The sequence below is a fragment of the Manacus candei genome, unplaced genomic scaffold (assembly GCF_025592945.1).
Source record: "Manacus candei isolate 608988 ecotype Guabito, Panama unplaced genomic scaffold, ASM2559294v1 h1tg000014l, whole genome shotgun sequence".
NCBI lineage: Eukaryota > Metazoa > Chordata > Aves > Passeriformes > Pipridae > Manacus > Manacus candei.
In genome coordinates this window covers 19,052,646-19,276,520 of record NW_026138062.1, presented here as the reverse complement: position 1 = coordinate 19,276,520, position 223,875 = coordinate 19,052,646, and the positions used below count along the sequence as shown (strand labels likewise).

The following is a 223,875-nucleotide window of genomic DNA, read 5'->3' as shown; positions in this document are numbered from 1 at the left end:
CCCCCCCCCCGCCGCCGTGGGAAGGTGCATCACCGCATCGTGGCCGCCAGGGGGCGCTGCTGGCAGGGAAATGTCTCCTGGGGAGGCCGCCCCGGGATCCGCCGGGATCCGCCGGGATCCGCTCGCTCCCCGGGAGCGGGGAGCGAGTGAGCAGCTGTGGTCTGCCACATACAAGTTATATTATTTAGTCATTATATATTATATTAGTGCATACAAATGTTTTAAGGCCGGGTGTCGACAGGATGGTGAGACCAGACTCTTTCCAGTGGTTCCCAGCGACGCAACATTGGACAACGGGTACAAACGAAACACAGGGAGTTGCGTCTGAATATGAGGGAGAAATTCTTCACTGCGAGGGTGACAGAACACCAGAACAGGCTGCTCGGATAGGCTGTGGAGTCTCCTTCCCTGGAGACGCTCAAACCCCACCTGGATGCAATCCTGTGCAATCTGCTCCAAGCGAACCTACTTTAGCGGGGGGATTGGACAGGATGGTCTCCAGAGGTCCCTTCCAACCCCAGGCACTCCATGATTGCGTGACTGTGACTGGCACACAGAGAGTTCTGCTGCTGCAGACAGCAAAAGAAAAAGGTGTGCTGATGCTCACTGTAAGTGTCAGAACACTCGAGACAGCTCAGAGCTTGTAAATGGGAAGAGGAAAAATCGCGGCTGGCATGTCTGTCATGGACGTAAAGGGCCTCCTCACTTGGCCAGCGGCAGCGCAGGCTTCACCATGTTTGGGCTGGGAACAGACGTGTAGAGGAAAATGCTGAGCATGGCTTTTTCCCTGGGGTATTTTGCAGTGTGACATTTATCTTCTGCACTCCAAGTATCAGCTGTTTGTACAGGAAATTTTCCACTTCACTTTTCTGGGGAGCCAAGCTCTGCCTCAGCACTGGGCAGCTTCCTGTAGCTACAGGACCACTGTGCATTCCCTCTGCTATTGAAGGGATGGGGTCTGTCCAGCTTCAATGTACTCCTGCAACATGTTCTCAGTGGCACTAGGCAGAGATATTAACAACAGTGAAGCCTTTGCAGTCTGCTTGCATTTTCCCTCCTTCGCCCACATTGCTCAGCTATCTTTACTTTGGCTCCAGTGAGGTCACCTCACTGCTTTGCAAGTAAATTTTCCTCCAGGGCAGCTAAATTTCTAACTTGGAGGGAAAATAAGGGGTTGAAGAAGCCTGGGGGAACCATGAAGCATTTGAACAACAACTTCAGCAAGAGCCAGGCCTCAGGGACATGTCACACAAATGTCAGCATATACACATTGCTCTCTTTTCCCCCTGTGTCATTTCAGAAATACCTGAAAGACATATGTAAGATAGTGTGAGTGCCAGTATGTTCACCTGCAGTTAGTCTTTCATTCCTGTTGTGGGGGAAGACAGATTTAGCTAGAGAAAACAAAAGCCAGCAGGAAGCAGAGGAGCTTAACTGTATGGCTAGAAGTGCTATTTATTAGGAGGAGAGCTGGGTCTTTTGTTGGAGTGAACATATGCCTCTCCTCTCTCTGCAATGCCTGCCATCCCCTGGGACATCCTGATTTCTTGCCTGCTAGTCCCCAGTGTCACTTTCCCTTAAGCCTTGGACAGCAAGCACGAGCTATTGCTGTCAGCCCACAGCAAGAACCTGCTCTGTGCCATGAGCTAATTGCAGCTCTGCCCTTGACACTCCTTGGGGCACAAGGCAAGTCAATCTGTGAATATAACTTTTCCCCCACACCCAGCTTTAAAATGGGGAGGAGATGTCTTTCTCCATTTCCCTATGGGATTTCGAGAGCCTTGCTCCCTGCAGGCTCCTGCTTGTTCCATGCACATAGAGCCTGTTGGGCATCTGACCATCTGCCTGAGCAAATGCCGGGTTTGTTTGCTCCCTGCTGGCTGCCGGGGCAGGGCAGTGCCGGGGTGTGCCGCCTGCTGAGAAGCCAACCCTGACTGCATGTTTGCACAAACAGATGCAGCGGGCTCTGCTTGACAGGGGTATTTTTAAATCCACTCTAGACCCTCGTCAAAGCCAGCTGTTCTACAAGCGAGTTGAAGGGCATTGCCAAAGCTGAGCGTTAGGAGAGCCAATGTACCCTGCAATTTGGAATTAAAGGGCCTCTATTCATAAGGGTTGAGCAAGGCACTTCATGGCCCCAAAGACATGGTCCTGTCTTCTCTGTGCTCTTGGAAGAAATAACTCCGTTCACTAGTGGACTGGCAGCTCTCCCCAGGATTGCTGCACTGGGGATTTGGGTGGGTTTTGTTCCTTTAATTGTGAGGAGCTGGGCTACGGTGCTGTGACTGGGATGGTGTATGTCGTGCAGCCAAAAGACTGTTCATACCTGTCACCTCAGGGGTCAGGTGCTTGTTGTGTCCAACCATTTGTCAAACCTCAACATGCTGGAGGTGCCTGCTGGCACAGCGTGGCAGGTAAAACACACAGGTTACACAGTTAGCCATGGGACAATGAGGCTTCATTCCCAAATCTGGACTTGGGGGAGAGGCTCTGAAGAAAAGCACAGCTCATCCCATAGACCTGTGGACATCACTACCAAGGTGCAAAACTGACACCGAGGGAGAGAGAAGGTTGAGGTGGCATGGGAGACACACGAGACCATGGCTCATGTGCTGCACAACAGCAGATACCTGCAGTCTCATGGATGGTAAGGGCAGTGTGGGGCTTTCCTGGGGACAAGGCTTGGCAGCAAAGCCCTCCCAGCTGGTGCCAGTGCCATAGGGTGATGGAAACAGCTACAGAGCTCTTGTAGCAATGGCGAATTACGATGTTCAGCTGCAGATGCAAGGCCGACGGCTGTCCCGTGGGATGTGCTGGCACACCACCTGCCCTCTCCCCAGCACAGCAGTCATTGAGCCACAGGGGGGGAGCTGCCTCCCCTCTGTGGCACACGGCTGGCCATGGCTGCACCCCTGACACAGGCTGTCCCCATGCTGCCACTTGCTGCAACACAGCCTGAGGTGGAAAAGGTTATTTTTACTGTGGCTTTGGAAAGTCCCTTGCAACTGATGCCATAGAAAAGGAGTGGGTTGTCTGATTGTTTTTCCTCCTCTCACATTTCTGGAAAGAGGGGCCAGCTCGAGGCAGGCGCTGTGGAGCAGGACCATGAATCAGGAGGGCTGGGCTCCTGGCCTGCCTCTCCCTGGGGTTCTTGGGGAAGCTGGGCCAAGTCACAGCCCTGTGAGACGCTTGGCTTAGAGCTGAACCACACAGCCAAAACTGCTAATCTTGCAGTTAGGCTTAGGCTTCCCCTTAGCCTTGTCCCACATTCCCTGCCCAGCACAAGCTGTGCTCAGAGCTCGCTTGGTCTGCTCATACCTTGTGGTCTCACAACAAAGCCTGAGGGATTGGAGCCTTTGCTGAAGGCAAGGCTCACCTTCAGCATGGGCTGGGGTGGCAGGGACTTCCTCTTCCTTCTCTTCCCTCAGCCACAACAGCTCTCGCCTACAGGAGTCTCTCTCACCATGGGGCCAAACCTCCCACTGGAGGCTCCGGGATACCTTATACCCAGTCCATGGAAACCTATATTTTTATGCAAGAATGCTCAGTCAAGAAAGGGGAGAGCTAAGGTACAATCACCTTTCATATCCCAATGCCTTATAACAACTATCACCACCAGGCATAAGATGTTCTGCAGGAAGGGGCTTCCAGGCAAAATGTTGAAGTGCTTCCACTTCAGACAGAAAAATGAAGCACTTGTTGGCCCAGAGAAAAAGCCTCTCTACTGACCAAACACCACTGCGCCCTTTGGAAAGAGGCCCGAGTTCTCTCAGCCCTGCTCCAATTTCACAGACAAGAGCAAAGCACGCGCTAGAGAACAAATGGGATCTGGAGCTCCTCTCCCTCGTGCGTGTTATCATTAGATTACAAGGTCCAAGTCATTCTTTCCTTCTCATTTGATCTTTTCTCTGGAGAACGAAGATTAAGAGGCTCAAGCAGTCCTAACGCCCACGTTTGTTGAAGGCAAGAGTCCCGTGGCCTCCCCCTGGTTCACACCTGCTGGCGCACATGCCAGTGCAGACTGGGGAGCCTGTTGCCACCTCTAATCAGATTTTTCTTATTTCAGCACAAGCTGCCCAAATCCCAGGACAGAAGTTTATGGTTTAAAGAGTCCTGGCACTCTGCTGTATCAAATAAGGTTTGACGTTGCAGGACTGTACACTGCGTGTTGGCAGAGATCCATTCATACGATCCAAACTCCCCTGAGTCTGGGAAGGAAGAGGAGAGGCTGCAGACCAAGCATCCCCAGCTTCTTTCTCTCTCTGGATTACAACCTTTTTTCCTGTCCTCACTCTGATGAACTGTGTCCTGCAATCACACAGCTCCCTCAGATAGTAATTTCAGATAAATTGTGAGTTCCTGCTGGGAGGACTCCCTTAGGCAGGAGAATCACCTTGACTGAATGCACCAAATGAAATTGGGAGTTCTGTGGTTATATCAAAGTCGCACTAGAAAAGACCTCATTTTCATTTAATTAGGGATGTATCCCCATCTCCTTTGAAATATTATTATGGTGCTTAATTTCATCTTCACCTTTTCTTTTGCTTTTTATTCTTTCAAAGACCTAAGCAAGCTGAGCCTGGGGAAGACTCAGTTACTTTGAGATGTGTTGGCAATATCTACTTCAGGACTGGCTTCTTGTAAAATAAGCTGCAAGGGGCCTGGAAAGTGTAATTTTACTGTAAGACCATGCCTTTTTCCCCCTCTCTCTTGCAGACACACACACAACTTTTTCAAAGTTTTCCTTACCACTTACTCATGTGGTTCAATGACTGCTTGCCCTGGAAAACGCTGCCCTCACAGGGATGGGGCCCAACGCCCTGTTCCCCATTGGCCTTGCACATCTCTGCCTGCACAAACACCAGGGTGTCACTTCACTCCTCATATTACAGCCAGGTTTGTATGCCTTCAAGTGCTCCATGTCCAGGCCGTGCAGAAAAGAGCAGCTCACAGCACTGACCCCTCACTCTCTGGGCACCTCTGTGGGGGTCACATTCACTTTGTCAAGGACAGGCATTCCTCAGCAGCACTCCATTAGATGCTTCTTCCGAGCACCAGCTGGAAGCCCCGTGTTCTCATGTGACTCCAGGGACTGAGGCAATGGACACGTGTCTCTTTGTTAAACCAGCCTTGGAGACCAGCCCCACCCCAGGAGCTCAGAGCACAGCCAAGCACTCTTCGGATTCAGGCTCCAAATGTCAGAGGATCAAACTTAAATCACTGGCTCCAAGGACTGCAATTCTGGAGATGATCCCTCATCGACCCACAAGCGACCACTGACAGCGAGCACCACCCATGGGGCTGGAGGTGCAGCTTGTGGTCAGGCTAAGCTGGGCTGGGGTCACCAGCCCCCTGCCAGCCAGGGCTGCAGAAGTGATGCTTCAAAGTGCATTGAGCTCCAAAGGCAGTGCTGCTCATCTCTCTCCATCCGCTGAAACCAGTTGGCAAAGGAGGGAAGGAATTAAGCACTGCATGGAGTCTGGCTACCCAGAAAGACAAGAGAAAAAAACCCCACAGGGATAGAAATAAAGGGTGATCAGTAATCATGCCTTTAATAGCTTGTAATTTTTTTTTTAATTCCAGGCAACTAGGATGTATATTTGTTGTGTGTATCTGACATCTGAAAAAAAAAAAATGAGTCCACAATCTGTTCCACTTCTTCCCTTTTCTAAAGCACAAAAATTAAAGTATCAGCCACCCCAATATACCACAGTTTAATGAAAGAAAAGGGATTGTTCTGTTTTAACAATTCAGTGTCACCTTTTATCTGAAGCATTAGCTAGAGTTTTAGCTAAAGAACTGTCTTACAGCAAATAGGAAAACTCAGGCTGTCCAGAAAAATTCAAGAAATTTCCACTCCTTGCTCTCAAACTCCACTTCCTAATAAAGCCTCAAAGTAACATTTTCCTGCTAGAAAACAAAAGACCCCAAAAACTCTTCCAACACACCAGGGAAACACTATCTGTACCACAGAGCTTATTAAACTTAAAACATTAGCAGTGCAACAATTTCCCATTCTACAACTGTAATGCAGAACCTGAATTCACGTCAGGATGAGCAAGGACAGAAAACGCCAGACTATAAGTAACCTTTGGTGCCTGGGGCTGCTAAATGGCCTCCTATCCTTGATTTTGATATCCAGTAAATGCTCTGAGCTTTGAAAGCACCTGCAGGCTTGGGGACCTCAGCCCACTCAGCGGTTCAAGATGACACCTTTTCAGCATCCCCTTGGTGAACTCAGCTCAACCCCACCTTGCACAGACAGGACTGGAATTCAGACGGGAAGACACTGAGGACCCTCCTCTCTCACTGGTGCTGGGGCTCAGCACTTAGCATGATTCAGCTGAGCAGCTCTGGCCACGACCCCATATTCTCTGCTATTGCTGGTTTCCGTAGATGCAGGATCTTTATTGGCAATAGAGCACAGCCTTGATGGAGGGGGGCTGCTCTTGCCTTCTTCCCACTGTGGGGTACATGGGCTCCTCATCAGACTGCTTGGGAGCTGATGGGATTGGCCTGTGCTCTAACAAAAGATAGATCACATACAGGGAAATGGGAGCCAGGCAGAAACAGCTCAACTGGCTGATGTATCCATCTGTTCCACAGTACTGAATAGGAAACCTCTGATCTAGGGAAAAACAAAACTTAAAAGAATACAAAACGAAGCAAAAACGTGACCTTTACTGCTTTTTCATCTCCCTCTGTTCTGACTAAAGGACTTGACCTACAAGTGCAGCTAACTCCAGAGACGAAGGTACTCTTTCACAGTCTTGTGTGTGTGTGTGCAGCGCTAGAAGCAAGTCACAATGACAGGTGTGAAGGAGCAACGTTGCAGTCCTCAGAAGACCTGCTCTGTGCACTTGCCAGCAGCTTGAGTTTGCTGATAAAGTTAAGCAAAGAGGTTCATTCTTCTTGAGCACAAATGAAAGTCTGTCACACCAGCTTCTATTACAGAGAGATTCTAAACTGACATAAATAATTATAGTCTTGATTAAAAATAATATATTATTCTAGGTTTTTGGTTTTTTAGTTCTCATGTAAAACCCCTATATTCTTGACATCTAGGAACAAAGACAAAATAAAAACCAGGCACTTGCTGTGCCTTCTCAAGCACTATTGTGGTGTTTAAGGGACACAGAGGAAGTTAACAACTCAGTTTAATGTCTACAGTGGAAAACAAGAGGAGTTCTTCATGCCGTCGGCTTTTTCAAGTCTCGGATTTGCTTAATCAGGTAGTTCTTCTCATCAGTGAATTGTTCGTCGTCAGTCCTCTCTTTCTGGAAATTGCTCAGAAACTCAATTAGCTTGGGTTGGTTTTTCAACAGGATCTCCACAATAGGCTGTGTTTTGTTTGGACTGGCCACAAAAACCTAACATGCAAACAAAATCAGGCATAGAGAGACAGTGAGAGGGTGGGGACAGAGAGAAAGAGAGAAGAACATCAGTGACAACATACCCATAAAGTTATTTTCTAACAAGTCAGCTGAAGGCTGGCAGGCGGATACTCCACTGCTACACACCTTGTCCCAAGGCAGACAGAGAGGAGTTCAAACATGTTGGTTCAAGAGCAAATTGAAGCAAAGCTATGCCCATGTGTGGTATCGCTTCCCTTTCATTTTGCTCTTTGTTGATAAAAACTTTTGATTGTAAACCCAGCTGTCCAAAGCAAGCTATCAATTCTCAGCCTCTTCCACCCACAAGAAAAATACATAGAAATTAATTATCAGGAGGATGGAAAAGCTTTGTGTCACTATTGATATCATTTCCATATTAAACCAGGCCTAAAATTAGACTTGCCAGCTTTGTTTTGGTTTGGAAAAATATGTCAGAGGCCCAACTTCCCTCTGCCTAATCCATTCATGGGAGCGTGGAAACTTACAGCAGCAGGAGCAGGATGGTGTGGCCGGCACCTTCGCAGCCCTCACTGAGCAGCGGAGGTTGGCAATGGAGGGAGGTGACTTGAGACACAGATGCTCACCGGGCACAGCCAGCCCAGCACTGGGGACTTACTGGTCTTCTGCAATAGTAGGTTTTAAGGATAAACCTACCCATGCTCTGATTTTTTCCCCTGTAATCCCAAAAGCTGCAGTTTCCCAGCTCTGAATATTATCCCTTGCACTGCAACACCGTTTCTTTAAGTTTTTCCCCTGCGTTAAGTGCCGGCTGAGGATGGTAAACCTAAGGCTGGTTGCAAAGGCCAGTGGTGCTGAGCTCTACTTTCAGGGACCTCAGCCTGCAGAGATGTGGGCTCTGCAGACATCAGCCAGGAGGGGCAGGTGAGGCGGGGGGCTTGCGGTGGGAACACACGTGCAGCAACCCTGGGAGGAGTTCCCACATCTGGCTCGCAGCGAGGTTACCATGGCTGGTCAACAAAACACCGCCTGAGCGCTTGTGCAACGACGGAAATAACTTCAGTTGTTCTCTACCCGATGAGAAGAAACTAAGGATGGACAGAACTGGAAAGCACCCAGTTTCCCTCCAAGCCTGTCCAAACCAGAATGAAAACAAACATCTGCTGACAGCACAGAATGGCATGTTGTCTGTCCGAGAGCAGGGGCACCACCGCTGGCCCAGCCACAGAGCTGATGGCTCCAGACCTGGGGGCCTCTTCCACAGATTCGTTTATCTCCACTGAGGTCGTGCCCACATGAGAACCTGGGCCACGTCCAGCTGCACAGGGAGGAGCTGTGCTGCGTGAGGAGGAACACGCACGCTCTGCTGGGGGCCTGCCTTACAGCCCCTTGCCCCCAGAAACAACACCTGGTACAGCCTGGGGCAGGGTTCAGACTGGACCCACTGTCAGGCTTCATACATTACAATAAGAGGATGTTCCACACTACCGCTTGTATCAAGTGCCACATGAGGGGAATGTGTGGAAGGAGTGGGGTTCAACACACATCAACAGTGCCACACAGTATTTCTGCCCAAACAGGAAGGTAAGAGTACCTTTTTATTCCATTAAGGTGAGGCAAAGCATCTACTCTTAAACCCTGGCATCCCAATGTTGTAACAGCCCTAACCTCTGCCTATGCTTTTATCTCCTCTGGATCCCTCCTCCTCAGGCTGGTCCCTAGGAGTCTCTGATTCAAGGTGCTCTGCAAAAAGAACTGCAACCTCTGCTATGCTGGGTGAACACTTCCAGATTCCAAGTGTACTACAAAGTTTTCCTTGATCCAGTGGCCAGGCTGTGGTCCCTGTGACAGCACAGTATCTACAGTTATTCACACAGGCCTCCTCACCTTCTCTGATTACCCTGAGCTATAATCCTATATAATTCCTTTTTTACTCCTACTTGCCACTTTAATCTTCTCAAGAGTAGCCTCCACTCTCAAGGACCTCTTCAGAGCACCCATTCTGGAAAACAACTCTCCTGCACAATGTCCCAGGTACTCAGAAGGCAGTTTTGTACCAGGGACACACCAATCCTTGGGTGGGACAGCCAGTTTACAGCTCTCACTACACCTGATGGACTGTCAACAACTAAGTGTTCTGTTGCTGCCTGCAGCACATGAAAGCAGGATCTCCTCCTTTGCAAATAACTTTGATACACTGCTGTTGATGTATTGGTTCCCCCTAGACTGGGATAAAAGGGTCTGGGGATGTACATCACTACTGAACATACTTTACAGCTTTCCAGTCTGTGCTTTACCTAGAGAATCTTGAAATCTCATGTGTACATGTTTGGCTCAGCTAAGACTGCAGCAGTTCACATTCTCAGCTAGAGCTGCTCTAGGATGCAGCTCCCCATGTGCTGACCTACAGCAGGTGATCACACTGATGGAGGCTGGATACTCCCAGGATTTGGACTATGATAAGCCCCCAGTCATCTGGACAAGCTTCCTTTGAGAAAAGCAGGATGTAAGCCTACAGGCAAGGATAAGGAAAGTAACTGTTTACAGATCTTTATTAAAAGTTTTTAATTTTGGAGTTCAGTTCCACCTTGGTGACCAGGAGAAGAAAACCATCAAGTACACTGGCAGGACCCACATGTTCAAAAATAATCTGATGATGCAAATGGAAGCCATTAAAGAAGGCCTGACCTTGAAGTGCTAAACGTCTTCCTTCAATGAATATTAGGCCTCCCTAATATTTGTCCCTAAATACAGGTGAAGGGTGACTCAAAATGAAGAAATCTAAATCATTCTTCCTGTAAAAGCTATCTGCTCTTCAAACAGAACTGGAAGGTTAGTGGTAAACCTAGTAAATAGCATTGCATATTGGTCCTACCACTGGTATTACCATAGCAAATAATTAAAGAACTTAGTTTAATAGAAGCCATCACATCCTGTTTATCTTCCTGCTTGAATATTTATAGATTATAATCTTCCCCTTGCAAAACTGGCAAACTGAACATTCAAACAAAGATCATCTCAACTGCCAGTCTTGCTCAGTGTCAATAGGGACTCGTAAAGAGAGAATGTTCAAGGACCAGAAAATTCCTGAAATGTTATTCAATAATTTAGCTAAGCAAACAAAATCAATTCTACCAGTGTCAACTGATCAGCTTCACATAGCCCAGGAGTAGGACCACCATGAGACTTTAAAAAGAGTCCCCCTCATTCAGAACTCTGTATGGTCATAGAGGGAGAGATCAATCCCTAAAATAGAAATCATTATTAATGCTTTCTGGAATATTTCTACTAAAATGAAGTTGAACAGAACCACAGAGAAATTAGTTTCACCTGTAGTTTTATTATGAAAGGGTGAGTGTTCTAGAGCACTAAATTCAGATACCTGAGAGAGATGGAGACCCAAAATAAAGAGAGCACTCATAAAAATTCCAACTCTAAATACAGCTGTTTTGGCACAGTTCTGTTTTGTGAATATTTGCAAAGTGGAACAGTTCCTATCTTCTCCATTAAAAGTCATACTGTATTTCTTCAAACAAACATCAAAATTACATGATTAGAGACTTTGACCTTATTTCCTTACAATTAATAACCAGGCATTACCATCCTCTGGGACTACAGCAGAGCAAAAGTGATTACAGAGGTTGGATGCCCTGGACTGAGTATTTTAAAACTTACTCTGGGGTCATGCACAATCTTACTGTCAGGAAACTGCACAGAAGAGCCTTACGATTTGTGTTGCTTGTAGCACAATGCTCTGCATAATAATTCCTGCCCTTTAAGCTCTCCAGCTAAGAAACAGAGAGGACACATCCCCACAAATGTGGTTTCAGCTTCATACCAAGAGGAAACTGCTGGTATAGTCAAATTATGTGAGGCCATTTGCAGAGTAAGCTGCAGGAGGTAGCTCGTAATGTGCATGAAAGAGAATGGAAAAATTAAACTAAGGTCACAAAACACAGTGTACCCATTCTATTTTTAGATTTAAACAGTAAAATATATCTTGCTAAATGTCTGCTTAAGAATGAGAAAGTTGCATAATGCCAGTTCACTGCTACAGGGTGTTTTCCTCAAAATAATCTAATTGTTTACGTGAAAGCCAAGAGAGCTTGTTGTTAACTTTTATTTGTAAATATGTAAGGTCAAAGGAATACCTGCACTGCATTCACCTACATCTGACAGATTTGGTCTCCCCTCCAAACAGGCAAATTCCAAGTAGGCTCCACTACTCAAACATATCACAAACCCATCACAGAAGCTGGAGAGCCCTTTCCAATACTTGGGAAGTCTTCAGTGTGTGTGTGTTCAAGACTGACATCTCTCCACTGAAATCACTGCAGAGAAGAACCGGGGACTCTTATAAGCCTACAACTCTAGGCAACCCCCTTGGATTATTTATGGAGGAGGAGGGGAGGAGGTGAGGTGTGTTAGCCTTTCACAGTGGTTAAATACTGGGTAATCCTCGTGCATACATTGTCTGGGACATCCAGCTCTACAAAGCAGCTGCAGACATTCAGGATGGTGCTGAAAGGTAGAAGCTCCATTTTGCTCAGGGAAAAGGAAGAGAAGGAGCTGGAGTTAGTAGGAAAATCAAGCATCTCCACAGTGGAGAATGGAAAGAGGCACTGCAAGAGGGCAGTCTGTTTGTCTTCATTTTCCCACCCAAAGCAACCTGGATGAATGAAATATTGTCAGAACTTGGGGGTATTGGCTTGTTCAGCCACAAAATGTTCCTGCAAAGTAAGTTTGCACTAGAAGTACTCATCATTTTAATCTCTCTTACAGTTTCAAGTCTTTAATAATTAGAAATTGCCTCAGGGAGTAAGAGTCATAAGCCTTTTTTTGGGTCAGCTGGGGCATGGGAGTGTTGGAATCTGGATGCTTACAAAACAAACACTTTTTCATTCCTACTCTGTCTAACTGGTGAAACATCTAAATCAGGTAATTTAAACCCAAATCTTTTGGCAGCTCAGACAGAGCAGCAAGTATCTACTTCTCAGCAGACCTTGATTCCAAATCACTGTGGTTAGTCTACTGTAATTTCAGCCAAGACTGCACAGGTATTTTGCAAGCATAACTTAAAAATGTAGGCACAGTTTAAAATTTATGAGATCAAAGCTGAGGACAAGATTCCTCTCCCAGTTACATTAACATGAAATTATTACAGCTGACAAGAGAACCTGGCTGAGGGACACGAACCCAGAAACAGAAGGCAGGGACACTGCAGAACAGGGCACAGTCAGTCTCTTAAGGATTTCCTTCAGTAGTTCTCAAGCAGTTAGAACTCAATTTAAGAAGTGAAATCAGAGGGAAAAGATCTTCTCTGATCCTCTCTACAAAGCTAATTCACAATGAGATTTTCTATGAGATAGCCTGTAATGACCCTTGCCCCCTCGGGAGAAGCTGAATGCTTCCACATCCAGGGAACCCAGATCCTTAGCGAGGAGGATCCTAAAAGGGGAGCTCTGCTGCACCTCTACGGTTACTCTCGTGTGCTGTTGGTGGTTACAAACGAGCTGATCAGCCTCTGATCTGAGCCTGCAGTTTCCCCACGAGTATCGTGCGTGTGAGGCAGCGTGAGGAATGCCATGGCACTGCTGAAATGCTGCTGATTGGTACCACTGGAAAAAAACCAACAGCATCCCATTGAGCTGAGTATTTCAGGACAGAGCTTGGCCCTCCCTTTGAACTGAAGAGACACAATGTCACTGCTGCTCCCTCTTTGTTTTGCTGGGCACTCCAAGGTCCAAGCATTATGTCTACCTGGCAGCAACTGCTAGTGGTCAAGCAAGGCTGAGCCTGCAATATTCCCACTCTAACTGGAAATGGGATACAGTATACTGAAAAAGGAAAGGAAGAGAGGAATGAGAAGGCAGAATGGGAGCAACAGCAACGCATGACATGGTTGCACACTGGAATCCTTTCAAGTTATTCCAAGTCCTTTTGAATGCCTCTTAAAATAACTGAAATCAGCCATTCCCAAGGCATGGGTTATGCCTATCATTAATTCAGGAACAGCAACTCATGTGTTTCATAAATAAAAATCTGGCATTTATTCACAGCATGGCTAAGAGAGCACAATCCTCTGATACCTTCCCCTCATAGGCATCTCAAAGACTGCAAGTGTTTGCAGCCTGACTGCTTGCTTATCTTGGAACCACATACCTCTTGATAAGGAAGAAGAGTAGAACTTACTCACAGTGGCTCAGTTGACTACGGAGGGAGTCAGCAAGGGAACGGCTTATTTCAGGAAGGGATTTTTTTTTTTAATCTTCCTTGAAGATTTTTTTTTTTTTTAGGAAACTAAAAGCTTTTTTGGAGAAGCTGCACATTCTCTAAGCCTCCACAGTGAAGATCTGAAAGCTTTTTTTCCAAAGCAGAAGCACAAAACTCAACAAGTCACCCTGAATTTCTGGAGGGTCATGTAGCTTTTTTTGCAGTCTTTCGGTGTGATCTGGTATCTTTCGTAACCATCTCTGGGAAGGGATATCTTTACAGGCTCAATTTCTTTTCTGAAAATCATTACTAATTCTGTTTATAGTTTGAAATTAATGTGCTCATTCCAAATTAAAGTTAGTTTCACATAGTAACAATCCAATTCGCCCTCTGTCCCAGAGCAGAGAACTCTTTTGATGGGAATTGGTAAACTTCTCACTTATGAACATTAATCATCATGAAAAAAAACGACATTGGTTGGGTCTGATAATTGTTTAAGACCGCATTAACGATATCACTGCAAAACAATGGAAGGATTAAACTCATTTCAAAGTTAGATTTACTAAATCTTTTTAATAGCAAAATTTTAAAAGCAAATTGTGTTTGCACTGGTGCATAGCACCAGCACAATCTACTTTTAGTCTTAATGAAGAGTTTTTAGACTTTTTTTTAATCTTTACCCAGAATCACAGGGTAAAATGACCTAAGAGCCGGGGGAAGGTCCCCTGGATACTACTTAGAAGCTGTGTATTTTGTTACTTATAGCTCATCACTACTTGACTGATTACCTTCAGCCCAAACCAAAATGCTGCTGCTTAAGATCTCACTTGAAGGAAGGCAACCAGAAAACAGAGGTTGAGCGATAGAAAGGTTTTCGATTATGGCATTCTCAAAGGCTGGAAGTCACTGTAAACCTCAACTCTTGCCTTAATTTTCTGGGCTTTCTCTTGTCCACTTTGAAAGACACTTTTATGACTGCCACCTCTACAGCTCATACTGGCTCACCTTGAACACATGGAATGCTTCAAACTGAATGTTGGGGCTTTTGTCTCGCAGCAAGTTCATCATCAGCTTCAGATTTTCTGGTTTGCTAATGTACTTTGTCATGATGGCAAAGTTGTGTCGGTCCAGAATCAGTTCACCCAGCAGCTATAGGCGCAATTAGAAAAAAACATTTTTTTTTCAGTTCATCACATTATTTTTTAACGCAGAGAAAGCAGCAGCATATTTCAATGTTTCCTTAAGAGGTTTCAATGTCACTACCTTTAAAAAAAAAAAAAAAGGTAACTAGACTTGTTATCATGCAGTTGGTTACTTAATGCCCAGTAATGCTCATCTTCTAAACGCTACAGAGAGGAGAGAGATCCTGAATATGGGCTGGGTGTAGCAGGAGCTGGTGTGAGCAGTTAGGACAGAAGCAAGTGCAGTGCAGTGTCCCACAAAGACACCTTCATTTCATTCATGTGTTACATTAACACACCTGTCTGGTTCCATCTGCAGGTTGTGTCAGACTTGGTGCACCAAACAGAGACTACCATGTTACTCTCAAGTTCATTTCAACTTATGTTCTGAACCAAAGTACACATTTGAGGTCAGATGAAAAATGATAGGGCTTGTTCCATAGAAACGGCCCAATGCTTCACCAGACATCCAGAAAACAAAAGACACTGAGTTCCTGTGCATTTCAAGAAGAGCATCACAATTTTTAGTTCTTTTTTGTTAGAAAAACAGCTGCTCCACTGAGATACATACACCTTGATATTTTGCATAACATGGAGTACATATTGAGGAGGAAAGCGCTCCGAGCCTTTACCTTCAAAGATTGTCTCTTTGTCACGTAATTCTCAGAGTTAAGGAGTTTTTCATAATCCTCAAAGATCTAGAGTAACAAGAAAACACAAATGCATCAGATTCATGTCCCTCTTCCTCCTCTTGGTCCTTGCCACCCCAGAGGAGCAGCAGAGGCCACAGCAGTGCCACCCTCTAACAATTCACTGCAATGCCATGCCTTTTTCCTTGGCTAGTTGTCATACAGTGAGTTAATGCCCAGAAACACTCCTCTTCCGAGTACTGCAGAGGGGGATACCACATATGGACTGGATGTAACAGGGGCTGGCATGAGCCAACTAGGACAGAAGTAATCCAGAGCCTGTACAGCCTTCTCTTACAGAAGGGTGAATGTGCTGCCAGGACACGTGGGTCTAGCATGTAATGTCCACTCACTCATATCGTGGGCATGACTGGGTGTGTGATTTAACACTGTGCCCAAAATGGCGATGGTGCATCCCAAAAGCTCCTTTTGCGAGGTGCCTGCTTTCAGCACCCTCACTCACTAAAGCCATTTACCCAGGGAGGATCACAGGAGCCGAGCATGTGCTGGCTTTTGCAGGACTGGGCCAAGGGAATCTTGTCGTCAAGAAGACTGAGAGAGAAGGTTACAATATATCCAAACCATCTACCAAAAAAATGAAAAAACCCAACACTGCTGTCTGAGAATCACCTGAAAAAAAATGCTCACTTAGGCAATTAATACTTAAAAATTTAAAATGTTAAATAAATGTAAGATGGAGACTGTTCCAGTGCAGTGCTTCAGTATTATGAGAGAAAAGTAGCAGAGACACTAATTTTGCTCCAGTTAAGCAGCATTTGTGACTCAGCAATAATTAGCCTGCTCTTTGTTTAACCTTCTTGGTAACTAGAATGAAAGAAATTTGTCTTTTCACTTTGGCAATGAAATAAAGAATAGCTCAGGTAACATAAGAATATAACCCATAGTAATATAATTCCATGATCTGTATCAGTCCAATTTTAGTTGATTCCAATTGAATTTTTCTGACCCACAACTCTGTCCAAAACAGAGCCAAAAAATCAAAGTGAAAAATGGCAGCTAACCAAAGGACTGATTGCCTTAGGATGGTAACAGGAATATTCAGACCTCAGTCCCTCATTTAGGCACATGTAATTTCCAGTAATGCTAAAACTTCTTTCAGTAACTCTTCTTCTTTGTCCCAAAATATTATAAATAACACCAGCATGGTCCTATCAGTGCTGGGATATCACAAAGCTGTTTCAAACTGTGCACATTTTTGCCCATGATCTATCTACACATAAAGTTTCAGTTCCATTCACATATGAGGAGATACGATGCACACACAGAGGAATAAAACTTGGTTTTAAAGTACGAGTTCTCCTGAAACCTTGGCATGTGTCCCCAGGTGTTTGAAGAAGGGTTACCTGTATTTCACACATCATGCAAGAATTCTGCTCTAGTAAAAAGCAGTATTTAGTTTTGCAGTCATAGGTGACTATTTTATGTCAAAACATGAAACCCTCTGCTATTGAAAGCACGCTTTTTCCAGCTAAGCATGAACAGAAATTAAAAATTTGTTTAGCATTGATACTCACTGGATCGTAATTTTGCTCCAGAAATTCTGCCACCAACGATTTGTGTCGTGTTAAGAGGTCCTGGGGAAGAACAGAGAAAGGTGACCTGAGAGACTGTGCTCATCTGAGGGTCCCTTGATTCTCAAATGTATTTCAGTACTTTTTACCAGAAGGTATTTACAACATGGTTTCTACAGACAACACTGCATTATGTGTTTAGTAGGACTTTTAGGAGAACTCAGTTAATGCTAACAGAATCAATATAAAACTATTCTAATACTCTTTTTTTTTATTCCTGTTTCCCTCTCACCTTTTCTTATGTTCATTGGTCACAGTGCACAACACTTATGCTAAACCAGGTTAGAGGTAAGGAAGAAAGTAAACTAACCCTTTATGGAGGGACAAGCTATGGTCTCCAAGCCAAAAGTGACCTACATGCTACCTCATAGCTGGAAACTATGCTAAGCTGGATCAACTGCTATTGCTCATCTCTAAGAATACAACAAGGAAGACTCAAATTCAACTACCATATATAATAACTAATATATTCTGTTATTTAATAATGAAAGCTAGTCACCAATCTAAGTTAGACATCCAGGCTCCCTCCCCCTCCAGGCTTCCTCTCCCTCCCTTCCCTCCCCAGGGAAGCAGACTCAGGTAGATGGGATGAATCCCTTCTGCAGATCTTTTTCTGCCCAAAGTTGGCTTACTGACACAAAGTAGTAGCAGACCTTTCAGACAGCTGGATGGGATGCCTCCCATGCTAAAAGGTCAACTAATTCAAATTTAAATTAAAAGGAACCTCTCCCACAGAATGGGAATGCTGGTGCTCAGCAACAGAATCTCTTTACTGGATGAATAGCTATGAAACGGAGTGGCCAATGAGAGGCATTTAAGTATGATTTTGATCTTATTGCTTCTTTTCAAACTCATCACAATAAATGCCTGATGAAGTCCATTCAAGTTGGTATTTTTTTGTGAATCAGTTTCTGCTCTCTTTTTCATCCTATTTTCCTTGGTTTCCAACCCCAGTCACAGACTGAAGCTGATGAGGAGCTCAAGCAGATTCACAGACACATCCTCATAAATAAAAAAAAAAATCTTTACATACTAATCCTTTAATTTATTTTTACCATCAATTATAAGAGGGAAGCAGAGCCCTACAAAACCCAATGCATGTTTTTAGTACATTCCTTTATTTAGCAGGACTGCAATGATAGCAGTCTATAGCAGGCTGAGTGAAACATATGTGAATCCAAAGCTTTTATGCAGGGCACTTAGGAGGCAAGTACGACATCCTTCAACAGGGGGCACAAATGGAATATAATACAAAATGAGTTTTTCACAGAAAATGACAAGAAAGCCTGGAGCGGCAGTATCCAGTCAGCACTCTTTCCAACTGCTGCTTGCACCCTCCACAGCCAACTTGTATCTCTAAACACACGCGTTTTCCTCTGCATTTTTAACAATTGTGTTTCCTCTCTGCAGTGCACCTGGCTGAATTTAATTAAGAAGTACATCTCCAGATCATAAAAAATTTCAATACTTCCCTACTATAAATATCCTCAGATTTTAATGCACATTTAATTAAGCCCTCCTCTGGTGCACAGACCATCCAAGGCTTTCAGCTCTGAATCAGACACCTCGATGGCAACACTACAAACCCAACATGGGGGCAACAGAACCCAAAACATGAGTTCAGTAATCCAGCCAACAAGCAATCATAGCACTTATTTTTCGGGTATTAGAAACAAGGTAGCTCCATATATCATGATTCAATTGCTTCCATATCACTTCCTGCTGTTCCAGCTGTTCAGAGTAACAGACAAATAGGAGATGAGATGAGTAGCTGGTTTATTTCCAGAATTGACCATGTATCAGGTGCTAAGAGGAAATTTAAAAAAAACCCCCAAAACAACGCAGTTTATACATTTCCCCCAAGCATTTTAAAAGGCAGCTTCTGACCTATGTCTGAGGATGAATTGCCCTCATACTCCTCTCTTTCCAGTGTATGTGAGGATGTAGAATTCTATTTTTAAATCCTGCTAAAAATACACTCAGTTCACAGAGGACAGAAGTACTTTCCACAGCTGCAGATCCGTGAACAATCAATCTCTCTTTTTTGGGAGGAGTGTTGTAGCAGTCTGCAGTCCTTGCCACAGCTTAACTGACCCTTGTCCCCATTCTGCCTCCTGTTTGGGGTGAAGACTGTCCATCACCAACAACACACTCTGCTGTCATGCTCAAGGCAGGACCCAGAGAAAAGATGCAAATCTCTTCTGTCAAGCTGTGAACTGAGTCCAGGAGCACTTTTGCTTACCACAGACAAATATTCTTCTGAGCATAGGGTAAAATGCCACAAACAGAAGACTTAAATATCTCAGTTATGTTGCATTTTTATAGAGTCCTACACTGTACTATTACTTGTCTGTGCTTCTAGTTAGTTTGATTTTTGTAAGATTTACCTAACGGACACCACAACATTGAAACTTAAAATAAGGGAAAGATGCTGCTATTGATTAGCTGGTGGTGTGAATTGGTAATCCTGCTCAAGTCATTACTGAAGATGCAAAAAAGACAGGTTTCAGTATATATGTAATCACTGAGCTGAACTCTAATGATCCTTACAGTTATTCCAAAGGTCTATCTAATCATGTTTCTAATTACCTTTAAAAAGAAAGAATAAACAATGTGTCTCTATGACAGCAAGGAGCTCAGTGATAGAAGAAAAAAGGAGTTATATATATATTTAGAAGTGTATTTAACTAAAAAGAATTTTCCCCAGCTTTCTTAAATTGTTTTTCAGAAATAAACAATTCTTCTCTGTACATGAAGCCCATGGCACCAAATTTTGCTCAAAGACTATACTAGTCCCTTAGGGAATGAGGATGGTCACATACAAACTCCAAGAAATTTGGCAGGTTTCACCCAACTTCGTTTTTAATACAAAACAGACTCTATACAGAGTCTATGCAGTTCTTCCACCTACTCAGTTTTTAGCAGTGCGGTCCTTACACTGAATCGTGGGTCACAAAAGTAAGACTATGAATACATTGTAAAATAATCAGCAGGCATAGCATTAATCTAGACCTAACTGCTGAACTCAGAAGGGACAGCAAAAATTACAAGGATTTCAAAAGTTACTTTTAAACGATGCCTTCTGTTGTGGTTGGGGTCACAATGGGCAGTGGTTTTGTCTCCGGGGGAAGGTAGGGAAAGAAAAAGGTCATGCACTTTACAGGAACCGTATGTAATATATGATTAATTTGAGTTTTAAACAGCTGCATGAAAGACCTTGGGTTATCAAGATGAAGAACGTTAATTAAATATGTGTTTACATTTGTCTAAAGGTTCTTTGCAGACTTGATCACTGTTGTGAATCCTGTTACAATCAGACCAAGAATTAATTACATCCTTTACTGAACGATAAAAAAGCCACCCAGTTCAAAGTAACACAACACTCAGTGATGACTACTGATGGAGTACCATTTTTAACACAACGTTATGGTGCAGGTATTGAATCATTTACCTTGAATGTAGCAAAGGCATCAGAAGCAATATCAAATGTTGACATTTCCACATATTTAAAAAAGTCTCGGAACTGTTCTGAAAAGAGTATGATTTTGGCCAAGGGTTCATGTCGGATACACTCTCTCAGCATAATTCCACAACGTAAGGCAATACTTGGGGATTCATACCTGAAGAATGAAAAGAAACAGAAAATATCGAAACACAGAAGAACAAAGATAAACAGACACTTTTCTCGCAACAGGGAACTTCATAGCATAAAGAACGCACGTGCCAGAGGGTACACAACACACAGAGGGCAGCTCCCAGCCACAGCACTGTACCCAGCTTCAGGACCTCAGCCCAAAGCCAAGGAGCAGATGGTTGCCACAATTTTTCATCACAAACCTCTCTCTTCCCAAGCCAAAACACATTTTGGTGTAAATTTATTTTACACCTCCTCTCTGCAGAAAGACTGTGGGGAGTGTGTAATGTTTCAACAGAGCTCCTTCACCCTTTCAGATTTATGAAAAAGCAAAGCCCATACAATATAATAATCTCCCTTTTCAGATTTAATTCTGAGCTCTCATCCAAGAAAAATGTAACACCTCATGGCCATCCATCCCCTCACACTGTTCTTCTGGAGGACATTCCTCTAGAGTATTAATGAGGAAGGTAAGAAGAGTCTATCAAGGCAGTCTACACAGGATTAAGCTTTTGGTAGCTCTGAAGATTTTTTTTTTTTGCAGTTTATGTGGAATTCTTCTCAATCCCTCCTCTGCAGAGGCTATGACTTTTTTCAGGACACAAGTTCCTCAATTTATAATCCTGTTATGCAAAAGCCAGGAGCCAGCACACATCTCGATCTGTGCTGGAAGGGAAGGGAAAGGGAGAGGAAGGGAAGGGGGAGGCAATTCATATCTTCTTCTGTTTCTATAAAGTCTTGATTTCTTTAAAGCTGAAATTAATCTGAAACAAAACTATTAGAAATACATTTTTAAAAAAATTGAAGGATTAAATCCAACAGTCAAGAAAGACTTAAAATGAACTTCTTCCAGTAATCTTTGGACATGTGAAACTGGTGAAGTCCAAGGGGACAGAAAGCATGCTTCGTTCCAATAAACCGGTTATACTATATCAGAACTGTGTATTATCACCCAGAGCTTATCAGCATCATTTTTCCTTTGCACAATTAATTCCTATCACTAGGCCAAAAGAAATTTTAAAAAAAAAAGGAAGAAAAACACAAAATGCCATCTGTGCTGTGAGTGGGCCCTCAAATTTACCACCAGCTTGCAATTTAAAAGAATGGTAGTGTTTTCCAAGCATACCAGAGCTGCATACTTCAACCTAGTATCAACAATAGTTGGCTTGATGAAAAATGAATTGCTATTCAGAACAGGCAAATGAAACTTCCCACCCTCAAGGAAATGCAGGCACTCCAGCCTCTATTTGTTTTGGTTTGGGGACATTTGCAAACTTGAATTTATAACTCCTTAGACAACGGAAATTCACTGATATATCCCATTGAGGCATCAACTCCATTAACAGGAATACTAATTTTCAAGGAAAAAAGAGGCAGAGTTGCTCCTAGGAGTGCAGCCAGGAAAATATTTAGTAGTTGGCTAATGAATATTTTGGTTGGAATAAAAGCAAATTACATTGTTTCCAACACAATAACTTTTAAAAACATTAAGTATCAACAGAATCATTCTTAGTCAAATGCTCCATTATCTGGAAGTGGGTTATGGACCTTCGGCTGTTCATATAAGCAAGGAAAGTTGGGTTTGGCTCCTGAAATATGCCTGGAAGAAGTTTACAGGCTGCCCAGTCATAACTAGTATGTTCTCTGCACCCACACTTACATGCAAAGCCACCAGGCAGGAACGATAGAAATGTTTTTCAAAATCACTTCTAATGAGCAATTAGTGCTCTATGTTGATGTTTTTCCACAGCAGAAAAAAACCATTGAGTTCTTCTCTGTTTGGATGAACTTACAACCTAAAGAAATCCTCACTCAGTGACTACTGGGGGCAACTAGATAATGAAACAATGGACTTGAAGTATTTCAAAACACTTGCAGTAGAGGTTGAAAGAGGCAAGACAGAGCAGAGACGGATCTCAGTGTAAAGGGAATCATTCTTGCATGGTTAGTGCAGAAGACAGTACAAGGTGAGGAGCTCTAACAGGAGATTAGGAAGGCATCAAGCCTGGGAGACACCAGGTCTTAACAAACAGATATATTCTGATCTGATTTGACATTAACTTGTACAGCCTGGATAATCTAGTATATCCAAGGATAAACTCAAGGGGTATTCTGCAACCTCAGCCAATATACCATTAAAGCTTTAACTGCACTGTGATATGAAGAGGTCATCACAACACACATTGGAGCAGTGTCTAGGTTTGAGATAGCATGTGGTTTGATATATATATTCACAAAAGGGCTTATAAATTTGTCACTAGAGAAAAACAATGCAAGTGCCATAAACAAAGTCCTCAACAGTCACTGTATGGGAGGGACAAATATTCTAAATTGCAAGGGACCAGAGTTATTTCTGGGCTAATGCAATATGCTGATGCCAGAGAAAAAAACTGGCCCAAATACATCTGGTTCTCTATATGCACCAGACATTCTACTCATTTGAAATCCTACTCATAAAACAAAGCCTGCACACACAGAAAATAAGATACTATTAAACCAAGTCCTCCTGCAGCAGGAAGGTCAAATAACCTACCAAAATGAAAGAAAGTAAAAAAAAAAAAAAAGAAAAGTAGGGAACTATTTGCTGTATGTCTTCTGAAGCCAAGAAGCTGGAAGGAAGTAGGCAACAAATAAAACAAAGCCTAAAAGGTAAGAATAGTTATCTAAAGCTGGCACTGCCGCTGCAGTATTAGGCAGGAAATACTGGGTGTGATCTCTGATTCAGGATCCTTCTCGCATTAAGCCACAAAAATGCAACCTTTTGCTGTTGGGAACTGTTATGGGGCAGAGGAAACTGCATCCAACAGAAGTAAAACTATGAGAAGCCTTTACAATAGTCCTGGGCCATTTCTTCTACAGTCATGATAGAGACGGGGTTTTTTTTTCTCTCCAGGTAATGTCATGATGTCATGTAACAAAAAGGGAATAGTACAAGTCAGCCAAATCCACTTTCCTTTAAGCAGATTCTGATTTCCTATATTTCATTTAACATTGGATAAATATATATTTATCTAATTAGATAAATATATTTTATCTAATATAAACAATATAATGCATTTAGCATTAAATAAATATGAAAACATCTTCAAGTTACATTTTGAAGTGGTGGTGTCTAACACAAAGTGTGTGTTTCCCAGTTCCCACTGCACACAAGCATTGCACACTGTGGGCATGCAGCAAGTTGTGCATTCAGGGCCTGCCCTTGCTGTAGGCACATAATTCAAGAATCATTTTTAGACAGTCCCAGCAGCAGGACACAGGCAGATAAGGCATCATCATGTTTGACATCACTACGTTGTTCTGCAGTAGCTGCTCAGGCACTACTGTCAGGGCTGGACAGGACTGACTTCTGGACTTCTGCTGATGAATTCAACAGCACTTTCTAACAAGACACTCCAGAAATGGCAATTCTGATACAATGCAGTGCTGCAGAGAGCTAGTCAAGAAATCACGAACCAGGAGCCTGAGGACCAAACTAACACTGACATGCTGCTGCATGCATCAGGGATCTCCAAAAACACACCTAAATGATGCCTTTTAAATACAATCACTGAGACAGGTGACTTGCAGTAAATGTCCATCAGCAGTACATATGCATAACATAAAAACTTTACTATCATCTTAATGTTGTTGGTTGTTACAGATGCCAAAGAAAATCTGGGTCGTGACCTAAAAATATTTTTTATCTTTAAATAAAGCTCATACATATGGTAGCAATACATGCACAACATGCAAAACCAAAATGAGTGAAAAACTGAAAAAGCAAAGACAGAGAAAAGGGAAAAAAATTATTGAATCTATATATGAAGTTGAAGTTGTAACAACGATGGAGAGAATTATCATTACTGTCCCAAAACAACTACTTTGAGGTTTATATAAATGGTGAATTTTAATGAACTAATGAAACCAAAATCCATTTTAACTAGTTTACTTGTTTTTTTTCTGAGCAAGTCAGTGTTTAGTAACTCAAAACAAGTGAAGAGTTTCAACACTGAAGCTAAATCACAACGAATCACGACACTTGTAAGAGCAAGACCCAGCTCAGCCCAGACACTTGCATGGGCTACCACCACTCTGCCCTGCCAGGAAGGCAGCAAACAAGAGCTTTGCCACCACACTCAACCACAAGCTCACTGTTCTTGAGATCCATGGTAGTGACTAGTTCTCTCAGTTACTTTTCCCTTACTCAGCTGTGCTGGAATGTGGCCGCTTCCAAAGGAAACACATTTTAGAGGATTCCTGTGCTTATCCTTCTCCTGGCTGTGGTCTGCCCCTGAGAGAGGGGGGAGGCTGGCTGAAGGAAATTTTACCCTTGGAGCTGCAGCCTTGTCATGCACAATCCTTAGATGATGCTAAAGTATTTTCCTGGCTATGAAGCAAATGGTAAAAATGCAAATCCTTAATCTCAAGAGCAAGAAAGACACTTAAAAAAAATCATTCTCTTAAGAACTATTAGTTTAAAAGGTTTTGAATGGCTGCTACCAGTGTGACCATAGAGCTACTATGAGAGTTCACACTATTTCAAATTGAGCAGCTAATAAATGCACTTATTTCCACATCAATTATTTAATCCAAATGACATATATTCTCTTTTCCTTAGGGAAAAATAAACGAAATCCCAAAGTCAAAAGAAAATTGAGCAGAAAATAGTAGACTTCAAGAGCTGGAAAAGCAAAACTGGTTACTGAACAAAAGGTGCTTTTAGTCAAAAGTAAAGGGGACAAAAAACTCGTGTTTTAGGTCAACACTTGTGCACTCCTGAATACAACTACAGCTGATGTCCTCTCCACACAGGAATCTACTCCCTCTCCTTGGCCAGGTTATCTTGGGAACTACCAGGTTCTGAGTCCCCAAGGTTAAAAGACCAAAAAAAAAAATTTAATGCTGAAAGTTGTGGAGTTAATTACAGAATTAATTAACAACTTAAACTGAAGTTCACTTGTGGTCACAAGTATTGTGTGAGAAGTCTGTCCCACAGGCACAACTACTCTTTCAATGCATTTTTGCTTCTCTCTGTTCTACCACACAGTGGTCCAGTTTGACTCCAGTTATTTACAGACACTCCTGCTGGTCACTCTTGCAATGCAAAAATGTCTAAATGAAACTCAGCATTCATCAACAATGCTACACAAGAGTTTAGGGCAAGAACTGAAGTACACATTACATGGGGAGCAGTCAAAAACAATCAGCACATAATTATTTCAACATGAAGTCTGGTAAAGAAATAATGGTCAAATAAAATAATCCAGTCAATAAAAAGTATACAGTTACATAGAAAGTCAATATGAAAGAAACAAAACAAGAAATCTAGAACAAGACCTGAAAATCTTTTTTAAAAAAAAACTAAAAGTGAGAAAGTAGATCAACTGCAATGCTGGCATGTTCCAAGCAATACTCTTTAATGGAAATAAAATTAAAGCACCTACCCTTTTAGAAGCATGAATAGGATATGTGGATGGGCGCTAATGTAATCCACTGTAGGGCTGCATGTGCCGATTTGTCTTCTCAAGATGTTGTTAAATATCTGGGAAACATCCTTTTTGCCCTGTTAAAAAAGCAAAATATATCTTCGCTTCGAAAAACATGGACAAATGACCATTTACTATAATATCTATTTAAAGTAGAAATGAAATTGCAAACAGAACAAGTTAGCTTCATGTATCTTTGGGCTCTTCACAGTCTCACCACCTCATATTTGTTGTTTCTTCAATGCCACAAGAAGGCTTCCTTTGTTGGGGGCTCTGAAGACAATGATCACCCCTCTCCCATTTACATCTTTCTTTTTCTAAATGAGGATATGCATTCCTCTTATTCTGTAAAGCAAGTCCCTGGCTATTTTAAATAGCAACACTGAAACACCATAAAAGCAAGCCACTACCCTGAGTCAAACATGCTTTTGCAGTGTGTACTATTGCTCCCGTAGCCTCCAAATTTAAGTTGTCAAGCTAGTACTAATACACTGCCCCACTGCCTTGACCCACAAGGCTAAAGCTTTGCATTAGTTAAATGCAAACAATACCAAGTGTGATTGGGTTTCTGAAAATCAGGGTTCAATTTAAACTGTGCTCACTATTACACCATGAAAAATTAAATAATTACTACCAATAAAATGGCTGCCTCATATATATGCCTCTGCTTTAGTCACAACTAAGATCTTTCACTTTGTCTTAATTTCCTCCTGTATACACATACCTACATAATCACATTTTGTCTTCAAATGCTTCCCTGTGCAAACAGCTTTTCAGAAAGTCTTTTCAAATTATGTTCCATTCAACCACAAGGTTTGCCAATACATCTTGCATTAGAAATCCTCTTCCTCTCCCATCACTTTCCCCCCTGGCCACAGCAGACAAATTGATGAGTGAAATTAAGGGAGGGGAGAGACTGCAGCACTTAATGACCAGCAACCAAGGCACTGAGTCAACAGCAGGTCACTATGCACAGGGCAAGATAAAGCAAAAGGTTACTTGTAATCTGTACGTGCTCATTGATCTGTCTTGGGAGGACAAACATTCCTTGGCAGAGAACTTATTGAATGTTTGAAGCCAAGGAGCAGATAGTTTCACACAGAGGAGAATTCCCTGGTTTCACCTCTACAAATAAATCACTGCTGAAAACCACAAAATATTCTGCTTTTCCAGCCCATCTGGCTTGGAGACTCAGAGATTTGGGGACTCAGGGAATTAAACAGGAGAATCAAATCAGAGCAGGCCAGGCCATCTGCCTTTATCTGCAACACTTTTTTTTGACCCTTGGACATCCTTTCAATTAGGTTAATTCTTTATAAAGTCATCCCATTCTCCCCCATCTTTAAAACATTCTTATTGTATGCCTGGAATCCTGTGATCCCCAGTGGCTTCAGCAAGTACTCCAAGAGGAAACCAATCCAGATAAAGAAGGGCTGTTGAAAGAGTGAGGTAAAGATGGCCAAAAATTTAGTGATCCTCTCTGCTATGTCAAATTTTATATTAGTTACTTAATATTGGGTGCATTGCAGCTTTATATGCAATAGCAGAGAGGAGACAAGATAAATAGATAGATATAGATATATATGTATGCAATTATATCTCATTTTCTAGAGATCCATGAAGACGAAAGCCAGAGTTGATCTCCCTGGCTTCTCCAGGAGGGAGTGGAGGCAGATAGGAGGGAACCGAGACAGACTTCCCTCACCACCATATATGAAAATTGTAGGAATACTTTTGAAATGCTTCTTACTTGGATCTGCAATTCAGCTTTGCCTTATAATGAAATATATATGGCCAATGAAGCACAAGATAAGGCAGCATGAAGAGAAAAGTGCCTAGACATGAACAAGAAAAACTGCCAAGGATGTGTCATATAAATAACAAATTGTATGATACCTATCCCTTAACTTAGCTCCCATTTCAAGGTAAAGTAAGGAAAAGATTCTAACATAACCAGTTCCAGGCTTGCAGCTATTTACTGCCTATTTTAGAGGCTATACAGCTTGTGAGCCTTCAGGCTTACACGCAGTTAGTAACATCTACATTTTTAGTTGACTTTTTCAGTGTGTACACTTTCCCCAGTTCTTCAAAGTTCAACAATAAATTTAGTATTTTAAGTTTCTAAAAATTCAGTCTGATTTTGATTCTGAGCTCCTGCCCAAACCCAACTTTAGTGCTTCTTAACAATATCATCACCAAAATTATACCATGCTTCTTGAGTGGCAGAAGCAATAAAGCTGTGTTTTCTATGGATGTGTGATGGATGTGTGTGAGTCTCCCCTACACAGTCTTTGAAAACACATCTTCAAAAGGAAGTACAGCTGTGAAAAACTGGGATCCAAGTGGGCAACAGGGTCACTGAGGAGTAGACAGGGAGTCATGATAAAACAAAGTAACTGACAGAAATCAGATATTCAAGTAATTTATGATTTTGCCTTCTACCATTATGTACAGATCAAAAAAATAATTTGCATGCTATAGAGTGATGAAATTGCTTGTTAAACAAAGAAACCAAAATACCAGCTGTGGCCACCATAATAACAAAATGGAAGCAGAAGAGTTCATAAACTGGAAAACTCAGTGGGGATATGAACACAAAGCAGCACATACTCTTACTATCCTCTTGTTCGATGGCATTTTGTTTCTAGTGTTTTGCCAGAAGAGTATGTATAACAGCTTTGCTAAATGGTTGGAAAAGTTTTATCATGGGAAAATCTATTTTGCAACTAGAATTATTAAAGTTGTAATAACAGTAATTCAGCAACAGATTAGGTATTTCATTCAGTGCTTTCATTTAAGGACTGTGCGTTCAATATGTCCATACAGATTTTTTTTTTTCTGACAGAAGCAATACAGACTGTCATGTAATTTAAAAAAATGCAGTAGTGTCCCTTCTGTGCTGACAGTATCTTCCCCTCCCCCATCTCCTTTTTTCTTAAAAAGTTTTTTAGGGGTTTGGGTTGATGGCTTTTGAGTATTTTTGCAATTATGACACAACAGTAACCAGAGGTGTCAAGGAAAAGACAAAGGAAAAGTTCTCAATAAATTCTAGTATTAAAATAAAACCCTCCTAAACTTAAGACTTGAGAAAAGAGAGAGAGAACTCTACTAACAACACTTTCAAAAATTAATACAATATAAACAAATAAGTCCTTGAATCCTAGCTTTACTGGGCGTGGGGGGAGGAAGGGGGAAAAAGAAAACATAAGTCTTCCATTGTTCCTCCCTTCCATTCATGTACAAAATGGAAAGAAAATCATTTCAATATAAGGAGAAAAAACTTCCACAAGAAAGTGACTCCCACAAAAGGGGGGCTCTGAGAGCATCAGAAGATCTCTCTGAGAAACTGATTTATTAATTCAGTGTCTGCCTATAGGTTGGGTACTGCTCCTGCTTCAGACCTCAGTGGTGGAGGTTTGGCTCTTGGGAGCTGGGGATTTCTCCCTGGTGCTCGGACACCTGTAACAGTTCACTAGCAGCCAGGAGCCACATAAATCACAGAACTCATAACAGCAGTCCCTGGGGGACACTATCCCAGCTGACTGCAGACCACAGGAATATTACAATGAACTGACAAAGTTTCTTCCCAGTCCCTGCCAGTCAAATATCAGTTAAAAGGGTTTATATCTATGCTGAATTACTGCAGTCTTTTCCACTGCAGTCTTTTTGAATGCAATAAAATTATTTAGATTTCACAAAAATACAGTTCTGCTCACTGACAACACTGAAACCAAGGAGTTGAAAAGGTTTATGGATGCTGACCTACCTCAAAATCTATCAGCTGCAGGTTGGCAATAAGCGTCACTAGAAGGCCACTGTTGTACAGCTCTTGCGCCAGCTGGGCCACGATTTCTGTAGGTGGCTCTTTGTCTGTGGTCCCACACAGAATTTCCTTCATTGCTTGCAGAGATTTTGACACTTCCTCTGATGCCTGTTCGCCAGCAGAAACGGGTTTTGTTTTAAAGAAAAAGAGACAAGAAAAAGAAAAGGATTTTCTTTTAAAAGACATGCATTTCAAAATAACACTTCTAATCATACTTGCAATGCTTGTTTCCTATTAAAAAATGGTTTAATTATTTTATGCAATCACCGAGGCTGAAGCATCCACACTGTATTCTGCAGGTCTTACACAAGATATATTCAATTTAAACACTGCATGCCATCAATTACAGACCACAGGCATAAAATAGGGGCAAGACAGCAATTACCATCAAGCATCTGCAAGATCCTTTACAGGTTTGGAGACAGGCACTGCCCTGCAGAAGCAGCATTGCTTCCCCCATCCTCCCCAGTGGGTTCCATCAGCACACGTGGGGCAGGATGGGCCAGATGGAGGTACCAAACAAGCTGGCTGCTCCCACCAGCAGGACGGCTGCTGTTCTGCCTCCCCATCAGCTGCTTGCTGATGGATTGTCCCAGCTCCTCTAATGGTAACCCAAATAAATCCTCATACCTCTGTGTCATTGTTTAACATGGCAGGCAGCTAAATACCACACAGCAATTTGCCCACTCTCCCTCAGTGGAAGGGGGGAGAGAACTGGAGGAGAGAGGAAGTAAATTTGTGGGTTGAGATAAAGATGGTTTAATAGGACAGAAAAGAAGTCAAAAATAGTAATAACAATAACAATAATAATAATAAACAAGTGATGCACAATGCAATTGCTTACTACCTGCCAAATAATGTCTAGACAGTTCCTGAGCAGCAGCCTCCATCCAGCTTTCCCCCCAACCCTATATGCTGAGCATGATGCCATAATTTATGGAATATCCCTTTGGCCAGCTGGGGTCAGCTGTGTCTCCTTCTAGCTTCTTGTGCCCCCCCCAGCCCACTCGCTGGTGGGGTAGGGTAAGGCAGAAAAGGCCTTAACTCTGTGTCAGCACTGCTCAGCAACAACTAAAGCATCAGTGTGTTATCAACATTATTCTTACCCTAAATCCAAAACACAGCACTGTACCAGCTGCTAGAAAAAAAAATTAACTCTATGCCAGCCAAAACCTGACACCTTTGCACTGCCACCACCTATTTCTCCTCGTCACGTGTGGTTTTAGCCAGCATCTTCCACAAAGGATTTGCTTACTGAGCACACAGGTACTTCAGTCTCAGGTTGAGAAATTTTAAATTAAACAATTTGCTTTAGTAAAGCTCCACAGCTCTCACCAAGTGAAGTAAAACAAATCTTTCATCTTTTGTTCCCACCTAGTGTAAACTAATTCTGTGCAATGTTTTGGATACCTAATGTAGAGGAAAAATCAAGAATTACCTTACAGAAGATCTTGACCAGAATGCTTATAACAGGAAAATGAAAGACATTCACCTATAAAAAGGTAACAGCTTAGCATTCATGGCAGTCAGCAGGTTTAAATCAGATGTGAATGACAACATCCCACTTCCCAAGGAAAATGACCACTGGCTGCAGCACAGTGGCTCTGGCTCACGCTCTCCTCACAAGTTTGCTCCACTTTGTATAAATAAAGACTCCATGGAGCAAAGGTGTTATTTTTTCATATATGTATATGTGTGTGCTTTAAATGCCACCTACTCCAGCCGTGGGGCTATGGAGGCAATGGCTCTTCCTGGTCTGGTTGTATTTATTACACACATGACCTGCAGCAAGGCTGATTGGAGTCTTTGGCAGGGAGTGGGAAGTAAGTAAGGAACAGGTTTGAAAGCAAAACTAAGAATGGAAGCAAAGAGCCAGGCAGGATGGTTAACGATTCTGAAGATAAGGTAGCCTTTCACATCTATATTGCAAAACCTTTACTTGAAATTAGTATTTTGTTAGCATAGCAGGTAGAAAAAAATAATCAAGACACACACAGAAAACCCAAGAGTCATTTGTAAAACTTAATAGGACATTAATGGATATTTAAAGCCAGATCAATAATTTCAATACATCTCTCAAATAAACTGAAAGGAAAAATGTCATTCTTTCAAATACCACCCCATCAATCTGCATAAAATAACGACACAATGCTATGAAGAGGCATCTCTCACCTGCTGCTCATCTCCCAATACTTTAATATTGATTTAAATCACAGGTTTTATTCATATAGTGAATAAAAATTGTAGTAAAAACATAGAAATCCTAAAAAAAAGAAAAATAAAATAAAAAGCCACTTTTACATTGCATCTATCTGGAAGATTCAAGCATTGACTTGCACAGCATAAAGAACTGTTCTCCTCTAATCTCCTAGTACCTACTCTCAGTTTTCTGCTATTTGATATAGGTCAGCATGAGTGGCATGTAAATGAGTATGAGTACGTGATAACTTCAACCAGTAAAAATCTTGCTGTTCCTTACCATCACTCAGCAAAACAGCCTATTTTTACCTCAAATGTTAGTGGTATGTCACTTGAGAGATCCCACAGAGTACAGATGGGATTAACAACAGGGATGCTATCTTGGAAACTAAAGCTCTAAGTCTTTGTAAGAGCTGGGGAAATATTTTCATATCAAAGGAAAAACTCATACGTTTGGCTGTTGACCCGTTCTGCTGGGCAGGGTGGGAATATCTCTGGTGTTCTGTAGCTAAAAAAAATAATAAATTTTGTTTTCAAGTGTAAGTAGTCCTTTCTGATATGTAGAAAAATGCCTGCAAGGCTCAGCTTTAGGTTTTATTCTCAAAAAGGAGGTGAAAAAGTAAAGTGCTGTGTGAGAAAATGAAACTACAGAACACTGGTATTGATGGGCAGAACTGGGCACAAGAGCTGTACTTCTCTAATCATCTGCCATCCCATCTGATCTTCTTCTCAGCTTTTCTAAGTGCAATTTACATTCTGGGCTTAACTTCCTCCTCCTTCATATCCTCCGGATAGTCTGGTTTGACATTCAGCCCGCCACCAAAAGCTATTCCTGGTCAAATCTGAGGACTGCTCTTCAGTGCCTATCCCCTCACTATCTATTTGGAGGAAAACCATAATCCTGAACACAGATTCCTAAATTAACAGTCACTTTTAGCCTCCATTTTGACATTTCCACTTAATCTTAAAGCATTTTTAGAATAATACCTTAAGTACATAAGCACTGTTTCTGGCATGGAAACTTGCTAAAAAAAAAAGACATTCCAAGATCCAAAGACCCAAGATGTGTCCAAAACAAACAACAAAGCAAATACACTCACACAAATACATGGAAATACAGGATGACAGAAACATATCTACAGAAGAAGTCAGACCGGTCCTGACCCTCTTCAGGAAAAATTGCAAAAATCAACAAAAAGCCTCAGCAAGATACTCTTCCTCCTAACAATGCCACAAACAGAATCTCAGTGACAAAAAATAAAAAAAGAGATTTGCTAGAAACTCCGAAGTCTATTATGACTTCCACATTACTTTTTATTTTCCAGAAGTGGCAACAGCAACAATGGCAAAGTGCTGCAAGCATCACTTCAGCAGAAGTTATAGAGCAAAAGAAACAGTTTCATGAAATATCTAAGCACTTTTAGCCATTTGCCTCAGTCTTGCAATTAGTCACAATCTTATTTCCACCAGATTTTCCTTTTACCCTCTAAGGATGAGTCCTTTACATCATAACTGAATTTATGCCATTATATTTACAAAAGCTGTTGTGAACAGAGGGGGAAAAGGGGGGAAAGAAGAAAACTAAACACACAATCCTGAACAGAACGGCTTATCTGTATTACATACAAATGTCAAAAGTGGGATAAGCTGAACTTTGATCAGTCAAAAGTTGTGGGTACGGACAACAAAGCAAAGATGAAGTGCAAGCTGATTCCCAGCACACACATCAGTGCTGTCCCTGCACAAGATGTCAGGATCTTGACCTTCCAAGGCAACTTGCAGGTTTCTAGTCTACAGGCATCTTAGTTCACAATGTCCAGACTTGGGAAGATCCAATTCCACCACAGAATACTAAAATTCAAGGTGGGTGCATGGGTGAGTGTCCCATGAGTTACAAGGTTGATTTGCAATAGCTGTGTAAGGGGAGTGAAGGAGAGCACAACCTAGACCCACCCGTGCAACAAAGGCAGTTTTTTCAATGATGGCCATTTCTTCTCTATTTTGATCCAACACAGGACTAACAAGTTATTTCCAACAAGAAATAACTCTGCATCCACAGAGTATAGTTTATAGTGACCAGCAACCCACAAGAGGGTTTTGAGTCCATTTTGAAACACAGCATTTTGTGAAAATGCTGAAATCTAACAATCCTCTGCTAACCCATCTGGGCTAGAGGATGTACAATAGACTTAGAACTGGAAAGCTGACAGCATAGATAAGCCTACATAACTTCTCCAAATTATAAACACGTTCAACCTGCCCTACTCATAAAGTTGTTTTTTTGTCAGCATTTATGTGTCTTTCTAAACCTACCAACAGCTTCAACAACAAAAGCTGGAAATTTTATAAGTTGAAGATACCTGTCACAGCTTATTTTCCTCACAGATCAAAGTCTTGTTGCTGTTGACTTAACGGGAACATAACACAAAGAAAGGAGCTTACAGAGAAATGATTCCCTAAAATTCAACGCAAAAAAATCTTCCCTGAAAGACTTTAAGACACTCCTCTCCACAGCCTATCCCACACATGAAGATCAGCCAATCTTGTTGCAAATATCCAGTCTTTATTACAGAATGGATAACACTACTATGCCTGTATTGAATATTTCCATACTCCAGCGTTGATCTTCCTTTCCCACAGTTTTAATATTGGGTTCTTCAGTTTAACTTGCTTGGCCAGGTCTAGAAGACAATTTCTGAGCTTCATCTGGTTTTTTGGACTGTTCTCTACAGGAGGGTCAAAGTGCATGACAGTGTTCTTAGGGCAGTAATTCAGCATTATTAAGGAATGCTGCAAAATAGTTAATTTTATTTCCTCTTATTATACGAGAGAGTTCAATAAGGAGTTTCTTGGGGTTTTTTTTTTCCTTTAAGGTACAAAGGAATCCTCCAAGACTTACATATTTTTTGTTGCTTTTACAAAATCTTCCAGTAAGATTTTAAAGAACAGCATGGAAGGCTAAAACAAAGCCTTCTTATCTCTTGTTCATGGCCAAAGCTGAATTTTTATTTCCATAATTACATGAGTTAAGACTTTCCATACTCAAAGGCTAAGCTATTTTATCTGCAACACTGCTTGCGTGATGTAGCAAAATAAACAAAGTAGATCTGCTTCAGAAATCAAAACTTCATACAGTTTTTTAAAACCCCCATATATTTTACCAAGAGTCCTCAACTTCAGCAACATGAATTTCTGGCTATTCCAACTGAGTTAATAAAAATTACCTCTACTTACTAACCTTGCCCCTCTCCTCTCCTCAGCTACTTATGGCAATTTCACATTTATCTTAACAAAGTCATATTAAGTGCTTGTGATCCAGACCTATTATGCTTGTCAGAGAAAGAGATGGATTTCCTCTTATTTAAGGTAGATCCATTGCATCTTTTTACTCCTTTCCAAGGAAGATTACAAACAACATAAAGGGAAAAGCATAAGGCCCTGAATAATCAACAGTCTGAGCTCCTACACCTGAGCTGCAACTCTTCAAAGTTTTCAGTGGGCTGTCTCTATTTTACCTGTGTTTCATCAACAAATTAGAGGTCTCACATGTATGTCCACATGTTACAGGTCAGAAGGGCTTATTCTTACTTTTATTCATCTGGGGACTTAATATAACATTTATGACCAACCATAACAGTGAATAAATAACAGATTGCAAGAACTTTTTCCACCTTCCCAAACTCAGATAACAAATACACATAAGAAAAATACAGGATGCCTGGTGAAGAAATCCTCAATTGTTCATAAGAATATGGCAAATAGGGCAATACAGCTTCTGTTTGTGTACCTAGCATATTTCCAGACCAAAAATCTCTCTCTAAACTGTTGCTCTCTTGCACAGCAGCAGACAGTAACACACACAGATGCCTGCCAGTGTGATGTTAATTACTCCAGTGTGTGATTCAGTGATCTGCCAGTACTCCACGCTACATACTGCAACCAAAAGCATAAAGCTCCTTGATTTGGTTTTAACCGGTTTAAAAATACTCTCTCTATGTGATTCAAACCAATTTTTCTCCTAAAATAATAGTGCCAATGCAGGTCTCTCTCTCTACAGTCTGTAAAGACTCCCAAGAAAAGCCATTAGCAGAATCGGAATCCAACATCTGTGTAACTTCAGGATCACCTCAGCTGACTTATTCTTGATACAATTTCATGCTAAACTGATCCATAGGAACAAACTGGACATTTTGGATCAGGAGGCCTGAAATTTGCCATTTAGTAAAACATTATGGACTAGTACTCAAGGAAGCTGGCAATGACAATTTGGCCAAGCAGGCACAGCAGGGAAACACCTTTTAAAAGGATGGATGATTAAATGGAGAAGACAGGTTTGCCCCACCTGGACATAAATTCCTTTCCCACTGTTAATCCTGCACTTAAGATAGAACTAAAGGTTGTGAGGCCCTTAAAAAATAAAAAGCAACCAGAAGAGACAGGTTTAAACTCTTGGCACCAGCACCTGATGGTATCTGGAGTTTCTCCCATCTCTAGAGCAACAACAGGCCTTAGCAGAACAGGGAAGCTGAAACATGAAACACTCCACAAAACCCCAGGACACACAGAGCAAGGAAGAAGGGGTGCCAAGCCCTTCTTATCTCATTCCCTCGGTTTCAGTCTGCAGCAATGAAGTCGAAGGCAATTTTGCAACTGACTTTGGCAGCTGAAGAATCACATCCACAGGTATTCACATTCACAGCAGTCACGCAACTGTTCTTCCATGCAAATGCACATCGTGTCCTCCGCATGCACCTCATCTCACACACCAGTCCCCAGACACTTTATCAACGCAGCAGCGAGCGAGGTGAACAAGAGCCTATAATGGCTTCATTGTTGCTATGTAAAAAAGCAGGATTTATTGATAGAAATATTTGTTCCAGAAATCTTGAAGTCTTTTAAATGTAGCCTTAATAAAATGCTGTTCTCCTGATCCTTCTGAACAGTACCAAATTTGTTACAGCACACAGAGGTCAAACAGAGGACAGATTACAGTGACCTACCTAAACAAGCACTCTTGTTAGATATATTTAAGTGAAAGGGGCAGAAGCTAGACACTGCAGGTTATTGTACATCTAGCTTCACTCTTGTTTCTGAACACTGATAAAGGTGCTACAGCCTGCAGTTCTGCCTGCTAGGAAAACACTCAGCCCAGCACCCTGAACCTGCTGTAATGCATTTGGGTTCATTTTCCGCAATAAACCCTTAATCTTGGATCAGCCACACCAGAAACTGCAAATCTTCTGGCCCATCTAGACTACCTGCAAAGATTAGACTGAGTTTCAACCAATCTCAGATCCGTTTGCTGCACTAAATTAAAAGCCTGTGACACTTGAAAGACTTTTGCTGCAAGGCAAGTTCAGAAAATGTTACCAAACCTGTAGGCACCACAGATGGCACTGAGTCAGGCTGCCACACCCGAAGGTGTGTGGTTAGCAGGAAGAGGGTGATGTGTTCAAGGACATTCTTCAGTGACATACTGGATGCCACCTGCACTGCTTTGTGCCGACCGGACTCAGCAGCTGAACACAAGACTTGGAGAAGTCAGGATGTCACACCCCTCTTTTTGTAAGGTGGATCAGGCATCGTTTTTATTAATGATCTTTTACAACATCAATCAACAGAAGACATGGCAACATATCAGTAATAAATGAAGGACTGTGACCAGCGTGTCACAAGCTGTCCCTTCTTCCTCAGGTTCAACAGATCTGAGCACTTGATATCAGGGTTTCTCCTCTCCTCATCCCTATTTACATGCATCCTCCGAATGCTACAGGATTCATGCCAGAAAGAAGGACGAGAGTCTAAGCACTGAAGGTTTCCTTTCTTAGGTATTTAAATACTTCCCTGCTTTTCTAGCTAATTCCAGAATGGGCTTTTTTTATTAAATTCAAGAACATTTTGGTCCCACGTGACTGAGATTAAAATTTTTATGACATTTATAGAATTTTGTAATAAAACTTAATTAATTATTCCTCACCACATCAAAGCCTGAACAGGATGTCAGGAATCATACATGCTCCAATAACATTTTATTTTATTTCAGATGTTGGAAGAGAAGGGGATGGTTGATAAAGAAGGCTTTAGTCCACTTTTTCAGCTCTGTCTTACCCTACTTAATCTCCCAGTTGTTACATTAGATTTGCCAGTGCTACAATGCCTGCTTTAAAATAGATGTTATTTTTAAAAAATTATAAAACCAAGATATTAGAAAGAGCACTTCAGAGAAAAAGGAGCCACATGTGCTGGTACTTCTCAACCTGTGGTCTATCAACCATGAGAATGTAGCTGAGAAAATGGCAAAGCTTTAAGCACACACACATCCATGCAAGTACACAAAGAAACCCACACATAAAAGTAAGAACCACACATTCAAACTTAGCCTATTTTTCAGTTGAGAGTGTTTAAAAAGCATTAAAAAGCATTATGGCAACACTACACACATTAATAGTTTAAAAAAAATAAGACACATGGAGAAACTGGGTCAAATTCAATCCTTATCTAAGAAGACAGATGCTAGCTCAGTCAACAGTACTCAAAGCCTGAATGGGTACTACTCTATGACTAACAAAAAGCATCATGAAGAAAGAGTATAAACTTTCCTATATTATGTGTGTACATGGAAATGCCACAGAAAAGATGTATAATTTCCTTTGCATTTACAAGTGGCTTCTCTATCCTATCTTCTCTTGATCCTATCTATCAAGCTCTGTCCTCCACCCTCTCCCCATTACCCTGTAGTCTCAACTGCTCTGCTGTAAATTCCCTCTACCTGCATCCTGCATAGCTTGGTAGGAATGATCATTTCTGCATTATTTAAAAACATCCCCTCCAAGACACAGATGGTTCCTGCTGACAGTTTCACAAAGTTGTATGAGAAGCATCAAGCTTCTCCCTGTCTGACCTTGTGTGTTCCCAGCTGCCCAGGGCACCTTCACCTCATACTTATGACTTCTCAACTGGGAAAAGAATCAAGGAGGTTCTCTGCTACCCCTGCAGTTAATTCAAGCTTTGCCACACTTCCCTGCCAATTCCGGCTGTATTAGCAGCTTTTAGCTGTCTCAACCCACATACCATATTGGCTGTACTACAATAACAGCTCAACTGTCACAGGATAAATCTTCTTGTTTAAGTATCTGAAGTAAGACCTAGTTTGAAACTATTCTGCATGTAAAATCAGGGATTCTCTGGAGTCATACCCTGGAAGTTCTGGGAACCTTGGTTTTCTGGTGAGGCACAACAGTACCCCTCTAGTTCTCACAGCAGACAAGGAGTCAGAAATCTGAAAAACTTCAGATTTCTGCTTTCCAAACTTCTGTGTTCACAGGGCCACCGGGTCCAAAACCAGCTCTGAGATATCCAGAGTTTCTGACTCTTGAAGGAGTCAGACCTCTGGAGCTTTTCATGAAAGTTTGACACGTTCCTTCTCCATTTGGAAATCAAACTGGAGGTAAATTTAAAAATCTTGCCAAGTTTTGAGGAGCACAGTGTACAGCACTGTACTTTGTTTTTCTTTGCTTTTGTTTTCAGTTAAAGTTCTCTAATCATACTCATGAAAACATGTTACTTATTAGCATTACTAACTTTTGAGAACCTTTGTGCCATTGAAAGTGTCTCCATCATCTGTTCTTCTCCAATTCAAATTTCAAACAACACTTAAAAATGGTATTACTAAGTCCACAAACCTGAATGGATAGTAGCAGACGCGACTGGGGGGATTGTCTTTCCTGCCATTTTTTAAAGTTTATCATCGTCACAGTACTAAAGATATTCCTTACAATTTACTTCCCTAAACTCAGGAGAACAAATTTGGCTATTTTCTTTAATAGGTATTTATTTCAGAACAGCTCAGTGCACACTCTAGATGAAAGGCAGCATTACCAGGGAGTCTCACATCTTTCCTCCTGAAAGGAGGGAGGCCCTATGTGTTTCTTCTACATCACAGCACAAAGTTCTGAGTCAACAAGCCATATAAACCATATACTCACAAAAAAAAAGGCTGCTTTCTTCACCTTCTGCCTTGCTGCTGAAGGGACTGCCTGTCCCACTCCCTCCTCTCCCCAGGAACAGCCTCTACCCCATAGCAATGAAGGACATAAAAAATAACTGAAAACCAACCTCCTCCTGTAAAATAAGCGTCATTAAGTTCACGAGCTGTTTCCATTCTAATATGCCAAGGAAACACTCCCGTATCTTTTGTTCTGTGCGGAAAACACACACCAGCTGTTCTGACTTTTATGAAAGATTTACATGAAGTTCTTGATTTTCTAAGAAGTCTGAATTTCTTCTCCTTTGTCACTGACACACAAATAAACAAACCAGCTCAAAGCCAAAAATTCTCAGAACCACAACCCTGAGGAGTCATGCTGCAAGGCAAATTGAAAAGAAATCTGAGTCTAGAGCTTCTGCTTTGAATGTCTTCTTTAATCAGGCTCCAAAAGATGAATTCAGCAGGGGAGAACAGATTCTGTTGGTTTATTTAGTTACTTATGTTTTAGTTGAGTCAAATTCTCTCAGTGCTTTTCAGTTAACCGAAGGTATTTCAGCATGAGACATCAAATACCGGAGGCCTCCCAGAAATCCGTGTGACCAATCTTACATAATTAACACACTCTGAGCTACTTCCTTTGAACTAAAAAGTTTCAAGAGGATTTCACTAAGGGCACAAAGGGCTCCATGTCTACCTTTTGGGTTGGGGTTGTTTTAATACACGCTCCTGCACAACTGGGGGAAGCACAACATGCACACATGCAAAAATCAGCTCCATGAAAACTCTACTAATATAACTTATCAGCTATTTCTGTTTCCATTGACACTCAGTTTTAACTTAAAATTAGTTCGTTGTTAATTAAAATCATATACTCAGATGCAAAAAAGAAAACAAAATTATTTGATTTTATGCAAGCACAAATGTCTAATTGGGAGCATTTTTTATGTTGGGGAGCATCTTCTCAGGTGGTCACTGGAAAAGTGGCAAAAGTAATTTGGGTCTGTGTCACAGAATTAGAAGAGAGCAGTAATATTAGCAAAAGCCTAGCACTATAATTAGAATATGAGTAGCACAGCTCATTTAGGAAGCACTAGCACCTTGAACAGTGTAAAGGATCAACACAGTGAAATCTCTTCTGGATACATACAGGTTTGCTGTTTTATGTGAACAGTGTTCATCAGAAGTAAGTATTGCTCTGTGGGTACCTACACATTAATTGACAGTCTCATTTGTTATCCTGCTAAAACAATTAATAGTATAATAGTTTTCAAATAGCCTTCCAAGCTGTTTTGTTAGATGCATTACTGTTTGAAGTAGTGGGAGATCATCCTTCGTTTTGGCTGAGGCTCCTGGATGTCAGCATTTTTGGTTTGGCCCCTGGATCTGTTGTATTTTACCTATGCAAAAGACCCCTGATCTCAGCAGAACCATTCCAACACTCAGCTACTTACACAGGCAAGCACCTGCAGAATCAGGGCAGTGAGCAAACACAATTTTGTTCCCTTTATTCTACTGCTCCACCAGCATAAAAACCTTATTGGTCTTCTACAACATCATCTCATACCTTGTCTGTCCTTTTTTCTTGTTTTTCCAATATGGCCATGTTTTCTTTCAGAACTTTCACAATCTCAGCAGGATTTTTGTGCGATTTACTAAACAAAGGCATGGTCTTTCTTCACCTGGATTTCTTCCTTCAGGACAGAAGAGGACTGCCTTAAATTGAACAAGAAATAAAAACAGGTTTTAAGGTTTATACAAAAACACAATAAAAACACACAAAAGCATTATGAACAAGAAAAGTATGCCTCAGGCACTACATTTTGTCTCAGCAGCTCAGTGAAGCAGTAAAAGTTCTCACGTACAGTTATTGCAAGTTCATCCAGGATTCTCAAGCCACCATTAGCATGTGGAAAGCAACTACTCAGCACCTGCACAGCAGCTGGATGCTTCCTAAAGACCACAGTCAGCACTCCAGTTAGTCTATGTCTATGTCCAACATATTTTGGACACTGTATCTGGCAGGATCCTCTAGAATTCTCATAAGGGTTTCTGTCAGACTACACTAGCTCCATCATGATGCAGATAAGCAACTGTAAATGCCAGCACACTAAACGCATCCTTCATTTAGAGCACTGCAAGTTAAGGTCCCAGATTCTCTGCTATCTCTTCTTCTTCTTCAGCTTCTTTTCTTTTTCAGCCTAAAACTTCTTGGGAGGAAGCAGTTTAAGCTATCTCCTAAGTCTGACAGACTTCAAGAATCTGTGGGTCAGACCTCACTTGCGTAAAACATTGGCTGAATTAAATAAGGAACAGACAATCAGGTCCAAATACGAACACAAATGTTTTCATGACATTTAAACGGAAGACTGAGCATTTTAATGAAAATTATTTGTTTGTTTAATTTAAAACATTCCTTCTCTGTATGGCTAGAAAAGCAAATACCACATCACTGTATTTATATATGAAAGAAACCAACTAGATTAGTTTCTCATCTTACAAAGCATTAAGTTGTGAATTCTTATGGGTTTTGCTGAGGGTCTAATATAAAGATCTACTGAAGTCAATGACTGACTGACTATAGATGGGAATATGCTCTGGTTAAAGCTGTACCACTTTCCAGGGAGAGCACTGTTCTGGACTGCATTCCAGTTTGTACAGAAACGAAAAAGAGGTTAAAAAAAAAAAGCAGTAAAAATAATCTCAAACTTTCATCTCTTTCCACAATAAAACAAAACACCACAATCCCTCCACACACACACTTGAAAAATTTGTTGTGAAAACATAAATATATACACAAATCACTTCAATCTCATTATTCTTCAACTTTTACAATTACAAAAAAGCTTTATACAAGAGGTTTTAAAGGAGAGAATTAAATGAGCACAATACACACAGCATAAAGAAGAAAACCCAGTGGTCCCAAAGAATCCACTCCTCTCATGCTTTGTTGTTATTACTGACATGCTACAGATTCCATCAGGAAATATGACGCCATTTGTGCCATACATCCATGTGTTAGTAATCCCCAAATATCCTATGGAATTAATACCTAGATTAGACATACATTCTATTGCAACTATAAATAGCAATCATATAAAACAGCGAAGTACAAAATTCTCACTTTAAAAAAACAAATTTATACAGATTCTGTCTTAACATCTTACTAAAACATTTCAAAACATTTCTGCAGATTATCTTTACAGTTTCTATGACATGAAGGAAATATTTTTAAGTGTCTTATTTAACCCAAAATTTCTTTTATAGTGTCCACAGTAGGTGAATTTGTATATAGCTTCTCATTTGTTGCTAGGTCAGTTTTACAGGGATATTTTCATGTTCAGTGTCTGAAACCTCACCACTTTCAGCTTTCCATTTTCAAGTTCCTCACAGTCCAGTTCAAACTCATTTTTATTTCTGCAGTTTTCGCTACATAACCTTCACTCCCAGCTGCAGAGCCCTGCTCCCATGCAGCTCACAACTCCAAGCTTTGGCACCACCAGCCAACTTGCAACAGAGCAAAGTCACATCTCAACCTGACAAAGTACAAGATTAAAGACTGGGTACCCTAACGACTCACTCTTTTGGGCATGTTCAGCTACATACAAGCACTGGAAAAGATTAGGACGCCAATAGTATACAATAAAGGTGCTTAAATGCTGCTAGCGAGTGTCAAGCACGCGGTAATCCCACGTGTGCTGCAAATAGAAGATTAATAATTCACAACATACTTTGAGAAGGACCTGCATGTTTTTATTATCCCTGAAGACACAGGATGAGGATGTGATGATGCAACAGAGAGAGTCTGAAAGCAAGAGAGATGCATTTCAGAAAAGAAGTATTTTCATCCAGGTTGGGGTAGTGTCATGAGCCCCCCTGGGAGTCGGGGGCTCAGAGGTGACTGGGTGCCAGGACAGTGTTCCCTGGAGAGCCAATCACCACTCGTCTTGTTCACTTCTGCTAAAAATCATATATACACAGCTACCAGAAGCTGCTGGTAGTTTTTTGTTGGTGGTGTCTGCTGTGTATAGGTGGAGAAGGCCAGGGGGTGGCTGGGCTCCTTCTTTCCCCCTCTGGGGGGAGAGGGGAGCCCTGCGGACCCCCCAGCTCTGCCTAGGCCAGAGTTAGAGGCAGCATTGGAGTGAGTGTGAGGGACGCGACTCAAAGCACCTGATGTAAGAGGAGAGAGGCAGGCCTTGCAGCTAAGCTCTCTTCCCCCCACTTTCTGCAGTTAAGCTGTGGAGGGGGGCCTTTTCTTTCCCTCCACTGTAAAGTGGAGGAGAGGCTCAGCATTTGAAGCAGAGCCAAGTGAACGGGCTGATAATAAAACAGCTCAGCACTCGGGAGAAGAATCCCAGGCGAAATTGGAGATGGGCCAGAGAGAGAGGGAGAGAGAGGCTCGGGAGCTGCCCTGCCGAAGCTGATCGGGGGCAGCCGAAAACTGACTTGGAGGAACGAAGATTCCAAACACCTACTGTGATAAGCTACACCACAGCAACAGCGAACCGAGGTATGAGACTGAGAAAGAGAATCACACAGCAGACTGAGGAGAAAGGACTCAAAGCTACTTTCTTGGACTTGGTGAGGAGAAAGACTGCAGCAAACAGCTGAAGGTTGGTTAGGGAGTATTCAGGGGCCCAGAACACTCCCACGAGAGAGAGACTGCGTTACCCAGCAGCCTTGAAAGGCTCTTCCTGGACTAAAGTTAAAGGGAGGGGCTTAAAAGGACTGATAGAAATGTAATATATATATAGTTGCCTTTAGTTTGTATAGTATTTATTTGTGTAAAATAAATGTAAATACTTCCCCCTTCCCCTATAGAAGCCTCTGGCCTGAAAGTTTCTCTCCGGTGTTGGGATAAACTGTGGGAAGGGGTGGGGGGAAATCTGGAAACTGGATTTTGGATTTTCTAATGTGGCTCAAACTGCCACAGGTAGGTATAACCAGAATGCTTAAGTCTTCCCTTCATCTTTCCCTTTCAGAAGACTCCACACAAAGAAAAGCAAAGGGGGACATAATTTGATTTTTAAAATGAAGTACTCCTCAGCTAGAGGTCCTGAGATTTTTAAAAAATGAAGTTCACATTTCTAACTGAAATGTTGACTATAAACATATTTTCATCCCCAAAAATACTTACATAACTGTCTAGAGTAGAGTGTCTGTATTTAAAATAATCATTAATTTTTCCATAAAACTACAAGATTAGTTAGGAACAAAGGCTACAAAGTACAAAAGAACTTTGTACTTTTTTGACTATATAGTTTCAGTCTTGACACCAAGTCACCACAGCACCGTTCAGTGATAAAATACATTTCTCTTCACTTCATACTCTACCATTATCCTAACCACAGATTCTTACATTACAGTTTTTAACTCATCATCACCCGGCAACAGATGATCCATCACTTCAGAAAATACATACTGGCAGCTGCAGGTTATGATCCCTTTTGATTCTTCATGCAGGAATCTTCTAAGAGGACACCCGCTAATCACAATTACAAGTGGAAGCAAATGGGGATAAAGTCACTTAGACGAGATTTGAGAGTTGTACTCCTTAGTCTTATAGCTGGCTATTCCACAAGGCATGTGGCAAAACAAGGACTCCTCTCCTCCAGATTTGCTCCTCATGACTGGCTTGAAAGCATGAGCTCGTGCTAAAGCTCTTAACACAGTGGGGCATTTCTGTCCTGTCCTCCTCCTTGTATCAGCTGTCTGCTCTCTAAGCTTTTACTTGGAAGGTCTTCTCTTCAGTAGAGGCACTAACTTGGTTTAAAGGCCCTATTCTTTTCATCACTTACTTTCAGTCCATTTTTTGGAACTTGGTATTTGCCAGGCATCTAGCTCTCTGTCAAGGTAGCCTGAAATTTGACAGTAAGTTCAAAATTACAATGGGAAGAGAATTAGGGGGAGAGTTAGACAGTGTCACCATGTAAGCTTCATTTTCTCAAGAAACCACTCTAAATATGACTGAAAACCAAAGATGAATGACAAGTGAAAAGAATGTAATACAGGCTTACTAAAGGTAGCTCATACTACAGTTCCTTATGAACATATTTTTAAGCAGAGAAGACACAGTAGAATCCATGTGTCCAACATGGAAATACACTAATTTGAACATAGTACAAAATAAACTACTTGAAAGGAAATTATCATGTCATCTGACTGAGAGGGTAACAGCAATTTGGGGACAGGACCATACTTAGATAGGCATGGGAATTAAGAGCCTACACAAAAATTGTGGAGACTCAAAATAGAAAGATATTATCAACACATAAGAGGATTGGAATATCATCAGAAGAACTGAGAAAATAAAAATGGGATAAAAGTTAAGAGTAGAAACTATCAGATGATGCTAAATGGTAGAAGAAACAGGATTTGTAGATGTTCCAGATACCTGGAAACATTCAAGATTAGATTGGACGGGGTTCTGAGCAACCTGTTCTAGTTGAAGACATCCTAGCCCATGGCAGGGGGAATTGGACTAGATGACCTTCAAAGGTCCCTTCCAAACAAAATCATTCTATGATTATCTGCTTCAAGCTGAGGACTTACCATGAGAAATGACAAAACCAGGCAGCTGGTGACATATACAAATATACACACTATTTTACAGACAGGAGAAAAATAGATGCAAATCTGTGATGAATTAAGGAAGTAATTGTCAACAGAAATACAAAGGTATTTATGTCTCTGTAGGTCTTGAAAGAACTTTGTACAGAACATTGTACACAATCCTGAACACCTGCAGTCAAGTAAAATCAACAGAGATTAGAGTGGGTGGAGAGAAGGGCCCTAGGCTGACCAGAAAAACGGGAAGACCAGCTTGTCTAGAAGGCTGAAAGTGCTCCCCTAGTAAGCTTAGAATAAAATACAGGGAAGCCGAAGAAGTTATTTTAGCTCAAATAACAATAAAACTTTATTTATGCAGAAGCAAATGGCTATAAACTGCTGATGAATAAACTTCAGCTGAAAATGTAAAGGTTTCTACCCACTGGAGCTTTGAGGTTTTGAACCAGCCACATTACAGAGCTTGATTCATGGATTTTTGACACTGCTGTCTGGCAGCAAGGGACAGGGCTGAATGAGCCCCTTTCTTTTCCTACTCTCTAGAAAAATTTTTTCCATCTAATGGTTATTCAACATATGTTTTTATAACATCAGAAATGGATTGTGGGCAGTCCTGAATTCATAATGGGGGGGGGGGGGGCAGCCAACTTCTGAAACATTTAGTTCTGATGATGTTATTTCACTGGTGCTCTTGTGAGGAGCTTATGAGACCAAAGGAAACAGCTGCATCTCACTGGACCAACTCTTCTGGCCTCAGAGGTTGTCTCTCCCAGTCATGAGGAAAATGTCCCAGCAGCACTGTAGGAGGAACAGTGGTTTCCAAAGCCTGCTGTTGCCATCAGCATGAACATGACATTTCAGCCGCCAGAGTTGGAGTGTCCAGCACATTTCAGGAACTCTACTTTTAGAAAAATACTTTAAGGGAATGTCATTCTGTGTTTGTCCAGGAGGAAAAAAAATGGCACTGATTTTATTTTAGGTAAGTTAAGAAGCACCAAAAGAAAGTATTAAAGCACCACTTTCTAAATGTCTGGCTATTTCTGTTTGAGTCAGAAAAAAAGGGAGAAAGAAAATCACACAGACTAAAGCAGTAAATTGAACCCTGAGATGAATGTGCTTTACAAGACATGACTTTTAGGGTATTCGGTAGCCTGTCAAAGGTAACATAACATGCCTTCATACTCAGGGCATGCCTTCCCTCAGAGGCCTCCAACTCTACAAACATTTAACTAAGATTTCACAAAACCTATATGCCTCCTTTTACTCTGCCCCCTCTGCAAAGGGAGAAACTGAAGCACAGAAAGATTAGAAAATTACCCAAGGCCATATTTAAAAAAATCAGTGGTTGTGTCAGGAATGCAACCTAGATCATTTGACAACAAAGCCTATGCTTTATCAGTCCTCAAAATATCTCTTTTGCCAGTTTATCTGCTCATAAAGAGAAAGTACTAAAAAAATAATTTAATACAGCTATAAAGTACAGTAAGAGATCTAGATCTGCTTGTAGGCACTCTCCCCAATTTCTTTGCTTTTAATCATATACTTCCTCTGAAGACTATAGTGCAGTTGAACCTCTAAGCACAATGAAGGAAAAACACACGCAGCAATATCACTCTACTAAGTAGCCCATCCCACTACGAAGTGACTCAGTAAAGCCGCTCCGTAACAAATGCTTCTTCCTGCCCATGAAGGCAAGAATGGGAGAGAGCATGTGAGCCCATCCATGCACTCTCTGCAGACACTCCTCTGGACAAGCAATTTGGTTTTTCCAAAATAAATGAGCTAAAAGATTTCCTTCCCGTCAAGTATCAGACATTCATCTTGTCTTCATCAACTTATTGAACAGAATCAAAACATTTCAATAACTCATACCATGTGAGAATTTCTTGAATGGAAGAAAAGACCTTCATTTTTCATTGACTGCAGTGTGCCTAAGACCCATATATTTGGGGTCTGAGTTAGTACACTTTCTTTATCATTTTGGCTAATTCAGTTTCTACATCATGGAAGAGGCACTTTAATCCCTCCTCATTTATCCCTCCTGCCATATTTGGGAAAGCTGTTGCACTTACAGAGCAATGTACTCAAATCAGGGGATGGAAGCTCCCATGTGTGATGATCAATTGGAGAAGCCAAATTCATCCTCCCCAATGCAGTCCCCTCACATGACCCGTGTTTTATTTAATATGCAGAAGGAATCAGGGCTACACAACAATTAACTTCTCTGCAAATCCTCAATGAGGTACATCACAAATGAGACAAAAGATTAAGAGAAGAGAGGACAGTTTTAGGGTTAGGGTGAATGAACACCAACCCTGCTTGGCAACAAAATTATTCCAAAAACTCAAGAATTTACTCATCAATAAGCTTTGCTGTTGGCTACTTGTTGCATTATCTGGAATGAAGGTGGATATTGGCTGAAACTTCACCTGAACCCCCAAAACATTGCAGTAATACCTACTATCACTACAAATCTCTTTTTTAGCAGATGGTATGCAACCTGAAGATCAGATATGGAAAAGAAGTAGGCAGCTCTGCCCTTAATCTGATCACCTCTACAGAATAAGAATATTATCACATAGTTGTTTAATACTATTATGAAACTGAAGGCACTCATGGTGATGCTCCACTCAAGTGCTGTGGTGAAGCACTCAAAGAAATTATTTATTCTGTTTGTAATCAAGTGCTTGAATGCCTATTTAATTAAACCCAAAAATTCTATGTAGTCTGTCAGCAAACACAGAGGATAAAATGAAACACCAAATAGCAAGCTGGTCACTGAGGCAACAGTTGGATGAACACTTGTCATGATGGTGACACCCCGCTCCACATCTACTCACATCCCTACAGACTCTGTTGGGGTGATACAGCTGTTTGCAGGACCACATGGTGAACCAGGTCAGGGAAGTGATCCAGGTTAACAAAAAATAGCTTGGTGGGGAAAATATGTCACACAGGTTTCCAGTCTAGTTCTGCCCACAGTCTAGAGCTGTACCAGCACAAGAGGGGAAGAAGGGGATGGAAGGAGGGTACAGAGACAGGGCTGCTGGAGCAGATGATACAGCTCAGGTGTTCACCAACCAAACCCAGAATGAGGCAGCAATGATCAGAATTAATGTGATAATACAAACAAAATACTAATCATAGAATGGTTCCAGGGTTAGAAGGGACCTTAAAGATCATCTAGTTCCAACACCTCTGCCATGGGTCAGGACACCTTCCAATAGAGCAGGTTGCCTAGCCTTGAACACTTCCAGAGATGGGGCATCCACAGCTTCTCTGGGCAACCTGTACCAGTGTCTCACCACCCTCATCGTAAAAAATTTATTGTTAATATCTAATCTAAATCTACCCTGAGTAGGGTATAGAGACTATATGGCACAGGCACAGGCAAACACCAGAATTGAAGTTAGGAACATTTTGGGTGTTTGACTTTGCTACTTAGTGTCCTTTTATTGGAAATCCTGTGCTACCAAAGCTATTGTTATTATAATAAAATTATAAAACAGCATTTGCACACTGCAATGCCAGGTAACATTCAGATTCTAAACCCATGCAGAAGTGGCAACCAGTGGCACCATACTCACACCAGCATCAATTATCTCGGTATCACAGGATTACACAGGCTCTCCCATTCATGTTAATGAACTGGCAAGAAATAATAGGTTATTACCTTATGTTCAATAAAACTATAAAGATAGGAAATCAGTGATTTTACAGCCACCAAATTTGCAGGATTGATGAGTCAAGAATATTTGGGATCCCAATGTGCATTTGTCACCAGAGGTCTTTCAAATCTAAAAGGTTAAGGATTCAATTCCATGCCTAACTGTAATCCACAGCAAAACTCCCACAAGCCCAAATAAGCAGAAGGAGGTCTTTTAACTAATGTCTCTGAAGTACACACAATTCTAACAGAGGAGCCCTTAACAGCTTTTAATTTACTTAAGCAAAAGGGAAACCAAGTTAAATATCCATTTCTAGTAGGAATAATAACCGCAGAAATAATGGAAACTGGTAACATAATTTAAATAACGCAGGCAGCAGCCAAGAGGGAATAGGACTTCCTCTAAACTCATTAGTGAGGAACACGAATACTATTTTTTGCTTTTTGTCCAATATTACTGAAGTTACCTCTCTACACAGCATTTACTTGACCATGTTTCTAGCAACTCTGCTGTATTACTTTCAATAGCTTCATAACGCATTAAAATAATTTTCTATAGTAGTAATTTCACGTTACTACTAATATTAGCCCAAGAAAGAGTCTTTTCTCTGGAAAAAAAAAAACCAAAACCAAACTTCCCTTAAGCTCAATTAAAGTTCTGCCTGATAAAGACTTCATGAATCACCCATTGCACAGCATTAGCATTTCAGGTCGACAAGACCTATCAACTATAAATACCGAGATGGTTAATTTACATATGCCGTTTCTCCCGGCAGTTCACACGCACGCCCATCTTCCCTTCATCTCTGATCCCCCTGTCTTATGCAAGTGGCCACGCTCCCATTCCTCCGCATCTCAAGAGCCAGTCCGCAGCTGCAGGCAGTCAGTGGAGAGGAGCAAAAAAAATGATATATTGCAGATATTTTATTTTTGGAAACCACACTGTAAATAAAGCCATTTCCAGAGATATTCCATGGACACGGAGTGCTTGGTCGCAGAGCCAGCGCCTTATGTAACAGAAGGAGTATTGTTTAGGGTTGCCTGCATTAAAGAGCCACTCCTGGTAACACAGTTTACAAAGCTATAAAAAGCTACCAGCGTAACTACCGAGAACAAGCAGGCAAGCAGTTTATTACGAAAAGGCTGGTGCTGACAGGAAAAAAAAAAAGAAAAAAAAAAAAAAGAAAAGTTTCAATAAATCATTTAACTTTCCGTCACTCGAAGGACATCACCTCGGCTGACACTTACTGTGAGTGGAAAGGTGGGGCTCTTAAGCAGCCCTGTGCAGCCCCATGGCCAGGTGCTGAAGACAGCTCTGCCGTCTCCCCGCAGCCCACGCCGCCAGCAGCCGCCTTCAGTGATCTCCCATTTAATTCCGCTTTATTCCCCCCGCCGATTATCCACACGTGGCAGAGACCAGGGATCCCACGACTCAACCTCCCGCTCTTCTTTTGCAGAGCGACCGTCAGCCTCTGAAAAAGCGTGAGCAGAGGGGATCACTCGGACATGCACAGGCGCTCACAAGCAGCTGTAAATTTCCACTCCCCGCTGCCTGCGGTTGGACTCCCGGCCTCGCTCCGGCTCCTCGCTGTTCCTGTTCCTACGAGCTCTGTGGCTGGGTGTGCGTTTTTCCCCCACTGCCCTCCCCGCTTCCCACTCCCTCGCTCGTCTTGCTCGCAGGCTCACACACACCTCCCAAACTCCACGTCAGAGGAACGCGTGGAAAAGAAAAGGATGAAGCGATCACTCCGCCGAGAGATTTCTCCAGGGTTAAGGGAGGACATGCGACGATTTCGCATCACTTCTGTAAGTTTCCATTCCTCAAAGTTTGTCGGTGCAGGGGAGGCATCGCTGATGGGTCCTTGCACCATCACGTGGCAGAGGCTGCTGGAATTAAATTATTCACCTTGCCGTCCTGCTAGGAATGCAAATAAGGGAGTCCAACATCGGGTTGTTGTTACAAGATAACAATAAAATCAACATGCTCACGCACCACATCTTTCAGCAGAGTCCTGTCCAGAGAAGCTGAAGTTAAGCTGCTTCCTGCCTGCCTATGTATCATAACACAAAGATCTGAATACTTTTCCACAGTAATACTTGAGGGAATAAAAAAAAAAACCACCCACCCTGCCGTGTACTATAAGAAAAATTTAAATCCTGTTGAAGAAAAACATTAGGCCAAAGGATTTTTTCAAAGGCTAATATGATGAGGGGGGAAAAAAATCATACATTAAAGTATTCTGAAACAAGTATTACTAGCTATTATCAAGCACACAAATACAGCAGAATGCAATTAAAGGAATTGTTAATGCTTCACTTTTCTCTCTCGGCAACTATTGCTCAGCAAGCGCTACACATTCCCAAAGGAAATGTGTGCTTTCCTCCCCGCTCCCAGCTGTCTAACAGGCCTTGAGACCAGGGAAAGGAGGATGCTTTACCAGGCACCGTGGGCACTACAAGGTGGGATTTAAAACCTATCCTCATCTGAATCTTGGCCAAGTCCCAGCAGGGATGAAAGCCCAGCATGTATTTCAGCTGAGCTCACCAGCTCGAGGGGGGAGATTTCACCTCCCATCCCTTCTTCCTCCAGGCAAAGCCTAGCCAAAGTCCTACATTATTAAAAATAGTTCTGTATGCTACATTTGTCTGGGGAGCTGATCTCAGCCCCCGCTGCATACCAGCACTGCTGTTGCATCAGATCTTGATTTAGGGCTCACCTGCAGTAGCTATTCACAGCCTACATTAAAGGCAAGGAAAAAAGCATGAGAATCCTCATTTCTGAGGAATACAGATGAAACAGACACCTTTTAAAGGGCTAACATCCTTTGCTTGCAATCCGAGCTCCTAACTGAAGCAAAAAGGAGTATCCCAAATCCTCACTTTGAAGAGCAACTTGCTGTCCCTCCCAGGCTCAGAAGGGCAGAAGCCATTCCTGCTCCCTTAACCGCCCTGCACTTGCTCCTGTGTTTGCACAGGAGGTGCTGAGCCAACCCCAGATCTGCAGATTTGTGATCTCAACTTATCTGTAAAGCATGCCACCACTTGTGCTTATCCTTTACCTAACAGATCACGACGATACTGCAGCCCCCTGTTTTCAGACCGCCCTGAGCAGCGCTCGGAACAGGCATTAATAAGTGCACCCAAAGCACTGCAACAAGTGATACCAAGTGGCAATTTCTGCTTAAAACCCCTGGTGAAACGTTCTTCCAGCACTGAATTAAAGGCTTCAAGTTAACCACCCCGACCAGACCACCTCCAGAGAGAGCTCGGTCAGGGATGCTGTGAACGCCAAGCTCAGAACAGGATAAGCTGCCCTTTTAAGCAGCATTTTTCTCCACGCGGCTTAGTGGGCATGTGAACAACCTGCACACACTGACGTTTCGTGACATTGAAGGACTTGGGGAGAAAAACTGGTGCTGGGCATCCTTTTGTGGGTGCCCTGCTCTGCCCTAGCTGGGTGGGGAGAGAGAAGAGATGCCTTGTGGTACCTTACACCCACTGTGGGGCTGGCCCTTTTTTTTTAATTGGATACCATAGCCCTTGTGTAAACATCGCAGTGAAAGTCAAATGATAAACACTCTGCCCTTGGGCTACTACTGAAGGTACCAGCTTTTCCTAAGGCAACACAACAACCTTAGTACCCCAGTACTTCCATTGTGTGTTTTTAAGGGATTACCTTTTGTTGCCCCGTGGAGTTCAACTGTGGTGGGTGCTACCCTGCAGTTGAATAATCACAAAAAAAGATGGAAATATCACAGAAAGTTGTTTTAGTTGCACATTAAGGGCCCCCCCTGGGGATAATCCATGTATCACTGAGTTCAATTAAGTATCCATGGACTATTTTGAGTATCCTGGCCCTTTGGAAGCATAAGAAATTTATCTACAAAATTACTATTCTCTGTTTCAGACTGAATATGCCTGTCTTCCTGATTCTGAGGAATAAATTGAATATGCACTCAATTATGGTTCAACTCTGCCCATCTTCTACCTGAGGAAACACTTTAGGGCTTTAATAGGAGCCCTCTATACACCAGGAGAGCAAGAAACTCACCTGCCTGCATCCCTGCATTGCAGCAGAAGAAACAATGCAAAGCAGGGTAGCTAAAGGGGCAGGGGAAAAAAAAGATTCTCTGCTATTCCAATACTCTGTTTCATCTTAAGTGGAGTTAATTTCCAAATGACAGGAAAAGGCCCTGAACTGTTCAACAGGAATTAAGCCATAATTACTTGGTGCTCTTATCTGTTTGTTGGGGGGTTTTTGTTGCTGAGAAGTTATTAAATATTTCCAAAAATATGTTTTCTTCCATTCTTAATTTGTAGCCATCTCGAATCTAGAATGATGTGATTATAAATAGACAACAAATCTTTATAGTCTCAAAGTACACTAAAAAAACCCCTCTGTGCACTGCTAAAGGACTCCAGCTTCCACATATTTAAATTTCATTATATTTGTTTCCTTTAAAGTGAGCAGAGTCCTCAGGCTAAGGCATGGTTAGATTACTTTTGAGAAATGTTTGTCCTTGCTTTCATAACTTAAAATCATTCCATCTAATAAATACCAAAAGAAGAAAACCCCAGTCCATTATTCCTGCCCTTTCCATTTATTTTCTAAAGTGGAAAAGAGAAATTAGGGAACATCAACAATGAGCATGGTAGCAATAAATTACAGCAGCAGATGATAAACACACAATGTATATGTATTAATTCTGCTTACCTATTCATCCACTTTCAGTCTGTCTACCTCCTCTGAGATTACTTCCAGCATTCCAAAGCCCTAAGCAGCCTCTAATAATAATAACAACAACGTCCTTCCTTCCCCCCAAATTGCTCAGTGCCAAGGCCCCAGGCCATCAAAATTCAGTTCTCCACAGCAACAGGTTTAGTTGTGTAATGCTGAATATCAAGAGGAGAACCTTCAGAATACTAAAAAGATTCCCCCACCCTCTAAAACCTGAAAACTAGAGAACATCCCCCACAGCATTTCATTCTATTCTTACACATACCAGGATATCAACATTATGGCAGTTTATTGGGGTGGAGAGGAATTAAAAACAAATAACTTATATAATCTACAGCGTAAAACTGTTACACTTTAACTCAAGGCATTTAGCTTTACGACAAAGCAGTATAAAAAGTCTGCCCAACAACACTTCCAAAACCTCGTAAGATGAGAGACTTTACAGTAACTTCGTGCTTCTGTGTTATTCTACAAGTTTGCAGATACTCCTTTTCCTCAGATCTCTGCAAGAGCAGTGCGGCCACTCCAAAATAATGCAAATAAATTCCTCTTCATCTAATAGATCCCCAGTACAGACATACACCAACACTCCCACTTTCTCTCATTCTACCCCATATAATCTCGGAGGGAGACAAGCTGAGAACCGAGTCTATATATCAGTCCCCCCAAAACAGCCACCAGCACTGAAAGGCAAATTAACATTTGGCTGCTCATTCAAATAGAAAATAAGGCAAAAAAAAAATGGGTACAGTCTATGGAGGGGCAGGTGGTTTTTCTTATGGCCATTTAAAAAGCAGCAAAGCTTCAGGCCTCTCTCAGGACTAGAAAATTGAAATTTCTCCAGTGACGTGTGGGAGAACAGAGAGCAGCAAGATGCAGTGGCTGACCTGTAGCTGCACTTTAGCTGAAGTAAGCAGAAGCGTTTAAATGGATGCTTTATAAAAGCTATTTCTAAAAGTGCAAACATCTTCAATGGTTTTCCCCTCTTCTTCTTCCTTGCTCCCTCTAGCGTTTTTATGTACGTACGGCCTTTTCCTTCCCTTTCCTTTAATGTAAATGCAATTGCTAAAACGATGTTTGTTTTTGTTGGGTTTGGGTGGGGTTTTTTTAAGACCTTCAATAACTCTTATAAACTGCTCAGGATTTTTTACTGAACATGGTATTCTTGTGCACATCAATCCACAAATCGAGCACTGACACTGGCCTTTCTACCAGAAGCCTTTATGTATTAATTCTTTATATACAGACCAGAGTATTTACAATTTTTCTCATTTTAAAGGCATTCATCAGTCCCATTGTTAGAGAAAGTCAACTGAAATGGATCCATTTCCTTGCACACTCCCAGCCCAAGCAAATTAAGTCTAAACAGAAGGTTACTAGAGCCAAACAGCTGAAAAATATAACATATTAAAATTTTATGTCTGCTATAAAGAGTCACTCATAAAATGTTAATCGTGTCCCTTATCTACTGTGTCCCAACATAACACACAAATAAGAACCATACCTGCCACTCTCGCTTTTATGAGTGGAGGAACAGTAAACTCATGACAACATCACTCTTTTTTCCTGTGAACATATGCAAACAGAAACTAGTCCTCCAAAATCAGTAACTCCCTGAAGAGCTGAGCAGGTATTTTTAATATAATTAAAGCCTTCACCTCTCCAAACAGCTTCTATCCCAGCTCTGTACTGCCAACTACTTGAGTGTCCATGTTTGTTTGCTTAAGGTCCATTAGCAGAATTAAAAATGGGGAAAGGAAAGCTCATTTCAAGAGGAGCAATAAAAAGAGCTTTGCTGAAGACTTGAATTTTAACCTCTCATCACACACGTGCCATGAGAGGCCAAACTTTACATTTTGTCGCTGTACACTAAAAAAAAACACGTTCTCTACCGTAGTAATAAATAAAAGTTATACATGGCCAAACAAGTCCTCATTTACATCTACTATGCTGGAAGAGAGTCCTTGCATCATTGCTAGTATATTTCTTCATTAAATTGAAAAATTCTTTCATGCGTGTAAAAGCATCTATCTATTATCTCCCATTTCCAAAATATTCAAACAATAGTAAGAGTGCTTGGTCTTCTTGCAAATACTGAATTTAGTTACTGGTTTCCACATAAATTCAGCAAGCAATTTTCTTAATGTTAGGCAGCATGAGGTACTGCACGTTAAGACATCCCCTTCCAACACACTCGCTTATGCAAAAAACCCTATATATTTCCTACAACTTTCCTACTGGTGAAAGACAATGGAGCATCCCTAACCAGAACTTTAAACTTCCTAATAGTGCTTGAAGCTGAAAGTTGTATTACTGCATATTCATCTCACAAATGGTGATGTGCAATGAAAATACTAAGCAGATGAACTGCCTTTTGATGACAGTAATTTCTTTATACACAATGTGTGGCTTTGTTTCTGACAACGTGGAAGGCATTAAGGGATTAAGACTTTTCATCTACTGACCACCACTAACTACAGAAGGCTAAAGCATTTTTCATCAGATGCTCTTGAGATGACTTGCAAACAAGCAAAATTAGGCATACTTTGAAACACAAGTTAAATGCTCCTATGAGGCACTCACTATAAGACCCAGTTGAGTATGAGGAAACTGAGGTGTCACCAAGCAAACACCCAAAGATGTACACTCTAAAATGTACTGCTAAAGAATGTCAGCAGATAGGAATCATCATTCTGGATCAGACAAAGCTCCATTAAATCCCATCTCCAAGAGCAGTTGACACCAAGTGCAAAGTAGAAAAAGAAGTATATACCAGAAGGACCACTCTACTCTTCTTCTGCTTCTGGCAATTAGCACCTTTGAGATTTCCTGAAGTGTCATCCAGAATCACCATGCTGAATAGCTACAAATGGCTCCACACCTGTTCACATTAAATATCCCAGAAGAGCATTATCCGCCTTCTTGGGGGACTCTGAAATCATGTCTGCAATACTTAGATACAACAGATTGCTCAAGATTGCTTCTGACTGTCCAGACTGAGCAGCCAGAACAGCTCAGAGACTGCTACTTCCTGTAGATGAGGGATCAAACAAGACATGAGAACCATTAGTGATCTACTGAATTCCAGGTAGTTACTTCTTCAGGGCAGCAAAGCCAGGATTTACCCACAGAACCATCGTATTTTTCAAGTGGTTGCCTCAGACAAGGGAACGACTACTACTGGGAAGTCCCACACAGAGGCAGGGTGTTATACCAATGAAGAAATGAGTTCAGATCAAAGAAGACAAGAGCCAGTTCCTATTTAAGTCATACATTTCTACGTGATCTTGGAAAAGCCACTTAAGTTCCCCCATGAGAAAATGAATGCATTCAAGACCATAAGGTGCTTTGACACTACAGTGATGGAACCCAAACAAAAATATCAGGCAGTACCCAGCTTTCTGTGTCCTTTTCTTGGGATAACGATCTTGTAGTTTGTGTGATGCACATCTCCAGAAACCATGTCCACAGACAGAACAGACTTCTGAGTCTCTTCTCATGCAGGTTAAGAATCCTACTAAAGCAGAACAGTGGAAACAAAACCAGAATAATATTAGGCTAAAAGTCTAAACTGCTGCTTTCAGATGAAAAATTACAGGTTTTTTTCCCAGTGCCAAATAGTGAAACCTAAAGATTACTGTAATTCACGAAAAACAGCTGTTATATTTAAGCAAGTGTTGCTCTAAACTGACTTGCCTAGAGTTGCACAGTAAAATCTCTGGTGGTCAGCACCACCCTCCCTTGGAGGAGAACCCAGGTCTTCTCACTTTTTGCTCTTTACCAGTTTTATTCTGCAACAATGTTAGTTTAACACATTGGATCAGGACAGGGAACCTTGGGAATTTATCGAGCTCAAGCTGCACAAGGAGATATCATCTTCACAAGTACCCCAAAGTCATTTCTCCTGACAAAGAATTAAGTATATTCATCACTTGTCAGACTACAAATATATTTGCCTTTGTGTGACAGATATGTGGTCAGTTGATGAAACACTGGGTGTTTGCTCCTATTCCACAATAAGGATCTTAACATGACTTTAATGTGATCACCCTACTAGGTCATGAATTCCCTGTTGTCACTGTCATTTCCCTATGTCACTCTCATTTACCTATGACAGATTTTAGTCACATATTCCTCTGGTCCCAGGATGGAGCCTCCAGTGCCTCCCTAATCAAAATTTAGTCCATCCTGGCCAAATGTGGACTACATTGAGACAATTAACCAGCAGGATATTCTTTGAAGTCCAGTACTGTTACTTCCCAGTGGGGAAAACCTACCCATGCACATTCCCACACCACTAAAAAGCCATCCCCTGTTCTACCCATCTGTGCTGGCCAACAACTAACATTACAAATTAATTATTATGTTAGACATACAACTACAAAGTATCCAATTAGGGGCTGAATGCCTTTTGTTTTAATTAATAAACCAGGGTCATGCCTTGAAGTCCTTAAATGGCAGCTAAAAGGCTGCAGGCTGGCATTTTTTAGTGCAGGAAGTCTGTCCTGAACAAGGACCAACATGCAGCAGTGTGCTTGTCATCAGGACTATCTCTGTTTTGGAGGGAGAACAGCTGAGGCACCTGGGTCTGCTTTGATTCAACTCCAACCCTGTGTAGCTTCAACAGTGAAGCCCTGACAGGCTCTGGATATCTGGAAGAAAATCACTCACCACATGACACATGTGGCAAGCTCTACATTATATAGGTTGTATCAGGTCAAATATACTGATGGAAATCTTCCTGGCAAACATCCCTCCTCTAGACATCTCCCAATGAAATCTGACAGCTCCTTTATTACACAGCACACAGATCTGTACTCACAAACTTTGTCATGCCCTCTGGAAATAGTTCAAGAAATCACAATTTTCTCATGCTAATAGTTGTTCACATATCTGCTCCCTTCCCATGGAAACAACTGATAATTTTTCTCCTGTGTCTGTGTTTTCACAGTGTGCATTCATAAAATTACCTTATCTGCCATCAAAAGCTACACTTCTGTAGGGTAAAAAAACTGCTACTGTTCAATGAAAATAGTCACAATTAGCACTGAAAATGAGCAAGGTGTACCCCTCCCAAATGAAAAAGGAGTCTCAAATTGTATCAGCCCAGACATTAGAAGTTATATAGTATCTTTGCAAAAAAATAATACTTCTACTTAGATGCTATCTGAGTCTGACCAGCTGCAGAACATATTTTCTAATATGCATGCATTCAGGACCTTGAATTTATGAGTCAGAGCTGTAGGCCTGATAGTGGAATTGAGAGAGAAAAGACTCAAAACTCTTTCTTTCAGAACTGCAGTGCTCATAAGGACATAAAATTATGTCTGGCATTATTCCCTATTTTGAAGTTCCCACCCAAGTACCAGTGAAAAGAAATGGCTTGTTTTCTCAGAGCAGGCAGAATCCTGTTAGAAGGTCACCCATCAGGAGCTGTATCAGTTCAACTTTCCATGAGCAAGATGGTTTCTACGAGCTGTCATCATGGGATGAAATTACTTTCACAAGCACAAGAACTTCCATTGAAAGATTTCAGCACACAAAGGCCTGTATCCAAAGAGCTGCACAGCAGCCAGGTAACCAAAGACATGAACTTAAGCTGTTTAATACCTTGTCATCTAACTCAACAACCACACTACTACCTTTGTGGTTTTCCATTAAAAAAACCCAAAAAGCAGATGAGATGGTTAGGAAGTTCAAAAGTAACAACTAATAAGAATCTGTGACAATTTACATAGAACTGGCTTTTCTTTCAAAACTGAGGACAGTTTCTAAATGCTTCTTTAGACTTATTTGTATTTTAAAAAAGTTTGAAATAAATTTTTTTCTTGCTCTCCTCAAAACAATAAATGAATGTTGTTACTACCATAAAAGGAGTTTTAAAAATTGAAAGATTTACTCTAGTTCTCACAAGACATGAGAGACCTTACAAAGCTCAACACCTGCTTGAATAAGAACAGCTCCTCGAAAGCTAATTTGACACTAATTTCAAGTGCTGGAGAATCTCTGAAGTCCAGCAATAAGATAGTGCAATAGTTAATAGTTACCACTTTAATTTTTTTTTTCTTTTTATGCAAGTTCACGTTATGTTTTACTCTCACTTCAACAAACTCGGAATTTACTTTTTCACCGCTGCCTACCTTAAGTGTATAGATATGGTTTTCCAACACCTACAACCAGTACTGACTTCAATTTTTTCAGATATTGTTTCTCATCTTTTAAGGTACATCCAGCCTTTCCCATAGTGATTAACTTCAGATTTCAAAAGAGTCGGCTAACATGCTCTTCAATTCAATGAAATACATGAAGTTATGCCATCATTGATATTTTTCTACTCTACGTGTCCTAGATAAAACTGTCAGAAAGAATTGTGCATTTTCTTCCAACTGTGTGTTCATTTGAGGATTTTTTTTTTGCAAACATCCAGTGACTGAACATCAAAAAATTACATATTAATTAAATGACTCTTCATTGACTGTAATGTTCTCAAGAGCCAGTTTCTTAGCCAGATTACAACAAACCCTTAATCTAACCAATATACCAGACATTTTATAATATCTGTTTTCTATTAATCATCTTGAATAGCATTTGCTTCATGACAATCCTTAAAATTTTGGAGATTTACATTAGACATTAAAAAAATAAAAATTTCTCAGTCTCCATAAATTCGTAACACAAATTTTCAAAAGCATTCTTTCAGTCTTTATTTACTGTTGGAATATGATGGATTTGTTCATAATTATATGATTATTTGCAATATTCAGCTTCATTCTCACTACAGATGTATGCAACAATTATGTATTTTCAGCAACATTGTTGATAACTTTACCACAGTCATCAGACATATGTTATTGTTCTTTTTGCTCCTGGTGTTTTTAGACCTTCTCCTTATTAGCCCTAGATCCTAAAGAAAATCCAGAGTTTTCTTTAATCATCTTTATAAAAATTACTTATACTTATTCCTATATATTGGTTGCTGCCCTTGAACCCTTTCTAAATCAAGATGAGACTCTTTCTTTGCTTAAACTGTATTTTTGTATTTGGCTCACAGCCATGTATTCTCACATCCTCGCCCCTTCCCCAACTTTAAAAGACACTTTCACAGGCAGTGCTAGAAGTATGTTAGTGATGTAACAGCACGTCACATCACACAGAAGAGATTTGCATAGTCCCTCGTGTTTTTCATCCTCAAAGACAGGAACATGACGTAGTTTTGCAGCAGAGTCCTTTCCCATGACCTTATGAACTGTGATGAGGGTTTACAGGGTGCAGAGAGTTCAGCGAGAGAGGAAAAACAATGGGTAACATCTCTGTGTGTGTTTTCCTAGCACTCCACTACTGCCCAAGACACTAGAATAGCATGAGGATATCTCAGCAAATCCTCTGCCAACATCTTCCCTTCCCTGACAAAAGCATGGGACACAGAAGAATTGCAGGGGAGTGTGTCTCCCTACATTAATGCTGGTTTTTTTGAAGGGGCAGCTATTCACCTAAGCATTGTAATGTAAAAGACAAGACCTAATGACCTGCAAATAAGGAGGAGTCGGATCAAAGGTCAACACAATTTCTAAGTAATAAGCTTGCATTTAGAAGGTTCAGCCTTACTTAGTTCATTTGCTTAAACGAATTTGTCAGAAAAAAAAAAATTAAAAAATCCCAAAACAAACCCACAAACTTTTCCCAGGGATTATGTGATATACACAATATTTGCCTTAACAGAGAGCTACAACCACCCTGTAGTCCTGCAATTACCCTATAAGTTCAATGTGGGGTCTTACTTCTAACAACAAATAAATCATATGTTGCAGACAGCTTCTCTTGCAGCCAAAAGCAACAGGTAGTGAATGACCACCATGAATTGGTAGTTCAAAAGAAGTTTTGCTTATTTGAAGAAGAGGAAGAGAGCTGTCTGACTGCCAGTGAACTGCAGAAAGTGAGAGTACACAATTGAAAGGTACACTTGAAGAGGGAAAGCTGATACAGCTGCGCCTCCCTGCTGACATACCAAAATAGGCAAAACAAAGAGCTGAATGCTCAGGACACTACAGATGCTGGAAGTGAACTCTTCCCACATAATTTTAAACTCTCCCTATTCAGCAATCTCCAATGCCTTTATTTAAAAAGCCCCACACAACTTCCTTCCCACACTTAAATGCAAGTAAATTGTATTTTTTCTGCAATAAATTTGCATGTATAAATTTGTACAAGTGCCTTTGTGCTAGACTGACACGGGGTCTTTAATAAAGATCATCCAATCTGATAGCTGTCACACAACTGCCCCCACATTCCAAAATCCAGTTATGCAGCAGTACTTTCTTCTTGTCTCTTGCAACAGGAAACACAAGGCACAAACACTACTGAGATATCAGAAGTGGGGTTCTTTTAAACTCATGCTGTAAAATAATTTAAAGATGTCATTTCACACAGTTGATAAAGTTGCTCAAGGAACACACTGCTGTCAAAACCAGAATTCCAGCCTTTACTGCCATCAGCTTCCTTGCATGACTGCAGAGGGAAGCAGATAAGCCTGCTGGGCATGGAAATTTACAACCAGAAAAAAACAAACTCCTCTTACTTCCCCTAAAAATGCAGCTTTTGGAGAAGTGATAGGAAGTGTGGAGGGACTTACCAAATGTAAATTGTGTGAATTTTTGGAACTACCTGTATCAGTCATTTCTAAAATGGACAATATGGACTACAATAATAAAAGAACAAAAGAAAGGAAAAACTCCATCCATCCATGAACATTTTCTTGGAGGAGGGGGGATGCAATTTTAAAATATTTCTATAATATGTGGCAGCAAAAACAGTTAAAAAATGGAAGTCCTGTCCCTTCTTCCTGATCCCCTATAGCCAGGTTGGAACGACCCATCTCGATCTGCTAATGCAAGGATTGCAGCACTTTGCTGTGAATTTGTTAACAAAATTATTTCATTCTTAAAAATGATCCTTCAAGTGAAAGAAATTTATGCTACCAAACAACATCTCACGTAACTTGTTCATCACAAACTTGACAGAAACCCATTCTGTACACTTAAATAAGATAAAGAGCAGTATTTGGTGGACTTTTTTTTTTAATGCACATTAAATTTATGTGTCTAGCAGCATTTAATCTTAATAAAACCTTATGTTAGTCTGTATGTAATCTAAATTGGTCTGGTATTACTTTGTAACAGATAGCATATGTATCTATTTCTGTGAGAGGAATGCCATATTTGTACACTGGAGTCACTCGAGTAACATTTTTTAAGAAAAGGGGGGGTTCTTAAGAAAAAAGAGTTGCAAAGGTTTGAATCCACAGTTCACTTACTGAAAGGTTGTCACAGATGTATTCAACACAGCTTTTTGGTTCCACAGGTTCTTTGGTTCAAGAATTTTATAGGGGAAAAAAGTAACAACAAAGTTAAAGGCAGATGCTCATGAACGAAACCCATTAATCTCCCCTCTCTGTAAAAAAGCAGGAGGGGATTTTGGTCCAGGATAACTGAGAATGCAGAGAGGTTCAGGCTCTGCTGTGTGATAAGACCATCCACAATAACCCAGACACAGTTAAGTGTTCTGCCCATACCACCACTTTGTTCATACTAAAGTAGTTGCACAAACACTTTAAACTTGGATAAATGACACCAACAATTAAATTAGAAAGCAATCCATTATCTCCAGACGCTCATTTTGTACCCAGGCCACCCCCAATTCCCTGAGAGAAGCAGAAATACCAAGTGGCTACACAGCAAATTAGATGGAAAACATTATTCAGATAAAATTATCTGAGCCAAATAAGTAATTTTTTTAGAACCAAACCACTCCCCTAAGCAATGGCACAAATGAACAGGGAGGGCTGAGAAGCATAGAATATCCAAACTGTTCCCTTCTTTGCCAATTTTAAATGTTCAGGGGACTGTGTCTTCCCTGACCCATCATAATGCTTAAAAACAAAACCAAATGCAATACATATTAATAAGACAATACTGCTTCCCATTCTTGCTTCTCCTTACAGTAAGGAGAAGCAGGTTCTTCACACCTTACTGTCAGTTCCACACCTTTACTAAGTTAGGCCAAACCAAGTGCTAATGCAGCACACCGAACTGGATCAGAGAAAACAGTAACTAAAAAATTAGGGTTTTCTTCAACTAAATTATTTTTCCAACAGGAAGTTGCAACTAAGGACTATTTAGTCCAGAATATACTTATTAAGAGCCCTATTGTTGAGCCTCTTCACCACAACATGTATTCACCCAGTTTTATAGGGTTTTAGTCAAATTTCTCTTAGTATATTTGAAACCTTACAGGTTTCGGTTTTATTTGAATGTGGTTATTTCATTTACACATAATAATTACTTCAGGTTGTTGCCATACGCTGCTTTTTTGATGGCTTTTATTAGTTCAAGTCCAATTCTATGCCAGGTACTGCCTCCCTGGCCTTTGCACACCTGCTACCAAGATCAGCACTAAATTGATGAACCTTCCATCAGCTGGCACCACAAGGACAACTTCCTCCGCAGTTGGATTTAAAAACTAAAAGGCAAAACAAAAGGGAGTGTGAAGGTCTCCACAGAACATCTCTTAAGAGTGGGAACACCATAGATTCATTCAATCTTGCAGATTGCTTAGAGATTTTTGTCTACTACATCTTCATTTAATGAAAATACTTGGTGCACATACTTTAATCTGCATGGAAACCCACAAACAGAACTCATCAAAAGGGTTGGAATAATTTACAACTACTAGATTTACTTCAGAAAATACCAGTGAAAATTTATTTCAGACAAATATACGGCCATGTTCACATGGAAAAAGGATGATAAAAAGGTTTTTAGGCTTCCATTTATTTTGGATTCCTTTCGTCATATACATCTACTGCCTTGTTTCCAGAGATCTTAGACTCTTTCAAGTGCAATAGTAATCACAGGCTTTCAGGTCTTGTTAATTCATCCAAGTCACCTAAAATTAGAGGGCAGAGTTTTACATTTTGATCATTGTGGTGGGGCTGTGGCACAGCAAAGACAACACATGCTGCTCAACTTGGGCCAACATTATCTAACCTCCAAACCAGCTCTTGCTTTCTGCACTCACACAACTATCTGGAATGTATGCCGGCAATGAATACCGAGACTGTAAAACAGAAACATAGCTAAAAATGAAAACGTTTCTACTACATAAACAGTCTATAAAGAGGAAATCCATTACGTTATCAGTTTCCAAATACAGTCCTTGAAGAATATGCCAGCCAGCGGATGGTTAAGAATTTCAGCATATTGGGCCAGAATCCAAAACCCTCAAGCCAGTTAGTAATTAACAGACATCTAGGTCCTCCACATGAAAGAAGTCTATTGTTAAAACAGTGACACAAATTTTTCCTTTCCTTTTCATAGCCAGTCTCTGCCTGTGTTTTAAGATTCCCTTAGGACTATAACAGCCTATGCTCTTAGAAGCTCAATTCTCAAATAGACAATTTGTTAGATTTTTACTTGCCAAGAATGCAAACATGCTTACGTCACAGGTAGAACAAAATCATTTTACAGGCTTCTCAGAGACCCATAACCTCCCCTTTTTTCATTTAATACCTGGAAAAAATTAATATCCAAATAACCTCCTAACATATCTACAATAGCAAAAGAACTACAAAACATAGTAACAAAACATGCTGGGGGCCTGTAAATAGTCTGAGTCCAATTAGTGAGCAACGTACCTATGGGGAATATTAGCCCGTGTCCTCATAAATGATTATGGGTTACAGCAAAATTTCTAACATAAACCAAAGGTTGCCTCACTAAAAACATTTTGTTGGCAATGAATTTGTAAAGTAGCAATGATCTGTGATCTGTACAGAAGTGCCTGTTCTCTCTTCTGTTATCTTACTCAAGATGTGTGAAAAACGAGAGACTACATATAAACCACGCTCAAACTAATCAATGTAATAAAAGAGAACATTATGTTAAAGTTGCATTTTGAAAGAATGAAGTGCAGACACTCATCTATAAAGGAGCAAGTTAAAACACCAAGAAGCATAATGGAGAAAGTGACAGAGAAGGAGCTGGCGAAAGTACTCAACTGATGAAGATACTTCAAGAAGAAAAGAGTCTATAAAACAAAGAGCCAAGCCCATCAGAAAAGGAAAAAAAAGCTATATGAGAGTTAAAAAGCATTTTCCAAATGCCCATGGCTTTCCAAAGTCTATGGCTTTGACTGCTTTGTGTTTTTTGGAGTCTGACTGGTGTCTCTACTTCACCCAAGTCTATCTGGTCATAGGAGGAAACACCCAGATCCCTACGGCATTCAAGCCAACAAAAACATCCCTGGAGAAGAGAACTAGATGAGACAGTTCCTTTTGGACCAGCTTCACCTCCTCCCAGTCAAAGGAGCTGTTTGTGGTCTGCCTGTCTATGAAATGAAATCGTCCATCTGAAGTCTCTACAGAACTACGTAACAAAAGCATAATTCAGCAACTCAAACAACAGCACCATTCACCAGGAGAGTCAGTCCTTTCGTTGTCACCCTAACAAAAGGTGCTAGTGAATGTGTAAGCACGTGAGACCGCTGCTCTCACCTTGGGGTGCAGGTAGTCAGTCCAGGTCTAGACTGCAGAGCCCCAGGAAGCTCACACTGCTGCTGGAGGAGTGCTGCAGGCAGGTTGCTGGGATGTCAGATCAGCATCGCTTGTGAGCTTCTGCCACCTAACAAGTTTGGGAAGAACTGAGCTTACTGGCTTACAGGCAGAATTTGCTGTTGTGTTGCAGAAAGCCTATGTTACAGTTCCAGGATAAAAGCAAAACAAAGGAAACTCGGGTATGTTTCAAAACTGCCTCATTAATTTTGTGTTAAGTCATTAATTTTGTTTTAAGAAAGACATATTTCCCTTTTTTTGCTTCAAATAACAAGCAAAATACATTACTACTTTCTAATATATTCATAATTTCTCTTTTGGTCAAGGCAGGCAGTCATGTTCTTTCAGCTTCTTCTCATCACTGGGCTCCATCTTTTCTGTATTTGGTATATTCCTCATGTACGACTTGTAAAGCCCTAAGTGTTTCCAAACACTCAGTATTCACAAACACATATATTAATAATTTAATTAATCTGCAAGCATCATCTCCTAATGCAGAATATTCCAAGAGCGAGAAAAGCTTGTGCTTAATTTTAAAATAAATAATTACAAGGGAGAAATCTCTTTTTTAAGATTTAAACTACTATTTTTATTGAGAGATTTGTCAGCACATCAGTGACACTGAGCCACCCTGTTCCCAGCAATGTTATTGTGAGTTGTCCCATTCCTTTCTGTGGAGCTGGGCAGTTCTCATGGGCTGAACTTCAGACACAGGCACAGATGTAGGCATGCCTGTGTAAACATTTAAAAGGTTTTATAGAAGTCCAAAGCAGATGCTGGACATCGAAATTTTCTGGAGGATCCTGGGTCAGACCAGAGCTTCAAGTCATGTAAATACAGCATTCTCTCCAAAGAAAAATTAAATTTCTATCTTGCTCTCTCCCCAATATTTTAGTAATATCCACGAGATTAGAGATCCTTTAACAATTATTTGAGCGTATTATGTTCATATCTACAGTTTAAAGCGGTGGCAAAAAAAAAGAAGCGACAAAAAAGGGTTGACAAACCACCCTCACCGCCTTTTAAGAGTGGGTTATTTTTTAGCCCCTCTGAAAAACCCCTTTACATAGCCACAATGCCAACACTTGCAAAGGCAGCGCTGCTTAAAATTTTAAAGGGCGACACAAACCTTTATTTTCACACTTTGAATCGAAAAGGGCAGCGACAATTTAGCACTTCATAGGGCAGCGACAATTTAGCACTTCATAGGGCAGCGCCACAGCCAGCTAGGGCGAAAGGCAGCGGCCAGCAGTTAAGTTACGCAACTCACTCACTCGTTATCATACGTTTTCATTTATGACACATTTATGAAGACGCCGCAGCTCGACCCTGGCGGGCCCACACCAGCACGCTCCCCCAGCCCACCCCGCCTTCACCCCCCCTGCCCGGACATGGCGACGACGCCCCCACAGCGCCCCGGGGACGGCCCGCCCCCCCCTCGACCCGCCCCCTCCAAGATGGCGGACGCACCTCCATTCCCTCGCTCTGCCCCCCCGCCTCCGCCGCTTCTGCGCGGGTGCGCGGCCCCGCCCCCTCTTCTCATTGGCCACCGCCGCCGCCCCTCCCGCCGCCGCAGCCAGTAGTAGCAGAGACAGCGGCGGTGCGCGCAGGTTCATCCCCACGCGCGGGGGCCTGCCCTGAGCCGCTGGCTCGCGCGCCCCGGCGGGGTTGCGCCCCCTGGCGGGCGGCGGCGCAGGTGCCGCAGGAGGAGGAGCGGGAGTGCGGGGGCCGCGGCGAGGCCCTGGGGGCTGCGGCAGTGACCCGGGCCTCGGCCCCTGACCGCAGCCTCACCCCATGCCAGCTCCCCGTCCGACAGGCATCTCCCTGCCCGCGGCCGTGCCGGAGCGCAGCGAGACCCGCGCGGCGCGCCCCGACTTGAGCTGGGCTTGGCACTGCCCCGGCGCGAGTGACAGCGCTCCGAGCGGCCTCCCCGGAGGATGGAAGAGAAAAGAAGTAAGCCTTAAAAATAAATAGGTGTATGTTTTGAGCAGTCATTGGTCTTGTGAGAAACAGTTCTAGAAGCCAACAGTCTTCCCTTAAGGTATTTTCCCATTCAGCCAAAGGAAGTATCTGTTCCAGTGTTTTTTCAATTTTAACATAGAAAAGATTAAGTAACCAACATAAATGGAATGGAATGGGCTGCCCAGGGAGATGTTGGAGTCACCATCCCTGGAGGTGTTTAAGGAAAGACTGGACGTCACACTCAGTGCCACGATCTGGTTAACACGGTGGTGTTCAGTCACAGGTTGGACTCGATGATCTCAGAGGTCTTTTCCAACCTAATTGATTCTGTAATTCATGATGATGGAAATTCGGAATCTTCAATGTGGTTGAAGAGCGCTGCCTTGCTTCTCCTTACTGTTGTTACAGTGTAGATACCTTGCTTCATCTTGCTTCTGCCAAGAAAGAGATTCAGTAATATATTTACCTAAAAGAAGCTTTCCTTTTTTTTTTTTTCCTAAATAAATTAGTTTAGTTGACGTACTGACAGCACAAATTTAAAAAGAAAAAAGAACTGTGAGCTAATAGATAGTGGGGATTGTGTAGGCTCACCTGAATGTGCTGGAATGTATGGGCCATCTGTGACAGCTTCATGACTGAGGGATAGTAAGAAATGACTATGTAAAAAAGCTTCCTTATGCAGCTTTTTGTGTGTTCCTCACACATTTGTGTGTTCCTCAACTGTGTCTTGACAAGGTGTGGGATGATATTTGAAAGGAGGATGACTGTGCTGTTTCACCACAGCACCACACAGTGCTCCTGCTGATACCCACTGTAGTATTTACTTGCATAAATTTTGAAAAGCTGAGTAGCTACAACCATTTTGGTTGCTCACACAATCTCTTACTTGTACATTCTGCACCACTTGTAGTGCTGCCCGACTTCTTTGAAGAGGAGAACCTTACCAGTTCCAGGGACGAGAGCATTAAAGGTAGTATAATTTGGACTTATGGAGGGGAAGGGGAAGGTAGTGTATATTTGGCACCGCTTCTGATGTGAAAATGATAACTGAAAGACAATAGCTTTGCCTTTTATGGTTTAAGATGTTAGTCAGCAGCACTGCAGGAAACACGCACACGAGTTGTTTTTCTAGTGGCTGGAATAAGCAGCCCTGACCTTGGCTGCTTGTTTCTTGCTCTAGCATCATTGCCCTGCACAGTGCTGGAAAAAAAAAGTGATATGTGGCCACAAGGATTCTATAGAGGGAAAAGAAAATCCCTCCAGCCAGTTTTAAAACTATTGCCACCAGATGCCATTCCACACCTTGAGTCATCAGCTGGAGAGATGATTCTGAAAGCTGACAAGGTAAATGCTTCCTATGTCTGTTCATTCCCTATCCTCCTGTCTGGGGTTGACAGTAGCAGCATTAACATTGGAGAGATTAGTGATGTGGACATCTGTCTTTTTTGAAATGAAAATTGTACTGTGAACTTCATATGCGTTCTTTGCTTCTCTGTGCAAAACAAAGTTTTTGCTGCTAGAGTTTCAGGACACTCCAGCATGAGAACTGGGGAAGCATTTCTAAGGTGAGTGAGCACTACACATAGTAGCATATGTTTTATTTCTCTTTGGCCTATGCATGATTATAGCTGAGGGCCCAGAAACAAAAAACTGTGTTTTGTCACCCATCCTCTGAAGTAATACATCCACCAATCCAAAAAATCATCCGAATTTAGTAAATGTATTGAAGTGTCTGAAAACCAGTAATGAATGAGGACAGCAGTTTTGATCTATTCCTGAATGTGTATTTTGAAACACAAATATGAAATATACTTACTTCTCAGTATTTTAAATTTGTGATACTGTCATGCACAGCGAAAGGATGGGAATGGCACAGGGCAGGCATAGTCTCTTGGACCACTAATGTAGGCTTCCAAAAATTGTTGTGGCTTTTTTTGTAATGGGACTTTAACCTTTTCACATTTTTTTTAAAAATTCTGTGAATATAAGAGATCATTAAATTATGTTGAGAGTTAGTGCCAAATCAGTTCTTTCACAAGATGAAATACTTTCAACATTGCCTGTTTATATTAAACATTACACTTTTAGCTGCTGGTGTCATAAGCAGCTGGGGTTGTAGTGACAAAAGATTGTTACTCCCTTCACTGCTGTCATGATGCTTTTGAGAGTAACCATACACTCTGTACTATAGTAGAATGTCTTTGCTTCTGGTGCCTTGGGCAACAGATGTCATTCTCTAGTAAGTCAAAAATGAAGGAAATACTTTTTTACAAGACTTACAAGAATGCAGTATTTCTTGGCTGCTGGGGAGGTGTCACCCCAGCACATTTGCCAACTGAGATTTGCTGTCTGAAAGTGGAATGTAAACCTAGTCTGACAGTGGACTCCACCTCCAGAAATGGAGTAGGATTTGCTTATTCTTTTGTGCTTGGTCATTGAAGAAGAGGAACATTAACCACAAGAAAGAGCTTGTTCTTTTTTTCAGGCATCATCTGTTGACACACTGAACCCTATTTCCTTTTCCTTTGAGAAAGATGTACTGCTCATGTTTTAACAAAAGCTTTCATGAATGGGCTTAGTACCTCAAAAGTACATACCTTTGGAAGAGAAGGTATGTTCTGAACCAGTAGCTTGAATTTCTTTAAACAAAATGTTCTTTATAACTATTTCTAGTGGAGGAAGGAGGCATGACATATGGGGTATATTAATTGTTTCAACTGATATCACTTGGTGAACAAAATTTACCAAGCTGCTTTTATCTGAAAATATTGTGAATATTTTTTTTCTCTAGAAAACATACCAAAACTAATGATGGGACAGGACAGTCAGAGAGGTTACAGCAATAAAAAAAAAAATTCTGAATGTCTTTTGTTGAATAATATATGCAGTTCACTGAGTTGAAAATATTCTGCTTTGCAACTCCTGTGAGTTTCAGTGGTGATTTGTTTATAGTGGGACTCATTTTCTGGTATTTGAAGAAATGCTTCCACAGCACCCTTTGTGACATGCTTCAAAGGTTGCTTGAAGGAGCATCATGGTCCATCAGAACCCACTCCAGTTCGTCACTTGACTTCTGTTTCACTTTCTTGATTAGCTTTAGGAATAGACTTCTGAAGGTTTAAGCTGTTCTGCTGTCCTGACTGGTTTTTGAGAAGTGCCTCCAAATGAAATGAGCGGGAGCCTTTGAATAGTCCACTAGAAGTTACATGTATTTCTAGACTTCTCAGGAGCTGTACAGACTTGTAAACAGGAATTTGCATTTCAGGTGATTTGAAAACGTTTTGGACACAATTGGGAAGTAGAAGAGTGGATGTCATATTTGAGCAGGTGCAAAATGTGCTGCTGTTGCTAAAGGAAAAGATCAAGAATGGAACTGCCACAAACCAAGGTTTGAAATCCTTGTAGCTGTTAAGCTGGACTGCAGAGGAGCTGTGGCCTGCTTTGTGTAGGTCTTTGGGATATCTGACATAATTCAGATGTCTCTGAATTTAAATTACTTAGTAGTTGGTGGTTTTAAGCATTTTTAAAAAGTCTCTTCATTTTAAAAAAAGACGATCTCTGGTGCATTTTGCTATTTTCTTGTTTTGCCGATACACTTTTTCAGACAAAGCGTGGCTCTTCTTAGCTCGAAGATAACTAGACTGGTGACAGAGTAAAGAGAGAAACTCACACTAAGTTGTCTTTTTGTGTATTACTGCTACTGTAGGCCACCAGTTTGTGTGTGTTTGGAAGTATTCCCACAGCTTTCCAAAAGCCAAGGGATATTCACTGTTAATTTACAACTACTATTGTGAGCTGTAATTTTATTGCAGTTCTTAAATGTGTCTGTTAAGGTCTGTGGTGCAAAAGGTTTCTAATAGTATCAGTCTTGCAATACTCTAGATTAGCCTAATGAGGAAACAAGTCTCTCTGGTGCACTTACACCTTCTTTTCCCTATTATCATTACTTCACTTACACTAAGTATCTCCTTTGGTTTGGGTTTTTTTGCACAGAATGCTGGCAGGCTTGGGCACTGGTGAATGAAGCTAATCTAAGTGATCTCTTAACTTTGACAAACGGTATGTGCATCCCAATTGTATTTGTTTGGTATGTGGATTCATTTTTTTCCTGTTTTACTCACTAGAAGTTTAATTCCTTCCTTTGAAATCAATAAAACAGATCTGAGAAGGCCATTAGCATTACGGTGGGGAAAATATAATTATTAATTTCCTCAGGTACTGGACTGTGAACTTTCACCTGGATTTGTATTTTTGTGGTTTGTGTGTGTGTGGATAATACTTGTGCCGAGGGAACCGGTTTGAACTAGTAAGCCCTGATGAACCTGAGCTGTCTGCAAGCAGAGTTATTCCGTGCATGGCTCCACTAGCTGAAATACTTTGGCATTCTTTTATCTCAAATAATGAAGGGAAATCTATAAATGTGTTTCATGTGCGTGTTGTTTCTGGTCACTTTGAAAACTGTGGAAGATTTTTTGGTGGGGCACTTACTGACGTGCTTTTTGTTAGCTGTACTTCATAGCAATGCATTATTTTTAATGTATTTTGTCAATTTTCTCTTTAGTAACTAAATTCAATTATAGATTGAAATGTGAGGTGACGGAATTTTTGCTTGCATTCATTTTTTTCAGTAAGTGATGGGTTTGATGGAGATGGAGTACAGGAAACCAAACCCAAATTGCAGCATCTTCTTGCAGATGACAACACTGCAAATACTGTAGAAGGTTCTGACAGGTCAGCGTCTTTATTTCAGTTCCTTATTTAACATGTTCTTTACTGCATTTGAGAGAGTTCTCAGTTTGTATTTCTAAAGTCAGTGTTTTAAACCCAGTTTTGAATTCTGTCAGCTTTCAAAGTGAAAATGTTTTTGACTTACATGGAAAATGTGAGGTTTTAGGAAGACTTGTCTAATTTACCCCATGAGAACATTGCAGAATAGGGCATTAGGTTGTGAATGAAGATTCATGAGTATTACCAGGATTATCAGGGTTAGGACTTAAGCAGCAGTTCTCAGGCTTTCTGTACTTTGCATATTGTCAGGCATGTGACTTAGTCCCTCTGAATTTAGCCTCAGGTACTGACTGGGGGGTAAATATGTTGTTCGTCTCTTTTGTCTCTTTTTTTTTTTTTTTTTTTTTTACATCCTTTCTGTGTTTTAGCATGTAAGTTCTTTCTGGGAAGAAGCTAAGAAGCTGTTGCTTTTTTTTTTTTCTTTTTTTAATGCAACTGAATATATCTTCATATGAAGTTAGGACAGTAATACCATGTGAAAGTGTTTCAGTGAAACCCTGGGCCTTCCAGGAATGGGCTGTTTCTTTCCTGTGCTAAAAATATTGAACCACTAAAAAGCTGAATGCTTCGCTGGTTGTCTAAGATGCTGCTCTTTTTTCTTTTTTTTTTTCTCTTCTACTCCAAGTAACAAGAAAGAGGAGATGGAAAGAACATGGTCAGGGACTAAAAAAACATCTAGCGAAATTCAACACTTACCTTTAAACCTACAGTATCAGAACCACAAGTGCTCTAGTGCTTGTCTTACCAAGAGAGCAGCGGGCTCCTACAAGGGTGAAAACCCTCTGAAGATGCCAATCCTGTTCCACTTTCAAAGACGGCACGCAAAAGCAGACTGCCTTTCGAAATCACTGGATGTGAATTACAAAGCTCCTTGCGGTCGGAGTCTGAGAAGCTTTCGAGATGTGCAAAATTATTTGTTTGAAACAAAGTGCAATTTCTTATTTGTTGATCACTTTTCCTTCAACACATATGTACTGTTGGGCAGGAACACCATGAATCCCGAACCCCTTGTGTTTGACTTTGATATTAGCAACGGAGCCGAGTCTGTGCCCATCTCCTTCTGTAACAATCTTGACCGCGCAAGGTTACCTTACTTCAAATATCGGAAGTCATCATGGCCACGGGGATATTATCTCAACAACTTCTCCAGCCTGTTTGTGGATTCATGTGACTGCACAGATGGCTGCATTGATAGGTAGGTAGAAAAATCTAATCTTAGTCCAGTGACGCGATACCACAACAGCAGTGTGGTGGTGTGTGAAGGTGCACAGTACCAAACAGTGTCAAACAGGACCAATGCTGCTGGAATATCTGTGGGAGTTGTCTTGTGCCATGTTCGGTATTGACTAACACCACTGTGTCTTTCTCTTCACCAGAACTTGGGTGCTCCTCCTGGTCCACCCTCTGTTGTAGTGAAGGAAGTGTTCAACAGGTGGATTATTTTGTTCCTTTCCCTTTCTTCACAAATTGGCAGTGCTTCTCCTCCAGGTGGAGCTGACAAGCAGGACTGTTGCCTTTGGAAAAGGTGTAGGAAAGAGACTCTTGTGCCAGCAGAGGAAGAATTTTTTCCTTGCAGGCAGGAACTTAGAAGGTTACTGAGGGCAGAGGAAGAAACAACCCTGTTCCCAACCTCTACGTCCTTTCCTTCCCCTTGTCTAAACAGAAACTATGAAAGCCTGTGGTCACAGAACACATTTATGGTCTGAGCAGTTCCAATAGTGTTGTTCATTGCTTTTTCTAAATCTCAGTAGCTCTGGGCTACAGACACTCTGTGGGAACCTGCCACAGTTATTGTATGAGAGTTTGGTGATAATTTTGTCTGCTTTCTTGAAGGGTGTTTGTCTGATCTCCATCTGTAGGTGTTACCTGGTATTGGATCCATTTTGTATTTTTGATAGTTGGGGCAGTTGCATGTGCTGGTGTGCAGCATAGTTGCCCATGACCCAACAAGACCTTGAAATCACAGCCTGGTATAAAGAAGCTTCAGTAATTAAAATTATTTAGTTTCAGCTGAGCAGTGAAGTCCCACAAGAGTTGAAATGCTTCTGACGTGCAGTTTTAGGATTCAGGATTTGCACGATCGCTGTGATTCTTTGCAGTTGTTGTGCCATACGGTGGTGAAGACAAGTGCTGTTGCTTGAGTTCTCCACAGTGTGAAATTCTTCACTTCCTGAGGGCTAAGGTGGGAGGAAAGTAACAAAGTAGTGGTTAACAGGCTGGAATGCTGTGCCAGAAGAGGTGATTTTCGTTGATTCGATCCATTTGATAGTGTCCTGTTTATAATAAATTTCTGTTGTCCTTCAGTTGTTTGCATGTGCCATTTAGGGAGCTTGGTGGAAGAATGAGGTTGGGGTGGAGCGCACATGTTTATTGTAAAGTACACATAACCAGCCAAGAGACAAAGTAGGGTGCCTGAAACAGCCTTGTGGAATAAAAGAAGTGGGGAAGGGGAATATAGATGTATATATACAAGTGTGTGTGTGTGTGTGTGTGTGTGTGTGTGTGTGTGTGTAGTTAAGTATATTTCAACTTACCTAGATTTATGATTGATTTGCGCTGCTCCAAATACATTCTGAGATGTTTTATTCTTACTTTTAGGTCAAAATGTGCATGCCTACAGCTAACTGCAAGAGGCTGTAGTAAAACTTCTCTATCTTCAGGTAGTAAAAGATGCCGTGGATACCGTTACAAAAGACTGGAGGGACCTGTTCCTAGTGGGTAAGAAAGACTGAACTATTAACTGCTATTTTATTTGTATGCTCTTATTTTACTCCTGTAGTGTAAGTGCTACAGATAGCTGGAGTTTTTGGCTAACTGAAACCTTCTAATTTTGTCACAATTTTACTGACAGATCAGGATGATAAAAAATAATTAATGTGACTTGAGTAATAGGAGGAAAAAACCCAAAAACTCTTCTACTGCAGATCCTACAATTTTCACAGCTTAGATTAAGGTCTTAGAAAAGTGTGAAGAGTGACCAGAGTCCTAAAGAAGCATTGACCAGCTGCTGTTGCCAGACTTGGTTATATGTGCCTCTTCCAAGAGTCTCCAAAGCCATCCAATGCTTCAAGTGTTTGCCCTTTCTGTTATTCAGCTCCTGTGGATTAATATGTGGCCTGAAGAAGGTGCCAGTTACTTCAAGTGTTTAGAAGAGGAATCGTGCAAAGCAGCTTTCTGCAATAGCCAAGGGCTTGAACCCACAGGCTTAAGGAGCCCTTTCAGTTCTCTCTTGCTGTGTGATGTTAGTTTATGGTTAACGTGCAGAATTAAAGCTGTCAGGGAACCAGGAAACAAATGCAAAAAAAAAAAATCACAATTGTGAGTTCTTTTAGATATACTTCGTTAATTTTTTAAACTCATGACAACTGCATTGAGGTTCAGGCATATAGGTTGTCTTTGCTAAAATCTGTTCCAGCGTAGAATGAAGTGCTTCATAGGGATTTCTGCTTCTGTGAGATTTACTCCTATAAAACAAAAATTTAGCATTTATTTTTCTTGTCTGCTGCTACCAAAATCTAGCTGACAGACGCTTAAAATTGATGAATCAGCAATCAAGAAAGTCACGATTTCCAGAGCACTGCTGCACAACCAGTTTTAGTCAGTCTTTATCTTTTCAGTCCACTGCCTTATTGATGCTTAGAAGAGAAATTAGTAACAGAAACTTTGTTTTAGTAGTGCATCCTTTTATACTGTGTTTTGTTTTTCTTCCTCTTGACAGAATTTACGAGTGCAGTGTGTTATGCAGGTGTGACAAGTTGATGTGTCAGAACAGAGTTGTACAGCACGGCATTCAAGTCAGGTTGCAGGTGTTCAACACTGAAAAGAAAGGCTGGGGTGTCCGCTGCCTGGATGATATCGACAAGGGGACATTTGTTTGTACCTACTCAGGTAACAGAAGGTGACCTGTGGAAGATGGGTAGCATAATTTTCCCTCTCTTGTGGCCTCTGCCCTGGATTTTTTTTGAGAACACGGAAATAGGGGGTTGGAGGAGAAGTGTGTCAATATAATCTTAACTTGCAACATGATCAAATGGACAGAAGAACCTTGAAGAACTCTGCAATGCAATGGTGACAGACAAACAATCAAAACATTCTGGAGCAAAGTCTATCTCAGACTGTTGATCTTTTTACCTCATAAGTCTGTGCATGCCATACCGAGGGCTGTATGTCTAATTCAGTTTGTATGTCAGCCTCTATTGACATCATAGAATCATAGACTGCATTCATATTTTGCTTTCCCAAGTAATGTTCTTTTATTTTTTTAATGTAAGTTTGACCTTTGATAGTGTGAAAGTAAGAAAACAAACATTAAAAAAAACCAAAAAGCAAACCAAATTTTTCTTTTGCTTTCAGGCAGGTTAATGAGCAGAGCTGAAGTATTGGGAGATGCTGGTCAAGAGCTGAAAGAAAGGAGTGCTGTGAATGACAGAAACCATGGGGTTTTTTCCAAAAAAAGAAAACTTGACACTGATTGTTCAAATTCAGTCATTGAACTAGTGCAGACTGGTAAACATGACATTCTTGAGAATAAGGAATCTTTGTCTCAAACTGTGGATAGTGAAAATAAATCAACCCTGTAAGTTTATCAAAATAAACTTAAGCATAACAAAATCAATATTCTGCTATTCTAGGAATTCTGTTTTATAACTTAGAGTAGAACTGAATGTCCTCAAATGAGGGTGGGTTTTTTCTTTCTGAACTTCTTTGTTATTTCCCAGTTATTTCTTCTAGTGGGACAGAGTTTTCCTCTACGTGAATTTTACTTACTATGTGTACCACTTGGCATTTTCTAGAAAACCAGTTCATCTCTTGGATGTACTTGATCTGTTCAGGGCATTAATCATGATGCAACTTTGAAACAATTAATAGAAGATACTTGAGATAAATCATTTAAAAATACTTGATGATGCTGAAGGGTTTAATGACATATTAGCCACTAACTGTCCTGTCGTTTGCTACCAGTCTCTAAACCTTTTCTCATTTCTATCATAACCTTTCCTGCTAGGAGTCTGACAACACCTCACCTTTGCAGTGAATTATGTTTTCACTGTATACTCAGGGTCTCATAGCCTATCAGCATTCCTAAAATAAAATTACTGCAAAATAACCACGTGGCTGTGTCAATAGCATGCTCAAGTCTTTTCAGAAGGAAGTTGGGAGCTTCTTTGTTGCTCTGCTACACTGCTTTGTAAGCACTTTCTGTGTACTACTCACGAATGATTGCAAATTCTTGCTCTTCTCATAATAGCAGATTATTTTGGAACTTTGAGAAGTACCATGAAATTGCAAATGGAAACTTTTAAAAATATCTGCTACTATTTTCTCACTTGCATTTCAGCATCTTGGAGGCCTAGTGAATTCATCATTGTCTAACTACATAATTAAAAGTAATCAGCTAGGTTTTACTTCTGCTAAGTGCCATTACTAAAAACTGTAGACAAGCGGAGTTTCAAAGTTGCCTGTACTACACTGCTACCTTAAATCTCATTAATTTCCTTTCCTGAGATTTAAAAAATGGTTTACACCTGGGCTGTATTAAAAAAAATATGACAGACAAAAAGACATTGTTATTCTGCCTCTTAAGAAATGACAGTCAGTCCAGCTGGACTGAGAAACATTTAAGAGGACATCAGTGTGCTAGGCTTGATGTGTCATTCACCCAAACAGATTGCCTTCAAAAGAATAAACAATGTAACCATGTAATAATGTCACATTTTCTTGTGGCCTCTGCACATTTTGAATTTACAAAGGAGTTTAAATCTTAAGAAAGCCTTAAAGAGCAGCATTTCTTGCAATTATCAGTAGCCCAAAGAAGTACCAGGATTTTCTTTTTTGTGGCAGGAAAACACATTTTTTTACACTGAAAATTTTCTTGAATAAGGGCTGTTATTTATTGCTAGACATTTTACAGATATTAATATTAGTTTTGAAACTGGTGTCTTCTACTGCAGTCTGAATGTAATCCAAATTAATGTGACTTTAGATGTTTTAAATGTATATACCAAATACTACTTCCCATCTTCCTCAACTCCTAACATGAAGGACTGAGGTCCTTTTGAGGGAAAGTATTTTCTAAACCTGCCATGTATTGCATCTCTCCCCCTCTGCTGTCCCTTGTACCCACAACATCTTTGCTCTCCTGTTTGAAAGCTGCACTATTAAAACTGTTGAAAGTAGTAGCAGGAAAAAGGCAAAACTCTGTCTGTAGGTGCTCTATTTTGAGGTGATCTGATGTAATAATAGTAAAACAGCAGACAGTTTAGTTCTCAGCTGCACAGTTGGGAAACAATGTAAAAGCAGCTGCTGATCCCTCAGAAGGTATGAACAACTGGTTTTTTACAAATACTACAGAGAACTTAGCCTAGGTCCTCAATTCTTAAAGCCAAAATAATCACAGAACATGGGGTGAGGCCAGACTGCAGGCTCTGCTGTCGGCTCTTGTAGAGAAGAGGCTGAGAAATGTGTGTTGTGAGAGTTACTTGTGAGTCTGTCTTTTATAATTTCCTTTTGACCTTTCTGTACAGGGTTCATCCAGAGAACTCGAGTATTGCAACCACAAGGCCTGGAAGAACAGGTTTTTTTCACAATCACCAGCTAAAAATGGTAATAATAATAATAATAATAATAATAGGCTTTAATAGATTCATTTCTCTGTGCTGAATATTTATGTTAATTCTGACCTTTTCAACTTGTACATTTAGATAGTTCTAATGACCTTTCTTCATGAGATTGTGTCACACTGTGAGCTAAGCTGCCATGTTGGAAGCTGCACCCCATCCCTTCTCCATTATCAGTCCTTCAGCATGTTCCTCCAGACCAGCACTAACTACTTCCACAACCTTCCCTTCTCCACCCTTCACTTACACTTCAGCCTTGAGAATGTTAGGAATTTATTCTCCCCCTCCACCTCCTGTTGTCACTAACTACAGGGTTAGGGTGTGAGAGTGATAATATTTTTGTGATGCCTCCCAAAAGAATGGCGTAGCAAGGAGAGAGGAAAATCTTGGGATTAGTACGCGATTTTTTCATGCAGTGGCAGAGTTGGGAGAATTTGATCTGATCTGAGTGTAAAGTGTTGCCTGCAAATATGTGTAAAGGAGGAAAACGGGGGTAAACTTACTCTGTAGGTTTTATTGGATTCATTGCACTTACAAAATGCACATGGGATTTTCATGCTAACGTTTGGCTCCATTCTGGAACTCCCATGAGTGGTTGCCTTTTTGTGGCAGGAGAGGAGAAATCCTGCCACATCTGTTCATTTCATTGAAACTCTGTAAAAAGCATGTTTGGGCTTTGGTTCAGCAACTTAGAATTCTGGTGAAATTGTTGGGACTTAGACACTTACTTAAATGTTTTGTTGCATGGGGAACTCCTTCCCGGTTATTTTGAAGGATCGTTTGAAATTAAGATAAATATTGCATTGCAGTGAATGTATTAACTTTTCAAACTCGGCCACAGCCATGCATTACAGAAGGTCTGAACCTGCAGCCCTAGAGTTCTAGAGGCCACTTGCTGTACTGTGTTGACTCCGAGTTGCACACAGCAACAATACATCACAGCCTTTTCATTTGACACACAGGTGCACAGTGCCAGCTCAGATGAAGATAATAGTTCTCAGATTCATCAGTCAAGCAAAACAAAAGTAAACAGTGGAACAAAGAAAGGAAAAGAAAGTAGGTTTTTGGAGGTATACATACCACATTCTTAGTATGATTGTGTCCCATCAGGTGGTAGACTTTTAATGTAGACAGTGTGGGCAGGCCTGTTCTCAGAGTAGAACAATGTCTGCATGATGTGGAAGCTGTTTTAAGAGAGCTCAGTAGTACAGAAATTATTGCTGCCTTGCATTAACACAGTGCACTACTGTACTGGGTACAGGACAGTCTTTTGCTTGCAAAGTTGATCTGGGGACATGTTGAACTCTCCTGACAGCAGCTTTTAAATACAATACAATTGTGGGAAAGTCAGTCTTGCAGATCTTGTTGTGTCACACCCAGTACATATTCTGGTCAACAAAAATTGAACAGGATATAATCCAGAGGTGGGGGGACCTCAAGCTGGAGAGGCAGTGTGAAACCGATGCTATTTGCACTTGCATCTTGTTTCTGTCTAAATTATAGTTTGTAATTCTCTTGGGAATTAAGGTGGAGAATGATGAAAAAATGCTATGTGGAAGAAATCAGTCTGGAGTAGGATTTGGGAAGAGTGAGAGACTTGGTCACTCTCAGGTGCCTTGAGCAAGTGCTTTAGACACTACAGCGGGAAACAGTCATTTGCGGGAGGATTGATGAGAGGCATAGAAAAGGGGGATTGTGTTACAGACTTGTAAATAGCAGGATGGTTAGATTTTGGAGGACATTTTTAAGAGTGGGTGGGTAAGAGTTCAAGGCCAAACAAGGGAAAGGCTTTGGCCTTAAACTGATGTTGAAAAATAATTACATGTCCATTGACAGAATCCACCGAGGAGCAGAAGGAAGACCATCCGATGGAAATTGGACAGACCGAGTCTGTTGGTGTGGACAGTGCGAGATGGAAAAGAAAGAGTCTGTCTCTGCAGGGTGTTGATTGTGGCAAGTCAGGTGTGCTGGATGACACATGTGTTGCGAGGCCATCCAGTAATATACCCCTAAAAGCTGACTGCAAAGAGGAAAATAGCAGGCAGTCGAGTCAAGATGCATTTTGTGAGGAGGCTGATGGAGATGGGATGCTTCCGAAGAATGCTAGTGAAGAAAATATTTATGTACTGGATGCCACAAAAGAAGGAAATGTGGGTCGTTTTCTAAATGTAAGTAAAAAGTTGCATGCGTTCTCTCCATTGTCTTTGCAAATACATCATTTATTTATTTAAGCTTAAGCTAGAAAGCTTTTGTACATAAACCACATATGAGGTAGATGCATGAAAGGAAGGCACACGTGGTCCTCCCTGCCATCACAAGTGACAGGACAGTAGGCTGGGTCACTGTTAGTGCCCTCACAAGCTGATGCATGCCACATACCAGCTGTAGTGTTGGCACCACTGGGTTCCTTAGTGACATATTTCCCAGTAATGAGTGACGTCTTTATCCTGATAGCCTTCTGGGAGGTCCAGAGAGCAAATGGCACGTTTTGTTGATCCACGTGCCTTCTCCCAGCCATTGTAAATTCTAGTTAGTGCTGGTTTAGGACAAGTGTTTTGATATTTTACAAAACTTCCCTACTGTTCAATCATAGGTTCAGAAAGTGGTCTGTCCTACTGTGTACGTGTCTACTAAATAAGTCTCTCAGTTTTGACTTGCCAAGAAATAAATAGTAATGAATTACCAAGTACCTCCAGCTAAGATGAATAGACATTTCTGCACATGCTCTGCAAAGGACTTATTTCTCTTCATTGGCAGAATATGTGTCTTACAGCAAAATCCTTGCAATATGTTTAAGCTGTTCTTCCTTGCAGAGGTAATATGGTGTTAAGATTAGTAATGCATCTTGCAGAAACCTTTCTTCTGCAGCCATGAGCATACACATGTTCCTATGAGCACCTGAATCACCTTTCACATCTGGCACTTTGCCGACACACGATCATTTACTCCATTGCTTGCTCCCTTGCACTGCTCCCCTGGCTGACAGCAAGATACATCTGTCACATACTGATTATTTGTGGTGCATTCTGAATCTGAGATGAATTTTCTCCATAAATTTCTGGAGAACAACTTGATAAAAGAACTTGGTTTTCATAGGCAAAAAAGTGACACTTTAAAGAGACATAATTATTGCAAAAATAAGTGGCAGTGGCATTGAGTAATAGACATTCTGTGTGGGCTGGAGATGGGAAGGAAGAAGCTACCTTTTCTAGTGACAAATATCTGACACAAAATAGGTTTTTCAGCCAATGATGTGGTGTTTCACTGTTTCTAATACAGATTTCCTGTTTTACAGCACAGCTGCTGCCCAAATCTCTTTGCACAAAGCGTGTTTGTAGAGACTCACAACAGAAGTTTTCCATGGGTGGCATTCTTCACAAACAGGTGAATTTCTGGAAGTTAATGTTGTTCATTCAAGGCACTAGGGGAAAAAAATCAGTATTTAGTTATTAGGACATAATTATGCTGAGGGGTGAGGGAGATGCTTAGATCATGAAAGCACAAAATTACCTTCTTATTGGTGAGTTCTTATTGTGCACTAAAACCAGAAGAAATACAGTTTCTTGATTATCACTGATGAGTTTTTCTTCAGTTTTGCATTGAAATATGAAGTGGGGAAGCTTAATTTTGATGTGTCCATTTCAGTGATAATCTTCTTCAGTGGACAAATAGGTTTAACTCGGCATGGTTATTTTAAAAGCCAAGATTCACTCATCCCACTGTTCTGTCTCAAAGAATGGCCTGCATATCTTGGTCCCATAGGGCAGGATGAAACCCCACAGAATATTAAGGTTGAGATATTTTGTGGGCCAAACAAGCTAGCTTCAGGCCTTCTCACACCTATCAAGAGAAGCAGGACTTTGTGTAGCCCAACATGTCCCAGGGAGGTGGCATTAGGATACTTAAAGGGTGAAAATTTGCTCTGAAAGCAAAAGATGCAGGTATTTCCTTAGTGGCTGATAGAAAGGGTGGTACAGAGAGCTGGTTCCAGTAAGACATAAGAAGAGGGCAGCTAAACCCAGGGGTGGAAGGATTAATTGCCTGAATGAATCTGGCTGATGCATGTACCAGCTGTGATACTAGGCAAGAACTTAAAATAGGAGAGAATTTGTCCCAGACAAACCAGTTCCTGGGAACATTGATCTTCTCTGGAGTCTTGCAACCCTGGTCCAAGCTAACACAGATGCTGTGGATTGCACTGGGAGGCTTCCAAAAATTGTGAAGACAATGTGTTGAAATATGTCAGAAAAAAGATTTTGTTTTAGCTAGAGACTTTCTAGCTCAGGTACTCTGTAAAGATATGTGTAGTGGGGACTGAGGCAAGTAGAGAGAGGTAACAGTGATCAGCAAAGAATCTTAGGGAAAGAGAAGGGTTGTTGAAAGAGAGTTTCCCTGACTGGCTCTCACATTTACTGGACATCACCCTTTTACAACTTTTCTACATTAAGGACTTCATCTGGATCATTGAGCTTAATTGTGTACCTTCCATGAACTTGCCCAGTCACCTTTTCATTTGTTTTATATGTCTGACCTCCAGAACACCTTAAGGCAGCAAGTCCCAGGTTAAAATGTGCTGTTTGAAAAGTCCTCATTGTTTGTTCTCAGCCTGCTGCCTGGTAATTCACTGGATGTCCCTTACATTGTATCCAATGAGAAACATTGGAGAATTACTCTTTTCTTTATAATGCTCATATTTTATTGTATTTTCCATCAGTTGTCCCTCAGCATATTAGTCTAAGGTATTTAGTTTGGCATTCCTTTTTGGCAATGAATTTCCTACCTTAGAAATTTCTTCTCTTTCATGTACTGTCAGAGCAGCTGGTTCATGAGGAGCATGTGTTTAATTCTGAGTCTTTGTGCATATAGACAGTGCAATTGCATTAAAACATAGCTTGTCAGGCCAAAGATGGCCAGCATATATAGAGATCTGTTCAAACTTCAGTGACGCACTGGACTTATTAAAAATAACAAAACTGTGTTCTCATTTAGGATGTGTTCACTTATGTATTTTTCCTTTTTTTGTTGTTGTTGTTGTTTTGTTTGATTTTTGTTTCCCAGAATTTCGTCTAAAAGCAGGTTGTTTAGACTCCGACACTATTGCACTGCTTGATAAATTCTTTTCATCTGTGTGTGGGTATTTGCACTCTGTACAGCTCTGGTAGGCCAAGCACCATGTGTGTGTCAGAGACTCCTTATATATCTTGTTTCTCTCCCAACAAGCTGCCTGTGTGATGGTCCCTGCCCCATACAGTTTTTGGGTTTGCATGTGAGTCATTGGTGACAAATTGTAAACACAGTACCCTTTCACTCAGTTCAAACAAATTGACCGAGTGTTTTGTTTCTTAGACATGTGAAAGCTGGAACCGAACTCACGTGGGATTATGGCTATGAAGCTGGAAGCATGCCAGAGACAGAAATTTCCTGTCAGTGTGGAGTTCAGAAGTGCAGGAAAAAAATCTTATAGGCAAAGCTTCCCTACTACCAACACACCTTGTACCCTGGGATTTATATGCTGGACAGGACTACCACACAGCGAACAGTGTGCTCAAGTCTGTGGTGCTAATTGCATTCAATTAAAATGCCTTTCACCTGATTTTTTTTAAATTTACATTTAAATGTCACTTTTGTAGTTTACAGAATTAGAATTCTTTGTCCTAAGAACAGGTATCAAATTTTTCCTAGATAATTTCTGTGCTCCTGGTCTTCCCCCTCCCCTCTTCTCATCCACAAGCAAAGTTCACAGTGCACTGGAAGAACTTGTGCTCCGTGCCATCTGCAGCAGAGACACAACTGATGAGAGCAAGAGTTTGTTGGTGTTTTCTGTGCCCTCCCACAGTGCTGAGTTAGTAAAACTTGCTTTTCTGAAACTCATTGTGAATGCAAGTCTGCCTGTCTCGGGGCTTAGAACTGTTAAAATACACCTAAGCCTGATGGATCCGGTGGGAGAAATAATCTTGAACAGAGATTACATTAATCAGAACAGTGAGCTGGGCAAATTCTGCTACTGCAGGAGAGAAATGCCTGCTTCTTATTGGGTTCACAGAATCACAGAATCACAGAATATGCTGTGTCGGAAGGGACCCACAAGGATCATCGAGTCCAGCTCCTGGCCCTGCACCCATTCCCAAGAGTCAGACCTGATTTTGTGCCTGAGAGCATCGTCCAAATGCATCTTGAACTCTGACAGGCTTGGTGCTGTGACCACTGCCCTGGGGAGCCTGTTCCAGCGCCCAACCACCCTCTGGGTGAAGAATCTTTTTCTGTTACCCAACCTAAACCTCCCCTGACACAACTTCAGGCCATTCCCTCAGGTCCTGTCACTGGTCACCATAGAGAAGAGATCAGTACCTGACCCTCCTCTTCCCTGACCCTCCTCTTCCCTTCATGAGGAAGTTGTAGACTGCAATGAGGTCTCCCCTCAGTCTCCTCTTCTCCAGGCTGAACAGACCAAGTGACCTCAGCCGCTCCTCATACGGCTTCCCCTCAAGGCCCTTCACCATCTTTGTTGCCCTCCTTTGGACCCTCTCTAACAGCTCAATATCTTTCCTGTATTGTGATGCCCAAAACTGCACACAATATTCAAGGTGAGGCCACTCCAGTGCAGAGCAGAGCGGGACAATCCCCTCCCTTGACTGGCTGGCGATGCTTTGCCTGATGCCCCCCAGGACATGGTTGGCCCTCCTGGCTGCCAGGGCACTGCTGACTCAGATTCAACTTGCCATCGACCAGGATGCCCATGTCCCTTTCCATGGCACTGCTTTCCAGCACCTCATTCCCCAGTCTGTATGAACATCCGGGGTTGCCCCATCCCAGGTGCAGAATCCAGCACTTCCCTTGTTGAACGTCATGTGGTTGGTGATTGCCCAGCCCTCTGATTTGTCAAGGTCTCTCTGCAGGGCCTCTCTCCCTTCAAGGCAGCTCCTCCCAGTTTTGTGTCATCCGTAAACTTGCTTAGTATCCTTTCCAGTCCTGTGTCCAAGCCATTTATGAAGATGTCGAAGAGCACAGGGCCCAAGATGAGCCCTGTGGAACCCCACTAGTGACTGGTCACCAGTCTGATGTCACTCCATTCACTGTTACCTTCTGTGCTCCACCCATGAGCCAATTGCTCACCCACCACATAATGTGTTTATCCAGCTGTGTGCTGGACATTTTGTGCAGAAGGAACCTTTGAGAGACAGTAGCAACAGTTTTGCTGAAGTCTGAAAGTAGTACATCAACTGGCTTCCCTTGATCAACTAGATGGGTTACCTTATCATAAAAGGCATCCCTCTCCACTGTTATAGTCAAAGAGACCACAAATAATTTTAAAATTTGAAATACCAAAATTTATTAAAGGCAAATGAGCAAAACAGCGCTGGGCGGACGGGGAGTCTCCTGCTCCGCCAACCGTCCGCAAGCTCAATAAACCAAAGCTCACTTTTTTTATACTTGCTGCAATCCCCTCCCCCTTAGTCTCTTTCCTCTTCATCCTTGGTTCTCACTGCGTGGACCTCATTCTGTTGCCAGGGGCCAGCCAGCAGTCTGGTTAGTCAGCAGTCCTCAATACTCGCCGTATCGCAATCCCTGGATGAAGGTAGTGGGTCCTCTTTCTGGTCCCTTTAGCCGACCCCCTTTGTCCTTCGTATATAGCTTCATGCTTTTTCTTCCTTATAAGTGCACTTAAGCATAGACTTAGCATAGCAGGATATAACTCGCCATGGCAACACAACATTGCGGTTTAGCATTTTGCAATTTAACGTTTTGCAACCTAAGTAAAACATTAACCATTCCATTGCAAACTTTATTATTATAAACCTAATTTGATCAGCAAATTATTTATCCTTGCCTTTATCAACCATTACATCCACGTTTGTGACACACAGAGAACTCCTTGAGAAATCCAGTGTACCTCATTTCAGTGCTATATTGTGTAGCATGGGACAGGGGGGCCACAGAAGTCCTTGCCATGCGGTTTGTTGGTAAGAGAGAAACAGACTACATTAGGGGACAGTGAGCGCAGATGCAGGATGTGGCCCTGAAATGGAGCAAGGGATGGGTGTGCAGGCATGTGGCTTTTGAATGTGTTGGAGCCTTGTGCAAAGAAGGAGGTGTCACAGGTGGGACACTTAGACCACTTGAAGAACCACCAGCAAAGGTATCAGAAAAAGTGGTTTTATTAAAGATGTTGTAAAAGTGTTACTTGACAAAAGTTTGATGGCAAAGTTTACTCTGTTACTGCACAGGATATAATAATGATTTAAAATTACCAACACAAAATCAGTTACCAATACAAAATCTAGTGCACTCTAATACAAGATTATATAATCCCCCAGTCACTTACCAGGGACCTGCAGTTGGGCTCGGGTCTCCCGACCTCGAGGAGTAACTGAGAGGTGTCCCAGCTCACAGGGGGAGATCACTGCCATGCAGCCAGCTGCTTAACAGGGAGAGCTCAAAGAAGGCTCACTCAGGCTGTCATTTATGGGATAAAGTGGTTGGCTTGTAGTCAAATTACCTGCCATGGAAAAGGTCACCATGAGACTAGTACCCACAACTTGCTTTGTTCCTTGATAAATGAGTTTTGGAAGAACCACCTGCTATTCATGTGTTAATTGTATGGTTGGTGCCCCAGTTCCCAAGCCCATATGCATCAGTGCTCACAAGGTATTTTCATTGTATTGTAACTTAAAGTTCTATTCTTTGGCCATTTTTCACCATCATCCAAAGAGTACAAAGGCCACCAATTATTACAGTATTCAATTAACTTTTTTTCTGGAGAGAGAGCCTCCTGTTGCACCTCCCACCTCCCTCCACTGTTTCAAAATACATCCTAGGTGTGATTTCTCCAAAGGCCCCCCTTTTGATGTTTGACCAGAACCCTTCATAGAATATAATAAAACACAATTACATTTCCTTTTGAGAGTGATGTGCAACAGCCACTCACACTTTTAACCCTGAGGGGTGTGCAAAACCTGCTCACACTTTTTAACCTTCCGTAGGGCTGGCACTCTGGATGTCCCCATAATTATGCACAAACTAGCCCAAAACCTAGTTTCCAAGTTCCCTTTACCTTAATCCAGCGAGACTTTCCAGCCCCCCTCCCCCCCAGTAACACCGTAATAAATCCCAGGGGCCATGCCTTGAACTCAATAGATCAGGGGACCAGAGGATCTCCCTGAAAAACCTCTGGGGCACACTGGAGTCCTCTCGATCCTGTGAATCTGTCAAGCATTGGATGCAGGGTTCCATCTGAATCACCAGAAATTGTCACTGAAAATGTCGGGAAAATAAAACTCTCGTAACACTGTAATTTCAGTATTAGAAAGCTGAGCAGGCATTACTTTATCTTTGGCTCGAGGTGCGTGGGGGAATTGCTCCTCCTGACACACATACCCCGATAATCAAAATTTTTAACTATGTATACACTTTAGCAAACAAAGGAATCAGTGTTCACTGGCTACAAGTGACATTGTTCCAGTATTCATATTGTATCTTCTATCAATTAATGATTCTCTCTCTTCTCATGCTAATTAGTTGCATGCTCAGTTTCTCCTTTCTTTTCAGTCAGTGGGTTTCCTGGATCAGTACTCTCTGATCCCCCCTGCCAGAATTGCCTTTTACCCACTTGGAGCTGACTGCAGCACAATTATGGAGTTGGTTTTATGAGTTTCTTTCTTATCTCATGAGTTCTGCCAAATGTCCTTGTGGCCTGTAAATTCTGCATTCTTCCTGTCTGTTTTCAGTGGTAAATCCTTCTTCCCAAACTATGTTAACCTTCTCTCCCAGGTCTGCAATCACTGAAGCATGTCATGCCCTGAACTTCAATTTGTTTTTCTAACACCTTGACATCATTGCTCGTTGGCTGCCATCTCTTTCATGGATTGAATCTTCCTTCTTGTTCATTAGTCTTGAAGGTTACAAAGATCAAACATCAAAGAACATCCTTTCTTAAGGAAGGTTTTTTTTTCCCCGTATAACACTATTTGTTACAAATAAAGATTTTCCCAGCAGCCTGGTTGTCATGGCGGCATTCGGTCATGGGTTGGACTCGGTATCTCAGAGGTCTTTTCCAACCTAATTGATTCTGTGATTCTGTGCAAAGTGAACGGGGGGCCGATGGCAGCATGGGGGTGTCGCCTTTCCCATGGGGAAAGCCCTCGGGAAGCGGCTGCCCGGCGGCGCCCCGGGAGCGCCGGGGGCGACTATCGACCCCGTGTTCCCGGTCCCGGACCGCGGCCCGCACGAAAGGGCGGGGAGGAGCCCGGGCGTCCCCACCCCATCACGTGACTGACGGCGCGGCGGCGCGCGCCTTCCCCTCCGGCCCCGCCCCGGGGGCCGGAGCCAATCAGTGCCGGGAGGAGGGGGGTGCTCCGGGCAAGCATCGACGGGCGCCACCGCGCATGCTCCGGCCCCGGCTGGGCTCACCCACTTCCGCGCGGGAGCGTTGGGGCGGGGGAGGGGGCGGTGGGAGCGGCAGCGTGCGCGAGCCGGGCCGCGGGCGGGCGGGCGGTAAGTGCCACCGCGGGCACGCGGGGGGGGCGGAGCGGGGAGGGGAGGGGAGGGGAGGGGAGGGAGTGCGCGAGACTCGGCGCCTGCTGAGCGCTGGTCACCCCCCCTCCGTCCCCGCAGTGCCAAGGAGTGGGCCCTGCCGGGGCTCGCGCTGAGCCGGGCCGGGGGGGCCGCGGGGCGACACCAGGTTTAGGGTGAGTATCGGGAAAAAACACTTCGTTGTGAGGGCGGTGAGGCCCTGTCACGGGTTGCCCAGAGAAGCTGTGGGTGCCCATCCCTGGAAGTGTTCAAGACCAGGTTGAATGGAGCTCTGAGCAGCCCGGTCTAGTGGAAGGTGTCCCTGCCCATGGCAGGGGTTTGGAACGAGGTGACCACAAGTGAAAGGTGTTCAGAAGGGCAGATTTGCTCGGTTTTGCTCCTCGTAAAGGCTGGGTGTGTTTGTGCTGTAATGATTTTGGGGGGAATGGGGGGTGACGCGTGTGGGTCGTGCCCAGCCATCCCATCCCATCCCTAACCCTAACTGTTCCATCTCCAGCTGGGCTTCTTTCCCCACGAAGCGGAAACGGGGGGCACGGTGAGTGTGGGGGAGCTGATATGTCATTTCCTTCTGTCTTCCTGCTTCCGTAGATCCACCTCTTCGCTGCGCTGCGGGGAAGAGGAGAGCGGAGCTGGAGCTGGGGCGGTGGGTTTCTTTGGCGTGCTGGAAGTCAGGACACTTGGGTTCTTTTCCTTTCCCCTCTATGGATATGCCACGTGACATTCTGTGCCTTAGTTTTCTCCCGTGTAAAATGCGTGTATTTACGTGCAAGGATGCTTTCAGAATTGGGTCTGGAGAGGAAATACTTAGGCAAACTGGTGATGTTTCAGCAGGATGTATTTGGAAGTGGCACAAGTGTGCTCTTGCCAACAATGTCCTTGTCCTCTTTTACTTTCTGTTTCCTTTCCCAGTATCTTACCTTTTGTCACAATTGCAAAAGCAAAACCAACCCCAACAGGCTTACTTCGAGGAAATGGCACAGGTACAGGGGAAGCAGCCAGGTGTGACTGTTCCTTTCTCTCAGCTGCATCTCTGTCTTCTGACTGGAGGGCAGTGGAAGGGCCTCCAACTCATTTGGGTGAATTGGTCCCCTTGGGTTCCCACAGCCTGCTCCTGTGACAATAAAAGTGGAAACGGAGGGTTGCAGAAGGACTTTGTGACAGCAAGGGATTGACTATAAATCAGGAGATGAAAATCCAACGTTGATAAGTGGGATATGATGTGTCAGAGTAGTAACTGTAATGCTGATGTCCTCTGCACTATCTGATACCACTTCAGAAAGAGATCTGGGGAACTGTAGTACGTAGTTGTTGCAAAACCACAATTCTAGGCCTGATATTGGGTGCAGGAATAGTCAATTAACTGTAGGTCTGGTCACATTCAAAGGAGCCAGTCAGGTTCACGAAGAGTGTGGCTTATTAAATGTAATATATGAGGTTCTTTTGAATTGTCCGAGATATATGCGTGTTATTGAAGAATAGCTCTATAAAACACTAACAACACAGTTGCAATCACAACTTAATGTTCTGGGTGAAAACATAGGGAGATTTAGGTTGGACATCAGGAAGAATTTCTTCACAGAAAGAGAGATTAGATAATAGAATATGCTGCCCAGGGAGGTGGTGGAGTCATCATCCTTGGAGGTGATTAAGAAAAGACTGGACATAGCACTCAGTGCCATGGTCTAGTTGACAAGGTGGTGGTTGGTCATAGGTTGGACTCAGTGATCTCAGAGGTCTTTTCCAACCTAATTGATCGTGTGATTCTGTGACTTCATGTAGCCAAGTACACAAGTCTCACTGAAAGGTATCCCTTCTGGGGAGGGTGAGGAGGACAAACCTTTCGATCTGTCCCTACAATTTCCATGTCAAATTCTCGTGTTCCCAGTTTGGTATGAATTGGGGTACTTTTATACCTTATTCACCATTACTGTACAACGTGCTGTGGCTGGGACTGTCGTCCAGTGTTCCATTCTTTGTGGTCGCATTGCATGGAGTACTCAGGAGGTGTAGTTGGTAGCAGTCTTGGTAAGCAAGTGGAAGAACGAGACCACGTGGCTCCTGCCCCTCTTCACATTCGTCCCTGATGCTTGGCAGCACAAACTACTAGCCCTCCATCTGTCTGCTCTCATCACTGTGGACCTCATCGCGTGTTGAGCTTTGCATTTGCTTCACTGCTTTGAGCTTCCAGCAATAGTTTCATGAAAGTGTCATCTCTTTGCTCAGAAGCAGTCTAAAATGTGATTGGAATATTAACAATTATTAAGAAAAGGTTACAGAGTGACTTTGTGACTTTGTACTGTAAATGGTAGCCCACCCTTTTGAAGATGGCTTGCTCCTCTTGGAGCAAGCAAGAGTAGAGAAGGGATTGAGAAGTGACGGAGCTGATCAAAGATGCAGACCAGCTTCTGGACAAGGAACCGATTCCTCAACTTGAACAAGACACAGTAGGAGAAATAAGAATTTTGCTGTCATGAGTGTGAGTGGAAGAGCAGACTAAGGAACAAGGATTTCCTGCCTTTTTGGACAGATCTTGGGGTTCCACTGGAATCCGTGAGCAGCTAACTTAAGCCCTGCAAAAGCAAGACATTGTTTAGGTGAAATATAGTTAAATTGTGAAACTGGAACCCTGCCTTTAGCCTCCCTCTTCTTGCATGGGAGCACTCAGCCAGATCCATTGCCCTGTTTAGCTCCATGTCCTCTTCTGGGCAGTACTCCATAGCAGAAAGCTAGGGAAGAGGAAGGAACTGAAGCAAGGCTTCTGTGTGGGTGTCATGGGTTTGCGTGGCCAGGGTTTGGTAGCGGGGGGCGGTTTCAGGTGTGGCTTCTGTGAGAAGCTGCCAGAAACTTCCCCCATATCAGACAGAGACAATGCCAACCAACTCCAGGATGGACCTGCCACTGGCCAAGGCTGAGGCAGTCAGGAGTGATAGTGATGCCTCTGTGATAACGTATTTAAGAAGGGGAAAAAAATTATCGGGCAGATGTAATTGTGGTCAGAGAAGAGTGGAGTAAGAATATTATAGAGGATATAGTAGAAAACTATATGTGTGTGTGACTGTGTGTGTGTATGTTTATATGTATGAGAGGATAGCAGAAAACTCTGCAGACACCAAGCTCAGTGGAGAAGGAGGGGGAGGTGCTCCAGACACTGGAGCAGAGATTCCCCTGCAGCCCCCGGTGCAGAACATGGTGAAGCAGCTGTGTCCCTGCAGCCCATGGAGGACCACGGGGATGCAGAGAATCACCTGCAGTCCCTGGAGGAGACCCACACTGGAGCAGGTGGATGCCTGAAAAGAAGGCTGTGAACCCGTGGGAAACCCGTGCTGAAGCAGGCCCCTTGCAGGGACTTGCAGACCCTTGGAGAGAGGAGCCCACACTGGAGCAAGTTTCCTGGTGTAGGACTTGTGATCCTGGGGGAGAGCCACGCTGTAGCAGACTGTGCCCAAAGGACTGCACCCCATGGAAGAGTGACCCACATTGCAACTGTTTGTGGAGAACTGTCGCCCGTGGGATGGACTCACGCTGGAGAAGTTTATGGAGGACTGTCTCCTGTGGAAGGGATCCCATGTTGGAGCAGGAGAAAGACTTCTCTCCCTTAGCAGTGGCAGAAACGTGATGAACTGACTGTAACCCCAATTCCCCTCCTCCCTGGGGGAGGAGGTAGAGCTTGGGAAGGAGGGAAGGGAGGGGGGAAGGTGTTTTTAAGATTTATTTTATTTCTCATTATCCTGCTCTGATTTTATTAGTAATAAATTCAGTTAATATCCCCAAGTTGAGTCTGTTTTGCCTGTGATATTATTTGATGAGTGATCTCTCCTGAGTCTGTAAGAACACCAGGTCTGTAGACTCCATCTTTAGCCTCTTCCTCACTAAGTTCCTAGAGCTGGTTCCTCTGACTGGGCCTGAGCAGGGCCTATGTATCTGCATCAATTCCAGGTATTAGCTTGCCACAGAGAACTTTTCTTGCATTCTAGACCATTCAAACTCCAGTTCATTCTCCTTTTAAATTTCTTTCTGTCTGTTTTCTATTCTGTTTCTAATATTTCTATATATTTCTGTTTGTTTCTATCATATTTATTTAATGCTGAAGTTCTGAGACTGTTGTGATGGTCACTGTATAGATGGATATTGGAAATCAGTCCCTATCCTGCCTTGCTTACAAGAGGTAGAAGGATGGAGGGGAAATCCCCCCTAGATGTCTGTGAAGGTAAAGTGGCTTGTTGTGATGAAGTAAATTCTCAGTAGCATGAGCTAGAGGGGAGAAAACATTAAAAATCTCCTTCTGCTCTGGTGCAATTCTCACTTGGGACTACCCAGTCTGTTTTATGCAAGGGAGATGGGAACTAATGAAAACAGTTTGTTGAAAGCCAGATAAAAGTTGCAAGATTTGGTGCACTCTGAGATTTTGTACTTGGACCTTACTACCTTTCCCTCACTAGAATAATTTAACTTCAGATCTTCTTATTTCTTGAAAGTAAATGCAGACTTTTCTTCCCCTTGTCATACAGGAGTTTGTGCTGTCAGAGGTGGCGTCTCCAGCAAAGGACAGTGGAGTATCACACTTAGTAGGAGTGGGAAGTTGTTGAAGATTTCTGCGGTGGACTTGCACAAAAAAACGCAAAGTAAAACTTCTGCTATTGATGTTGTGGTGTGGTGCTCTAAACTACTGATGGGGGATATGTGTGAAGGCTCGTCCAGATGCATGTAGACTGTTTTTGTGAAATAAGTAGATGGCCTCAAAGTTTTGCAGCTGCTGGAGGAAAAGAGAGACTGTGTGAAGAACAACAATTAAGACTAGAGTGGATATGGCCAGAAAAAGAGAACAGGTGTGCCTGGAGCAAATCCCAGGGCATAGAGAAAATTCTGTCACTCCTGTTAGCGCTTCACCTCTTTGAGAGAGAACGTTCAAATCTCTCGTTTCTGATTCTGTCTTCTGCCCCCTTTTACTTACAGGCCCTTCCATGCTTCTTTGCTACATCTTTCTTACAGTAAGGAATTAGTGTTTCTTCCTTGTTTTCTGTGAACTCCTGGAATGCACTGTAGATGTTTGGGGACAGTTGATTTTCTCTCCTCTCTTGACTTGCAGACCCACATGTGACAGAAGTACCTTAAGAAAAGCATTGCTATGAGTGATTGACCTCCTCCAAGTGGAAGGAGTTTCACTCCTTAGGGCGTGACTTGCTGGGCTGCCCTTGGGTCCTGTTGTTGGGGCAGGTATTACCAAGCAAGCTTGAAAACTTGTGTTGTCCCTTATGACTTGTTAGTGACTTTCCAAGAAGAGAGAAACCACTTTTCCTCCTGCTCTAACAGTTGGAGCTCCTGCGAGCTGGTTTCCATCCCACTGCTGTCCCAAGAGTGGGCTTTGCCTATTCTACTGGTAGTTGTTGCTGGAGGAGCAAACCACCAAGGTTCAGGAGATGTAAGAGAAGGAGCAGTTAGAGGACAAGTGCTAGCAAGCTCTGCTTTTCTGTGTCCTGCTTGGCGTATGGTGGTTACATCAACTGCTTTGTGTTTTGTCCCAGTTTTTTCCTGCTCTAGGTGCTTTCTGGATAATGGCGAAGATGGTGAGAAGAACATGTGCATTTTGTTCAGAAGGGGCGGCTGGTTCTGTAATGTATGTTGCCAAAGAGAGCGATATTGCAGCTCATCAGGATTGTCTGGTGAGTGGCTTTTAGTCGGTCAGTACCTAAGACCAGTGGAGAAGAAGGGATAAGGGGGAAATTTCCACTGCTTTTTTGTTCTTGACTTTACAGTGGTATCTGATTTGAAAGGCTGGTTACTCAAACCAGCAAGTTTATATCAGATTGAAAAGCTATGGAAAGCATCAGAACTTGGCCAGGATTTTGGAGTGGGAGAGGCCATGGCTGCACTGCTGGACATGTTGATTTTTGGTGTTTTCATGTGTGTCTGTAGCTGATCAGTGATTCTAGGCACACATACAGTCTACTAGTAATAATAGGTCTTCTCGAGACACTAAGTTGGATAAGAAGGAAGTTCTTATCTACACATAGGAAGTTGTGTACTCACTGAAACCTTTGCAGGAAAGTATTCACTTGATACATGAAGGTAAAAAAACTTCCCAGTCTGTGCCTTATTTAAAATAAGAAGTAAAAATATCAGAAATTTATTTTATAAAAATATCTGTGAAGCTTGAAGTGTGCTGTGATCCTAGAATGCATTTACTTTTCTTGCTGTCAGAATGCCTCCCCTTTATTCTGGAATCTTGATGGAACCGGTTCTTGGTGTGCAGAATCAAGTGCAGATGCTGTATTCTCCCTTCAGGAGAGGGAGAATATAGCTGAGGGTCATTTAGTGCAGGAAATGCCTGCTGTTAGAATAGTTTTCTGGCTTTTGCTGTTCCAGCCTTCTTATTCTCACAGTTTTTATGTGTACATCTTTATTTTTCAGCTACCTTTTTTGGTTGGTTAGTTCTTTTTGTCACAGAATATTTCAGAAACATTTGATACCTCTTTTACAGTGTTACTTGGATGTTTTGTTTGAAATAGGTTTTATTAGGGCTTTAATGTTGCTCCAGTGTTGAAACTTCTTCCTCGCTTTTCTCTCTCCCTTCTTCTTTCTCTCTTGCCAGCAACTCTACTCATTTCTTTGCCTTAGACTTATCTGTTCTGTTTGAGTTTTTTGCAGTTAGCTATCACCTTCTGAGCAGACAGACTGTGCCTGCCAGTTGATGAAAGGGTAGCTTGCCTTTGTTTGGAATTAGCTATATACAGTTGTTGGGAAATAGTTGTGAAGAACTTCCCCTTCCTCACTCATTGTCATGGCTCAGCAGTTCTGTGGGAATTAAAGTGGCCCAAGTGTACATGTATATATTTTTTGTGGATTTCTCCCAGGCTTTGTACAATGTTCCTATGTTTTTCATGCAGTCAACTCTTGTCAGCATTGGGCTGTATGGAAATCTTATCAGAGAGAAATATTGCATCCAGCTGTAAGTCTGAACAACTGAGCACATAACAAGATGTTCAAGGTGTGGATGTCTGTTGGCTTCTCCTCCTTACTCTGGGCAGGCTGGAATTCCACATTTTTTTTATTCATGTTCCTTAATAAGTTTCTTACCTCATTATCTTTTCTTAGTTCACTTTCATGTCATGTGAAATCTCCTGTGTAGAAGAGGAGCTTCCTTTGACTGCAAAAATATTTAAGCACAGCTCCTTATTTAGCGTAGGTGAAACCTATTAAAAACCCAGAGGAAAATTAACCTCCTTAGGTAGGGCAAGTGCAAGAAGAAAAGATGTGCTCTTTGTCTCTTTTCTGCACTGGTGACTGAGTCACTCTTATTTCTTAATATTGTCCCTTCTGTCTTTAGTTATTTTCCTCAGGATTCGTGGAATCTGAAGAGTATAACCCAGAAAATCTGGATATAAGGTTTGATGTGGCATCGGTGTTGAAAGAGCTCAGGAGAGGAAAGCGGCTGGTAAGGAGTTTGTTTCTGAATCTGCAGTTAGTCCAGTCTCATAGTACTGAAGGTTATCTGGCCTGTTCTGTGCTTTAAAAGAAATACATAAAAATACCTAGTCCTTCTGATCTACTAGGATTAGGAAAATTACAGATTTGATGTTAGAATCACTGGCGTTATATTCTGTGAAATTTAGTTCATTCTGTATTAAAATGCAGGTGTTTGTTTGTTTGTTTCTGGCCTCTAAGTCCTTAGTCAAAGTTTCCTAAGACTTTGATGAAGGACTAAGCCAGTGCCTGAAACAAAAGCATGTAATCCATAAGTGGAAAGGGAAGCACCTTCTGTGTTTAGCAGAACAAAGGTCATTTATATGAGGGTTTTTTTGTAATTGGCTTTGTCTTCAGCTGTTCTCCTCCCCTACATCCTGAGTGGAACTCTTTCCATTATGAAGTTATCCTAGAAAACATAAATACAAACACTAATACCCATTGGTCTTGAAGTAATTTGGGGAAGTTACCCAGTGCCCTCACGTGGCTGTTTGCATCATCTTACAAATGTATCTGTATAAAGTAGAGGTAAAGGTAGCAAAAAGGTGGCTGAAATTATGACCAGGATGGGAGTTTGCAGGAGTGAGCTTGCCTAATGAATTACACAGAAGTGACTTGCAATGAAATATTGGACTTTCCCGCGGAGGATGGTATTTGCCTTACGTGGCAAGATTTTCAGCAGCCGCCTGTGCCGTTTATGTGCTACACCCCATCTTGTTCTAGGTGTGCAACTTCTGCCGCAAGAAAGGAGCCACAGTGGGCTGTGAGGAGAGAGCCTGCCGCAGGAGCTACCACTACTACTGCGCGCTCTGCGACGACGCTGCCATAGAAACCGACCAAGTGAAGGGAGTCTACCGGTATTTACCCAAGTGTTTTCTGACTAAGCACTGTCAGCATTTTTGTGGTGGTGATGGTGGTGTCGGGAAGAGAGGCTTGAAAATCATCTGGGTTTTAACGTTTTTTTAGAAAAGGAGGTGTTTTCTTCTCTCTTAAAGTGATGCTTGATCCTCCGTTTGCAAGCACTGGGGGAAACATTTTTCTTTCACATGAAAACTTCACAGCAGTGGGAGGGAATCTATTTAGTGTTTGAGCCTGTAACATACCTGAAAGTTCACTAGGCCAAAACTGAGGCAGTCAGTCCCTACTGACTACCTTGCTAGTCTTCAAGGACCAAGATTTTTATTATTAATATCGTGGAAATTCTCTATTTTTTTTTTGTTCAGAAGCTCCAGTAAATGCAGTCTGAGCACGGAGTAGGCTATAGTACTTCTAGGTCTGTTCACATTAGACAAATTCTGGTAATTTTCCCTCCCTATGCTAGCAGAGAACTTTGATTCCCACCAAGGACCTTGTATTTCAAGTACACTACTAGCATTAACACAACTAAATGGATTCTAAGTAAAGTTTCTGTCCTGCTCATGCTAGTTCTCGTGTCCACTGCCCTTGGGCTGCCTGCGTTGCCATTAACAAACGGAACAAGTTGTTTGGAGGATGCACATGAAGCGGTTGAGAAATTGGGACTTCAGGGACCTTTTGAAATGCTGGAGTTGTGGTAAAGTCTAAGGTGCATAAAACCCCTGATGTTCGTTTCTGTGCAAAGCCAGAGAGATCACAGGCCAGGTTAGCCTTAGATTAGTCTGAGGGATCATCTAATCACTGTTTGTTTCAAAAAGCGATGGACTACTGCAGTCCTTAGCAGCAGTGGAAGATGGGTCCTTTTGTATCAAAACACTTGCACTCTTGGCTGCTTCACTAGGGCTGTCAGTCTAAAATGCAAGGCAGTAAGCCCAGCTGTATAGGGAAGATGGTATGTTTAGTTTATGCTTGTAAAGTCTTTGGAAGTCTGCCAAGCTCATGAAGGAGTATAGCTGGGAAGATGGAAACTTCCTATGATCACAATAAATGGCTTTCATTATATATCTTTAGAAAGGATAACTTGGGCTCAAGAAGACTGAACTTCTCAAGATGCTGAAAAATAAGTGGAACTGTCTAGATAGAAACTGGTAAAGCAGGTTGAATATATAGTTTGATGTGGTGGTTGTTTGAGCTTGGAGGTTTGGAAGAGAGACCCTTAAAAATGTCACTGTGAGACTAGTTGTGTGTCCTACATAGATATAATATGGGAAACTAGAGTATAGCAACCTGTATTGAAGGGATGGGAAAGGGATTAGAAAAAGATGGTGAGGCAGACTTCAAGGATTTGAACCTAAAGATTTTTTGCATGGTATCAATGGCAAAAATTGTAGCTAGCCTGAAGTTATTGGAGAGTAGACTTGAAAAACAGTGAATGTGGACTGACAGCCCCTGCACTTTTTCGTGGTGAAATATGACATACTAAAAAGCACATCAAGGGAGAGAATTCCTTTGAGAGAGATGGAGCTGGTGTTTTTAAATTCTGAGTTGCCATTGTTGTGATGATGAGCATATCAAAACAAATAGAGCAGCAGCAAAAAGAGAAGGCATACAGTGCTGTGGAAGTGGCCAGTAAGAGTACAGGTGGGGAAATAAGTAAATTTGTTATGTTGTCTTGCAAAAATGATAGTAAGGAAGTGCTTCCAAATAAAGTGGCCTGAGTAGTAAAATATATTGTCTGTTCTTTATAAGATATTCTTGTGCTTAGGAGGGTTGTTTCTAACTGGGAAAGACTAGAATTGAAGGGAGGGAAAGAAATAAAAGCAGTCTTCAGAGGGCAATATTGGAAATTCAAGGCTGTAAATAAGGTGTCCCCATTACTTCGCTTTCTGATTGAGTTGTTAGGCATACTTAAATCTGATTTTTTTGTGCATAAAAATACATTTCATGCAGAAAAGCTGGCTCATCAAGGAAATGGACTGCATTTCTAAGGGCACTGCTTCTATTTTTGTTAAAATAAAAGAGTGACAATAATTAGAAAATGTCCTAGTAAATGCAGTTCCCTTTAAAAATTGCTTCCAAGGACTTGAACAGTAGGCTTGGGAAATAGATTTGTAAGGAAGAGTTCAACTAAATCATGCTCTTTATAAGGCATTTTTGCTTAAGAAGTGAATTGGGATCCTTCTGTAAGAAAGGCATATTATAAAAGCTGGTTCATGTTCTCTGCACATTATTGTAACCAGAAGATAAGGAATATTTCCAGTTATATTTGTTGCATTTTGCCTCTTCCAAGGAATTCACATTGCTCTCCTAGAACCAGTGAAAATATTCTCATCTTGCATACTACTAAAGCCTTTGAGGAATGGATTGAACAGCTTTAAGCTACTGGATCTCAAACAGGGTGCCCTACTTCCTCAGGATTTGGGAACCACCTTGTCAGCACAGGCAGTGGGAAGGGAGGGGCACAGAGATCTCTGTAACAGTTGAATTATTGCATGGATACAGTTTGCGTGTACAAGACTGAATCATTTATTAATTAAAACTTTCAGTATGTATAGGGTTTGTGGAAGGAGGGACAGACATTCCATTCATAGCTGGGATTAAAGGTCCAGGAAACCCAGGGAGATGCTTCTCATCAAATAGATAGGCAGGCATTTCTTTATCACAATTTACAATGATAGATGGGGCAAAACAAAGTCACGAAGAGATTTACCACAGTCTACAAGTGTGCTTGCTTATCTTGCTTTTGTTTAGATCCCAAGGCTTCTTGCTAAGATCTCTTCTTATCTCTACTGTGTCATAAAGAACTTACATTCCAACAGATCTCCAAGCAAGTCACTGGTGCTGTATGTGGTGGTGCTGTGCGGCTCTGCCAGCACATGGAGCAGGGCTTGTTAAATTCAAGCTGGCTGGGGAGCAGGTGTGGCAGGAGAGGTTCCTGGCGTGATGGTGCAGGGCGAGGGAGCAGAATGTTAGTTCTGCAGCGTTAACCTCATTAATTAACCTCTTGGCAGCATTAACCTTGTTTCAATAAGAGTTGCCTCTGACACAGTGATCACCACACCAGATGAAGTGTGTCTGACGTGGGATTGGAACAGTGGGCGGGTCCAGGCAGAGTGGGCTGATGGAACTGGTCATTCAAGGCTTCAGTGTTGAGAGTCCAGTGAGGCTCTAAAAGTAGAGATACAAGCTTGTGCATGGCCTGTGACTTCATAGCAGGTGCCTTCTTAGGTGGGTAATGCTGAACAAAAATTCTGATAATTCTTTTTAAGTGTCTTTCAGTTTATGTTTAATGAAAAGAGGGGGAAATATCTGTTAAAATCAGTCAGCATAACTCTGTTTACATATTTATTAATACTTTTTCTCTTTTTCTTAAAATTGAACTTAAATTTTAGAGTGTTCTGCCCAAAACATGACCCAAGCAATAGGACCAGTCACTATGGTGAGTTTCTTTAACACCTTCATTGATTTCATTTGTTCTAAAAAGTTTGCATCCTGCAGTCAGTAATTCATTTGAACAAAATAAATGTTACTCCACCTTCATATTGAGTGGTGGATTTCCAATCTTGCAGGAGTGGTTTGGTTGAGATCCACATGGATGCACAAAAATCAAGAAGGTCTTTTGAAGTATGTTTAAATTTAATTGAAGAATGTTTAAATTTAATTTTCCCTAAATCTCCCTCAAAACTGACTTAAACTACCATGGACCTGATCCTTTTTGGAATTATTCTGACTCTGTTCCGGCAGGTAGGCCCAGGCAGCTTGTAAAGTCCACGTGAGACAGGAGAGCCACACACAAGTTTGCACTTGATTAGCAAAGAGAGGCTGTTACGGAAGAGGTCACCTTGAGATTTTATCTGTAGTTATGTTCAAACATTCACTTTTGCATCTTCTGTATTCACTGCAGTACTTTCTAAAATAGAGCCTTTCATTCTGAAGGATTCCAAAGAACTTTTTCAGTGTAACAAAAGGGTTATACAACCTGTTCAAGGATTGCTTCCTATGCTACAGAAATGCAGCTTAATTTGGCAGTCTTGATCCTTGCTGATTCAGAGGTAATTGGAAATCTCACTGAATTAACCAGCCAAAGCTGGACTTTATTAATCTAATGCATGCAACCCTGCTCAAAGTGAAGTGGGTCCTAGACTGGCCTTTGCTCTGAAGTGAAGCTCAGTTGGACTGTGAGCATTCATAGAATCATAGAATCAGCCAGGTTAGAAGAGACCTCCGAGATCATCAAGTCCAACCCTTGATCCACTACCACCATGATTACTAGACCATGGCACTAAGTGCCACATCCAATCTCATCTTAAAAACCTCCAGGAACGGAGAATCCACCATTTCCCTGGGCAGCCCATTCCAATGCCTGATTACCCTCTCTGTAAAGAATTTCTTCCTAATATCCAACCTAAACCTCCCCTGGCAGAGCTTAAGACCAAGCCCTCTTGTCTTACTGATAGCTGCCTGGGAGAAGAGACCAACCCCCACCTGGCTACAGCCTCCTGTCAGGGAGTTGTAGAGAGTGATGAGGTCTCCCCTGAGCCTTCTCTTCTCCGGGCTGAACAACTTCAGTTCCCTCAGCCTCTCCTCATAGGACTTGTGCTCGAGTCCCTTCACCAGCCTTGTTGCTCTTCTCTGGACCTGCTCCAGCACCTCAATATCCTTCCTGAACTGAGGGGCCCAGAACTGGACACAGTACTCCAGGTGTGGCCTCACCAGCGCTGAGTACAGGGGAAGAATCACTTCCCTGGTCCTGCTGGCCACACTGTTCCTGATCCAGGCCAGGATGCCATTGGCCCTCTTGGCCACCTGGGCACAGTGCTGGCTCATGTTCAGCTTCCTGTCAATCCAAACTCCCAGGTCCCTTTCTGCCTGGCTGCTCTCCAGCCACTCTGTGCCCAGCCTGTAGCACTGCATGGGATTGTTGTGGCCAAAGTGCAGGACCCAGCACTTGACCTTGTGGAACCTCATCCCATTGGAATCATCCCAACTCTCCAGCCTGTCCAGGTCCCTCTGCAGAGCCCTCCAGCCTTCCAGCTGATCGACTTAGTGTCATCCGCAAATTTGCTGATGATAGACTCAATCCCCTCATCTAAATCATCAATAAAGATATTAAACAGGACTGGGCCCAACACTGATCCCTGGGGGACACCCCTAGTGACCGGATGCCAACTGGATGCAGCACCATTCACCACCACTTTCTGGGCCCAACCCTCCAACCAGTTCCTAACCCAGCAGAGAGTGCCCCTGTCCAAGTCTGGGCTGCCAGCTTTTTCAGGACTATGCTGTGGGAGGCGGTGTCAAAGGCTTTGCTGAAGTCCAGGTAGGCACATCCACAGCCTTCCCCTCACCCACCAGGCAGGTCACCTGATCATAAAAGGAGATCAGGTTGGTCAGACAGGACCTGCCCTTCCTAAACCCGTGCTGGCTGGGTCTGATCCCTTGTCCATCCTGTAGGTGCTGTGTGATTGCACTTAGGATGATCTGCTCCATAACCTTGCCAGGCATTGAGGTCAGGCTGACAGGCCTGTAGTTTCCCGGGTCCTCCTTCCAGCCCTTTTTAAGGATTGACATGACATTCACCAACTTCCAATCATCTGGGACCTCCCCAGTGAGCCAGGACTGTTGGTAGATGATGGAGAGAGGCTTGGCAAGCTCTTCCGCCAGCTCCCTCATCACCCTTGGGTGGATCCCATCTGGTCCCACAGACTTGTGAGGATCCAAGTGGCTCAGCAGGTCACTAACTGTTTCCTCCTGGATTACAGGGGGACTATTCAGATTCTTATCTCTTTCTACAAGCTCCAGAAGCCAGCTGTCCTCAGGACAACCTGTCTTACTGTTGAAAACTGAGGTAAAGAAGGTGTTAAATACCTCAGCCTTTTCCTCATCTTTGATAACTATGTTTCCACCCACGTCCAGTAAAGAATGGAGGTTTTCCTTGCCCCTCTTGTTATTGATGTATCTGTAGAAGGACTTCTTGTTATCCTTCACAGAAGTGGCAAAATTGAGTTCAAATTGTGCCTTCGTCTCTCTAATTTTCTTTCTACATGACCTAACTATATTCCTAAACTCTTCCTGAGTAACCAGCCCTTTTTTCCATAATCGGTAGGCTCTCTTCTTTCCCCTAATTTCCTTCAAAATCTCCCTGTTCAGCCAGACCAGTCATCTTCCCTGCCGGCTCGCCTTTTGGCACACTGGGACAGCCTTCTCCTGTGCTTTCAAGACTTCCTTCTTGAAGCATGTCCATCCCTACTGGACCCCCTTGTTTTCAAGGGTTGTTTCCCAGGGTACACTCTGAACTAGTCTTCTGAGTAGGCCAAAATCTGCCCTCTGGAAGTCCAGCGTAGAGGTTTTATTGATGGCCCTCCTTGCATCCCTGAGCATTGAAAACTCTATTATTTCGTGGTCACTGTGCCCCAGACGGCCTCCGACCACCACATCTCCCACCAGCCCCTCTCTGTGAACAGCAGGTCTAGCAGGACCCCATCCCTGGTAGGCTCATTTACCAGCTAGAGCAGGAAATTATCCTCTATTCACTCAAGGAATCTCCTAGACTGCCTCTTCTCTGCTATGTGGAGTTCCCAGCAGACATCCAGCAGGTTAAAGTCACCCATGAGAAAAAGGGCTGGCAATTTTGAGGCATCTGCCAGCTGCTTGCAGAATAATTCATCACCCTCATCATCCTGATTGGGCAGTCTGGAACAGACTCCCACCAGGATGTCAGCCTTGTTGGCCTTCCTCCTGGTTCTGATCCACAGGCACTCAACCTTGTTGTTACTGACTTCAAGTTCCCAGAGTCAAGAGACTCTCTAACATATAGAGCCACCCCTCCACCTCTCCTACCTGGTCTGTCCCTTCTGAAGATCTTGTAGCCACCCATGGCAGCACTCCAGTCATGTGAGTCATCCCACCACATTTCCATGATGGCAACTACATCACAGCTTTCCTGCTGCACGATGGCTTCCAGTTCCTCTTGTTTGTTACCCATGCTGTGTGCACTGGTGTACATGCACTTCAGCTGGGCTGCTGATTTCACCCTTAACTCAGGCTTTCCACCCTTATGCTCCTCTCTGGAGAGCCTGGTTTCAATCCCTTCCCCCTTCAAACCTAGTTTAAAGCCCTCCTGATCAGCCCTGCCAACTTATGGCCTAGAGTCCTTTTGCCCTTCCTAGATAGATGAAGCCCATCTGATTTGAGGAGACTAGGTACCACGGAATTTGCCCCATGGTCAAAAAAACCAATAAGATGAGTTTTCCTAGTCCTCTCCTCATTCATCCCTGCTACTGCAGGAACTGAGGCAAACACCACCTGTGCTCCTGTCCCATTAACTAATTGACCCAGCACCTTGAAATCCTTTTTAATCGCCCTGGTACTTCTTCCATTAATATCATTAATGTCTTTGTGTTGTCAAATGTTGCACATACGATGTATGATGTATTCCCTGAGAACAGAGTTTTCTCCTAGAGTTCTTCCAGAGGCACCTAATTTGGAGACCCTCTGAGGGCTAAATGGATTCTGTTGGCAGTGTCTGCCCTGCCTCCTAAATCACCTTCTCCCACCTGTCTGATAGAGTAGCTGTTCCCCAAGCCAGAGGTCTCTTGCTTGTAAGCAGCTCTCAGATGCACACGTGGCCCTTGGAATAGCTGGGGGAATCAGCTGGTGAATCAGCTGAAGTAGCAGGTGCTCTGTCTGGGCCATCTGAGCAGGCAGGGGATGCCTGTGCTGAGGTGTTTGCAGGTCTGCATAGGGCAGTGAGGGAGACAGGCTGGGGTGGAAGTGCTCTGGCTGCATGGTAGTTCTGACTTTCAGGATCCAACTTGGATGAAGTAACTCAGCACTGGGCTGTGTGGGAGCACAAGCTGCCTCTCCAGGCCTGTTTTCCCCAGTAGCTTCAAGAAAATAGGGTCAAGGAACATCCCCTTGTTCTTTGTTGAGACAATGTTCTTGTGCTGAATTGTCGGGGCTCTGCTGTTTAATTAAGCAGATAAGATGCCTTAGGGGCCAAGAACTCTCCTTGCAGCTCTACACAGGGAGAGGGCAGCTCCACATGGGAGGGCAGTTTGGGCTTGGAAACAGGCTCCAACATCTGTTTAACTGGAAATGTTGGATATGGACAGAGTAAAGGCTGACAGAGAGCAGCAGGTGCTGTGCAGGGTGGGAGAGGTTGGGCTACTCTTTGGGCTGTGTTCCTCTTGTTGTATAAGGTGTCCTCATGGCAAATATCAGGGAGAGTTTAGAAAATCCCATCACATGTCAAAGATGTCATGCAAGGAACACTTTGTATCTACACCTATGTCTCCTGGACACAAATTAGGCCATGCAGCTTTATTTTGGATCAAGTCAGAGACTATGATTTCCTTTCATGCTGTGAAAAATGCAAATGTACGGCATCAGTACCCAAAGCCCAAACTTGTTTCAACAGCCTCCTCGTACAATGACTCCTCATTCCTTTTGACAGGATGACTTCTAACAGGAAAGACCTTACTAAAGTGCCATCCAGAGGTTCTGGACTTAAATACAGAAGGCAGCATATAACCCCACTGCACTTAAAACTCTCAGGTTTTGTTGGGTGGTTGAACTCTTCTCAGGATTTCTCTGCTCCTGCCATCTCTTCCTTGCCAGAGTTATCCTTCTCTGATACTGTAGCTGTTTCGAAAATCTGCCAGATAGGCTGTTGGCAAGAGGCTGCTGCATGCTAATGGAAAGGACACAGTGAAAGCAGATGATTTTGCAGAGATCTAATACCACATCACTAAAAACACTTTGTAGCATAAATAATATTCAACTGACAAGTCAGACTGCTTCTGGAGGTTTTCTAGGATGGTCATTAAATCAATGAAAAATCTAATGCCATTTGCATATCTTTGGGACACCTAAAATAATTCTTTATGCAGTCTTAATTTTGAGGGTGTATTAACATAAACAAGAATTGTCTTAAAAAAAAAAGAAATCGTCTTTTTAAATTTGCCGGAAGTTTTTACCACTAGAGGTAGTGCTGCTGCCAGGGAAAATAAGTTCACTCTGCAACAATCAAAAATCTGCTGAGTTTAAAAGGTAAAGTGATATTCTAATGCTACAGTGATTTGCATGTTTTCCTAATGGTTCAGGGTTGTAATTTTTCTTAGATGGAAATAACATGCATTCCACTGAAATGTCAGGTATTTGGGGAAGCTGAAACATACTCTTGCCTTGCCACCCAAAGTGCCTCACTTGAGTAGCTTTTTGGGATAAAAAGAGTTTGAATGATGTGTAGTCATCAGTCTGAGGTTGTTGCACTTGTTTCTTTGTTGTTTATTGATTACTAGGTGCAGCTAATAAGAAGAGAAGATATACATTGACATCTCCTACCATCACAGAAGAAATGGTAATTCTGAATTTCAGCAGTCTAAAACAGGAACCCACATCTGCTACAGCAAAGGACTTATTTAGTGAAGTATTTTGACTGTGTGTTCAGAGAAAGACTTCCTCACAGAAACAGTTTGCTTGTCCTTTACGGCTGCCTCGTTTGGATCTTGCCATTCTGTCAAACCAAAACTGTTTGCATTTGAAGCCACTTCAGGCAGAGCTGGCATTGCCCTCCTGTAATGTGGCAATTAGACTATAAATGCAGTAGGACCCTCCAAACCAGGCTGACTTGGTGGCTGTGATCCTGGCATGGGCAGAAAGAGCTTCCCTTTGGGGGCTCCATTTCTTTGGAAGTACAATGCCCCTCGGGTTTGCTTAGGGCTTGACACGGCTTCCACGAAAAACTGCTTTTGATGAGTCAGTCGGTCTTTTAAACCTGCACTTGTTTGTGTGAGCACACTGTGCTCATGGTAAGCCTGGCAGACTTTCATTGCAGATCAGGCAGCTCTGGACTCTGCAGATGGCCTTCCCAAGGGTTTGAAGCTATCAAGCAAACATCCCTCTGGTTGCAGGGGGAATTGTTTTACAGGCTGTTGTTAGGAAACCTGTAAATAGAGCTTCTTTTAAGTTTTGAGGTGATTCTCTTGGCTCTACAGAAGTGTGCGTGGGAATTCTCTTTGACATTTGGAGGGGTTGGGATTTTCTCTTTCTAGAGGAATTGGTGTCCAGCTTTCCATGGGGAAAATAGTCTGCCTTTCCCAGGTCTTGAGATTAAAGGGAGTTCATATGAGGGGATGTGGATGATCATATGAGGGGATGTTTCAGCATTTATGTAGTACTGTCAGAAGGGTTGGTTATTTTTCTCCAAGAATTTCTCATCTGGTATTATAACTGAGATTTGTTTGACCAGTTACTCACAGTATTGCTCTGTTTCTGGTCTTCTCCCATGCTAGTGATCTTGGAAATCAATACAAACACTGCAAATAAAAAGGTGAGGGGTTTCAGGATTTATCACTGTAGGATAAATTGTTTACCACTGTGTAAGCAATGCACGTTTACACTGGTGGAGTTTTGGGACAGAACTGAAGAATTGTTCACAGTCCTGTGGTATGACGTGAAACAGGAGAGACTGACTGCATCCTGTCCAAAGGAAAACATTCCCCTTTTCCAAATCGTTCCCAGCATTACATCAGGTTTAGGGAGCTAAACATCATCTGCCCTGGGAGTTAGCAATAGACATTTGTTAACTTTTCTGCTATTTGCAAATGAAGTGATTAAGGAGGGTGGTGTCCCAAGTGTTGGGCTTTTCTTAGTGTTTTTGCTTTTTGCTTCCATTTTAAAAATTGAATGTCTGAAGAGGAATATCGCTAGCTGTGCAGAAAAGCTGACTGTATTCACAGAAATGCAGGCTGCTCTCTATCTTTCTGGTAATGAAAACAGCAGTAAATGTTAGTATGATGTAAAAATATATTGTTTTGATTGTCTTACAGAAAACAGAAGAGAAAGCAGAAGAAAACCATTTCCAAACACTAAAAAGAAAAAACAACAGGCATAAAGGTGAGACTGACTTTATAGAGCAACTAGGAGGTATTATGATCTGTTATGTTGAAGTCCAGAGCTTGGAGATAGCTGGTAGCAGTGATGCTGCAAATGTACCTTTATTGTTCTCCTGAGATGAGTGACTGTCCAAGCTCTGGCATGGCAGCAGAAGTCTGATTTGCAGAATGACTGTGGAGCAAACAAATGTCTGTGGTTTGGCTGAGTGAGACTTGCTGTGTGATGTGAGCTGGTGATTCACCTGAGAATGCCCCCATTCTGGCTGCTGCGTTCAGCTCTGTGTCTCCTGCAAATGGGGGTGCCTCTGCCTGACCTCCCTCCTCCGTATGAGTGCAGCTAAATTTAAAAGGGAACCTGTCCTCCTTCACTTTAGTCTCCTTGTCCTGAGCCCCTCCTGAAGGAGAGAGGTGAGTTCAGCATGGTGGTGCTCTGGAGAGGGTTAGCTGAGGAGGTGCTGCGAGATGTGGGGGCAGCATATCTTACCTTTTGAAGCCTGGGTGTACATAGGGTGCTTAACACAATATAGCAATTTACTGCATAAATAGGATATTACAACAGTGAAATGGACCACAGGACCAGTCCTTCAGTGGCGCGCTTTTCATGTTACCCTGAAGCTCCTGCTGCAATTGCTTGTCGGGATTCTGCTGTCACCTGGAAGTTTGGAAGGTGCTAGTGGTGATTATTCACCTCCTGTGGATATGCTTAGTGTATGGGCCTGGTATTTCAGGTGGCTGCCTAGTGCTTTTTTCTGAATTTCTACTATCACTGTAAAGAACAGGGAATCTATATAGAATCCTGAAATACTTGTAGGGCATCACATGTAAGTGAGGTGACGTTTCTTTTCTCACAAATGTCTCCAGTAAAACATAGTGTTTTTAATGGAGACTGGCAGACTTCTGTGAACTGTCCGATAGCTCTTTCCTTTTGAACAACCCATTGCTCATTACTGAGACTTGTTGCTGACCTGCTGCTCCCAGATGAATTAAAAATAGACAGTTATTTCTCTAGCAGTCCAAATCTGACAAAGTAGGTCTATAAAATGGGCTGTAATAAACAAGTTTAATGCCTGGATCATTTGGAGTAAAAGTAGCCTTAATTATTACTAAATCCAATACTGATTCACTTCTTGCACTGTTTTCTGGTGTGGTTCTAAGGATTGGAAGAAGAACAAGCAAGACAAATCACTTGCTTTCCTGTACTGGAGAGTTCCAGGAGTCTTTAGGAATGGTACATTTAGAGTTACTGAGATATTTGCTTTTGATGAACGAAGCTAAACCTAGAGCTTAGGGAATTTTACACCCAGCATAGTGCTTACATTTGCCAGACCACTTTTTTGTTCCCATTGAAAAGGGCTGCATGGGTAGCTGGAGGAGCCAGAGATTTGCAAAAATATTTGCTACCAGAGGGAGGTTTTTCACCAAAAAGTTTTAGTTTTAGTTTCTGAAGACAGGGAGTAAAGCCCACTTTACAGATCACTTTTATGAGTGTGTTTTTGTGTTTTAACAGTCCGGATAGACCTTGTAAGGAAATGCAAACAGGCTGGGCTTCTAGATGACATATTTGAAGAAATGCTGGACACGCTTCACCTGGCACAGGAAAAACTAATGGATGACAACACTTCAGAAACAGGTATGGAGACCCTTGGGGGACTGCTCTCAAAGCAGAAATGCAGATCTGAATGCCAGGTACTTGGCCCTGGGCCACCTTCCTGGGGATACTGTAGTGCTAAATATAATCCTGTCTTATTTCTGCAGCTGTGCAGTGGGTTGAGAATGACCTTCCCTTTTAAATGTTTAAAATTAAAATTCCAAGGAACTTTTCTCAACATTATATAAGAGCTGCCAACTGAGCATGCTCTAGTGAGACCTTCTGACTTGAATTTTTGAAGCCACCTTTTACCCACTGGCATAAACATAGGAAGGCTCAGAGTGGCCTCTTCTCCCAGGCAGTGAAAAAGAGAGAGGTCCTGAAGAGAACTGGAAGGTTTTATTTGGATTGTAAGTCTGTGTTGCTCTTACAGCTTCACAGAGGGACCGGCTGTCTGTTAATATCAGCACTCTCTTCTGAGTGAAAAATCTCTGAGTATGTATACTTTAAGTCTTTGACTGATTTGTTACAACTAAACTGTCAGCTCTTAGTGCCTATCTGGGGTTTTCATCAGTTTTATCAGCTTCTATGAAGTACATTGTTCTTGGGGAATTCCAGTTTAATGTTGCTTTGTCCACAACACCATTAAATAAAATTTCAAACCTTCCTCTCCTATTGTACTCTGTTTTACAAAGTTATGAGTAATACCTTTGCATAAAGAATGCTATTTTATGCAAAGTAACTGAAGCACATGCATGGAAAGTGAAATTTCCCACCTAGATATGTCTTCCTTCACAAGCAGCTGGTGTGTGACATGATAGCAGCTGTTGGAAGCAGCAATGAAGTCCAGGACACATTAGAGATTCAGAGTCTGCATCACGAAGGAAACCTCTTAATGGTCAGTTGAACTCTGTGAGCATTTTGTATTTTGCTTCAACAGAAGCTTCAGGTATGAAACTGATGCATAATTCTTGGATGGTTTTTAACACTGAACAAGAATAGCTCTGTCCCACACGTCACATGATCAGTCAGAGGAAAATGGTACGGTCAGCCCTGCCATCACACAGTCCTGACACAATGGAATGGAATATGACTGAAGTATATTGCTCTTTTTTAAATGGACTGTTCATGTGGTGCAGACCCAAAAAGGGAATTATTTTCTATAGAGAACTAAAAAGAAAGTAGAATTGACAACTTGATCCTTCTTTCTCATTATAGGTTGTATGAGAAGGAAGACATCTTAAAACCTCAAGCAATCAGTATGATGGAAAATAACTAACTACTGTTTTGTGTTCCTTCTAATGTAGGGCTCTGTAAACCTTTACTCGATAATATTATATCAAATTATCTCTTTCCCCAGAATATGAAGAGACAGTAATGGCACTGTTTGACTGTGGACTGTTTGAAAATATACTGACAAATATTCATTCAGGTACGTGCGGAAAAGCTGTTAGAACAGTAGCAGTTGGTCTGGGTTTTGGCATTGAAGCTATTCTTCTGAGAATTTTGATAAAATGATAATTTAAAATGAAAATTCCAAGGAACTTTTTTTTTTTTCAATATTATGTAAACTCTTGAATAAAAGCCATTGCTACCTGAATCTTTAGAAATTCAGCCAATTTTGCTGAAGGGGGCAGGCAACTCAGTTCCACAGCTTTAAAAGACCAAAGGGTCTCTGCCCCAGGGGAACTCCCCTCTCCTGCAGGTTATTTTGGTTCCTTCTCTGCAGCCTCTCTTCAGTAGCTTGCCTGTGTTATAGCTCTGCTGCTGCCTGACAGGTGTTCAGACTAATACCTTTAACTGAAACACAGCAGCCAAGCACTAGCAGAACTTACCCGGGGCCTGTGGCCATTCTAACATGCTTTGAAAAACAAGATGAGAATGCTCAGAGTGAAATGGAAACAATGGCAGGAGTGGTTGCTTGGGATGAGCAGTGTGGAAGGAAACTCTGGGGCTGATTTAAGCAACAAGGCTAAAACTTTTTCAGACAGGTGAGTCTCTCGCTCCGATTAACTCTTGCTCTCTAAGAGTTAGCAGCCTTGTTCTGACTTTTGCTTTAATTTATTACAGTGAAAGGGGCTTTAATTAGCTAACACTGAGGTTCACTGTGTGAAGGCAATGTTTGCTGTTTTCCCTTCACTTGACTGAAAAAGCCAGGCTCCTCCCTTTAGTCTTCTGTTCTTGCACTTAAATCCCCTTTTCAGCAGTAGGAGTGTCTGGTGTTGCAGTTGTCTGACACAAGGTTCTGCCAGTGTCAGACAGAATGTCTGAGGGCATTAAAACATCTCAGATCGGAATTCCTCACGTGACACAACCTTGGATCGTACTTGTTTCTTTCACAGCTGCATCAATTATTTCACTTTCTTCTCAGCTTGCAGGAAAATTTCTTGATATTGGCACCTACGTGCACACAATCATGTGATTCTTGCGGGTACAAGTTGTCCCCTCTCCCAGTTCCCCATGATTTGGGCAGCTCAGTTCTTCCTGTACCACACAATCTTCTTTTCTGATGCCACTGTCCTCCTTTTAATTTTAAGGTCAGTAATGAAAACACACATCAAGGCTGTTTCCAAAACTGATTGAAGAGGAGCTCTTAATATGAACCAGTGAGAAAGGAATGAAAGTGAGACTGTAGGGAGGGAAGAATATCACCAGGGGGTTTTTTTTGTTTGGTTTGGGTTTTCTGTTGTTGTCACCTGCCTTACAAGCTCTAGATAGGGAGTCTCTGTGGTGATGTACTAAGTCAAGGAAGAAATAAAGTGAGACTAGTATAAATACTGTGTCTTCTTTGATATTTTCCTGGAGCTGATGATTTTGGGTCATCTGACATGCCTTACCTTCAATCCATTTTTGCATTTTATTTTTTTCATTTGTTGCATTATCATGCAAACCCTGTTCTAAAGCCTTATGTGTCAGCACAGCAAGGTTACTCTGAACTGTAACTGTTGATACTGCTATTTTAAATCCCTTTTATATGCAGGGATACACAGTTCTCTTGCAGCATGCAGCTTTACTGCAAACTTGTCTGCTTGTAAAACTTTCCATACGTGCTATGGAAAGTCACTCTCCTGACGTGCTATCACCTCAGGAGCAGTTTCAGATTTCTAGGTTGGAGGTCCTTGTCCTCTTCTCCAAGGAAAAGTGACTTCCTTTAGTTTTGCTTTCAGTTCTGTTGTGCATCCTGCTTGGGAAGATACCTCTCCATCAGCTTCCATTTCCTCTTTGCTGGTCAGCTGTCTGTCCAGTAGCTTTTGAGCTCCTTGGTAGCATTTGTTTTTAGGGGGTTTGTAGCAGCAAATTCTGCAATTAAGTTGCACGGACAAAAGGCCATGATCCTTAATTTTAAAACAACAGTGCAGTGCAGTTCCTCCACTGAGAGTCCACAGCAGTTGTCTTACAGAAGATCAAGGGCAGTCCTTCCAGGCCCATGTCCCTCAGGCCATACCTGATTTTAAAGAAATACATGTTCTTTCCCTTTAGGTCCTCTATGAGGTAGAAGGTTCCTCATCTGTTTCTGCCTCCCTGTGGAAGCACTGCCATAGGCCAGTCATTCCCATCCCTGACATCTTTCTCTGGGCTATTTCTATTTCTGCCACATCCTTTTGGCAGAAGAGAAACAGCTGTATGTCTGAGCTGTAGGTCTTCCATCTGTAGATCGCCCAAATGCTGAATACATCCTCACAGAACATTCTTAGTTGGAAGGGACCCACGAGGATCACTGAGTCCAACTCTTAAGTGAACAGCCCCTATGGGGATTGGACCTGCAACTTTGGCATTACTAGCACCATGCTCTAACCAAGCTGTTTTGTTTACTTCTCATAATTTTTTAATTCATATCCAAATAGTCGCTAGGAGGGCTTTTTTTTCCGGCTTTCACTTGTGTATGTCCAACTTTTTCTTCAAGTATGTGCCTGCTAGTTCTTGTGACCGCATGGGCTTGGTACCACATGGAAGTGCCATGAAGGCTGCCTGCCCCCCACCCCTGCAGTGGAGGGGACTGTTTCCATTGTGGATTTGTCTGCTGTTGAGCTGTTAAACACTGTGAAGGGGCAGGCACAGGTTTTGGGGGGCAGCAGGGGGAAGTGCTGTCAAATATTGCTATCACCTGACTGCAGAGAGAAGGAGCCATCTGCTTCTCTTCAGTCAGAGCAAGCGTGGGGCACCAATGATCTCCTACCAGAATTTTCCATGGGCAGCAGGCACCACCATCATTCTGGAGCCTGTTTCCAACACCCACACCCAGCTCTGGGTAATGTACTTAAAAACATGCACGTACATAATCTTCCACATACATGCACAGACAGCAGCAGTTATGGGCTTTCTACTGCAGAGGAAGAAGCAGCAGGGAGGTGGAAGGCCAAAGGTGCTTTGCTTTTTTCTTTTTTTTGAATCAGTTAAGGTTCTGTAATTCCAAATGTCATGGGATAAACATCTGGAGATAATTTCCCCACTCTACCCCTTTGGAGACATCCTCTTTCCCACAAAAGAGAAAAAATATTTTCAGTTTGTATAAAATGTCTTTTCCTTCTTACCAGAATGTGAACTCTGACATTCTCACACACTGAGAAAAACTCATTTGTTGTTCACAGACCAACCTTGCTGCTCAGAGGTCACCAACACCTCTGTGTGTCTTGTTAACTGAACAAAGCAGGTACTTCAATTAAAACTTGCAATTAACACTGTAAGGTTTGGTAATGCTGCTGAATACTGGCAAGGCCTGTTACCAAGATCTCACTGACTTCAATAATCTTTAACATTAGGAAAATGGAAGCAACAGAGAGAAGCAGAAATGCAGTCAGGCAGAGCTTTGCAAATAAGGTAAACACCTTGGTTAATCCCATCAGGGTACTGTCAATAACAATTCTGCCAGAAGCAGAATTAAATGCTCAAGTTGTAGTTTTGAGCATAGAGCCGTTGAATGCAGTTGTCCAAATCATCTCTTTTTAGGTTTAATTGTCTCGTATGCTAAAATCTGCTAGTAAATTTACGTTAAGACTGTAATTCAGAGATGTTATCTTTAAAGATTTAAAATGCATCTTTTTCCCATAGAAATGAAATCTGAAAAGGGAATTGTTAAAGTTCATATGCCAGTTGGCACTGGGTTAGTAACTAAACTAATAATTTTTACATATGATGTGATGGTTTAAATTTAATCCCAAAACCAGCTACATTATGGATTTTGTTAGGTGGATAACAAAGTATGGGAACACTACTTTGTGCTTTCTTTGATGTATCAGTTGGGCTCTTTCTTCCAACACATGGTCCAGCTTTTCATGAAGAGCCCAAGCGTACAGAGTGGTGGGTTAAAGATGTTGCTGAAGAAAGGCAGAGGATTGTAGTTTAAACTAAGCATTTGTAGCCTCTGCAGTGTTTATGCATATGTAACATGTATTTTAAATTAAATAAATAGTTATGTATGAATAAAGGCTTTTTTATCCTTTTCTTTTTTGCAATAGGAACAGAAGAAAAAATACAAGAACTTCTAGAAAACAGAAAAAGACTGGATCACAAGATAGAGCTACTGCAGGACTTAAAAGAAATCCTTCCTACCCCAGAGAGCACAGCCAGTACATCTAGTATGCTGTCTGAATAACGCTCAAGTCTGTCTGTAATCGTGTCAATATTTAGGATTTTCTAATGATAGAAACCCTAGAGCCCATCTGGTTCATGTCTAAGTAAGTTCCCGCTCCCAAGACAGGGACATAAACAAGAACTGGGTCACATATTCATTTTTATACCTCAATGGTGCAATAATTTTAAGTTTTTAAAATTTTCAAATCTTCGTCTTCAAACCTTACTGTGTAGTACTTCAGTGTTACACACTAAATTTAGCTTTTTTAAACCCTCCAGTGAAGACTTTTTGCTCCAAGACAAGGGAACATCAGATGCAACAGAACACTTGTTAAAGTCACTTTTAACTGTGGAGCCCTCTCCTGACTGTGCCATCGCTGCTTCACTGTCTGTGTCTAGGCAGTGATGTTTTCAGAATCATATTGGTGCTTTGGCTTTCCAAAGAAGATAAACGAGCAGAACTTGCACTTAAGGAAGCCTTTTGAATGTTGAACAGGACTTAAATTAAAAAACCCAAGTTATTCTTGTTTGACTGGTCAATGTGTAACTAGTTCTGCTGTAATGGCAGTGGCAATACAGTGTTTACAGGCAGACCAAAAACAGTTGGGCATTATCCTCGGAATATGTACAATGTCAAAGGGATCAAACAGTGGTCTGCGTCTTCCTTTCTCCAGTACGAAAGGATCCAACTTCCCTGTGTTTTGCCTTTAAAAAGTTGTTTGAATACAGAAAAGCATTGTTTAGCTACAAAAGGTGAAGTTCACAAAATAAAACATTTTTTAAAAAAGCTATGTATGGAGTTGTGCTCACTGCCCCCCCCGCTGCATAGGATGTGACCAAGGAGGGGAACAGTGTCAGGCCCTGCTGTAACCACCCCATGCCTCAGTAGGAAGCAGAGCAGCACCAGTGTTCCACTGCCCTCATGGTTTCATGAGAAGTGTAACATCCTGTTACAACAGCTGTACTCTGCCTCTGACCATTCAGAATTCCTGACAGGAGCTTGTTCTGTAGGACAGTGGGCATCAATAAGCACAGAACAACGTTCAAAACAAGCTCTTGAACTATTAGCTGTGTCCCATAGAACAAAATACTAGTAATTTTAATTGCTTATACACTTCAGGCCTGCTGCCTGTCTGGGCCCAGCTTACTGCCCATGCCCAGGACTCAAGTGCCACTCAGAGCAATTCTGCCTAGAAAACACCCCCCTAAAACAAAAGTGCGTTAACGTGGAGCTCTGTTATTAAAAATACACGATGAGAATAGTAGGTGTGTATGTCCATACATACCTGCTGTAGGGTTACAGTCACATATGGATGACTTAATGAAAAAAATCAGATCCATAGATTGCAATCACTGAGGTCTAAATTAGAGCCTACAAACAAATTTGCTCAATTCTGAAATCAAAATCACAGGTATTGTCAAGTACAGTGAAATCACCAAGATTCAGTAATATAGCATGAAGGGTTAGTTTGGCTATGGTTTTTGTTTGCTGGGAGGTTTTCCTTTGTTGTTTTCTTGAGTTTACTTTTTTTTTTTAAATAAAACAATTTATACAGTATGTAGCACAAAAAGCTTGCAACATTCTTCAAAGTCTAAATTAGTTTGCTAGTGAACAGGTACCAAAAAAATTAAATTTTATTACATGTAGTTTAAATTTAGACAGTACTTAAAAGCAAAACCCCACCCAACTTTCAGTACAGTATATCCCTTCCCCTCTGAGGGAACCAACGTAATCTGAAGTCACTCAAGAGGGAATTATTTCCATTAAGCATTATAAATATTGCTTGAACAGATTACACAAAGTACATATTACAACTTATATTAAAATATACCCAAATATAGAGATTTACTCCCAATTAGTTTTGCTAGTAACTCCTTTCCTCAAAAGTCACTTGCCTAGGCTTTGAGGATACATTATTTTTGCACACTTTAAGCACTGGATACACTTGGTTGATTACACACAGCAAATGGTCAATTCATTCAATATCATGCAAATGCAGTAAGAAATAACCATGCCATTTGCTTCTCTATAATCCCAGGGAGTTAATGATTTAAGTGACATCATTCAGTGGCTCTGACCCCAAAACGTAAACCGAACACAGGAGCAGGCAGTGCTGGAACTGAGATTTCCTAGGCTAGAAAGGTAAGTCCATAACACCGGCCAGTGTCCTTTGCATACCGCAGCATTTCCTGTCTCAAATCTCGAGCTGGTTCCACCATCCAACTTGGTTAAATGAAGGTGAATATTTTGCTTGACATTTGTACATCAGTTCACTCTGGAGCACTGAAAACATTTGTTTTCACAGTGGCCTTTCACGTCTTCTGGTGCAAGAGACCACGTAACGCTTGCTGTACCCGTACAGTTATGGCATCCTCCTGTAACTGCAAAAAACCTCCCTACCAGCACCGTAACTTACAGCCTCATGTCAGTTCTTAAAGGCTCCACATTTACTGGCTTTAGCAATGAATTCCTTTAGCAGTGGACCATCCATTTGCCAAAATGCTGTAGTTTGTGTCACTTCTGTCAAATGATTGACACAAAACTTAAAGCAGAATTCCTCTAGGTCCTAAACAGGGAAGAAAAAAAAAAAAGTGTTATTCTCTTTGTTTTCATCACAGAAAATTTCACTCAGTCACAAGTGCCCATATATGCTTTATTTTTGCAGAGAACTGGACAAGCATTAACCCAGTGGCTCTCAATGGTTTGCTCCCCAAACAGTCACTACATAAATGCAACAGAAAATAATAATTCTACCCATCCATGTCACTATGTAAATGCAGTTAGAAGGGGAAGTAACCAAAATCTGGTTCTTACTATATAGTGCAGTCAAAAAAATCAGCTGTTTTGAGCAATATATATTTTAAGTTCTCCCACTTGAAGATTTTCATCTGCATTCAGTAACAGCTATTAAACTCCAATACAAATAGAAGATCTCAGGGTAATGATACATAGTGAAGACTGTGGATGAAGAAAAAATTCCACTCTTTCATTCCATAATATAAACTCAAATGTTTCTGTAGGGTTGCTTGACCTCCCGCTTAGCTAAGGGCTTAACTAAAGTCTTGAAGTTACATGGCAAAAAGCCTCACAACCGTGAGTGCACCCACATGATGTCAGCCCAAAAGGATGTCTTAACACAAGTCACTGTCAATATAAGGACACTTCCCACTCAGACTGAATATTTCCAAGTCCTCTTTTGAGAAGGAATCTACTCTGTGATGCAGATCTAAGCTGTTATAAGGACACTGCAGCCCTTACAAAAGGGCAATTCCCCACACTGTTCCCATTTCTTTATTAAACATTTGTAGGACCAGTACTCTGTATGTGAGAACACACCCTTCCTCAGCTGCTCAGCAGACTGGGCACTGCAGGAAGGCATAACAAATCTGCAGAGCTCTTTAAGCCACATGAGGTATGAAAGACTAATCATGTTTTCACTTAAGGTCAATACTGAAAGCTACAGCAACTGCGTGTGCTAGTGGGAGTTCTTGACACAACAATAATATAAAAATATATCCTGGCCTAAAACCAGGCATTCTGAAGCTGCAGATCTTGACTTGTGTGGCATCTGTGCAACAAAAAAAGACAAGCTTATTAGAACTGAACACTGATGTTTTGTATTTTTTTTTAAATAACAGAATTAACTAGCATTTTAAAGAAAATTACATCATACACATTAGAATATTTTGCACTGCTTTATTAAAAAAATTCATATTCCAAGTCAATGCAACAGAAGCATACAGTAAACAGAATTATTGTAGTATTAGTAAGTAACTCTGGAAAATTTAAAGTTCTGTATTAAAAAAAAGGGCTGAAATTCATTTGCAGATGAATGCACTCCCAGCAAACTGTACTTAATATAGACTTAGGTGAATAAAGGCACAGCTAAGGATTATTTTAAAAGCCAGCCCTGACCTAATGATAGTCACTTCAGCCAGTCACCAAAAGAAAGTGTAGGAGAGTTTCACGTCATGGAGGTATTTTAAAATCAGTGAAGCAGCTTCTTTTAACTGTTGTCTTCCAGGCCCACACTCCCTTGGATGAACTACATCACTCAAGCAAATTCAAGTCCCCAGCTAACACTACAGCATGTAAAACCAGCTTTTTTATAAAAGCCCAACCCCTCAGGGTCACCCATTCTCTCCTGGAAGCAGTATTTGGGTCTATACTTTTCACTTGATTTTTAATTTCATTTAGCTAGTGAGGTGCAGACAAAGCATAGTAACTGGATTTCTTATATCCTTTACAAGCAGAATCAATCACAAACTGAAGATCTGTCCTGCAAACAATCTTGAGGCTAAAGTATGCAAATCTTCTACTTTTGATGAACTCCCACCAAAGATATCATTCACAGTAGAGCTTAAGGCACAACAGACACTAACACAGCCCTTTGGGTAAGATATATCAAACAAGCAACACACTGCAAGACTCTGAAATAAGTCAGGGCAACCCACATGCCATCTGCTTGATACTGAATACAAGAAAAAGCAATGAGTTGATTTACTGAGTACCAAAAAACCGCTTTATAAGCATACGTAGCAAGTTAAAAACCAACCAATGGCTGGTTTTTAAAGTTGCCAACACAATGCACAGATACTACACTGACCACAAACAGCCAAAGCAAGCCCTGGCATACTTCCCCATTAGTTTTCAAAGCTGCATGTTAGTGGTCTAGTAGTGAAGTCAGACATCACACAGAGGGAAGTTTCACCAGCCTTCCCCCCTTTCCGCACACTGTTCCTCCCTCTTCAACATTTGTAAGGCCCATGAAGCAGTTCTTAGTTTGACATGTCATTAGCAGACAGAGAAAACTGGAACTGTATTTGACTGTAGCTAAACAAAACAAAAAAAGCCAACAAAAAAACATCCCACCAACCAAAAAAAAAAAAAGCCAAATGCACCCAACCCCCAACCTACCATCATATGTCATCACACACAACACACAGCCTTACAAATAAGTAACTTGAAGGCTTACAAGTCTGCTTTTCATAGTGTTTTCTATGATATTTAAACCCTTCCCTTGTTTCAGAGTTAGTGTTTTTATCCTCAGAAATATCTGTGTACTAGCTCACCTTCTCAGAACTGGTTTACAGGGAAAAATTAAGATACATCTCTCATGGTAAATACAGTTTTCAGAAGTCCAACATTCTCAAATTCTGAAAGTGGCAAATAGCATTATCTGACAGCGAGTGGGAGAGCTTATATGAAAATGTAACTGGCTGCCTTTCTCCATAGTTTAAGTCAGAAACCAGCCACCTATTTAAGAAACTGGACTTTAGAAGTTTACCTCTGCATCATATCTCACAGCAGCAGAGAGCAATGAAAATGCATTTTCCACAGTAATTCCTCTCTTGATGATGTGCTGACACAGTTTTTTCAGTCTGTTTTCACAGTACGAAGTAGCCAAATCCAAAAGCCCTGCAATTAAAACACCACTGTATTAGTTAGACGTAATGATCTCTGCTCTTTCAGCAACAATTTATGCTCCCAGGGTACAGACTGCATCTGTATTCTGTGTGCAAAGCTCTGAATCTCTATAATGTGATTTTTGCAAGCAGGTCACTACTCAGAAAATGTACACCACACACAAAGAAAGGCCTTTTATAACCTCGCACTGCAATCCTGTTAATCCGTGTAAGCATGAGAGCTGTTCCTCTGATCTGCATACCTAATGCTCGCAACAGTGTCACAAAACAGGCACCACAACATGAATAAAACACTACTAATATCAAAATATGGGCTTGAATTACATCTTGCTGTAATTGCTCTGCTGTACAAGTTTTCCCATTAGATTTACTGAAATTATTTGATAATTATGTCAAACAATAATTGACTCAATTTAAATATGTAAGTATTTTAACCCAGAGAAATAGTTTCTCTGCCAAACTTGAAAAAGTTGCTCATAGTTTATTTCTAAATGTGCACCACTTTTGCTGTATTAAGTTTGCTACAAGAGTCTTTTAAAGACAGCTTAATTAATCACCAGTAAAATGCATTATAGGCTAGACTAGAAGCCTATGTTTATACACTTAATTCTGCATCCCCTGTCTCAGTTTTCCTGGATGCTGCTTTCTAATACAATTGGACTGTAAGCAATACCTATTGCATCTTCAGGCGGAAGGTCAACACTGTCTGTATACAAGTACTCAAGAAAGGCACGATACACAGGATAAGAAAACTGGTCTATTTCTATCACTTCCTTCATATCCTCATTCCAGTATGACTGGAACATTGTTCTGAAGTGTTCACACCTAGGAGACAAAGACATCATCTGGAACACTGTTATACAAGCACATAAATGTTACATTACAGCCCCCCTAAAATCCGTATTTGGGGCACTGTCATATTCACAGATTTTTACCACACCCCATCACAGACATTTCATTCCTAAAACTATGGACTTTGTTATGCATTAAGATAAAACTCTTATTTTGTCTATGCTACAGAAACATCTATGTATATATTTGCAATCAGACCAACTTAACAGAATTTATTATCCTGGGAACAACAAACAGGCTCAGTGAAAAATGAATGTGGACCGCTCCTTTTATAGTCACTTCATTTAAAGTGATTATGGATACACAGATGCTACACATCACAGGTTAAGGGGTCCCACCCTACCCCTTACTTTTCCCCCCCCCCCAAGATGTGATATGAGAGGTTATTCTGCACAAATAAGACCTGCAAAACATGACCACTACCTGATTTTCAGAACAGCTTTGTGGACATAGATGTACTTTCCATCCACACGGAACTTTAGATCTGAGGTTTCCGGGCTGTCAAACTCTTTCTTCAGAGACTCTGCTACTGTTAAAAAGTCTTCATGCTCTACAGAAACAATTTAAAAAAGAAAACAACATATTAAGCATCCTAAATGGAACACACACATCTCTAACTAAAGCTAGCAACTACTCTAAGAGCACATCAAGGAAAACAGATCAGTGGCAGGGCTCCACTGGCTCAAGTGACAAAATGGGAAGAATGAATTAATCCAACAGCACTCCCTGTTGGGAAGGGCTATTCCATGACAGCTACAGGCAGCAGTTCTCATTCCATCCCATTGCACAGCTGTAGCACAGCACCAAGGAAAGCACCCGGAGAATTTGTTCTCCACATGGGCACCACCCATGAAATTTGCAGCCTCTGGGTAGCTCCATGCTAGCACTGCTACCTGCAAACTCTTAATCTTCACACTGCTGCTTGTGGGAGTCTGCAAATATCTCTGAACTCACTTGGGACATGGGGTACAGCACTCCTGCTGCACTGACACGGTGCGAGCTGAGCCTAAAAAGTAAGGAAACATGTCACCACTTGGTCACTTCCTTGTGCTGGCAGACTGCATACAGCCTGCAGGTTGGTAAGGTGCTTGCCAGGGCTCGTTAACATGAACTATCACTGACACCATTTACTCAGTTTACTATTCAGCTATGAAAACACAAAATACAACAGCAGTGCTGTTGAAGAGATAGTAGACACTGTGTTCTTGGTACAACCAAGGACACAGGACCTCAGCAATTTTGGAAGTGGAATTAAAGGGATTAAAGCTGAGATATCCCAGTTCTCTCTATTAAGGCCTATGGCACTGGTCCAACAGAGGTCCCACTGTCTCTAGAAATCATACAAGAGTTGCAGCACAAGTTGCCTAAGGTTTCTGGTAAATCAAGAACTCTGAAGTTTTAGAAAATCAAATTTAACCCATTATTTGAAGCTTTTGCTGATGCATCTTAAAAATGTGTTTCAAGACACATGGTTTCTAAGAAGTGCAGGATGGAAAAGAAAAACAAATGGATTTCCACTATCCTGGGATGTGGTCTGTGTCTCATGTGTCCCACAGCACTGCACATTGTTCATTCATATAAAATCCACAAATCACTCTTCACCATTAGGGACAGCTAAATAGTATTTAAAAAAAGAAATACTGCTGTAACAAACTCCTCAGAACTGACAAGTTACATTTGTGCCACAAAAGACCATACACTCCTCTGATTTACCTGAATCATCCTCAGAAGCTGCATCTCATCTGGGCTAACTAAACCATGCTCCAATCCCTCTCCATTTGCTCATGTGATCTTTTTTTTTCTAGGTCATCAGCTTAGCTTAAGCTATGCAGATCAACTTTCACTCCAAATACCTTAAGTTCAGTCCTGAAAAAAGGCTGCAGATTTGTACTTCACCACAGCCAGTCCTGACTGACTAATTTTTTTGGCAGAGCTACCATAACTGGAAGTAAAACAATAACCTTTAGACAGAGTTAGTTCTTGCTAAGAAAACAAAACACCATAAAAAAAAAAAAAGGAGTTTTTCAATCTCTATCACTAAAAAGTTGAAGAAGGAAAACAAGCATATGGAAAACAGAGATTAAAAATGCCCCCATAATTAATGCCTTTGATTTAAATATTCAGTAAGTAAGATTATCAAAGTAAGTAGGGATAAATCCCCAAAGGGCAAGAGGTGTCAAAATGCAGGTAACAGAACTCAAACAGCTGGTTATACTCAGTCTGGGAGTAATTCATAAAACCCAAGAACTTGAAAGGTACTGAAACTGGGGAGATGTCATTTAAGCAGCCCTTGCTATTAGCAAAAGGCAATAGACTGAACAATGCTCAGACCTCTACACAAAGCAAGACTAACACATATTGCAGAGGATTAGAGAATGGAGAAAGTGAGAAATGGGATAAAACAAGACTCAGATTTACTCAGCAGCAGACCATTCCAAGCAAATCTTCTCTCTCTTTAGAAAAACTATTGCGTTTTCCTCCACAGATGGGATGCTGTTACCTGGACCTCTACAAACATGATAACATGCTAAATGAGAAATTAAGACAGAAGCTGGTTTAGGAAAAGCTACACACAATGATAAAGTCTGAGTATGGAGAAAAGTTACTTAGGATGTGATCCATCCCTCCACAAAAACAATTTTGTACAGGGACTGACAAAATTAGGCTCTGTTGTCAACATGAAAACAGATTAGATCTCCTAAATGATCTTATGAACTGAAGTGGCTGATCTAAGATGAAACATTTTTATGTTCTGAACACAAAAACACCCTCAAGTTTTCCAGGAAATCCAAGCTAAGAGATTTATAGCATATTTGGGGTCAAGTAAGAATTAGCAGCATGTTTAATGATCCAGGATTCCTTCCCAGTCCTGAGTAGAAGGTCAAACAGCTCAAATGTAGGGAATACACAACATTCGTGGTGCAAGGAAAAAACAGGGTTCACTCTTGATGTATACTGGCAAACAGTCTTGTTAACCCTACTCTGGATCCTTAGCTGCCAAAATAGACTGTTTTCTTTAGAAGAAAAAAAAAAAACTAGCTGCCAGTCCTCCTTGAAACAGCAACCTGCCACAGAAGAGGTATCCTGTACTAACCACTAAAATGGACACAGCACTGGCTGCCACGTGGGAGCTGGAGCTCACCTACTGACAGCAGACGCCACATAACAGCAGGGGTAGCAAAGCAAGCAAACACATCGTCAGTGCAGGCAAAGTGGGTGAGGTGGGGGAAGGTCACGGACTGCCCTCGGCACTGGCCCCACATGTACACCTGGCCACTCTGGGTCTTGGCAGCTGACGTGTGAGCAGAGTGGCAGGCTGCAATCTCCACAACCCTGCAAACAGAAGAAACCTGGTAAGACACTTACAGGTACAGAATCAAGTGACTTTCCAAATGCCTCACCAAAATAACAGCCAATCAAACTACACATCTATAACCCCGTACTTGTTTTTCTGTCCTGCAGCAATGTCGTACTGTTTGAACACATATTAAAAACACACAATGATATTTTCAGATTGCTTGTAGATGTTATTGTAATCAGATATTGCTTTAATTATGTCATTCTCATCAGCTGACTTACTCCCATTCTTTCATGACCATGGGAAAGGGATGAAGAAAAACTAGTTTTGTTTTTCCCCCTTAAAACCAATGCATGTCAGACACATTCTCAAGAAAAAATGCTTATGGACTTTATGAAACTTCCAGTTAGGAAAGAATATCAGGAAAGTTATACTACTTAGATCGTCACTGAGCACTTTTCAGAACTTCTTTCAAACAGACACGGTAAAAACTCTCTCATTTTGAGATTAAGTTCTGATGTATTTTCCAATAAATACTTTCTACTCCCCTTCTGATTTCTGTAGATAGTCAGAGATCTCACCCACTGCCCATATTTCTAATTTCTTATTTTGCTGTTAAGTTCCTCTTCCTCAACACTGAAATTCAGCATGAACACAGGCAGTGCTTCCTTTGAGGAGGGGTGAATACACACATCCTAACTCCACATCCTTGAAGAGCCATGGTTCTTTTCTAAATAAAGTCTATTAGTCTTTTCACCTACCTCACAGAGCCCCTTCAAATATTAGGGGTGCTGACACTCATTTATCTATTCTGTTCTTCTGCTACTCAAGCAATCCCTATCTTGCTATCTGAAACATTACAAGAACTGAGAAGAAACAACTCCAACTAAAATAGCCTGAGGACACTGCCAGTGTTTCTGTTCACGTGATAAGCAAAATACTGGGAGGTTCCAGTATTAGTTCAAAACAAAAGCTATGCTTTCCTGTTTTTTCTCCACAGTAAAAATTCAGAGAATTTCATGCTTTTGTGCCAGAAAACAGATCAAACTGGACAAATAAAAGGCTTTCCAAGCAGCTTAAGAACATACATATTGAAATATTTGTTCCTTTACAGAACAATATCCATGAAGTTATATTTTTAGGCAAAAAACTTTAGCACAAAGTCCAAATTTTAAGTGCAAAAATTATTTCAAGACAAAATACAGAAAGAATCTATATCACTTTCAGTATATGTATCAATAATCTCTGCCAGAGACAGAAAACTAATCAGTTGTTTTACACTATTACCAACTCAACCTCTATGCAACATTAAGACCTTTCAGCATCTCTGCAAGAGACATCACAGAGTACTTATTTTAATGATAATCAATTTTCCATCATAACTATCTACCTAAACTACTTCCTTCCCCAAACTTTCTTTCCTTAGCAGAACAGATTCTTCTTTTTAGAGTAACTGTACTACACTTTAGAAGTATAGCAGAACATGCACTATTATAACACATTTATGGTACACATACAGTTTAGTTACAGTACATGTACAAGGTAACACGTTAAGCTTACACTTAACATCAAAATTCAGGAAGCTGACCTTCACAGTTGTTCCTTCCAAGCAAATAAAAAAAATGAAGTCTAAAAGTTCCTTACAAGCTATATGTGCAATATTCTTCAGGACAGCACCAAATGCCACTTACTGAGGAACTGTCACCAACATTAGATATAAGAGACAAAAGGGTTACATAAATAAAAAGATCAGGGGAAGCAGCAGTAACACGCTTCATGGGAAATGACAGCTCATCCGCTTATAGCACTGTTTCCGAGGGAGCCAAGTCAAGCAGGATGAGTAAGTTCAAGTGACTTCTCTCTCCCTCACATTCCAAGTAGAAGTTCTATGGTATTTTCTCCCTCCTTCAGTCATTGAACACATGCCAGTTTAACTGTAATCCCATGCCTGAGTTCACATACAATACTAAATGCAACAGTTCTCCTTAGTTCACTCATGAAATAAATCGCCAAGAGAACAAAGTTGATCTATCTGCAAACATACGCATTTCTCTCCCACTGTTTTTTTTAAAGAATATTTCATTTTGTTTCATTATTGTCAGTTCTTTCACAGAAAAAAAAGCCTGACCACAATAGTGGCTTCTATTGTGTTGGTTCCTTTCCTCTTCCCCCCCCATTTTTGAGCTCTTAAACACTCCCAGTACTGTGTACCTTTTAACTTTACGTTAAGTGGGAGAAACAGCATAAAACAGGAATGAATTCCCTGAAAGACAGTTCAGAAATGGAGGAGAAAAATCAATCAGAATTGTTTTGAGATTACAAGTCAAGAGATTTATAGACTAGATATGTTTGCAAGCCAAGGAACATTAATCTATAGGTATACACAAGGACTCAAGAGAATGGGACTGAGGTCCACATTTGCAGGTGAACAGCAAAAGAGTTATCCCAATCATGAGCATAAAAAGAGTGCTGAAAGAGGGTTGACCAGGGTTAGTCTCATTCTTTTATGAATCTAGGACACTAAAAAGCTATAAACTACTAACTGGTACTACTGATCAAAAGTAGTATTAACTGTCCTTAGCTCAAGCAACCTTGCAAACTGAGTTGTGTTTTCATGGGTGGTTACCGCCAGCTTTTCAAAAATTGTTTTTCCTCACATGTCATTTCTTACAAAGGTGCTGTTTCCTTCCCCCCTCATTCATTTTTTTTTTTTAATGTAAGCCTCAATACAAGTTAACATCTTGGCTTATTGAGTTCATAGCTCCAGATTTTTAACCAAGGGAACTATATATAGAACAGCCTAACAGTCATTCATTATCTTTCAGTATCAAGATACAAAGTATGCTTACCTTCAGTGATCTTTAGAGACAGAAAAAAGCACTCAGTCTATTACAAACATTAAGTTATCATCCTTTCCTATGCTTTTAACATTAACAATAGAAAAACAATCTACCAAGTCCTTCACGTGCGTGCTTCCAGTACTAGAGACCGCATAACATGCTCAGACTTATCAATCCAGAAACAGCTTCAGCAAGATTACCTTTCTTTTTCCATCATGATCTGCACCGGGCTTAGCTGGTTACTTTTATTGCCAGTTCCCAGCTGCCCGTAAGTGTTAGCTCCCCAGGCATAGAGCAAACCCTCATCTGTTAGTGCTAGTGTGTGCGCATAGCCACAGGCAATCTGTAAGTAAATGTAGAAGCGTTACTACCAAACAAAACAGATGAGAAACAAAAAATTATCGCACCCATTACTTCAGGCCATGTTAAAAGTATCTCAGGCACTCTTCACTCAGTGCTACACAGTGTTACTTCTCAGTACTTAAAGCTAACACCAAGTGTGTTAGCTGTAGGCACTGGAAAAGTCCCAACTTCATTAATTTGATTGATTAACCCCAAATAATTTACTGTACTCTGGCAAAGTCTTCTTGGTCGCTAGTTACTTTCAGTTGCTGACTCTTCACACAAGGAACAGAACTTCATCACATCTTGCAATACTCTGAAATACTTTCAGTGATGCATATTTTGAATATTGTACAGCATGAATACTCTAACGATGAGAGCTGCAGTTCAACAGCCAACAATCCTTCAACCCAAAATATCACAGGCAACTCCACAGAACCTTACTAAAAACCCGAGAAATCCAACCAAACCAAACTAAACCCAACCACCAAACAATCAAACCCACACTCATGACTCTAACCTTCCTTCTCCCCTCACTTTTGAACGACTAATTAGAATACTGACATAGAACCCAATTTGAACATTTTGTTACCCTTCTTGTCTTTACCTAGGTGCATCACTCAGCTTTGTAACAAAGATGCAATTTGTATCCCTTGAATAATTTACTCATGGTTACACTAGCTAACTTTAAATCTTTCCAGGCATTTACAACAGCAAATTTTACAGCTTACTTGCACTTTTTATAAGCAAAATATAATTCCTAAGACCTAAAAAACCCTCACTATTTGAACTGCAAAGTCTAGAGGCAGGTATAATATTCCAAAGATATGGTTTCAGCGCAAGCTAGCAGCAGGAATGCATTTCCATGTCCATGTTAGACATACCTGGAGCACGCACACGCTGTGCAGCGCTGCCACTCTGCAGGGTGTGAGTTGATTGCCGTTGTTTCCCAGCCCCAGCTGGCCATTGCCATTGTAACCCCAGCCATAAACCTGATGGCAAAAGGAAAACAAAATTCAGCCACTCTTCTCCAGGAGTACAGAAGATTTAAGACGTAGTATCAAGCACAAGCTAAGTACTTCTTATTAAAAAACCGTATGCTATTTCAAGAGCAATATAGAGAAGGCTGTAAGATGTTAAATATACTGCAATGACTGAATGCATTCAACTTTTCAACTCTGTATTTACCTTTTAAAGAAGCTGTCTAAAGTACATGCCTTTCAAGTACTAGGAATTTTGGAATAAACTTACTTCAAAATCTCTCCCACAGCATCAGAACTTTAGTTAACTTTTACACCATCCTTTCTCCTTATTACTTTTTTTTCCTTAAGAGAATGTGAATTTAGTTATCCTGATCAGCTGATTAGTTTAAACTGAAGTCAGCAGTTTAACTTTTCCTTTAGTGGACAAATCATGACAAATTATGTGCAATGAAAAAACTCATCTCAACCTCAGGGACTTTTACAGTCCCTCCATTCCCCAAGAGATGTTACACTCAGTTTGGTGATGTGTAGTAAAACTGAGGTTCATACCTAGAAGCAAGACAGCACCATAAACTTATCTGAAATGAAAGAGTTGCACAATACTAGGGCAATGTTCAAAAGTCTAGTTTTGCTGCTGGCAACTAAGCAATGTGTTTAAAACCCACGATCAGTCAGCATACTGTTGCAGAAAAATTAACTGTTTAACTGTGCATGCTTTAAAAAAAAAACAAACTGAAATTAACGTAACAATTTAACGTTATTTATGTTACATAATCATTTGAAGTATGAAGATGGACATGCCTAATGCAACTGCTCAAATTCTTGCTGTTGCAGACTTAGTAAGAGCTGTGTTCCACTACAGTTTTTGCCATAAGAAGTAATGTTTAAAGACAGTATCTCCAGTTAATTCCAGCATTTTCCTTAAACTGGTCTCACAGAAATTATCAGTCTAACTCTGCCAATACAACTCTAATTCGAGCACTCGATGTCAGCATTCCTCCACATTCAGACACTAACTTGACAAGTTCAGGTAACAGAGAATGTGAGAACGCAGCAGCAGTGCTTACCTCCCCATTGTTTACTACAGCCATGGAGGAGGTCTGACCACAAGCAATGCCAACTACAATTTTACCCTGCAAACAGTTTGAGACTCGGCGAGGAGTTGGCTGGTTTGCCGTAGATCCAGATCCAACTTGACCACAGTTGTTATAGCCCCAAGCATACAGCTGTCCAAAAAAACAACCAAACAAAACCACACAGTTTAAGCCTCAGTAATACTAATGATAGCAATAGATGATAATCTTCCTGGAGTCAGTATAAGATTGGGTAAACTATCCTATTTAATAAGCTGAAATGCTTAAAGTTAATTTTCAACAGCTGAAAGTTATAAACAGCAATAAAACTGACCTAGCAAATATGAATATAGCACTTTTTTCAGCTTCTTGCTACACAATCAGAGCATCCGAGTACAACAAAAACCAAACGGAACATATTTCCATATTAAATATTACTCAGACTGTGAGACAAAAACACAGTGATTGTCTTCATAATTTCATGATACCAGAAAAAGGAATGTCATTTGTTTCCCAGACAAGCTGAACTCCCCAATTTGGAGTTTAATTTTCTTCACAGAACTCTAAACCAGGTTGTTGCTGGACATTTAACATACCTTTTCTACACCTTTCAAGAGCTGTGAAAGAAGACGGATTTGTCAGCCCATGTTTCACAGTAGCTACATGCTTGTACACAATGGCATTAACAAAAAAGCACTATCTCTGTCAGTTTAAAGTTAACACAAACAAAAATAGTTTCCTTTCATCTGCAAGTCAAGAATACAGGAAAGCAGCTTGCTATTAAAAAAACGTATAGCTTTATACTCCAATACAAAACTGCCTTCAGTTTTTATTACATGCATACACACCCACAGCTTGGCACAAAACAGTTTTTGATAGTTCATTCTCTCATGCTTCACCCAGTTCAAAAGTCCACCTTGTTGGAAACATCTAGCCACAGACATGCTAGCCAGTACAAGCACACTGACAGGTACCCCAGTGAGAAGTTGGCACATCCCTTAGTGCCAGAAGCTACCTGTTTACTGCAACGCCAAACCAAAAGTCAGTAAATAAAAACAAACACCTCCATTGCCACCAAATAAACCCCAACCCACCAAAGACAAGAAGAAAAAACCCACCCACCAACCCAACTCATTTAGCATGTGTAATATGAACTAAAGAAAGCATTAGTCCTTTGCTTTTTGTTACTTCTAATTGCTGGATCTTTGATTCCTACTGAGTATTTGAAGATGCTCTGTAAAAGATGTCAACTTAAATAACAGAAAATACTGAGGTAGAGAATCTCAGAACGTAGATCAAAATGCCAAAGAACTAATCAGTTTCCCCTCTCAGAAGCATGAATGTCTGCACTCCTTTAGTTCTATCATTAAAATATTCTTCTAAATTTGCACTGCATTAAAATGGCACTAACTGTCCTAACCAATTATGTCAAGTATTTCCACAAATACTTTCAACTTCAATGTCTCTCTGAGGCTTCAGATAATATCAAGTCACAGGTTTTTTTGCAGACAAATCTTTCTGTAAATAAATCCGCTTAACACATTTTGCTGCTTCCAGTGTAATCAATTCTGGTACAGATAAAACAGAGCACAAACAGACCAAGTTACTGCAAGGCACGCTAGGGATGGATTTAGAACACATTAACTAATCACGATGGCAAGCAAGCTGGAAATATCAACTCCACAGTAAACACAAAGAAACTTCCCCACTTCCACAGATTTCCAGCATTTTACATCTATTAAAAGAGACAGCATGGCCATCACAGGCAGCTACCACACAGCAGCTGGCATCACTAGTATAACTTACACATGAACACGTTCCCCTTCCTCCATACTCACCAAATTTTATAGTTTAACCAGATCAAACATGACAGCACAAAATCTTTCCCAAGCTAGGCTCTTCTTTCAGATAAAACAAAGACCACTTAAATTAATTCAATCTCTCTTTCCTACCCTTAAAATACTTGTATTACTGTTGCACTATCATTCCATACTGAACCATAACACAGACACGCTCAGATTACCATAATGAAAAGAACTGTAGTTTGCATTTTCACTGTTAGAAGGTTTTAAAATTAGAACTCCTCTTTTGTTAATGCAGAGTTGAAACCAGATTTTCCTCTGTGCAGTAACATGCAACCCACATTGGTCAAATATGACTTACTGGAAACTCAGCGTGTTTCCCATGACACATGGCCTTAAGCCACGTAAACGAACAGCATAAAGCAGACTTGGATATAAACCAAGTGCTCTTCCATTAGCCACACACAAAGGTACTCAGAGGTGTGCAGAGCAACATTCTTTTGCAGTACCAGTCTACAAATCACGAATACTGCAAGAAACCAACCAAATGCTAACCAGTAAATACAAACAACTCAATTTACCCCTTAACTAACAGAACTGCAAGCAAATAAATCACATTTTTCACCTTACGAACCATTCTTTCACCTATAAGTGGCACAGCTTTCCGGCCTCACCCTGTGAGACATACAGCAGACAAAAGACATAATGTTTACTGAGCTTTTATTCCCTTGTTTTTGTGGTTGGGGTTTGGTAGTTTGTGGGGTTTTGATTTGTTTTTCATTTTGGGTTTGTTTAGGGTTTTTTGGGGTTTTCTTAGTTTTTTTTAAGTCTGCTCTGAAGAACAGGACACCCCAGTTTGAGGCAGCAGGAGAAAAGGTAATGTTTGTAACTACCCTGTACAGACAAGTTCAAACTGTAAAGTCACCTACACTATTCACTTCAAGAAGGAAATTAAGAGATTTGAACAGATTTCAACTTACGTCCCCATCCAACGACAGCGCCATGGAATGATGAGAGCCACAAGCTACTTCCACCACTTTCTTTATTAACAGATTTGTGCAAACTTGAACAGGAGTAATGCCCTGATTGGTTGTGCCATTTCCAAGCTGACTGTAACCATTATGTCCCCAAGCATACACTTCACCATCTGCAAAAATATTTGTGATGAAAACCACCGAAAAAATTCCAAGGAAATTAATACAAAGTTCTAAGATATCAGCAAACACCAAGATGAAAGTGAATGGATGTTAACAAATAGTGAAATTATTACAAGAATCATCTGTATACTAAAAAAATTATATACTTCCTTTTATACATAAATCACAGTATAACCTCTAGATTTATTGTGGAAATGAAAGTGCATATGTAAAACAGAGTATATCATAAATGACAGAGTGAAATGCTACAAGTGCAACCTATTACAAAATCCACTTAGATCTACTTAAGACTCATCAGAGCCCCTTAGTGTACATTACCCAGTTAACAAGTTAATACAATTACACCTTAATCCATTCCTGTTAAACGCCAGTGGAAACTTAAAATCATTCACTTTTGTTTCTATACTCAAGGTTAATTTTCTACCTTCAGTACAAAGTACAACATGGGGTCCACTTCCATAACTGAGACTGGAGATCTTCTTTCCACATAAGGCTTCTAATTTCTTTGGTACTATTGTGCTCTGATTATCTCCAGTTCCCAAACAATTACTGCAATTCAGTCCAAAAACAAATACCTGAAAAAAAAAGGAATATTCACTTCTAACAATTTAAGCTCAGGTATGCACAGGTCTTCATAAACTGGGGACAGTTTTACCACAGACCGTCAGGGGTCAGAAACTTCCCACATGAAAATTAACAACTACAGGAGTCAGCATTAGGACACTTTGGAAGTTAAGTGATGAATCTGAATTATTCAGATTCATGCAGGCCTGGAAGTTAGGCTTTTTATTTGCAGGAACCGTACTATTCAACATTACATCCAGCACGTTTTGAAAAACGCAAAATTTCACACAAAGCTTTTGAGAAGCTGCTCACTTACAAATATTCAGTGGACTCTGAAAACAAGTAGTTGTAGAGTGCATTTCCCACCTGACTGCAGCCTCACCTCATCGTTGTGCGTTATGTAAATAGCTTCATTGGCCGATGTTCCAAACACACACGCCTTCCGAATGGATGCTATTTCTTGAGGTGACAGTAAGGTAAATATTGGCCACTTGCCTACATCCACCATGATGCCGCTGTGTGTCATGAGGGTCCTATGAGCAGGATGACATTGCTATAACAAAAAAAAAAAAAAGCCCATTAAAAAAGCATATTTTGCACTTTTATCAACAGGCAATAAGGTAAATTCCTTTATATGGAAAAAAAGACAGGTGGTTCTAAGAGTAAACACCCTGTTCTGTATGAAATACATATTTCCATGTATTTAGGTGAACAAATAGCAAGTCACTAGTAGGTCACTGGAAGAACAGACCTTTTCTTAGCAGAGTACTGAAGTAAACTGTATTCAATATAACTGAACATCTGCTGTTCTACAAGCAAACTTACTGAAAAATTTGTCATCTAGCAAATATCCACTGGTGGTCGAGTGGAATTCTGAGGGAATTTTCAGAGGTGATTTCAGTTGGAATTCAAATTTATAAAATTTTCAGTTATGAAATTTTTTATATCCCTACAACTTATATATGCCATGTAAGCAAGCAAATGACATATATGTGAAACCTGCAAATAAAAATGAGGCTGGAGCTGTTGTGCACATGACCTAAATCTGCCATCTCTTGTGCAATCAAAAGCTCTTATTATGGTCAAAAAATATTTGTCAGAGCAGGAAAGCATGAGGCAAACTCATGAGTCTGGGCAACTATGCAGTGATATATATCAGAGAAAAGTAAGTAAAACTGTCATAATCTCTTTTTTAGAAACATGCTGGATCTCACTAAAAGCTGGAAACATTGGTATAGAGGTCTGGGTATAGAGATCATTTTCCAATGAACACGGATGTATATAATCCATCCTTCTATAATGCTCCCTCTTCCCAGTTTCCTCAGGACAATTGCAGCAGCTCAAGAGCAAAGCTGACAGTCAGCACTAACAGAGAGCTCACCCAGGCATTCAATCCTGCACATGACAACTGTAACATGGCTCATACCCTGAAGGGATTCTGACACAATCTATGATCCACGCTCAGGGGTATCAGCAAGTCTTGTGAATCAGGAGAGCGCCAGGTGGAGAATTCCACAGAATGCCAGTGACAAGACACATAATAAAACAGTAAAAACCAAAGAGCTAGAGAATCATGCAACAGGTAAGAAATGCAGTCTCTATCTAGATAACTAAATGTTAATGAGAGCATGTCATCTCCTTTTCATTTGTTTGCTCCAGTGCAACCCAATCCCTCTATTCTTTGCTCTGTTCAGGTTACCTCTTCATAATGCCTGGGTATCAGAAATGGACAACAGCGAGAACACCTAGAGAGCCTCTTTCCCTTTGCTTCTGATACTTGGTTCTCAAAACTGTGCTGACAATCAAGACTTGGCTTCAGAAAACTATATAACACCAGCAGTCATTCCAGAAATAACAGGACATCTCTTGGAAGAAAGGAGTTTATTGTTTTTATTATTATTATTACTTTTTTTTTTAAAGTTTGAGAAACACTAAGGTCACCGTGGAAGTATGTCCACAAAAAAAACCCAACACAAACAAAACCCAGGCAGGGTTGCTTCCTGATCAAATTTCATAGACTGGATCCAACAAACCCAGGACTGCTCCACAGGCACTTCTCTCACTGAGAGCCCAACTTCACTCTACATTTCACATTTGACACAGGTCTTGAAAACACCTGAAACCTCCAGATGGCAAATTTATTTGTTGAAAGTCTACCTGATGCCAAGACCACAGCACATTCTACACAGCTAAACAGATTTGAATGCTTTTAAGCCTTCTTAATTTCTAGTCCAGTTACAAACACAGGTTAGTTAGCTGCTAAGATTTGTTACCTCACTTTGGCAAATCTTTTAACATATGACACCATCAATCAATCATAAGGAAACAGCAATGACTTGTTTTGAGCAGACCAAGTAACTGTCCCTTCTGACTTTACCTATTTAATTTGCCTCAGAGAAATACAACTGACAACGCACAAATGTGTCATTAAGTGGATATTAAGAAAAATATTTTCTTCTCTGAAGTTATTTTGAACATGCCCTGTGAATTTAAGACATGAAGACAAAATGTTATTTTGATAGAGAATGTCCTAGCAAATTAACAAGTTTTATATAGCACTCTGAGAACCTATTCTACTCTAAAGGGAACTGGTTTAAAATGTGCTGCCCTTCCTGATCTTTGCACTAGGTCTTTAATCCACTTGGCTTCTTTTCCCCTCTGCATGACTCAGTTAACCACTTCTTTGGCAAAACCTTTCCAAGCACTTCCAAAACCTTAGCAAGTTACACTGCATTTCCCATACCTCAAAGCTCAACCTGATATCTTGTCTGACAAACTAATACTGGCAGATAAAAGCTTTCAAGCACACAAGCCTTTCCAGGTTGAAGACATGAGCAATGAACTCCATCCACAGAAGAAGGACCTTACAATACTTAACAGGTGTTAACACTGCTTTATCTAAAACAATGCTGTAATCTTCAGCTGTTTCAATTGTTCGATTTCAACTGTTCCTACAATCCTAAAAAGTTATTTAAGGATTTCCCAAAGAAGGTTTTCAGTGATAAGTTATCTGCCACTGGCAGGTTAGTTTCTTTAATAAATCTCCATCCTAAAGCCTATCCAGGTTTAGCAACCAATGAAGAGTCAGAAAAATCCTTAAACCAACCAAACAACAAAAAAACCCTCTCTCACCTTTACTGTAATACATATTGTTTCTCCCCAAAGACACACCCCTTTCACCTCCTCTTCAGATATTAACTACTGTCCTTAGATTTCACCATTTGCTGGCATACCTATCATCACTCAGTTGCAACATTTCTACAGTAGCAAATGAAGCTACTTTTCTTTATGCTTATGTCTAAACGAGTGAAATAACAAACTTGAGAGTTCTGGGGCTTACACACGGACTACTGTTTCTTAACTTTAACTGTGAGTAGAAAGTTAATTCAGCTGCTTATTTTCCACAGAAAGTAATTGCCTAACCGAGGCATAAGCACCACCTTTTCCTCCCTAAAGATGCACTCCTCTACAACCTTAGACAATTTCTCATTTTTCGATAAAAGTTCTGGGGGACACAGGAAAGGGGGGAAAAAAAGTCTACAGTGAGAGAAAAGTATTTGGGGAATCTATTTTTTAAGTAAAGGACTGTAAATAGAGATGTAAATAGGCAAGCAATTCAGTGTTATCAAAACTGAAACCAAATTGACTGTAGCACCCTCTAAGACATACTTTCTAAAATAATAGACGCTCTCCGATACTGTGATTGACCTCTCACACCAATCACACTCAAACTTCATCCTCAACATTTGCCTGAATCTGGGAGGGAGCAGAGGGGGCAGACACAGGCATGTCCAGAGTTCCTTCTGGGCAAATCCTGGCTACAAAAGGCTGATGATCCAGGAGTCCTGTCACTGCAAGCAGCAGAATAAAGACACCCAGCGTCCTTCACTCACCCTTCCTGCAGTGCGTCAAAGAGACCTACAGTTGTTTACTTTTCCTGATAACCACCTGGGCCTGCACACACTGTGCAAAGACTGCACCTTAACTGAGAAATTTTTAAGTGCAGTGTAGTAGCAAATGTACCAGATGGAACCCAAGCAACGATTTTAACCTGCATGCTAATAGCTGTCTCAATATATTAGGTCTCAAGCTACTGCTTAGATTCTGCATGCAACAAGGCAGCAGTGGTTCTAAGGAGTACCTGTCACTTATCGACACACAGCTTTTAGGCTGATTGCAATTAAAAGCCTTATAGGCATAAAACTCCCGAGCTTAAACTGAGTGCTCTAGTTGCTTTTAGAAACACTGTATGTCACTTCTCAACTGTTAATTTCTGCTGCGTGATGCAGTGGTAAACAATCGTACACCACAAAGCTTCATTTCTGCTGCAGAATTAACCAGCAGAGGGAGTTTACATCAACAGCACCTCTTCTCACGGCTCTGACATCTCTAAAAGGATCCAACAACCCCGGTATCCAAGCAGGAACAGAAACAGAGAGGACTGCTTGAACTTCAGCAAGGCTAAAAATAAGCAAAAAAGGATGACTTATAAAGAGAGAAACTGAACTGGCCACATATTGTGATAAAAAAGAAACTAACCTCGGAGTAGTCACCAGCATTAGGGGAAAGACATCTACATCTGCTCACAATTAAAACAAGTCACATGCTTTCAGAGACATAAGCCCCTCAAAAATTCTGTACTCAACTGCTGCCTACACATTTAACATCTCACTAATTTGATTTCTAAATAAAAAGCCTGCAAGCTGACTCTGAGTGATGCATGCAGGCAAACATGGATCCCTGACTTGAAAAGACCTCCAAAATGGCAGCGTTTACAAAATGTTCTGTTAAAATGATTTTAGATAAAGTTCTACAGAGTTTATAGTTCAGCTAAATAAAGCAATGCTGGAGAGAACAATAGCCTAAATCAACATCCTACCGGGCACACAGTACTAATTGTCATCACAAAAAAAAACAATAGTTAACTCCTCAAAGATTATCCCCTTTTGACTGTTTGAACATAATTGCACATTTGTTTGTTTCACTCTTTCCTCAGGCTCCAGTGTTGCAGTTTATTCCAGCTGGGCAGACCTACTCCTGCACAAAGGGAAACTGCAGGCTCAGGCCTTCGTTTCTCCTAATTGTCTATGGGAATTATGGACAGCAGTGAGAACACAAAAGCTTGGATATCTGGCTTTAGAACAACACAAAGTGACTGGCACACTTAATCCTTTTTTAATTTGAAGTACACCTCAACTGAGGGAGAATTAAATCCTAGACATAACACTAATCTTCCCCATGTTTTTTTCCAGTCTGTTTGCTGTTTTGAATCTCATATTTCAGCACTGAGAAAGAACATGGAAACAATACATGCTATTAACATTAATCAGATGTGTGAACCAAATGATGTTACTGAGGCTCTCCCCCCGCCAGCAAAAAGATACTGCACTCCCTGAAATCACATGCCTTAACTTACTTTCCTTGGACCTTACATAAACCATGATTTCTATGGCAAAACCCATGGGTTCGAACCTCTGCACAATTTATTTTCGGATGCCTTTTATGAGCAATACAAGGAAGGAAAAAAGTGACTGACAATCAGACCTGCTTTGAGCAACCAGCTGAGTGAAATACAAGCAAGCAAAAATTAAACGTGACTGTTTTGCCCAGAGGAAACAACCCTTAATAGTACTTCAGGCATCCACCCACCACAATAAAACTGTAATTACAACCACAACATGCTTTTTCTTTTTTATGCTGAGCCGTTACTGTAATTTATCGAAGCTATTTACTGAGGACATCTTTTAAAGTAATACCTATATTTCAATCTGATGCATACAGAGATAAGCATTCAAAGGTAAACAATCATATTAAGGCTCTAAAGAACGAATACATCTTTCAAACATCTTCTCAAGTTTTTCCTAAAAAACTCTGTGCTTCAAACACATTTCCATTTATGATGTTTAGTACCTTCTTCTAGTAATCCCAAAGTGTGTCGGAACGATTAAAGCCCATTTTACTTTTCGTCAACAGAGGACAACACGCTTTCTGAAAGGGGTCATTGGGACTTTCTAAATTAGAACTCTGAGAGCCGCTTTTTTTTTTTTTTTTTAAAAAAAGGCAAGTATTCCTTCAATATTTAATTTAGGAAAAGAATTTTCTAAATTAGAACTCTACAATCTCCTTTAAAAAAAATATTCCTTTAATTTGGAGGAAGCGCGCTAAAAACCTGAAGAAACGCTTTAGCAGTTCATATAAAGCCCGGTGAGGAGAAACAAAAAGCACTGAGTTTTTCCTTTGCGTTTGTGTTTTCCCAACAAGCCGGATATCTCAGCCTTCAGGAAGCCGGCGACGAAAGCGAAGGATGAACCGAGGCATCACGAAACAGAAAAATAAAAATGAATAAACAAACAAACCACCAGAAGGCTGCAAGAACACAATGCATTAAGCGCGTACCGCGTTAAGGACACACAGGAAGAGGCTCCCAGGGAGCTGTGGGGAGGAACTCGCAGGCGGCGCGACAGAACGCGAGTGAGGGTGCCCACCGCAGCGCTGCTGAGGTGGGAAGGACCCTCTCCCTCTCCCTCTCCCTCTCCCTCTCCTCTCCCTCCCGCTCCGCACCGGCACCGCCACCGCCACCCCCGCGGCCCCTCGCCGCGGTGACCGCTCGGCCCGCGCTGCCCGCTGCTCTCACCCAGTGCCCGCGGCAGGTCCCGGCGGGCTCCCGGCGGGCTGCCCCCGGCCCCTCGGCGCGGCGCTGCCCCCGCGGTCCCGCCCCGGCGCCGCCGCAGCCGCAGCCCCTGCCCCTCACGGCCGTCGGGGCCGCGCGCGCCGCCGGCGGCGCCCGCACACGTGACGGCGGCGGGAGGGGGTTGGGGGGGGCAGAGCGGCGCCGCATCACGTGACTCGCCGGGAGCGGTGGGGGGGCCTCCCCCCGCCCTCCCTCTTGACCGTTCGCGCGCGCTTCGTCACGTGGCCGGGTCCGCCCTCCCTATTGGGCGCTGCGGGTGTGGGGGCACGTGACACCGCCCCCCTCAGCGGGGGCGCATCACGAGATGGCAGGGTCGATTGGGGTGGAAAAGGGCGCTGGGATCAGCGGGTCCGACCTGTGACCGAGCACCACCTTGTCAACTAGATCATGGCACTAAGCGCTACATCCTTAAACACCTGCGGGGGCGGTAGCTCCACCGCCATTCCAATGTCTAATCAGCCTGTCTGAGGAGAAGTTCCTCCTAATACCCAATCTAAACCTCCCCCGACACACCTTGAAGCCATTTCCTCTCAACCTGCCACTTATTACTTGGGAGAAGAGGCCGACCCCCACCTAACTACAACCTCCTTTCAGGTGGTTGTAGGAAGTGATAAGGTCCTCCCAAGCCTCCTCTGCTCCAGGCTGAACACCCCTAGCAGCTGAACATCCCTCAGCAGCTCCTCATCGGACCCGTGCTCCAGACTCTTCACCAGCTCCGTTGCCTGCTCTGGACCTGCTCCAGCACCTCTATGCCCTTCCCAAACTGATGGCACCTGTCTGCCCCTACATCCTCGCTAGTGCGAAGCCGAGGGAAAAGCGAGGTGGGGCTGCGTCCATCCCAGGCTTCCTACCCTGGCCACAGGCCGACAGAACCCAGCAGAGCTTTGGCAGGATCTGAGCTGGTTATGCCTAAGGCTGGTGCCTGTAATGCCTGAGACCAGCTGGATCCTAGAGACAGGGCTAAGGGTCTTCTAACACAGTCACACAGCGACTTCTCATTCAGATGTGTTAATATAACACTATATAAACATCTCCTATACCTTACATTGACACGAGCCTGACACTTTACTGTTCTGTTTCAACACCTGCAGATCAAGGAGACAGAGCTATGTGGGACGATCCAGGAAAGGGAAGACTGGACACCAGCCTTCCCAAGAGACATCTTTTGTTAACACAAAGTTGTTACCAGGAAATGGCTTCCGCTTTTCTCAAAATTTACTTCTTTTTCCCAACAGTGGGCAGGGTCAGAAGGCAGCTGGAGGCTGCAGCGAGTGGGGGGCTGATTGATCTGAAACAAAAAGCACTAGTGTTGAGCCCCCTGGACATATCAATCTCTTTTTGGGCGTCGTATATTTAGGAGAAAACTATTAAAAAAAGTTGTAATTAAAAAAAAAAGGGAACAGAAAAATCAATTTCAGTAACCCAGGAATCAAGTCTGGATGGGTTGCTGTGAGAGGGAATCAGTGATGCTGAAAGAAATTCTGCCCTGGAATACGAGGCGAGGAAAGCACAGTGGTAGGTCTGGGGTAAAAAGAGATTTTTCCAGCCAAGTTGCTGCTTACTGTGCTGCTGGCACCAGGGAGGTACTGCTGAATAGGCTGGGCAAATTCTGGAGCAACACAAAGAGAAGGCAGAAATAAGATACATGGACAAGTGTCATCAGAGCCTCCATGGGAAGCCCCAGAGAGCCAGAAAGGGAACATACACAACAGTTGTTTTCTGCTTGTGTTTGTGGCTTTGCTAAGGAATTGTCTGTCAAGAACTACGGCCTTTCCTGCATTGCTAGAAATGGTGCAAATGTGGAGCTGCGTAAACAGAGCTGTGATCTTACCTAGTTTTGTAGGACAGCCCTGCTTAGTTACCATATGCAGAAACCCAGTTGTTATAACAAGTACCAGAACACAAACCCCCACTCAGTCTTTTTTTTATTCACATAACTTTGTGTTCCTTTTATTAGTTATCACTAATAGATTGTCACCCTAATTTTAGAGTGCAATAAGTCCCTAAACAGTGGTTGCAGGCAGTTTATACTGTGTCTGACCTTTACAAGCAGTTGAAGCAGCTAAAAAAAGTGCTCTGTGTGGAGCAAAAGTAATTTTATAATCTCGCAAATAACTGGTTTCAGTTCTTTTTCTTTCAGTGTGGCTTTTTGTAAAAGCCAGCAATAACAAAAAGTAACCCTCCTCTAACTTTTTTTTTTTCTAGAAGGAAAAGGGTTATGAAACCTGATATCCATCTTGGGAAAGTTATGACCGACTGGAAATGTTATGAAAGCATTAAATTAAATAGGCCAACCAGGCAAAGCAATGCTATTCAGAGACAAGTTTTGTAGAACAAAAAGAATTGTTGCCTAAGACAGTGTACAGATAATGTGTGTTGCTGACTTTGGTGGGTTAGCTCAGATGCTGAACCCTCTCTCTTACACTGACAGTCTCAGCTTACATCTCTTTTGATAACTGTAGCAGGTGACTATGAAGTGCTTTTCTCTAGTGACCAGACTGAGAACACTGGAGATTCTCAATGGACGATAGCATGGCATGGAGTTACACTTCAAACCCTAACGCAACCTGAATCTGCAGTTTCGTTCCTAAGGATGCATTGCCAAAACCAAAGATCACAAAGGTGTGCATAAGTCATAGATAAATCCAAGTTTAGGGGGATTTATAATGTTGTCAGTTGTAGATTAAAAGGTCTGTTTTGCACCTGCAGCTCTGTAAGTGACCACAAACAGTGAAGAATCATGGTGGCAACCATCAGTGACCTGTTAAAGGATATTAAAGGAAGAAAATTCTTTGAAGTGTTTCTAAGTGTTTCACTAAGCATTGTTTTTTTCCATCAGTCTGTGAACTGGTTCACTCCAAGTGCAGAATCCTAGGATATGATGCCAGCTAAATCTGATGTGAAAACAATCTGGAGCTAAATGTGACCTGCATGGAACTGGCATCTTATTCCATCTCTGTTCTGCTGTCCTTACCATCATCTTCCTGTGGATACACAAAAAATATATGTAGCTGTTGTTCAGCAAAATCTCATTCAAAGTGATCCAGCTGCAGAAGGGTGTTAAAGGCCCAAGGGCTCTAAGTCCTGCCCTAAATCAAAGCTGGCACTCTGACATCTGTTTGGCAGGAGCTGATTCCACTGCAGATGGTTCCTCCATTGAGAAATGTGTGGGAAAACATTGACACACTGTGGCCAAACAGATAAAATGCAATTTCTGAAATTTCGTGAGGTTTTCTTGCTTTCATCTGTTTTACCAGACAGAAATGTAGTAAAGATCAGTTGTAGCTTTTATTCTTGTTGATAATTTCCAGTATCTTTTCAGTCAATTTCCTTTATTGGTATAAGATGTCCTAAACATGCAAGCTAAGACAAAAACTATAAACAAATTATAAAATAAAGCCTTGCATCCCTTGAATCTGAGGAGCACTGAGAGTGAGACTCCACTGTTGCTTTGGAGCCTGGCAAGTTGTGCAAAGCACATTTTCAGGTCCATGCTTACATTTTCATTTTAATTACTGTTTCTTCCTGTGGAACTGGAATGAGGGAAGGCTGCCTTAAGGGGAACTGGATTTGTGTATTGCAAAGCAGAATTTCCTCCAGACTAATCTAGAGAGATGAACTTCATCAGCATACCTACAAGGTATAACTTTTATGTCCCATAGAAGTAACAGGTAAGGTTTTACCTGTATTATATTTAGTGCAGGTAGTCAGTATGGTTAAGCATCATTAGATGGTCTCTGTAGGGCTTCCTCTTGCTAGCAGCCGAAGGAATACTAAAAAGCAAAAAAAGCCAGTCTTTGCTTCATGGCTTTCACAAATGGAGGAGCAAATAGTAGGATATGGGAGAGGATGGAATAAAACCCTCTTTTTGGCACGCCTAACATGGATATTTTTGTAAGTGTACCCATTTTTTGCTCTTTTTTTTTCCCACTACAAACATTAAGAATAACGTAGAATTGACATTAAGGCCTTTCCAGATAGTCAGAGCTGTGTTTTAACTAGTTTCTAACGTGAAAATGACATGTATGCAGCGTGTAGCATAGATGAGTGTGTGACCCTAGCTGGGATAGAGACCAACTGTAAGAAGAAGAGCTAATGAGTTGTTTCAGGAAAGAGAGCGATGGTGTCAGGATAGGTTAGGATGCCAAAGAAGCTTAGTTTTCAATTGCCCTGAGGAGATAAAGCTAAGATGTTAGGGGTCAAGGAGGAAGAAATCTGTGAAGCAATCTGTGAATTTAAGACATAAGTGGCATAGACAGAAGAATACAGAGCATTGCCAATTTATGTGAAAAAAAATAAAATAATTTAGGCAGCACTTGAATACATGAGTCTACAGAGAGGACCTGCATCCTGGTAAAATTCTAATTCAGAGACTAGAGTAACAGTATTTATGAAAAATATTCTACAGTCATATATAGAAGAATAGTAATTCAAACAGAAATCGAAACAAGGGAAGTACTTCTCCTTTCCTCGCCAGCTGTTGCAGCACCTTCCAGCTAAGGGATGAGAACATGAGGAAAAAAAAATCTTTGCTCTTTGCCATATTTCTTCACATCCACCTCGCTGTCAGAGTGCAATGAAGGCTTCCAAAAGGGAGTCATGGCAGGATCTGACAGCCAGGACCTTTCCCACTGTCCCTAGCCAGGGAGCAGGCAGGCTGGGGGTCATGCAGGGGCAGCCCAGCCCCAGGATCAGGCATCTCCCTGAGAAAAGGGCTGGTCTGAGGCTCTCAGTGTCCTGACATCTCCTCAAGAACTTTCTGTTCTAGCTGTATGAAGCATATAGAAATTGAAAACAGGGAAATGGTCACTAAAAAAAGCATCAGACCTCTCCCAGATACACTGGAGCACATACCATGTCTTTTCAGGAGGTCTAAGGACAGACAAATCAATGCCATGTTGTGGTTGATGCTGTTTCAGGCAGCACTGGTTGGTCACAATTGAGAGAATGTCACTCATGGAAGTTCAAATGAAGACTCTGTTTGGACCTGGGCCCTCTTGACAATTCCAGGTGTGAGGAACAGCTCATTGTGTTCATTCAACCTGCTTGAACACTGAGCCCAATCACAGAAGGAGCTGAGCTTCTGTCCTGCCACAGAACTCATCACAAGCAGGCGGCTGCTGGAGGCATAGCCACGTGTAGGGAAGGTCTTTCAGTGAGATTTCATGTCCTGTAGTTTTCAAATCAGAACCTATGAAGTGAGGGGCAACTTGTGAGGTTGTTCTGCAAAGCAGAGCTCAGAAGTAAGCTCTTCTCCTTGGAGCTTAGCCAAACACTCCTGACCAAACACCTTTGGGCAACTGGTAGGCACCACAAGCTCTATTTTTTCTCTTGTGGTTTGTCCGTCTCACTGACAGCAGGGTGCTCTGACATGTAGAGCAAATGAACATCCAGGCCCAGCTGTGTTGAGCAGGACCTCACACCCATGCGCATATTTATGTCCTATGGGCTGCCATCATTCAACACAGGGATCTGAGCAGGCCAAACAGGTGGGGACTGAGAATAGACAAGGGCCAAGTTTTCTCTGTGGAAAACTGTGACATGGCATCAGTGAGGGCATAGTAGGTGACTTTTTGTGCTTTCCAGCTAGAGTCATTCCCTACTGGGAAGAGTTAACTGTGATAAGTGCAAAGCTGACGGCATATCAGCTGCCAGTTATGCTACCAAAAAAGCATTTTTCTTCATCAAATCTTTGTCCCGAGAAGCAAGGGGAAAACAAAGACCACAGGATGAGTGGGGCTGTGAGAACAATGTCCTATTTCCAACCCCACCAGGAATGCCCTGGAGGTACCAGCATCTCTCTCAGAGTGTTTGATGAGCACCTGAAGGACAGGTGCTTAACGTCTGCTGTGTGTTTTGTTGTGTGAATCTTGTCGCTCTGAACTTTTGGGTATTGGTACAACTTCAAGTCATATCTTGTCAAGAGACATCATTGCAGGCAAGCTTTTCTGGGGCATGTTAAAGCCTGTGGCAGTCTTGTGTAGCCTTCTTTCAAGCCTCTGGGAATTTGTCTCGGGAGGAAGCAGCTTGCCTTCAGCTGCTGGCTCTCACAGCTACCCATTGACCCTGATGGAACAGGCAGCTTCCTGGGCACATGCCAAGTGAACCAGTCTGTTAGCAGGAGAGTACTGGGTGAGTTTTCTGTGGACATGCCAGAAATGAGGGGTAAAACAAGAGGAATGGACCAGGATGCAGATAAGAAAAAGGTCAAACTTCTCTAAGCTTGAACCATCGCATTTGACTTTTCTGTGATTTTATCTTGGGGTCCTTGCTAGGTCAAATCCAGTGATCCCCTGCAGGTCTGCAAGGAGCTCTCACAGGCCAAACTCAGAAGTCCCCTTCAAGATGACTGTCAGCCGGAGACAGGTGGGCTATCCAGGTCAAGACATCCAACTGCGTCCAGGGCCTCCTTCAAGTCCCAGCAGGCTTCTTCACCAGCTGCTACTCTGAACATCCCCTCCATTGATGGTCCTTCCACAGATGATATAGTGAGGAGATCCTGCAGGAAACATGGGCAGGGCTGGGTGAGTGGTGGCTTGGTTGGTGACCTTTCTCAGAGATGCAAGCACGTCTGGATGGGGAGGCACGCTCTGCCTTTGCTGGGCTGAGATCTACTTGTTGCTCCAAGTAGATGCCATTAGAGGAACACTCACAGTAAGGACTAGGTCTACACCTGTTAATCCTGGCTCTGCTGAGGGTTGTCTTCCTGGAGCTGCCTTCTAAAGAAGTGACATAGGTTGGACAAAATGACAGTGAATATAGTGATCAGGACAAAATCCCAGTTACTGGAGTATTTAAGGCACAGGAAGGAGGAGGGATTGTGTCCTATAGTACTAATTCTAATTATTGCTCTTTGTGATGATTATCTAGGAAGCAGGGAAACGTATGCATAAAAAACAGCAAAGAAATAAATTGTCTGAAATTCTATGACACTATAAATGGAATTAGTAAGCACTGCATTTGCTCCTGAGAATCTGGAGACATGAAACATGAGACAAAAACATTTGTTCTGTCCACGGAAAACATAGCTGGGATAGGGGTTGTCCTTGTCTCTGAACACAATTTCTTAACTATTTAGCATTTGGCCTTTCTGCTCCAGCAATAGACTCACTCGAAGCTCATCTTGTCTGCTTTTACAGTCTTTTCTTTCATTCTTTCCTAAGCAGACTTGCATTTGCTCCTATATATTATTTAGTGGAAATACTATGCTTTTGTAACACACCTGTGGGTAAAACAGACTCTGTAGGCACAGTTTGCACCCTGTATTTGGAATAATTGGCATGAAGAAAGAAAATAGACTGCAGTTCAATACACAGGGTATAAGCATGGAAAACAATAAAAGGAATATAGTGTTTCCTGTATTTGCCCATGAATTACTGTATTCTATGCCATAGAAAACCTGAAGGAAATCATCAATAGAACTGTGACCTAGTTGCATCCTTTTTTCTGGCTTTATTTCTTTTTTTCTCCTTCTCTTCTTGGTTCTTTTTTTTTTTTTTTTAGAAGCAGCCTTCTTCTGTAGCATGTGAGAGAGTGATGCAATCAAGACTCCATCACATCATATTTCAAATACTCAGTTGCTCATTGAATGGTAGAATCTCCACCCTTGCTTCCTGTATCTATATTTTAGTTTACTTAAAATAAATTATAGTACTATGAAAGTCTGGTCAGATGAAACAGATTTGTGTCACAGCTACCTATCAAGTCTTAGAGAAGATGAGCAGTAGCAAAGGCAGAAGAAACACGAAAAGATCAAGCAACAGTTCACTCGACCCACTGGTGTGTCTAAAAATACCAACCACGTTGACCTTAAAGTACAATGCAATATGTGAAGGAAGATTTTCCCAAAATGGTAAACAAACAGAATAAGGAGCCACACAACAATAGAACTGTCAGGCAGCAGCTCACACTTTAGGGTGTGCAAACAGTCCCCTGAAGGGCCAAAATCCAGTGCACATTTTTATTCACATCCAGGGAGCTTCCTGCCATTTTTGTACTTACAGACTGGTTTTAGAGAAGACCACACGTGAATGTACACTGTACGATTTATCACATGTGTGATGCTGCATGTCTAATGTTAGATTACTCTGCGACAAATGCTGTAAATAAGCCTTGGCTTTTGAGTTAACCTTGAGCCTGATGACAGTGATCTGGATGATGGGATCAAGTGTACCCTCATGAGATTTGCTGATGATGCCAAACTGAGCAGGGAAGCGGGCATTTTGGAAGGGAAAGCCATCCTGCAGGAAGACCTGGACAGACTGGAAGGAAGAGTGGGTTAGCAGGAACCTCATGAAATTCAACAAAGACGAGTATAAGACCGTGCACCAGGGAAAGTATATTCCAAGAGTGCAGCACAGGCTGGGATCTACCTGGCTAGAGAGTAGTTCTGTGGAAAGGGACCTCAGGGTGCTGGTGGACAAGCAAGTCAATAGGATTGAGCACTTGCTGCTGTGGCAATGGAAGCCATGATGAGGAGAATGTCACTCGTGGAAGTTCAAATGGAGACTCGATTTGGACTCCGTGCATCACCAACAGCATCCCCGGCAGAGATAAAGAAGACATTGTCCCACTCTACTCAGTGCTCGTCAGGCCACACCTGGAATACTGTGTTCAGTTTTGGTCCCTGCTATGCAAAATAGATGTGGATGGGCTGGAGAGGGCCCGGAGAAGGACCACTGAGGTGATCAAAGGACTGGGAAGCCTGACATGTGAGGAGAGGCTGAGAGAACTGGGTTTGTTCAGCCTTGAGAAAAGAAGGCTTAGAGGAGACATTATCACTGTGTTTCAATATTTAAAGGATAGCTACAGAGAAGATAGAAAGTCCTTTTTTGCAAGGAGTCACATAGAAAAGATGAGGAGTCATGGGTACAATTTATTCTTCATGAAGTTTCAGTTGTTCACAAGAGGACAGTTTTTCACAATGAGAACAATCAGCCATTGGAATAATCTCCCGAGGGAAGTGGTAGGTTTCCCCAGCATTGGACACTTTTAAGATTTGTCTGGACAGGGTGCTGAGCTTTTTTTAGACTGTGCTTTTGCCATGAAAGGTTGGGTTGGACCAGATGATCCTCAAGGTCCTTCCAACCTGGTGTTCTATGACTCTTACAGTTCTAACAACATGTCTTACACGTGCACAAGTTGCATAAAGCTCATGGAGGCTCTTGGTGCCAGCTAGCTCTGTGGGTTAACTATGGGAGAGACATGTATCACAGAAATATCTTGCAAGACATGGTCTGTAGGACCCCTTGCAATCCCATGCAGGCTCTCTGGGCTGGACTCCTTGTTTGTTTTGTTTCTCATTCATCTTCCTTCCTTTAAAAGGTGAAAACCTGACACATCTTGCCCCCAGAGGAAGAAATATACCTCTCGGTGACCACCAGTAACCTGGTCACTGACCACAGTTCCTTCCACTTGCTGTGCTGAACTTCATCTCCAGCAATGTTGGCTTGTGACAAGGAGCTGTCATGTGGAGATTGTTGCTGGGGAAACCGCATCTCCCACAGAGGCGCTGGAAGTTCCTCCATGGTCCCAGGGAAGCAGGGATGAATCACATTTCCTTCTTAAATAAAGGTGGCTAGAGGGCAGCTCTGTGTTAATGCTGTGACATGAGGTCTGCGGCTGCTTTTGGTTCTGCACACCTCTGAGCAGCCTTTTAGAGGCAAAACCCAACCAATAAGGAAGGTAACTACTGGCTTTACTGGGACTCTGTTGGCCACTCTTGCACAGGCAAGTCTGGTAGCTGCTACATCAGCACATTTTTGCTTCTGGCATGTAAAGTTCAAGTGGTGCTGGCTTGCTAAACAGTTTCCCCTTCTTTGAAGGGGTATTTTTTACCCTCTCAGCCACAGAGGAATGACTTTGCTTCACTTACAAAAGTTAAAATGTAGTAAATACTTTTATGTAAAGAATTTTACGGATTTTCATACCAGAAAAGGCATTTTGATTAGCCATATTTCAATGAGACATTAAAAAAACCTGCTTGTGTGCGTTTTTAAAAATTGCTATTATTACCACTCGCACAACAGGTAGTAAAAGCTGATGATACAGAGATTTGTTTTGTACTTTTTAACATAAGATTGGCAGAAAAATTGTCAGTTTTCTTATTGCTCATCATGCTTTAAATCCACACCCTCAAACTGTGATTCAGCAAATTCCCAGAGAACCCTGGTCTGAAACCCGGGTTCCTCCTTGTCCTGTCCTGCCAGGGGTGGATTTCCCCTAGAGAAGCCAATGAACAACAGCTCATTTATTTATGTATGTGGTGAGGAGGAAACTTGCTCCGCTGTCTCTCCACCTCTTCCTGCAAAATGTTAGCTCTCTTTTGCACCAATCAGTTTAGGTCATGAATGAAAATGGAATTGAGCGGCAGCAGAGCTGGGGTATAGAAACTGCTGTTTCCAACATCACTCCCTGGCTCTGCTCCACACCTCATAAATAATGCTTCTCACTTAATTTTAGCTGCAGAGAGAAGCAAAAGCAAGCTGCCTGTGTCTTTCTTCAGCAAACCTAAGGTGCTCTTTCAGAGAGGCAGGACAGAGCACTCTGTTATTAACTGACATCATCGAGGAAATACACTTGCTTTTTATTTTTTTGGCTGCTTTTTTTTTGTTTGTTTGCCACAGTTGCAGCAGTATCTTGATGGGGAAGCTGATCTCCAAAGGCTGGAAAAAAAGAGATGCTCAGGTTGTCATGCTGGGGCTCGACTTTGCTGGCAAATCCACCCTTCTCTACAAACTGAAGAGCGGCCAGGCTGTGGAGACCTGTCCGACAGTGGGCTTCAACGTGGAGTCTCTGCAAACACCCTGTGGCATATCCTTCACCCTCTGGGATGTTGGTGGACAAGACAGCCTGCGGGCAAGCTGGCCTGACTACCTGGAGGACATCAACACCCTCGTCTTTGTGATCGACAGCACAGACATGGCTCGGCTGTCCGAAGCAGCGGCAGCACTGGAGGAAGCCCTGAGCCACCCCAGCATGGCTGGCATCCCCGTCCTCCTCCTGGCCAACAAGCAGGAGGTGCCAGGAGCACTGGCTCCTTCTGAGCTGGGGGAGATGCTGCGGCGAGGGCGGCTGGCAGGGCACCGCTGGATGCTCCGGGGGTGCAGCGCCCACACCGGCCAGGGCCTGCAAGAAGTTCTGGCCATCCTGGGAGAGCTGCTGCGGGACCCAGAGCTGAGCTCCCTGTCCCAAGAGCAGCCCATCACAAGGCTGGCGGAGAGGAGGGAAGCTCCAGGAGAAACCTGAAACTCAAGCGGACCCTTCCCACTCATCACTGCCAGGAGCTTTGTCACAGAGGATTCCAGCCTTCAGGGACACTCTAAAATGAGCAGACCTGTAGCTGGGACACACTGTGAAACACCCAGCTGCTCACCACTGAAACCCACCAGGAGAACATCTGAGAAAAGCTCCCATCGTGGAGCAGGTTTGGCCTCATCTCTTGGACTCTCATCACTGGCTGCAGCTTGTCCCACTGTCACCATGTTCTGCTCATCCACTGCACATGTGTGTCTGGAGCTTCAGCAGGGATGCTTTTTATATCAGGGCAATATAAATTATTTATATAAATTATAACAGAGACATGTACAGAAGAGGTTTTCTTTCTTCTGCAGCTCCCAGCCCAGATGCAGCCATCCAGATGGGGTAATTCCCACAACAGCGGAGCTTAAACGTGTCCCATGCTGCTTCTTTCTCAACATGAATCACATGTGCATTTGCTGGGAAAGCAGGCAGACACTAAAAGGAATGGCTGGATGGGAGCAGTGTAAACTCAGGACTTCAAATGGCTAAACAGCTAATTGGCTTTAGTGTGGCATCTGTAGGTATAATCTTCAAACCATGGAAGCAAGTCAGGATTCAATGGTGTATTGAGGTTTGAGGATGTGTATATATTAATTTATGCATTTCTTATAATGTTTCCTTCTTTTTCCATTCGTTATTTTTTGTCAAATACTGATTTCATGACAATGGTACCTCATTTTCCTATTATATTTAAATATAAAGAAATCAGACCTGACTTTTAGATGCTTGCAAATATGTCTGCGTGGCCAGTTAACCTCTAAATATCCTCATGGTAGTCTGAACAGCCAAGAAAAACCCTGTCTCTCAGACTTTTTGAAACTGCATGAGGCCACTCCATGAACCCACTGGTTCATAACCATGGGCACCTGTAGGCACAGGCAGGTTGGTAACCAAAGGTCTCTCCACACTCTGTTTTGTCTGCAGCAGATGAAAATGCCCCTGGCAGCTCACGACAGGACAGGGTCCTGTGTGGCACTGATGGTCTTTGTCCAATCCTGCTCAGCCTACCATTGGAAAAACCTGTAAAATATGTGCCCTGTATCCAAAATTCTGTCATCCAGGATTAAAATTAAAATATCTCATAGTAGTCCCTGCCTTATTACAAAATGAATAGGGGAAGGGGATAGATAGACCACAAAATTTCCATTTCTGTTTCTATTCAGAAGTCAGCTGCTTTCAAGGAACAACATATTCAACCTAGAAACACCAAGGAGAAATACACGGTGAAACCCTCTTCTGTTCATACCAGAGCATTTAACAGTCGTTAAGGAATTAACCATCCAGCTGTTACTGGTGCTATTATTAGCCACATTCCATAGAAGACAGCAGCTGGAATAGAGAGCTTAGACTGTCATGGAGAAACAGAATCAGACATTTATAGGAAGGTCTCAATAAAAGAAATCCTTCCCAATGGAAAAAGTCATATTTTTTAGCTGTGTTAGTGTAGAGTTATTATATGCAATAAAACAGTGCTCCAGTGCTGATCTGGCCTAAGCGATCATGTTTATGAGGATACTGAAGCAGCACTGAATTGTATAATTAATTACATGACAAATCTCTCTGCGTGGTAAGAAGGACAAAGTCACGTCTTTAAATCTTTGCAGGTAGCATAAGCTGGTTGATCCACCTTGGGCTTGTTGTAGGTGATCGTTTGCCTCTAACACACAAGGCTCCAATGCACAGTATGAGGCTGTCACAGTCAGAGCAGGCAGTTTTTGCCAGACAACACGGATGCTAATACCTAGACAAAGGTGAACAAATTCAGGTCATCAGTGCAACCCAGTTGCCAACACATAAAAAAGCCACATCTTCTCAGAAACTCACATGGCCCTTTTGAACACTAGTCCTAGAGGCACAATGCAAAAGGCTCTGTGTTGCATTGTCATGCCAAAACAAAATTGTCCTTATTGAGTTTCTTGGTGTTTTGGTCCTGCATCTTACATGGTGCAAAACAGAGAATTGTACCTTAGGGTGGGGCATCATCAATGGTTTAAATTCAACACACATTGAAAGGTTGTCCTGGTGATGTTTTACTCTTAAGTGATTCTTAATGCCTGCATTTCACTCAGGGTTGTCTGCTGGTGTTAAAAGAGGCACCAAAGGCTTCCCATCCCCCCATGAGTGCTTTTTAAGCACTTTAAAAAGGGAAAAAATAGGCTACTCTGGCAGCAAATACAGATGACCACCAGCCTTTGATATATACCACCAATTAAAAATTACAATAGCAAAGTGGGAGGTGGGGAAGAAGGGGCAGTGGTGACCCTGAATTTGTCTGAAACTGATGAAGAAATATCCCAGTTACTGAAAGTGTTCTCGCTTCCCCTGAAGCACTAATCTGGCAAAACAACCCATCTCACGGGGCATCATGTGATTTACTATCTTTGTTTTCTGGAATAAGGCTTTTCTAGACGCTTGGTCACATTACTCAGCCCATTTATGCCATTGTTTAGAGACTGTCAAAACAATGATGGGTCATAATTTCTGAAACAGCAACACAGAGTTTACTTCTAATTATTTGTCTTTTCTCCTGCATTGGAAACACCTTAAAACAAGTCAATCTAACGAGCACTGCACTGCTCTAATCAAAGGCTTGCAGGACGTTCACCCAACAGCACTTAAATGGTTCAGTGTCAAAACTCCTGCCTGGTTCAAAAGGAGCAGTATGGCGGTTTGCAGGAAGCAGCCAGCCAGAGGGAGGGAAGTTTGTTACTGCTTTTTCTTGGTAATCCTGCAGGAGACCCTCTGCCATATGGAGTGGTATTAATCCCTTAAACATCTGTCCTTATGGACTTCAGCCAGGAGAGCATCTTCAAACTTAATTTCCATCTTCCTGGATGTGTGATAAATGTCACAATCTCTGCACCAATTTCTAAAATAACACAGCTTCTCTCTGAGCAGCAGGCTAAAGAAAAATCCTCAGACTTTTATTTCAGGATCCTCACAAATTCGAAGTATCCTTGGGTTAATACACCACAGAGCCCACTCTTGATTGCTCAAGATTCTCTTTTACCAGTTTTTCTAAGTGCTCAGTCTATCCACTTGCTATCCTTAACACTGGGTGTCTTAAAGCAAAGAGAAGTTTGAAACAGCAAGCTTCTTCTATTTTCTTTTTTCTTTTTCTTTTTTTTTTTTTTCTGAGCAGCATTTATTTCATGCTGTTTGTAAAGGAAAAAAGTTTCTTGGGAATAGTTTGACTCCTGTTTTTTTCCCCTCATCACCTTTGTAATAACTTGCATTCTGTTTCTAGACTCTCTTAGTATCTTCCTACAGCTTCACCAGCAATCTTTAACTGTCCTGGTCAGTATTTAGTTGTTAATATGGTCTGCTTTTCCAGGAATCTTGTGGCCTTGGGCTAAATGTAGTGGCAAAAGTGGTCAACTCATAAGATAGCAGGGTTTGGAAAGGACATCTGGTCCAAAACTCTGCTTAAATCAGGTTGCTTGAGGCCTAGAGCAGCAGTTTTGAATGTCTCCAAGATGGAGGTTCGACAGCACTTTAAGAGGTGCTCTGGTTTGTCTTAACCTTTACAGTAACATGACCAGAATCCATAATTATGCATTAATTTTCCCAGACACCACTCCACTGGGATGAGCCATACAGTTAAGCACCTACCCTTGCCTGCAGATGTCAGAGCAGCCTCCTTGACCAAGGCAATCAGCTCCTCGAACCCTTGGACCTCCCATCCCTTCTCTGCTTTGCAGGGATCACTGCAGTGGGAATTACCTCCATGTCCTGCTGCTTTTTTCAAGGACACCCGGACACTTTAGTCATGTTTTACACTGTTTATGAAAGAGCATAGCTAATTACTCAGATTTACTAACATTTCTATAGGGCTGGTTTTTAAAGCAGCTTCAACAAGCCCTTTTCCAGACTATGAACCCAGCACAGATTTATTTTCTAATTCCTGTCAAGCAGTTTTCCATCCACCTCCAGTGAGAACAAAAGCAGCAAACTGGAAAAAAAACCCCAACCAACACTAAAACCAGTACAGGAAGGATGAGTCACCTTTTCCCCTTCTCTTCACCAGTACAGGAAGGATGACTCACCTTTTCCCTGGTCAGTCCTAACTTCCATTTTTCAGCCAGTCCATGACACAAAATGGTTCCTACTTATGCATTAACAGATTTCTGTTCTTGGAGCCACTGCTTTGTCTTTGGATGGACCTACATGCCATTTGTCCTGCAGTTATTGATGGAACTTCCCTGATGGGTTTCAGTATTGCTGAAGGGCCTGAGATAAGAGGGGGAACCATGAGATCCCAGGGCTGCAGGGTGAGGGCATGAGTGGTTGCCAAGAAACTATTTAAAGAGGGAACAGGCAGCCACGGGGTGCATGAGAGGGAGCTGTGACCGGCTGTAACATCAGGGGAAGAGTGTAGGGCAGCAGCCAGAGACCTGGGAAATGCCTGGGGGAAGAAAGGTCAATAAGAGTTTTTTAAAGGCCAAGAAGAGCTTTCTTTTCAATTACAACATGGAAAAAAAGATTCCAACCTCCCCTCCTTTTTTAGGACACAGGCTGTATAATGCAGTATAATGTCTTAATTTTTGCTTAATACGCCTGACAGCTGTAAAGTAACTACATCATCTTAAAGACAACCTGAAATACCCCCTATAAAGACTCACCACATGTAACTCACCAAGAAAAAATAAGGAGCAAACTGCATGTGATGCCACCTCTTAAAAAAAACCGATACTGTTGGCAAATGGTATTAAAAACCAGTCATGCAATAATGATTAAGACAAATGACAAACTACAGTTCAAGACATTTCAGCCTTCAAAGGGTTAATTAACTGGCCGCAGTCTAAGCCATCCAGTACTTAATTTTTTCATTATGCATTTTTTTGAGTGGCAGCCCTGAGCCTTCCTTCTGGATGTTGCTAAAAATGCCAGGTGAGGGCTAGCATTTGGATTAGGACCTCAGCGATGCATCCATGGCTGGAAGTGCATCATTCCCCCATCTCGTACTTCACACAATGTGACTTGTATAAAATTCCTGCCAAAAGGAAAAAAAACCCAAACAGATAAATTAACCAACTGCTATGAAAGCGATATCGATCCAGACCCGACAAGTGTGTCCCTCTCCACCTTGCCGCTGCCACCTCTCTCTGTGGTCAGACCAGAACAACAAACCTCTGCTCCAAACCAATCTGGACACTTCTCACCTCCAAAGCTCTAATGCTTTAAACCAGACTGGCACCATTAACATCTTGTCTGCTAATTGCTGTGAGAAACAACCTCACTGGAGCATCCAGAGCTGATGAACTGTTCTTAGATTCTCCCTTAGGCCTCAGATTTTTATTAGGTTTTTTTGGCCTGTGCTGGCTAACCACATTTGGATGTGGCAATGAGGGGTTTTTTTCAACAGGCCACAGCCACTTGCACACAAAAACCCCTTGGTGATCAGCAGCTCTGCAGTAACGCTCAGCTTTGCCTCAGACATAGGAGCAGTGTTTGCTTTTTAACCCAACAGTGGTGTGGGGTTACAAAGCCATTGGTTTCTGCAGTGAGAGAACGAAGTCACATTGGCCCATATGAGGTTTGATAATGGAGGGAAAGGACTTTGGAAAGACCAAAGTGGAGGTTTCCTGGGGCAGAAGAATAACAGCTGAGACCTTTCCTGGGAGAGTATGATCAGGTGAGGGTCTGTTCTTGCTCATAAAGCTCGTCTTATTTTGGTGCTGGAATTTAATGGAACTTCTTGTCATTTTCTTGCAAGGTGACATGCCCCAGGAAAGAGCTTTTGACAACAAACTGGATGTGAATTTTGAGACTGCATGTTCTACCCATGGTGCCAGTACAAGTACTGCACTACAAGTCATGTCAGCCTTTTAAAAAGGAAAAAAGATAAAACAGTACTATAAATAACACATCTGTTAAAAAAAAGAAAAAGGCAAAAAAATACCCAAACTCTGAAAAACAGGGACAGTGCAGGAAATTTTGGCTGCAAAATAAAAGCTACACCCAAACCAGGCTGCTTTGGTAAAGTCATCAACTTCAGAGTCAAGAAAACTAAGAAGTTGGGTCAGACTGCGTGTTTTTGTCATGTCTCGCCTGGATTTTGCTTTATTTATACCTAGTTTGGGCCACAGCATTGTGTACTCCCAGCACTGCACATCTCTGTATTCAGCAACAACCCAGCACTTCCAGTCTGAGGGAATAAGCCACGGCTGGTGCTGCAGCACGCACTCTGCAATGTAGCTTCAGGACAACAATCTTCCCAGAAACAGAAAGTATCAGTGTTCCATAAAAATTTAATTTTAAATTTTAAATGTTTTGAAGCAGTGAAAATAATTTTTAAAAGCTACAGTGATTTTTCTAGGAGACTTGGTCATTCCAGGCTTGGTGACGCTCACCAGAGTCAGTTGCAGGAATGGTCAATGGGAAACTCGCCACGCCTCCACACTGGTTTAGCATTGCATGGATTGCAGCCATGGCAGGCTTTGTGTGAGGAGGACAGCTTTTTTTCCCAAATGACCTGGAAGCAAAAGAATGTGGTTTTCCCCTGCTATCCTGCCTAACACTCACTTTGGCCTGGGCAAATACCCTCAGCAAGCAGGAGGGACTGGGAACAAGGTGCTCTCTAACTGAGGGACCTGGCTGGGGAGCAGACTGCCAGAAAACCTTGGAGACACCAAGATTCCCACACTGCAGAGATTGCTGCAGAAATGTGTCTTGGTCTGTCCACAGCTCAACAACTGCTGCTGCTTGGGCTGAAATGCATTTTAACCTGCAACAGAGCTAGCAGAGCTCACGTGAAGCCCAGCAAAAGGTGTCAGAATAAAGGAATAAGTGGGGAGCACAAGGGTGCCCTGACTGCTGGTCCAACCACAGGTAGCAGGGATGGGTATGGGTGGCTCTTGCAGTGGTTGACAAACCCTTCCTGCCCTAACATCTGCCCCTTCCCATCTTTAAGGGCCTTCTGTTAAATTTAGATTAATACACAACTGAGGTCAGTGAAACTGAAGGACTTAAAGAGTTTAAAAGTTGACTAAAATATCAAATATAGAGAAAACTGTGACTGCTACCAAAAGCGATTTCTTCCCTTTCCATCAGTTTTTAATATTTCAAGCACAGACCTCTGGTTGAGCTCCCCTAAAAACATCTCCCTGGATATCAATAGCCATGCAAAGCTCAGTGCAAACACTTGGCTCTGTGCTGCTTACAATGAGGTTGGGTTTAAAACTCCAGCAGTTTGATAGCAGGGAGAGAAGGAACACCCTCCTGCTGTAGAAGCAAGATGCCTCCTTGTTAAATACCCCCTTGGACTGGGCCTTTTTCTCAGCAAAGGGTTAAACATTTCAGTACAGAGCCCTGAAACACTGAGATTACAGAGCTGGAAGTATTATCACTAAGTGTCTGGCACATTCAGCTCCCTGTAAGTGTTCACAAATGAGCCCTCTGGACAGAGATTTTTCCATGTTAAAGGCAGAATTTTAGCAGCAATTGAACTGTTTCAATTGGTGGGGGGTTAACTTTTTTTTTAATTTTTACTTTTAATATTTTTTCTAAACCAATAAAGTCTATGGCTGTTGGATGTGAAGCATGACAGAGATCGAGGGATGCAAAAACTGGAAGGCCATTCATTTTTTTGACAATTTTTTGAAATTTTCTATGTATTTGATTTAAATATGATAATGTGACAAGTCCAAACACCCCCCCTACACATATTTGAGCCCCTGAGATTTATGTGCTGCTGTGCTTAAAATGACAAAATCTATGACCGTGCAAACAGTTCCTAAAGAACTAATGTCAAACACACTCACAATTACAGGGACAGGGCCAGACCTCCCAGTGGTCATTCCTCCTGTAAGCTAGGGTCACCACGGCAAGGAGAACAGAAAGAATTTATCCCTTATTCTCATTATTATAAAATGTAGGCAGTATCTAGATTTCAGGGAGCCCTACCAGGATATAAAAGTATGAAATGCTGGGGAAAACAGCTGTGAACTGCATTGAACACAAGGGAACAGTGATGGGTCTAATCCCAGGGCAAGCGCTGTGGCTTCCTTCTCTTAAGCATTTCCCTGCACAAACCCAGAACCGAACGTGCTGAGGCCACTGGCAAAATAGTTCAATTTCATCCTCCTTTTTCGTACAAAGAATCTTTTAGGGTGGATCATCTGGCTCCATGAGTTGGGGTTAAAAACAAACAAACAAAGCCATTAAAGATTATCAGCCTCCAAATAATTAAAATGCAGACATGAGCTCCCTTATGCTCCATTTCAGCACATTAAAAAAATCCAACCACCACAGTTTTCCACAGGACCCCACTCAAGAAAGAGGATGGTTAATCTATTTTCCACATCTTTGTGTGTCCCTGGACCCTACTTAAATGTACTGAGCAAACCGAAAACTAACCTCCCCCTGCAGTTTGCCCACCGTGTCCAGAGAAGAGTCTTCCTGCAGGGTGTCTAAATCCTTCACAAAACTTGCCATTTTTCCTCTCGGGTTGTGTGGTGACATTCACCTATTTTACTGCTGTATATGAAGACAGAGTGCAGTATAAAGGCTTCAACCTTTGTTTTAAAACAAAAGAATCATGGTATTAATGTTCTTAGGTGTGATACACAAGGCTGTGATCTCCCCAACATATTTTCTCAAAACTAGGGTTGGAAAAAACCCAGCTCTTATGTTCCTTTATGAATTGAGATGCTGCTCAAGAAAGCTGTACCATGAATGCACTTAAAGAGAAAGCTGCTCCTTCCTGCAGCAGCAGCTGGAGACCTCTGGGTCCAAGCCAGCAGCACAGATAAGACCTGCCCATTACTGTTTCTCTGGCAGGATGATGTACACACAAACCAGAATCAGGAAAGCAGGAAGCTGCTCTAGTTTCTAACTCCACATCCCAACAGGATGCAATTTTCCTGAGCAGCCTCAAGTAATGTCCTGCCCTGAAGCAGAGCTGAGCAGCCCAGGCAGCTCCAGCTCACGCTGCCCCTGCTCTCACCAAGTTGATGGTGGCAATCATGACAAACCTCTGCCACAAAGTCTTCCAGTGCTTTGCCTGTTGGAGCCCAGTTTTCTACTGATTGGGGTTTTTTTCCTTTTCTTCCTGAAAAGGGCTTCCTAATGGCCTGGCATAATTTGTTGTCCTACATATGTTTGAATAGAAGCATAATTATGCCACAAAAGGGAGTACTTTTTATGCAATGAAATAAAAGGAACACAACGCAATGGGGCTGATTTGGTGGAAATGACTACATTGAAAGACACTCAGAATCTAGAGGGCATTATAGATCAGAGCAGAATAACAAAAGTGGACCTGAACTATCATTCAGTCCACTCAGATGAAAATAAAAAATGCAAAATCTGCCTGCCAGTGGATCTTCTTACTCATTTCTCTATTTAGGAGATGAAGCAAACAAAATGAAAATGTTTATATTTTTAGAAGTATGGGGGACACTAATATATCTTCAAGATTTTATTCTCTCTAAATAAGACATCTCTTAAAATAATGCATTATTTATTCCAATGTAGTGTTTGTCAAGTCCCCTAGGTAAGACCTAATGGATGATTAACAGGTTGCAAAAACCCAACACTATTCAGTTTGTCAGCTTGAAGGAACCAAAGGGATTAAGTGGCTTTTGGAAATCTCATGAAATCTTTGTCCTTTATATCCCCATGCATTTGTAAAGATTTAAATACAGCACTGGAAGCTCATTCCATCATTAACCTACCCATGGGGAGAAGCGTTTCTCAAGGCGACTGAGCCAACTGACACAGAGAAAGGATGGCAAAGCCATAGCTGCACTCACAGGCACCTTTCAAGCAGTTCAAGAGGTTTCCCTCCACTGTGCTGTCCCATAATTAAAGCAAGACTGTACTAGTTAGGAGGCTACTGGACAATGCAAGTCTCTGATGGCTCCAATCTGTTCCCAAGCAGCACCCAATGGGGTCAATGGTGCCTGGGGTGAGGGATTCTGGCCATTCCTCCCAGCTATGGAGAGCCATGGAAGGCAGCCTCCTGCTGAAGGCCAGTTTTGGTGCACAGTCCCTCCCAATGCACACTGGGCAGGAGTTGGGCCCACTTGTGCAGCATCTCAAGCATAAAATTAGTGCAGAATCAGCAATCAGCCTAGCACCAGGAGCCCGGAAAGGACATTTCTGGAGGTAGAAGATGACTGTGAAAGTTCCTTGACATTATGGTCCCCCTTCAAATCTTTGAACTGAAGTCACTATTCAACAGTTACGTGGATCTGCTGCAGCCCACTTACCACAGCTTTCTGTACACACGTGGGAAACATCTTCATACAAAGTATAAAACTCCGTATCCACTTTCAGAGATGACTGCAGTAGCTTATTTTATTCATTCTTGCAATATACTTCAAACTTCGATGAGGAGTTCTGCTAACTAATCTAGTCAAAGACAAAAACCCCTAAGCCAATCCATGAAGACTAAGCAGTTCCATAACCTTCAAAATAAGTTCTTGAATTTTTTTATAGTATTTGATAGCAGCTTTTTATTGGTTACAAAACCTAAGCCCATATACAAAATTAGGAACACATTTAGATGCCTCTTTGAAAGAACGTTTTAGTCTATTTTAACTGATAGTTTAAAAAAATAATAAAAACAATGCAATTTTAAACACTGTTCTGAAAACGTAAAAGTGCAGCAATATACTTTGTTTCCTTTATTAACTATGAAATGGTGCAATCCCAATCAAAAGCTGATAAGGTCACAGCAGAAAGAACTGAGCAAACAGTTCTCCGATGTTCACTTTTAATGTAATGCATTGAGTGCAAGAAAAGGATCAAATCTTTACAGTAGTGGAAAACTGTTTTTTCAGTATCAATTTGTATGTAATCTCTAGGATAATAGTGAGCGTAGGCTGAACCGGGTATCCATCAGTCTATATGGTGTACAGAAGACTAGACTGAATTAGAAGGGAGGAAATATTTGTCCACAATAACATCTGCTGGAACTCTAATTTCACAAAAACTTTGTGACCTTACCTAACTTTGACTTTTTATTGTTTAGTTTTTTAGCGAACACCACACAGTTTCAAGATTTTAGACTATAGTGTGTGAATAGGATGCAGTTACCATATGAAGCTTCAACTCAACTTTTGGGAAAAGAAAAAAGGCACAATGAACTTCAACTCAATTTTATGTGCACAAGAGTTGAAAAATCTGAGCCACCTTAAAGAGAAATTGATTCTAAAATTTATAAAACCTATAAATAATCAGAGGCCAAACCACTATATTAAAACAGATTATCTAGCAAGTAAAAATCTTGCAGTTTAAACATACGCTTGTATCCAGTTGAGATACAAGACAACTCACTCTTTAAAGTGGCTCCACCTTGGCAGATATATATTTAATGAATGCACACCTGCTATGTGTTGTTCATCAGTGGAAAAACAGCTGATCCACAAAGCTCTGATGGCATCTGTCCTTATCTTCATCACAGTAAATACAACCCACATCCAATAACTAAATTAGTTTAGATTTTTCTATCCCTTCACATCAATGCATTGGGAAATTACACCCAGTAAACAACAGCAACAAAACCAGTTTGTGTGATAGCTTACAGAATTTCAAAATTACTGATCTTCACCCCAGCAATACCAAAATCCCTTTGAAAGTGACTGGGTCAGGCGATTTTCCAAAAGCAATGACTTCACATACCTTATATAAAGTTATTTAATGTGCGCTGCACATCAGGTTTATGCTGAATAACGGCAGCTTCCAGACAGCCTCACACATCAACCAGTTTGTATGTTTTTAATCACATGAATAAGATTTGAGACTAATTTCTGAATTACTCTTCCAATACTCCAAGAATGAAGCTTTTATGACGCTTCTAAGTAGTTGCTGGTTTGTTGCCAACCACATCATCATAAGCACTGGTTACTAAGTAAAAAATAGTTTAAGACTAAATTACAGTAAACATGAAAGCTCCACAGTTTAAACCCAATATAAATCAACCATATCCAATTATCAATTTAAAACAAAAGATATTGACTACTGAAAGTTGAAAGCAAGATTCTTTTTAACTATTACATTTTTGGACAGAATTTTTTTTCTACAGTCTGGGACTCTTGCTTTCAGCTTAAACAGAAGTTCAAGTCCATAACAGGTTGTAGCTCAGGTAAAATACCATGCACAGCATTTGATTACTTCAAAACAGCAGGAACACACAGGCTGAAGTGAGTGGTCAAATAGGGCTCGCTGTTCTCAAAAATTAGGTATAATGGCAAAAGCTTTACCAGTCCAAATCAACAGTTCATTCTCCAACCCTGGTTTCTGAGGCAGTTAATGAACACACATCAATTACTGATAGCTGAAGTAGTTTTTCTGTTTGTTTTAAACTTAAGTGTTTAATCAATTGCCAAGTGTTGTGTTTTTATAAGTTACTTTTATTTCAGTTTCACCAATGAAATTCATTTGGCTTGCATTTTTGAATCTATTCTTCCACATAAAGTATATGTTTGTGGAGGATGACGATGGAGGCTCAGAGCAAACTGGGCCCCTGTAAAGTCTTCCAAAATGTATGCATCATACCAAAGTGTCTTGATCCACAGCGCACCATTTTCCAAAGAAGCTACTTTTCCGTGGAAAGCCAATGTGCCACCACTATGGAATATTCTTAACAAAACTGCAGATTGCGGTTGTCAGCATGTGGCACCAGGAAAAAGGCAAAAAAAGGTAGTTGGGACTGTTAAAAAGAATTCTGAAACAGTTTAAGAGATCATGCATATGCATTTACAGTCCATGTGATAGTGATGTTTGGCAACTGCAAAGTGACCGATACATGGCTTGCTTTAGAAGCATCAAAACGAAGAGGCATGTGTGTCTTGGAGCCTTTTGTTTCTTCACTTGGTAGCCATCTGGTGGTGCTTCGTACTGGTGTGGGACAAGAGAAGCTGCACTTTTTTTGAACTTAAAAATTAAATTCTTTTGTTTGAAGGTTGGCTGTTGGGTCAAAGTTGTAAGTACCTCCTTGAGTGGCTTCAGGAATGAGACTGGGGTCTTCATCGATCTACAAAATACAACAACAAAAACACTTTAGAGGCTGATTCCCTGCACAATTTGGTACATGTCAAAGAGATTCACAAATGCTCATATTTTCTTTCTTTTTTATTTTTAATATTATTGCAATAAAATTAGATAATTTTTTCCAATTCAATTCCTCAAATATATTTTAAAAGAACAAACATCAGCTCTGTTCTAGTACCATTAGAGAAACAGAAAATTGTAATGGTTAGGGACCACACTGCTGTTTGGTCAAAGTAGTTGCTATTTTAGCTGTGCAGTTTAATTTTCAATGCCAATTTTTAGTACTTCTGGAGTTGTCTAATCACTAGTTGTGAATTCCGAAATTAGTTTTGTACTTTCTCCCATTTTCTTTCAACATGAAAATAATTTTTTATCAGCAGCTGATAGAAATACTTACATAAAGCTTAAAAGAGTTCTTAGTATCTCCTATCAGAATCTGAAGGATTTAGAATTCCTCATTTCAGAGCAGTTTTATATAGCTCTCATAAAGGCAATCTGAATTTGGGTTTAAACCAAAAGCACTTCATTGCTCTAGGGATACAGAGCGAAAGGCATCAGTAGGCAACTTCACCCAGCTTCCTCAGAGGAAGTTAAAATGTAGGTATTTAATGCCTCAAGGAACAGCAAATAACATATTCAGTAGCATCAATATGCACAACTTCAAGCCCTACCCATCCTCCTCCAAATCACCAGCTTTTCTCTGAGCCTCATTTGAGACCGTGTGTCATTCTGAAACAGGTAAGAGCCCCTGGGTGTGGGGTTTCTGAGACACGGCCTTGCAGTAGAGTGGACATCAGAACTGACTCACCTAAAATCTTTTGTTTCCCTTTCTTTTGGGTAACGATACCTAAACTGAGGGGAAGAGATTAAAGCCTTTGGTGGCAGCAACAATCCGCAGGAGGAAGCATGGGATGTCATGCCCACATGAAGACTGAATCCAGTTTCAGAATGCTTTGCAAAATGTTTGTGAATTGATAATTAGCACTTCCGTCCTGTGCAGAGATACTACAAAGTAACACTGCCCAAGTTCACCATCCTTTAGCACAAGAAACTGAAGTCAGGAAGCTGTTAGTGCCAGTCCTAAAGTACATGTGTGCCACTTTACAGGGCTCAGCAAAAGAGCAGACGGAATTAACAATAGAGGGACATCGAGCAGCCAGTAACATCTAATGAGAATACAGAAGATCCTGAAGTCCATGGGCAGTCCATCTTAACACTACCAAGCAGGGTAACATAATCAGTCTCTTGTCTTCCTAGGGCAATTTGGAGATTTCTCTCCTCTTCCCTCCCTTCCCCTCCCCTTTCCTCTTCTCTTTTTCTTTTTACCAATCCTCAAACAAAGGTTATTTTTCTACTTACAGCTACTGCCCGAAAATTTGCCTGGTTTCATGCTTTGATTTTTGTCTCCCAATCATGGAATTTCTACAGTTTTGAGTTTCAGAAGCTCCAGAAAACATAGTAATGGTATAAATGATAATCTGAAGGAAAGTCTTGCTCTTGAGTAAAGGAGGCATATTCAGCCAATCAGGCATAGATTTAAATGTGTTAATGTAAAAAGTAAATGCACAAAAGAGAGTGCTATCCTCAGTGAGGTGTTTTTCCACAAACACCAACTAGACTATGCTCTTCAGTTAGACACAGAAGTCTCAGCGTCATTATGGAGACTTTAGGACACTGCTCTGAGAATCATTAGAGGCATAGTGAACTTTTCACATATCTTAACTTCTGCTGAGTAACTTCCCAATCATATGCTGGGCTCATGAACTGAAAACTATTGAGTCCTAAAGTTAGAGCTGGCATCTGGAGAGTTCAATTTAAGAGAAGAACTGAAGACACAGTTCTGCTAGGCTGTCACCCTGGATGGCCCGGAAAAGATAATTTGTCTTCAAATTGCTTGTTGAAGTGCTTCTCAGGGACTCGCAAGCAGCGAGTAGCAGGAAGAGCTAGAACCAAAGGGTCAAAATACCTAATCTGGGTGAAACAAAATACCAGATGGTCTAGATCCATCAGCTGCAGAAAGTGTTAACAGTTTTGATGACTCTTTTCAACGAAGAATCCAGACTGAGCAAATACAGAGCTGAAATACAGAAACTATCTTAAAGTAAGGATGTGCTGCCCCTTCCAAAGACTGATGTGTGAGAAAGTAAAAAAGGAGAGACAGAGAACTGTTTAGATTCTAATGACAAGTAATTATATGTCAATTTACAGGTCAGTGTGACAAAATTAGGTCAGCGTCATCAGTTTATTAGGCAAAACTAGAGTAGTCCTCTCGATCTTGCTGAAGAAAAGTCCTGGTATAGAGAAACTCTTCAAAGACTTTCACTTGAGGGAAACTGTACTGAACACGGAGAAGGAAAACTGACTTTCCAGATAATGTACGTTCATGACAATTGTAACTGAGGAACAGCGACAATGTACTTAAAAAAGCTAGCAGCACAGTGCATATACTCTTCCATCTATAACATACTTACATCATCACCAGAGAAATACTGATCTATGATTTCAAATGCTAGTTTATAAATGTCTTCATTCTCATGCTGTTGCAAGGCTTCAATTTTCTCTAACCCTGAATAAAAGAAAATGGAGAAGAGTTTTATAAGTTTAAACCAGAGTTACTGACTACTTAGAAGAAAATAAGAAAAATAATGAAACATTACTACTGAAACACACTAGAATAGATGTAGCTCATTTGAAAATATCTACACAGCAGCTATCCTTGTCTCTGAGAGGAAAGAGAAGTAGTTACTTTAGTAGTGAACTTTAGATGCCATGGAATCCTCCATTTTATGAACAATGGATAATGGAATTTTCTCTCTTTTTAGATAAAACACTCTATATTTTTTAAGACTTCTATATACTACAAAGCTTTTGGTTTAGTAATTGTGCCTTCTATGCATCACCAAAAGGAAGTGGCTAAATTCGTATGTTGTCTATGAGTTTCAAACATCAAGGTGACAAAGCCTCATACTCAGAGAAGTTAAAACACTAGTCCTATTTTCAAACTGCACATGGAATAACACAAGGGAAAAGCTTCCAGTGTATTACATTCTTCAATATCTCTTTACTATAATACATTAATTAGCATGTGTTACAACCTGGATTACAATATCAAAAAGACTCCTCTCATCTGGCTTTGATCTGTTGATGAAATTATGATCCTAAAACTGCTTCCAAGGAAATGAACTAGAACAAGAATTGTGTGTTTTACCACAGGACAAAGTATGTGCAATTATCAAATGAAAAAAATGAAGAAGTGCAATTCTTATTTAAGCCTAAAAATCTAAAAAATACCTAAGCTACAGAAAACTCCTTTAAGAATTGACCATCTTTAACACATGACCATCTCCAAACCAAACTAAACAGAAAAAAAAGTAATTTTTCTCATTTCAAAAATCTGCTTGTTTACTCAAATAGCCTGTGGTAAATAATGCTGCAGTAAACATCAACAGCAGTGAGGGGAAGACAGAATATCCACCAAATCAAATTTTTTAAAAGCTTAATAAGGTCTTACCTCCACACTCTTCTATAATTTCAGCTATTGTGCTAGCCTCATCACCAGCCATTATCAGGATGTTTTTCAGGCCATCCAGCACCACTTGTACCACTTGAGAATCCTTTACTGAGAGTAGATTGCAGAACGGTGGGATTACATTTTGCTGTACAAGGTATTCAACCTTAATAATTAAAAAACAAAAAGTGCTTTCAAGATTGTGCTTCTTACAAATGGCTGCATGTGCAACATTTTATTGACAACTTGAAATCCCACTACACATACCTGATCTTTTCTCCCACTTATTGTCAAATTGCTAATTGCCCAAGCAGCTTCCTTTTGTGTTCCAAAGTCCCCCTGAAAAATAAAATTATTAGCTCATTAAAATTAGCATGGAAACATCTGTCAAACTTATTAAAAATCACAAACTCCTCATGTCAGATTTATAAAAAGAGGATGACAACTTGCATAGCTGATAGTGTGACTGACCTTAGCCAGCTGGTGTATGATCATAGGGATTAGCCCAGCATCTATTACAGCCTGAACTTGTTGCTGGTTTCCTGCTGTGATATTGGAAAGGAACCAAACTGCTTCCTACAATAGGAGAAAACAAAAAAATCAAAACACTTCTAAAAACTAGTGATCAGATAAAAAAAAGAACCCAATCAAACCAAACCATCTCAAAACCAATCATTAAACAGGTTTCTTCCCCAGTAGCACTTTTGGCACACAAACTTTTATTGCACTATGAAAGCCAAACAAGCAGGGAATCAATGTAAAAGTGATATGTGATATGTTTAATTCACATGGCCAGATTCTTTTTTACATAAGGAGTGTCTCCATACATCAGAGGCAATACTGACTTAAACCTTATATCCTCTTTGCACTGCAGGAGTCACAGACACGCTTTAAACTTTCAATCAGTTTTGCCAAGAAAATAGGAAAACTGGTAAAGCCTCATAAAAAAAGGACTTATCCTGTAATCCGACTACTGACAGCTCAGTAGTAGCTTTCTGTCAGGATACAAGGAAGACTAACTCCGCATCCCATTTTCTTCCTGAAACATGAAGTGATGCTCACAAAGCTTATGTCCTGTGACTTTGCTCATTAGTTACTCCTTCTGGAGGTTCATTCACATAGCTAAAATCTATGTCATGGAAGTTAAAAAATTCCTAGTTACAAAGGGGGATACTTGTCAAGGCAATGCAGTACATCTTAAAGAGGCTCCGATCTTAAATAAAAGTCAAACAGATGTGTCAAGCAGCCAATTATGAATCACTGCAGGAAAAAAACATAATGGGTTTCCACTTTTTTAAAAGATGTGTATCTTGCTTTTATTTGTATTTTCCCTCACAATATACACTTGAAACAAAATTCAAAGCACTTCTAGACTCCTCTTACATAAAAAAAATTTCTTGGCATTCAGAAGAGCTCTTTATCATTCTTTTGTGAGCACTGGAAGTGCAGGAAAAATAAATCACATCAGTTTGACTGTCAGAGTTATCTCTTCTTCAGAGCTCTTCACAGTTCTTCAGGGCCTGAAGAAACAGAGATTCCTCACAAACAGATTTCACCTCAATAGTACATACACTAAAAGTGGGGGAATCATGCAAGCTCAACCAAAAAGCCTCCTCCTCAGCCAGCCCCATCTTTGCAGTGGAAGATGGCACAATGAGTAAGAAAAAGGCAAATAACATAAAATATAGCTTTGGAAAAGAGGACCCCGATCACTTTGTTTCATCAAACTCTCCCTATTTCATCCAATCTTTGCAGCAGTGAAGCTGCTCCTGCCAAAAGGAAGGAGAGGAAATTCAGGGGCAATTTTCAGAAAAGCACAGTGGTATAGCCTCCTTCCTTGAAGGTGAAGATGGACAAGAGAACAAACTTCACTATGAAAAGTTGGAGTGGAAAAACTGGATCAGTCTTATGCAACTCACTAGACTCAACCAAAAGTAACAGCCTTTATTTATGGAAAACGGTAACTGAAGTTATCCAGTCACTCACTTTGCGAATGAAAGGAAAAAGTATCACACTCCAAAGCAAAAACCATCAGTCCTCCCAGAAAGTATGAGGCATCAACACCAATGCATGGATACTCACTATGGATGTTTGGTTTCAGCCCTAATTAAGCACCAGCCTCAAAGGCCGCATCTTTATACAAAATTGCTCACATGCTGGATGTAAGAGCTGTAAGAAATTCTTCCGTAATATTGCACATGCTACTGCTTTATTTCTTAAACAAAAATATTAAGTTAGGAAGAAACAAATCATACCTTGTTTATCTTCTCTTTTGGATGCGTCAGGAGATTTGGGAAATAAGACAAAACATCACAATTGAGAACAACTTGTGTCTGTTCATCAGTACCAGTTACTATGTTGCCTACTGCTCTCAGTGCTGCTGTCTGAATATCCAAAGTGGGAAGGAAAAAAAATTGCATGTTAAAGACATCGCTGTTACTTATGCTAAAACAAAGATAATTTTAAGATGTCTCTTTATAAAAACACTTTGCTAAATGCAATTTAGCACTTCATCCTGTGAGCTACATCACAAAAATGGGTACTGTTCCATCAAAAGAGAAACACACAGTACATCACCGAATAAATGCAGTGCAGCTCAACTCAAAAAGTGTATAGATTAGAAATAAAAGATTATTAAAACAACAGACGATTAATCCATCAAGTATCTGATCTGTGTTACAATTACAATAATGGCTGCTAGGCTCTAACTATGTCTGCCAGTGTTGCTTACTTCTCCATTCATCTTCCACTAGGGCATTCAAAACATCTCGACTACTTTTCTGAGTCTCAGCTGACTTTCAGAAGTGGACTTTGTATCTTTATGTACTGGTCAGTAAATGCTTTACAAGTGACAGAATACTGGAGAGACTCCTTTTCATCAAGTGAACCAGTCTGACAAATTTCAACACAGCCAAGTCTCATCCAAAGTACAAACTAAACAAACACATAAAATGCACAGATACACAAAAAACCTCCCCATTACAGCGTCTGGTTTATAAAAACCAAGCACACATTAACTAACTTTTAGTTTCCCTTTGTCTTCAAAATTAATGAAACTAGCTTAGTCAACCTACCTTTCATAGCTAATTACAAATTTACTTCACCAAAAGGACTCAGCATCTGCAAATATTTTAACATCCCAAAGGTCCTAAAATACTAGTTAACTTCCATGAACTATTCAGACAGAATATGCAGTACCATGTACGCAGCAACAGAAAGAGCGCATATAACTTGAATTCTGGAAAAGTTTAAATCTGTTGTCATTAAATATTTTAGGCCTAAAGGAAGGCACTCCTTGTAATCACACAGTTAATGTTTAACCTGTCACTTTACTTAAAACTGTATCAGAACTGTTTTGCTTGAGTTTTCTTTCATTTTAATAATCTTTTTTTCCCCAGTGTAGGTAACACTTTTTGTTCAGTTTTACCTGCACAAAATGTAGCTATAAATGCTTATCTCAGTAACTCCACTAATAAATGCTCTAAGGCACATATTTTAGCAAATAGTTTACAAAAGACTATCCAAGAGCAAATGAACCAGACTTACTTGAACTTTAACCTCTTGATGACTCAGAAGGGGAACTAGAAAAGGTACAACTCCAGAATCAATCACCATTTGTATCTGTTCATTTCCACCGTCTGTTAGGTAGGACAAAGCCCAAACAGTGTCCACAAGAATCTACAAATTGGAGAGAACATGGTTTACACATTGAACAGAAAAATCCATATAATGGAAACTTAATTTAGTGAACATTCCATGTATTTGAGAGTGGGGAGAAAAAGCATGCAATTTAGTTAAGAAAAACTTAAACATGACTATGATGAGATCTAATCAGTAAAATGTTAGATTACGTACAGCTATAAAAAATAGGGCCATTTGTTCCATCATAGTAACTTCTACATGTCCTCTCAAATTCCTTTTTAATTAAATAGCACATTTTGGTGCATAAAGTGACAGCATACATCATCTCACAAAGGTAAGCTGTTGGCTTGATTTGCATTTACCAGGTAGACAACAGCTCAGATAAGTAGTTGTGCTAGTAACTTCCTGAAGAAAATACCAACCCAGCCTCCTTAGCACTGCTATAAATTTGTTAGCTGTGCTATCTTTTAATTATGGAATTTATAATTTCCTTAGTCTCTAATCCATCTGTCTACACCTCAGCATTTTTGATCCAGTGCAGTTCTCAACTGAAACTGCACACTGTTCTGGATATATGCCTTTTTCTGCCTTCATATTAAGAATAAAATCCACAGCAAAGGAAAGGAGTTCTTATACCAACTAAAGGACTAGCAAATATTGTAAGGTAGCAACTACTGAAGTGTTCAAGCAAAGCAAAACCCACAGAGAAATGCCTATCCTGCAGGGCATTTTGAGTATCCTAAAGAAAGTAAAGACTAAGTCATGGATGACTTGATAAGGATGATTTGAAAGCCCTTGAAAAAAGAAAGGTACAAAAGTACAGTCATTGAAAGGTAGTATCTGAAGCAGAAACAAAGCCAGCAGAAAGAGGGATATCACATCACATAGAGATGATGTTAGGAACTGCAGGAAGAGAAATCTAGAGCCCACAAAGGACATTATCTGTTGAGGTACTTAGATCTGGTCTACTTTTAAAATACCCACTTAAAATTTCCAGCTATGAAGACAGTTGAGTACTGCAGTACTGAAAACATAGGAAGGACTTCACAGTCCTGACCCACAGGCTGCTTCCACCCAGCTCCAGATGCCAGCCAGCACAGACCTAATGCTCTCTTGATGCAGCCTGCTGCTGCCCTCACCTCCTATGCTGCAGGGACAGCAGAATGTGCTGCAGTGGAGCCAGTATGGCAGCAGAAGCAGTGAGAGATGGTGCCTCACCAGTTTGCTGCCCCACAGCCCTGTTGGTGACGAGAGCAGCAGCCGCCAGAAGTGCTCACAGGACTGTGGGCTGACCTACCTGCATCACTGACTCATCTCCAAAGATAGGTTTGCTGCTCCAGTACAGAGAGGCTGGGACCAGACTGGTACCTCCAAACTAGCACCTGACTCTCAGGATCAAAATGACGGACACCCTAATTGAGATCAGTCAAAACCTGGAATCACAGATTCTCATATCTACTTCAATAAGCTCTCATACAATCATTGCTTGCAAAAGCTTTCAGATTTGGCAGGGGAAAACTGCCTATAGGTTTGAAGTATATTTGGCTTTGCTAAGTATTTCCATTCAGGTTTGTCCAAGTTACGCATTGAAATGTCACCATGTGCTGTCTCCCACTCATTACACTGGGAAAACCCTGGCAAAATCCCAGATTAAACTGTGCAAATATTTCATGGAGCCAAGCCCACTTCACCATTAAAAGAGCAGCAGAAACACCACTACTACAGCATGGAAGTAACGAATGACAGTTCCACCAACCTTATGCTTTATCCCCAGACCCACCACAAGGGTTCACTTCCTTCTTCCCTAAATTAAAGGATCACTGTAGAGATTACAAAGGCCTGACAGGAGAAGAAGAGCAGCTTGGTATCTTTAGTTACAGAGATCTTTGTTTCTGAAATCCCAATGTATGGCTTTGGGAAGTAAGTCTACACTTCCAAGGATCTTACTTGGAAAAATATAGGTAAACCCATGGAGCAGGAATGTGGGAAGTACTGGAGGTTTAGTATTATAAACATGAAGGTTGTCAAAGGTGCCAGAAAACAATAGTTTATTGCTGTTTATTTAAATGTGTTTTCACATGTTATTTCTTTAGTGAAACAGGTTGCGAAGTCAGGTACCCAACAGGTTACAAAATTCAGGTTTACACTTACACTCACAATATTTGATTGATATGTGGAATTAAATGTATTTTTTTTAACACATGCATTATATATCCTCTATGCAAAATTTTAAATTGGGGCAGAATTAAAGTGAAGCTGATGGTAAAGCTGGCACTTGCATTTTCTAGAGCTCAGTTCTGCAAGATAGGAATTTTTTAACATATTTCTAAAGTAAAGGATGCAAAAATCCCAACTTTTAGAAAAGGTTATTTCAGAAATGTATTTGCACTTTCTTTTTTGTGCTCTGAGAGACTACAGTTATATTAGTCTTCCTATTTGTGTATTTACTAATTATTAATAAATTAATGCACAAAACCAAGTTTGCTACTTAAACACAATCCTGCAGCTTTTTCTTTCTAGAGAAAACAGAGAATTTAAATATTGAAAACTTTAGAAAGTACTTACGTTTATATCTGTATGATAAATGAGAACACACAATGCTGGCAAAATCTGTAAAGAAGTTCATCAGTCATTACAAAAGAATAAAACTAGTGGTACTATCAAGAATCCAAGTACTGCAGTCACAACTTAGCTTGAGTCTGTATTAGCATATTGTATTCACACACTTCCCAGCAGCTGGTCACTCCCTCAAAGTATGGACAAAAATATGTGCATTGTATTTAAAATTTGTAAAAATATGAGACAGGACTATATTTCAGACACACAGAGTGCAGATTGTATTTTGAGGGAAAACAAGCAAACAGAGATAAGATACACGTCTGCTATTTTGAAAGCTTTGTCACCACACATAAAATAAAAATCATTAGCCTAGTATCAATACACACAACCTGTTGGATTAAAGTTTTATTTTTATAATCACATGAGGAGAAAATATAAAACTGAGCTGTGATAAGACTGCTTAGAACAGAGTTTTTTATTTAGTAAAGTAGTATGTGTAAAAGCTTCTCTGTTCTTTATTTCACTTTAAAAATGTCACTAAAGTTTAGTTAACAGTATCATACTTCACAAGGTTTCAAAAACTTTACCTACATTTTGGAATTAATCTTAAAATGAAGAACTTTATGTACATTACAGCTATAGTTCCAGTCAAATAGCACCATTTTACTAACTGTGTCTGTTCTATAAACACAGCATTTGCTCTGTTCACCAGTTTAAAAGGATTTTCAGATGCTTCTCATCTCAGGCTGGGACTTGGCATTGACTGCCAAGTCGATTGACAGCTACACAAACTACAAACTACACAAACACAAACTACACTACATTCATTAGTTTACTTACATTTGCTCTTACTGAAAATTACATTTGGATACTTTTATATATAGAATCACATTCGTAGCCTTTTTTTTAAATAAAAACATGAAACGTTGAGTATGTTAACACTTTCTAATGTGTTAATTTTTTGTTGTGTCCATTTTAATGTATAGCTCATCAGTCTTCAGTCTTCAGTCTTGCTCAGTTTCAGATATTACAAATACCTTTATTAGAGCCTTAGCAAGAATCACCAAATGGGTCATTTAACAACTGGTAAGTGGCACAAGACATGTGCACAGTGATAAAAAAAACATGCATAAATTCATACAATTGGTCTCTAGCCCAGAGTATAAAAAATCATCTGTCTTGTAATTCTTTATTTACCTCCTGAACTGTCTCCATAGGCGGTGGAGGATCCTTATTCCTGCAGAGATTTACAATGACCCATGTGACGTTCCGAAGGAAGGTGATGGGAATGGAGGGATTGATGAAGGACAGAAGAGGTTTGACAACTCCCAGTGATATGACATAATCTCTACATTGAGGACCATCACCTACAGAAATGAAAATTGTTGTAAAAGAAATTACATTAAAAATGGAAAATCTTGAAATGTATGCAATGACATGTTGGGATACTGAAATTCTATGTTTCCTCACCAATAGTCTAATACTAAAATGTGCTGCTTAATTAAATATACATACGTACAGTTATGTATGTATATTTTAGGAGACATAAAATTTATCCTGTCAATATTTTGCATAGCAAGTGATACTATTATTTAGAAAAAAAATAGGAGGTACATATCTGATTCTGGCCACATTACATATTAAAAAAAATTATATCACGCCACAGAATTTAGAGGAAACATAGTCTCATATGATAATGCCAATGTTTAAAAAGTCAAATTCTAAAATGAAACGCTCCCTGAATTCAAATCATTATAACAACAAGACTTACCTATAATATTTCCGAGAGCCCAGACAGCTTGCTCACAAACATTCTGGTGTGGTGAATGAAGTAGTCTCAAGAAGAGGGGTACTGCATCTGTAGAATGCAAAGATTGGATTTGTCTTATACTGAAACATGGCATATGCACAGCACTTTCAATGATTTATACAAAACACTTTCTGCACTGTGCTTTATTCATGTTTCTATTATGATGGACGTATAAAACATTTCTATATATATATCTAGAGAAAGTAAAAAACAGACTTGAGAACAGGCAACTATTAAAAGACTATGCTCCCCCCATTTAAATATTTCCCCATATTTGTCAAAGTGATATGCAAGACCCTCAAGTATTCAGGTGTGAGGTTTCTTGTCCTGGTAATTCAGATTTTCCAGGTATCCAAGGTCCTAGCAGAATGACATGCCTACTTGTGCAAACCTGCTTCATATCCTGACTTTAAGAAAATAGCTTCCTCCCAAGAGGTAGCTATAGTTAGTTTCCATATGCAGTGAAGATTTACATCCATCTGCCAGTACTAAGACACATTTTAATTTGCTCTTATATAACGCCAGCAACATACCGGATTAAACAAGTAGTACTGATTTTAGATATCATTCTCTGTGGAATTAAATACATTTAGTAGAGCTAAGAAACCATCCCTCTACTATTCCCATGCACTACTTTCCTTCAGACAACCCATATCATTTCAAAGACAGTAATTCTCGCAGAAATTTAAATCTATATATGATCATACTCATCCTGTAGTCTTTCTAAGTAAAATAGATCTATTTATAAACTGTTAAAAAGTATTTTTTTCTTGTAAAAATAGCTTCAGAAATTTTAAAAAATTGCAATACAATCTGTGAGCAACTGTGAATCAATATTCTGTTGATCATGTAACAGGTGATAATAAGCCAAAAAACCCTGATGTATTTTCCTGAAAAATACAGAGCGATGAAGAATAAAGATAAACTAAAATTCCTTCTCCACTCTAGATGAGTAATATACCAATTGCTTCTAACTGTCAAGCTAGGAGGGACAGCAGCACACTGTTGCTTAAGAACACTCACTCTTCTTGTAACAATCATCCCACTTCCATTAGCTCAAGTGGAATATTTTAGCTTCCTTCTCAGCAATTAACAAGATTACACCTCAGTTATATGTGCATTCAATGTATTTCAGAGAGGAGAGTCAACTATGTAGTTTATATTAAGATTGCAATCCTGGTGTGCTTTCAAAACTAGGAATGAAGTTACTTCATATCGTCACTCAGGCAGGAGGACGACCTGAGAAAGTGTGAGTTGCAGGTTATCTGATCTACTGCTCCCAAAAAAATTAATTACTCCTGCTCTGAATTGGCTCCTACCAAGAGCTAGTCTGTGTATATAGTACTTCTCTTTTGTTGGGCCTTCCAACTTCCATCTGTCCCTCTTGATTGCAGAAGGTTGCCTCTTCTGTATTTAGGCTGCACCAGCCTCTTCTGTAGCTGCAAGGATCTATTGCTTTGTTTCCTCAAACCATCCCTTATCTAAAGAAAGAAGAGCTGGGAAACTGTTTTCCCTTACTCATCTCCCAGCAAAAGCTGGGAAGACTAACCTTCCATTTTCTCTTCATGAGTAAAGCTGAAAATGCTTCTTGCTTCTTTAAAATTACCCTATTACATTTTGTTCTTTTCAAGCATTAACTAAACAGATTTTGGGAAATACATATCTCAGCTTGAACTTCTAGTAATTGTTCAGGTAACAATGCTTTCAGCTCTGCTGTACATATTTTTATTCTACTTTAAATTTTTTCTTTAGATTTTTTCCTGCAAAGCTAATACTATAAACAGCCTTTCTACTGGATTCATTCATTCAAACAGGATAACACTGTGGGACATGACAAAGGAAGAAAACAATGAACAAAGTTGAGAAGGAAGAAAACACCTCGGAGTAGATTTTCAAAGATATTTAGACACCAGAAAAGCAATCTAAAACCAGAGTTCTCCAATCACATCAGGAATTTTTGAAACGAACTCAAGATACTGATTTTCTTAAAAAGGCTTTGGATTGTTATCCAGAGCTCATTTTGATAAGCATTTTTATTCTATTGTTTCAATATCTTAACTTCACAGAATCTAACAATTAATTAGATATTTTATTAGCTATGAAAACATACAAACCAGCATTTTGATTTGAAAGGTAGGTTCATACACTTAAAAAAAATCAAATAACTAAGTTACTGTTTTTCAATAAAAAATGGGAATATGAATAAGCCCAGACAATTTATTATATATTTGCTTATCTACAGTCTCCCGTTTAATAACAAAACATTGTAGTTAGCATAAAGGTGATTGCTTTCAGATAAGTGTGCTGATACATAAAAGCTATATATATAGTAATGAAAAAATTATTTCATTAATATATCTTCAATTATCTTTAGAGTTTCTTTCCTATCTCTTTTCAGTTTCTCTTTCTCATTGTCTGACTAAGAAAGAAACAAAGGCAGCACAACAAATGCTGTGTGTACAGGATATATTAATCTTGCAGTCAAGGAAAGGATGGTAATTTTTTAACTGTTTATTTAAATGTGCAACCTTACATAACTGTATGTATTTAATAAATTTAATAAGATTTATGAACATACCTTTAAGGTAGAAAGAATTACTTCCTAACTTAAGTTTTAGCCACAGAGCAATTAATGGTACATGATTTCAGAAATCAAATCAAGAATTAGAAAGGACTAACATTTGTCATATTCATTATATCATCTGTCATTCTCTGTTTTCTTTATGGGAAAATCAAGTCTGGGATCCTTAATATTAATTGTTAGTGACAAACAGATTAGTGTTTAAGAGCAAATGTAGAAATTTCTAGAAAAAGAGGACAGACATGTATTTAATATTTTAATGGTTTTACAACAAATAGCATTTGTTACCCAAATACTCCCTTTATGCCACAATATTCACCACCCTCAAAAAACCCCCAAACTGTAATACTTACTAGACTGTACAACAGCTTGAGTCTGTGCAGAAGTGCCTGATGCTATGTTAGTCAGTGCCCATGCAGCTTCAAATTGTAATGAAGGACTGTAATGAAATAATTTTATAGTAGTAAGTTGAAACATGATCTAAAGACTATTTTATGTTTCATTTCAGTATTACTAGCTCTGAGATATACATTTAAGCAGTGTCACTGGGTTAAAATTTTAAAAAAACCCTCTAAACCTGGATATTTCAGGGAAAAGGCTGTAAAAAAAAAAAGAGATCTTGCATTCTATGACCTTTTGTAAACCATTCATCATTCTGAATTAATATTAGTAATAAAAAAAATCCAACCAAACTTGATACTTCTAACATTACATCCTAGATCAAGTGCAAGTTGGTATACTGGGATACTGAAATTTTTCTGCTCCACCACAGACAGAAGAAAAATCTAGCACCTGTATTAAAAGACAGCATCATACCTGTATTAAATCTTACTTATTAAATGCAGGTAAAATTAGTTACAAATATCATGAAAGCTGGTGTAACATCTCTTCCAAGATCTCTCTCAACTGTTGTCTATACCAACAGCAATTTACTAGAACAGGTTGCATGAAAACTGTTGTTCAAGTAAATGCTAAAGGTTAAGAGTTCTGGAAGCTATGAGAAAGTTTACAGCTTATGGTCTTCGGCATAACAGCAAGTCTGGCTTTAGAAGGAGCAGAGAATACTTATTGTTAAGTGACTGATTTTCGTTTCCATGATTTTTCTGTCTTTATCAATCATGTTTTACATATAGTCATAGTACCTGCTTATTACACCTGCTTTGTGTATTAATTTCCAAAGCATTTTAAGGTTTTATTGGGGATGGGACTAGAAAATAATTAGATAGGAGGTAAAAACAAGTCGTACCTGTCAGCAGCTACCCATAAACCTTTATGTTCTAGGATCAAATGCATTAAAATTCTAGTTCTAGGCTGGTCCTTTTTTTTTTCCTCTTGTGGTAAGGTTTCAGTATAACATGAACGACAGCTTTAATGATTTGTTATTTGAAGTCTTTTCAGAGTTTAACTCTAACAGATATTATACAGCAATTACAATTAAAAAAAACTGCTAAAGAAAGCATTGAGTTCAATTTTGAAAGACTTATTAAACATATACAAAGGTAAATCATGCAAAAACTAGCAGAAAATTCAAATTCAAAGCATTTTCAGAGCACTGAACCTACTGAATCTACTTCTAGAGCAGATAGGCATTTTAAAAATGCTATCCTGACTTGAACATTATCACCAGTTGCCTTCTAAGCAACTGTTTTGTTAAACAAGCTAGAAAAAAAGCTACTCGTGCTTCATGGTTTTGCAGTAACCAAAATATACCAAAAATACCAAATTGCATTTTTGAAGTCTCTAGCCCTTACGGCTGCAGAAATAACACTGAGATTGGAAATATTATAAATACATTAAAATGAAAATATTATAAATACATTTATGGCAGCCTGAGACCAGAGACAGGCTAAAATATTTACCTCAACTGTGTTAATCTCCATGTATCCGAATAAGGGGCTCATGCTTTGTGGAATATGACATTTTTCTCACATGTCATTAAATTCTTGCAACTACATGCTCAGTGTTCTCTACCTTCTTTACTGAAGCTCTTATCTTCCAATAAAGAATCACAGCAAAGAGCATGTTGTACCATCACATAAGAGAGCAACAGAGAGCCAGAAGGAAAACCCATCTTGCAGTGAGAAGGAAAGAAACTAGAAACTTAAGCTAATAATGAGTGTATTCTGGAAAAGAAAGGCCCCTGTTCACAATCAGGCATGTTCTCTGCCTTCACACAAATGTACACAACAAGACAACAAGTCTGAGGCAGGTTTCTTAAAAACAGTTAGTAAAAGACTGAAATATTCAAAACCAATGAGAAATGCAGTAAGGTTTTCTCCATTAGCTGGATATGCTCAAACATGCTCTAAAAAATAAAATGACATTTCAGTGGCAGAATAAATATCCCTGGAGAACTTATGATGTATCATCATGGAATGCGATCCACTGTGTCAGATTTTATGGTGCTCTGAATCCTCAGTTTCATTTCAAATAATGACATATTTTTTGGATGTAAGTTTCCAGTAAAGGCAAACATTTTTAAAAGAATACTTACTTATCATCCCTTTCTAGGCATTTTACCAGAATTGGTAAAATTCCAGATTTTATTAAGTCATCAATAGGTGGATTTCTGTCACTGGATAGGAGTTTTCTGTGAAATTAAGAGTAAAAGTAAAGTAGGTAACTTTCATAATGAAAAATGTGTAGAAATCATGTTTCTCTATCTATTTATTTTTACCTTGCAGCTTGGACAGCACTCAGTTGGATCACTGGGTTGTCACTTGTGGCGTTCTGAAAAAAAAACCCAACAGTGAAAACTAAAATGCACAGAACACACATTTCTAGTTAAAAGAAAAAGTTAAATGTAACATACCTGCAGTATAGCTTCTAGTGTTACGTTTTGCTTGAAAAGAAAAAAATGTGTTTTAGTAATTTTACTGATAAATTATAGGCTTTTTAAACATTTAATACAATCAAATTCATTTTAACAGTGAATCTATTCATAAATTTGCTTTCAAATAACTGCAAGACAACAGAATACATTGTTTGGAGTTATCACCAAAGCTTTAAAATAATTCCAGAATCAAGGAACTTACTGCTTTGAAGTCAGCATCAACATCAGAATCTTCTAAACTTTCTTCTTGAGGAACATTTCTTTTTTTCAAAAGATGTTCATCTCTTTTGTTCTGTAAAGGAACAACAGAAAATAAAGCCACTTCTAATGCTTATTAGTACAGGGTGGTGGTATAAAATGGACCCTTTCAACATGTAAGTACAGATAAAATTGCCTTTTTTTAATGGCACCTGTAACTGCAAATAGAATTCGCAGTATTTCAGCTGTAAGAATATGGCAGCTTGATAACCATAGACAGACGTATGACAATCCATGACATTTGAATTAATAAAAACTTATGGTTTAGGGATCAGTTTTTCTAACAGACATTTACAGTATCCATAGCTCTGCAGGACATTAACATTTAGACACACACAACAGAAATTCCTTTCCAGCGTAAGATTAGTTTTCAGCTAAACCTGCTTGAAAGCTCCCTGGACACATCTATTTGCATCCTGTGTGTAAAGTAGCATCCTCCATGTACACTGGCACTTGCAGTATTTCCTGCTCACACAAAACACCCTCCAGTCTTAGCCACTTTAAGGAATTACAGAAGAAAAAAATTATCTTTTCAGTGATAAAGTACCCATTTAACATTTCTAATTTAACAAATTTGAAGACGTAAACCCCTAATTTAAAAAGAAAGAAAACAAATCATCAATTGTTTACACTTTTTTACAAATTTAAAATGTATTAAAAGTATTATACCAAAAGTATGAAACCGTCTCTTCTAAATGTTAGACTTTATCTTTTATTTGATACGTCCAGACGTACAAAGAGAGAAGGGGCAATGGAAGATGATGACACAGCATGTATATCTGAACATCCTTTTCCGGTTAGTTTTGTTTTTTTTAATAAGCGCATGAAGATTTCTTTTTTTAATGAAGCAAAATGTTAAAAAAAGAATAACAACCAGCTATAAGAAAGAATATATCCCCAGCTATAATAAGAAATCTATTATACTAGCAAGGAAAGGCAGGCTTTTCAGTCTCCAATTATCTGATAACCAAACTACTGACTAAAGAGATTTTATTATATCACACCTTGTAGCGTATAAAAAAAGCCTTTAAACAGAATGATGTGTTGAAGGCTCCCCAATATTTTATTTTATGTTAAAAAACCCCAACAGCCTCAGGTCTAAAATTTCTGAGACTTGCTTACTTTTTAAACATCTTAAAAAGAATTTAAAACAAATTCTCCAGTGTCAGTCTGAAAGGTTCTCAAGCAAAATTTTTTTTTTCAGACAAGAGAATGCTAAAACAATAACCAAGCACCAGAATAACCCTTTAATGCAGAAGACAACATCCTGCAGAACTTAGTATTGTTTAATTTTTGTCAAGTCTAAGCATAGAAACTAGATCCTCAGAGTGCACAAGACCACCTAGACTGGCAGTGGCAGCCTCTCCAGAGCTGTACAGTAACAGCTGTACAAGGAACACATCCATACAAAGAAGCACTGCAGGTATTTTATTGACAAGTGATTCTGGAGAGAAGGAAGATGGAAATGAGCAGGCAGTTGAACGCTGAGAAAGTAGTGTTACACAGACAAACTCCATCGGGCAGGTACAGATTGACAGATAGATTCAGTAAAGACCTATAACCTAATTTTCCCACACCAGGTACCTGGCACTGCCTTTTTAAGCAAAGAGCAAACATCGTTGAACCCTCACCAATCTGACTTTGCTCAAGTACAACTCCTTTTCCCACTTTTGTCTCAACCATAGCCTACACTTGGCATGGACTGGACCCAGTTTCCAGAGTCCCTCTCCACGATCACGTCAGCTTTTCTCCCTAATGCACAGCTACTGTACACATCCACCTGCAGAGGAAGCAGTTCCTTCCTGCCTCACATGAATGGCTTCTCCTATGGAATCAGCTGTGCTGTCATGGTAAAACAAGCCAACACTGCGAGAAGGGATTGAAGTTGGAAGAAGGTCCTGATATCTTCAGTCATCTGTCCTCTTCCTACCCAGAGATAACATCATAGATCATGATGGTGAGCAAGTCCACACAGGCATGAATGTACAGGGAGACAGGTTTAGCTATGCAGGCGACAGGCAGAGGTCCAGCAGACATTCACTGTTTTCAGAAAAGGTGCAGCCTGAAGGAATTGGTGTTTTAGTGCAGAACTATTGCCACTGTTTGCTGAAGCAAGTTAAATGTTTCATTTAAATCATCTACTGGGAAGGGTAAAGTTTCCTTGACATTAGCAGCAGACTACTGGAGTACAAGGGGGTTTTCCGGTTCTGTTCCTTCTAAAATATTTGGCTGGATTTTCTACATTTCATGTTCAGAAAACGCAGGGATGGAGTATTGCAGGGTTATTCTAAAATGTGTTTGGTTTAAGCATTGTTATCCATGTCTTTACTGAACACTTTCAGAGATGGCGATTTTGCCGCTTCCCTGGGCAGCCTGTTCCAATTCCTGAAATCCTTTCAGTGAAGAAATTTTTCCTAATATCCAATCTAAACTTCCACTGGTGCAACTTGAGGTCATTTCCTCTTGTCCTATTGCTCCTTACTTACTTTAGAGATTAACCCCCATCTCACTACAACCTCCTTTCAGGTAGTTGTAAAGAGCAATAAGGTCCCACCTGAGCCTTCTTTTCTCCAGGCTAAACATCCCCAGCTCCCTCAAACCGCTCCTCATAAGACTTGTGCTCCAGACTCTTCCCCAGCTCCACTGCCCTTCTCTGGACATGCTCCAGCACACTTATGTCTTTCTTGTAGTGAGGTGCCCAGAACTGAACACAGTACTCAAGGTGCAGCCTCACCAGTGCTGAAGAACAGAATGGTTGGGGTTGGAAGGGACCTTTAAAGATCATCTAGTTCAACACCTTCCCCCCTCCAATACAACACAGAGAATACAGTTGGAATAAAGTAAGAATCCCACTGTGGGCAACTGAACAGCATCCTCACAGAACAGCAGGAATGAGCTGCTTGGTCGTCAGCAGCCAAACAGTTGGAAAATCACCTTCCACAAACATGAGGCAGTAAGTCTAGAGCACACCAGTGGCCAAAGCCCTGAATTATTCCATGCCACTTCACCCGAAGAACTTCAGAAAGACTACTTCATGCTTAGTCACAATGAGCACATTTCTCTACAAGTACTGTTAGCTGAAATAGTTTACTTGAGTAGTATTTAGAGGGGCATGCACAAACTCTCTCTGCCTATGGCCACAGAATAGGTGATGAACACTTTCTTACCGTTCTTACGACTCCCTAGAAATCTTTCAGGGACTTGGGCAAAGAAGAAAGGAGGACAAGTTGTAAATGAACACATAGGTACAGAGGAGCAGTAACAGAACAGTAAGTGGCTTGTCTCCTTCAAGCAATTGTCTATGAGTACATCGATGCACCAGCCATCTCCAAACTGCACTCCTCACAAGAATGCTGTTCACCTGGAGGAGAGTCCCTGGAGTCCCCAGATGAACAGACACTTAAGGACTTTTCTCCTCATGGCAACAGCATGCAGAGAGGTGATATAAAATGGAGCTCCAACTAACTGTTCTGCAGCTTTCAGGAATAGAGATACCCCACTGGGAGGCCACCAATGGTGAAGACTGGAACAAAGGAACAATGTTTCAAATTCTGGCCCATCAAACACATAATCTAGGTTTAAATCCCACTATGGATCAAGGTTTCTTGACAAGAGCAAAACTGCATCAAATAAATTAGAAATCTTAGCATGGTAAGACTGAGTAAGAATGCAAAGCCTCTCATTCATAGCTGCATGCTAAATATGGTCATAATATATAAGCTGAGCTAACCCAGAGCCTAGTTATCTCCCATTCCAGCAAGCCTTCTATGCCTGCATACACAACTAATTCCTTTGGCAACATGAGTATACCTAAGAGAATGCTTCCTAATGTTAATAGTAACCAAAATAAGTATGAATAAATGTATATATTCTAATGCCAAGATGCCCTCTTAAAGGGAGAGGTGAACTTCATAGGACATAACTGACCCCACATTGTTGCTACAACTTCTGAGTGCAAGAACATCTTCAGGCTGCCAGTTATAATGTGCAAAAGGCTCCAGAAAAAATTACCTCAAAGAAAGAGAGAGCAAGCAAGAATGTTACTGTAGCTACTCACTGTTTGAGGGTGGCTGGGTTGAAAAACAACTGTCAAGAACAAATATTGAGGAGCTTCCACAGCAGCCTGAAGCAGAGAGGCTTTTGAGAAACACTCAACACTTCTATTCTTATTAGCCCTTCTTATGAAGTCAAGGTGTTCATGGAACCTTCCTGTTCTAAAAAGTGTCTTTAAGGTTATCTGAAACAGGTCTGTCCATTTGCAAAAGTGTCCAATCCCCAGACAGCTAAACTCCTGCATACAGTACTTTGATAGACTAAATCACTCCCTTTCATAAGGTAAAAGAAGGTGATTCGCAGCTTGTCATGACCTTAAAATGCTTGCATTTTGTCATATTATGGCAAACTCAAAAAGTTTTTGCCTAAATCATAGCACCAGCCTCTTCTGCAGGCTCCTATGGTGAAAGTGAAGACAAATGAGCATAGCTGGATATGGCTGTCTTGTTCAAAGCCTGGTGAAACAGCCCTTTCAAAGGCAGAGGCATCAGACTGAAATCCCTGATGAAGGGTAAGACCTTGTCACCAAAAAAATTAAGCAGGTCTCCTTCAAAAGGGAAGATCCTTAACACTGCCTGAAACATGTACAGCAAGTGTGAAAGTTAATAACAGCAGCTGACTGCTGGTTATAAGCATGCCAACAGTCTGGTAGAGATGCCACTACAGTAGCCTACAAAGGTTTCCGTACACACAAAAGATATGGGGACATACATGCCAGCCAAAAATGCCAAATTCTAAGAAACAACAGTAATGACACGATGAGTGTACTTTCTGCTCACTTTAACGACAGATGCCCATCATTTGCTTCACTGACAGTGGGATGGTCAGACTGCACGAACACTAAATATGCCAATCCTGCAGATCCTGGCACCCGTTTTATCTTCTTGGAAGATGGTCACAGGATTAAAAAAAAAAAAAAAAAGTTTACCAATGCAAGCAAATTTCAGATGTTCAAAAACACGATTAATGGAAGAAGAAACTCGTGGTCAGAGAGTATGTCCAACAAGCTCTGTGCTGCATTGCACTTAGTACTATGGGACATGGCCAAAAGGATACTCTAATGGAACTGTGGAAGGTGTAAAATATGAATTAACACACACTTTTCAGCATTTGACACATGGGAAAGCTCTATGAGAGTGTCAAGTCAGTTGGGAGGCTTCAAGATCAAAAGGGAAAAGAAATAAACAAGAAAATCTTTGCCTTCAGGTAACAAACACCATTACAAAATGCTTTTTCAGGTGAGAGAAAGCTTTAGGAACTCAGCAGCCAGTAGGAATTCTTTTGGCATGAAAGTTAAGATACTCAAGTCTGAGGACAAAAACCAGAATTTCAAGAGCATCTCAACATTAGGAACTGGAGTTCCTTATGCTAGCCAGCATTAGCTATACTCACAAATGATAATAAGTAGCTCTTTCCCCTGCAATTACATCCAAAAAAAGACTAAGGGATCACACCAGTGATGGAAGTAGATTCAGGTTGTCCAGACATCCCCCTTAAGTTACCACTGTGACAAGCTGAGCTGAACTTGTAGGTTTCACTTGGACATAATCTCAAATTTTGGTTTTGGAGGGTGAGAGTACCTGCCACAGCCTATCATGAAGAAAAAGAAAATGCCTACCACTCCACTCTCATCATGTTAAAAGGATGCTCTGAAAACCTCTACTGAATATCCTCCTCTTAATGAAAGTTTTCATAGGTGGGTTATCTAGCTTGAGTGAATTTCTAGTAACACCTCTTGGATATGAATCTGGGGAAAGATTGAACTTATTTAATGGTTGGGAAAGGACCATTAGTTGGCTCTACTTACTGTCCCAGAACTCATTAACACTTGGAGAGATTAAAAAAAAAAAATAAAACTGCAAAAAGACTGAATAGGTCAATCTGATGATCTTACTATCTATGGATATTAAAATTATATCCTACTGCTTAATGAACTAGGTCACCTGCATCCAAAGGCAGTCAGATTCTGAGCCTCTTCTTCAGATAAAGTGCACAGTTACAGATATACAGTTAGAAGACAAAGACAACTTTTCTACATTTGAGTTATGCTAACTCACCTTTGTGACCACAGAGAGCAATGACAACATTCTTGTTTGGGTATTGCACATCTGTCCCAGAAGAGGAGTAGTTTGACTAAAAAGAAGTAGGTGCACACCAGTGTGTGGCCCAACAGCCCTAAGCATGGATTGAAAAGATTGAAGCCTCTTAAAGTTAGGGAAAACCAAGTTCTTATCAAAATGGATTCAAGCAAGCCTCCAAAGAATTTCTTCACAGCCCTTTTCAACTAAGCCTTTAGAAGAATACATTAGGAATGTAATTTTCCTCTTAGGGTATTTTTTTTAATGAATCAGTCAGGGCAGAGTAAATGCAAGTTCTTTTCCAAGAATTAGTGCTACTAACACCAGTTAGGGAAGCTTCCAGAAGACCACACTAATAGTGTTTCAGTATCCTTGTGATTATAGCTCTTGTTTGAATTGGTAGACTAAAATATCTAATTTGCAATGAATGAAAAGCTATACATACACATTGAACTGGAAAAGATATGTAACTGATGCAAGTCTCACTATCCTGAAACTGAAAATGTGGACTTTTTTCTTTTGCATTCTCAGAGTTCCTGAGGATCAAAAAAAGGTTTTTCCCACTCTAGTGCTCCCAGCAACATGAAGACAGACTCCTTTCTTCAAGGTTTACTACTTTATTTAGGAACTATCATGGACACATGCAATCTTATTTAAGAAAGATCAGAGAAGGAGCAAGTACAATACGCCAGGGAAAGAGGTAAAAAAACCACATATGCCCATACCTCCTTAATCCACCACTTGTTTAGCAAATAATTGCTTTGCCTCGCACCAAATTTAATTGGCAATTAGAGCTTCATGCTAACAGAGCAGCCTTCAGGTTTCTGTGATGATGAAACTAAGTGATAAACACTCTTTAGACTTCACCGAGACACTACACAGAGTTAAAATTCTAACTCCTGATACAGTTTCCATCACCAAAACTGACATTGTCATCTTGTCTGTCAGGAAAGAAGAGATGGTCACTGTTTAAGCTCTTAGGCCCATTGCTGTACAAACAATATAGCCAGAGACAAAGACTATCTTTCTAGAAATGTAGTAGATCCATTCCCAAAATGCACAGAATGCAAGGGCAATATGGAAACACTAAAAGGGCACCTGACCATCAGGAGTGTCATCTGTCAGGCTCATGATGCCAACCCATGCCTCAACCTGAAATCTGCCAGACTACTGCTACCCTTTTATGTCAGATAGCTTTGTTAATTCAATTCCTAAACAAATAATAAGTAATTGGGAAAAGAAAATAGGAAAAAAAAATATTAAAGTTTCCTCCTTAATAAGAGCTGTGGTGTGAAGACAGTGAATAGAGATAATATATTCTTGAAACACAGAATGGGTTGCAAATGCACTTTGATGTCTGTAATCCCAAGAGAATAAACACCTCACACTGATGCATTGTTTACTACTGTTCAAAGCTGTGATTTTTTTATTTATTCCATCTTACAAAACAGAGATGGTAAGCAACTTCATCAGATTCATTTGTTTAATATTTATATCCACATTGATTCAACAGACAAACTTGTAGTGCTTCAATCATACAGATCAAGAATATACTCAATTTGCCTATTTCCTTCAAAGGCAGGTGTACATGCAGCATCTGGACAGCCGGGATAAAGAGAAGATATCCCTTTGTTTTGAAGAGGTACTGGTGGATTACTAAGGTCACGCCAACATGTATGTCCTGAATTTGGCATACTCGTGCTAAGGAAGCAGTGTAAGCTGTAAAGATAAGACTGAAGCAATGAACTTAATAAAATATATCCCTTTACAGTTCAGTCTCAATTCTATATGAGAAGCAATGGCCTCTCACCTGCCACAGAGTTCCCACAGCAAACCAGTTGCCCACCAGCACCAGTTCAGTTGCTGCAAACCAACAACTTGGACACATGCTAAATTTCTTATTAAAGCAGATTTCTTCTGGTCTCTACAGTAGATGTTCAGCAAACACTCCAGAAGAACACCACTTCCTGCATTTAAAAGTGCTGCAGCTGCTGTTCACTCTTGATTTACAGTCTGACCTACATCCAGTGCTCAGGCTTCTCCTCTAAATGTGTAACTGATCTTTGCATGTGTAGTTTTCAGTGAGAAGTCACTAGCAGCTCATAGGCTTCCTCCTCCTCATTTTCACTTGCATATTATGGGAACATGGAGGATTCCTTCCACACAGAACAATCCTTTGCCTTAAGTGTACGACTTGCTCTCACCATGTGTCTGTAATAAAATGGCCTGAAATTGTGACCTGTTACAAAAACCAATTATGAGAATTAAATTAAAATTCTCACTTTGCACTGCAAAGCTCTCTCCAAAGTACAATCCAAAGATTGTACTGGAATGCTCTCATTGCATCTCAATTTAACAAGATGTATGAGGATATGCTGCATTAGCAAAGCCCTCTGTTACAGCATTGTTTTGCTAACAGGCATAGGCTGCCCAAGTGCTATGAGTGACTCTTCCCAGTATAGATTTCACAGTTATACAGCAAGTTTAACACTAGTTCTGAACAGAGAGGGCCTTTAACATGTCAGCATAAACTTCCAGTACTGATAATTTCCCAGTTATCTGGGTCAAATTAGATTTCTTTGACTAATTCCTATAGTCTCAGGATGAATTTTATAAATAGTAATTTTTTTCTATTGTAATAAGATAAAGAAGTTTTTCTATAAGACCTGAAAAATGAAAAGAAAGGATCCCAGGAAAATACTAGCACAAGATTTTTTTGATAGCTCCTACACAATCAGGCGATAAGTGCAGACAAAACTTCTCAAAAACAAGTCAAGCTGATTTCTATCAACATAACTTCTATTTACAACCCCCCCCACTTTGATTTTAGCAATGATTTTGTCTTCTCTCTCAGTTTGCAAATAATGAAAATAAAAGTTATGGAATTGGGTGGGTGTGCACTCCTAACAAGCATCATTCAAACTGTCAGCTATTCAACTGGCAAACTGGAGATATGTATCAAATGGGAGACCAAATGGAGTTTGGGCTTTATTTAGACTATTCAAACCACACACTTCCATTAAGTCATCACCGAAAATATTAGAAAACATGGGTGATACCAAGCTGGAGAGGCTCTGAAGCACACTGGGGAACAGAATAGGAAAGTCTGAAAAAAGCAGATCCAAATCAGAAGACAGAAATCAATCACGTAAACAAAAATTAAATCTGTATTTTTTTAACTATGCAAACAGAACAAACAACTATGTTTGCTTTGTGGTACTCTAAGAAGTGTACAAAAGATATAACAGATCACAGACTGTGTGCCTGTCAACAACATACTCAATAAAAAGAGGAATACTGTATTAAGAATTGTTTTTCGCTATTCCATTTAAACCTCAGGTGCAGCCTGCATGCTTTCAGACTTCCACCCTTCCAGAAAAATACAGGCAATTTGGATCTGAGAAGCAGCAACAAATCAAATCTAGGAAACAGATGAAGAAAAGGATGAAGAACAGAAGTTGTCTCAACAGGATAAAGCTAGAGGGGCCAGTATCAGTCCTCAAATACTCTGATGGTACCCAAAGGCAGATAGAAGTTTACCCTTCTTTTAGCTTGTGAAAAGGTCCTTCAGCAGCAAGCCATGAAGGTGTCTAGAAAGGCTGTTGGACGAGTTATGAATGAAGAGGGTGTAACAAATGCTCTGTTTAGGCAGAGCAGTAAACTAGATCAGTTCTCATACACATGATCTTCCCACCTATGTTGGCATTTACCCAATATGCCCAAAATCTGACTCCAAAATTAACTCCTCTACAGCATGGAAGCAGTAATTTCCAGAAAACAAAATAAAAGATAAATCTCACTTTCTAAATGCTAAAACTCTCCCTTTTCCTATTTGGAGATTTTAAACATTTGAACAGCTGACAGCTCCACTCTAATAATATGAGAACTGGTACAGAAACAGAATATGGATTGTTTCCAAGCGATACACTGGAGTAAAGCAGTACTGTTCTGCTGTACTGAGCTTCACGAATTGGAGAAGAAAACTAAATTAGAATCTGCAGTTAGTAATCAAAAAATTTACAACTTTTCTATATAGGTTTGGCACTAAAAGGGCCAAATATTTTTTGGCAAAATATTTACCTAAGACACCAGAGTACTATTAGCAAAGTAATACAGTTGATAAAACAAAAGCAGACTCACCTTTCGCAATTCAATTGTAACTTCATTTCTGTGTCTTCTCATAGTCTGTAAATAAAAAAAACAATTTGTATGTCAAGAAAGTAGTATTCTGTTTTGGAATCAGCTGTTTCTAGGTCAAAAGTACAGTTATTCATCAAAAGACATGGAAAACTGTGCATAATTTATAAGTCACTCTTTCCTAGGAAGATGCTGAAGTTGTTTCTTGTGACGTTTCGCTTGGGTTGGGGATTTTTTGTTGTTTGTTTGGGGTTTTTCTTAAGATTATTCACTTCACAGAAAGCTGCATCCTAAACCACAATAAGTATCCCTAAGGCAGAAAATATTGACTTCCCGACAGAGTTTCACTGGAACGACTCTCCAGATGTTTATATGTGCAGACCAAAAGTAGCAGTAAATCCAGGTTAGACATAGGATCACAACCTAAACACATAACCTATGCCAGTATCTGGCCAAAATCAACTATGAGTGACAGAAGTTGACTGAGCTCAATGCAAACAAGACAGATCAGGCTTGTGGCAAAAGGAAACAAAGTAGTATAGTGGTACTAAGTCTACTTAGGATCTATAGCCTAAACACTGTAAAGGAAAACAAGCCTGTAAACACCTCAGCTCCTTAAAGATACTGGGCACTCGAACGCATTCCTGACAACGCTGCTACAGCTCTTAGCTAAGAAAGATCAAAAGATTGAAAAAGAATTTTAGCGTACTGAAGGCAATCTCCCTGGGCTCATTTAACAATCAGCGGAAAAGACATACACCATCAGAATGCAATTCAGAGAAAATCAGGGCTAGATGACCACTAGCAGCCCAGAAAGATCACCCACACTAGCTAAAATTAGCCTTTTAAAACACTTTCCATGTCCTATCCTTGCTACTGACCTCCACTGTCACTATCATGTTCCTTTTGGGTTAGGGCAAATAACTCCCTGAGCAAAAAAGTACCAGTGAAGACAAACAGTAAAGACCAGCACTCCCATCAGCCACCTAAGGAAATACCAAACATGCTAAAGCTCAAACACAGGTAAAAGAAATGAGCAGACTTCACACCTTGAACCTACAAAGGACATAGCTGCAGTACTTAAAGCATTATCTTAGTTTCACTGTTCTCAAGCAGTTTGCATAGCAGTACTCATTTCATGAAATTATAGAATGGTTTGGGTTGGAAGGGACCTTAAAGATCATCCAGTTCCAACCCCCCTGCCATCAGCAGGGATGCCACTCACTTGATCGGGTTGCTCAGAGCCCCATCCAACCTAGCCTTGAATGCTTCCAGGGATGGGGCATCCACAACCTCTCCAGGCAACCTGTTCCAGTGTCTCACCACCCTCTGAGTAAAGAATTTCTTTCTAACATCTAATTTAAACCTACCCTCTTTTAGTTTAAAACCATTGCCCCCTGTCCTGTCACTATCTGCCTGTAGGAAAAGTCCCTCTCTCTCCTTTTTATAAGCCCCCTTAAGGTACTGGAAGGCTGCAGCAAGGTCTCCTTCTCTGTGCTGAAATTCATTATCTTGGCTTGACTTGAGAGGAAGGCTTGTCTTCTGCTTGATTAACCAGTTCACCCATGTAAACACAGACACAATTCTCCTTTTACATCTACAAGCATGAACTATACTGCTTACTACAAAGTCCTCATTACAGTAAGAGGACACTAGCATTACAGCATCTACCAGAACTACACTTATTTCCCCCCCTCATTATTTTGGTAAACCATTTGATACTTGTGACCATCTGAGCCTGCTGCAAAAACTCAGCATGGTAAGGACTGGATAGCTGGGGAATCGAAGGGCATTGGGTAGGTAGGTCATGAACAAATTAAGAACCCAAAAAGTCATCAGATGCAACTAGGAAAACCAGTCATTCAAGTTTGTTGTTCTATTAGAATTTAATATTTGAATAATCATAATAACTGTGTCAAATTTAAGGGTACTATACAGCCTAAAGTTTTTCAACACTTCTGCCCCATGACAGCAGCCTTCCAGCACCTAAAGGGAGCTACAAGACAGCTAGAGAGGGACTTTTTACCACAGCATGGAGCGATAGGACAAGGGTGGATGGCTTTAAACTGAAAGAAGGCAGGTTTAGATTAGATACTAGGAGAAATTCTTTACTGTGATGGTGGTGAGGCACTGGAACAGGTTTGCCAGAAAAGCTGTGGATGTTCCAGCCCTGTGTTTAAGGCCAAGTTGGATGGGGTTTTGAGCAACCTGGTCTCATGGAAGGTGGCAGAGGGGTTGGAACTAGATGGTCTTTAAGGTCCCTTCCAACCCAAACCATTCTATGACTCCATGACTCTGCATTTCAACAAAAAAAATGTAGTTAGACAAGGCTGTAATATCTCCTCTTCTTGATCATTCTGTGTTCTAGATACCAAGGTTCTTTACCGAACTTTTCACTAGCAACACTGCCACACCTCCCCCAAAAATCTAATCTTTTATTCCTACTTAACTTTTAAGGAGTACCCCATCACATGACAAATCGGTCAACTTGAGCGTCCATTAGAATTTTTCTGCCCAAAATCCAATATTTTATGTGCCAAATCTGAACTCTCAGTGATTTAACTGAAAGGCACAATCTACTTTTAGATTTGCTCCCTAATTACAATTTACTCATTTATCTATGTGAAAATACTCCAGAATACTTATATTGAGCACAAATATAAATCAGACCAAACCTGGAGTTCTTTAGGGGACAACCACAACATTCACCACCTACAACTCTTCTGGAAGCAAGGCAGATTTCAGAAACACTATATGCTGTGCTTAACAGCTCAGCAGCTTAATATTTTTGGTTTAGGAAAAAGACCAAACACAGTACAGTCCCAGGCATTACTACTCATTTCATCAGTTTCCTCTAAAACCTTCCCTAATGATGCTTTGACTAAATACAGTTACTCAGAATCATCCATCCATAAAGGCTCTACTGGGAAGACTTTAAGCTTCTTTCCAAAGGCAAATAAGTCACTCAGATTTTTCCATTAGGGTACTATCTTTGTTTCATACCTCCATTACTTCAGCCCCACTGATCTTACCCTATAACAATTCGGTCTCAATACCTTTTTACAAGTTTTTATCAAGTTGATCTTCAAAGTATTTGACTACTCCATTATGGTTTTTACATTTAATGTGCAAGAATCTCCCATCATTTCCTCAACTAGAGAGCTACTATTCTTTAGAAAGATTCTTCAAAAAAGCTTATCACCTCTGTAGGCATTTTGTTGACCAGTACTATACATTTTCTGTGCTTTTATACTCTTAAGGCAATCTCCATACTACCTAGGTTTTATCCTTTTAGCTGTTCTTTTGTATTTCCTTTTAAACTTACTGTAAGTGTTTTCTCTTTTAAAGGAGCTCTGGTACATTTTCTTTTTACCTTCCTCCTTTCAAAGGCAGAATAAGCAGTACTCACCAGTAAGTCCAGAGCTGCCTCTCCATTCAGAGAGCAAGTAGATTGATAACTGGGATATCCCTGAGCCTTAACTCCACAGAACTGATGAGTGTTATCTGTCCCCCACTAAACCAAGACTCCCAGTCTTACAGAGGTTCCAGCTGGCACATCATCCTTAAAAAAATCAGTTTGTCAGGGTCACCAGGATCGTCCAAGAATCAGCGATACAATGCTAGGGCTAGAGTTCTTCCTACATATATATGGAACTGAAGTTCCCTAAGAGCCTTGGGTGCATTCTGGCAGTTAAACTTGGTTGCTATGGTTGGATCATGATCACTGCTCTCCGCTAGATGTACGCTGACACTCCTTCTAATCCGACACTTCGTGTCCCTGAGGTATGAGATGACCATTGCGTATCAATGTATTTAAGACCATGGACTCCATTCGTACTTGTCAATTGTGGCAGTTATAGACTGTACATCAAAACCACATGTATGCACTTGACATTGGCCTGACTCAGTTTTATTCATACTACTTAATAGGTATTTGTTCAGACTGTTTCCCATCTTGATTTTCTCCTTTTTATCCACAGGAACTGATACACCAGTGATTCAGGACTCTGAATGCCCACAATTTAGCCATCCTTGCCTTGAAAAACCATACCCTTCAGACCAAAAACATGCTTCACCTTCATTTGATTACAATATACTTGATATTCTTGCTGGACTTTTGGAAACTTTATTTTAAAACTTGTAGACCAATAGGTACAATTTCTAATCTTATTTGTTGGGGGTAGGTAGGAGGGGCAGGTAAAGCCCAGATTTTATTCCCAAGAAAACAGACTTCAGTGATTCAGTTAATTTTTTTGTCCTGATTTGGCATTTCTTAGAAGGTAAGTATTTCAAGCTTGTGTTTCAGATGAACCATTTCAGAAATACAGCAGGTCATCAGCACCTTCCTACAGCCTCAGAAGAAGTACATATACTATAATTCAACAGCATATAAAAGAAGCAGTCTTAAGAACCACTGCCAGCCTCCCTTTAAAGAATCATTACTGCTGTAAGCAGAATACCATACTTTTATACTACCTGCAAGCCCCAGAAGGTAGGGAGCTGATAGGCATTTACAGAAGGTTTATACAGTAGTAGAAAGGTTAAACATTTTCCCCAGCTAAGACAGGTCAGATAAAACAGAGAAGAGGCAAACTTATTCTGCAACGTAACCCCATGATTTCATTACCAGCTTTCAAGCTGGGAGGACATCATCTGTTGAAGTCTGTACATACAACACCACCGAAGCCTAGCAAGAGGTTACCAATGGATCTAATACAGGGTTTGACATCCACAGCATCTGACTACAGTCACTTCTCAGCATAATGTACACAAACAAGTAACTTCATGTAACACTGAAACAGCACATCTCAACACTAATCTCCAAGACAAAACTGAACTGTTTCACTGAATAAAAAATACAGATTCCAAATATCAGAAAGAGAAAACATGGCATTGGCAAAATCCTACAAATCACAAAAATGATGACAGCTAAAGAATCTGAACTGTGAGGCCACTCCTAAACACAAAGGTATTAATGCACCATACACAAAATGCAAATAGTAAAAATGAGTAACAGCATGTTACTATTACCATTATGTTACTCAGTCAGCATGTACTATTAAGGAACAAGAACATACAACAAACATAAAACACTTATCAAGCTGTGCTACAACATTACATCTCAATTGTTACACAACTCAGACTTAAGTTTATAAGGCTTTTGCAACAAGTGATTTCTCCCCCCATTCACCATCTGTAAAGAACAATTACTTACCCGTGTGTTTGACAGGCGACACAACCACAGTAATGCACCAAGTACTCTAAGTCTTGTTAGAAGTCAAAAATAGATGTTGAACAGTATTTCTAAGTTCAAGTTCCTCAGTATTTTGTTATTTTTTAAAATAAACCATAGGAAAACCTATAAGATCTACTAGATGTTGTTAGATAAATTAGTGTTCTCACTTCTACCATGAATTTCTGAATATTCTTCCAAAACCAGATACAAAGAGCTACATAACAAGAATCTCTCCCTAACACCTTCCACTTGAAGGAAAAATAATTTCTAGTTCCCTGAAAGTATCAAATCTGAAATTAATTTCATATGTCAATGAAGAAAATTACTACACATATTAGGACTGCTGTGTTAAGAGCTGAAAGGGAACTTTGTTTCATGGTGATACTGTCATAGTTTGAAAACACAAAATGCTAAGCTGACATAAGACAAGAGATTTAAGAGACACTAGACCTTGAGGGGAAAAAAAATTAATCAAAGAATGCCACAGTCCCTGTAAAACTGCCTTTGACACGCTCAGTGGGCAGAAGCAACACAGAATACAGCCATCCTCATCAGATCAGTGTTTCAGCTTTGGAATCTTTCTCTCAACAAGAAGCTAACAAGAAACTCAAAGTTCAGTTTTAGCCACCTGTGGAGAAGGGAAAATGTTTTCCTGATTTCTCAGTTGATATTTGGTTTATGTCAGAACACAAAACTATATAGAACTCTTGAAGTAAAAAAAGCAATGACCTGTGAAATTCTAAATTATCAGCATAACAGTACCCCATACTGCCAGCACATTCAAAGAATTATTTTTCAGTGACTTAACATTTGGGACCCTCTCGCTCTCCCACACATACTTCACAAGTACCATCCACGAAACCATACACAGAAGTGCACAGGATGCTCACTATGTGTCAAAGAGCAAGTAGCACTGCTGTAACTCTGCCACTTGATGCCTTAAGATGGACCATAAAGACCTTTCTGGCAAACAAAAAACTAAAATGATTACTGTAAAGTTTTGAATAACATTGAGATTCTAGGAAAATAATTACATGTAACAAGCTTCTTGATCCTTTGTTTAACATAAAAAACGTTTAACTGCATAATACATTCAACTACCTGAAAAGGTAACCCATATAGCTTCTGCAAACTAAAAAAAAAATAAAATAAAAAATTCAAGGAAGCCCCAAACCAATCAGCTGTACCTGTACATGAGAACAAGACAACATTTTCCAAAATCCTCTGTAGCAAATACATACAACCCCAAACCCTACTAAAGTTATACAGGACTACAAGAAAAAAAAAAAAAACAACAAAACCTGTCAGGTTTTTGTCCTTTTGTCAAAAGGACAAAAATCACACCTGAGACAAAGCAATCAGAACAGTCTTCCATTTATGAAAGAATTATTTAACATACTGTTACTACTCCCAAGCAAGCTCAATACCATTCACAATGAAATATCAGAACTAGTCTGTTAACTTGAAATTTATACTTCATATCTAAAAATCAATCTCAATTGATTATAAACACAAAGTCCCTCAAGTATACCACTTTCAGAGACAAAATATTCTGGATACTTGAGAAGATTACTTCATCCCCAGTTACAGTACAAATCAGAAAACCAAAACTATTTAAATGTGTGGATGACACAACTAGTGAAAAGCTCAAGTCATTACATTTCACTTGGTATGTTGGACTAAAGATTTCTTAAACAAAATTAAAAATTAAGTTTCATGTACAAGGTGTTTAATAATGTACATTCCCATCACAGAAAACAATAATATCACTTGCTGTTGCAGTATTTGTTGAATTTTAATAATTTTAACTACTTTCAGCCATACCAATTGTGTCAGAAGGAAGACTAAAGCATAACTAGCATTTAATGATGAAAAAATCTACCTACCATTGTAACAGTGAGATAGGGAGCTCAGCATGGTGCTCATCCTGACTGGACACCACATTAAGTGGGATACCTCATGAGTGTCATGTTTTAATCAATACGTTCACACCACTTCCATTACAACAGGAGCAAGTCCACAAAACACCAGAGATGGAAAGGCAAGAAACAGATGTTTTTATCCAGCCAGCATATCAATACTGTCAGTTGTCCCACAGCCAGCTAGCTGGCCACCTCTGCCCTCCTGCAGGCCAACCAGCACACATCAGCTACCAGCCAGCCCAAGGAAGTGGGAAGGCCAAGTTCACCTTGACAAGACGAACATCACAGCCCAATGTCAGTTCTGGCTACTCTGTGGACATAAAATCTATATTTTCAGGAACTTGGGTGAGATGTGCCTTTAGTTCCTTTGAATGTTCAGCGATTAACTGGAGAGGAAAGAACAAATTCACTGACTGATTCTAATTTCTCTGCATCTACAAATCTCATTAAAAGATAACTGGTCATTTAAGTTCTTTATTTCTGCTCTTGCCTCTCAACATTACAGGAACAGATCTTGGGAAATCAGAAGATACATGCTTAGAGGAAAGAGCTACTCTGAATACATAGCTGGGATAGTAAAGCAGCCTGATTAAACATACAGGGTACCCAAAGAGCTTAGTATTTGCAAGTCAATTCCAGACTCCTTCCACCTGCCTAACTGAAAGAAAAAAGACTGGCCCAGTTCCAACAGCTGGATTGGATTTAACTAATGCCTTCCCACTTGCATTGCAACTATACTCTCTAGAGTATAGTTTATATACTTTATGACATAGGTGCAAGTGCAAGACATGAAAGGTAGTGTTTGCATTGATGAAGTAAATACCATTCTTCTGTAGAAACTGCTTTATTAGCCTCTTTTCTTTATTCCTTCTCTGACACCTTTTAACAAGCATGAAATACTGCAATGCACATGAAAATGCAGAAGCCTCAGGAGCTCGGCTGGTTTTGGGCAGAAAAAAAAATTCAAATGCTTGTTTGTATAGAATTGCTGAGACGATTAAGGTTGTCAGCTGCCTATCTTTAGTTAACATTAGAAGCTAAATATACCTTATTTACATAGGCATATAATTAGTATGTGTAAAGTTGAGGCTTAAACTGATGATATTGTTCTACTTGTATCTAAATACAGAAAGGAAGAATTCTGGAACTACTTAATCGAAATTCTGGGACAGCATCACAATGGTCTAAATGCAACTACCTAGTCACAATTGCAAGAATTAAAAACAATGATACTGTGCAGACCAATTCCCTCTATTTCTTTTGGGCATGCAAAAAGATTTGACATCCATGCCAAACTAAACCAAATATTTAGTCCAAATTAACCCTTCCAGCTAGGCTTATCCCTTTAGTTACAAGCATCATGGATTATTACCCAGCTTTGCCCTCCCAATGTATGTTCTAGGCAGATTCCTCTTCCCCATGCCCAATTTTGAGACTTAGCTAATTACCAAGTACTCCCATAAGCTCTAAATTGTCCTTCTAAGAAAAAACATGATTTTTTTTTTCCAGTGGTATAGACTACACAGTTAGAACAACTTCACTTCTGGCTTTGTTATCACAGCTCCATATTAAATTATGCTGACCCAGTTAAAAATGCAGGCAGGGGGCATGGATTCCACAGTACAAGCAACAGATCTACCAAAGCAGTCAAACAAACTTACAATGTGTCTGTACACTGATCTGATACTCCGAGACAGTTTTATTTCATTTGATTATTATTTGACCTGAAAGGTATTTAGTCCTCTTTTAGGGAAACACTATTATTTTGCAGAAGGTTTTAAAACTTAATTGAGATTGTCTGTGTGCTGCAGAAACTTAATAAGTTTCCTTTTGGCTTGTAACCTTTAACACAGCACTAGGTACATCAGAAGTGGAGTGCAGTATTTATGCTACTGTATTTTATACCATAATCTGTCTGGGACTCATGTTCCTCAGGGTTCATAAAGACCACTGAAGGAAAAACAGTTTTTTTGCAGTTGGAGCTGCCACACTCATTTTTTTTAATCCTCAGTTTAAGGCTCCTAAAATTAAGACCAGCTGCTTTTTGTTAACCAATCTGTGGCAAGATAATTCAAATATCTGAACCTGGCTAGCCTCAGCAAACTGGATGAGCGAGATATCTACCGTAAGTCTTTTACTTAGTGAGTAATGACTCATGCCAACATGGAAAGCCACAAGCCTCCAATTATCACTGCTCATGATGCTGACTTGCCTGAAAGCCCTATGGAAGCAGACAAAGGTGCCCATCCACATTGTCCACTTCTTCTGCTTCAAAAAATCTTGGCAGAAAAGCAATTGTTGTGTTTATTTCTTACTAGCTCTTTTGTAAGCATATTCTTTGAGGTCCCAATATCCTCTTTGCATTTGTTTAATCTCCACACTGAGCTACTACCAGCAAAGAAGTGGGATGTGAGCACCCATGGTTTAACTCCCATATACCAATTACCCAGTTTACAAGTACAGACATATCAAACAATCCTCTGGAGGCTGGACTTGAAGCAAGTTAGTTGGCGGCATTCAACACAAATTGCACCAATAGTGAAGGACACAAAGCAGTCCGGAATACAATCGACATGTTTTCTACTGGTTTTATATAGAATAAGAGCTGGAATTCTCTATTTGACATCAAAACTCAGCTGGGGGAAGGAAGACAGAATCTAGATTTCCAGTTACTGCTATTGTGTGAATCAAGGACATGGTATGTAGTGAAAAGTTTTACAGCATTTCCATTCAGATACAGATCTTAAAACACTGCTAACCCCATCTTTACTGATATCAGACCCAAGGCTGCAACACACCCATATGGGCTCCCCTGAAGTTAAACTGAAGTTTCCAGGTAATCCCACAGCATTCAAGCTAAACTCACCACTGCACAAAACCAACAGGCAGGCAGGCAGCAAGAATCACCAACTAATTCAAAGAGGGTGGTCCTAACAGGGCAAGGAACCTGTCCATCATCATCATCATGGCAAATCATCCCTGTAGTATTCCAAAGAGCACTGGCAATGCAGTCACTGGTATCTTCATTTTGACAAGGGTTTACCTTGAAAAACTTAACAGTGGAGTTCAGTCGTTTCCGCTGCAGCCAAAAAGAAACTACTGGTCTGAAGGACACCTATACTAAGTTTTTCTTCTTCTCCTGTATCTTTTGTAAAGAGAAGGGCATACTGAATTTTATAATGCCTTATCTGAATACTGAGATATGCCATATAAGCACCAAAGAAAGTGGATAACCAAGATAGTCTAATTACAAGTCATTCCTATTCCTACTTTTTTTAGGAAGTTCGAAGATCAAGGCTTCTTGACACACTAAATCGGTACACGGATTTGAAATTTGGTAGTTTTACGTTGCAGGAATATGCTTTTGCTGGTACACAAATTTCTAAAAAGATACTTGTTATTTCCCTGTATTGCATGAGCAGTGTAGATGTTTCAGAGTTTTCTGGAAACAGAAGCTTAGCCTGTCTTTGAGGGAGAACAAGTGAAGCACCTACTGACTCCTTGGTCTCTCCTAAGACACACCACCTCTGTCCTCTCCTAGAATTTCTAAGCAAGCATCCCTCTCATTCCCTTATTGAGGAGGGAAAGTACAAGATTTGTCTATTCAAGCAGAACACCTCACTGTCATTGCAAAAGAGCAGGAGTTCCTTTCCTCCTCCACAGTCTAGAAGACCAGAAGAGTCTGAAGAAGAGTCTAAAAGATCAACTCAGAGGCATGGGTTCATTTTTTTTACTAACGGATGTTACCAGAAACCAAATCTACCACTTAACACCATTTTTCACAGACAAGATACCACATTCACTTGTGTACAGGACATGAAAACAGCGGAGCAAAATTACTACTTTTCATGATAACTAGGTGCAAACAACAGACTAAAATTTTGATCTTCAGATCAACATAAAGACTTTAATAAATTCTTTCAAATGTAATAGCTTTTATAAATTGCAGATAACCACTTTCAAGGAACTAATTACAAATTTAAGTGTTTGGTCAGAAAAGCCTCACAGATTTCTGGGGCAAATGCCAGAAGACAGACATTCTTAGCCTTGCTAAATATTTATACTAGTTTCCCTTAGGAAGAAAAAAAAATATAAGAAAACCTACTATGCTAAATACTAGCCAGATATCTTCTTGTGCAACCTATGTTTGAACAAAGACACTCTCTCTTCAGATACTTAAACAGTCTTCAACTGTAATATCAAAGTACCTCAATCATTCTATGAATCTATGATGTGTTCATAAGCACCCCCCCGAAGTGAGGAAAACAGTTCTGTTATTCCATCTATAAAATGGGAAAACAATTGCAATTTGCATACATTCAAACGGCGCCATGAAAAAACCCAGCAAATCAAGTCCCTACGGAGCTAGGCTATATTCAACCACAGCAAGCTTTTTTGGTATAATATTACATGGCTCAAATGAAATCAGATTTTCTTTGGTGTTTTTGAAAGATATAATCAAAAGGCAAAAGAAGATTAAACATGTGCTAGCTGCCTAATTAAATCTATGAAGAGATCATCCTGCTCAAGATGCAAGAGAAAACAACAAACCCAGCTGACAACCCAGGAAAAAGATGAAGCATTAGGAATTAGCAAATACACTCCAGCAACATCCCACAATCTTATGAACCCTGTCAGTTACCCCTCTGATTTAATCATTTCAATATCAGGAATTCTAGATGCTTCTACCTCACTTTTCAATGTGACATAAGCACTGATTCCATGTTTCTATCATTTGAACATTTTGGGTACCATACTTTTCTCCCTGAGGATACCTTCAGTTTCTCAAAATTCCAATTTATACATCCTAAATAACAAAAGCATTGGCTAGCCTTAAGAACTCGCTTAGATTACCAAAAGTGGTCCAGTTTTGACGAACAAGAACCAGACCAAACCCCCTTTGAACCTCACCACTAGACAAAGCCAGTAAAACACAGGTTACATGGAGCACTGAGGTACAGTGAGCCATACCCCTTCTGGCAAGGGACATGGGAAAGGAGTACTGCCATATCCAACTCGGGATGCTCAAAGGTGCTGTCACATTGATTGCATGGGTCAGAGCTCCTTAAATATCTCTTCTTGTCTGGAAGGTTGCTCCACAGTGCTGTTCAATCGGTGATATGAACACTACACATTACCAGCCAACATTCTTCTTGCATGCCAGACAAACAGTGGTTAACAGGATCCTGCTGCTCGTAGTAGGGTTCTCTCATTTCAGGATTCTCTCCTGGAAAGCCCTCTCTATATCTGGCTGCAAGTCACATTTTCATTGCAGAGAAATCACTACCACTAACTTTGCAACTAACGTTTTGTGTGCATCAGAAGTGAGAGACCCTGATGTCAGAAAGCTGCATGCAAAGACAGTATCTGCTTTAGGGTGACTTCAGCTTACCTGAGAGAGATGTGACAATGTGTCTCTGCATAATTTCATCAACTTTCTGACTTACACTGTAGTTAAGTAGGAAAAGGCAAGGACTAGGACATTCTGAGAACTGCAAACCTGAAACCTGACGTTGCACCTGATCAGAAATCCCCTACTACATCTCTGAACACCTGGCCACCCTAGCACCCTGTCTGACCACCTTCTCCTCTTGCAGTGGAGCTTGAACACTCAATAAAACACATCTCCATCAAGGCTAATAAGTCTTGAAAGGAAGCTACTACTCCAAGTTGATTTTTCAAATCCCTTATTCTGTCACCACCTCCAAAGTCCACCTGTTACTGGATTTGACAATAACCAAGGTTAAAAAAGCACAAGAAGAGGTCCTCAGATGATAAGACTTAACAGCATATGAGGGAAATGAGTAACTCAGTAACAAGTGTTTGAATGGGGAAGATAGTAATTTGTCTTCTGTTCTGCAGCCATTTGTACAGTATATATTTCTATTCTGTACTTGCTGTATTAACACACACAAAAACTAAGTGTAACATTTGCTTAACCTGAGAAAGGAGACAAGTGTCAGGTGACTCAGGAGAAACAATATGGATGGAGCCTCCCCAGCAGATTAAATGGTGTTAATCTGACTATGAAGGGATAGCAATCCAACAGTTAAACACCACTAGACAAGATATACCTTCTCCCCTTCACACTGACCTCTTTGAGCCACCACTGGTCTTCTCCAGATGTGAAGGGCTGGCTCAGGAAGCTAAGGAAGCAGAAAATTAAAGAAACATGAAGAGCTTTGCAACCAGTTCACTCCAAGGCACAGACAAACGGTTCTGATGCAGGAAGAAACTAGTGCTTTTGACTATGTCAAATGTTGTGAAATGGAATACAAAGCCCCTAGTACAAAAGTAATCAGGAGTACTGCTGCCAATTCACTATCAGAATTTCACAGCACCAGGTATTTTGGAAACAACTGACGAACTCTACTCCTGGAAAAGATACAGGTTTTACAGTTCTTTTTCATTTCAAGCCAGTTCAGTCAACAATTTGTCTTCACTACTTGATGATATGCCCCATCATCTTCAACTACTTCACTGCCTCTTCTAACCTAATGCTGTAAATTAGATGCCTCATTCCACTTCTAATCCCACAATAAATACAAATCTGATCACTTACTGGTAGCTGGCACATCCTCCTAATTGCTGTCTTTTCATAAAACACAGTTTCAGAGGACAAAACGTCCTGCTTGGATTTGTGCTGGAACTGTACAAATATTATGAAAGCCTCAAAGAACTTAGGCAAAAAATAGTTTAAGAGCTCTTTAAAAGTAGTACGACAGTTACACTGCTACCAACTTTGACATTCTACAAATTAAAAATCAATCCTTTGATAAAAGAATCTTTAGAGATACTAGTGCCACTGCTGTAGGTGTTAAAAATACACAAGAATGAAGAAAACCAAATTCTGTAATTATGGGAAGATTATCAGAGGCTTGGTATATCACAACAGCAAACAGCAATAATTGGGCCTCAATACAGCCAGCACAGATCCCAATCAGCTTATGAAGATTACGTTCATCATGAGATGTCATCTCCAAATTGCACTCTCCACAGGTACATTTGAAATAAACAATGACTTCCTAATGTATCTGTGTATTTGAACCTTTCAAAATGCAATGGATTCAATTGAATTTGGACCTTGAAAACATTGGGCAGTACATCTAAGTGGACTCAGCAGGTGGTTTTTTTCTGCCAAGAGTCACAAACGTTGTACCATTTACCTGCAGACTAAAGTTTGGGAAATTCTGGAGAAAGAGCAACCAAAGAGGCTTCCCACATCTGTATCTTACTTCCTATCCACATAATTCTTTCCAAGGTACAAATGCACATCTCTATTCTCCCAAGAGTATATATAATGGTCTTAAAGGGTAATAAAGAAGCTGCAGGAGTTAGAAACTCTGCATGAGAGTATTGGATCTTATATTACATCCAGTTCCCAACAGGAAGCTACCTGACACCTTGTGTTTTCACTTAACCTACTGAGACTCAAGAAGCCAATGAGCCTATTAAGACAGCAGGTCCACAGTACCCTAAAACTAGCTAAAATCAGCTGTTACAGCCCAATCTCTTCCCAGTATCCATTCCTGCATCATCAAAGTGAAACAGAGCTGATCTACCTGTAAAAGTGAGCTCTTGAAAGAAACTGGATCATTACAAAGTAGCTGGGAATAACAGGATTTCTGGGACTGCTACAACCTTTATTTGTTTCATGAAGTGTTGGAGGAGTACAGGGAGACAGCAAAAACACTAGTTAGCACAGAACAGCATGAAGGAATGAGCTGGCAGCAGCATGCTGGCTCATTCACTAACACTGTGCAGCTACGGTACCTCCACTGCAAAAAGCCTTTGACACTTGACGGGAACGTGGCTTTAAGTCAACCTGTACCTTTTCTCAGATGCCCAGAGACTGTACAGATTTGGCCTCCCCAGAATGATGTTCCTCCACTTGCAAAAAATGTCACAGTGAATTCACAAATGCGAATGAATTCAAGCATCCTCAAGAACTAGATCCTGGTTGTTAGCAAAGCAGCAACAGTAAATACACTGAAGCTGCTAGAGATGATGATGGAGATCGGGGCTAAGCCCCATTTCTTCCTCTCCCTCATTTGGGGTCAGGATGCTAAAGGTACAGAATAAAAATTTATCCTTCAAAGTTCCTGGTCTCAGAGGTGATACAGACCAGAAGCTGACACAACTGCCCCCAAAAAACTGTAACTGGGGAAAAGACATCAGTGGCCTGGACCTCTGAAGCTTAAAATCAAATAGGGCAGGAGTAGGTGAAAGATGACAGAGTGGCTATGTTTCCTTTTGGTAAATAGCCCTCAACAAATTTCAGAAGGATAACCCTACAGCCTAACCAACAGAAGTTCAAGGACTTGTGTTCTTATGACTAGGGGTACAACAAGTACACAAAAGGGATATTTTAATCCCCGTTTTTAGGTTATAACACACTAACTCCTTACTAGGTTTGGGGAGTTTTTTGGTTGGTTTGTTTTCTTTCACATGAGTGCATATGAAGTTTTACTTTTGATCTATTGTGCATTTTGCATACATGATCACAGTCTCATTATATCACACACAAAAACCCCAGCAAGTCATGCAGACAGCCCTACAAATTATAACACCCCTGTTCATCAAGAATTTTTCCTCAGTTTCAGTCAGGGATGCTGACTAATCCTGACAAAAGAAATGGGCTGCGTTGTTTGATCCATCACCTTAAACATCAGAACTGTGAGTCAACAAATGGGTGCCTGCTATTGTAATAAAGAATAAGCAACACTTCTAATACAAGATGATGGAGGAGTAAAAAAGGCTAACAACGATGTTACTAGGCAAAAAATAAAGCTGAAGAACTGCAAAAATCAGAAGGTTCAAATTAGGTTTTCTAAAAGCTAGGTTAGCTTAGATATCAACATAAACAAATAAACACAGCAGTTACAAGGGGTGTTACAAATTAAGTGATTGCAACTGTTTAATCTTGTCCTGTAAAGCCTCAACTGTACTGGAAAGATCAGTGCTGTCCACTTAGGAAAAACCACCGAGACTTAAGACTACATGCCCATGACCAACACAGAAAAGCCTTCTCTTCGAATGTGCAACAATTAAAAAATCTCTTTCACATATCTGGAGAATATAGAATTGAGAAGGTTGTGAGGAGAAAACTGGCAGTTATTTGTCCAGATGAAGCCATGAGTGTCTTGGCTCCTTACTGATCAGCTCTGCAGGTTCTGGTTAACTTTGCTGCTAATCACATGTCAGTACCTATAAGAACAGAAGAGTCTCACTAATAAAAGCAAGAACAGAAACTCTCATTAAGTGAGGAATACTTAATTTCTGGTATTTGATTTTGCTGTTATCTCTTTTGGGGGCTAAATACTTTTTGGAAGTATTAATACCTCAAAATCAGAATTCCAGTTCTATACAGACAACTCTACCTCCCTAAAAGAGGAAGCCAACAAAGAGGTATGAAACTTCCACTCAAACTTGAAGCTGGAAAAAGGAGAGTGAACCTGTGCAGGTCAAGGATTCAGAAGCTTTGACTTCTGCTCAGCAGATCTGTTTCTTGGCTCTTAGTAAAGCACAGTGAGAAGTTGCATAGGACACTGAGGTCTGTCATAACATAAAACTAAAGTACTTACTCATGTTTTGTTTCCCTTAAAGTTGCATTAACAAAAAGCAAAGACAATTATATGGCCCAGCAAACCCAGTAATAAAATATGAGTTAACTACAAATTAAAGGAGTAAGTATTTTGGTCTGCCAGAAGAGTCTGTACCCAGAGGGGATCAATAAGAACTTACAAGTATTTAATAGAAGTCAAAGGAAGATTACTAAAGAATGTGTTCAAGCCTGATGAGTTCAAAGGCAGTGACTGTTTCCAAGTAGAAGGTGACTCAAGTGTCACTGTTTTCAAACTGAAGTTGAGAGCATATAGCTTTGAGTACTTTAAATTTTCCAGAGGATAAAATCTAGATATCAGACCATGATTTATTATGCCATCATTCTAACCACTTCATTTCCTTTGGTGGAATTCGACAAAATGTGAAGATGCAGACCAATGCCAATGATAGTACTGATGCCTCCTGATTTCTGAAGTTAAGTACAGAAAATTGGAGGCAGGATCTCTATGTAAATCTCTTTACTGCAGCACAGGGAGCAAAGTAAGTGTAGTCAATTGCTGACAGCTGGGAATCAGGTATATTTGATTTAGAAAATAAACACTTTGTGGAGAACTGATAACTTTCACTACATAGAGACAAACTGTCCAATCAGCAGGTCAGTCTGTGTATCAGTAGCTCAAGAGAAGCACAGTAACTGATGGCAATTATATAGCACTGCTGTACTCCTTCATTCTCCACTCTAAACTTAACTTACATTGTTTTACTTTTCGAGACTTAAGTCAGATAAAAGTTTACTCAGAAGAGTACTTCAAACATGAACTTTTAAGGAAGTACCTTGATCAGAAAAGAGTCAAAAAGGAGGTGGAGCAGAAAAATGCAGACATTTAATACAAATAAAGTTGTTCTGAAAGATGCTGACACACATCCAATCTTTCATGGACTAAATGAACCTAAATTTTATTTTAGCATATCTTCACGGGTATACAGCTTTTAAATACTTCTATATTTTACTGTTTGTTAACCCCAAAAGAAAGATGCTTCCTAGATTTTAACCCTTTTTAAAAAGCGTGGATGAAAGCTTTAACCATATTAACACTGCTGGAGCTATCTACCCATCTTAGGCTCCAGCCATAAAAAGGAAGTCAGTCAGCACACTGGAAGACAACCCTAGGGGATATACTTCTCCATAACAGCAAATACACTACTCCAAAATAATTACTCCCCTTCAGGGGGAAATGAGAGCTAAGCTACCTTAGCTGGTCTGGTATAAGTAATTTCAGCAAAGCTTAGGCAGTCCTCCTTCCTCCCCATGGAGGCAGATATTTAACTCCCCTAGTCTCAGGCATGATATAATATAAGCAACCACGGATGACAGATCAGTTCACACTAGGCACGAACATACCTAACCTTTCCCTGTTTAGAGCTGTGATGGATTCAGGCCAGTGACTGAGAAAGCAACAACAAAGCCGGTAACCAATACGGGGAGATGAGACAAGGACAAAATGAATGAGGAGCAGCAGGAAGAGTCTCACTGGATGAGAAGGGGGAAAAGAAACCCACCACAACTCCTCCTTGCCCTGAGAGCCAACTGCTCAACAGAAGGATTGGCAATTTTTAGTTACTTTCTAACATTTACTAATGTTAGTCAGAAGTGTTGAAGTTATCATACTCTTTACATACAATATTTTCTGTAAGAAATTCACTGTCACCAAGTCAAACAAAAATTAAAGACTACTTTACACTATGAATGTCATCTTAAAGACACTGCTGCTGCTAAGCCTGACCTGCATAAAATTGTCTCCACCCAAACAATAGCAGCAGAAGTGTGAATTCTGCTAACATACAAAATGTGCTTTCAGAGGACTACAATTCCAGTCCCGCTGATTATAAAAGTGAAGTGATAAAATCAACAGAAGCATGAAAAACAGCCTCAGGTGAAGCCAAAGTAATTTGGCACATTTTTAGGTTTTCACTGTAGCGAATCCTAATCCGATTTCAATCCTAGCCTGATTTGAGAGCTCCCTCCCTCTTCCTTTCCTATTAAAGAAACTTAAACACGAGATTTGGGATTTCCTCCCTTTTCAACTGTGACTAGAACTGAAGATGTCTCCGGTAATAACACGCAGATTCGGAAGACCTCTGGAATACCTTCAGGGAATAAGCTTCCAATAACCCTGCGCCTCTCAAATTTGGGGGAGCAAACTACTACCCCATCAGCCTTACCGAGCACCACACTCCTTCCCGATTTAGACGGAGACGCCCAGCAAACCATTACTGATGTGCCTACCGGCATTTGAAAATAAAAGAAATAAAAATTAAAACTAAAAAAGGGGCTGAGTCGAGGCAGCACAGGGAGCAGAATCGGCCGGCACAGCACGCCGTAATACGGCTCACCAGAGCGTGGGAGCGGTCCCCGGCACCAGCACAGGCCTCCGTGCGCGGCGGCGGCACCGCGGGGCGCGGGAGCGCGGGCAGGGCAGCCCCGAGCCCCGGCGGAAGGGCCGCCACCGCCCCGGGGGGCGGCACAAAAGGCGGCCGCACCATTGTCCGAGGCCCCAGCCGAGCCCCGAGCGAGTGGCGGGACCGGCAGGCCGCCGGGGCGGGCGCGGGAAGCGCGGCGGGAGGAGCGGGTGCCGCATCCCGGCGGCGCTGCCCGGGCCCCGGCAAGCCGGGCTGGCGGCGGAGGGGCCCACGGTCGGCCCAGCCGCGCCAACCCTTCCCCCCGCCCCCGCCTCCCGCCGGCCGCGCCCGCCCGCCCGCATGACGGAGAAGAAAAAAAAAAAACCCCTCGGGCGCTCCCCCCGCCACCGCCTCCCCGCGGCGAGCGCGGCCCGGCCCGGCCCCTCCTCTGGCGGCCGCCGGCGGAGGCGGAGGCCGGGCCGGGTCCCGCTGGCCCCACACGCACCTCCGCGTCGCGGCCCTTGTTCTTGAAGCTCTTGATGCGGTGGCTCTCCAGGCCGGCGGCGGCGTTCTCGGCCATGGCGGCTTCCCGGCGGCGGCTCCCGGCGGCTCCTGCGAGGCGGCTCCGGCAGCTCCCGGCGGCGGCTCGCGCGAGGGGCGGAGGGAAGCGGGACGCGCTCCGTGACGAGCGCGCGGGGGGAGCGGGGCGGGGGGGCACTGGCGCGCGCGCGCCGTTGCTGAGTGACTGGAGTGGGCGGGGAGGGCGGGGGGCGTGGACGCACGTGACGCGAAGGGCGGGCGGGCGTCGCCCAATCGCGGCGCTGCCTCTCCTCCCTGGCCCCGCCCCCTCCCGGCCTGGGCCCCTCCCCTCCCCGCACAGCCCCGCGCGGCATTCTGGGGCGTGTAGGCCCGGCGGGGGCGGCCTCGCACGTGGAGCGGACGCTCCGGCCGCGGGGCTCCGGCTCGACGCCGGGCACTGTGGGGCTCCGGGAGAACCCCGGGGGCGGCGGGAAGGGCCTGGCCGTGCTGCGCATACAGAATCAGAGAATCGCAGAATGGGTAAGGTCGGAAGGGACCACGGTGAGTCATCTGGTCCAGCCTCCCTGCTCAAGCAGGGTCGTCCTAAAGCACATGGCACAGGATTGCATCAAGACGATTCTTGAATATCTCCAGTGAGAGAGACTCCACAACCTCTCTGGGCAACTTGTTCCAGTGTATGGTCATGTGCACAGCAAAGAAGTTCTTCCTCATGTTCAGGTGGAGCTTCCTGTGCATCAGTTTCTGCCTGTTGCCTCTTGTCCTATTGCCTGTATCATCTTTGGCACCACCGAGAAGAGCCTGGCTCCATCCTCTTAACACTCTCCCTTCAGGTACTTATAAGCATTGATGATGTCTCCTCTCAGTCATCTCTTCTCAAGGCTGAACAGGCTCAACTCCCTCAGCCTTTCCTCATAAGAAAGATGCTCTAGTCCCTTAATTATCTTTTTTGCCCGCCACTGGACCTGCCCCAGGAGCTCCATGTCTCTTTCATACCCACAACACAGCACTCCAGATGTGGCCTCAACAGGGCTGAGTAGAGAGGCAGGATCACCTCCCTTTAACTGCTGGCTGTGCTCTTCATAATGCATCCCAGAATTCCATTGGCTGTTTTGGCCACAAAGGCGCGCTACTGGCTCATGTACATACGCTCCTCCGTGGCCTCGTGCTTCTGAGGGAGCCAGCACCCAGCCTACCCCATCAGGGTCATCCCTGACAGCAGGGCTGTGGCTGTTAGCTGTCTCCCCAAACGCACTCTGCAGTGACCCTGCTGGCAGAGCTCGTGTGCAGGGGCCTCAGGCAGCTCTGCCAGCCAAGGGTGCGTCAAGGGTCTGCTCCGCACCTCCCTTTGCTCCCAGTGACTACCCTCACGTTGCTGTATGCAGCCTAGGAAATGCTGCACAACAAGCACATAAAAAATCCCGGTGTCCCCTTTGGCGAGGCTGCTGTGCAAGCAAGCCCTACCTGAAAAAAGCAAATGCAAAGCTTTGCCAACATGGCCTTCATATAACATGTGCGTATGGCGTAATGCAGAGCACAAAGAGCCTCTGCCAGCCCAACAAATCTTCCCCACACTGTCAGAATTACTGCACCATCACTCCCTAAGTTCTTGGTGCAGCTGTGGGGGTGGTTGGACAGACTGCAAACAGACTCAGGACCTCCAGATCAGTGGCAGCCTGAGCACAGTAGCTTGGGTCAAATACAGTGCCTTGAAGTCACTGCTGGAATTTCCAGGCTAGAAAAGAGGATATGTGTGGGTGATGTAGTTGTAGACAGTGGTAAGCATTGATCTAACACTTCCCATAATGCAGAGTGTTATTTCTTTGGAAGAAAAGTATCCAAGAAAACCAAGATCCCAAAATAAAGAAAATATATAATGTTCAAATTTAGCTCATCTTATACCGTATCACGTTCTGCAACAGACCCTTATGGCTATATATAAGCTTTTCACAGACCTCTTTCAGAGACTCTCCCTCTAATTGACAGCTCGGCTTTTTAATTGCCTTCCCCCAACCCCTCTTCATATCATTCAGATGACTTTAACTTGTAACTTACAGTTCTGGCAAAACAAGGCTTGCAGCCTGATGGAGATGAGTAAAAATCTAGAAGACTAATGCTCTTCTTCACTGTCATTCAGCTGCGTGCCAAATGTTCTTATCTAAGGGATCAATATAGCATTTCCATCCCTCTTGTTTCCAAGTAGTTTGGGCTCCCAAGGCACATTCCTCTGTGTCTTTTCCCAGCAGCTTATCGGGGTGTGCTGCACCACTATTGCTAGCAATGGAAGAGAAGAAAGAGCCAGTAGCATGCAAAGCCTAAATGGCATGACCCATGTGACCCAGTGTTTGTCAAGACCACTAATGTCAGAGATGGTTTCTACGCTCTGGCACTTGCTGTTTTGAAGCAGAATTGGCCCCAGCTGTCCAGCTGTCTTCAAAAGAACTGCTAAAGTAGATTCAGCAGCTGAGAACTTTGTTTTACCCACCAAGGGAGGTGGCCGTACCTGCCAGCTGGGGCTTACTTAGACCATTAAAGCAATGCCAATATGATCCCTGCTAGACAGGGGTGCTGCAGTTATCCTCTGGAGGAGTTGCTCACCAGTGCCATGAACAAAACAGTGTTGTTCATCACCACCTAACGTAATCTGAGAGGTAAAAGGAAACTTGCAACTGAAAAATTGAGTGTCTCCAGACTGGGACAACACAATTTACCAGTCCATAAATATATACCCATTCCACTAGGTAGGATTTGTAGGCCCCGTGGTCTTTTCTTTCCCATTCCTTCCTATCCATGATATAATCCTTTCAGTTTCTATAGTGCATTTCATTAGTCTTAGTAGACACTCAGGAATTGAACACCTCTTAGGCAGAGCTACATGGAAGTTTGCTTGGTTTTACTGCCTGAAGAAAGCTTCTTGGTGGAGCTCTTTACTTGATAATTAAAGTTGCATGTACTCAGGGAGACAACATTTTGATGCAGTTAAGCAAATACTACTTTTTGGCACTGTAATTAATAGACACTAATAAAATACAAGTACTTTGCTTCTTTGAAAATAGAACAAACCATGTGGTTCAGGGTGGCCAATCTTCTTCACCATATGAGTTTCATATCAATGTGTTCTTGTTGCCATGACCTGCAAGACATGCATCAGGGCCACGAGCACATTAATAGGATTTACTCACCCTGAGCAGCCTCCCCACATGCCATTTCAGCCTCCCAGCCCAGCGTTGCTGCAATGGTGCCAGTCTCCAGCTCCACTGCAGCCCTGGCCCAAATACGCAGGTTGATGTACTGGCTGAGCTGAAACAGGCCCTGGGTGATGGGAAAGAGTGAAAAGGAGCAAGAGAGCGTGGTTAAGGCCAGCGAGGTCTGTGGGTGCCTTCACTGCCCTGACAACATAAACTTTGTAGCTTAAAGAGCTATTGAGAGGAAAGATCTTTTGTAATTCAAAGATGTGGGACAATAAGAACTTTTCATGTGTCCCATTGCTGAACAGAGTTGAGCAGTGGTTGTTTCTGGGATGACTTGTTGGCTTCAGCAAAATGGAATGAACCCAGGAGGTGACATTGCCATATTTTGGGAAGTGCACATGGTTAGCTCAGGAGTCCATCCTGCAGTTCCAGAGTTAGAGGTTTGCAGTCAGTGATTTTGTCTGTATCCACCAGTCAATACAGCTTCAAGAAAACCAGCATGTAAAATAAATATAATGAACCTGAGTCATGTTCTTGCTGGCAATCTCTCCAAGAAGGATTGGGGAGATTTAGGTGCAGTGCTTTAAGATGCAGTCCCACCCTGCTAATGGATGTTATAAGGTAAGGCAGGATAGACAAATGAAATGCGTCAGCTCCTCAGTCTCTATTCATAGCCATGAGCAGCTGAAACGAAGACCTGTGGGGTGGAGGAGGTGTGGATGCCTCCCCAGCAGAGGAGCAGGGTGACTGGCAAGGTGCTATCATCTTAAACCACTGCTGCTGACTTGGCTACAAACCACCTGTCAAGAACAGTCTGTAAAATCATGCAACCTGTAATCACAGAAAGGTGTAAGGATTGCTACGTAAGCTTGAGTTGTTACCTAAACCATTCATGGGTCTTGTGTCTTGCTTGCCCATCTCAAAATGAGATACCTATGCATTTCTGTTTTGGGATGCACAACAGCTGTAACCACGTGTTACCATTGACACGGCAGAGCGAGAGAAGGCCTGTTTTCCTGCAAAATTATCGGCTGCTCATGTGCTCTCTAACTCTCAGCAGATGTTAACTTTCACACCTTGCTTTCCAGTATCTGTTAGAGACAGCATGACTGGCGCAGGCTCAGACACTTGTGTGGCTGGGGTCCCTGCCCTGATCATCTGTAGCTGTCCCCACTCTATGTATGGCTCTACAACAACTGGCTAAGCAGTGTCTCGTCAGGTGTTGCTCTCTTACAAAAAGGGGTGAGTAACACATAAAGTAAATTAAAGCAATGCCTTAACACTCATTTTCCCTTAAGATACAGGTATTTTTTCGATGAGACCATTAATGCACGTTTGCAGTCCTCTCCATCACTGAAGTAAAAAATTTGTCTTCATGGGAAAAGGGTCATGTTTTTACCTCATCGTAACTAAGGCTTAGTAATGAATGTGAAGTAAATCCTGGTAAAGACTCCAGCTCTGTGAAAGGCTGCCAAGAAATGTCGTGTGAGCTGAGAGGTAACACGCATGGAATAGAAGCCTGTGGTAAGTTGCTGTGTACAAAGATCCACACCCCCAGGTCAGGAAACCCCTAATCTGAAAATGGTTGGAAGCTCGGAAAGTGCTGGGGGAAACATCACTTTTTTTTCTTGTTCTTATGCTTTTCTTAATACATTTGCTTACGGGTGACTGTTGGAGATGCAATATTGATTAAGACAGTCTTTCGGTCTGACCCACAGTAGTCCTTATATTCACACCAGAAAGTTAGTGCTCAGTGAACCATGTCAGTATGAATCTGATATCTGAATATTCTCAGAGTACAGTGGGGTCCTCCAGTTTCAAACCAGTATGTTATGGGTGTCACCTGGCTGTCCTGTTGCTGCTTTGTCCCTTTTATGCCAGGGTCTGAGTTCTCCAGTCATCCATCCTGGGGGCAGCTTACCGTATGCCAGACTCCAGTCTGAGATGAAAACAGCTGCTTTTTTTGGAAGAAAACTCCAGCCATAGGTTAGAATGGTGCACATAAGAAAACCCCCTCTGGCTGCAGTGGGGCTATGTACCTCATGAAATTGGCTCTCTGATGTCCTTTCCCAGTCTTTCAACAGTGTGTCAGCAGACCTGACAGTCTGAAATACCTCTCTGCAGCAGTGCACCTTATCCTGCTATAGGCAGAACTTTGCAAAAACAAGCAGCTCCTGTGGGATGTCAGGGGATGTGGGACTGGTACAGGGCTCAGGGAAATGAGGGCCCTCCTCAGCATAGCTGTGCCAGGACCGGTCCCAGAGAGCTGTCCTTTCTGCTGGAAGAAGTCACTTCTGGGAGACAACACAAAGAGCTGGTGAAGGAGGCATGAGGCTGGCTTTGGAAGAACCAGTGAACAGTTCAGGGTCAGCATTTATAAATGCCTCGTTATCTGCAGATGAGGAACAGAAGCATTGAGGGAGCAGCTGGCTAGTCTGCTAGCATTTTCAGAATCTGGGGGACATTGTTAGTGAAGGAGGAACCATAAAACCTCTGGTTATTCATAGGCCCTGTGTCCTGTCTGAGCCAAGTTGCTGTCTCAGCATCTTTGTCCACTTTTACTGGGGGAATTAGGTTCTGCTCCTTCTGTTTCAGGGCATCGCTTTCTTTCTCCATTATTCCCATAGGAAATCGTAGGGTAAGTATGCAATATTTCCTCATCTTCTGCTGTTTCCCACAGTCAGGCAACTCCACAAAAGAGCCGGTGAGCTGGTGTTGAGGGTGACAGTAAGGTGGACATGGAGTAGGGGCTTCATAGACAAGGACCTGCTGCTATGTTACCCAAGCAAGAAGAGCTTGGTTGGGTGACAGTAGCTGGCCAGTCATCAGACAAGACCATAGTGATGAGGCAGGTCCCAGGTCACGTCTGGGTCCAGAGCAGTGAGTTATACAGCCAGGCACAGGGATAGCTGCAATGTAGTTCAAGGAAGAGACCAAGAGCAAGAGCCCTACTTAAAAGCAGTCCATGAGACAAGGGGAGTGAGTCCTTGCCAAGGCTTCTCACAGCTTGTTCTCAAACAGCTCTTTGATTCAAGGCCAGGCAGCTGCACTGTCAAAGCTGGCCTTGGGCCCAGGCAGCCCAAGCCCCAGGAGGAGGGGGATGTGCTCAGGGCCCAGGCACCCACCTGGAGCTGAAGACATCCCTTTCTCCTGATGTCTGAGCTCTACACAGCCACAGAACTGGACAGTCATGGAGATTTACACCAGCTTTCCCAAATTTAAGATAGGCGATGATCAGAAGTAAGAATGTCTTCCTGCCCAGAGAATCCAAACAGAGCTCCTGAGATCGTCTGCAGAGCCATGGATTCGTCAGCCTTCTAGGCTTTGGCCTTGGGATGCAGGTGCTCAGGAGTCTGGGCTGGGCTGTGCCACAAACAGCAAAACCTGATGGGCTCGCTGTTTTTTTTCTGGTAGGAATGGCTCTGGGCAGTCTTCTCCATGGCCCAGAGCCTTTAGCACAAGCAGCCTGGAGGTGCACTGGTTGAAGACCAGTCCCAGAGACAAAAAGGGCCAGGAAATCCCTGGCACAGGCAATGCTGCACCTCAAGGAGACATCAAAGGAATGCATTTTAGAAAAGATCCCTCAAGACCTGGGAGTGACTGTCTGCAAGATGGCTCTCTAAATTTATATTTCAAAGTGCATAATTCAATTGGCATAATTGGGAGTTTGGTCTTATTATCATGGCCCTGCTCCTGCAAGCCCTGTGACAATGGTCTCCCATGAGAAGTGATGGCCACCAGTGTGTGAATCCCTGTCATTTCCCATATGTCTTCCTATTCCTTGCCTCGCTGCATCCTCTAGGCAAAAGGGCTCCTCAAAGTCCTCATGCAAGCTGTGAAGATTGCAGCAAGGTAGAGAATGTCACAGAGGTTGAGGGAAAGCCTGTATTTGGATCCCTGGGACTCATGCCAGCTACCCAAAGCCCGTGTACTCCATCCTGCAAGAGCTGTGGGCCTAGCTGAAGGTTACTGCTCTCCATCTATGAGGAAATGGCCCCTGGGATCACTGTCAGCAGCCACAGTGTGTATTTCAGCCTGTAAACTCTAGCATGAGGAGGATCCACCTGTCACAAACCATCTGGCCTCACCTTGAAGACTCTGGGTGAGCTTGGAGCAATCCTCTTGCAGCAGGGTGATGGGACTGCATCACTTGCAGCAGGGTGATGGTATTGCACATTTCTGTGTGGTCACAGTGTGTGCACGAGACGGACAATGCAGATCTGGGTGTGCTGTCCAGGCCTTGTGTTGGTGAGGTTCAGCAGGGGACAGGCAGGTTTGCTGTCACAGCCCACTCCTGTCAGCTGGCAGGACACATTGCCCATGACCTGTCAACAGACTTAAGAAGGGGGAAAAACTCCTGGGAAACTGCAGCTGGAGAGCAGAGCGAGAATATGTTAGAGGAACTGTGACATATTAATAAAATACATGAATAAATTATACAGACCCGGCTAGCTTGGTTGGGGGTACTGAGCCAAATCCTCTTTATTCAAATTAAACAACACCTTATATGCATGGTGCAAAGTAACACGTGACTCCCTTGACCAATCACCATGGGGTATCTCACTGCCCATACGTGTCAGAGTACTTGGGAACTACATCTCCCAGGGTGCTGTTTGGTACCCTTCCTGAAACCCAACTCTTACATCTCTCCTCTTCTTTTTTATTATTATGACGAAATACAGAACATTGCATATAACGGTACATTTTAAACTTTGTAAACCCCCTTTAACAATGACCACAGTGTCACAGTGATTCAGCTCACTGCCTACCTTGGTCTCTCAACAAACTTACTTATTTGAACCTTTATCTGTAATCCTTGAAACTTGCTCCACATAAATTTGAACTTTTATTTCATAAGGGTTTGCGTGTATTTGGGATAAACAACAACTTTATTAACCTGAGGGTTTTTGCATAATCGGGCAGAACATCGATTCCCACTTCCCCAAGGGCCTGCATGTAATTGGTAACCAGGAAAAATTCAACTCCATTTCAAGAAAAGGGCCCTTAGAGAACAAGTGTTGTGATGCAAATGTAATTTTTTCAAAGCACATGGAGCACGAAGTATCTCAAAGTCTACATACATCCACGTTCACACAGTTTCTCTCATTCATACAGTTTTTTCATTCATAGAGAAGTGGCCACTTCACACTGTCTCCTCACACATGCATACTTAGAATTTTTATTATGTTTCTATTTAAATCACGTAGTTTGGGTTTTTGCAGTGGTTATTGGTTGTATGTTTCACAATCTGCCACTTCTGGTAATCATGTTAGGCAACTGTACTTGTTTTGAAAATTTGAAAAGGAATTAATATGAAGAATAGAAAGCTTAACAAACCTAAATGTCTTACCTGTTTATGCACATGCATTTTCTCTTTTCCCCCCTTTTGTTTTTGAAAACCATAAGTTAATAAACTCAAAGACATATACACAAGTTACCATCACAATATGTTAACATGACTTAAAACTCAGCATCTCCTGTAAACAACTAGACCAAGTTACCATCACAATAACACAGTATATAAAACGAGTTATCATTACAATATGTTAACACAGCTTGAAATTTAGCATCCTTTGCAAGCAACCAGTTTAAGTTGTCTGTGATTTCTAGAATGCAGTTAATTTTCAGCTTTTGTCCATCCATTTCTGTTAGCTGCTTTTTGCCTTTAGTACAAACTTAACAAACATGTTAATAACAATTTAAACAGTCTCAGGTGGCTCGTGTGGAAGAAACAGACGTAGAGGTTAGGCAAACACGCGGTTTCTCTGTAGCTTTATCTAGGAATGGCCTTTTGAAGTAAAGCAGTAAAAGTCATTTGATGGCTTTCAATGTCTTTTTACTTCAAAGTTGCCTTTTGCTGGAGTTTGCAGTAAAAGCAAAAAGTCATTTTATGCTTTTATTGTCTCTTTACCTCAAGGTTGAAGGCTATATGTAACTTCATGAGTTGCATGTTTTAATACACTTTGGCACTAGAAGATTTTGCACTTGCAAAGACAAAAGCAACCATTCAGTGCATTCCATCATTCCTGGATATCACAGGAATCAGAAAAGTTTTCTTCATTCTCACTGAAAGCAGTTTGTCCTGTTTGCTCAGGCAGGTGTCTAGTGTCCTGGTTTTGTGGAGACAAACTCAAAAGGCAATTTTAAGGGTTTTAGACAACAAAGAAAATCTTCCTTCCTCATAGTGATACAAGTTAAAACAGTTAATAAGAGTTAAACCCAGTGATGGGGGAGATTTCAGTTTGTTATGCTTTGT

The 223,875-nt window shown here is 41.4% G+C and overlaps 6 protein-coding genes and 2 long non-coding RNA genes across 24 annotated transcripts; 4 read left to right on the top strand and 4 right to left on the bottom strand.

Annotated features, from left to right (window-relative positions):
* Positions 1-5,526: 5,526 nt before the first annotated feature.
* CAB39L (calcium binding protein 39 like) lies at positions 5,527-69,245 on the bottom strand. 5 transcript variants are annotated; one of them, XM_051779331.1, is made up of 11 exons: positions 69,182-69,245; positions 67,655-67,781; positions 51,618-51,841; positions 41,703-41,851; positions 29,896-30,060; positions 26,088-26,206; positions 20,479-20,647; positions 16,971-17,030; positions 15,379-15,444; positions 14,571-14,714; positions 5,527-7,370 (listed from the first exon to the last, which is right to left on the bottom strand). In XM_051779331.1, exons 4-11 carry the CDS (start codon positions 41,802-41,804, stop codon positions 7,191-7,193), a joined length of 1,005 nt encoding a protein of 334 aa, XP_051635291.1. In that variant the 5' UTR covers positions 41,805-41,851; positions 51,618-51,841; positions 67,655-67,781; positions 69,182-69,245; the 3' UTR covers positions 5,527-7,190. The 5 variants fall into 5 exon arrangements, with proteins under 5 accessions (XP_051635291.1, XP_051635290.1, XP_051635292.1 ...); XM_051779330.1 differs by lacking the exon at positions 69,182-69,245 and adding an exon at positions 68,841-69,050; XM_051779332.1 differs by lacking the exons at positions 51,618-51,841; positions 69,182-69,245 and adding an exon at positions 68,841-69,050.
* A 94-nt stretch (positions 69,246-69,339) lies between these two features.
* Positions 69,340-86,949, top strand: SETDB2 (SET domain bifurcated histone lysine methyltransferase 2). 6 transcript variants are annotated; one of them, XM_051779312.1, is made up of 16 exons: positions 69,340-69,664; positions 70,584-70,643; positions 70,854-71,017; positions 72,159-72,284; positions 72,939-73,061; positions 73,667-73,732; positions 74,302-74,404; positions 75,087-75,656; positions 77,060-77,179; positions 78,180-78,349; positions 78,815-79,037; positions 80,986-81,064; positions 82,041-82,134; positions 82,915-83,246; positions 84,374-84,462; positions 86,425-86,949. In XM_051779312.1, exons 4-16 carry the CDS (start codon positions 72,239-72,241, stop codon positions 86,540-86,542), a joined length of 2,133 nt encoding a protein of 710 aa, XP_051635272.1. In that variant the 5' UTR covers positions 69,340-69,664; positions 70,584-70,643; positions 70,854-71,017; positions 72,159-72,238; the 3' UTR covers positions 86,543-86,949. The 6 variants fall into 6 exon arrangements, with proteins under 6 accessions (XP_051635272.1, XP_051635274.1, XP_051635273.1 ...); XM_051779314.1 differs by lacking the exon at positions 70,584-70,643; XM_051779313.1 differs by lacking the exon at positions 70,854-71,017.
* A 4,564-nt stretch (positions 86,950-91,513) lies between these two features.
* PHF11 (PHD finger protein 11) lies at positions 91,514-118,779 on the top strand. 5 transcript variants are annotated; one of them, XM_051779338.1, is made up of 13 exons: positions 91,644-91,763; positions 92,197-92,251; positions 96,117-96,230; positions 97,131-97,268; positions 98,933-99,040; positions 99,793-99,926; positions 103,317-103,363; positions 109,227-109,285; positions 110,757-110,823; positions 112,330-112,452; positions 113,771-113,842; positions 117,171-117,228; positions 117,867-118,778. In XM_051779338.1, exons 4-13 carry the CDS (start codon positions 97,161-97,163, stop codon positions 117,985-117,987), a joined length of 897 nt encoding a protein of 298 aa, XP_051635298.1. In that variant the 5' UTR covers positions 91,644-91,763; positions 92,197-92,251; positions 96,117-96,230; positions 97,131-97,160; the 3' UTR covers positions 117,988-118,778. The 5 variants fall into 5 exon arrangements, with proteins under 5 accessions (XP_051635299.1, XP_051635297.1, XP_051635298.1 ...); XM_051779339.1 differs by lacking the exons at positions 91,644-91,763; positions 92,197-92,251 and adding an exon at positions 91,514-91,569; XM_051779337.1 differs by lacking the exon at positions 92,197-92,251 and having other exon boundaries at positions 91,632-91,763.
* An 819-nt stretch (positions 118,780-119,598) lies between these two features.
* On the bottom strand, positions 119,599-143,118 carry RCBTB1 (RCC1 and BTB domain containing protein 1). Of its 4 annotated transcripts, none has more exons than XM_051779318.1 (12): positions 142,954-143,117; positions 136,702-136,872; positions 136,180-136,330; positions 135,579-135,745; positions 132,791-132,949; positions 131,625-131,732; positions 130,599-130,741; positions 127,403-127,593; positions 124,684-124,810; positions 124,082-124,233; positions 123,270-123,400; positions 119,599-120,548 (listed from the first exon to the last, which is right to left on the bottom strand). In XM_051779318.1, the coding sequence occupies exons 2-12, from the start codon at positions 136,843-136,845 to the stop codon at positions 120,408-120,410; spliced, it is 1,614 nt and encodes a 537-aa protein (XP_051635278.1). In that variant the 5' UTR covers positions 136,846-136,872; positions 142,954-143,117; the 3' UTR covers positions 119,599-120,407. The 4 variants fall into 4 exon arrangements, with proteins under 4 accessions (XP_051635278.1, XP_051635280.1, XP_051635279.1 ...); XM_051779320.1 differs by lacking the exon at positions 142,954-143,117 and adding an exon at positions 142,716-142,846; XM_051779319.1 differs by lacking the exon at positions 142,954-143,117 and adding an exon at positions 140,658-140,778.
* Positions 143,119-144,129: 1,011 nt separating this feature from the next.
* Positions 144,130-147,941, bottom strand: LOC127467406 (uncharacterized). Its single transcript, XR_007903117.1, has 3 exons — positions 147,865-147,941; positions 146,694-146,783; positions 144,130-145,994 (listed from the first exon to the last, which is right to left on the bottom strand). It is a non-coding gene; the product is annotated as an uncharacterized LOC127467406 (long non-coding RNA).
* Positions 147,942-148,015: 74 nt separating this feature from the next.
* On the top strand, positions 148,016-150,888 carry LOC127467408 (uncharacterized). The gene is made up of 3 exons (XR_007903119.1): positions 148,016-148,313; positions 149,286-149,376; positions 150,514-150,888. It is a non-coding gene; the product is annotated as an uncharacterized LOC127467408 (long non-coding RNA).
* Positions 150,889-153,335: 2,447 nt separating this feature from the next.
* On the top strand, positions 153,336-154,946 carry ARL11 (ADP ribosylation factor like GTPase 11). Its single transcript, XM_051779346.1, has one exon. It carries the CDS (start codon positions 153,652-153,654, stop codon positions 154,255-154,257), a length of 606 nt encoding a protein of 201 aa, XP_051635306.1. The 5' UTR covers positions 153,336-153,651; the 3' UTR covers positions 154,258-154,946.
* A 9,805-nt stretch (positions 154,947-164,751) lies between these two features.
* Positions 164,752-214,626, bottom strand: KPNA3 (karyopherin subunit alpha 3). Its single transcript, XM_051779324.1, has 17 exons — positions 214,397-214,626; positions 194,773-194,817; positions 184,446-184,535; positions 184,223-184,252; positions 184,088-184,140; positions 183,905-184,000; positions 181,764-181,849; positions 178,791-178,877; positions 178,217-178,386; positions 177,026-177,070; positions 174,365-174,496; positions 173,074-173,202; positions 171,290-171,394; positions 171,086-171,157; positions 170,822-170,984; positions 169,782-169,876; positions 164,752-167,293 (listed from the first exon to the last, which is right to left on the bottom strand). Exons 1-17 carry the CDS (start codon positions 214,469-214,471, stop codon positions 167,195-167,197), a joined length of 1,572 nt encoding a protein of 523 aa, XP_051635284.1. The 5' UTR covers positions 214,472-214,626; the 3' UTR covers positions 164,752-167,194.
* Positions 214,627-223,875: the final 9,249 nt, after the last annotated feature.

Excerpts from the sequence above, each read along its gene's own strand:
- CAB39L (XM_051779331.1), bottom strand. The coding sequence starts at position 41,804 with ATGCCTTTGTTTAGTAAATCGCACAAAAATCCTGCTGAGATTGTGAAA. Across the intron at positions 17,031-20,478 it reads ATGCCTTTGCTACATTCAAG|GACCTCTTAACACGACACAA; the intron begins GTAAATGATTCA and ends GTTCTTCCCCAG. Across the intron at positions 7,371-14,570 it reads AAGCATTCCATGTGTTCAAG|GTTTTTGTGGCCAGTCCAAA; the intron begins GTGAGCCAGTAT and ends TTTGCATGTTAG.
- SETDB2 (XM_051779311.1), top strand. Across the intron at positions 73,062-73,666 it reads TGGAACTGCCACAAACCAAG|AATGCTGGCAGGCTTGGGCA; the intron begins GTTTGAAATCCT and ends TTTTTTGCACAG. Across the intron at positions 84,463-86,424 it reads GTGGCATTCTTCACAAACAG|ACATGTGAAAGCTGGAACCG; the intron begins GTGAATTTCTGG and ends TTTGTTTCTTAG.
- PHF11 (XM_051779335.1), top strand. The coding sequence starts at position 96,414 with ATGGCCAGAAAAAGAGAACAG. Across the intron at positions 96,435-97,130 it reads TGGCCAGAAAAAGAGAACAG|TTTTTTCCTGCTCTAGGTGC; the intron begins GTGTGCCTGGAG and ends GTTTTGTCCCAG. Across the intron at positions 110,824-112,329 it reads AAAAAACAACAGGCATAAAG|TCCGGATAGACCTTGTAAGG; the intron begins GTGAGACTGACT and ends GTGTTTTAACAG.
- RCBTB1 (XM_051779318.1), bottom strand. The coding sequence starts at position 136,845 with ATGACACACAGCGGCATCATGGTGGATGTAGGCAAGTGGCCAATATTT. Across the intron at positions 127,594-130,598 it reads ATCATGATGGAAAAAGAAAG|GGTTGTGGAGATTGCAGCCT; the intron begins GTAATCTTGCTG and ends TTCTGTTTGCAG. Across the intron at positions 123,401-124,081 it reads TCCGCCTGAAGATGCAATAG|GGCTTTTGGATTTGGCTACT; the intron begins GTATTGCTTACA and ends TTTTAATTGCAG.
- ARL11 (XM_051779346.1), top strand. The coding sequence starts at position 153,652 with ATGGGGAAGCTGATCTCCAAAGGCTGGAAAAAAAGAGATGCTCAGGTT.
- KPNA3 (XM_051779324.1), bottom strand. The coding sequence starts at position 214,471 with ATGGCCGAGAACGCCGCCGCCGGCCTGGAGAGCCACCGCATCAAGAGC. Across the intron at positions 184,141-184,222 it reads CACTAGAAGCTATACTGCAG|AACGCCACAAGTGACAACCC; the intron begins GTATGTTACATT and ends TTTTTTTTTCAG. Across the intron at positions 178,387-178,790 it reads GGCTCTCGGAAATATTATAG|GTGATGGTCCTCAATGTAGA; the intron begins GTAAGTCTTGTT and ends TCATTTCTGTAG.